The sequence below is a fragment of the Mixophyes fleayi genome, chromosome 5 (assembly GCF_038048845.1).
Source record: "Mixophyes fleayi isolate aMixFle1 chromosome 5, aMixFle1.hap1, whole genome shotgun sequence".
Classification (NCBI taxonomy): domain Eukaryota; kingdom Metazoa; phylum Chordata; class Amphibia; order Anura; family Limnodynastidae; genus Mixophyes; species Mixophyes fleayi.
The window spans coordinates 191,673,118-191,961,475 of NC_134406.1; the positions used below are offsets into that span (position 1 = coordinate 191,673,118).

A 288,358-nucleotide genomic window follows, 5' to 3' on the forward strand; every position below is an offset into this window, starting at 1 on the left:
TTATTGCGAATAAATCTTTGTGCTTTGGAAACACAAATCGAGGTTCGACAATCGTTATTGGTTAGCGACAATACGCACATAACAATGCAGAAAGATGTTGCCTAGAAGTACAGCGTGATAACCAAATCCAAACTGAGCATAGAACTACAGGTCACAGGAGATCCGGTTAACAGGTAACAAGGGTTCATCACAATTAGACGACAGCTGGTAATGCGCACAACTTGTATTGAAGTAAAGGCTCCCGGCTTAGTAGTATATTCATAATAACAGTCCAGCAATAATAATCAGCAGAATAATAATAGCCGTGCCAGACATAGAACCACAGTTGACAAGAAAACTTGATTGTAGTTCAACATAGCATACCGCAACATAGACAACCGAGTAGAATAGTCCTGGAGCCAATCAACATGAGCGCAGGTGTAGCAGACAACTCACGAATAGTTCTGTGTGCAGATGATAACACCACGTAACTTCAGCTTGTCGATGTCCCACGAACTGGCATACAACGGAGCCGATGGAGAGCAATGATGACAGGTAACTTCGGCAACCGATAGTATCCAGCAGAAAGGCAAAAGATCAGGGGGTAAATGTATGAACCTCCGGATTCTTCAACTCCGGCGAGTTCAGCGTCTTCAGCGCTTAAATTTAAAGCGGCGCTGCCTTGTAAAGGGAGGTCTCCCTTTACAAGGCAGCGCCGCTTTAAATTTAAGCGCTGAAGATGCTGAACTCGCCGGAGTTGAAGAATCTGGAGGTTCATACATTTACCCCCAGATGTGCAGCCAAAACCCACGGCAGTGTGAGTAACATGAAGATCAGGCAATGAGTCCATGATTATAGGAACTTGAAATAGTCCTCTAGGACCAATAGGCTTCAGAAGGAGGTCCCAATCAATATAATGAAAAACACCTATGGACAGGTAGAGACTCTGAAGCGAAAGCAAGCACCAACATAGTTCTTAAAGGGCAAGTCACAACGCCAGTACCTAGCTATGGGACCGGCATGTGACAGGTGTCCACAGGAGCAAAAAACGTTTGGGAAAAGGAAGGTGCTTCCTGTCAGAATGGCATCTGGAAAACAAGTGACAGATAGTGTCTACCCAGATGCCTGTACCCCATGATGACCCAATTGGCACATGGACAGGTGCACAACTCAAAGGAGGCCATGACAAAGAGTGTTCTAAAACACTGAATGGCTCTGAGGTTTATTTCAGCGGCCACAGCTGCATGTCTTCTGTGTGGGAGATATAATCCAGGACAGACAGTCAAGACTCCTCAAATACATACACCAAAGCCATTATGACCTTTTCAGAGTCTGCAAATTGAGTACATACAGTAACTTAGAGTTGGCATTTATGAAAATGTCCTTGTGTGCACTGACCTCTTCTTAAAGTGGGCTGAGGTGTAGCCAGTATCAAAAGCCAAAGCTAAAAATACAGCTAAGAAAATAATAAGTGAAGTTGTTTGCAGATAGGGAGTACCTGAAGTAATAGAATCAGACAGAGGCCCCCATTTTACAGGATAAATTATGCAAAACATAATGAAGGTTATAGGGATACAACAAGCATTTCATACACCTTACAGGCAACAAGCAAGTGGTAAAATAGAGAGACTGAATGGGACATTAAAGCTGATAATCCAGAAAATGTGTGCACAGACAGGAAAATCTTGGGTAGATTGTTTACCGTTAGCACTGTACTCAGTTAGAACTACACCAGGATAAAAAACACAAGTTGTTTCCCTATGAGATATTGTTTGGCAGTCCACCCAGGACAGGATGTTATTTTCCACATCAATTACAACATAACCATGTTGACCTAACTGATTATATGATGCAACTCTCCAGGGTTTTAGCTAATGTGCACTCTCAAGTTTTGTCCTCCATTCCAGACCCAGATAATATCTCTGCAGCACACTCTCTACAACCAGGTGATTGGGTATTTCTGAAACGGCATGTAAGAAAGACATTGGAATCCAGATTTGATGGTCCTTTTCAAGTTCTATTGATAACGTCTATGTCAGTCAAACTGGGAGGCAGGAATACCTGGGTCCACGCTTCACGCTGCAAAAAACTGACTGTCAAGATTGATCTACCATCACCATGAATCATTTTTCAGTGATCACAGGCATAGTATTGTTAAAATTAATAATTCACACTGACATGTATACACCAGGAATTAAGATTAGGAAAGAAACAAGAAATTTCTGTATACACATGTGGATTAGTGTTAATGACACTCAGACTAAGTTCCTGAGAGGTACAAGCAAGATTCTCTCAAAAGTTGATTATTGGAAACCATGCTGTGTGTTTAAATTCCATATGACAGGAGGATATTGGTTCACTTAGAAGGCAGTGGCAGAGAGTCATTGGTTATGGATACCGGGGAAGAATGGTAAACTTCTACTTTTGAATTCAAACACCTACAAGATGGTGTGTTGTAAAGAAGATTTCCTGCAACTAAAGGGGTATGTAGAGACTTGGCAGACAGGGATGAGGTGTTTTAATCATACTAAGAAATAAATGACTATAAACCAGGACCACCCATGGACAGCACAGGGAGATGTGATATCCCTTAGATTGTAAGCTCCTCTGAGCAGGGCCATCTCTCCTCCTGTTTCCACCACTTCTAACTCTGCTCTCCAGCTACTTAGCCCTCCTCCTCGAGGGTCCTCCACCCCACGTCCACTTTCGCTCCCTCCTCCCCCCTGGGGGTCTCCCTGTCTTCCGCGCCTTCCTTCTTGGGCCCCGTCGTTTGCGGATCCTCCCTCCCCCTTCCCCGCCCTCTCTAGCTGTGCATTGAGCGTACTGAGTTGCTGTGTTTACTGTACTGTGCTGTCTCCCATTGTATTGTGATTTTGTTTGTCTCTGTACGGCGCTGCGGATGCCTTGTGGCGCCTTATAAATAAATATTAATAATAATAATAATAATAATAATAATGTGATGATAATATGTACCAACTCCACAGAAATAGTAGGAGGGTCAGGTCTAGAGTATGAGGGGAATAATATAACGTTACCTAAATCAGAGATTCTGATGCAGAGACTGTATGTTTTAAATGCCCAGCCTAAGCCACATAATAATACCATAAATAAGCTACCATCCTCCTGCATCAACTTAGGAACACGTAGATATTCCACCAGACAACATAGCATTTCCTCCAGACCCCGACTGTAGCAACAGAAGGAAAAGAGAATAGTATGATACCGTTTTTGGGGCAGCAGGAAGAGGGATGGGAATCCTCAATAGCATTCATGTTGAAACAATATACAACAAAATGAGTACAGCAGAAAACATGAATAAAGTGATTACTATGTAGGCAGAATGGATGCCTATAATATATACCCCAATATAGAAACTAATTAGCTGAGATAGTGAATATCTAATGTTGCTTAAAGTCTCGCAGATAGCAAACTTACAGATACTAAAGAACATTTTGCTCCTGTTTAATTGGACCGAGTGTTCGATAAGAACCTTACGTCAAATGATACAAAATGATAAGGCTTAAGCTTAAAGATTGACAAGGAATGAACAAGAATATCGAAAGATATTTAATATAACAGAACAGGTGTGGATACAGGTAGAAAGCATCCAAATGAGGTGTAATGACCATGGATGCAATTTTGATTATATGAATTATAAAATGTTGCCATAACAGATATATTTCTGCTATCGTACTGGAATCTAAAGCCAACGCCTAGATCAGTCATCGAGCTGTCAAGATAAGGAAACTGACTTTCATTACCTTACAATCTGAAGACTGCAAGAAGCCAATAGCTAGATCAGTCATCTGCAAAGCTAGATGAGGAAAACTAAGCTTTATTACCGTATATGGACTTTAGCATCTACTAAGCTATGTTTTACATTTATTGGACAACAGCCTAATTCTGTTTATAGATAAACGAGCAGGGCTAGAAACTTAACCACGTGTCTGAGTTTCATTTTATACTCTCCAGTTGACTGAGAGATTGCTGTTATTGGGAAATCAGGTTATCAGAGGATTATTAGAGGGGCACCATGCCTCGGTCCCCGACACCACTATCTGCAACCGTGCAGGAAACAACATAGCATATGGGAGTAGCAGGTCTCAAAGTCTTTGTTTCACTTGTGTAAATTGTGCTCTATTTTTTTGTACTTCAATTGAAAAATCCGGGAAGACTGATACAGACCGATTTTCATATTATAAAGGACCCTTGGTCCGAGTCAGATGGAGCACCGCATCTCTGTCACAATAATTTATTAGCTTGGCTATAAAAGTTCTGTCCAGAGCTCCTAGTTGTGGAGGTTGGGGAGCAAGACGATGTGCCCATTCAACTGCGAACTGTACAGTGAAGGCTTCCTTTCCAAATGTTGTTAACAACCAGGATTCCAAAAAACCTTTCAGATTGGGACCCTCTGCCTTCTCAGGAAGGTCGATAAAGTGTAAATTATTTCAGCATAGGTGCCCCTCTAAGTTGGACATTTTTTGTTTGCAAGTGTTAACCTGGGCAGTTAATTCAGCTATGTCTTGTTTAATAGGTGTTGTTTTGTCTGCTAACATTGATATTCATTGTTTAGCTTCGCCCCCCCTTTTCTCTCATCTTTTCTGAAGATGTAATAGCTTGCAACAGGACCTGTTGAACAAAGGAGAGGTTGTCTGCAGGGGCTGAGGAGAGTCTGTGAGTGTCTCAGGGAGTTTCTATGCTTTAGAAGTCTCTGCGGTGGTAGAGGTGGAAGAGCTGAGTGCATAATTTTCAATTTTTGCAGTTGCAGTGGCAATATTATTTTTACCCATATTTTTTTAATTCCAAAGGATCAGAATATCAGAATAGCAGTAATTGTTGTGAACGTCTACCTAACAACTTTTAGAAATTAGATTGCTAGAAGATATCTTTAATTTATTATTTTAATTTATTTATCTAGAGAAGAAGTAAGACTAGCATAGATTTGACTGTATAGGCAGATTAAATAGCAGTAAAAAGGACAGAGATTTTAATTTTGTTGGACTGGTCTATAATTAGACGTTACTTTGAGTATTGTGTCTAGGTTTAAAGACTGTTTGGATAATTTGCTTCGGACACTTATGCATATTCAAGGTTCAGATAAGTGGAATAAAAATTTAATTACTTTAATGGATAAATGAATAGATTTTAGTCAGAAGTTTGTTCAAGCAGTAAAGACATACATTATTTTGCAACAGTATTTGTAATGAATCTTCTTAATTAACCTGCATTTATTATAAATAGAAACTCTACATCACATAACTTGTGCTCCAAAATCTCTATAAACTATGTGGTGAATGGAGAGCTACAATACTACTATGCGTATAATAGAGTTTAACATTGATTGATTCTGTTGCTTCTGTCAAAGATCTTTGATGCTCTTTCACCAACCATCTATACTGAAGTTAAGAGTCTATATTTCTGTTATAATATGAGAATTTGTAGTGGCAGTAGCTGATTCTACTTAAGATTATAGCCTGACATTGTTTATTTTGCAACAAATAGTATGATAGTATGTGGTCATTATATGTTTTCTCTTAGGACATCTATTTAGCTATATATATCCATATGGGAGTTGCCTGCTTAATCTCACAGTAGGTGGGCCCCTTCTGTATTTCTAATATATCCTTAGTTCTGAATTCTGTAGATAGTTTAAATGTATGACAATTATCCATTCATATCAGATGTACATCAGCTACAGTTACAATGTATAATTTGGATTGAGTTTATGTCATGCTGATCTATTTGTATTGTTTTCTTGTTTAAACATTTTATTGCAAGCCTATGCAGTTTGAGGTTACAGTGGGCCGAGCCAAGTCATTGATCACATGTCTTTGTAACACTTTTAAGTTTGGTATATGTAGGGCATTGTCCTACTATAGTGTACATATCTAGCTTTAGTTTTTGGTTCCTCTTCGTGTTTGTTTTAAGTGTCAGTTAAGTATAATATAGAGTTATGCAGGAGTTAAACGGAATGTGAAGATGAGGTAAACATTCTACCTGGAAACACTACTACAGAAAGACAAAAAACAACACTCTACTGTAAGTCCCTGCTCCACCTGACCAGACTCTCCTCCAACCTTCAATCTTTCAATATTCTCTCAATACATACCTCATTAGTATAGGATATCATACCCCTCTAAAATTGCAGAGTCTCCTCCCAACATTAAAGTTGCCTAAGGTCTTGCCCTACTATAAACTTCAAAGAAAGTAAACTCACTCATATACATCCCAAGATCTACAGGGTGGGGATACTCAGTCATGAGTGATATTCTTCCCCTGCTAGCAAGAGCCAAGTCATTCAAATATTCATCACTGTGTGACCAGAATTTTGATAAGCCTCAGTGGGGTAAAACTGCACATAATTACCCTTAATACGGTAATTTCAACGGTGGATTTTTACTCGCGGCTCCCTGAGCTGTGAGATGAAATCCAGACTAAAATTACCGTATTAACGTAATACTGTTAACGCCACGCTATTCGCGGCAGAAATGAATCGGCCCCCAATGAATGAAACATTGGTGCAAATAGACAGGTCTATAATAAACACAGTCATATTTTCAAAGAAATAATATGTGATAGAATCAGTTCATTAGACCATTCCATCCAATAAATGTTGCTTTTGATGCATATTTGTTCCATAATAAAGAGCTTTATTAGAGCTGTCATTAGACATTTTTTAAAAAAGGCTACAAATACTTTTCCAGCCAATTTCCAAAACAATTTCAAAGAACCAGGAGAAAGAAATTTTAAAAAATGTGCATGTGTTGTAACCTAATATAATGGGCTTGATTCATTAAGGCATATAAATGAAGATACGTGTCGCATTTAGCATAAAATTGCACTGCACATGCCCAGAAAAAAACATATGCCAGAGAACACAGCAATGTTCAATTAATCTTCGAGCGCAATGGACTGTAACTACAGGCTATGATTTCAGGGTCGGAATGTGGAGGGAATAGGCGTATGCACATAGTCAATGTACTGTTAGAGTATTCCAAGTTCGAGCGCACGCAGTAGCGTTCATTCACGCTTTGAGCATCTCAAAGGTGTGTGTTTTTCTGTTGTTTTCTGATGCAGCAACAGGTTGGGTATAAGTGCCGATTACTAGTGATGACAGTTGTATATGCTAGAACATTTGTTAGCAATCAGGAACAACTGTAAAAATGTATTTTATGTACAGTAGATATTAATAACATCCTAATAAATTAATTTTATGGGGGAAAAAATAAAAACACTTTATTTTTTAATGTTATGTCAGTAATGACTATATTATTAACAGGTGACATAAATTGAATCGGTTTTTATTTCCTCTGTGTTCTTTGCGAATTTATTTTACAAATATGTATAGAACGTATCCTGCAGTGTCTTGTCTGTTAGAGCAGCACAGATCTAGCCCTATATTCATCAACATACGTATCCTTAGATCCACTCCTGAATATGGACGTGCGTATGCCGGATATATGTGCATTATTTTAAAAAAAACGCACAATACCTTCATTTTGCATTCCTTGATGAATCAGGCCAAATATGTGGTAGTTGATTTTAATATTCATTCCGCTGCTATAGGAATATTAACAACAGTGTCTATTGTCTGGTCAGGTGTCATGTGTAAAAACTGGTCTGCTCCCAATGTTGCTAATCTTTCCTACCTGCTGCTCTTATTTCTCTAACACTACATTCAGCTTCTGATATTGTCACAAATCATATCCTTCTAGCACTACTACCTGTATTGTCCCTCAGTTAATTGTTGCTACTTTTCATTTACATCAGTTAATTGTCACTACAGCATCCCTCCTCCCCACAGAATTGACCCCCCCCTTCCCGCTTCAGAGGTGGCAGGTGGCATAATCTGCCCTTAGACTTGGAGTATGGCGCTTGGATGTGACAACCTAACCAAGCGTCACACTCCCAGTGTATCACTAAAACTGAGGAGTAGCAACCAACAGTTTCACATATAAGAAGCTGCAGGCTGCTTCTCCTTCATTTCAGTGGTCGGGGGAGCTAAGGGGGCACTAAACACATGGGCTATGTGACATTATGTCATTTATTTAGTGTTTTAGTAATCATCTAACAATTGGTGCCCTAGGCAACCACATAGGTTCCATAATATAGGGGTATGGGCTGTGATGCTGCTTAAAGGACAGGAAGCTGGCACAGACTCTAGCTATCCAGGGGGAGAGTATTTGCTACAAACCTCTTATAGAACAATACTTTTAGAAGATATTGTATGTGCATCTATTGCGATTTAGAAATAAAATGTTCATATGTACTTCACTATGTCTGCTACTTTCCACCCTCTGCTAAATTACTTTCATCTCCAAATGTGGTAAGAAGAACAGAGGCATATGTCTAACAAAGGAGGAATACTTTCGTCCTGGACCAAAGAACCTACACGCCTCTCAACTGTTTATCAACGTAAGTGCATTACTTATTGTGAGTAGAACTAAGAAGGACGTACTTCACTCTGTGTATGTTTTTTTCATTATATTACATGTAAATTTCTGTGAACATCTCAAGAGCTGGATTAGGACTAGGCCTGTTCAAGGACCAAAGTAAGGATACTTATGAACAAACTTCAAGGACATTACACCATCAGAACTGTAAGACACACTTTTTCAGTATTTGTGTCTAATTATACCATTGAATTGTGCACATACACTTATATCGTATGGTTATTTTGTTACTGGCATACATTAATACTTCTATAAGTATTATGTCATTGCTTGTTTGAGCAAGCAACGACATTTTGTATTTAAGCAGCACCACAATCTTATATTATAGATATTCCCATAAACATAATGGAGGACAACCCCTTATGACTATTCTGGGTTCAGGCAGCAGCTTACACCAGGTATTCTAACCCATGAGAGCCTATCCCCATTTATCTATTCAACCACATAGGTTTGCCTAATGGCAGTGCCTACCCTGTTTACATCTTGCTTCATGTACAGCATTTGTTATCTCTGATTTTAAAGTTACTCTTAAATGGAGGCCACAGTAGTAGACATTGGCACACTGAATGGAAAAAAAAATTCAAAACGTTATAGCTTCATAGCTTTATTTATCAAAGTCTTGCAGTTACCCACATTTAGTGACTGAGTAAATGATCGTCATCTGAAAAGGCGAAAAGCACAAATAATTGAGACATTTGTTTTGCTCTCCAATCTCACAGCAGAGAATACATGCATCAGGAATTTCTCACAGTATACCACAAATCCAAATAAATTGGCTGTTTATATATGAAATCTGTTACTCATCCATTTCATCAATATAGACATATTTACACATGCTCACTTTTTCAGGTCAATGTAATTTTGAGACTTTTAAGGCAAATATATATGTATATATACTGTATATAAATGTCTAATTGTTGCAAATGTAGAATTTGTATTTGAATTATTTTATTGTAAATGTTACATTCAAAAGAGTAGGTCTTTCTCATTTCATTCCAGATACAATCCAATACTATCATTTTAAAATAATTCAGTTTATTTGATTTGCCATATAACAAACCTATTTCATTAAACACTTGCAGTTTACCTCAACACTGTTTCAATACAACTATGAATAATGCAATGTCCCTTGAAATATCTTAAACATGTTTTCTTTTTAATTGCTGAATATTCTAAAGCAATTAAGCAAGGTGTTGTGATGCAGCAAGACATAATATGTCAGGAATGAAACAAGAAGAAATTAACACAGACAAGCATTAGATACAACAATGCAAAATCATCTAAACAAGCGGAACAAAGTTTTTTCACAGGCTGTGTATCAGAATGCACTGATCTAAATAGCTCAGGCATTAAAGATTTAATGTATACAACAATTACATACATGATTTGCATTTATTTACAATAGTAATCCACAATCTACAATCATTACAATGGATTCTTTTGTGTTTGAAACCAATCCCAAATTTTGTCCAAAGGTACAAGTTTAATAAAGAGCCATATTTTCATAATACATTTATTGAACAAGAGGCAATGACATTGTGGTAATATTGTTATAACATTTAATTTCGGCCCAATTACTAAGATGCTATTCATGATGATGATGTATTGCATTAATATACTGCTAAATGCTATGTTTAATTATATTTACCTTACCAGAGCTGCTTAATACCACTTGTTGCACTCCATTGGAGGGTTTGAGATGTAAATATTGCTACTTAATATACTACACAGATCAGTGTGAGGTTTTCTCGACCAAGTAGTAGTAGGACAGTTTTACATCACATCTTCAACTCACTTTTGGAAATGGTAATAATGGTTAAGGTATCATGTTGGGTATAAATAGCACTGAATAATAAAATATTTTGTACACAGATTAATCACTGCTTAGACCTTACTGCTCGGTAATGGGATAGGAGGGCCATCTAATATGGATTGATCTAGAGCTAGAAAGTATTGTGCCATAGATGAATGCAATAACAAAAATGATATTCATGAATAGTGCCAAATTTCATGAACTGCAGTTTAATATAGGAAATTAGCAATTTGCTCTACTTTGAACTCATGATTTGCCTCTTTCAGTTTTGAACATTCAAGTTTTTTTGTGGAGTGGAAAAAGCTCTGCTCCATTATATATTTTTTATATACTAATTGTTCATAACTCTAGAGGGTTCTGCTGAAAAATGAAACAATTATTCTATTAGTTATTTTATGGACTCTAGTTTTTACTTTACACATCAATGTAATGTTATACCTATAACTGGAAAAGTACATTTTTTACTTGGTGCACTTGTCAATCTAGTGCATGGGAGATAAATTTAGGGGGTTTTCATTGTTGATTCATTTCAAATTTCTTTGGGAGATAACTGACTGTACGTTTTAATGTCAATTTCACCTGAGCACACATACACATTCAATACATTAGAACATAGGCTGTAAGTCAATTCAATGGCAAATTTGATAATTCTAGAATGTGTTTTTTGTTCTTTCCCAGTTCTCCTGCAGATCACAATTAGGTGTAAAGCTGGCTGCACACTCCAGAAAATTACTGCTGATGCGATTTCTGTAATGCTTTTACCAACAACTGAAAATCCCATGCAGATTCATGTGTACACACCTACACGATTTACATCCAGATCTATGCTCTTCATCTGTCCTAACCATCTGCTGAAAAGATTGTGACTCTGCACACTGTATAGAGATCCACCAATGCTGCTCATCATGAGTGCATACATTCTTCCATGTTTGCCCGACATCAATTTATCGTTGATAGTGATTTTTAGTCAATTTATAAAATAAAATGATGCAATGTACTTTGGTATGATAAATCATGATTGTGGGAGTGTACACACTAATGTGATACCAGACCTAACAGTTGTTTATCGTGTGATTGACACGATATTTGGCTGAAAAACCTGTAGTGTGTACCCAGCTTAAGAACTATAAGAAAATTCAAGTATTCGTCTGGTACTTTATAAGTTGCATATGATGGAGCTACATCCTTCTTTTCAAAAACTGAATGCATCATTACCATCAAAATATATATTTTTATCTCTAAGAGATTTTCTCTTTCCCTGGGAATGAGCTTTGGTGATGGTTTGAATTATTTTATTATTTATTATCGCATTAAGTTCCGCTGACAAGTTTTGATTGTCTTGCTGTATTCCAGACTGAAAGTTTAGTGTGAGCATTTCTTAGCAATTCACAAGCAATTACTACCAGTGTTAAAACCAAGTATACAAGAAGTTATTTACAAGAGTATTGGTGATAATATAGAGGCAGTGTGGTTGGGAAAATCCAGTGAAAGAAAAAGTTCAGAGAAGTTGCTAATGGGACATGCTATAAACCGCCAGATATTAGTATGGTTGAGGAAGGCAACTTCTACAGCAAATTGAAAAGGCTACACAACAGGTGAAGCTATAATTATGAGAGATTTAATTATATACACATTGATTGGAGTACTGAGACTTGTGGTACAGCTAGGAACAAAAAGCTTTTGAGCATGCTAAAAGATCATTATATGTCCCAAATAGTGGAGGAGCCAACTAGAAAACAGAGTATACTGGACCTATTAATGACAAATAATGTAGACATTATTTAAAATCTTCAAGTAAAGGAGCACTTGCATAACAGTGATCATAATATGGTCTCATTTGAAATTAGTTTCCAGAAGCACCAGTATAAGGGATCAACTAGGACTTTCTCTGGACTTTAGAAAAGGACATTTTTATTATGCTAAATGAGTCTATAAAGTGCATATACTGGGACACAGCTTTTATAGGAAAAAATACAGAACAACAGTGCACTGTCTTTAAAATGTTGTTCGGAAAATACACCTATAAGTTCATTCCCATGGGAAATAATTTAAAATAATTAAGTCTAAACCAATGTGGCTAAATAAAAAGGTAATGAAAGAAATGGAAAGGAACATCTGCATTAATAGCCAAGCTGAGGGCAAACAAGACTCTGCAGTTAACCTCACTACCAATGGCACTAACAGTATTAGCATGTTAGTGGAGCTAAACAGCATTGTGTACACCGGTGTGCATTTAAATTGTTTAAGTCTGAAGGGACTGAAGAGTCCTTCCGTATCTACAAGGAATATAGTAAATCATGCAAAAATGAAATTAGATTGACTAAATTAGAAAATGAAAAATAAGTTGGCAAAAAAGTAAGAAAATCCCTAAAAAGTGTTTTAAGTATATAAATGGCAAGAGGATTAAAAAAGATAATATAGGGCCCATAAGAAGTGGGATGAGTGGATTGATTAATGATAATAAGGAAAAGGCAAAGGTATTAAACCATTTCTTTTCTTCAGTATTTACTAGAGAGGAGCAAATAGAAGGAATAATATATAAAAAAGGAAATGCAACCATGCCATTAATTAATACTTGTCTGCCAAAGGAAGAAGTCCAAAGGTGTCTGAATAAATTTAAGATAAATAAATCTCCAGGTACAGGTGCCATACACCCAAGGATTCTGATGGAGCTAAACTCAGAATTATCTATATCGCTATTCTTGATTTTCATAGATTCAATGTCATCTGGCTCAGTACCAAGGAATTGCCAAAAAACATATGTGGTGCCATTGTTTAAAAACGGAATGAAATCACAAACAGCTTTATTACATCATATACTGTATAAACTGTTACAATAATGGCAATTTAAAGCATTACATTTCATGCCTATTATATTAAACTTTTAATGTAATAACCACCATGATGTGTTAAAATTATAAAACAAAGGGAGTCTAAGTTGGGTTTGGTTCCTACATACAATGGAACCACTAAAAATGATTAAAACATCTAACGTATCTACATTCCTATAATTTAGTAATTTGCTATTTGATTACTTTGCAGAAGTTCAGAAGTTTGATATTCAACTTTTACATTATTCTTTAAATCATAACCTTTTGGACCTATAACAAATATTGATTTACCAAATTATAATAGTATTTCTGTCTTTAAAGTCAAGGTAGTCAGTCAGCATAAAATCTAAAGAAATATATTTGAGGGGTTATTAAGGGACCATATTCACATATTGAAGCATAAGATAATGTGAAACAGCCAGCTAGATTTATGGAATATTAATCTTTACAAAGACAACTACTTGCAGTTTATGATGATGTGAGGATGAAATAAAATAACAGTAGAAGTAGTATATTTAGGTTTTTCAAAATGTTTTAACACTGCACCGCATAGGATTTATTGTATAAGTTTATTCTAAAAAATAAAAACATATACCTAGATAGAAAACAGTGCTCAAGGAATAATAATCAATGGTTCATGCTCTAACTGAACCAAGGTTAAAAGCTGTATAGCTCAGTGTTTTGTTTTGTAGGACCGAGGTGATTTAAATTGTTTATAAACAAAACTGATTATTTATAAACAAAACTGAACTTAATATTAAATGTGTTCTCTTTTTGGGCCTGAATCATATTTGGACATACAGCCATTTTTGTAGTGTATCTTTTGTGACTCCACACTGTGCATGTGTGTTATATGTGTCTAGGTACAGAAAGTTCTGTTTAGACAGAGCATATGTTCACCCATATTCAAATTGTAATGTATCTTGAGATACGCTTGGATTTGAATACGTGCAGAAGTACCCACATGCTGCTTGCTCTTTTTTAAATGTCCAAGTTGCATTCGGACATGAATCAGGCCCTTTGTGTGCAGATGGCATGAAAATATATAGTTCATCATAGTTCTTGCAATAGGTGTTACTCTTACAGGGTACCTGGATAAATTGGAATATTGAACAGCAAAACGACAGATGTACTTAAATATATGATTAAGCATGTTGGGATTAAAATATGCTTGCACCCTAGATGATACACTATTGGGTCCAGGGCCATATTTTCCATTGGGCACGATGGGCAGATGCCCAGGGGCCCAACGGGCAAGGGGGCCCCATAGGCAGGGCTCTTAATGAGAATAAATAATCCTGCCAAAAAAAAAAAAAAATGCAAAAAAAACCTACAAGGGTCACTGACCAAGTACATCTATCTATCTCTATCTCTATATATCTATATATATATCTATCTATCTGTATCTGTATATATCTATATATCTATATCTATATTTATATCTATATGTCTAGGGGCCCCGGTGCACTGCTTTGCCAGGGGGCCCATAATGTTGTTAAGATTGGGTCTATTTATAATGAAAGATATAAGCATGCAATGCCAATCTGCCACAATTACAGCCATCATGCATCAAGAGGGGAATAGACTCCAGCGATTAAAACATAATGTCTCCCTTTTAAAAGCAATGCTGAAGCTTCACCTTGAATATGCAGTGCATTTAACAAAATGGAAATCTTGAAGATTTAAAGATTAGAGAAAGGCAACTAAATGGGTAAGTATGGATCTGTGAAAGACTAAGTTACATTTTTTACACTGTAGAAAAGTTCTCTCTGTCTGGCTTATAGACAGACAGAGAGAGACTAGGGTCAATTTTGATAGCAGCCAATTAACCTACCAGTATGTTTTTGGATTGTGGGAGAAAACCGGAGCACCCGGAGGAAAACCACGCAAACATGGGGAGAACATACAAACTCCACACAGATAAGGCAATGGTCGGGAATTGAACTCATGACCCCAGCACTGTGAGGCAGAAGGGCTAACCACTTAGCCACCGTGACAATCTGTTCAGCTTAAGGTCTGTATGAATACACTGAAAATAAGCTATATTGTTTACAATACCTATCACGATGGACTAATATTTGCATATGTTAATCTTTGCTTTATTCAAGAATGCATGAACTGTGATGAGTTTAGCTATGCACCCACTTTGCATTAAAGAGATCGTATATTAGAGATTAGTGTCTGTCAACATATGATCACTTGAAAGATATACTGTACATCCAAATTGTTATATATTGCATTAAAATTTAACATAAAATTTAAATATCACAAAAAAAGTATGCTTTATATTAAATTTTCTTGCATTTATGCAAATTATTGCAGGTCAAGTGCCCATTATATATTGTAAACAGAATCCAGTGTACAACACAACATCATCATAACATAAACATCATGCTTACATTTACTGCTGAGTAAGAAAGAGCAAAACGTATTTACATGTCAAATTATTTAAAAAAATGTTTCAATTGATATTTCTTATGATTTTAAAATATCTGCTATTTAATCATCATGCATTTGGGCATTTTATTATTTAGATTAATTACCTTGATATAAACAATACATTTGGTAAACAGGGATTTTATGGGGAATATTCAATTGTCGGCGGGATCGCCGAAAATCCCGCCGCGGAAAAACTAATACATGGAATACGGTAATTTGTAGCTGCGAGTAAATTACCGTATTACATGTTTTTCCGTGCACGATTATCGTAATATTGGTAATTGTGCACGGACCGTGGGATTTTCGGCAATCCCGCCGACAATTGAATACCCCCTATAAATCTTAGGCTTTGAGATTTATAAATCTGTCATCTTTATTTCATTACCTATTTCTTCACTTAAAATATGGATTACCTGTGATTCAAATGTGCTTTGATGCTGAAAATAGATGAATAAATAAGGTATAAAAATGTGTGAAAATGTACATTCCATTTAAACGTTGCTTTAATAAATAGTCTTTAGCTGATTAGTGGTTGACCATCCCACATATTTTGGATAGTTATTCAAATACACAAGCAATAGATTATGCATAACAACTTATGTCTTGTGTCCTCATACTAATATTTCTACAATTTTATGAAACTGTGTATATTTGTAGCTACACTTTACAGCATTTTTATTTAAAGGCAGACTTAACATTTAAAGTGACGTATAACAGCACATTGGCATAATATTAATTTAATTACAAGGTGGCATACAATATAAACTGGCTCACACAGCACTTTGCATGATTTATCATTAAACATAAAAAAATATTTTAATTTACAGTTTTAAAAGTTTTCAAGATACTCTTCTTACATCTCTTTTGATCAAGAGTGCTTCACTTGTTTTTGAACTTATCATGACAAATCAGTAGCTTAGAAGATGTAAGCTAACTGAAGCAGCTGCTAGCTACATTAAAACTAGACAAAATAGTTGCAATTTTAGCCAAGGAACCTTGTGCTTTGAATTATTGCAACTGTACTAACAGATCTAAAAGCATGATTGTTTTATCTTTAGTCAAACATGAGTGCAGTTCGTAGAAGGTGGTGTTTCAATTTTGCTTTTTATTTCTTTAGCATCACTCTGCATGGAGTCACAACCAATCTGGCATCTAAATACTTGTTTATAAGCCTTTCGGAAATTTTCAGACAGAAAAGCATAGATTATAGGATTCACAGAAGAGTTACTATATGAAAGACAATGAGCAATAATTCTGAATACGAATGATGCTTGAGTGAGAGGGAAGTTTCCAAATTCTGCCCACAGGTGGATCACATGATGAGGAAGCCACGATATTCCAAACACCACTACAACAACGAGAACCGTTTGTGCAGTCTGTATAAAACACAAATAATATATAGCATTAATATGTATCATGTTTTTGCAAACACCCAAATTGCCATACACCTTTAGGGCCTGATTCAGAGTGAAACATACGCCAATTTGTGTAACATATCTTTGTGGTTTTTTCGCACTGCACATGTTTAGAAAATGAATGTACTCAACTGCTGCTACTTAGACCTGCAACTTTTTTGGCTCTTACTACTCCTTAACCCTGAAGAGGCATGACGGGGGAGGGAAGGGATGTACAGTAAGTGTATGTTCAAACAATTGCATACAGATTCAGACTAGGAAGTAGTTACAGATACGAATGAAAAAGCGTTTTTATTTTTGGGTGGTCAGGGGAAAGTGTAAGCAGCGGATGATAATGTTGAACACCTAAACTAGAGAGCTTCTTGTAGTTAGAGGTTTGTAAATGAGTTGCAGACACTTATTGAGACTTTAGTAGTCACTCGGCCATAGATTAGAATTTCCTGAACACATTATTGGAAAGATAAAAAAAAAAACAATTTGTACGCCTGTTGGGAAGTTGTTCCTGCTGTATTTGCAAGGTTATTCAAGTTTAAATGATGGTTCACAGCAATTGCATTTGTAAAATATAAAATAAAAGGTTTTCGTATATGCTTGCATTGGACATAAGTGTCTGACATATCTTCAACTAAATGCAATGTACATACGCATACACTTATGTGCGACTTTGTCAATTGCAAATTACAATAAAGTTACACTCGGAATCAGGTCCATTGTGTTTATGAACATGTATGATTGTCGATTTAAATAAAAATAATGAAATAAATATGTTTACTAAAAAGCATATTTATTTGGGCCACAGTTTTTTAATATCCCATTTGTTAAATAAACAATACTGGTTTAAAACCGATTACATTTGAAAATATAAACAATACAATAATAACATTAACAAATCACTTAAAAATCATTTTATGTTACATTTTAAATGAATAATTAAGAGCTTTTTAAAAATAACACAGGGTTCAAAAGTCCAGGCATGAAATAAGATACTTTCTAAACCCAAACAGTTTTTTTCTTTAGCATGGTCTCTAATAGGATAATATTACTAATAGAATTTATCAGACTTTATGTAGTGTATCTATATGTAGCGGATACTGCAACTTATTTGTTTATCACACACAAGATTTGTCATATAAAATGTACTTTGTACTTTAGTGCAACTGCCATGAATCACATACATATATATTCTGCTCTCCCTATGTGAAATAAAAGCACATTCACTGCAAGGTAGTTGTATTTATTTTACTATGAAAAAATCACTGGTCTGTGCAAAACTAGTAATAATATTATATAAATGTGTTGCCTTATATCATTTTATTAAATAACCTTTACATTTTACAAAATGTTATTTTTAAAGCAAAATTAGGGAAACCTTCATAGAAACAAATACATACAAATTATAATCATTTGCAAAATCAATGTAAAATACAGTGCAATTAAAAATTGTTGCTAAAATTATGTAACCACATTGCAAAAAATTTCGATAAACGTATTTGGCAATATTTGCTCTTTGCAGTAATTCAATCAATAATGTTCTGTAATTGAACATTATTATATGAAAAAATATGTATGGCAAATAGCAAACTACATTTCTCTCCATTTATGAATATTGGGATCCAGCTTACAGCATTGACTTGATTTGAGATGGGGACATTATTCTCCCTAAACGCTGGTAAACTATTTCCATGGAGTGTTATATTGTGTTGATGCAACACATGTTCTTCATGTGGCTTTTGCATAAATCAATATTAGTGATGAAATGCATTGTAGAAGCCATGACATACTGGACCTGATTCATTAAGGAAAGGAAAGCAAAAAAAAAATAGAGTAACTCTGAACCTTGGAAAAACCATGTGTTTTGGAGGGGGAGGTAAATTTAAAATGTAAGGCCATATTTATAGATAGGGTAGGGTATGTCATAGATCAACTTTAAATTTCAGTTTACAAATAAGCTATCAAGTACTTGTGTGCTACATGAAAAATCAGAGAGTATATAAGTTATGTGCAAAATAAATTAATTTGTACCCCTTGCATTGTTACATGTTTTTTATTAAATGCATTGTATGTCCTACATATGATGGTGCTGATATTCTTTATATTCTTTATATAGTTATATGGGTTTTTTTTTGCTTCGCTTTATCTTTTTCTGTTTATCTTTTAATAGAATTGTTTTTATTTGCAAGTTGGAGACCAATCCCTCTGTCATTTCTGTATTATAATGTGTTTTTCTTTTTTATATTTTTGTGAGTGTTTTTTCGTGCAGGGTTTCTAATGGACGTTGAAAGAGCTGCAGTGTAATTAATACCTTTTCTCTATATATGTCTTATCTCCAGTATAAGAGGTTTTTTTATATTTGTAATACCTCATTCCATCAATTAGCGCCGACGTTTGTCCTCTTAGGAAGTTAGTTGTTTTTATTTGTCCTGCACACAATCTCTCATACACATATGACAGAAATTCAGGACATATATACCTGTCATTTAGCACTTTTCCAAATGCTTCTGTCACAATAACACCTGTGTGTGTATGTGCTGAAAGAGGAGCCCAGGCAAATTTTAACCCTGTCTGCAGCCTGCTCCTGCAGACTAGCTGGGTTTTTACCTATCTCCCTATAGGAAAAGTGTAACAAATAAGCCTCTTTGCCACATACCCCTCCCCTTAGCATCGTCAACCTCGGTGATACAGACACTACTGAGAGAGCGCATCTCTGCGAGAAAGGGCATCTTTGTTTTTGTGCTGACTTCCTGGCCTATGCTCCACTGTGAAATGGTAGGGCTGTAGTGCTAGGAACCAACTAGTTACCCAGGCATTCACCTAATTGTTCCTATTCATCCACTTCAGTGGTGCATGGTTAGTGACCAAGGTGAATTCTCTACCCAAGTGGTAGTACCTGAGAGCCATGGTGGCGCATTTTGATTGCTAGTCACTCCTGTTCCACCGTGGAGTATTTCTTCTCCCTAGGCAGAAGTTTATGGCTCAATTAGAAGAAGGGTTTCTCTGTCCCATCAAACTTCTTCAAGAGCACAGCACATAAACCTTCTCCAAAGCAATCTGTTTGGAAGTACAACCTCCTGCTGAAATCCGGTGATTGGAGTATTGGTGCTGAAGATCCAGCCAGACGGCCTCCTCTGCTTCCGACCAGACTAACTTGTCTGGACAAGCCTTTTTTAGGAGCTTGGTAAGAGGAGCAGCTCTAGTGGCAAAGTTAGCCATAAACCGGCAATGATGCCCAACTATACTTAGGAAAGTTCTTTTCTGTGTCTTTTGCACTGGTTTGGTCTCTGACAACTTTTACTTTTCTCAACTTGGGGTTTGACCTGATCTTGTCCCACAACATACCCCAAGTACTTGGCCTCACGCGTGGCCAATGTTCATTTCTTAGGACTGGTGGCTAGAGACGCCTCCCTGAGTGAGGTTAATTCTGCATCCACTTTGGATAGATGTGTCTCCCAGTCCTGGAAGTGGCTGATTATGTCATCTAAGTATGCAGCTGCATACTCTTGGTATGGTTTTAAGAGTCAAATCATGGTCCTTTGTAAGGTGGCGGTAGGCCCATGAAGCCCAAAAGTCAGTACTTTATACTGGAATAACCAAGCTGGGGTTGAAAAAACTGTCTTAACTTGGCAGATGGCGTTAGGGGAATCTGCCAAAAGCTTTTGGTCAGATCTAATGTAGTAAGGTACCGACTATTAGCCCAGGTTTCCACTAGCTCATCAATTCTGGGCATTGGATATGTGTCAAAATGGAAAACTTTGTTAATTTTCTAAAATTATTACAAAAATGAATGCTCCCTTTGGGCTTGGCCACTAACACAATGGGGCTATTCCAGTTGCTATTGGATTCCTTAAAGACATCGAGGTCCAACATTTTTTAATCTCCTGTTTCACAGCTACACGTCTAGCTTCAGGAATGCAGTATGATCATACACTCACCACCACCCCTGGAGGTGTAACTATGTCGTGTTCTATGAGTGTGGTATGTCCAGGTACCTCAGAAATCACATCAAAGTTCCCCTGAAATATTTCCTCAGTATGTCGTTTGCGCATTGGGGAAAGATTGTCCCTTGTGGGAACTTTGGTTTCCTGCATAACTGTCTTTACCAACGCAGCTTGTGACTCCTTGCTATCATGTCATGGCTTTAGCAAGTTGAGATGATATGTCTGAATTGGTTTTCTCCTGCCTTCCTAATTGACTTTATAGTTAACAGGCCCCACTGTCTCAATCAACTCATATGGCTGTAAGAACTTACCTGCTTCACTTTCCTGATCACAGCACTTACTTGTTTACTTTCTGCTTGGTGTTGCGATCATGTGAATATGGGCGGGGCACTATTAAAGATCCACTCAGACACACTGTCTGTTTCAAAGCAACAGGTTGCTTCTTCTGGCTCCTGCTGTGCTTTCTGGTTCTCGTCTCTAAGTGAATCTCTCCTGGCTTGTCTGACTAAGTTTCCTGGAGTAACCATTGTGCTGCTTTCTTCAGTGTGTATCCGATTTATCCATGTTTACCTGCTTTGCTTTCTGGATAGTCCTTGCCAACTCATACCTTAGTATCTGACCAAGCTTGTTCACTGACCTTGCTCTCTAGATTGTCCTCGACACTGCGTACCTCAGACTGTATCCGACCCTGCTTGTCATATTGACCAAGACCCCTGTAAATGCCTGTGTTTATTCAGCCGGTGCATAGCAAAGGACTCCTCTCCTGATTTCTCTCCGGAATACTACCCATAGCAGTACCTTGTAGTCCCCTTTATCCTAGCAGCTCTTTTAGGACACATAGTCCTTCTGCTGTTCTGGATTACCTCTTCTGTGTATCCAACTGCATCCATCCATCTACCTTCTATCACATCAGGCCATCATAAGGGTCACTACCTGCGTATTGCCAGCAGCAAAATCCATCCTGGCTTGCTTTAGTTCTTGGTGAAGACCGGGGGGGGGGGGGGGCATTAGAATCTGCGCCTCAGGAAGAACTTCACCAGTCCTGATTGATAGTTGCCCTCAGTGACTGTAACAATGGCCCTTGCCAATGTGTGAAGAGCTTTCTCTCTTGTGTGGGTAGCAGGGTAAGAACTTTGTCACCTGGTTAGAAAACCCTAATTACAGCTGACTTAACATAGTTTTTTTGCCTCGCCTATGCCTCTGTCATACAACTGGGACACAAATATGATCACATTAGGTTCTTTAGGACTCCTTGAGAACATCCAGAATGCCCCTTGGCTGTCTGCCATGCAACAATTTGAAGGGGCTGAACCCTGTAGATGCTTGAAGTACCTCTCTGACTGCAAAACATTAAATAAGGTAATAAGACATCCCAGTCCTGTTTTTCTTGCGCTACTGCCTTTTTCACCATGTGTTTGAGTGTCCTATTAAAACATTTCACTAACCCATCAGTATGCGGGTGATATACTGATGTATGTAATCTTTCTACTGTTAACAACTGGCACAGCTCTTTCATTTGACTGGACATAAAGAAAGTACCCTGATCAGTTAAAATTTCTTTGGGGATACCCAACCTGGTACAGTACTGAAATAATTTTTTTGCTATTGTAATGGATTTTATATTGCGCAAAGGTATAGTCTCAGGATGCCTGGTGGCATAGTCCACTATGACCAGTATGTACTGATGGCCATGGGCTGATTTCTCTGAGCCCACCAAATCCATACCAATATGTTCAAATGGGGTCTGCACCACAGGAATGGGAACTAGCGGGGACAAATAGTCTGGCTTCGGACATGTTCCCTGACATACTGGACCTGTCCAGCAAAAACTTATTATTGCCTTGTACATTCCCGGTAAATATAACCTGAGCATTGTACGCTTCCATGCTTTAACTTCCCCCATATGTTTCCCACACAGATGTGTATGCACATCTTTGAGCACAATTGGCAATAACAATTGCTCTACAGTTCTACCTTGTACATTAGGAACTTTATACAAGAAATCATTATTTACCTTATAATAAACAATACCTTCTGCAGGCTTGTCAGCCTTCTCTAACCCATTTATCTCAACTACATTTTTATATTAGCTAAGGCAACATCTCTAAGTTGTTTTCGACCAAAGTCTCTTAATTGAAATAAGTTAGACAATCCTGACCAATCTGAGTCCTCATTGGGAGGCGTGGCCGAATCACCAGAGGTCTCGGCAACAAATGATGGCAGGAACTGGCTCTGTGTTGGTACTTGTGCAGCTCGCCTTTGTCTTTGGTCCAACCTCTTAAAAGGTGTATTTTCCCAAATTTTCTGGTTTAGGTTTCATGGCAGATTATGGCACTTTCCCTTTCCTGTTCCGTCAAGCTCCTCCTTTAAGGATGGACTTTCGGACAGTGGTTCAATTGCTGACATGTCCAGCTGGATTTACTCCTGGGGGATCTACTTGAACAGCGGAAAGTCTCTGCCCAGGATTTCAGGGTATAGCAGTTTTGGGGAAATTGTTGCTACTACTGTGATTGTCTGTCCATTTACAGTAACAGGCAAAAGGTTCCTGTCATATTCCTTGTTCGTCCCGTAGACACAGAGTGCCTTCAATTTGGGCCATTTATGAGTCAGTTTCTCTGGTAAAATGGAGCTGGAATCCAAGGACAGTTCACTACCAGAGACAGCACCAGATAGTGATTCACAAACACAGTCATGCGGAACAAGCAGGACTCTCTGGGAACCGGACTCATTGTACAGCATCTTGGATAGTTTAGTTGTGTGTGCGCTAGTGAGCAATACATAGATTCTAATAATGTTTGCAGTGTGCCCTCAAATGTCCAGGCTCTTTGCACTCAAAGCAAATTGGATGTAATGCAGATTTGGCTGCCTTTTTATTAGGCAATTTCTCCTCACCAACATCGGGCCCACTGTTTCATATGCCAGATTTTGGTCGAGGCACAAACATTGGAGCAGACAATGGCAGTTTTGGCCACATGCTGCAAGGTACTGTATTTCTCCACTACAGCAACCAATTCCTCATACGACTGGGAGTTCGTCTGCAGTGCCCAACTTTGGAACTCTCTGTCCATACCCCGAATACAATGGTCAATGGCGAGAATTTCAGTCATTCTGCCTCCAGTGTTCTTTTCTGGCTACAACCACTTTATTTAGTGTTCTACTAAGTTCAGCAAGCTGTGCCCAAACCAGTAAATCTTTGGAGAGTCTCCAGTCATGATATTGTTGGGCCTCCCCCGTTCTGGTGACTCCAACCCTTGCCAGCCTGGTCCTCGTCCAGGTCTATATAGGTATGCTGTGCTTTTCCTGAAAGATAGGGAGCCAGGTGTTCAGACCAAGTCCCAGGTGGTCACTTGGCTTGGGTGGCAGCACGCTCAGATATGCCTCCAGGTCAAAGAAATTTAAAAAAGAAAAAAAGGCAGCGCTGGAAATTGAAAACACCATTCACCAAATAAGAATCTGTGAAATAAATAAAATCTAAATCATTCAATAAAAAACAAAAGACACATAGGCTTAAAATCGACAATTTTATAAAAGGGAACAAATTTACTGATCAGTGCACTGATCTCTATTAACAATTACTAGATATTCATAAACAAATAAAATAGCAAAAAATTCCCATCCCATCTGTTGGTAACACATTTGCCAGTGTGTTTTTTTGTTGCAATTTATTCCTTTGCATAGCAGTATATTATTGAACCAATTAGTTCTGCGGAGTGAATCAGTTCACCTATCTATAAGAAATCAAACAAGATTGTGATACTTCTAATAAGACTCCTTTATAAATTATGATTACCGTGTTTCTTACAAAATATACAATGTATGTACTGACATATACTCGCTTGCAAATATTGACAGTTCAGTTTGGAAATACAGCTTTCCTTTGCTGGAGACATAATGTTGGTTCTAACAAATCCTGTTATATGTATAGCAACAGTTCACAGCGTGCATATAGATCTCCAATAGGTTGGCTTTAGCAATCAGCATGTGTTTACGGCATTGGTCATTTTAGTTTCCTCCCCAGATGATAAGAAAAGAATAAACCTCCATATCCTGAAGCGGTATCGTCCTGGTGAGTGAGGTCAAACCAGCCAAATTGTGTCCACACAGAGCCCATTTCCTCCATGGTATCACATGTTCCGTTTGCACTTGAGATTGCTGATTGAAAGACGGATAGTCTTTGTCCACTGTGCTGCGCAATTAAATAACCAATTTTATATTGGACTTGTTACGCAACCCTACATCTGGCTATATATTAGTTCCCTCGCTACCAGCCAGCCACTAACTGGCGTTGGTTGCAACGGCCATAAGTACAAGCAGTGGGCCTCATTCATTAAGTAAGGTAAAGCAATAAAATGAGTAACTTTGCATCTTGGCAAAACCATGTTGCATTGGAGGGGAGGTAGATTTAAAATGTGTGGACAGGTTTATAATTGAGGTCGGGCATGTCCTAGATCAAATTTTAATTACAGTATAAAAATAAAACTATAAAGTATTTGTGTGCTACATGAAAAAGCAGTCACTATTTTCCTTATGTGCAAAATAATACCCCTTGCATTGCAACATGGTTTTGTCCAGGAGAACACTTACTAATTCTTTTGCCTTACTTTCCTTAATGAATTAGGCCCTGTGTTTTTATCCTCCACCCAAGCACTACAAACCAATCATAGCAAACAATAAATCAATTACAACCTTGTGGAACACCTGTGTATGTATGTGCTGAAAGAGGAGCCCAGGGTATAATTTAACTCTGTCTCAAGTCGGCTCTGACAGACTAGCTGGGTTTCACCTATTTCCCTACAGCCACAAACAGTGCTGTAAATGTAAGTATATATATATATATATATATATATATATATATATATATATATATATGTATATATATATATATATATATATATATTTATATATATACATATGTCGTGAACATAGAGAGCTTGCAGTTATTTATAAGGGAAAATTCATAACTGCAGTGTAAATAGGTTATGTCAAATGAATCCATTGATAAGTTTAAAGTGTAAAATTGGGCCTGAGTCATTAAGGAAAGTAAGGCAAAAAAAGGAGTAAATGCTCTATGGGACAAACCATGTTACAATGCAAGGGGTGAAATTAGTTTATTATTCTGCAAATAAGTAAAATACTGGCTTTTTTTTATCTAGCACACAAATACTTGATAGCTTTATTTTTACACTGAAATTTAAAGTTGATCTAGGGCATGCTCTACCCCAACTATAAATCTGTCCCCACATTTTAAATTTACCTCCCCCTCCAATGCAACATGATTTTGCCCAGGTACAAAGTTATTCCTTTTTTATGCTTTGCTCTCCTTAATGACTTAGGCCCAGGGAGTCTGATGTAAATGTGTTTGATGGCTTTGCACATCCCAGTTTGAGAAGATAGAAGAGTCACCTGGGGGCAGCTTCAAATAGCTCCCGGGGTGACATATAGCATAGTTTTGGACACTTGAATTGACTGTGTGGGGCCAATCACAGCTGGAGAGCATTGTACGGGAGATTATGACCGGTTTATTGAAGGGGGAGTTATTTCTCTGGCATATATCTGTGAAGAATTACCAACAGGTCAAGACTTTGGGAATATTTGTGAGCAAAGTATAGTGACACCCAGGGGACATCCCTGCCCCCAATTTGCATTAAATTCTGCCCCTGTGAAGACCATCCCATTTCATTTTGCTTAAAAACAAGTGTTTTGAAAGAACAAACTGTCAGACTTTTTGGGGAAATCAAGTTACATTGATAAGCTGTCCATCTTCCTAGACAATTCCCCATGGTGCAGATTATGCAACCCAAGTAAGTGCTATTCTGAATGTAACCCTTTTTATTTTAAACTGCTTTGTTTGTTATGTCAATCTATTAATTGTTATTCATTATTTTTTTTATCTGTATGCCCTATATTTTTGTATATTAAATCTATAATTTAATAAGTTGCGTCCTTGATACTCTAACGTATCCATTAGATTGCTAGAAGAGAGCTCGACCAATTTAACCCTTGGAATGCCAGTGTGTGATTAGTTGATACATTTGATTAACAAGTTGTGTGTGCTTGTATTTACATTTGTGTAACAGTCTGGAGGTGTGAAGAGGTAACCCTTTGTGTGCTGGTGTGGGTCTTGCTAGTTTGTGGATAACTAGAAGCCTGTGTGCCAGTGTGAGAAATTGTATTGGGGTCCTATTGCCCGAGTTCAATAGGTGGTGGCAAACCTGAAGTGTCTGGGGGTGTGAAAGCGCTGTGTTTGGGGGGCGATTCCTTAGGTCTAAAACCTGTGTGATAGGTAGAGAGAGACTGCAGGCGGAAATCATGTGTGACCTCATACAGCGAACACCCCAAAGTCACGGCAGTTGGGAGCGTGTTCGTGACAATATATATATATATATATATATATATGTTAAGTTGACCAACTCACGCCAAACTAGAGATGGGCAGGCTCGGTTCCCCGAGATCCGAACCCACCCGAACATTGCCTATCCGAGTACAGAGCTGAGCAGGCTCGGTACTCTCCCGTCCGTTTGGAATCGAAATCGAGGCAAATCATTGGATCTCGAGGCTCGGTTCTCGCGATACTTGAAATGCATAAATACCCGCTTCCACAGCAATCCATCGCCATTTGACAGAGGGAGAGAGCAGGGTTAGATCACAGGCTGTATTATATCAGTGACAAAGCAATAGTTGTATACCTTATTCTTTCAATTATTATTATTATGGAAGTGTTCCCAGTACGTCATCTGGTAAGGCCTATGTAAAAGTACATAGTATTTTTAAATCAGGGGAAAAAACACACACAATTTTTTTTTTTACCGTGTTCAAGCGAAAAAGAAGTGTAACTGAGAAAAGTTAACTGCCGATAAAAAAAAATTGCTAATATGCCATTCTACACACGCAGTAGCAAAGAAAGAATGAGGCCTGCAACCTTTCTCTATTAGTGGCAGATCAAGAAATGTTACTGAGCCTTCTACTTGTACGGTCACTCGTGACCAAGTAAGACCAAGTAATTTGGAGTCTAAAAGTGTTGCACAAGTACTGTTACACGTGAAAGCCGAGCTGCAAGAAAACAGTAAGGCATTAGAGGAAAATGTAAGCTCAGAATCAGAAATGACACCAATCCCTGTGGAGAGTCCATCCACCAGTGGTATGTGTAATCGTGAGCATTCTGTTAGTGTTCCCATAAAGAAGGGCCCTTTTAGCAGTTCTGCTGATGTGTGCCTGAACAGCCCAAGTGTAGCCAATGATACACCAATTGAGGATGCCACTTTGGAATTAGAAGAGGATGGAGAGATTTGTGTAGGCGACGAGGGCGCTAATGAGGATGTTGATGAGGATGATGCAGACAGATACCAAACTGCCTTTCTCAATTTCTATTTATATTCTACAGTCTATAACGGCTGAATAGTTTTCTATTTTACTCCTAGTGGAGAGGGGGTCTAATGCAGACAGCCACCAAACTACCTTTGTCCATTTCGTTTTATATTGTTCAGTCTATGCAGGCTGCTTTTTTTCTATTTAGCTACAAGTGGAGGGTAGGCGGGGGTCATAGACCACCACCAAACTACCTTTGTCCATTTCGTTTTATATTGTACAGTCTATGCAGGCCGTCTAGTTTTCTATTTAAGTACAAGTGGAGGGGGGGAGGGCTGATGCTGACTGACACCAAACTGCCTTAGTCCATTTCTATTTATATTCTACAGTCTATAACAGCTGAATAGTTTTCTATTTTACTACTAGTGGAGAGGGGGTCTGATGCAGACAGATACCAAACTGCCTTTGTCCATTTCTATTTAACGTACAGTCAATGCAGGCTGATTTTTTTCTATTTAACTACAAGTGGAGGCTGTAATATACACCCAAAGATGATGGCTACATTGCCAATAGTCAAAGATGGAGGGGGAAGACAAACAGGTTTGTCTGTATAATTTGCAGGCAAGTGTTAGAATTAAGGACGGCCTACCAGGGAATAAACTGTTTTTTTCATAATTTATTATCTTTAGAATTACCTCACTTATCCAAGAAACTGGTGGAGCACTAAATTAGGTTATTTTAGATCAAAAAATACCAAAACAAAGCCAAACAAAACCAAAACCAATACACGCAAGGGCGGTTTTGCCAAAACCAAAACACGAAGGTAATCCAGATCCAAAACCAAAACCAAAACACAGGGGTCAGTGACCATCTCTATGCCAAACTCTTCCCAATCTGGTCAGTCCTAACATGATCAAATGCAATGCTATTTTATCTGGGCTTAAGGCTTACCTGCACACAGCTTTTAAAGGAAAGTCTTTCCCAAGCACTAGCAACCATGGGAGACCTGGGACTCACCTGACACAAGTTGGAATTAATGCTTGATAAAGAGAAAAGAGCATAGCATTTGATCATGATAGCACTGACCAGATTGGGAAGACTTTGGCGTGAGTTGGTCAGCTTAACATATATTGCAATATGTGGAACTAACATTCCCTGTATATATATATATATATATATATATATATATATATATATATATATATAGAACAGCATTTAGTTGTCACGAGCCGCGGCGGTACTTACAGCCGCCATGACTCACTTCCTGTTCTCTCCTGCGTCCCGGACGTCCCCTTGATGACCGGGACGTCATCTCCGGGCAGGACCCAACCGCTTCAGCTCAGCGCTGCGTCCCGGCAATGAGAAGAGGCCGGGCACGTGCGCAAAACTCCCCTGGCTAGCCTGCGGGCTAATAGCGATTATAATGAGTGGCTGCTGGGCGGTGTTTGTGTCAGAGCTGGGCTCTGATTGGCCACATAAAGTATTTAGGGCAGCATTTAAGGCAGGGAGGGATTAGCCTCCCTGCCGGTTATGGCGTCTGTGTATTGCACTTGTGCTGACCTGCTCTCTGTTTCTGCTGGATTGCTGTTGTGACCATTTGCCTGCTTACTAGATTTTGCCTTCTTGAATGTGTCCCTGATCTTTTGGCCTGGACCTCGGATTCTGCTGACCTGCTCGGTAGCCTGACCCTTTGGCGTGTTTTTGACTATTCTTCTCTGCAAGTGACCCCTGACCTTGGCTAGTTCACCGGATTCGCTGTCTGCCATTACTCCTCATTCCTGGATTCTCCGCAGCCAGTACCCATCTCACGACCCCCCGTTTGTCTGCAGCCAAGTCTGTCCCCACCACTAGGGGCAACAGTGAACACCAGACCTTTGGAGCAGACTCCGGGTTTTGTGGTATTGGCTGCTGGAGTTCCTTAAGTTATTAACTTCTACAAAGTATTTTAAAATGTTAGCTTCTTATTTGAAATACACACAGTCATATATTACTGTCCAATATTGTATTTAATTATCCTTTTAAAATAGCCTGTCATACTCACAGACTCAAATAAAACTACTTTAGTTTTTACAAAACAATAAACAAAGAGTTGTCTAATTGTTGCAAAAAAAACAACAGACAGAAACATTTGTAAGTACCTTTGATCTCATGTGCCCAAAGCACAGTAGCTTTGAAGAATGTTTCTAACAGAACATCCATTATGATTAGGATGGGTGAAAGGAAGCCAAACCAAAAAATGAATAGAATTTTAGCCTTTGTAAAATAGACACATATCTCTGCAATGAAATGGGATTGTCATTGCTATAAAAAAGATACAGTGACAAGGGTTTTAAACCTAACATAACCCCTTAATGACCATCGCATTTATACCTAAATGTCTAGACTAATTTCCTCATTTAGATGATATGTCAATTTCTCTATTTAGTTATCTACCCTGATATATCTTATGCTATATTTTAGGGCAGATGTGACTTTCTTTAGGTAGCGTAGAGTGGTAAATATCATTTTTATTTTATGACCATTACACAGGCAAAATCATAAAGAATTTGGAACAAGAAAAAAAATATTTCCATTAGTTTCCCTTCTTCTGGTAACTAGAGCAACCACAAAAGTTTCCCTAAAATTGTACTTGATTTCTCTGGAAAATACGGGTGCCAAATATGTGTACTTTGCACAAACTCTAACATAGTTATAGGGCCAGAATCAAATGTATATACAGGTAGGGTAGTTTTAAAAATATTTTTTTTTGTAAATGTAGAATATTATGTGAATTCATACAGGTGCAAAGCACCAGTGTGCAAAGGCTGTTAGCGTGGGAATAAGGAAAGATTGTCCCAATATTGGTGGATAAAATCTGGGGAATTGGGGATAGCGCTATTTTCATGGGTTCATTCTATGTAACATTCCCATCTTTATGTATGTGCCTGACCCTAATACAAAATGGATCAGTGTCACACAGAATAGGCACTGGGGAATGGAATGGAGAAATGGTATTCTTTCTGGCATGTCAGCTTGCATTACAAGCAATACATTTTGTTTGGCTATAGGGGCACTGTGGTGAAAGGATTGGTTAAACTTGAGATTTGCAGAATATTGTTTCGTACATTAAATGTAGTGTGGTTTGTACATTAAATGCACTGTGGTTAGGGTACTTTTACCCATTCACGTTTCCAAGCTACTCATATGGTTAAGGAAAGATGGGTACTGGATCTGTTTAAATAAAGGTTAAGCCACCCCGGAACTCTTTCTTCTGCACATAGACAATTTGAGCCTGATTTATCAAGGAATGTATTTTGAGTGTAACCCACGTTCAGTATTATACGCACGTATATTGGCTTTGTGTACTCATTCATTCATCAAGGCACGGATTTCAAGATACATGCACTGTTGAATTTGGGTTTAGGTCTGCTGTGCTCTAGTACAGAGAATGCTTCAGGTACATACGTACCACAAAGTAAAATTTAAATAAATTATACACTTCATTGAAACTACAAACATGTATTTAAAATAATAAATCCACATATACTTACCATCTGATGTCTTAATCTGTAATCGATCCAATTTTGTAAACTTAAGATTGCTTAAAACCATAAAAAACCATAATATTCCTGTAGTTGTCCAAAAAAAAAAATCACATCCAAGGTCCTGGAGTAGTCCCAAAAAAAATAAACTCCAAAAATTCCAAATGTAGTTGAAAATAATCTTCTTTTTTTCTCTTTTGAAGCCAAAATAATCCTTAGGATACTGCTTAAAATAAGCATTAAACAGATCGACGATCTTCTATGGAAGATCAACCACAGCAGAATGAAATCTAAACAGACACGAGGTCTATTTAAAGGCTATGTGATTTTTCTTGTCAGCGTAGGAGGGTGCCATCACTAAAATATCTGCAGTGGTTATGCTTCTTTGTTGAGATCCATTGTGGGAACTACCTATTAGCACACATCACTGTGCCACTGACCCCAGGGGTTACCAGAATGTGATTGTAGTAACTGGTTCCCAGTCCAGCCCCTGGGATATAAAAGCCACCAATCATGGAGCTAGAAGAGGGAGTACCCACCCTGTAACCATAAACATGGAAATTGAGCTGTAGTGAGGGTAAAAGGCAGTGCCCAAACACCGTAGGCAAGATTTAGTGGTGAAGACCATGATGGCTTAAAGACAAGACTTGGTAGGAGTTATGGATCCTGGACTGTGAAGGATGGGAAGCCACAGTGAATGACTGTGAAGATCAGAGCTCTTCTTCTTTCATCCTTTTCCCCATTAGTCTTGTGGATGTGTGTGTCCACATGTGTGTGACCACTGCCTTTCCAGCAACAAAAGGGAAAGAATATTGTTTACGTTGCACTGTGCTTTAGATAGCTTCCCCAGAGTTTGGTTGAAGAGACCAATACATGAAATCTATTGTTTCTCTGTGCGTCATTTTGTAAAGTTATAGTGTGACTATTAGCTCATTCTTTATAATTATTATGCTGGCAAAGGTTTGTGTTAAAGAAACTTTAAGCATTCTTTATTGAGATATTTTGCCTGGGTGTGAAATTGCTTTCCCATGTCCATGGTACTGGTGGTAGCTGAAAAGTACACCAGTGAGCACTGACTTGGTTTCAGCTGCAGTTAAACTGTGGATGCACTGTCTGCTGGTTGGTGCAGATGCTGCAGGAGAATATACGAATGTGCATTGTCTAAGAGAGCCAAAGGAGGATCTGACAGTGATACAGCTGTTGTCATGGTGTATTGACCTTAGAAGTAGTACTGAGCCGATAAATCAGATGCAGAGGCTTTGCAGAATATTACTGCAGAGAGGATGCCACTGACCAGTCACCCCTTTCCTGATGACTGATAACACTGCTGTTGCTACAATGCTGACTGCTAATGCCAAGCTGCTGGGGAAGTCTGATGGTGAGATAGATTCCAGGAAGGAGACTTCCTTGAGGGGCATACAGCAACCAGTCACCAAACAAACTGCTAAAGGGAATGTATTCACTATTCTTGATGCTCTTCTTCTGAGCCTCACATGGAGATGACGGGAACACTTTGGGGTCAAACACTACTCCCACCGCAAGTTAGCCTACAGAGAGCTAACCGGCACTATGCATCCAGAGTAATAAACCAAGGAAGGAAGGAGGTGCAGCTAAAGCCCTGACTGCCTTGTCCGATGGCCTGAAGCATTTGCTTGTGCATTTGGGGGTAGCAATGGCCAACAGAGGAAATGGGATTGTGCCCATGCTTAGACATCAGGTCTCACCAGTGCTCATCAGCTACCTATCTACCTCCCAGAAGAGAGCCCATCACTGCCAGGAGGCAGGCCCTAATGGGCATTGGGAAGTCCTCAGAAGCACCCAGCAATTTTTCAGATTATTAGACATTTGGTGGCTTAAGAAACCTTCCCAGCTACTGGACTTGCTATGCCTAGTCCCCTGGGTCACTGATAGGCAGCTAGGTCAGTGGAAAATAGTGAAAGAGCAAAAGGTGCGCGCTTTATTAAATGAATGAAATGTGTACAAGTGAATAAAATCATCTGAGACGACAGCCAAGGGTAAATAAGACCAATGTGCAAGTGCAAATAAAAGAAAAATGTTGTCTGACGCTCTGAAACAAACAATATATAAAAATCACTGTGTCAGCATATACATAAAGGAGAATTTTGTGCACAATATAGCTATATTGGGGATAAGCTCACCTGCCAGCATCAATGCATCTTCTGTAGGTAAACCTCCCAGAAGAGAGCCTTTGGAACTGCGCCCATCAATGCCAGGAGGCAGGCCCTAATGGGCATTGGGACGTACTCAAAACATCCAGCGATTTGTCAGATTATTAGACATTTGGTGGCTTAAGAAACCTTTACAGCTACAGTACTTGCTATGCCCAGTCCCCTGGGTTACTGATAGGCAGCTAAGAGAGTGAACTACCCTCTGTGGTCTTGCACAGCAGTATCCTCTGCAGACTTTGGTCTTGGTTGGGACAAATTACCTTGATAAATCCCAAGCCACTGAGGAAAAAGGGCAAAACAATTGGAGAAGATATTTGGTAAAAAGAAGGGGTTAAACTACCATTACTGTACCCAATTTCCCACATTAAATTAGAAGAGTTGGGTATCGGGCATGTTTAAATAAAGATTAAATATTAATGCAACATAGTTTGTAATTATATCCTCTTTATCTCTTATTAAAGAAGATGATGCTCTTAACCATATAGTTTCCTCTTCCCCTTCTCTCAAAATCACTCTTTTTCTCTGTTAAGGCACCACACGACAAAACAGCAAATAAATTATTATATGTTTATGTGGGTGTAGTACCTATCAACAGTACTCACTACCTGCCGACACCAAAGAAAGTGACATGAGGAGTCAGCTTGTATACTATAGCGACCTGCAAAAAAACTACTTACCACGATGCAGATGACTTGATGGGACGACTTTCTCTGTTGCCGACTCGACTAAATGACGTCATTAGAAACCGTGACTTGTCTTACAGCAGCAATGGACGGACCCCGTTGTCATTTATGTCATGTAAGTATTATTTATGGGGTTAGGGGTATTAGGGTTAGGATTTAAGGTTAGGGTTAGGTCCTAACCCTAAACCTAACTCCTAAAATTGTAGGGACTCAAGGTACACAATATGTCATTGTTTAATTCTAGCACCTGAAGATGAGAAGGAGTCCCCCAAAAACATTGTGCAATTTGTAAATTTTTGAAAGATGTTTTTCAGTACAAAAACAAAAATCAGTTTCCTTATTGTGGCAAAAGCCTAACTAATAATAACACATTAAAATAAATAAGGAATGCCATAATGTATTCTTCTATTACACAACAGCGCTTAAGAGTGCTTCATGCACGCTATCCCTGGGCGATACTCTCTCACCCACTGTTGGTAAGGCCTGGATTAGGAATTAAATATAAATTTATGGAAGGTGGTCAATGCAAGTCACACATCCTGTTCAATCAGCTGTACCAGAATACCTCTCCTGATCTGAGTTTATATTTAAACCACTTCAAACATTGGTAGGTTTAATTCACATGAAAAAAATGCTATAATTTTCCCCAACATTTAATTTCATCAGATATTTCATTATACAGTTCTAACGTTTTATATCATTCTCTTTATAAAGTCACCTTCGATATAAAACCAGTTTTTGGAATGTGTTCTAAGCAGGCGGATTACTATTTTGCTCTAATGCATCGTCTATAGTCTTGTGCCCTGAAATTGTCATGGATCAATGTCATCATGATATGTCCCAAATTTGGGGTCAGTGGTATTTTATACATGCTGAAGTAAAGTGCATATTATCTTGCTTGCATTTTAAATGACACGATTAATAAAACAGAGTGGTTAAGCATCTTAAGAATTACTTTTGATCTCATATGACAATATGTACATATTGGTGTAATAGGCAGTAGCCCTATTCCTGAAGTACCAACATTCATTTGGAATATAAATGTGTCTCTGTTACATCTTTGAACATACAGGAGAACCAAATTCTGTACAGTCCCTAAATGGTTTTAAATTCTCCTGTTGTATTTATAATTTTATGTTGTGTTCTTAGTAATTGTCATGTGTTTGTTTCTTAGAAATACAAATATAACTTTAAAAAAAAAAAATATATATCTATAGCTTATGCTTGACAAAGTAAAAATTTGATTTACAGAAATGATGCACTGTACAAAAGAAAACCTTTGTGGTTAGCATTTAAGAATGATTCTATTAGATGGAAAACACTTTTCCAATTTCACAGGTAAACTCTTTTGAACGTAATTTAACCTGATGAACTGTCTCCTCTATAATCATAGGGTGTAAATCTTGTTGAAGTAAAATGATGTTAACAACAAGGGGAATGTGACTCTCAGAGATGTTTGGTATCATAAATTAATATTGGAGTCATGCCAGTTAACTAATTATCAGTACATTTACAACATTTGCAAGTGCAGCACAGCCCTTAGTGCTGTGAATAAATTAGTGACATGACGGAAAAGTATAAAATGGAATATTGTAAAATACAAGCTTATGCACAACTTTCACAGTAATTACTGTAAGTCCCCCAAGCGGGCAATACTAGTACTCTGTTAGGCTAACAATTTGCAACAATATCAATCCTATAGAGATTCTCTCTTTTCTTTTCTTTTCATCTCACTGTTATAAATAATATCTGTCAGACTCAGAGATACACTGTAGACTCTTAGATATCCTGGAACCACTAACTGTTATTAGTGTCACTGAACAAAGAGATGAGGAGTCTAACGTACCTCTCGTATTCATCAGGGACCCTCGCAAGGAGGTTTGGGCTTAGCTGCAAAAGGTACACAGTTCGCGGTCCTCCGAGACAGTTACCAGTGTAGAGATTGAGAATGGTCAGAACGGTCCGGGTCAAGCCAATCAGGAGTAAACGGTACTGAAGGAGATCCACAGAGAGGTCAGACAGGCCGAGGTCACAATGATCAGACGAGCAGAGTGAAATACAGGATAATGGTCAAGAAATAATGGGCACAACCCAGAAGAATAGTCAAAGGAAGCTGGGTAAATCCAAAAAGCGCAAGAATATACAAAGTAATGCTGGTATCGGGAGACCTGATACTCTGACACCCTAATGGTGCCAGAGAAGAGTTTAAATAGAGGCAGGAGTAGTGTGATAGGAGGAAGGAGTGGGCAGTTAGGACCGGTGACCGCCAAACTCGAAAGTATGTCGTTGCCTAGCAATGGGGTGCACTTCTGCGGATGCACCCAACAGCGTGATGACGGACGGGGGCGCTGCGCACCTGCTGCCTATTAACAGGACGTCCCCGGTTGGAAATACCAGGCAAACATCCCTGCTCCACAGAAGAACAGCGGGGATGGCATCTGACAGTACCCCCTCCCCTTCTCTCCCCAGAGAAGGATTGGAGCTACCCAGAAATTCAGCAAGTAGACGATGAGCATGGAGGTCATCTTTATCTATCCAGGATGTCTCCTCGAGGCCGTAGTCCTTCCAATGCACAAGGAACTGGGTCTTGACTCAAAAAGAACGAACCTTCAATATTCTCTCAGCCTCATATTCGTCACCGAGAGAAGTCTTGATAGGAGGAGGAATGGCAAGTCTTCTGAAGAATTTGTGGATGACCAGAGGTTTCAGCAATGAGATGTGGAAAGAGTTATGGATCTTGAGGGAAGATGGTAAAGAAAGCTTATAAGAGATGGCATTAATGACCTGGGAGATGGAAAAGGGACCAATAAAGTGCGGGGCTAATTTCATTGAAGGAACACGGAGTCCGAGGTTGTGAGTAGATAGCCATAATCTATCTCCAACCTTCAATATAGGGACATTACTGTGGTGGTGGTCAGCAGCTCCCTTTTAGCATAGGGAGGCTTTTGAATGTCTTGCCTGAGTTTGTGACCAGATTTGAGAAAGATCACTTACTAGGGAGTCCACTGCAGGGTCAGACGAAATGGGAGCCTCAAACAAAGAGAGTGGTACAGGATGCCTGATGATGACTGAAAAGAAGGGAGAAGAACCTGTAGAGAAATGGGTCTGATTATTATGTGAGAACTCCGCCCAACAAAGAAGATCACTCCAAGAGGATTGATGTTCAGATTAAAAGCAGTGCAGAAAGCACTCCAGGTCCTGATTAAGGCTTTTGGTCTGCCCATTAGTGTGGGTGTGATAACCGGAGGAGAATTTGAGGTTATCTCCAAGGTTTTTACAGAAAGCCCTCCAAAACTTTGAAACAAATTGAACTCCGTGATCAGAGATTATTTTGTGTGGAGAGCCGTGGAGATGAAAGATGTTCTTTAAAAATAAATGCGCAAGTTCTGAGGCTGAAGGCAACCCTTTACAAGGAGTAAAATAAGCCATTTTGTAGAATCTATCTACCACAACCCAGATACTGCTGTAGCCATGACTTTGAGGTAAGTGATAAAGTCCACAGTCACACTAGTCCAGGACTTACAAAAAGCTCCCTTACGAGTCAACGCCGTGAGAGGGTTGATAAAAGAAGAAAACCCTCTAATGAACTGGCGGTAATAGTTTGCAAATCCGATGAACCACTGAGTGGCTTTAAGACCACAGGGTTGTGGCCAGGTAAGAATGGATTCCACCTTCATAAGCTAGGATTGCGGAATAATCCGGAACTTGATCCGCTCATGATGAAGGACTCCTACCTGCAACCGAATAGGACTAGTAATAGAGGTAATGGAACCATTGGTGATGCGATTGCCATCCATTGCAGTCAGTACCAGAGGTTGCGGCAAAGCATGGAAGGAAATATGGAGTTTAGAAACAAGAATAATGGATATGAAGTTCTGCGCAGATCCAGAATCCACAAAGTTGGAACATACAAGGGAACTATCCAAAGTGTTGAGTGTGATTGGCATGGAAAAAGTTAGCTTTCTTGAGAGAACAGTGTATCTCTGAGTGTGAACATCACCTAGGAGGTAGTGTTTCTCAGCCTCTTGGTACAATCAGACAACAGGTGACCGGCTTCTCCGCAGTATAAACAGAGATGATTCTTTATACGGCATTCACGTTGATCCCGGGAAAGACAGGAGCATCCAATCTGCATGGGTTCCTTGACCGAAGAAACTGGAGACTGGAAACAAAGAGCCAAGCAGGAGAAAAAAAGTTGGGTTTGGTCTTTTTCCTGGGAGCACTCCCGATGGCGAATGTCCACCTTGATGCTAAGAGAAATTAGGTAATCCCAACTTTAAATTCCAGTGTAAAAATTAAGCTATCAAGTATTTTTGTGCTACATGAAAAAAAAGTCAGTTATTATGGAAATAAGGTTTCCTGGATCTGTCTTGGGATCCTTGGGACTAGATGTGGGAGGTAAATCTTGCTCATGGAGGATGTGCTCTACACCTGTACAGCAGATCTTAGGAGGAGGAATGCTTGACTGGACTCCGCACTGAAGTAAACCACTGAAATCTGGACCTGGTGGACTGGAACCTGGACGCAGGAACAGAGGGACTAAACTCATGGCCAGAGACTCAGTACCTCCAAGAATCCAGAAACTCAGACAAATATAGTACTAAAATAGGGACTGGGAAGGTTCAGAACTCAGGCAGCTGATTATCAGGGGTGACTACCTCCTGAGCTGTATAAGCCAGGTACTAGCCTGGGCAACTCAGAACCTAAAACAAGCCTGGAACTGGACGCCGCTACTCAGAGACACAGAGATTTCTCCAGAAGTTGGAAGGCTCAGAGCAGTAACCTAATACCCAAATAGACAGTAGGTGAGGCAGGAATATGCTGAAGAGAGCTGGATCCATACAAGGGATGAGCTGGATCAATATGATGAGTGACAGCTGGAATCTGTACAGAAGCATAAAGAAAGAAGCTGAAACCACATGAAGGGTTAATAGCCAAAGTCTGTATTGCAGCAGGCAGAATGAAGCTGAATTCACACAAACAGTTAATGGCTGAAATCTGTACAGCAACTGGCATATTGAAGCTGAAACCACAAAAAGAGTTAATGGCTGAAATCTGTACAGCAGCAAACAGCAACAGTGGTAAGCTGGAACGAGGGAAGTGTTGCATTGGCATTTACCTATGTAGGAGATGACTTTGATAGTCTGCAGAGGAAGCTAATTGGTCGATGAAGTCACGTGCTCGGAATAAACAGAATGTAGCAAAATGTTTCACCGGAGATGGCAGCCTCCAGTACAGCAGACAGAAGTCACGCTCTGCCCCGGATTTAGAATGCTGCATTATTAGAGGAGGGAGATGCACGGTGATATGATACCGCCGAGTGGCGTAAACAAGGCTAAGACCCCAATTCATGACACCCGTATTTTCCTTACCTGCAAAATAATAAACTAATTTGCACCCCTTGCAATTTAGATGATTTATCCAGGAAGAAATGTACTCCCTTACTTTCCTTAATGTATCAGGCCCATTGCATCTATCTCTAGATATGATCACCCCAAGTATATATATATATATATATATATATATATATATATATATATATATATATATTTATTTATTTTATTTATTTTTTTATTTTTTTCATTTCGGTTATAACCTTTATCATTTATGGTGAGAGTGTTATACTCATTGCACTATTTGTTTTATAAGGTTGTGATTCATACACACATGCCACATTTTCAATTAATTAAAAAGGCACTATTTATTGAGGTAAGAGTAGACATTCGGGAACCTTGAAAAAGACCTGCATAGGGTTGAAAGATTTTGGTTAATAGAGGTGTTTAATAGAGGTGTTTCACTTCAATACAATTTTTCATTGACATATAGCTATAGTTATTACAACTTCAACAGAATCCGATTAGCGGTTTTGACATTTCTTGTCAAGTATTCCAAGCTGATATACTACTGATATGTGACAATGAAAATTGCAACACCTAAGAGGGAATGTGTTTTATTAAGATAAGAATACATATGCTACCAAAGTGAATGCTTTTGGTTTTGTACTTAAATTAATTTTAAAATAAACAGTAATACACTAGGACAGCTGCCCTTTTTCTTCCATGTCTAAGATGCACTATATAGTTCAAGGAAGAAATTGAGATCCTTTTTCAGTTTTTTCGATAAATATTTCATGGTAATCCTAATCAATTACCTTAAAATCAGGATTGGTTCTTTTTCTGTATTTTACTCCTGACATTTTTCTGTCAATTTTTATTTTATACTATGAAAATCTTAATATGGTTCACTATAAATTGTATTTCACTTAATAAATGCTGGAGCAAATGCCTACCACCTTCAGCTTACAATACTTGTGCATGCTAGTGACAAGATGGACCTCCTATGCCAACCTCTCATTTTGATGAGCACCAGCTGTGCCTGCCTTGCCACCATCCCCTTTCTTTATCCAAAACACACCCCCTCTAAATGTTATAATGCAGTGCTTTGCTGCCACCACCAGGCTCGTTCACCAACACCTGGAACTGCTCCATCTGGGTACACACTTGCTGCTAGAGCACCCCCTTTCTGTGCCCTTGGGCTGGTACTCCTGACCTATTCCTTCAGATCAGGTTTGCTGTGGATGGTTCCCTCTGGCCTCTCACAATGAATTGAGCTGCATGATAGTGAGCAGTCACTCGATCCCAAACCTCAGAACAGCTGGATAACAGATTAAAGTGGTCTAATCGTTTGGTCACAGGAATTACAGCAGATAGCTAGCCGTCAAAGTAGCACTTTGAAGCAGTGATGTTTATTGCTCAGAAAGGGTACTTATAAGGACTGCTACACACTAGTTAGTGGTACTAATGATCATCCAGATGTAGAGATGGTATATATTTTACATGGTTGACACTGCTCTTTTATGCAGTTTAAAGCACATAACCTGGCAGGAGGTAATTCAGCCTCCTGCCCCTTTAACCAATCCAGACAGGTTCATGTGGCCAATATTTGAATCAACCTGGAGGGTTTTCAAACTTTTAACATTGTTTCCAGTGACAGGGGGAGTGCAACTCCCCCTGTTCATGAGCAGCCAGGGAGAGCAAAACGTCGATGTGACGTAGTCGGATCTCAGAGCTCGGTTCTCGCAATATTTGAAAAGCATAAATACCCGCCCACACAGCAATCCATTGCCATTTGAGAGAGCAGGGTTTGGTCACAGGCTGTATTAGAGCAGGGACAGAGCAATAATTGTACACCTTATTCTTTGTATTATTATTTCAATTCTAATCTATTCAATTCTATTATTATTACCAATTCTATTAGCAATTGTTAGAGCAGGAAGAGAAGAGGATAGAGGAGGCATTGTTTTCAATATTTTGCACTACAAGTGCTTTGGGATGTCCCATATTCCCCAGTGTGAAACATTAATTTTTCTGGCTGCCAAAAGTCATATTTAGCAACATTATCTATACAATATTTTGCACTTCTGGCTGTAAGAAGTCATATCTAGAAGCAGTATCTATTGAATATTTTGCACTACAAGTGGTTTGGGCTCATTAAAATGGATTCAAAGCAGTCCACATATGAGCAGAATCAGCAAGCAGGTGCTGGCACCAGTCCTGATGGTAGTCTTCAATGTACGTCATCTGGTAAAGCCTATGTAAAAGTACATAGTCTCTTTAAATTAGGGAAAAAAACACACCCAAAAAAAAAACAAGTATGCTTATAAGTATAAGTATAAATTTAGGGTGCAATCTACCCCCAAATAGAAAAGGGACTTGGGGCATTTCTATATCATATACAGTCTTGAAAGGTTGCTGTTTTGGCAATTTCTCAATAAGGGTAGGTTGTCATACACAGACTGACCCCAAACTGGCTTTGTCCATTTCAATTAATATTGTACAGTCTATAACGGCTGAATTTTTTTAGTATTTTCAACAAGTGGAGGGGGGCCTATAGAGACAGAAACCAAACTGCCTTTGTCCATTTCAATTTATATTGTACAGTCTATAACAGCTTAATCTTTTACTATTTTCTACAAGTGGAGGGGGGCCTAGAGAGACAGAAACCAAACTGCCTTTGTCCATTTGTATTTATATTGTACAATCTATAACAGCTGAATTTTTTAGTATTTTCTACAAGTGGAGGGGGGCCTATAGAGACAGAAACCAAACTGCATTTGTCCATTTCTTTAGATATTTAACTAAGTGTAAGGTGTAATACACCCAAAGACGATGGCTGCATTGCCAATATGCATAGATGGAGAGGAAGACAATCTGGTTTGTGTGTAGAATTAATGACGGCCTACCAGGAATTAAACTGTTTTTTTCATAATTTATTAGCTTTACAATTATATTATTTATCCAAGAAACAGGTAGAGCACTAAATTTGGTTATTTTATGCCCAAAAACTTTGATTTTTAAACAAAATTGCAAAACAAAATCAAACAAAACCAAAACCAAAACCAAAACCAAAACACGCAAGGGCGGTTTGGCAAAACCAAAACCAAAACATGACGGTAATCCAGATCAAAAACCAAAACCAAAAAATGGGGGTCAGTGAGCATCTCTAATTTTTAGTAATATTAACAGATCATGTTTTGTTAGTCAGAGGCGCATATGTTTAAAATCTTACATATGGTGTGAAAAGGAATAGGTAGCATATCCCTGGATAAGACCAGGATTCTGGTGCAACTAGCCTGATGATTTCTTTATTGGGCAACAAATAAGCAAATAGCAAAAACAACTAAATATTTTTATCCAGCCCACACACACAATAATTGCACAGGGAAGTTTGTCCAATTTGCGAAAAGTTGTTGTCTCTCTCAACATATGCATTCCTACTTCTTTCCCCAGTTAATAAAACCCAGGCAACAGGCTGTCACACTCTTTTATTTTGGTCTCACATCTGCTGCCTGCTAATCAGCCTGTTTTCTGTCTGGCAGTCAAAATTATCTGGACTGGCCCTGAGGAATGGAGGCCAATCTCTTCATTCCAGGAACGCTTAAACCAGCTCTTGACTGTAATAAACCTAGTGGAAAGCTGTCGTTCCAACAAAGAATACAATACTATACAATTTCCATGGAGTTTAAAAGGCATAAGATAGAAACTTGGTATATGCATATAGCATACTTGCCAACTCTCCCGAAATGTCGGGGAGACTCACAAATTCTGGGTAGGTCTCCCGGACTCCCGGAAGGGTAGAGCACCTTGCTGTAGAAGGAAATATTAGTTAAAACTATTAACAATACCATAGGCCACTACCAATTTTATTAATACAGAAAGTGAATTTGTTTAAGACACACACAAGAAAGACTAGGCAGAGCAGAGTGTTTCATTTTGATAACATAAAAAATTGAGTCAGTTCATTTTCTGAGAAAATCTACTCTTGATATGTACCTAACATTAATTACACATAATGATCTGTACTGCCTGAACATTCTTTTTATTCCATTATTTGTATGTGTCTAATTCCAGAGTTTACCTCTTAGTTCATTATTGGTATCATTTGTAACCTAGGAAACATAAGAGTATTTGTTTGCTAATGGCATCGCTGAAAAGGTTGCTCTTATACTGTGTATATAAATAAACAGGTTAAATAAATTTATATTTCAAAATGTCTAGTAGTTACTTGGAACATCTACATTTTTGTAGTATAAGCTTAAAAGGATAACATATTTATTATAGAAGATATTTAAAAAAACAACTATAGTCAAACTAAGAGTTAACATTGTACAATATATCCTGTAATTCACAACATATAAGCAAGTAATTATAGCAGTTTATTTAAGTTTTGCCTGGAATTAAATGGGCAATTGGCCCAATATCAAAAAGTTTGTGGCCAAAAATTACTATGTTTGCTAATTATAATCTGATCTGGTGGATCATTATCTGCGTGTTGATAACTTCAGCAAGAAGATGACTGCAGATCACTTTATTTTGCCTGTGTGCACATTTAGTTTACAGCCACACCAACAGGTCCAGCAATGTCACAAGTGATCCAGCTGCCTTATGACTAGATCTTAATTATTTTTGACACTACTGATGCAGATAAATTGGACATTGGTTCTGTTACATGGCACTAGCTGCCAGGATCGCCTGTATGTGGCCAACTTAAAGTGAACCACATTCAATCAAAATTGTGAACATGTACTTTGATACCCCATGTTAATGTGCATTATTAGGATGTAACATTATACATTCTTGCTGGTGATTTTGTGAATTCACATGACCAACTTCACCACCCAGTCCCAGCTCAGATCATCAGCTACTGTACTTCACACAAAGAGATTTAAAGAGTCATGGGCATTGACATGAGTGGGTTTATACAGCACTCAAACAAATAACTGTCCAGTCAGGATATTTAATAACTAAACTCTTCTATTTAATATTAAAAACAGTTTAGCTCAGCTAAAGGGTTGATACATTTTCAAGACCCCCATGTGTTCAAATTTTTCTAGAACAGTTCTGTTTTTTGACTCATCATGCTTACAAAATAATTATTGGGCATATGATGTCATAATTATTTAAAATACGTGACACGTACGAGGAAGTATTGGGTGGAAAAAATCATAATATGTGAGTGTCCCTGGTCTTTGTTTCAAACTTACTATCAGGAACCTGGAACTCTCTGTTGATTTTGGCACAACCCTGTCTGGAGGCATGCAGTCTAAAGCACCTTTAATCTTCACCAGGGAAACCCGCAATGGGATTTTTGGGTTTAGCTTCGAGAGATACGCAGGTCGCGGTTCCCCTGGAGGGCACTTAGCGAGAAAGAAGTAATCAAATAGTCTGGGAAGCCCAGGTCAAGCCCTGCAGACAGCGCAGTACACAGGGAGGATCCAAAGGAGTTGTCTGTTAAGTCGAAGTCAAATCCCAGAGGAGTCTTACAGAGCCCAAGGGAGAATCCAAACAAAGTGTTAAGGAGAGCCAAGTCAGGAATCGTGGAGTCAGATGGAAAAGTGTGGAATCACATAAACTCCTGGAGCTAGGGAACCTAATACTCTGGCACCTTACTGGTGCCAGAGCCTTCTTTAATTAGTTTTTGAGGAAGGGGATTGATTACTGGTGGAGCTGATGTCAGCAGTCGCCGCCGGGTGCCTAGCAGCATCCCGTTACCTAGCAACGGGACGCGAATGAGCAGGAGGAGCTGCCAGCCAGACGGGTCGGATTCGACTGATTGCTTGGCAACCAGACGCGACTTCCGGGAACCGAGAAGGTGTACATCCCTGTGCGGACGGAAGAGCACAGGGACAGCGCCTGACACTTACCTTTAACCAAAGGACAACATTGAACAGTTGATAGAAAACGAATGCTATTCATGAGAAAACATGTCAACATTTTAACTTTGTGTTTGCTAACCCTACTTGTTTAACTGGGGTTATAAACGAAGTATAATTAATACCTTTGTGACCAGTATGCATGTCACCGTTTTGCAATGTGTCAGATAAACAGTGTAATTTGGAACAACTTTGCGGTGCCCTAATGATTTACACAATTCTTTTTTAGTGTCAGAGATTTTTTTAAGTAGAATATAGAAGTAAATATATTTTATTTACTACATCTATTTAACTTACTACACCTCTTATTCCAGTGACTACAATGCTCTCTGGTGGTTTGAAGACTAAGAGATTCCATACTAGTGGAAATCCTACAAACTTGAGTGAATTGTGTTAGCTAGTATACAAAACAAATATTCCAGTTGATTTTAGTATATAAAGCAGGCATCCAATCTGACAGCGAGTATATAAATAGAACTTCATATCTTTTGGCTAGTGTAATAAGTACTATTATCCTTAATTTATAAAGCACCAATATATTATACTGTACATTGATGAGATAATACTAATAAATGACATACATTTGCATGAAACAGAAGGTAAAGATGGCCCTGAACAAATTAACGTACCATCTAAGAGGTGTGAGGAACAATTTATACATAAGGCAATGCTGTTGTTAGTGGGGAAAGTGTATGTGGCTACTATAAGGTACCAGCATTATCAGCAACCAATATTAAGGCAGCCATTGGCTACTGGTATTTTCATACAACTATTGGTGGTGTGGTATGGATGGGATGAGGAAAGACAGTGGAAGGTGGAGCTATGAAAGATGAGCTAGACATTTGATACATTTTAAGAGAATCAGTTCCTGGCAACCATAAGGCATAATTGTGAGTGTATGGACTTAAATGTTTTTATCAATATATGAACAAATTCCTCATACTTTCATTTTGCTAGATACATACAGATTTGAAATAGTAAGGTTAAGCTTGGACAGTAACTGTATTTTTTCTTTGCGTTATATACAGAATGTATATTGATTTAGGTGACAGGTTAATGGCATAAAATCATGGGGCCTATCAGGCGCAGGCTGGGAGAGGCGTGGCCGGGGGGCACACAGGCGGCCGCATCACATGAAAAGGGATTGACGCGGCCGCATCCCCTGTCATGTGATGCGGCCGCCTGTGCGCTGACACGGCCGCATCTGATGTCATCAGATGCGGCCGCGGGGGAAAGCATAGTATTTTGCAGCCGGGGGGCGGCCAGCCGGTCTACCCCCCGGCCCTAATAGCGGCCTGACCGAGCGGCCCGGGGGGGCGATGCCCCCCTGCCCCCCCGGCCAGCCCGCCCCTGGGGCCTATTCTGCCCATGGATCCTTCATAAACTTAAGGTGAAATGGTGAGGGACGTGCCCCCTCACCTTCTTGGTAATTTTTATACATTTTTGCACCCTTGTCTGTTATCCACCAACTCAGAGAAGTTGTCTGATGAGTGTCTTTTCTTTAGGATCATGCACAGTACTAGACACAGAGCCGGGACACTGGTTCCCCATGTATCAAAACATTCCTGTCTTTAGCCCTCATTGGCTCTACCTTATAGGTTCGCACTGCCTTTACAGATGTCTAATATTTGTCAGAATACGTTTATGTGGTATTGAGAGCAGATAGTTGATTTAAAGAGCAGCCATCCCTAACTGCCTTTTGCTTTACACAGTTGAAAGTTGCTACAAATGGCGCAGAAGCTATGACTACTAATCGCAGAATATTTATTGCTTGTCTATGCTTTGTGCCACTCTGTACTGCTCCGAGGGCCCAGCTGAATTTTGCATGGAGGTACATCTGTAATTACATTACTAGGGCTTTTCTTAAACCATATTTGAGAGGACGTAGAGCAGACAAAGAGGAAAAACTAAGGAAGTTCTGAGTTCTTTGTTTTTGTGTTTTTTTTTAGCAAAACTGTAATCCATTATCATTGAATTAAGATCAAGTGCGTTTACCATCATCTTAACAGCCTAGTATAGAGCATACAAAGCTATTTGGAAAGATGGCCTGCCTGATATACACCATTACTTTCACCACAAAATGTAATTCACTCTGTCATTTAATTGCTAACGGTTAAAGCAACTAGAGGCTATCAGAAATGTCTATAAGACAGCTCCTCATATGATAACTGTTTGCATAGCTTTCTGTCTGACACTATCAATAAATTAGTACTGTACATCTTAATAACAGCTCCTCATGGTTCTTTCCTATAGAAATGAGCAAGTAGCTCTTTTACTGCTGATCTCATGGACTCCTACACTCCTATCACATGTGACCTGTGATAGAGGCCCAACTAACACTAGCTTACATTTCAGTCTTTGCTAAATCCAAATTACTCTGAATCTATCAGTTCTGGTAGGCAGGGGAAATATGATACAGGTCTCACATACAACAGCCACATTAATTTCTTTAATCAGTGAACAGTTGCAGGCTGTGTACATCATACATTAGGCCAGAAACCATAAGTTCCTGTTCCTAATAACTTCACTAGAAGCCGAGTATCTATCAGCTGGGCAGTGGCAGATTATAATAAGGATGAATGGGATGACTTCTTGTGGGCCCTTGACAATGCTGGTTGTAAGAGACTGTCCCTTCTGCTCAGTAAGCCCACAACATATCTAATTTATTTTTCTTCAACCTGGTCCAGGCCATTCCAAGACTGAGGTGCTGTGCACAGTGTGCTGTGGGTTTCCCTTCCTCACCCAGAAACTCCAGCGATTCCAACCTTGCTGTGATGTCCAGTGGAAGAAGGGTCAGAGTGTTGCACATAAGTACACAGTCAGAGCTCATGGTACTGCTCAATGATATAGGTGGTCTGTGCAGAGTACAAATGAGATAATTAGTGGGAGCCACAGACTCTCTGCACACAATTTCCCGCATGGAGAAACAGCAGTGCAAGCTGTTTTGAAGAAGACCCTCCTTCTTCAGACATCATATTATGTAGTAACTTGCAGAGCGGTAGTGGCTTACAGAATACATGACAAGGCTAAATGGAGACACCATTTGTCACATATATCCTTGCCACACTCCCCTTGCCTTTTATGATCCCTCATCAATGTTCCCCTTATCATCCTTCCTTCCATTGTCACAAACATGTGTCAATTGGTGAACTGATATGTGACAAGGAGTTTGAGACTGGCAGGCATGTGTGACAATTGGTGACTGGGTGAGAGGTGTGATAAGTGGACAGTGGGGGCATGTGTGTCAAGAAGAGCTGGATGAGAGTATAATATAAAGTGTGGAAAGCAAAACCACCCTTGACTACAGCTTAAAGTACAATATGCACCTGCCATGTGTGGTGTTCCACATAATGTACATTTGACATTAAGTTGAAACTTGTGTGTGGGATGAGATGCAATGTCATACATACAGTCATGACCCCCTCCAAATCTTCTTAATCCACCACTGCAGCCAGATTCCAAGTATGAGGCTCTGCAATGCAGTGTATGGGTAGCATAAACTGCTAATGTTAATTAAAAGCAGCTGGGAGTAAAACCTAGACCTTGATGTAAACACACAGATGACAGTTCAGAAACAGTTAAAGAGACAAAAAAGTTTTTCACATTTTACTTGCTAAGAGAACTTCTCTATCACACAACTGTCTGACTGTGTTGTGTTTGATAACATGCTGCTCGGTGATATAGTTTTTCAGACTGGCATAGCATTACTTTAGCTTACAATTCCTGAAGTTATCTGTTCCTAAAAAGCTTTTAGCATTTATTTCAGACACTGCTCAATTTGCATAAACACAATTACTATTAAAATAAAATGTATTGCTCTTTCAATGCCTCTTGTGACATTGACATCTTTGACATTATCTTGTATTCCATGCAATTTTTGCAAGTCGCCGGAAATCGGCGACTTTGCAGAGTTCTTCAATGCTCTACCAGGTTTAGACAGAATGTAGTGATTAAATAAGATGTTGGAGAAGAAAAGCAGAGAGCATTCTAGTCCACTAACAAATTTAAAAAAATATTTTATTTTTAAATTGTATAATTGCCCCACCAGGCAGGAAAATGGTGAAATAATAGAGTATATAAAGTGAGAGTTCACACAAAAAATAAACTAATACGGTGTAATTAAAAGGAATAACTCATTGGTAAAAACCAATGTATTTCAGGGGAAAGTATATATGTGATGTTTCTCAAATTGTAATTTCATGTATCGATTTATAATCACTCACATTGCATTCTTTATAATACCCCTTTACCCATTGGCCACTATAGCTCACACCTACCCTCCTTTAATATCAAGTTGAATCACCTTCAAATGTATCTTGTTGGAGATAAGTATATATTTAAATCCCCACAATAAGTTCAGATCTCATATCCCTATTCACTGAAATCAATTAATGATTCAGCATAGGTTGTTCATCTGAGGTCCACTAAATATTTATACACGCGTGTGTCCATTCCCCAGCATAGTGAGATAAGTGTATCTTCACAGTCTATAAATAGGAGAGGATTGGAGTTCAAGGATATAGCATATCCTAAATTCAGTACTTCTGCATTTCCTTATATCCCTATTTAGGTTTTAAATCACATATTTTCACTGTGTATGTACAGCACATAGAGCTCCATTTAATGTACTTATACTAAGGAGCTGATAGAGGGCTCATAAATTAACTTCCTCATTAGTCTCCTATTATAGATGGTTGCATACTAAAAGTTTAAAACTCTATTCGTCAGCTTGCTGGATATCACGGGCACTTGCATACATAGTAGGGCAGATGAGCTATTGCCAGCGTTTGCAGGTATGTCGCCGCTGCCAGTTCTTAACTTCCATTTTAAGACTAGAGATGCTCAGGCTCGGTTCCCCGAGTACCAAACACACCCGAACTTAGCAGATCCGAGTACCGAACCGAGCCAGCTCGGTACTTTCACGCGCCCTCGGAATTGAAAAAGAGGCAAAACATCATTGTTACGTCGTCGGATCTTGCGAGTTTTGGATTCTATAAGTACCGCCCTCCGCGGCGTTCCAGCTCCATTTCACAGAGGGACACAGAAGGGGTAGCACAGTTCTTGCCAGTCTGCAGAGCAGTTGGGCAGCGTCATTGGTAGAATAGAAAAAGGAGGAGTAACAGTGTTCTTCAAAGTCTCCAGCGACATTCAGGAGAGCTCTATTGCTCCATTGCTAATTGTCATTGCTGAAATAGAATTAATAAGTCTGGCAGGCTTGGTCTTCTAAATCTGCAGTCACATAATGTACAGTGATATAGGTAACACACAAGGAGGAGAGCTGTATTGCTCTATTGCTAATTGTCATTGCTGAAATGCAAATAATAGGACTGGCAGTCTTGGTGTAAATCTGCAGTCACATTTTACTGTGCTATATAGGTTACACACAAAGAGGAGAGATCCATTGCTCCAATGTTAATTGCCATTTCCGAAATAGAAATATTAGGGCTGGTAGGCTTGGTCTTCTGAATTTGCAATCAAAGTGTTTGGTATACATAGGTTACACACAAAGAGGAGAGCTCCATTGCTCCATTGCTAATTGTCATTGCTGAAATAGAAATACTAGGGCTGGCAGGCTTGGTCTTCTAAATTTGCAGTCAAATTGTACAGTGTTATCAAAATGAATTCACAGCAGTACACAGAAGAGCAGGGGCACCCGCAGCTGTTGGCACCAGTCATGTTTATAGTACTCCCTCTACGTCATCTGGTAAAGCCTATGTTAAACTTCATAGTGTTTGTAAGTCAGGGAAACCAAAATGTAAAAAAACACCTTTTACCTTGGTCAAGAAAAAAAAACCTGTAATCTAAGCAAAGTTATCTGCAGAAAAAAAAAATCCTTCGCTTTTCTCTATGCGTGCTAGTTCTGCAACTGTCACTGAGGCATCTTCTTGTAAGGTCAGTCATTTCCAAGCAAGACCTTGTCATTCGGACTCCAAAAGTGGTGTCCAAATACTTTTACGTGTATAAGTCGAGCTGGAAGAAAACAGTAAGGCATTAGAGGAAAATATATGTTCAGATTCAGAAATGACACAAATCCCTGAGGAGAGTCTATCCACGAGTGCTATGTGTAATGATAACCTGTCTGATAGTGTACCCATAAAGAAGGCCCCTACCAGCATTTCTGCTGATGTGTGCATGAACAGCCCAAGTGTAGCCGGTGATACACAAATTGAGGATGCCACTTTGGAATTGCAACAGGATGAGGTGGATATTTGTGTAGCCGATGAGGGCGCTAATGAGGATGTTGATGAGGATGATGTTGTTTGTGTAAGTTCTGCACCGATGGAAGCTGTTCTTGCACGTAATAAGAAGAAGGCCATTTTCTTGCCTGGACATAAGGCCAGAAAATCCACCTCTTATTTGTGGAATTATTTTTACCCAAATCCTAACAACAGTTGTCTAACCATTTGTAGCGTTTGTAAAGCCACAGTCAGTAGAGGCTGGTACCTTAACCATATAGGAACCTCATCCATGTTACGCCATTTGAAGCGAGTTCATGGCAAGCTGTTGGGAAAATCAGAAACTTAGGCTAAGAAAATAACAACAATAGCAGTCCATCATCAGCTAAGTCCCTTCTATCAGCTAGATCGTGACACCTGTAATCTACACCAACAACACCATCCTCATCAACTTCCTCAGTGGAGTTAGTCCTGCATCCAAGTTGGTAAGGCTAGTAGACTCCACCAATATCCTGGATTCTGCAGAAGAATTCTTGAGTGTTAGTCCCACTGCTGCTGCTGCTGCTGCTGGGGGTGAATCTTCATCCCAGAAGCAGACCAAGAAGAAGACTACTAGTAGTTTACAACAATTTACTGTTAAACAATCCTTTGCAAGAGGAAGCAAGTATGAAAGCTGTCACCCAGTCACAAAGCGGATCACAGACGCCATGGTGACTATGCTAGTATTAGATCTGCGTCCAATATCCACTATTAATGCAGCTGGTTTTAGACAGTTCCTTGAGATCTTGTGTCCCCATTACCAAATTCCATCACAACACCATTTCCCTAGAAAAGTTATTCCTCACCTCTACCAGAAGGTTCGTAAAAATGTAATTATTAGGCTACAAAATGCCATTCTACCCACTGTACACTTAACCACAGATATGTGGACAAGCGGAAGTGGGCAAACTAAAGATTAAAGGAATCGCAGGTGCAGCAAAAGCACCGAAGAGGAATAAGGGAGGATGGTCGCTAGGCGGCCCGATGCAAGTGACATGAAGAAAGGGGGTGCAGACAACGAAGTCCGTCCTATTTTGTTACACCTGAGCAGTGCAGGTAGCCATTCAGGGAAAGGAGGGGGCAGGGGGCAAGACAGGAGGCAGGACAAGGTGAGAGTAGTTAAGGGAGAGGGGGAAGGAAGCTTATTATACATAGTTTTTCAGTCTCCCACCCAACCCCTACAGTACATGCAGGTATTTCTTTAAAAATAAATAAAAACAAGATGTAAAATATAAAAATATATATTATATATCAAGCACTTTATATATGTAATCTTGGTAAATAGTTTACATTTAGGTTTGTTGTCATTGTATGCTTTGTGAATATAATTTATTGCTCAAATTGCTTTGTCACAGTTGTAAGGGCGGGAAAGTGGCGAGCAAGGCATAGGAAGTGGGGAGCCAGCAGGGCCAGGCAGTATCACCCAGGGAAGATGGACGGACGCCTGGTTCCAGCTTCAACAGTTGGGCCAATACTGGCGGCGTGCCAGGTTTATTGGAGGGTGATTTATGCCAAGGGGGCTGGTCTCCGGAGGGTGTTGTTGCGGTGCCTATATGGAAGTAGGCAGAACAAGCCCTATTTTTCCAGACGGAACTGGAAAAGGTGGTAATATTTTTCTAGAGAGAACGCCAGGCTGTATCGCCCTGGGTAGACGGCCATATGCCTGGTTCCAGCTTCAACGGTTGGACCAATACCAGCGGTGTGCCAGGTTTCAGCAATTGGAGGGTGATTAATGCCAAGGGGCTGGTCTCAAGAGGACGTTGTTGCGGTGCCTACATGGTAGTAGGCAGAACACGCCCTATTTTTCCAGATGGAAGTGGAAAAGGTGATATATTTTATTAGCCTTGCACACCGCTTGTCTGCTAAGTTTGTAAGTGTTTAATAAAGCTGTGACAAAAATAGTTTTGCCAAATACTTGTCTCAGAGTCTTTCTTTATTAGCTCACTGCGTGGGACGTTAGTCGACCTATATCCCTTATATGATTGTGACAGCCCACTGGGTTGGTGATTCGACTGCACCAGCAGGAACAGCAGCAGCATGTACCCAAGTACGTCACATTTGTCAGAGGCAGGCTACTCTGTCTATCATCAGTTTCACTAAGAGGCATACAGCTGACAATCTGAAACAAAAACTAAGGGATGTCATTGCAACATGGCTTATCCCGCTTGGACTCTCCTCAGAATATGTAATTTCTGATAAAGTCACCAGTATTGTGAGAAAATTACAGCTGGGTGAATTCCATCACATTCCCTGTTTTGCTCACACAATAAACTTGGTGCAAAGCCTTTTAAAAAATGACAGGGACATGCTGTGGCCCGTAAAATATCTGTAAATTTCCAGCATTTGGCAACAGCATGTAGGAGATTGCAGCAGCTACAAGAGCAATTTAATTTGCCCTACCACCAACTGAAGCAAGAGGTGGTGACCAGATGGAATTCCACCCTGTATATGCTTCTGCGGATGGAGGAACAGCGAAAAGCCATCCACGCTTACTCCACAAGCCATAACATTGGGCATTCAAAGTAGTCACCTGGGAAGTGAGTTCAGATGCTGCTTGCTTAAGTCCAGTGATTCCTTTAATTAGAGTTTTGGAAAAGCAGCTTGAGAAACTGAAGGAGGAGATGAAACACAGCAATTACGCTAAGTATATTGAACTTGTAGATCAAGTACTTTATTCGCTTTGCCTGGATCCAAGAGTTATCAAAATCTTGAAATCACTACATTTTGGTGACTGTGCTTGATCCTCGGTTTAAGAGCTTTGTCTTCTCTTTGTTTCCAACTGACCCAGATCTGAAGAGTTGCAAGTAGCTTCTGGAGAGCCAGATGACAGCTCAAGTGTTACGTGACAGGGAGGTGTCTCCTCCTTCAGTTTCTCACTCAACTGCTGCTAGGAAAAACTTAGCTTTCCCAAGAGACCCAGGGATGATGCAGATGACTCAGTACAACATTTTTAAATCTGGCCTGGTCTAAAAGAATTGACCAAATAATGTGACACCTCTGCCGTAACTCCACCTGATCCTACTATCAACATACAAAGAATGGTGGAGGATTATTTTCACAACAGCATAGAAATAGACATATCAGACAGCCCCTTACATACTGGGAGGAAAAAAGCCTAAGCTGCCCACCCTCCAATGTGTACTCAGAAAGAGTTTTCAGCACAGCCAGGAACCTTGTCAGCGATCGGCGAAGGAGGCTACTTCCTCAAAATGTGGAAAAGATGATGTTCACAAAATGAACTTCAAGATCAACGAAGAAGGCCTTTGCTGCCAATTACATCAAAATACTGAGACTTCTGTAATAGTGGATTCCAGCGTTGATGAATTAATAATGTGTGAGGATGATGTACAAACTGATGAGGGTGAGGATGATGATAACAACATCTTGCCACAGTAGAGTTTATTAACAGCACTGTTACCTTGTGCTGTTAAGCCCTTTGTTACCTTGTTTTGTGGGGGCCTAAACAAATCAAGCACTTCAGCCACAAGGAGTGGCACTTTTGTGGCTGAAGTGCTTAGTTTGCTAAAGTGTGCATGTCCTTTTTAAGATCCAACATAAGGGTGGATGGGTGGGCCCAAGGACAATTCCATCTTGCACCACTTTAAATTTCAGCTACTGCTGTGTGCCAATGTTACCTACATGTGCTATATACTGTTGTGTGCTTAGCAAAAATCTTAGACACCCACTGATGATGCAGATGACTCAGCACAACATTTTGACATCTGGTCTTGTTTACTGTAAAATAATTGACCAGAATTATGGATACCTCTACTGTAACTCCACCTGATCCTACTATCAACTATCAACATCCAAAGAATGGTGGAGGATTATTTAAAAAAAAAATTGAACGCTATAAAGACAACAGTTTTATTAACAAAGAACAACGTTGCTTGCAGAAGTAATGTAAGCATGGATGTCTAAATAGACATGTATATGTATCACCTTCCACTTTGCTGCTATTTCATCAAGTGTTTGCAATCTACACTTTACGTCAAAGGTACCTAACTATATTATAATTTTGTGGGAATTAGGGCTGATTCGAAACTCAGTGATGAACTTGCTTTTTGCTGGGAATTACAATAGCTCTTTTTATTGCATTGTCTGGCACCCTGGATTGGTCTGGGTCTGATAAAAGCACGCCCGGGGTGGAGGTCAGCTCTCGTTGCCATGTATTAGCTGTAGAATTACCACAGTTATCCAAGAAACGGGTGGAGCGATCAAAGAACCATAACTGGTTTCATGATGCAGGGACAATTCCATCTTGCACCACTTTTCTTTTCTGCCACTGCTGTGTGCCAATGTTTCCTAGATGTGCTAGGAACTGCGGTGTGTTTCAGACATTGCTCTGTCGCTTAGCATCCAGCAGGGTCGCTGCAGTCTTTGTTTGAAAGTGTATGAAAATAATATTGTGACCTGTGAGATGATCACAATTGACTGCAAATGACTTGAAACTAGTGTTATTTAGGTTAATAATAATGTAGGGGGGGGAAACAAACAAATGTGATTTTAGGGAAAAAAATAGGGATTTTAGAAAAAAATCAGGATCCTAAAGAAAAAGAAAAACGAAACAAGCAAGGGCGGTTTTGCCTAAACCAAAACCAAAACACAAAGTTAATCCAGATCCAAAACCAAAACCAGAACACAAGGGTCAGTGAGTATCTGTAATTATGACGTCACAGATGATGTTCTGCCTGACGTACGTTTCACCACTAACTTTCTTAAGGGAATCTCCAGACAGGAGGCAATGACAGATTCTTATAATTCATGTAGCCAATCAGGTCCTTCTCTATTCTGATTGACAGGCTCAACAGCCTATTATATTTGACTCCTTCATAAATATTAATATTCATTTATTCAAGTCAAAAAGGACAGCACATTTAAACATATCATCATGTTTGATCCATAGGGAATGTTAATCTCATTGCATATTTATACATAGTTATCATATCTTATCCAAATCACAGATAATTGATTTTACATACAGGATCATATTCCATTCTCTATATTATTGCAGTATTCAGATTATCAAGAGTAATATATCCTCCATTTTATTTCAAAGGGTAGACTAAAATAATAAGTAAGGTGGTAGGTATTGATCTTATTGTATATTTATGTATTATCATCATACTTTATTCAAATTATTGATAATCACTTTTAAATGTAGGATCCTATTATGTTCTCTGTGTCACTACAATACTCAGGTTATTAATACTAATCTTCCTTTAGTTCTCTCTTTGATCCAAGAGAGTGACTGACATCATAAGTACTAGATACTAGGGGCTAGATTTACTAAGCTGCGGGTTTGAAAAAGTGGGGATGTTGCCTATAGCAACCAATCAGATTCTAGCTGTCATTTTGTAGAAGGTACTAAATAAATGAAAGCTAGAATCTGATTGGTTGCTATAGGCAACATCCCCATTTTTTCAAACCCGCAGCTTAGTAAATCTAGCCCTAGATGTTATCAAACATCCCTACAACTTTTTATATCCAGTTATGCCACCACAAAGGTTTTTTGTGAAGATCTGACACTCTTATTGAGGAAGTCTTTGGTTCTCCCTTAAAACTATTTTTCACAATTGATTTTAATTAGAGGTACCATAAGCCACAATGTTCTCCCCGTTTAAATTATGTCATTTTTTGACCAAACTGTTGCGTGAATTTGTAAGTAGAGATGAGCAGGCTCGGATTCCGCTAATCCGAGCCTACCCGAACAGTGCGGATCCGAATGGGATCCGAGCACTGTTCGGATATTTCCGGCGGGCAAAAAAATGAAAACGAGGCTCTGTCTTCCAAGTCTCGCGTCGAATCTCGCGAGGGGTGGGAGGGAGGGCCCAGAACAATTCCATCTTGTACCTCTTTTTTTGGCATTATGTGCTCAAGCTACCTCGGTGCAACCTTTTGGCCTAAAAACAATATTGTGAGGTGTTCAGAATAGACTGAAATTAGTGGAAATGATTGTTATTGAATGTTATTGAGGTTAATAATAGCGTAGGAGTGAAAAAAAAACACAAAACTTGTTTTTAGCACTTTTTATGTTTTTTTCAAAATAAATCCGAATCCAAAACCTTAAATCCAAACCAAAACCTTTCGTCAGGTGTTTTGCGAAACAAATCCGAACCCAAAACCTCAAGCAAATCCGAATCCAAAACACAAAACACGAGACACCAAAAGTGACTGGTGCACATCCCTATTTGTAAGTACACAGAACCTTCAACCTATTAAGTGTAATTTAATATGGAAAATTCATTCACAGTGTTTAAGATAAAACAATTATTCAAATGTCATATAAAGGTATAATGCAATGATTTCCTGTAAAATAAAAAGGATAAAACACAGAATTGATACAACTCATGTATAATCAAGTTTCTGTTGCTGGAAGAAGCAGAAAATGGGACACTCTTCAATATCAGATTGACTCCCAAACAATGAACAATTTCTTAGTCTTACACTACAGTTTTAATACTGCTGCAGGGGCCCACAGCCCCCCTTCTTGTCAAAACTAAAAAGTCTTGGTAAATGCAAATTAGGGTTTTATGACTCTGTTGAAAAACACCTTTTCAGTCAGGTTTTATTTATCTTGTCCTAACTTCTCTCCAGTATGGCTTACAAATATGATTTTACCTCCACACAACAGATCATAGGTTTCCCTTCATCTGCATACCACACATGCCTCCTGTAAGTATGATATTTGAGAAAGTATGATAGAACATTTTCAATCCAGCTTGAATTTGTTAGTAACCATTAACCCAGATGCCTGTCTCAGTAGTAGATTAAATGTCTGAGACTTCCTAGATGTGTGGTACATATCACTGTAATGAAAGAGATATTTCCAAAAGCTTCAATTTTTAAGACCCACCATAAATTGACACAGTGCATTAATTTGTAACCATGGGTCTGGGCTCTCTTATCTACAAGAACCATCTGGGGAGAACAGAGGAGTTTAACATAATCAAAAGGACACATTAATTTAGATTCAGTTTAAGGTTTTAACCAATGTCTGTACACAGCTCCTCTGATCCATATAAAGCTATTACTAGGAATTAATTCACAAACACATATTTGCAGTTTTATATGCCTAGATATTAGCTTGCACGTGACATGCTAGTTTACTGTATACTGCATAATCTGGCTTTACAAAAACATAGCCATTGCAGTAGACAGTGAACAAGTAGGTATCCGGGTACCATCTGGTGATGTGCAGACTACAGAGGGGGGCTGGCAGATTAGAGACCAATTAACTGCAAACTACTTTGCATGAACCAAAAAGCAGGATAGGAGATCTTTAGAGTGCTCCACTTGGGTTTCTGCTAGAATTGATCTTAATATAACCTTACACAAATAGGTTGGTATATTGAGAACAAAAATAGATGACAGCAAATATTCAAGTGCTACCCTTTTCACATAAACTATTAACAAATGTACAATAAGACAATACTTATACTCTAGAGATACATAGGATGCTGCTTCCAGATTCCATCAGGAAGATGTAGAAAATATAAAAAATACACAAATAATAGTGCAATATTGTATAGAGAATATAATTCTATCTACAATCCTATACAACACAAGGTAAAGTAATCCAATTTCGATGTTTATAGTGTAAATCCTACAAAAGGGGATCTACACTGGCTAATAGTGACCGAAAACTTTACAGCAGCAGGATGTACCTCCATAAAGTAGCCCAATGAAGATTAGATGTGAACATCATGGGCCTGATTTATCTTCGAACACAATGAAAAACGCACAAAACATGCACACAAGTATGCCCATATTCAAATACAAGTGGATCTCCAGCTATGTTTCCTTTTAAATGTGGGTATAAATACACTCTGATTATGCTTAATTTGCAGTATGGTAATAGAGACAGAATAGACTGCAGAATACGCACATACATATGTGCAACATAAAGTCCCATCACAAGCAATGCAAAAAAAAATTATGAAAGAAATTACAAATTACCAACGCATAGAACTAGAATCATTCAAATAAAATCTCATTTTAAAAATACAATGGATTTTTATATTCTATCTTCCTTACATACACATGATCTGTGCTAGCTACTGGCATGCATATGTGTAGTCATCACTATCAGTCGACAATTACACCTGCCCCGTAGCTGGTGCAGCTAAAAAACACAAACGTACAAGGTGCCGAGAGCTTGAATCGGCCACATCATCAACATTTATTTATATAGCGCCAGCAAATTCCGTAACGCTTAAATTCATCAGCATTGGCATGCCCTCAGCACGCTCTTATTATACACTTCCTACGTTCATCCGTCCTTCGCCTCCTCCTCTCCGCATTTAAAATCATAGGCAGTAGTAGGTGTAAATTGCGTTCTCACAATCCGAAGATGAATCAGGCCCCATGTAATCAAATCAGACTTTACCGTGAAAATCTCTTTGGCCAGGTCTAATCCTTTTTGTGGTACATTTCTGTGGGTTTTGATAATATACTGTTTGTCATAAATGACTATATGATTTAATGCACACACAATCACCCACTTTGATAAGAGTGATTACATTAGTATTACTGCACTACAGCAACAACACAGCAGAGCTTAAAAGTACTTTCCCTTTTCCATCAATACCTTCACCCAAATCTGGTCATCCTACTCTCCCTCCATTGACAATGTACAACATAACAGACTTTGGTCTACACAAAATGCAGGAGTAAGTGCATGGTGTTTGTTCTGTGAGCTTCCTCATTTGTACAGTGTGTAAGGAACACAACAAAACTGAGAAATGTGCCAGCAATAGTAATTCATCTAACATTCTCTTTCATCAATCCACATCTAAATTTTGTTTTGAAAATGTGGTCAGGCTGGCACACTCAAGCATATTTGATGGCACTATACAAAGCTACGCACCTGTTCTATCTTATTCATCTCAGACATCCAGTAACCTGACTCTTCTATATTCTTTTTGCTTCCCCTCTTGGTCCATGGCATTTCAAAACATGCTAACAGGCTTATCAAAGATATCTGCTTGGCCACTACATATCTGCCTCTAAGTAGAAAAGCCTGACCCTTTGGAGTACGCTATGCTAATCAGTAGAGCTTGGTCAACTGTAGTAGTTATGGTATTTTCTATGTGTCTCTTTATGAACAGATACTAAGGGATATATTTACTAAACTGCGGGTTTGAAAAAGTGGAGATGTTGCCTACAGCAACCAATCAGATTCTAGCTGTCATTTATTTAGTACATTCTACAAAAACACAGCTAGAATCTGATTGGTTGCTATAGGCAATATCTCTACTTTTTCAAGCCCACACTTTGGTAAATCTAGCCCTAAGTCTTCACATTATTTACTTGTCTTTTATGACCATATTTTCCCTAAAACTAGTGCAGTGGACTATGTACTGCAAACTCAGCTCTTTAAGTAATTGGAACTCAAAGAGACAATGGTTATTTACCAACTCAAGGTAATGTTAATTTTACAACAGACAGATATATAAGTATTTGTGTATTCTTAAGTATTCTTTGTAATGTTTGTTTATAAGCAATATATGCATGTATTGCATCAGTATTTATTTTAGTCATCTAGCTGTTAATGATTCAGTTGGTTTTGCAACATGTACATGCCTAGGTGTACATGCCTTATGATATGTACACCTAGGGCGGTGGCTGGGATAATTTTCTGCTTACTATATAAACTTAGACAGGGAGGGAACTCAGTAGCCTTTTCCCTGGAATAACGCAGACTGCAGAAGTGCCACGGAGCCTAAAACTCCTAGAATTGTTGAAGTGATTGCTGTACTGGACATATACCTATGAATTTATCAACACTTGTAGCTTAGTATATTTTAAATAAATCTCTTTGTTGTACTAACTGAACTTGTGTATCTTACTTGGGATTATACATCCATGGTCTCATCGAAATTAAATATCCAACCGTTTACAGTCAACTAATTCAATGGAATATATGATGAGTATCATCCAACACACTAGGTCGCCTTTGATCCCAGCATCCTACCCCCCATCCTTATGTCATCCTGCCACCCCCTTCACAATTTAACACTATTATAATGAAACATTATGCAGATTCAATAGTAATTGTGCTTCTTTTTTTATATGGATATATATATGTTTTAATAAAATATTATAATGTTATTGTCAGGTGCCGTCCCTCTTTTATATCAGGACGGCCGCCTGTCAGATCTTCTGCTGCGTCTGGTTGCCGGCTCCCCCGCGCATGTGTGTCCCGTTGTTGAGCTATCGGGAACTCTGGCGGTGACCACTGACGTCACGCCGCCGCCATTATTGATTGGTCCTGGATGCTATTTAAAGCTGTCTCCGGCGCCATGCTATTGCCTAACTATTGGGTCTCCCAGCTCCAGCGCTTCAAAGAATGTTCCTGTGATTGATTCCAGTGTATGATCTTGGCTTGTTCCTGAATATTCTCCTGACTATTCCTCTATTTGGCTTGCCTGGTTTGTTCTTCGCTTGTTCCTGACCTCCCTCTCGGATTATCCTCGTGTACTGCTGTTTCCAGAAAGTTACCGACTCGGCCTGTCCTTGACCACTCCTCCTGTATATTCCTGTGTACCTTCACTGCCAGAACATTGCTGACCCGGCTAGACTGACTTCCCTCCACTTTCTGTATTTTGATGGTGGCTCAGTAGGAGGACCGTGACCTGCGTGCCACCCTCAGCAAAACCCATACCACCTTGCGGGGGTTCCTGGAGAAGACCGGTGGTGCGTTAGACACTTCACCTCCTTCTTGAGCTGTGTCAACACTAGTAGGTACATTCCAGTTTCTTACGAGTTGTAACAGTTATCTTATTTTTCTTGATTAATGCTGTCACCTATTGGGTTTCTGGGTAGGTAAAAATTGTCTCAATAAAAAAAAACTGAGTAAGCAGTTGTGGTGAGTGGTGAGTATATGCTTACTACAAATTAAAGTATAGTTTTACCATTTTTTGTTAAAAAGAGTGTCATGAACGCTCAGCCTGTCCCAGATACAGCAATCTGAACAGCTGGCCGTGACTGGCGTCACCTTAGTCACTTAGCAATGAATACACCTTTTCTGCCACAACAAAGGATTTATTATGGTGTCCTTATGTTCACCAGAACCCCTTATTAATGTTTCACACTTAAATCACATACACATGTAGCATGAGCCTCCCTGGCCATTGTATGTTCACAAAGAATCTTGGAGAATACACTAGATTCAATTTATTTAATCTGAAAAATGCTTCCAAGGTTTTTTTACAAAAAATAATAACAAGACATACATTATGTTGCACAAATGAGTTTCAGAAAATAAAACAGGAAATAAAGTCACTACTTTCTAGTTAAGACCTAATGTGTGACGGAACACATTTGAGAAGGTTGTGACATTTCAGTTTTGATAGACCCCCTCATGAAATGCACAATGCAATGTCTAAAGCAGAAGATTTTAAACCCTTCTTACAGGTTCTTCAGCTCCACCTTAGAAATGACACTTTCAATTAAGTCAGATTGGTTCCCAAAATGACACAGAGCTTTCCAAAGTACATTATCTATCACTAAGATATATGTTTGGGCGCCTCAGAGAATCTCTCATCTCTGAACTGCTTTGAGTGGCTAGATGGTTTACAACTCTTGGGCTTCAAACTCCCCCGAGATCCTTATCTATCTGGCTAGTTTCAAAAGACTATTTGCTAATTGCACAGGTCACCTAGGTCAGTCAGCAAAGCATACTTTAAGAGGTTACATAAAATATACACATTGTCATACATGAATTCAACAGAAAATAACAATCAGTCATTAGATATACTACTTAATAGTCACGAAGGGCATTTAGCATTTTGTAATTTATATGCTTTTGGTATTAATTTGATTGCCTTGAATCAATATCTACATTATTGTAATTCATGAGCCATCTATTTTATTAGTATGAAAATAAGGAGTCACACAGTTTGTTAAGTATGTTGTTTTTCTGTTGCTGGGTGAATGTATGTATAAAATTCATTATGTGCACGGGTGGCTACAGGAGTTTTGTTGTTGTTTTTCAATAACTTTATTTATAGAATACCAGCACACAATGTATACAAACAATATAGAAAGTCCAAGTAAACCAAAATAAGTAACATTATAAATGTCTAGAGGGGGTCTGTGAAGCACTCCCAGCAACAGCACAGATGAATATACATAACAACAAAGGCAAGTAAGGTGCACATTCAGTTAGGAGGTCAGAACTGTATCATCATATTATTTACCAAGCTATTAAATTATAAATCAGAGTGAAAGGTCTATTTTTGTATTGTGTGGAGAAAGAGAAGGAGAGAGAGGTACTCAAGGGGGTGGGGGGAGACTGAGACAAGACATGGGGCTCCCAGTGGCCAGCGCTCCTCTAATTGAGGAAAGCTGAATTCACATATGGCTTTGAGTTAGACAGGTTATAGGAAAAGGGACAAAGTGTCCTGAGGGTGAAAGCTGTTATCGTGTGTATTGGGGGGATTATTATAAATAAACCAGTCGCACCATATTTGGGAGAATTTGTGAGATTTATTGTTTAGGTATGCCCAAAAAATTTCCATTGATGCCAGGAACCATTTTATTAACGAGATGCTGTTTAGAAGGGGGGGTCTTCCTTTTTCCAGTTTTTAGCCACTAGACATATGGCTGCATTTAGTATTTGTGTGGACAGCTTTTCTGCATATTTATCAAGAGCCTCTAGTGGAGATCCCAAAAGGAAGGCCCAGGGACATTTAGTAATTTGAACTTGTGTAACATCACTACTTAAAGCATCCACTTCATCCCAGAACAACGCAATTTTTGGGCAGGACCACCAGATGTGTTGAAATTATCCCCGTTCGCCACATCCCCACCAACATAGGTCAGATGTGGTCCCGTACATTGTTTTCAACCTGGTCGGGACAAGTTACCACCTAAATTAGATTTTGTAAGCGTTTTCTTACACAAGAGAGAAGATAGAGGTCTTCGAGACCTGCTCTCTAATTGATGACCAGGTGTCCTCAATTGGCGGTCAGCCCAAATCAGCCTCCCATTTAAGTTCGTGGGTTGGAATATGTTTAGAGGCAACAAGAAGATTATAAAAGTTGGAAATAATTCCTCTCTGAAGGGGGTCTCTTACACAGATAGATTTCAAAGGGGTCAACACTCTCATAACGTCAGAGATTCGACGTAATGTTTTACCTGAAGATACGCAAAAGGGCTGATTGACGGAAATCAAACTTTTCTATAAGGGACACCATTGGAATACAGTGAGAGGACTGAAGTACATCTCTAATCATCTTTATGCCTCTCATGTGCCAAGATTAAAAATGAGAGTGGCGCTGGCCTGGTAAGAAAGCAGGGTTATCCCAGAGAGGCGCTATGGGAGAGGGTATTGTGGTGGTCTTACAATGCAATCTGCAGTAATCCCAAATGAAGGAAGGAAATAACTGGGTGAACTTTCATAGTTCTGGGTCTGTCACCCGTTGGCATTCCCAGCGCCGAGCCTAAGAAAGACACCTTGCAAGCGGAGAATTCCAGATCTATCCACCGTGGGCCATGTTCCAATGAGAACCATGTCATGGCCTAGCCCAAGTGGGTAGCGTTAGAGTAAAGGTTATTGTCTGGAAATCCACTACCTCCATTGTGTGTAGGTCTACGTAAAGTCGCAAAGCTGGTACGTGGAGGTTTGTGATGCCAGACAAATTGTGAAAACCAGCGGTGCAGCTGTAGCAGGGTAGATTTGGGTACCTTCACTGGAAGTGTTTCAAACAGGTAGAGTAAGCGGGGTAATATATTCATTTTAAGGGAAACAATCCTACCCAGCCAGGAAATAATCATTTTTTGCCATCTGAGCAGATCCAGCTTAACTGCATTAATGACATGTGGGAAGTTTGCTGAATTCAGAGTATCATATTTGTAAGTAAATATAGACTCGCTGCCAAGAAAAATTTAAATTGCTTTTAAGGAGATCCAAGGTAGGGGATGATATGTGAAGTGCGAGGGCCTCAGTCTTAGAAAAATTAACTTTATATCCCGAGAAAGGAAGCGAGGACATCAAATATGATAGCGATAGAAGTGTGAGGTTATGTCAGTGTAAGCAGAATATCATCTGCAAATAAACTGAGTTTATACTTGTCAGACCCAGCCCCAGCCTAATATCCGGAGAGAGTCGTATCCTCGCCGCCAGGGACTCTATCACAAGAGCAAAAAATCTGTGGTAATAGTGGCCATCCCTGACAGTTGCCATTTAAGTTTGGAAGTTCACCGAGACCATCGCCGAGGGACCAGAATAAAGGGCTTGTAACCCATGCAGGAAATTACCACCAAATCCCAACTTTTAACAATTTCCAGCATGAATGGCCAGCTGATACGGTCAAAGGTCTTTTCTGCTTAGAATGAGAGGACAATGGCCGTGGTCTTGGAGGTGTTAATACAGTGTATAAGATCAATAGTACGCCTAGTATTATCACGTGCTTGTCTTACTGATATAAAACCAATCTGGTCTTTATGGATTAGTTGAGGTAACACTGCATTAAGATGCTCCGCAGACCCTTGGCATATATTTTAACGTCTGTGTCCAAGAGTGAGATGGGTCTGTAATTAGCACAATCTGAATGGTCTTTGCCCTCCTTAGGAATGACAATTATTCTAGCTTCAAGAGCACCCTTGGAGAAGAACCCACCCCTCAACACACTATTGAACACATCGGTAAGATAAGGCGCCAGCAAGGCATTAAATGTTTTATAAAATATGGCGGTGAAGCCATCCAGGCCAGGGGCTTTGTTTGGTTTTTGGCCTTTTATGATGTTGGAATTTTCTTGTGAGGTAAAATCTGCACCCAGCACCTCTATTGCACAAGGTAAGAGTTCAGGCATGTGGCATTGCAACAGAAAATCCCGAATAGATTCCACAGGCACCAGGGGAGAACCACCCTTAGATGCCATGTTATAGAGCTTACCATAGAATTTCTGAAATTCCGCTGTAATTTTGTCCGGGTCCTGGCTAACGACCCCTAAGTGTGATTTAATTCAAGTAACATTGCTACGTGACACCTTGACCCTCAACCTGGATGCCAACAACCTGTCCTCTTTATTACACTTTTCATAAAAGGTCTCATTCAGGCATTTGAGTGTGTTTTCAGTTTTGGTAGAGAGTAAAAGGTGGAGCTCACCTCTAGCTGCCACTAGCTTTTTATAGTCCTCTGACTGACCTGTAGATTTGTGAGTAGCATCCAAAGTGGCAACTCGCTCTGAGACCTCAAGAATTTTTTTGAGTTCTCATTTTTTAGTGAAGGAGGCCGTTCTTATTAGGCTACCACGAATCACAGCTTTATGGGCATCCCAGAGAAGCATAGGAGAAACTGTTTGATCATTGTTTGTGGAGTAATAATTTAGGATTTCATTGGCAATTTGTGATTTTAAGTTGGGGTTAAACAGAGTCCTGTCATTTAGGTGCCAGGTGAATTGCCGTTGTCCAGATCAAGGGCCTGTAATGTCCACCACAGCCAGGCCATGGTCTGACCGAGTGCTCGGTAATATATCAACATTAAGAATATGCTGAGATAGCTCAATACAGAGAAAGACCAGGTCCAGGCAGGTATACACCCCATGAACTGGGGAAACAAAGGCATAATTTCTATCAGTAGGTTCTTTAACCCTCCATGCGTCAAACAAGAGGTGCTGGGAGAGAAGAGTTCTCAAAACCTTGGAATTAGTGGAAGCAGCCTGGATGTTAGATATTGGGGGAGGCTGGGATCTGTCCAGATGTTTATAAGGTGTGGCATTAAAGTCTCCTGCCACAACCACTCTACCCTGACGATGCAGGGATAAGAGATTACCTATAGTTTTGAAAAAATTGGATTGGGTTCCCTTGGGGGCATAAACATTCAGGTTTGTTTTTTTGTTTTTTAAAGCTTTCAAGTAAGAAAAAAAAAGAAATGTGTATGGTAAAAAGAAAATTACACTGGAGCAACTTTAATAAACTGTTGAATTCAACAATATACTGTTTTACTATAGATTATAATATCAGATCTATCAGATCTATTCCAATCGATTTGTATTGTATTTCTTTACACTTTGCTAAAATGTAACAGTGAATAAAGAATAAAGTCTGATTCACTACATCATATCTGACTCATTGTTCATAATTATGTACCATACTGTTATGTAATTATGCCAATGCTTGTGTGGGAGTGATTTTTGTTAGTTATCCACATGAGATGCCTCTGTTTCTCCTTTACATTTGTGCTTCACAATCATTATTTCACTATGTGAAGAAGACCTTTAAGCAATTCATTCCTACCTGAAACTATTTGTTTAATTTGTTTAATAAATGGTAAGTTACATCATTAAGTTTTTTTTTTATATTTGAATCTACTAAATATTTCTGATTTCTACAGTACATTGCGATTCTACTGTAATACACTGTTGCTACATAGATCAACTCACTTGACGGAGTTTAGCAAAGCATGTTAGTTTGGACAATTTTGTGTTTCAACTGTAGTGGAAAAAAAAGCAAATTATGCTTACCATAAATTCATTTAACCCAAAATACTCCATGGCAGCCAAAATAATGGGTAGGTTCCCATTCCAGATAAAGACAGGATAAAAACAACCCCAGATGATATATAAGGCAGATTACCCTCTTCCCCTATGTCTTTGTGTGACTTCCAAGCTTTTTAATGAAAAACATAAAAAAAACAAAAAAACAAGCATCGATGGGAACCTGGACTGTCATGGAGTATTTAGACAAAAAGAATTAGGCGTAAGAATAATTCACCTTTTTTCTCTTCAGTCCTCCTTTACAGCCATTTCAATGGGATGTCCATCCAGCTGCCTTGAAAAGCTCTGTCTCAGAATCCTGAGACTTACTTGCCCACAATGTTGCAACTGCTTGTGTTGAGTGAGTTCTCAATATATCTGGCACCATATGTCCATTCCTCTTGGATGCCTGTATAATCACCTCACTGATCCATCTGAAAATGGCTTGTTTAGAAGGGGCATACTATTTCCAAGACCCAGCCAGAATCATGAAGAGCTGTTCTAAGTTCCTGAACTCTTCTGTTCTGGAAATTGCTCTTACTAAGCCCATGGAGTTCAGTTTTCTTCCTTTTTCATCTTTGGGTTGTGGACAAAAGGATGGCAGTACATTCTCCTGAGTAATGTGAAATGTGCATACTACTTTAGGAAGAAACTCTAGATTGTCTCTAAGATTGGCTCTACCACTTTGTTTGCATAGAAATTCAGAAAAGATCCAATTCTGCCAGCAGATGTAATGCCACTAGGAACATTTTTTTAGTGTCATCCATTTCAAGGATTTTGTTGCAGTAGTTCTAAAGGGTCAGACATCAGAGTGTTGAGAAATAAATTAAGGTCTCAGTTAACTATGAAGGATCTGATAGAATAATGGGCTCTCTTCACTGCTTGGAAGAAGTGAATAATTAAATCTTCTCAGGCTAACTTGGTATATAAGAACACACTCAAAATAGACACTTGTACCTTGTGTGCAGATAAAGTAAGACCATTGCAGAAACCATCTTGAATGGAGTTAAGGACCTTTGGAGTAGACATTTTCTCTAGGCTATGCTTAATTTCGGAATTCCCTAACACTCCTTTCTTCCTCTCAAATTGTCACCTTATCTGTCACAAGCTCTGCCCCAGTACTTTAGCTTCTCTGCTGTCAAACTCTACCTATCAGGTGCTAACCCTGCTTTCACTTTGCCACTCAGGGACAGATGCCTTTCTCCTGCCAGGTGCACCCATTGCCTAACTACAGGATGCGATCACTGGCTTCTCCTTTGCCAGCTCGTGGTGGTCCCCTGCGCATGCGTGACAATTTAAAGGACCCTGTATGTGCTTTCCTCTGGTTTGCCAGCTGTCAGTGATTTCACTGAACGCCAATTAGTTCCCTTGTATATAGCTGACTCTGGCACTCCATGGCTGCCAGAGCATTGGCTCTATTGTCCTGCTCCAGCATTGTTCCTGTATTGCATATTTCATCCTTGGTTTAAGCTCTGATGCTGTTCCTGATTACTCTTTTGGATTCTGATTCTGGCTCTTTCGATTACCTGATTACCCTCGCTATTCCTGACTATCCTACTGGTATATGATTTGACTCATGACCTGCACATCCCATGCAGTTAAGCCAATACTTTCTTGCGGGGGTCCCTAGGGAATAACGGGGGCGTGTTAAACCATATGTATCTTTGCTCAGTTGCACCAGCTACTAGCAATCAACTGCCATCAGCATCATTGTGATCCTGACAGTATAATTGAACAAAGATGTGTCCCGTTGTTCATCAAGGACCCCCGCAATGAGGCATGGGCTTAACTGCATGGGAATTCGCATATCTCTCCATCTGACAAATAACATGGGAATATGAAGAAATGTCAAGGATTCTTGAATCAATGTTCCATCCAATTTGAATTGTCTCCCAGGAATTTCTTTTCCGAAAGAACTAAGGAGGCATACATGATTACTCTAACAGGATGGGCACTTGATGGGCATCTCCTCTCTCGGAGTGTTACAATGCCACTCTGCAAATCTCAGCTTCCTTGATTGAGACCTTCAGGAAATTCTTTGACAAGCTCGGCTGAGTCTCTTATGCAGCTTCCAGCTACGCCAAGGGTCACTAACCGTGAGATAATACACTGTGTAGTTTCAGATTCTTCCCTCCAATGTAGTCTTGGTAGCTGTATTATATCAAAGACAAGAGTTAAAGTGGATATCCGTTTCAAGGAGCGCACTCCCGCCACCCAACTTCACGCTTGGTGCCCAGATTTCAAAATCTGACCTTGGCTCCTGAGAAACCCATGCAAATTGGTCACTCTTATCTTACCCAGGAGGAGCATGAGTGAAACTTCAAGAACAACCTGTCCCTCTATCGTACCTAACCAGTTTGTCTCTTGTCCAACTGTCCAAAGAGGCTGGGCAATGCAAGATCCTAGATGTTCCAGGGAGGCTAATTAGGCTTCAAAACACTTGCTCTATATATGCGAGATTCTCCAGATTTTCTCATGCCAGATTTCTTGCATTTCTCTAAAGATCCTGTACCTCTATCTGGCTCTAGCACAACCAGAGCAATCTAAGCCCTTTTTCTTAGAAGTGGGCGCTTATTCTATATGAATCGGGGCTATCACCTGCCAAAAGGATGCCTCAAGGAAGTTCTGTGCTAGTGGTTACTTTTCCAAAAGATTTACTTTAGGTGAAAAAATTATGGTATGGTGCCAAAGAATTATTATAACGTAAATTTGTCTTTTAGGAATGGCGCCATATACTGTAGGGGATGAAACACCGGGTCACAAGTGTTCACTGATCGTAATCATACTTATCTTTAGTCTGTTCAATGTCTCAGTCCACATAAAACTCACTGCCCATTATTCTTTGTCGACTTTAACCTCATTTTGCCCTTCGGTCTGATATCAAGAACTTGAGGGCAGATGCTTTCTCCCATTCGATCGAGAATTCTGACCTCTAATCGACTCTTGATCAAAGTCCCATTCTAGATCCCACCAGCATCATCACCTTAACTGGAACCTCTCCTAAAACACGTCCTGTACGACGTTACTTCCTGAGTCCTCATCTGTGTATCAAGGCTCTTAAATGGGCTCATAGCTCCTAATTTGCCAGACATGCTTGAATGAAAAAGACTCTCTCACTTCTCTCCAGATGTCACTGGTGGTCCTCTCTTCACTTGGATGTACAGCACTTTATTCAAGACAAATTGCAGTGGAGTATTAGATCCTCTATAAAAAACTGGAAATGCGATGTTATTGATATAAAACAATTTATTAAAACATTATTATCAGTAATGAGATTTAAAATATGGATAATTCTCAGATTGCATATAAAACCAACAGAACCCTATTTTATTGAGTATCGATAATAGGTGCACCTATATTAAAGTATGAATATTATCTCCACATTAAGCGGTATCTGTTTCCATTTGGAACATGTTACTGGAAGCTTACTGTATGTAACATACTATGTAGCAAATTTGGATCAATATCCAGAATACGGAGAGTCTCTACACAATAGATGTGTATTTAATTACAATAAAGATAATCCAGATGAATAAATGCCGTCGGTTGAATAGTCACAGTTGGATAATGACCCACTTAGACCGACTAAGTGGAATAAGGTCCGTCTATGATGGTGAATTAAATTAGCATTCACAGTGGCCTCCTTCGTATGAGAACATATATGTTCGTATGGGTGGTGTATAGCCCGTATGAGGGCAATTGCTTACCCAAACATGAAGGTCTCAGCCGGCACACTCGCTCCGGATTCCTCTATCTCCCGCGTGTATAGTCAGAGTGCCAGTATTAGTTTTCCTCCAAAACGGGTCATGGAAACTTAGTTCCCTTCAAGCTTAGAGGGTTGGTAATTTCCGTATAATCAAACGGGCAGTATTGCGAATGAAATTAATTCAGGATCTTCTTATTGGGAGGGTAAACCTCCAGTCTCCAGAGATTAGCGCTGTGGATGAGACACGTCCGTATGGTTCCGGTTTGTAGATAAAGCAGCTTCCAGTGAACAATCAATTATGCCTGAGAATAACTCCAAGTAGCGAGAACACACGCCTTACGCGTTTCGTTGTATAGTACAACTTCCTCAGAGGTAGTGTCTCGTTCATTAAACACATCTTATATATATCTACCTAATGAGTTCAATTATATACACCTGACTATAATCAATGTACTCAATGCTACACAGTATTTTATATATAGCATTGAGTACATAACATTGTAACATGTAGCATTTAGCTGTCTAGGAGCTTTCACTGCGTGACAGTGTTATTTCTCCATACAGCAGACTGGTCTTTTGCAATGTGATTCATGTGATCCTGATTATAGTCAGGTTATTCTCAGGCATAATTGATTGTTCACTGGAAGCTGCTTTATCTACAAACCGGAACCATACGGAGGTGTCTCATCCACAGCGCTATGATATGTGTTTTCTTCTGGTCTGTCGGTGGTCAGTGATGTCACTGGCTGCCAAATAGTTCCCCTATATATAACGGACTCTGGCAATCCATGGCTGCCAGAGTATTGGGTCTATTGTCTTGCTCCAGCATTGCTCGTGTATTACTTGTTTGATGCTTGGTTTGACCTCTGCTACTGTTCTAGATTACTCTTTTGAATTCTGTTTGTGGCCCTTCCAATTACCTGATATGACCCTTGCTCCTCCTGACTATCCTGTTGGTATACAATTTGGCTCCATTTGATTCCCTGGCTCTGACCACGCTGTTCCTGACTAGACCTGACCCTTCTAGAATCTGATTCTGCATCTGTTTGCCCTCCAGTTACAGACCCAGTCTGACCAGTCTATTCACCTGGTGTCTTACCAGTGACTGACAATGAGGACCGCAACCTACACGTCCAACGCAGCAAAGCCCATACTTTCCTCCAGGGGGACGGGGACATGTTGGACATCTCTTTGCTCAGTTGAGCCAACAACTAGTAAGCCTTCTACATCATTGTGAACCTGACACTACCAAACCTCCTCATGCCAACAGAAATGTTAAGTTTACTAATTTTCAATTGTGTCCCACCTATTTCCAATACTTTCTCTTCCCAAATTCTACATTCTCCACCCCTGATATGGCAGTACCTCATATTCACCAAATCCTAGCAACAGCCCTTGATCAAGTGGCTTCAGCGACCCTTCATAGCCTGTGTCGCCTTTCATGTTAGCTGTTACCAACTAAAGTAACACAAAATCTTTAAAAACTTTCTTGCAAAGCAGAACATCTCTGGCGTAAATCTTCTAATGCTAATAATTTCCTCACATATACTGCTATCTACCACACATATCGATATGCTCTGGATAGCTAAACAAACATATTTGAAATCTCTCATCTCTGTTCAGGCTTCTAACCTCAAATGCCATTTGTAACACATTTAAATATTCTGACCCCCAAACATTCCAACTACTCAGTGCCCAAGATCTTGCTTGATAACATCCAAATTGTAATGGTATCTTCCTCAACAAACACCCAGCTCATGTTAACGGCACCTTCTGGCACCATCTCTTCATTTGATCCCACTAATAAAGTTGAAGTATCTACTCTCTTCTTGTCTTACTACTCTACCGCCTGTCCTCTTTATCCTATACCGTCACAAATCTTTAGATCCTTGTCTCCTGTGCTCATCCCAACCTCAAACTAAAATACAATAAATGGACAAAAGTATTTGGCCACAGCTGTTAATTATTGAATTGAGGTGTTAATTATTGAATTGTTATCAGACCCATTGCCAAATGTGTATAAAATTAAGCACCTAGCCATGCAGTCTCCATTTGCAAACATTTATGATACAAAATGGGTTACCTTCTCCACTATATATTTGTATATATATATATATATATATATATATATATATATATACAAACACACACATGTATCTTACACTATTTTGAGACCAAACTCTGCCATTTAAAGAAAGTTTTAGGATAAATTACACTGCAATACGCCTTTTAAAAGATGTATTGTTCCGGGAGGCTTCCGTAATACTGGGAGTTCAATCTAACTCCCGGAAGAGTAGACTGACCTCCCGGACTTGCGGTTTGCCAGCTCGATTTAAAAATGCTCATGAGCGCCCGGTGATTGCACCGGCGTGTTGACACGACCTGATTTCTCCTCCCAGAAGGCGGCAGCCATCATGGCGCACGGAGTTTCGCCCAGGACTCTCCCATATCTGAGATCAGGCAGTGAGCAGAGAGTTGGTGAACGGAGAGACAGTGAGCAGACCAGATCATATCTAAGATGTGGAAACGTGCAGACATGTAGAGTGGGTGTGTGTATTTATAATAATATGCTTATGTTTTACTTATGCTATAATGATTTAAAAGTGACCAATTGTAATACACACACCCCATATGTCTGCACATTTGGTGACTTTTATATCATTATAGTATAAGTAAAACAAGTCCAAAATATTATAAATACACACACTCACTCCGTATGTCTGATCTATGAAAAACAGCAGTGATGCATGACTGATCAATTATACTGAATACTTCACATTCCCTGTTTTTAATATAGAACAGTACTTGATATAGCATTTATTATGTGTTTGGAGAGTGCAGAGTATCTCTGTTTTCTTGTCTATACAATGTGGGCAACCCCCTCTTGCACCCCAGTCTGTACATGGTGAGTGCAGAGGACCTATGTCTGTTTTAGTTTATACAATGTAATTCCCATGACTCTTGCACCCCATTCTTTACATTAATTAATTCCAACTTGTGTCAGGTGAGTCCCAGGTCTCCCATGGCTGCTAGTGCTAGGGAAAGACTTGCCTTTAAAAGCTGTGTGCAGGTAAGCCTTAAGCCCAGATAAAATAGCATAGCATTTGATCATGTTAGGACTGACCAGAATGGGAAGACTTCGGCGTGAGTTGGTCAGCTTAAACATATATTGCAATATGTGGAACTAACATTCCCTGTTTTTAATATAGAACAGTACTTGATATAGCATTAATTATGCGTTTGGAGAGTGCAGAGTATCCCTGTTTTCTTGTCTATACAATGTGGGTAACCCCCTCTTGCACCCCAGTCTGTACATGGTGAGTGCAGAGGACCTATGTCTGTTTTTGTTTATACAATGCAAGTCCCATGACTCTTGCACCCTATTCTTTACATTAATTAATTCCAACTTGTGTCAGATGAGTCCCAGGTCTCCCATGCAGGCCCGGCGCTCCCATTAGGCAACGTTAGGCAGTTGCCTAGGGCGCCGGGCTCTGGAGGGCGGCACTGAAGCGGGGGACCCAGTAATAATTTATAAATAAATGCTCCCGCTCGCTCGTCCGCCCCGCCCCGCTCGCTCGCCCGCCCACTCGCTCACCCACTCGCTATAATGCGGTGCTGCACTGTAGCAGCACCGCATTTTCAAATTTACCCGGCGCCTGGCAGCGTCGTGACGTCACGACGCACAACGCTGCCAGTGTAGAGGAGACAGAGAAAGAAGACAGAAGCGAGGAAGAAGAGAAAAGAAGGAAAATGAAGAAGTTAAGGTGAGTACAGGAAAGAGGAGGCTACAGATAACAGGAGGGGACGGGGGACGGATGCTATACATAGGGGGGAGAGCGGAGGCTACAGAAAGAGGGGGGAATGGAAGTTACAGTAAGGAGGGAGAATGGAGGCTATACAAAGGGGGGAGAATGGAGGCTTCAGAAAGAGGGGGGAATGGAAGCTACAGTAAGGAGGGAGAATGGAGGCTATACAAAGGGGGGAGAATGGAGGCTATACAAAGGGGAAGAATGGAGGCTACAGAAAGAGGGGGGAATGGAAGCTACAGTAAGGGGGGAGAATGGAGGCTATACAAAGGGGGGAGAATGGAGGCTATACAAAGGGGGGAGAATGGAGGCTACAGAAAGAGGGGGGAATGGAAGCTACAGTAAGGAGGGAGAATGGAGGCTATACAAAGGGAGGAGAATGGAGGCTATACAAAGGGGGGAGAATGGAGGCTACAGAAAGAGGGGGGAATGGAAGCTACAGTAAGGAGGGAGAATGGAGGCTATACAAAGGGGGAAGAATGGAGGCTATACAAAGGGGGAAGAATGGAGGCTATACAAAGGGGGAGAGAGAGTGGAGGCTATACAAAGGGGGTGAAAATGGAGGCTATACAAAGGGGGGGGGAAATGGAGGCTACAGAAAGGGGGGGAGAATGGATGCTACAGAAAATTGGGGGGGAGGAGGAGGCTGGAGAAAATAGGGAGACGGGGGATTACACTTAGAAATGTCCTTAAGTTAGAGACTATGGTGTCTTTGTACTAAAATAGTGCCGTGACAAAATGCAGCTATGCATAATGAAGCACAGCTTTAATTCACCTTGCTGGGGCTACTCTAGGATAGTTAAGGAACCATTTATGTGTTTTAGTATTTGCCCTCTATTTCGCTCTCCTTTGTTGCCCTCTATTAGTATAATTAATTTTACATCTGCAGAATACATTAACAAATGCAAATAAAATAGAACGGTCTAGATTATCTGTCATTTAGATTACCTTTCTCTATTTATTTGCATGTGTTAGTATATTTAATATATCATCTACAGAATACATTAATAGACAGCAACAGAGGAGAGCCAAGTAGTGGGCAGGGGGGCATGTGAGTAAAGCTGGTGTCGCCTATGCGGCTGGCATATGTGACACAAGCTGATGGGCAAGGGGTGACATATGTGAGAACAGCTAGTGGGCAGATGGGCATGTGTGAGTGAAGTTGGTGGGCAGGGTGGTACATGTCAGTGTGTAACAGGTGAGTGATGTCATGTTTTCTTTTCTTATGTTTGTTTTGTTCTGAAGTCTAGCATTTGGAGCCTCCCCTCTAGATATCCTGTGTTTGCTCCTGGGCAGCAGTGAAGCCTGGACTGCATTCTGCATCAGACATCAGTGCTGCGTCAGACATCTGGACTGCATTGTAGCCAGTCAAGAGGAGGTAAGAGTTATTATTTTTAAGTGTGTTAGTGGCTGGGAAATTAATTTTTTTTTATTGGGGGCCGGGGGGGCGGCAAGCTCCCTGCTTTGCCTAGGGTGCCGGGCAACCTTGCACCGGCCCTGCTCCCATGGCTGCTAGTGCTAGAGAAAGACTTGCCTTTAAAAGCTGTGTGCAGGTAAGCCTTAAGCCCAGATAAAATATCATAGCATTTGATCATGTTAGGACTGACCAGAATGGGAAGACTTTGGCGTGAGTTGGTCAGCTTAAACATCTATTGCAATATGTGGAACTAACATTCCCTGTTTTTAATATAGAACAGTACTTGATATAGCATTAATTATGTGTTTGGAGAGTGCAGAGTATCCCTGCTTTCTTGTCTATACAATGTGGGTAACCCCCTCTTACACCCCAGTCTGTACATGGTGAGTGCAGGGGACCTATGTCTGTTTTAGAGAATAATATAGGCAAGATACAAGCTTAACAGTTCATCATTCACAATTACAAGAGTGCTTATTAAACACATTTTGCAGATAGATTCCGAAGGTTCCCTATCCGCTACACACAGGGAGCACAGTTATTTTGTCGGATAAACCACTATACTTCCAATTTGCTATAAACAAGTGAATAGATTGACATTCGAAATATAAACAGCTACAGTCTTTCTGTGTAGGCACACATCAGGATGTATCTGCACAAAGTGCCTTATATTACCTATGTGTTAATGGACAGCTTCTGATCACCGCCTGCAACACTGGACGCCTGCACGTCAGCAACTGGAATAAAACTCTATAATATTTAGATTTATTGAAAGATAAAATGGGAAAAACTTGCTAATTGGTGATCATTTGAAGAACCTTTAAAAACTAAGGAGCCGACTTGCACTAATAAAATGAGAGCAGGACACGCCTATTGGGATTGGGAGGATACGCCCATTGGGTGGAGCATACAGATCCATTGGGTAGAGCAGGACATGCCCACAATGGCTTTTACTTTCTTCCTGAAAAGATTTTTGGGAAGTATGATTAAATGCTATTATGGAACGGAATACATAAGTATAACTCTTGATGATGCAGTAGCTCTTTCTTTCTACTATATAGTTATGTTCTAATATTTATTAATATGAACATAATACAACATCTCATATGACATAAAACAGTGCTTCATTTTGCAAGCTAGGTATAATTGTGGGAACATCATGTTTTTCTGACTGAATAAAGGAAGCATTCTAAAATGCCTGTGTGACAGCAGCCTTAGAGGGGAACCTACTAAAAGCGAACTGCAGTAATAGCAATTCAATTATCTATTTTTAATGGCCTACAAATTAGCTTAATTTCCGAATATATTTAATGCAAATCAACCTAGAAGTCACCAGTTTTTATACCTCTGGGGAAAAAAATCTATACCAAGAATTGTACAATAACTGAGATAACTGGTATGTCAGTGTTAAGTATAGATTTGGGGGAATCTGTGAGAGATTGATTTTGTTTCCACAGGTGTTCTTGTCACATTGAAATGGATGTGAAAAGATCTATCTATGGAGATTTCCAATATCAGGGAGAACAGGCTAGTTATAAAAGAGTCTGACATTTGGAAACCCTTCTGGAGTTGGCAATGGAATTACAAATGACCCTGCATTGTTTTTGTACAGCATGTCAGCAGTGTTAATTGCTTTTCTCCACATCAATATAGATTTGAGATTCTTTAATTTTGCATTTAATTAATTTAACACTTTGATTGTGCTCAATATTGAAAGCTTACTGCTATTGCATTAATATAATTGCAGCATATGCTTTCAGTATGCATACTTACACAGTGTTACCAAATCAATTAACCACTGGGCACAAAATAAATGGAAACTTCTCCAAGATTCTTTAAACAGCCCCGGTAAATGTATTTTTTTTTAAAAAAAAAAAGAAACAAAAACAGAAAAATTACCTTCAAAGATTAAAGAGTTGGGTTTTTTTGTGCTTCCTAGCATTTTTGTCTGATTTACAAAAAGGTTTGAAAATGAACTTTTAGTAGACTCCTCCCACCCTCCATGTCTATTAAGGAGCAAGAGATTGAAAATGTCTAATACTTTTAGACAATTAAATACATTAGCAAGCTAGACAAAGCTGATTTACCATACTGAACAAGATACAAATTAAACTGCTTTATCAATACCATCATGAAACATGCCTTCTGTAATACATGGCAAACAATAGCAACCAGCCAATAGTCACTTTTGGATCTGTACCACAACAAATATAAAAGAAAATGTATCTCAAATTATGAAATGCAAAAAAGGCAAATACATACTTTACCAACACTGCAATAAATAATCATTAACACATACCCACAATAATAGTAAAACCTGTCAAATTGGTATATACACTGATGAGCCACAGCAATAAAACCACTGACAAGTGAAGTGAATAACATGGATTATGTCGTTACAATGGCACCTGTCAAGGGGTAGGATATATCAGGCAGCAAATGAACAGTCAGTTCTTGAAGTTGATGTGTTAGAAGCAGGTAAAATGAGCAAACATAAGGATCTGAGCAACTCTGACAATGACCAAATTGTGATGGCAAGACAGAGCATCTCCAAAACGGCAGGTCTTGTGGGGTGTTCCTGCTATGCAGGGGTTAATGCCTACCAAAAGTGGTCCAAGGAAGGACAACTGATGAACTAATGACAGGGTCATGAGTGCCCAAGGCTGGTAAATGAAGGTTAGTCTGTCTGGTCCAATCCCACAGAAAAACTACCGTATATACTCGAGTATAAGTCGACCCGAATATAAGCCGAGGTACCTAATTTTACCACAAAAAACTGGGAAAACTTATTGACTCGAGTATAAGCCTAGGGTGGGAAATGCAGCAGCTACTAGTAAATTTCAAAAATAAAAATGATATATACATCTATAAAAACAAATGTATTGTTCACAGACTAGATAAATAAATAGGATGATTGACTGGTGTAGCAATACCAACATGTAATATATCACAAAGGATATATAGGAGATGCAGACCTTAATAAACAGTACTGAAGGGAATGGTGGTATATCCGGAGGCTCCAAACTGTATAGGACATAACAATAAGTAACAATGCAGAGCAGTGTTGGTGTGTATAACTCACGATTTCTTGATAGCAGTTCCCAGTCCGTCCGCGGTATTCCTTAAAGACTGCAAGCAAACAGATGGGGTGCGCTGACTATAATAGCCGTCCAGACACAAAGTCTTTTGAAGGAAAGTTCCTAGCTCCGTTTGGTCCTACCACTCCAATAGCGCTGGTTGAAGTAGTGATTCCATTCTTCAGACGCGCCTGTGCAGGAGGTTCCTGACGTCCCGGCTGTTACTGATTTCCTCATGTCTCACTAAACAGGCTGTCAGTGCAGTCCAGCGCTGCAGCGGCAGAGGATGAATGGGATGTGAAGCGATGAAGCGATGAATGGTAAATGAATCATCGCTTCACATCCCATTCATCCTCTGCCGCTGCAGCGCTGGACTGCACTGACAGCCTGTTTAGTGAGACATGAGGAAATCAGTAACAGCCGAGACGTCAGGAACCTCCTGCACAGGCGCGTCTGAAGAATGGAAACATCACTACTTCAACCAGCGCTATTGGAGTGGTAGGACCAAACGGAGCTAGGAACTTTCCTTCAAAAGACTTTGTGTCTGGACGGCTATTATAGTCTGCGCACCCCATCTGTTTGCTTGCAGTCTTTAAGGAATACCGCGGACGGACTGAGAACTGCTATCAAGAAATCGTGAGTTATACACACCAACACTGCTCTGCATTGTTCCTTATTGTTATGTCCTATACAGTTTGGAACCTCCGGATATACCACCATTCCCTTCAGTACTATTTATTGAGGTCTGCATCTCCATCACCCGAGTATAAGCTGAGGAGGGCTTTTTCAGCGCAAAAAAAGTGCTGAAAAACTCGGCTTATACTCGAGTATATACGGTACTCACTAATTGCTAAAAAAGCTAATTCTGGCTGTTTTAAAAAAGTGTCACAACACACAGTGCATCACAGCTTGCTGCGTATGGGGCTGTGTAGCAGCAGATCAGTCAGATTTCCCATGCTGACCCCTATTCTTCGTCGAAAGTGCCTACAAAAGGCACGTGAGTGCCAGAACAGGACCATGGAGCAATGGAAGAAGTTGACCTTGACTGATGGATCAAGTTTTCTTTTACATCATGGGGGCAGTCAGGAGAGTGTGTGTTGTTTACCTGGGAAGAGATGGCTCCAGGATGCACCATGGAAGAAAGCAAGCCAGCTAGGTAGTGGGATGCTCTGGGCAATGTTCTGCTGGGAATGCTTGGGTCCTGGCATTCATGTTGATATTACTTTGACACATACCACCTACCTAAATATTGTTACAGACCAACTACACCCCTTCATGACAATGGTATTGTTTGATAGCAGTGGTCTTTTTCAGCAGGATAATGCGCCCTACCACACTGCAAAAATTGTTCAGGAATGGTTTGAGGAACATGAGAAAGAGTTCAAGGTGTTGACTTGGAATCTAAACTGCCCAGATCTCAATACAATCAAGCATACGTGGAAAAAAATAGTCTGAGCCATGGAGGCCCCACCTTGCAAGGATCTGCTGCTAATGTCTTGGTGCCCCATTCCACGGGACACCTTCATAGGTCTTGTGGAGCCCATGCCTCGATGGGTCAGAGCTGTTTTGGGGGCACAAGGGGGACCTACACAATATTAGACAGGTTTAAGTGTTGTGACTGATCTGGGGTTTATACATAGTATACAGAATTAATTGCACCATATTATCACACTTTATCAAAACATATGTAATGCCTCAGCAAGTGTTTATAGTATCAAAGTCAGTTTTTATTATTATACATTACTTTTGTCTTTCTGTTTCATTTATGGTGTCTGCACTCCCAGACCCAGTTATAAAAAACACTCTATACACATTTAGATATCCTACACTGGGATCATCTTAAACTCCTTTTAGGGGACCAGTAATGCCTTACATGGTTTCAAACCTTAAATTCATTTAGCTACAGTTATTAAAAAATGAGTATTGGCATTTTTTTTAGTTTCTGCGATTCAATTTATAACAGTCGTCTAAGAACCAATATTTCTCCAAAGAAAATATAAAATTTCAACTTCAGAATAAACCAATATGCAGATGTATCAAGAAACATTTAACATGTACAACTATGCTCATGCAATTACTGATAGCTCTAACAAAATACCAAATTTCGCCAAATTGTATTATGCTTTGTGAATCAAATTACTAAATTCACATCCTGCCTTAAACTAATGAATCTCTTGCATCTGTGCACCTCTCTCTGTGGTCGGAATGGAGATATCTGTCAGTCATTAGCAGAAGGAAAAAAAAATGTGTGGCTGAAAAGTGCTTGACAGTTACCTTCACTGAAATTACAAATGCTGCACTGTGTAATAAAAAAATACTTCAGGAAAATGAGATCACTGCATTAATTTAAAGTACATGGCAAAACAACAAAACAAGTGAACAACTACAGATTCACAACAAATTTCCACCTGCAAGCAGTCACTTTCATACAAAATGGTCCAACAACAATGACATAGAGCAGATATCATATTTGGGTCGCAGTACATAGAACATACATCACACTTGGCAATGCATGTCTGCAAGTTCAGTGAAGCAAAGAGCACACAAAATGGATTACCAAGTAGTAGAGTTTGGGGATATGGTCAAATGATTTTATCCTTTACAGTTTTCTTGAGAAAGAGATGAGTGCACATGCGACACCTACCTAAAGAACTCTACCAAAAGTAAAAAGAAAGAGGGGTCTGCGTGTCTCTTGGTTGTTGTAAATGAAGCGCCTATTGCTGCCTTGGATGTACGAGTTTCCAATCTCACAGGATTAAAGTTTTACAGAAAAATCCTGGTTGCTGAAAATGAGTATGTATTGGTAAAAATAGAAATAGAAATAAACAAAAAAATAGATAAAATAGTTCAATAATAGTTCAATAAAGTTAATAAAAATGAATACTTTCTAAAGGTTATGGCAATAAAAAACACAAATATGCTTAAAATATGAAAATAAAATAAAATATATATATATATATATATATATATATATATATATATATATATAGGTATATAAGCAAGACGAGGGGGCACAGGACAGTGCAGCATCTTTTTAGTCAAATTCATGTATCAGGCTAGAAGAATGTAGCTTAAATACACTTTATAACTCACTCATCAATCGCCACCAAATGGAGTTCAGTAGCCTGGACACAGTTCAGTACCGATCACCTTTAGTCCTTGACTAGACAATGTTATCTTGATCGCTGCGTTTCCAAGCCCCTCTGTGATAATTGATTAGTGAGATATAAAGTTTTTTGAATGTATATTTTTTTAATTCTGATATATAAGTTTGAATAAAAAGATACTGCACTATCCTGCACAACCCTCTCCCCATGTATTTCATGTATTGTTAAAGTCTGGCCAATATGGAAGAACTAAAATGAAGGGGGACAGCATTATGGTCTAAGTTCAAAGGACTATAACTATAAACGTCACAATATCTATCTATCTATCTATCTATCTGATAGATAGATAGATAGATAGATAGATATAGGTAGATATATATATATATATATATATATAAAACAAATTAATTATATAAAAAAAACTATATATATATATATATATATATATATATATATATAATGGATTGGTGCAAGATTCATATAAAGGAATATTATTATTCAAGTCTCCTTTCTGGTGCTATGCAGTATAAAATGTACGGGATTTTCTTTTTCACAGGAATAAGTCTGTATAAAAAGATATCTCTGTCATTATACTAATATGCTGTTACTGAAATGAATCATATCTAGAGAGGCAGTCTCCTACAATGGATCCCCCTGGTATAGAATGTTACTCTTAATAAGATTCCTTTAATGTTCAACAGTCTGTCTTTGCTCAGGAAATAAGTATGATAAAATATATTTATTTAAAATGTATTTAAATGTACTTTTCAGCTGTTTTAAATGTTAGTAATAAAAATTATGTTTGTTGTGCTGTATTTCATTATTTTATAGAGATGTGCACTGACCCTCGGGTTACGGTTTCAAAACCGTTGTCACTTCTAAATAGAGATGCTCATGGACCCCCGTGTTTTGGTTTTGGTTTTGGATCTGGATTACCATCGTGTTTTGGTTTTGGTTTTGCCAAACCACCCTTGCGTGTTTTGGTTTTGGTTTTGTTTTTGGTTTTTTTGTTTTGTTTTGCAATTTTGTTTAAAAATCAATGTTTTTGGGCATAAAATAACCACATTTAGTGCTCCACCTGTTTCTTGGATAAGTCATGTAATTGTAAAGCTAATAAATTATGAAAAAAACTGTTTAATTCCTGGTAGGCCGTCATTAATTCTACACACAAACCAAATTGTCTTCCTCTCCATCTATGCATATTGGCAATGCAGCCATCGTCTTTGGGTGTATATTACACCCTACACTTATAGTTAAATATCTAAAGAAATGGACAAAGACAGTTTGGTTTCTGTCTCTATAGGCCCCCCTCCACTTGTAGAAAATAGTAAAAAATTCAGCCGCTATAGACTGTACAATATATATTAAAATGGACAAAGGCAGTTTGGTATCTGTCTGCATCAGACCCCCTCTCCACTAGGAGTAAAATAGAAAACTATTAAGCCGTTATAGACTCAAGAATATAAATAGAAATTGAGAAAGGCAATTTGGTATTTGTCTGCATCATAATCATCAACATCATCATTAGCGCCCTCGTCGCCTACATAAATCTCCCCCTCATCCTCTTCTAATTCCAAAGAGGCATCCTCAATTTGTGTATCACCGGCTACATTCGGGCTGTTCAGGCACACATCAGCAGAACTGCTGAAAGGGTCCTTCTTTATGGGTACACAATCAGAATGCTCACGATTAGACATACCACAGGATTGGTGTCATTTCTGATTCAGAGCATGCATTATCCTCTAATGCTTTACTGTTTTCTTGCAGCTCGGCTTTCACGCGTAACAGTAGTTGTGCACCACTTTTAGACTCCAAATTACTTGGTCTTACTTGGTCATGAAGAAGAAGAAGGCTCAGTTACAATTTTTGGTCTGCCACTAATAGAGAAAGGCGAAGGCCTCATTCTTTCTTTGCCACTGCGTGTGTAGAATGGCATGTTGGCAATTTTTATTTTATCGGCAGTTAACTTTTCCTCAGTTACACTTCTTTTTCGCTTCAACACGGTAAAAAATTTTTGGTGTGTGTTTTTTTCCCTGATTTAAAAAGACTATGTACTTTTACATAGGCTTTACCAGATGACATACTGGGAACACTACCATCAGGACTGGTGCCAGCACCTGCTTGCTGATCCTGCTCATATGTGGACTGCTTTGAATCCATTTTAATGAGGCCAAAGCACTTGTAGTGAAAAATATTCAATAGATAGTGCTGCAAAATATGACTTTTTGCAGCCAGAAAAATTATTGTTTTACATTGGGGAATATGGGACACCCCAAGGCACTTGTAGTGCAAAATATTGTATAGATATTGCTGCTAAATGTGACTTTTTGCAGCCAGAAAAATTATTGTTTCACACTGGGGAATATGGGACACCCCAAAGCACTTGTAGTGCAAAATATTGTATAGATAGACACTGCTGCTAAATATGACTTTTGGCAGCCAGAAAAATAATTGTTTCACACTGGGGAATATGGGACACCCCAAAGCACTTGTAGTGCAAAAAATTGTATAGATACTGCTGATAAATATCACTTTTGACAGCCAGAATAATTAGTGTTTCACACTGGGGAATATGGGACACCCCAAAGCACTTGTAGTGCAAAATAGTGAAAAAAAAAAAACCTCCTCTATCCTCCTCTCTTCCTGCTCTAACAATTACTAATAGAATTGGTAATAATAATAGAATTGAATAGATTAGAATTGAAATAATAATACAAAGAATAAGGTTTACAATTATTGCTCTGTCCCTGCTCTAATACAGCCTGTGACCAACCCTGCTCTCTCCCTCTGTCAAATGGCGATGGATTGCTGTATAGGCAGGTATTTATGCTTTTCAAATATCGCGATAACCGAGCTCTGAGATCCGACTACGTCATGATGATGTTTTGCCTCGATTTCAATTCCGAACGGGCGGGAGAGTACCGAGTCTGCTCGGCTCGGTACTCGGATAGGCGAAGTTCGGGTGGGTTCGATTCTTGGGGAACCGAGCCCGCCCATCTCTACTTCTAAACCAATTTCCTGTTTCAGCTAAAGGTTTTGTTGAATAAACATGAAAGGTTTTGGTTTTGGATCTGTATTTAATAAAAATTGTGAGAAATAGGTAATATAATGTCATTTTAAGCTGATTTTCCTCCTATATTACTATTTATAGCATTAGCATTCATGTTCAGTCATTTCCAGTCTATTTTCTAATGATCCCTTCACAAGGGTTCCAATTTTCACCAATGTTGGCCAAAGTCTGCAGCGAGCTGTCTTAATGAAGGATTTTGTAACTTTGCCATCATTGCATTTGTTTTGTCTGATTCAATTCAAAGAATAATAAACTGAATAGTGTTGATATCTCCCTTTCATTGCACCCAAACCTCCTTTGTATGTTCAGACTTACTGTTACTGCAATTAAATAAATAAATAGCCACACGGACACCAATGTAAATTTGGCAGAAGATCACAGTTTTTATTTAAACAAAAATGGTGGTGGAGAGAGCAATGCGAGTCAGCTAACAACTAATTGCCAAACCAAATAGTGGAAGGTCAAATTGCCATTACACCACTACTCCCAGATATAATCCTTTACGATGTTACAGCTTCCTAGTGACTGTCATACGCTTTTAGAACTAGCAGAAGATGTCGTTACCTATAGCAGCTGCCTTTCCCATAGAGTTGGACGTACTCACAGGTACTCGGATGCCCCCAAAACTTAAGAGGACAAACTAGTAGCACGTAGATAGGAGAAATGGGCCTAAGAGCATGCCCCCCACATCCATTCAGAGGGAAGCAATAATTTAATTTAAAAAGATACGCACCCGTCTGCCTGTTAACTTCCAGGACGCAGCCCTGGCATCAGAGTGAGAATACCACTTCATACAACACCAACAATTTCTTGAACACTTCTCTGCGTGGCTCCCTCACTTCTTATCCTCTGACATCCCCACCATCATCATGGGTGATTTCAACATCCTTATTTCTAATTCACGTTCCAATGCTGCTTCCAAACTACTCTCTCTAACATTCTCATTTGATCTCTCCCAGTGGATTGAATTTGCTACTCATCAGGATGGCCACTGTCTTGATCTTGTTTTCTCTAGACAATGCTCAGTTTCTGATTTCCTTAACACTCCTTTCCCCCTCTCGGATCATCCCCTTATTAGCTACTCACCCCCAGTTCTTTACCCTCCCAAGTGTCAAACTATTCCAAGCCTCCTCTAAACCGCAGAAATATCAACTCTATTGATCTTCAACAGTTTTCCACCTCTCTCCAAAACCTTCTTTCCCCAATTTCTACATTCTCCTCCCTTGATTGTGCAGTACCCCATTTTCAACAAACCCTAAAAACTGCTCTTGACCAAGTGGCTCCAGAAACACTACATACTCCACGTAGACTTTGTTGCCAACTGTGGCACACTAAAGTAACATGAACTCTACAAAAACTTTCTCGTAAAGCAGAACGTCACTGGCGTAAATCTTGTACCTCTAATGATTTCATCACATATACTGTTATCTACCACTCCTATAGAAATTCTCTGGACACTGCTAAACAAACATACTTCCAATATCTCATCTATGCTCAGGCTTCTAGTCCCAAACACCTTTTAAACACATTAAACTTTTCCAGAATACGCACATATCTCACACAAGACACTGCAAAAACCTTAAGTCATGCACTCATCATCTCCCGCATCGACTATTGCAATCCCCTCCTTACTGGTCTTCCCAAAGTCAGACTTGAACCCCTACAATCTATTTTGCATGCAGCGGCTAGATTGATTTTCGTTGCAAACCATTCTTCCTCTGCTGAGCCACTCTGTCAGTCTCTACATTGGCTGCCTGTATTTCAACGAATCCAATATAAAATTATTCTACTAACATACAAGGCGTCAACAAAATTGCACCGACATACATCTCCTCACTTGTCTTAAAATATCTCATAACTCGACACCTCTGTTCTGCACAAGATCTGTGTCTCTCTTCCACACTCATCACATCCTCCCATTCCCGGTTACAGGATATAAGATGTAGCACGTTCCCTTGTGTTTCAAACTCCCATTGTTCTATAGATTGTAAGCTTGCAAGCAGGGTTCTCTTTTCTCTCTCTCTGTCTGTATGTATTACCCAGTATTGTTTGTTCCCAATTGTAAAGCGCTACGGAATTTTGTGGCGCTATATAAATATATGTTGATGATGATGACGATGATGATTGTGCCCTCTCATCATCTCTTAAATGTCTACTAATGCTGCTGTCCATAGTTATCCACTGTTGTCTTAATGAAGAATTTTGTAAATATGTCACCGGTGCATTTGCTTTCTCCAATTCAATAAAAAAAATAATTAACCATCCTTTACAGAGATCCAAAATCTGTCCTGTTTGTTTCTCAGATTGTGGACTTTCAATTCTACTGTCAAGACATGTTTTAGGCAAGCAAATCTGCATCAATGTAATTATTATACATACTTATAATGTGTGGGAAGGGCAACTTTTGGCAACTTCTGACCTGTCTCTTTTACATATTTCTTACACGTCACTAATAGAAAAAATAAATATAATTTATATACATTCCATATTTATACAAATGGGTTTTGGGGACAACCGCCGCTGCAAATCTCAGGCAGTGCCACGATCTGCACGTCTCTTTGCAGCAAAACCCAAACCTCCTTGCAGGGGTTCCTGGTGAAGACCGGAGGCATGTTAGACTCTGTGCCTCTTAGTTTAGCCGTGACAATATCAGCAGATAAACCTTCAGTCCTAATAGCTGTGGTACATGCAACCAATGAATAATCTGGCAGTGTATTGTGTGCCTAATATTTGAATTTATGCAGTATGGGTGCAGGCCACCTTTATATCTCAGCATCCTTATTTATTTATATAGCAACAGCAAATTAGGTAGTTCATTACAGTTGGTTATCTACTTGTTTAAATATCTACTAATGCCTCTGTCCATCTAATGACATTGAATTGTTACTGCCTCTTCACTTTACATAATGCCTGCTGTATAAAGTTTCAAACTTAGTGTGTACGTAGAGTTTAAACATTTTTGTCTCTTGCACCTTGCACTAAATTTTGTTTTTTGTTTAATTTATGCAATGGGATTGCATCAATTGGTGGTATGGCAGATGACATTTCTTTTTCAGCCGCTGTTCTACATGAGGTCACTGAATATCGAAAATATTCAGAAAAAACCCCTCACACACAAACTCCTTTTTTTAAATATAGAGTTCACTGAATGCCCTTTCCAAAACAGACAAGTACTGAAAAATAGAAAAGATTACAATATATTGTGTTTTTTGGGGATGTGCTGCTGTGTGCTGACCTTCACAAACAACCTTTTTTAAATATAGAATTCATTGAATGACACTTCCAAAATAAACAAGTATTGAAAATTAAAAAAACTAGAATATAATAATATATATCTTTTTTTTGGTGTGCAACTGCTGTTAAATCTGATTCAGAAAGGCCGTTTTTTTTTTTTATTATTTCAGTTGTCACTGCCCCAGATAAGATTACTTTCACTAGAAAAACTTTCAAGTTTAAAATCTAGAAATCTGTTGTTTTTTTATTCTGCTGCTAATAGTCTGACAACAAAAGCACACTGTTTTATTCAAAGAATATACTAGTTAGCTCAGAATGATATCTATCGAACTCAGTCTGAAAATACTGTCTATTACTATTATATATCTGCAGTGCAATGCATTAAAAACCACCTGTAGCCACTAGTCTGTGTAAAGTGCAGGGCTGGACTGGCCATCTGGCACTTCTGGCAAATGCCAGAAGGGCCGATGGCTGGATGGGCCGGCCCGACTCCTCCTGTCTTCCTGGTGACTGGTTCCTCCCCGGGAACCAGCCACCTCTGTTGCGCGCTCCTAAGCTCCCCCTCCCATTATACTGTGACACTGGTGAGTTTCCTGGGTTTTTTTTTACTGAAGGGGGGGTCGCAGGGGTGGCGCGATTTTCGGATGGGGGGCGCGGGTGTGCCATGATTTTCGGGTGGGGGGGCACACTGGGCCACAATTTTTGGTGGGTGGGGGCGCAGGGGTGGCGCGATTTTCGGGGGGGCTGGGGGTGCCGCGATTTTCATTGGGGGGGGGTCGCGGGGGTGCCGTCATTCTCATGGGGGGGGTCAAGAGTGTGAGAGAGCCAGGGCTTAGGGGGTGCTGGGAGAGGGGTGAGAGAGCCAAAGGGGAAGGGGTGCTGGGAGAGAGCCAGGGGGTGCTAGGAGAGGGGGTGAGAGAGCCAGGGGGTGCTGGGAGAGGGGATGAGAGAGCCAGGGGGTGCTGGGAGAGGGGGTGAGAGAGCCAAAGGGGAGGGGGGTGCTGGGAGAGGGCGTGAGAGAGCCAAAGGGGAAGGGGGTGCTGGGAGAGGGGGTGAGAGAGCCAAAGGGGAAGGGGGTGCTGGGAGAGGGGGTGAGAGAGCCAAAGGGGAAGGGGGTGCTGGGAGTTGGGGTGAGAGAGCCAAAGGGGAAGGGGGTGCTGGGAGAAGGGGTCAGAGAGCAAAAGGGGAAGGGGGTGCTGGGAGAGGGGTGAGAGATCCAAAGGGGAAGGGGGATGCTGAGAGAGCGGGTGAGAGAGCCAAAGGGGAAGGGGGTGCTGGGAGAGGGGGTGAGAGAGCCAAAGGGGAAGGGGGTGCTGGGAGAGGGGGTGAGAGAGCCAAAGGGGAAGGGGGTGCTGGGAGTTGGGGTGAGAGAGCCAAAGGGGAAGGGGGTGCTGGGAGAAGGGGTCAGAGAGCAAAAGGGGAAGGGGGTGCTGGGAGAGGGGTGAGAGATCCAAAGGGGAAGGGGGATGCTGAGAGAGCGGGTGAGAGAGCCAAAGGGAAGGGGGTGCTGGGAGTGGGGGTGAGAGAGCCAAAGGGGAAGGGGGTGCTGGGAGAAGGGGTCAGAGAGCAAAAGGGGAAGGGGGTGCTGGGAGAGGGGTTTGAGAGAGCCAAAGGGGAACGGGGTGCTGGGAGAGAGGGTGAGAGAGCCAAAGGGGAAGGGGGTGCTGGGAGAGGGGGTGAGAGAGCCAAAGGGGAAGGGGGTGCTGGGAGAGGGGGTGAGAGAGCCAAAGGGGAAGGGGGTGCTGGGAGTTGGGGTGAGAGAGCCAAAGGGGAAGGGGGTGCTGGGAGAAGGGGTCAGAGAGCAAAAGGGGAAGGGGTTGCTGGGAGAGGGGTGAGAGATCCAAAGGGGAAGGGGGATGCTGAGAGAGCGGGTGAGAGAGCCAAAGGGAAGGGGGTGCTGGGAGAGGGGGTGAGAGAGCCAAAGGGGAAGGGGGTGCTGGGAGAAGGGGTCAGAGAGCAAAAGGGGAAGGGGGTGCTGGGAGAGGGGTTTGAGAGAGCCAAAGGGGAAGGGGGTGCTGGGAGAGAGGGTGAGAGAGCCAAAGGGGAAGGGGGTGCTGGGAGAGGGGGTGAGTGAGCCAAAGGGGAAGGGGGTGCTGGGAGAGGGGGTGAGAGAGCCAGGGTGGTAGGGGGTGCAGGAAGAGGGGTGAGACAGCCGGGGGTAGAGGGTGCAGGAAGACGTGTGAGTGCCAGGGGGGTAGACGGTGCAGGAACACGTTTGAGAGAGCCAAGGGAGCAGGTGTTGCAAGAAGATGTTTGAGAGCCAGCGGAGAAGGTGGTGCAGGGGGTTAAGTGAGAGGGACAAAGGAGAAGATGGTGCAGGGGCATAGGTAAAAGAAAGTGTAAAGGGAGAGACATCTTAAGAATGGGAATGTCAGGGATGCAGCCATCATAAAAGACAAGTAGTAATGAAGAATGGAAGTGCACAGAGGGGACAAGTGTTAAAAAAAATAAAAAATCAAGCCTTCATACTCCATTCACTTATATTTTCTATACCCCCACTTCTAAATTTCTGCTTCGACCACTGCCCTCTGTTCCTGCCCCGGCTGCATGTGTGAGCTGACAGCGCAGATCCCTCCTCGCCCAGCGCCCAGTAGGAGAACAGAAAACAGAATGCCATAATCAGGTAGGTTCATATATTTTCTCATGTGCAATGTGTTTTTAACCATCCTTTCTTGAACTGGGGACACTACAGCGTATCCAATAATGTTTAACACTATGTATTGCTCATTATTGCACTGTAATGTTTGTTGCATATTTATCTGTACAGAGATTTTTAATTAAGAGGAAAAAACATTGCTTGTCATAAATTTTATCTGTGATTGTGTCAATATATATATTTTTGTTTGCATTGTAAATGATGTATTAAGCTGCTCTTGGGACTCACACTCAGTATCTTATATGCTGTACCAATTTTTATTTGTGAATGAGTTTTTGTCTGGGCACTACTAATGATTTGGGGACACTACTATTGCAAAATGTTATTTGGGTGCACTATTGTGGCATAATATGATTTGAAGGCACTGTTGTGACATAATATGATTTGGGGGCACTACTGTATGGTATATGTTTTGGGGGCACTACTATGCCATAATATGATTTGTGGGCACTTCTGCATGACCAAATATGAATTGAGGGTAATAATATGTGGCATAATATGACCATGGGGCACTACGATGTGGCATAATATGAACTGGGCACACTACGGTGTGGCATCATATGAACTTCTGCCAAAGGCAAGTCTTTCATTGTTGAATATGATGGGAGCCAAGAGAATTTGCTGTATCGGGGCCCAAAATTCCTCTTGTGAGTCAAGGGGGTAGACTTCTCCATGTAAATAATCTAAATGTTTCCTATCTAATCAAACTGATGGATCACATCCAATTATCTCTCACCCACCTCCTCTATCCCCCTTAAGTTATATACTGTGTTATTTAAAATGAATAGAAAAGACGCATATCCAGTTACTGTAGTAAAAAAAAATATTTTTCTCTGACATTTTGCTGTAGATGGAAATACTTTTAATGCGGCCGTGTGGGTTCAAATGATCATTCAATAGCTATGGGTTTTTTTAGATATATGTTAGTTTTATTTCATGTGGAATAATTCATGAAAATTCTGCCATTACTATTTAATTGAGGGAAAAGGGTACCTGTTACCTATATGTGTGTAAGTATTCTGTTCGTTGTTGCTATTTTGTGGGAGATTTGAAAAAAGCAAAACATTGGTTTTCTACAGTGGTGCCTGTATAATTAGTGGTATTGCTGTAGTACGGGGTGGCGTGGGGGTGGCAATGTTGTAGTGTGTTTGGGGCTTAGTATTGCTAATAAGTAGGAGAGGGTATTGCTATAATGTGGGGGGTGAGGCTGGACGCTGTAATGTGGGGGGTGATGCCGGTTGCTGTAATGTGGGGGGTGATGCTGGACGCTGTAATGTGGGGGTGATGCTGGACGCTGTAATGTGGGGGGTGATTCTGGACGCTGTAATGTGGAGGGTGATGCCGATTGCTGTAATGTGGGGGTGATGCTGGTTGCTGTAATGTGGGGGGTGATGCTGAATGCTGTAATGTGGGGGTGATGCTGGATGCTGTAATGTGGGGGGTGATTCCGATTGCTGTAATGTGGGGGTGATGCTGGTTGCTGTAATGTGGGTGGGTATCGATGTAGTTTGAGTGTGTGTGGGGGGTTATTTATTGCTGTAATTTGGGTACTAATAATGTATTGTAATGGTATTTATTGATGTAATTGGGGTGCTAACAATGTAATGTTGAGGGTCATTAGGAGAAATAAATACCCCCCCACACACACACCCTCATACTACATCATGTTGTACTGCACCAGCAACGTACACTGCGCCAGCATCAGTGTGCAACAATATAATGCATGGAGCCCACAACACGTGGGCCTGTGTGCTTTAAATGCCAGGGCTGATTTTTAGTCCCAGTCCAGCCCTGGTAAAGTGTATCTAAGATTGCAATTAAAAGCAATTGATCAGCAAACTATTGTAGCTGACTATTCTCTACAGAACTGCTTTACAATAATGACAGGATTCTGTAGCTTTCCTATATCCGTGGTTCACCCTGAAAGCTATTTTATGAGCACAACACTGCAGCTAACCTACTCCCTACACACTGTCTGTTCTAAAATGGCACCTGAGAGAACGAGGATGGACTAAAATTACAAAAGATGGCAATTCAAACTCGCAAGAGTTTTGCAAAAAAAAAGAAATCACGGAAATTCCTTCACGCCCTTGTTTTGGTGGGAGAACTCAAGCCACAACTTCTTTTCACTTGGATCCCCAACATCGGATTTTGTCGGATTTCAAGTAATCTGAACTGCTCATCTCTAATATTTGATATACTTTGCCATGCCATAACTAAACACTTAGTTCTGTTTTATTAGGTATTGTTTGTGAAAGTCAATTAATTGGATGAAGTTAATTAATAAACATCGATTTAATTGGCTTTATGTCAAAATATGCGAATAGCACGCTTCGGCTTGGAGGGGCCGATTACGCAAATAATACTAGCGAATACTTCTAAGTACATTTACACTCACATATTCATTTGTAAATAGTTCACCTTAATAAAGTTCCAGCACATAGTCTTTTATAATCAGATAGATGATTAAATAGATTTCATAGTTTAATATAATAATGTTAAAACCACTTTATTGATATCTAAGTTTCAGGATATAAGAAATGTATCATGCTTTAGTGTCATACTAATCCACTTTTCACTATCAGACATTCGCTACAATCAGCTAAGCGATCGCACCATGCGTATACTAGTTATGGATGATAAAGGATTAATGCTCAAAATTATATTGTGCTTGGAATGCTAATAGGCTGGTTTGAACCAGTATTTCAGAGGGCTCCTGAGGGAAGACACCTAGGTAACAGTTGGAGAGTTGACCCCACCCTTGGAGAGCATCGTTTGAACCAACCTATGACCTGCATTATACTGGACTGTCCTAAATCATGAACCAATGGAAAAATGCCATGACCACCACTGTTTTTTTATGTACTACAAACTGTATATAAACCAAGCACTGAGACATCATTCAGTCCACTTTGACCACAGGCTTCAGGACTGAAAGACTATTTGCTGGATCCAGTGCGCTGTGCATGTATCGGCTGTACTTGCTATTAAATCTCTATTGTTTGTTGGAATCACATTGATCGCAGCGGACAATATTTATTGATAGCGACCAAACAAACATAACATGTTATAGTGGGTAAGCTTTTCTCAGTGCTGTCATTTTGTTTTAGGTCTTTGATGGTATTACAGCCTGGCGTTATCCTTTACTAACAGCAGCAGAGAATATCATACCCTTGTGTGATTTTGGAATGAATATTTTCCATTAAGCTCAGCTCCTGACTTTTTTGCTTTTTTGCTTTAATCCTCCCAGTTAATAGTCGCCCTAGCAGCCATATGAAGGGGGAGGGGTGTTAGAAGACATCCTCTGTGTGAGTGCACTGAGGCAAAATATATTCTACATCATGTATAACTGTGTTACCTAGAGGTGACAGGTCTATGCTGCTAGGCTTTGAGAGGGAAAAATAGATCTGTTAAGTAAAAACCTGTACTTACAATTTCAAATTATTAATGCAGGCCAAACACATATTCGATATCAAACATTTGGACTGATATGGTGAAATGCAGACCTGCTAATAAAAATATATAATACATAGTGCATGTTCAGACACTGAATTATGAAAGAGATTATTGCAATGAAATGAAGGGGTGGAAAGGGCAAAAGGGTGTTCTCTGTCATGTGAAGATGCGCATGACCATTTAGACTCACCATTTAGTACTCAGAGCTAGCAAACATCTGGTCCTTTTCTTTTAATGAGACACAAAAATTCCCATACACAGTACACTATGTAATAAAAATACATCTATGATTTAAATATGGACAGCATCATCATCATCACCATTTATATAGAGCCACTGATCCCGCAGCGCTGTACAGAAAACTCATTCACATCAGGCCCTGCCGCACTGGAGCTTACATTCTAAATTTCCTAACATACACAGACAGAGAGAGACTAGGGTCAATTTCGATAGCAGCCAATTAACCTACTAGTATGTTTTTTGAGTGTGGGAAGAAATCGGAGCACCCGGAGGAAACCCATGCAAACACGGGGAGAACATACAAACTCCACACAGATAAGGCCATGGTCGGGGATTGAACCCATGACTCCAGCGCTGTGAGGCAGATGTGCTAACCACTTAGCCACCGTGCTGCCCATGCCCATCTCCATCCAAATTATTAATTGGCTCCAATGCTAGACAGCTTAGGTTTTTTTCCAATATAAGTGGTAGACCACAAGTGTGAGGTTCCCCTGTTGTAGTGAAAATTAGCCCCAATGCTAGAAAGTACATGGACATATACTCATTTAACTAATTTAGCAAACTGTTACAGCATAAATGGCCCAGTTGAGTTTCCACTGCAATAAACCCCAATCAATTAATGCCACAGATGAGATAAAGTTACTACTGACTCCCGAAATCAAATATATCTGTAGTAACCTTGCAGCTATATTTAGAACAAACATCATGACCAAGACATCATATGAATCGGTTAATTGAATCGGCTCCTTAGTGTCAGGTTTGCAGATTAAAAAAGTGACAAGCGTGTCCACCATCTGTCTGGCACCTTTAAGATGTTTTTGATAATTGTAACTACATGCTTGATGGAGATTTACATAGAATCTGTATATTACTAGTTCGACAAATGGTCAAGATTTGTGCCTCCTTCTGTTCATCAGTAAGTACAGTACCAAAAGGTATATCATAAAATAGATTAAATAGAAGGCTAATCACCTTAAGTTGGTATTTGTTGTACTCATAAGAAGATTAGTAAGCTGTAAAATATCTATGTTCAGAAACAGTGCCCATTTACTTAATTGAGAATAACATTTTTAACAATTGCCAGATCTGTTTGTTATTTAATTATTCTTTGTACACATATACAGTAAGCCTGCAGTAAGCTCTTGATTTCTTCATCTGCTACTTTTTCAGTGGTTAAGCATCAAAACAAGCAATATAATTACAAAAAACATTAGCTACAGATGTCTATGTCACTTTCAATCAAAAGTAAATATTGAACAGAAAAACATCTTATGTGGGTTTTGAAACATAGAAAACATTTATTGAACCATGACTTGTAGAGTAAATACAATGTTGTGCACATACTGATTATGGTTGTATCGAAATTCCACCAAAATTTTTCAAATAATTTGTACCACCTGTAATGGCCCAATCAGAGTGCATGAAACATAAAGTAGTTAATCACCAAGGAAAAAACAAATGTGAAATGCCTATGCCCTTATAAAAGGAGCTTAAAACCCCACTTAGCAATCATTCCTTCTGGATTTCGTCAGGGGAAAATATCTATGAATGCTTCTATATGTGATTGTTAATTGTGAGGTAGGTTGTGAATTATAAATAGCCTGGCCTCTTACTCAAATCTTCAAGTTTGTGCTGTGTGAGCTTAGTACATAGAAGCATTGCCTGATTTGCCTCCTTTTTATTTTGCATCCTACTTAGTGAGGCCATGAGGAATCCTCACACTCATGGCAAGGACACTGCCATGGGTATGAGTCTAAGTCCTGATCAATAGTGATGACAGTCTCTTGTGTATGCTTATGTTGCTATAACATGTGTTTGCAATCACGAGCAACTGTAAAAATGTATTTTATGTTCAGTAGACATCCTAATAAATGTATTTCATTGAAAAGACTAATTATCCAGTTATCACATTGCTAGACATATTTATAATTATGAGGACATATGATAAGTGGCTATAATAAATAACAAAGAGATATTATTTAAGACACTCAAAGTACAATTTTTTAATTCACTAACAAATCACACATTTAAATTAATTATTTTGCTGATTTCTTTAATTGGAACTGATTATTATAATATCATATTTTAACTAAAACCATAATATAGTTGTGATTTTAATACATAGAAATTCATAATGGATCTTTATGGACCTAGTCAGACAATTATGTTCAATCTGTTTGTGCACTACATATTAACACTTGGCCTCTCATTCTGTTTATGAATCAATTTCAGTTAGGATGTAGCACTTCCCTGATGATAATTATTATTCCTTATAAATTTAGTGTTGTTGAAAATGATACTTGGGAGTAAACAGTATCATTTACTTTTGCATGATAAATAAAAGGGTCCTTGTACAATAGTATTGTGAGGACACCGGGACTGGAACCAAAGCTCACTAGATACCCAGTACTCCAGGTTCACAGGTCACACAGGTAAGGAGACAGGAAAGAGATAATAATCCCTTTTATTAAACAAAGTGCACACACTTAGTGAAATACAGTAGTGCTCCCCAAGGAGAAACTTGTTCCCCCATCAAATATAACAAGTGTCAGAAAATCACCAGTGCAAGTAAAAAAAACTCCCCAACAAAGTCCCCAGCAGGTTTCCTCCAAGTACAGAGTCCTAGAAGGCCCAAACCTGTGGTAATAAAATCCACAGCTTACAATCCAAGTGGGCAAGGGGTTCTGATCTGCAAGGTGGGTCGGTGTATCTTGCTGATCCCAGCCACTCGGCCAACTCTCTACAAGCTTGCTGGGACCCTGTGTATTAGTCTCCCAATCGATGTAGGCTCACCAATTCCCCAGAATCTGCGAGTGTCTCCCAATGGAGTGGTAACAGAACCAATCCTAGAGGTACACTGTCCGATCTGTGTCAAGAAGCTCCTGCTTCAAGTATTCCTTTCTGGCTCTGAGAGAATACAGTTAGTCTCAATCAGTACAAGTCCTTGCTCTCTCAAGATTCTCCAACAACCACCTCCCTTCCCCAGACATCTCCTTTTTGCCCCTTCTCACAAGACACCCGATCCTGGCCACCTCCCTGCGTCAACCCCCGCTCATTGTCCTCTTGTGATTGGTGGTGTGAAGAGTTTGGGTAGTAACAAGGGTGGCAATAAAGCATGACATCAGTGGTCTTCCACCTGCGGTGATGGTGCCATTCAGACTGTGTTGAAGAGTTGCTGGAACAATAGTTAACAAACAGGGAGAGTCCACCTGCTGATTTTAGATAAGGTCCTGATCCTCCTCTTTTTAACCTCTTCCACTCTTTTTTGATGTCACAGGGTCCACAGCTGTTTCACGCTTCCTGTGAGCTGCCAACCCCCTCCCTCTCTGGACACCACAGCAATAAAAGATCTGGCCACCGTGTGGCATTTAATTACAGAGTGGGCCACGGTTGTTCAATTGTCCCACTGAGGACAGACCGGGTTGGCACGATATTCCCAAAATAAGGCCCAGGTCTTTCACAAGTATCATTCTGCTTTTGTCTATTGTGAATCAGTGTCAGAAATATTCCTGCATCACCAGTGTGTCAAAGACACTTCTGCTTGACCAATGACTGCCAACTGCCACAGATTTTCTGCTACAGCGTGTATCTTCATATTTGTCTCCATATTCCTGTTTCCTGATCAGCACTGTGTTACTGTTGTGCTTCGGCTATTATCATGCATGTCATTATTGGCAGTTCAGAACTGTGATTTATCCATGATAAATCATGGCTATAACTATGATAAATCCGTCATCTACAAACTTAAACAAAGAGTTCCCAATTCAAGAACTGAAAGCCATACATTATTCAAAAGGCCAGTCTCAATTACAAGTCAAAAATCTTTGGTTTGGACAATTTTTTCAGAGCAACATGGACAATATGACAATGATCAAGTGTGTAGTATGTGATCGAGGTCACCAGAGAACAAAGCTCAGAACATCGACCCTGATCCAACATATGGAAATGCGTTATAGTTTCCTTTAAATGAAGCATGCAACACATGATAACCAGATAACTGTTTCAAATATACAAATGAGCATGTTTTTCTAGTGTTGCAGGCCTTGTTGATAGGTATGTAGATAATGAAGATTAATATATTGATTGCTGTGGGACTAAAACTGCACATAATGTCAATCCTGAAATGCCAGCTGTAAGTTCATTGTTATTGTCACTTAATGTTTGCAATAATTCCATGGGGAAATTCCATGCTATGGCTGCATACAATCATTCTTGAAGTATTACACAAAGGAAAAAAATACAGAAAGACACACCCTAGGGCAGTGGCGGTCCTCCAAGCCTTCACCCGTGGCCTCCAACTCCTTTCTGGTTTATTGACAGAATTGTTTGTTATAGCTTGCAACACTTGTTTTAAATGCCTGCTGATATGTTATTATAGATAGGTGTCTCTTTATTTGATTACATGTACAGTCATGGCCAAAGGTTTTGAGAATGACACAAGTATTGGTTTTGACAAAGTTTGCTGCATCAGTGTTTTAGATCTTTTTGTCAGATGTTGCTATGATATACTGAAGTAAAATTACAAGCATTTCATAAGTGTCAAAAGGCTTATATTGACATTTATATTAAGCTTATGCAAAGTGTCAATATTTGCAGTGTTGACCCTTCTTTTTGAAGACCTCTGCAATTCACCCTGGTATGCTGTCAATCAATTTCTGGGCCACATGCTGACTGATGGCCAGCCATTATTGCCTAATCAATGCTTGGAGTTTGTCAGAAATTGTGGGTTTGTGTTTGTCCACCCGCTTCTTGAAAATTGACCACAAGTTCTCAATGTGATTAAGGTCTGGGCAGTTTCCTGGCCATGGACCCAAAATTTTGATGTTTTGATCCCCAAGCCACTTAGTTATCACTTTGCCTTATGGCAAGGTGCTCAATCATGTTGGAAAATTCATTGTTCGTCACCAAACTGTTCTTGGATGGTTGGGAGAATTTGCTCTTTGAGCATGTTTTGGTACCATTTTTTATTCATGGCTGCGGTCTTGCACAAAATTGTGAGTGAGCCCACTCCCTTGGCTGAGAAACAACCCCACACATGAATGGTCTCAGGATGCTTTACTGTTGGCATGACACAGGACTAATGGTAGCGGTCACCTTTCCTTCTTTGGACAAGCATTTTTCCAGATGCCTCAAACAATCTAAAAGGGGATTCATCAGAGAAAATGACTCAGCAGTCCAATTCCTGTACCTTTTGCAGAATATCAATCTGTCCCTGATGTTGTTCCTGGAGAGAAGTGGCTTCTTTGCTAGCCTTCTTGACACCAGTCCATCCTTCAAATATTTTTGCCTCACTGTGCGTGCAGATGCACTCACACCTGCCCGCTACCATTCCTGCGCAAGTTCTGCACTGGTGGTGCCTCGATCCTGCAACTGAATCAACTTTAGGATAAGGTCCTGGTGCTTTCTGGATGTTCTTGGGCGCCCTGAAGCCTTGTTCACAACTGTTGAACCTCTCCCTTTGAAGTTCTTCAAGGTCCGATAAATGGTTGATTTAGGTGCAATCTTACTAGCAGCAATATCCTTGTCTGTAATGCCCTTTTAGTGCAAAGCAATGATGTCTGCACATTAAATGAATTGCAATTCAACTTATCACTCTTCATGACATTCTTCAGTATATGTAAATTGCCATCATAAAAACTGAGGCAGCAGGATTTGTGAAAAATAATATTTGTGTCATTCTCAAAACTTTTGCCCATGACTGTATTATTTTAACTTATTATTGAGATTAAGAGTAATATATGGCCATTTTAAAGGTTAGAGGGCTGCACTATGCAGTCCCCAAAGATTTTCAGGTTGCCCATCACTGCCCTAGGGCAATATTGATACCTTTGGAAGTTTGTGCAATTTCAGGAATTCATAACTTGTCCCAAACCAAGATGGCAATTACCTAGTCACTTTTATTTTTCAAACAAAGCTGTGCCTACTTGCCAACACTAAAAAAAGCTCCAAAATGTTGACTGTTAAGCACACTCTCTAACTATTACTTACTGTGTTCTGCTGACTGCTGGTCACACAGAACTTGTAGTTGGCTAATAGGAAGCCTGATAGGAGATCTCACAAAGTGGACTGAACCCAATGAAAATGGCATTTTGAATTTAGAAACAAAAAACAAATGAAAAAACTAATTGTGCCACGATTAGTACATTTTAAGCAGAAATTTGAATTGTGGTGAACAGAATTTCTTGGTTTTCAGACAAACTTAATGCAAATTTCTTTCTCAGCGGTATCAAAATATGTTTGTTATCCTGTATTATTGTAGACTTTAAAAACAATCCTGAACAGAGTATAGATCTAGTTTATATTAAATAACTGCACTCTAATCATTGATTGCTTTATGTCCATCAGTGACGTTGTTCAAGCATTGCTGAGGTTTGTTCATTGATCTATATTTCCTGTGTAAAATAAAGTAGCAGCAAGCAAGCCAAATGAATGCAAGAAATGTTGACCTAAAGCATTGGAGAATTCTGGGAAATCTGTTTTGTACAAATATATTCCCATTTCTTTTTTAAATAGAAGTGAAAATGGTAAATAGGAATAAGGAGGAAGCTGAATAGTTGCCAAATCATTTTTGTTCTCAACAGGCCATTGATTTGCAAAATGGCACAGATTCAACAAAATTCATTTTTTACTAAGTGCATGTTTAGGCTATAGGGTATGTCCTGTTGTATCTTTTCTCTATGTTAAGTAATTCCAGGAGTGATGTTCAAAACTAGGGCTGCGTGATGCTGCGGAGGGGGGCTATAGGTGAAATCATGACAATTGCGACTTCTGATTGGTCTTCCCACTCACATATTCCCTATAGTCATTTTAAAGTGGCAAACTTAAATGTATTAACGGGTAGATGGTAAAACACCTGGACAGTGACAGCGTTTATATTTCATATGTACATTTAGCACCATGTAAAGTATTTGTTATAATCTGTAAGTAATCCTTTACAAAGTATCCCTTTTCCCCCCCCCGTTCACCATCTTAGCCACCCTCTTACAATAAATAAACCGTAGTGTTTCCAAAGTATACTCATTGCCTGTGTATAGTGTTATCAAGTGCAGCCAGGTGCTGGGCACAAGAGTTCTCATGTGTTAATGGTAGAAGGATACCTGTCCACATCCTAAAAGCTACTGTGAAGGCTCGGGTGGAGGCACTGTGCAGAGGAGAGAAACTGAGAAGAATTTGTTGTATACACTATTTGTCAACACCACAGTGTCAGGGCCTATTTTATATTATGTAAATGTATAATGTTTTGCACTTATGAAAATGTGTATACATCGAACACATATTTTACTAATATAACATGGTAGGCAAGTATTGCAATTTTATGACAGCAAAGTGTGCATTTTAGAAATTCCCTTACTCTTCATCAGACATATTGTACAGGAGTTTTCAAGTAATGTTATATACAGTTTTGTACATATTGCAGAAAACTGTGTGTGCTGTGTGTGTTCTTTTTTTTTTGCTGCAATAATATATACTGTTATAATATGTGTGATATATTAGCAATTCTTTGGGTGGTTGCAGTGCCTCTGAAGGGGAAGTTGTAGGGTGCATTGATGCAGGTACAGCTCAAAAAACACCAGAAAGCAAAACAAAATAACGTGTCAGCCTCAACAACTGCATCACTGACGCTGGCAACCAAAAAAATAAACACTGAGGGAAAATGTGCAAGTTCAGACATCAACTGAAAATGACACTGCAATAAATGAAAAAGCCAAGTCTGCCAGTTTTTCTGCATATACAATCTTTCAAAGAAACACCTTGAACACTTCCATAACAAGTAATATAAGTTTGACTTTATTCAAAAGGCCAGATTCCAGTTTAATGAGAAAATTTTAAGCTTGGATTTTTAAATCTGCTGCAGCAATAGGTGAGTGTGCAGTGTGTACACTTTGCACAATCAGTGGAAAAAGTCAGTAATTGCACTGAGATGTTGAAATATTTGCATTTATAAAAGTGACATAATATTTGTTTATAGCCCCGAAATAAATATCCAAAATAATAGTAACTATTGAGTGGTCATATTGCGAATAGAAAAAAACATCATATTCATTAATAAAACATTTACTGTAATAGCCAGAATCAGAATTTCACAGCCCCATCCTCAGCCACTTTGTATATATCACATTATAAGACATTATCAGTTAGACCCAGAGTATTGTTTTTACCATTAATGTATTCTTTTAAGCTATACTTCTTACAATACAGTTGCATCATTATGTTGTCAGCTTTATATACATAAATATTGCAGAAATATTGAAACTCTTTTAATATAATCAATTTACTCAGTATAATGACACTTGACTTATTTAATATTTGTATATTAAGTATAATCTATGAAGTGTGCATGTATATATGTATATATATATATATATATATATATATATATATATATATATATATAGTAACAAAAGGAGGCATTTAGATGGCAATATGCAGAGAAAGCAGGGAAGTAAAGTAAAACATTTGTGCAGCAATGCACCTAGATGGAATGTAAAGACCTATGTGTAACAAACAATAGTTTAAGTTTGGTTAACTTACATGCAGAGAAATCCTTCCTCTCAGCAGACAGACAGCGTGTGTCTCTTTAGTGCAAAACAGAGCCAGTGATGGGGCGTTTCCTTTTAAAGAGAAGGTGGGTGTGTCACCTGTCCATCAAGCTAAGGCTGGGGGAGGAGTATCAGGTATAAAAGCTTGTTTGTATCATTTGTGCACTGAGATCAACGCTGTGGAAGCTGGCTGGTCATGAGAGAGCTGAGCTATATCTAGCTAGCGTTTAGGGTCTCCAAGTATTGCTGTGAAATCTGTACGGTGTCAAAACATTTACCATCCTGACAATAAAACTACATAAAAAGGAAGAAGTTGTTTGCGTGTGCTTCAGTAGTAGCGGGCTCTTGCCACAATATATATATATATATATATATATATATTGATATATATACATATATTGATATATATACACAAGTTAACACGTGCATAATACTCATGCATTCTAGTCAAATCAAGCTACTTAAGGTGTTAAAAAGGTTCTTGTCATGCATTTGGGCCTAGCCCAGGCCTCCTCAGGGGAAGAGCATTACTTCCCGACGCAAGCGCCCTTTTTTAACATTGTTTTGTCCACATGTCACCACCTCATCATTTTTCTCCATCACCTCATCCTTTATCTTCATCGCCACATCCTTCATCAAGCTACTTAAGGTGCTAAAAACTCCCCACTGCCACCCCCGGAAACCACCAACCACTCCCAACTGTCACTTCTCCTTCAAGAAATATATAGGTCAGTGTATAACTCTGCCCAGCAGGTGGCGCTGCAGCTTGTTTTTTTTTTTCCACACACGCCATTAGGCATTTATATAGTACAAGTTAACCCGTGCATGATACTCATGCATTCTAGTCAAATCAAGCTACTTAAGGTCTTAAAAAGGTTCTTGTCATGCATTCGGACCTAGCCCAGGCCTCCTCGGGGGAAGAGCGTTAGTTCCCGACGCAAGCGGCCTTTTTAATGTGTGTTCATGAGGTAAAATTACCTCACGAAAATGAGTTTGACCCCTCAACTCGTAAATTTAGCCTTTACTACCCCTCCCACGGGGGGAAGGGGGGATGATGGAAGTTAACTGACTTGACTATTCTAATTTTTTTGTCAAATAATGTCAGTATACCAAATTTCAGGTCAATTGGATGAGCCCTTTCTGAGAAAATAGTTTTTTCCACACACACACACACACACACACACTAACGCACGCCTCTACACATGTGTGTTCATGAGGTAAAATTACCTCACGAAAATGAGTTTGAGCCCTACCAAATTTCAGCCCTTTTTGAATTTTTTTTCCCACACACACTAAGAATTTAGTAGGTCAGTGTATAACTCTGCCCAGCAGGTGGCGCTGCAACTTGGTTGTTTTTTTTCACACACACACAGACAGACAGACGCCACTGAGCATTTATAAATTAGATATATATATATATATATATATATATATATATATATATATATATATATATATATATCCTGCCTGTAGAAACACTGTTCCACCAAAGGGACCACTGTGGTACTTCGACTGCTCTATTACCTGCCAGAGTTGGCTTGTTACTCCAGGATGCTTAACACCTGTCCCTGGCCTATTAAAGCCTGCTTGTCCCAGCAGCCTTTGCCAGATCATTTGTTGCCTTTATCTGTGTTCTATACTGACTGATCTCCTGGTACTGACCTCTGTCTGTCCCTCTGTTTTTGCATCTCTTACTGTTACCCCTGACTCTGCTTTTCTGTGACTCTGTATCTGCTTTCTGCTTTCCAGTCTTTCAGCATTATCATGCTGCAGAGTATTACCACCAATACCTGCTTTCTGCTCTCTAGTGTTTCTGCATTATCCTGCTGCAGAGTATTACCACCAATACCTGCTTTCAGCTCTCCAGTGTTACAGAGCACTAACCTGTTGTAGATTGTTACTAGCAATCTCCACTACCTGGTAAAGTCCTGCAGACCATCACATTCTGTGTCCGTTACCTTTAGTGCCTTGCTCTGCAGACCATCACACTTTGTCTTTTATGTTCACTACTTTGTGGTAAAGTCCTGCAGAGTATCACATTATGTGTCTGTTACCTTCAGTGCCTTGTTCCACAGACCGTCGCACCTTGTGTGTCACCTCCACTACTTTGTGGTAAAGTCCTGCAGACCATCTCATTCTGCATCTGTTGTTTACTGAGTTTTCTTGCTATTTCTGCCATACCCTACCGTACTGCATCCTGAAATCTGTGTAACTGATGTTTAATAAAAACCACTTTGTTCACTACGCTTTCTCGGTGGTCTTATATTGGGAATTCTGACTCTATAAGTGAAGAAAACAAGCCTGTAGGAAATGCTGTTTTTAACTGTTTTTATTTGTTTCAGATTTTCAAAACAAATTAAGTGAATTGATCACTAATCATCTTTTAAAGATGCACTTTTCTAGTTTTGATCAGCACTGATCTATATTTGTATACTGTACAAAAGTAAAACATTCCTGGTACCTACTATAATGCACCGAGCCATGCATGGTGCCAGATAAAGTTTGGCCATAATTGTTGCCAGGTCTAATATGCAAAGCTATATATGGTGCTAAGTAAAATATGCTAAACCATATATAAGTAGTCAACTATAATATAAATAAAAATTATCTCTCAGGTGCTCACACTATATAATATAAGGACCTATTGTCGCTACATATTTTAGGGGTGCCAATCCCTAAATGGAAACAAAACCTGAAACAATAAGAAAGAAGCGCCAAAAGCTGGAAATAATCTTCAGAAATATGACGGAAATCGTGTGCTTCTATATATTAAAAAGATTTTTTATTTCACCAGGGAGTAGTACTTTCTCAAAGGTGAGAAAGTGAGCTACTGACTGATGAAATGCGACAGGTTACTCTGTTTCCAGCATTTGCTACTGATATTTATATAACTGAACTGAACCAGGACTAATTAGGATTCCTATGCTGCCCACCTCTTTTACCTTTTTTGGATATTGTAACTGCATTCACAGTAATTGTCTGAGGATTCTTGCTCCCTGCTATGAAGCCATTACAATCACAGCTGTACTGCTAATCGGAAGAAGGGATTTACCTTCCCTAATAGCTACCATGTTAGACATTGCAACAGGATCTATTAGACTCATATGAGGACCATTACACCTTCCTTTTTGGAATCACTGTAACTGAGGCTGTATTAAAAAACAGAAGAGGGAATTCCTTTTCCCTCACAGCCAACCTACCACAGGTAATAGATAATAGATTGAGCTTTGGCTCAACACTCTGATACACTATTCTTTGGGGTGGTTACTCTGAGTTCAAAGCCTGCACTGTCTACTATGTGAGACAGTGTAAAAGGATGTATTGGACTTGTATGAGGATCATCACACCCTTCTTTTTGGAATCATTACAAGTGTAACTGTATAGGGCAGCACGGTGGCATAGTGGTTAGCACTTCTGCCTTACAGTGCTGGGGTCATGGGTTCAATTCCCGACCATGGCCTTATCTAAGTGGAGTTTGTATGTTTTCCCCGTGTTTGCGTAGGTTTCCTCTAGGTACTCCGGTTTCCTCCCATACTCCAAAAACATACTGGTAGGTTAATTGGCTGCTAATAAATTGACCCTAGTCTGTCTGTCTCGGTCTGTGTGTGTGTTAGGGAAATTAGACTGTAAGCTTCAATGGGGCATGGACTGATGTGAGTGAGTTCTCTGTACAGCGCTGGCTGCTAGCAAAATTGACCCTCGTCTCTCTCTGTCTGTGTGTGTGTGTGTGTGTGTTAGGGAATTTAGACTGTAGCTCCAATGGGGCAGGGACTGATATGAGCGAGTTCTCTGTACAGCGCTGCGGAATCAGCGGCGCTATATAAATAAATGGTGATGATGATGCTTCAGAATTAGTGGCGCTATATAAATAAATGGTGATGATGATGTGTTATAAAAGAGAAGAGGGGATTCCCTTTCCCTAACAGCCTACCAGCTACATGTGGTGAGATCATTTTATTTTATTTTTTATTATTTTTTTCTAGCAATTCTGTGAATATAGCTGTTTGCATAGATCCAAGTAGGTTGCAGCACCAATCGATACGGAATAAAGTCATTGTGTTTATAAAGGACATGCATACAGTGGACATTAATTGTATTTAAGAAAGCAGTGGAGTGGTCACCACCCTTTATGATTATAATCTCTTGAAAAGCACATTGGTAAAGATACAGATTTTTGCTAAAGGTGCATACATGAGTATGTTGTAGTTTCTGAATCTGGTTGTTGACTCTTGTATATCCATTTATTAGTATTTAAATCTAGTTTTTTATTATAAGTTATTTTATAGATATCGATATCTGTTTATATCAAGTTTTTTAATAATTATTTTAATGGTGAAATAATAAAATATTTTTAATATATAGAAGCACACGATTTCGGTCATATTTCTGAAGATTCTTTCCAGCTTTTGGCGCTTCTTTCTTATTGTTTTAACTATAATATAAATACCCATATCTGGAGCCAGATCTAATATGCAGACCCATAGCTGCCTCATCTAGGGCATCAAGGAAGGACAGGGTATTTATAGGAGAGAGGAGTGGTACAAATAAGGCTGAAAGGAGGATCCAGTCAAGAGCATTTATGTGTTGCTGTGTACATACAGATTTGGGTGCATGGAGGGGATGCAGGGGGCAAGTTGAGGCAGAAGGAGAGCGGCTGTGTCTATAGAGTGAGAAGGACAAGTTAGAGAGGCTGGAGACAGAACAGATATGGGAGAACACAAGGTCCATCCAGTGTCCATCACAATATACTGTACTATATACTGTGTATACAGTATGTATCACATACACATTATATAAGCTGTACTGTAATATTACTCAGAGATGTAGGTAGTTTGAGGGAGTACATTGTTTTTCTAATGCTAACCTTGCCCTCCATAATGCTTACTAGGCCAGTATTATGCTGCTCACAAAATTCAGTCCATAATGTTCAGCTCCAGGCCATTTGGACCTTGATCTCCACTACATGTGTGTGGGTGATAGCTGTCATCTAACTATTCTTATAATTACACCTAGTATGCTGATCATAAATGAAATAAACAATAAAATGCTGGAACTTGGACATGTTTGTGTTAGAATTCGGGATTGGATCTTATGATTCTTTGATTATGCAATAACCTCATAATAGCCAATACGGTGCATGACAACTGGCCACCTAATATCATCATGGTCACAAATCACCTTAGATTGTAAGCTTGTGAGCAGGGCCTTCTCACCTCTTTGGCTGTTTTACCCCATTTGTTTATTACTGTGTTTGTCCCCAGTTGTAAAGCGCTATGGAATTTGCTGGCGCTATATAAATAAATGTTGATGATGATCACCTTGAAGGTGTAAAGGTCATTCGGTTTTGGAAGACCCTTGTGCAGTTACACTGTTCACAACACTTTCTAAACTGAGGATAAATTATTAAAAGTAATCTGCACGAACCTCAAAAGATCTTTACAAGTCACGTAAAAATAAATATAAAAGTGACACTATAAAAGTTGTGAAGTTTAACAAAATATGAAGAGGACATACTAGAAATAGTTGAAAAACTACCAGTAGTTATGAAATTTGTGTTGCAAAGTGCTTGAAGAAAATAGTCAACATTTCTATAGTATAATTTTTTACAACCCTTCCTTAATACAATAAAGATCAATGTAGTGAAAAGAAGCAGCTTAATACAAATACACTTGTACAATGACTGCAAGGATCCAGAAATAATGCTGTTCACTGCTTATTACCATATACTTGTATCCCTGAAAGAGCCATTAGCAATCTTTATACGCATATGCCTCTTTTCAGCGGAGATGAATAATGCTGGCACATAATACTGATGTTCCAGTCTGTAAGAAATGTTTGAGTTACTGTTTAAACTTCTGCCACTGGTTTCTGGACACATTGTACATTTATTTATAACCTTGTTTACAACATAGTACTGTTTCTTTTTGCTTACCGCATGATCTTTCCATCACTAGATTTATGAGAAACTATGTAGTAAGAAAAAACATTTCCATTGTCCATCTTATTCCACCTTATTCTGCTTTAGTTTGAAATAAAATATAAATAAATTAACATACCTATCCAATATTAACAGATGAGAACTATTTCTAAATCTTGGATAGCTATGTTTGCACAAATTTTCTAAATTAGAATTGGCATGATCTGATGGAATTACTGGATACAATATTTTTAAATTGAATGCCAATTGTCCATTTTTTTTATATATAATGGAAAAAAGAATATGTTTTTTTAAGTTAGTAACTATATTAGTAATTATATTGTCTATTAGTAATTTGAATTTTATCAATATTTATTGGTCATTAACCTCATATAACAAATTTTGAAAGGCAATCTGTTGGTTTAAAGTCAAACTTGAATTTTCCACCATTTTCTGGCTTGTTTATTTGTTTTGGAATGTTTTATCAGCACAGAAGACTTCCTGTCACTAATGGTACTAAAGGACACTGCAAGCAGCCTAAATAGCTTGCAACAGAGAACATTAGCCTGCACTAAACAGCACAGCATGTCAAGCATTGAGGATGTTAAGCATATGTAAGATCTTTTATGTCAATGTGTTAAAACATTTGCATATACTGATTAATACACATATAAATATACAGACGGAGCAGATTTCTGGAGACCCCCAAAGAGCAATATGTTTGCCAGATTGTTGTCCATTTTACATCATTGGAAGAGGAACAAGGCTAAGTGTGAATTACACAACAGACTTACAGTACAATTGGTGGCCATCTGTGCCATTTGTTACTGTGAAATGTGCACCATCTCTGTATGAATATATAGAGTTTGTGCTAGAATGCCAAAAAGTGTTCTTTATGTTTTCAAGTGTGCCTAGCTGTGTAAGTAGTTCATTTCAGGGAGGACTTCCACTTCACAATCCTTGGAACTAAAAAAATCAATTAATGCCAATTTTTGCTAATTTGTGTATCAACCAGAAAATGTGCATGGTGGAAAGAGTGGAACATACTATACTAACATTATTTACTCATTAACAAACCTTTTTTTTTAGTGTTTTCTAAATACAGTTTAACATTGTTTATCTCTTAAACTAATTATGAAAGTGGGGGTTCATAGGAACTGTCTTTAGTACATGTGTCATTTTCATATGTTTAAAGGTTTCTCTTACTTTTGGTAAAAGTGTACTTAGAAAGGTGTAAAATTATTTTACTATGTTTTATTTATAAATCGCTGACAAATCATGTAGCAATATACATTGAGGGGATCATGACACAATTAAATTAAATGTAATGACAGTAAACAGAAAGTAAAGAATGCTCTATCCAAATGAGTGTGCAATGCAAGCCTTCAAACTTAAGTGAAACTGCAAATTGCAAAAAAGTATAGGAGAAACCTTAATTTCCAGCCCATCCTAGGCATTAGAAAAATTACGTCCTTATGGGGGGGAGATAGTGGATGACCTTACAAAGCAGGGAACGTCTATGTAGATGAGCCATCCTCACCCCTTTATCTTATTTTATAATCTTGTCCTGCACAAAACATAACATTGCTTTTCTCTATTGGTGCAACTGTAGGTACGCTCATGTGCTTAACGGATACTCAAATAAGCAATTCTACAACCATCTCCTTGCATTGGCCTGTGCAAACATTTTCAAAACTGCAGAAGTTGTTATATTGCCAACGCACTTGCACTTCCCAAAACAACTGGGTGCATTTGTTCAAAAGTAGGCATATGACATCACTAAACTGCATTGCAGGACTTTATGTTCATAAATGTTATGTGTTGCTATGTCTTATTTTTATTTGTGGATGTCACATGTTAACATATGCTATGTGAACACATGCTTTACCAGCGGGTGCTCTGTGACAGATGTAATCTCTCTCTCTGACATTACCATTGTTTCCTGCTATTACTGAAGTTTCCAATATGCTATATACATAGTATACATAATTTACTACTAAACTGTAGGAGAAGCCATGACGTAGAATGTGGCATTGCAAAGGTTAATAAGAATCTTGATATGTAGACAGGCTGGTGTACATGCATTTATCGATCAAAGCCGTTTTGGAATCATTTTCTACTTTATGTAATTGTTCCATAAATATTTTTAGTTCCACTTCATTGATTTAAGACCACAGCGCATAAGTCTTCATGTGAAGTAAGAGGAAATTTCTTAGAAACCTATATTAATTTTGTGTGCATGAAAACCTTTTTTTTTTACAAATGTTTCACTTTTCTCAATCTGTTTCAAGCATATTTCAAGTACATGTTCTGCTTTCATCTTGTTCTTCCAGCTAATACCATTGTTTTATCGTAAGAAAAATGTGTTCAATCCTTGGATTTCAAAGAGTATTATCTTGACATATAATTTTGTAACACAATATACTTTTATATTACACATGGCACACAATACTACTTGGTCCAAACTCAAAAGTTATTCTTGTAATCCAACAATGTTAATATTATACTTCACAATTCATAACTTTTGTTTACATTTATAGAAATATCTTTGGAATGAATTAGTACAAAATGAATTCTTCCATATATGGGGATATTGTGTTTCTATTGGGTCTACAATTTCACAATTGTACTAATGTCATAAAGAGATTAGAACAGGTAGATATTGCCAGGTCCATTCAAGTCTGCTGCTAGAATGTCAACCCTGAACTTATCCTTATGAATAGAACATTGTTTTGAAATGAACAAAACACACACATGTGAATAAGATTATATTATACATTCTTATATTTTCCTTTCACTATTAAATGGAAGGGTATTAATAGGACGAGTTCAGCTGAACTTCATATTTTTATATTCACACCTTGTCCGAAGATGTCATACAATGAATATTACAGCCTGATCTTGCTGTAATTAAGTTTCTATCTATAAGGCAATGAGTTTCAGTATTTCTTTTGGTAGTATTTTGTTAATGGTCCTGGTAATGATTGTAATTACTATCCTTTAATTATGTAACACCCTTTTGGGCCCTTGAATGTAAAAGTCTGAGTGACTGTAAATAGGAACTGAGTAAGTGTTTCTCACCTTTAAGTCTTGATAGTGCACCTGAGTCTGAATTTCTTCTCCGGGTTTTGTTTCTGTAATTTGAACAATGAGGGTCGATTCAGGAGACCCCCTGTCCCATACCAGACCTGGTCCCCTTCCAGTGGACACTCAAACAATATATTAATGTAATAAATGCCTCTTTGACGTGAGATTTATTTAATATAGGCTGGTTAAGCTAATAAAATATTAGCAAGACAATAATACATGCACAAAGTTTTGCATTATAGATTAAGGACTAGATTTACTAAGCTGCGGGTTTGAAAAAGTGGGGATGTTGCCTATAGCAACCAATCAGATTCTAGCTTTCATTTATTTAGTGTCAACAAAATGACAGCTAGAATCTGATTGGTTGCTATAGGGAACATCCCCACTTTTTCAAACCCGCAGCTTAGTAAATCTAGTCCTAAGTATACAATACAGTAACCCGTTTAATGACCATGTTATATTCCTTCCAGGAATCAATTATCCAGGACAAATAAATAACCTATATAACACAAATATTTCCCTAGTTGATACTGTTAACACTTTGCTTGTGAGAAGGATTAGGGTACTAATATCACTTAATTTTTTGGTGATATTAAAAGGTACTTCAACAATCCTTATTATCCATTAATAATAACTTATTATTACTGTCAGCTGAAATTATCCCTAATCACTCTCCTCTATGTATGCCATTGACCTCCTATTATATTAGGAGGTTAATATAAACTTTTAGGTATCACTCACTGAATGATATACAAGTAAGAAAGATAGAGATGGCTGCCCAGTATTGTTCCACCATAAATTAATTGTACAAAATAGCTTACTGTCTTTTCTCCATCACACTACATATTCCTCAGTAGAGCACATAAGTATGTCTTTATAACTCAGAAGGAATTATTAAAAAATTATACATTTCTAACAACTAATAAAGATATTTAAAACAAAGTTGTAACACAATATTATAGCATACTTATTAATTATCATAGTTATTAATTAGACTGCATCACATACTCTATAACTATGAAAAGTCCTCCTTTTTGCTAATAGTAAACCTATGTATAAATGGCCAAGGATGTGGTGCACATCAGAAGATAATGACATATATAAAACATTGTAAATTAAACATTGCTAGAAATCACTGTTCCTAAATGGGATTCAGTAGCAATAGTGACAGTCAAATATGACTATGAGCGCTGAGTTTGTCATATATTCAGGCAAGTGATGACACTGTCATTAATTAAAGAGTGCACGAATGCTGGATAATCTTGTTAGCCTGCTAGAAGATTTACTCTGTCACTCAGTCCTTTCAATAATAAGGTGAACTTGATCCTGAGTTAAATATACAGGGAGTTTAATATGTACATGTTGTAGTGTTTAATTGAAAACTGGTAAATTAACTGACTGTAAATAGATACATTGCTCCCCATCCTTTTGATGTGACATCACCCCCTTCATATCACTGTGATGTTAGCTCCTGGGTAAACCGATTTTATCAGTGTTCTTTAAATATTTCCATCAGTACAGTTAGTAAGTGCTGTTCACAACTATATTTATCCTTATATATAGTACAAATTGTCTCTGCCCTCACTGATACTGCTCATCTTCTATTCCCCTCACATCAAATGTCAACTGACTACAACTGCATACTCAATAACTGTTGTGGTTCATGCCATCTCCTTGCTCATCTTCTCACCCAAAGCATGTTGGGAGTTGTAGTTCTTCAGTGCCCGGCGGCGCCTGCACAGTAACAGTGCTTCTGCCAGTTACAATTATATAATGCTATTACATTCCTCAGCATTGTAGATTATTTTTCTAACAAATCATTTTCAGCTCTAGTGAATCTTAAGGGGAGATTCAATTAGTCGCGACGTTCTGAGGAATATCGCAGCTGCACATTTTTACCATTACTACGGTAAATTCTCAGGGGAAAAATCAGCTTACTTGTAAAAATTCCACACCCGCGATTTTCTGAGAAACATTGCGGCTAATTGAAACTCCCCATTACACTTTAGTTTTCCAAACACTGGTAACTAAATATGTACATCCACCAGGGTTAATTTAATTATAAGCCAGTTAACCTTACAGTATATCTTTGGCCAAAAAGAGGAAACCAAAACACTTGGAACAACCTCAAATGAACACCTGAAGATACTATAAGATTCTCTGCTCAGCTAGCATCTTGTGTTAGAATTAGAGGTGTTCACTGACCTCTGTGTTTTGGTTTTGGTTTTGGATCTGGATTAACTTCTTGTTTTGGTTTTGGCAAAACTGTCCTCGTGTGTTTTGGTTTTGGATCCCTATTTTGTTTCTAAAATCACATAATTTGGCTCTTTTTTTGTTCCTACATTATTATTAGCCTCAATAACATTCATTTCCAGTCAATTTTTGTCAAGTGACAAGAACACTGCTACCCCTCCTGTTTCTGTGTGAGCAATGGCACTGAGCAATGGCACTGGAGAATGGAGAGTTACAAGAACACTGCTACCCCTGTTTCTGTGTGAGCAATGACGCTGGATCTCCTGGGGAGGGAGGTAGTTATGGAATCCAAAACCCGCGAGATCTGACAATGCAACAATGACGTTTTGCCTTGATTCAGATCCGAGGACGCGCGAAAGTACAGAGCCGGCTTGTGAGCCTACTCGGATCCCCTAAGTTTGGATGGACTCAGTTTTCAGAAAACCGAGCCGGGCATCTTTAGTTAGAATCAAACTCACGGTCAGTTGCTGTAAAGCAGCAATGCTAACCACTGCGCCACCAAGATTCAGGTTGGCAATAGTGGTAGGTTTCAATTCCACCTCAGACCAGACGCTCGTTCTCAGTCATTGTCAGGCACTTCCGGAAAATTTCTATGGTTTTTACAGCAAAAAAGTTGTCTGAGTTGCTTACCAGGTATGAAGTCTTCTGTTCTGCCAAATGCAGATGTGCTTGACTGGAGGCATATCTACCGGTCCTGGAGAGCTGGTGCAACGATATGCAATGATTATAGCTAACAGCATTATTATCTAGCCAGCTCTGATTATCTGATTGTGTATTGGCCCCTTCAGCTGTATTTAATTTAAAGGAGACAACAACAGATTTATTTAATTTTATTTGTATTTGTATTCTGTATTTGTGCTTGTATGTAACTACACTTTATGTGGAACATGCAACTATCGCATGTATTAACATTTTTGTGACCCTTCATTACATTATATTGTTTACATAAAGAATAGTTTACTACCAACACTGTCCAGCCACATATATAAGTTTTCTCTGCGCTATCATGGTGTGATACTTGTGGTGACATGAGTCCCTTATTTGTTAAAGCACAGTCACCGTCATCTTTATTCTTTATAGATGTCAGTAATTTGGTAAGTTGTGCAGATGTTGAACTTTCCAACATTTTTTATTGTCATATGTTTATTAAATATTTCATTAGTATGGAAAATGAGTGGACTATTTATATTATGAAATTACTTTCAACAGATGAATCTGGAAACTGAAAGTGTGTACATTGTTCATATTTTCAACATACAGTATAATAACATATTCATCTTGCTAGTAGGCATTCATAGAACTGCAAAGTACTTCAGTCAGTAATTATTGTTCTAGTAAGTATGTCATTTTAAGTGGTATGAATTCGTTTCTAAATGAGAGACCTGCATAATAACGTGCACGTCCTTCTTCTATGTTCAGTGATAAGATGAGAGAATACCAAATATGACATACAGACAGATTAATTGGTTACATTGAATGACAAGTGAGGCTGTTAGGATGAACGCACTTAAAGGGCGACAGTGTTTGTAACAGGCTAAACACTTACCTGAAGGGGTTAACATCGGGTGGGGCCCGACCAAGGATATTTCCTGTGGGAGGGTCCTGGATTGAACATAGCAGACTGTACTTCCTGGTTTGTCTCACTCTGCAGCATGAGATCCCACCCACCAACTCCTTAGTTTAAGTATTTTGTGTGTTAAGGTTTGCGGTAGGAAGGCACTGCATTCAGCGGCTGATTAGTGGGCGCACAGGTAGTTGGCCGCAGGTCACTGTCCCCTTAGAGGCACCAGTAACTCCTTTTTTGGTCCCTGTCCGGCTCGGTGAGGGAGGGCAGCGTGAGTTTAAAAGTTGCAGTCACTCTAGCGCCAATTCAGCGCATGATAGTTTGGGATGTGTTCCCCATGGTTAGTGGATGTACGGCGGTTTGCGCCAGTTCCCACGTTATCTCGTTGTATCAGCTTGGGAGCTGTTTCGCAGTGCCCTTTCTCCGCCACCATAGGTTTAGTTTAATACTAAAATAATAATAAAAGTCCTTCCATTTTTAGCAAATTAAACGTGACTCCGTGGGGTAAATGTATTAAGCTCCGGGTTCTTCAACACCCGCGAGTTCGGCGTCTTCAGCGTTTAAATTTAAAGTGGCGCTGCCTTGTAAAGGGAAGTTTCTCTTTACAAGGCATCGCCGCTTTAAATTTATACGCCGAAGACGCCAAACTCGCAGGTGTTGAAGAAGCCGGAGCTTAATACATTTACCCCCGTGTGTTTATTTGAATAAAAATGTTCAAGAATTTGAAGGTTGTTGAGAAGTTTATGGGAACATACACAGTAAGCCCTTTAATGAAAGTTAAGCTTCAGATATAGCCTTGTCCATATGAAATCAGCTGCCTGATTTATATCTAAAAAGATTTACAAGACTTTCAAACTGCTTACATATTAAACAGAATAGCAGTGATGAATTATATAGTGCCACATGTGTGGACCTGAATAAAATCATGCAAAAGGTGTCCTTGGAATGTCACTTTAAAATGTCACGTAAGAAACATGCTAAGCTATTTTGGTGTACAGTGGAAATTATTTTCAAAGCAATAACAACCAGGCAAATGGGCCTTTTTTTTTTCTAGCAAACCATATAGGTCTGCAGGAAAAGATGACAATGTTTGAGAAGAAGCAGAATTTTGCACAAACTCAGGGGAGGAGTTAGGCAGAATAAGGGTGTGTTTTGCAAAGTATGGAGTACAAGCACCACTGTGCTTAGTTTGCAGAGCAGTAAAAAATGAGTTTTCATTTTGCAGAGCTAAATTATTGAAATGAAATAAAGGGATGAAGAGGGTGCACTTACTGTGAGGTTGAGTATATAGGACTTGAGTTTTTCACCAGGACAGATCTTTTTGTGTCTTGTCCAATACATTAAATGGGACACATGGTAGTGGAATATTAGGACGAGTGCTGTTGGGGTGCCAAGGTGATTTTGGGGCTATTTTTTCATTACTGAAATTAAAGGTAATGTCCATCCCTTTTAAAAGTTAGAGGGCCCTGCTGGCCATTGAAGAATATAAGGATGTCCATTAGTCCTTGTTATAATCGGTGTGTAGAGATGTGATTATGTAGCTTGGTTCTTTGTAACCTATAGTTGCTACAAGTCTTCTATACGAACCACACCTATTGCTAATCTATATTAGGCACAATGCTGGTGACTATGTAGCAAGCTACTGCACACGCATTCTCACTAACTGATTATCTTGTCTTCCTCTCTAGTTTCTGTTGTTCCTCTATAGCTATAGTTGTTGCTCTGTTCTACTGTCTGACAAGATGCATTGGATTGAGGAGTTGAGGAGCAAAGAAGTTAGTGTAGCCAGTTTGATAGGTGACCAGCAGTTATAGAAGAAAATACAAATGGAGCCAAAAGGAGACACACACTTATGTGCAGTCACTTGCTACACAATCACATACATTGCATGTTTAACCTAATAATAAATATGGTTTTAAAGGTTAAATCCAACTTTGATATAAAACACGCCTTTGTATATAAGCCCTACACATATTAAAGAATTAAATAATTAAATTACTTCAAAGTAGGCATCTATGTCACTGGACAGAAAGCCATTCTAATGTTACTTTTCTGGTAACTTAATAGTGTCAACTTTTAGCGAAACAACAGTCAACGATTTTTTAACACTTTAAATAAAACTGATGTAATCAGAGCAATACATCTACAGATTCTTTTACTTGCATTTTCTTTTAAAATGTTCAGAGTTTTATTTCAATTTACCTCCCACATTAACTTTATACCTGTTTCCCATAGAGTTAAAATATACTGCTCATTATTCAAGAAACAAATGATTGTAATTAGTGTTGAATTATTTCTCAAATGTTCAGAGTCTATATTTTGAAACAATAAGCAAGACCTTCAATTTTGTACAACATGCAATTATAAAAAACACAGTCTGTTTCACTTTCATAATAAAGACAGACAATGAATACAACACATACTAATACACAGTTTATTACAGTAGCTTAGAACAGTGTCTTTATAACCTAATTGTGTAGGAACAATTATAGTGTAACATACCTCCGATATGTTGGATATGCTATTTTCATGAAATATATAAAGTATGACATTTTGGTTGAAATTAGGCACCAGAAGGTAGCTAATTCCTTGGTTTTGTGAATACATCAGACTGAACTCATGTATTGTATTGTTGTATTATATTTAAAGAAAAAAGTTGCCTAAAACGTAAAATCTGGAATTGGTTGACATTAATTAAATTACCTTCAAATCCTGTTTTTAACTCATGTCTATGTTGCTCTTCAGCTCCAATAGGTCGCCAAAAGCCTACAATGGCACACACCACATTTCAGTATATAGCTACTACTGGATCATTGGAGACTTCAGGCGACACGGTGGATCTGGTGAATGATGATTTGTGTATATGACATTCATTACATATTATATTGTGTACAAATAGAGTAACACAACTTTAACATTTATACTAACACTGACAAGCCACATCTCTATTGTGGGGGGTACCGATACGCACTTGTTACGCCTAATGCACATCGAGAGCAAGTGTTACTGTTTTGGCTTCCCATTTAACATATGTAAGCAAATAATTTTTTTTTTACATGTGTCATTTACTACGTACAGACAGTGTGCAAATGTGTCACCCCTAAATAAGCCCATATATCTTTTTTATACTATACATTTCCCTACAATTAGAGCGGTGTCATTTCAGTTACCATCTCAGGCACCAGTATGATTGGGCACAGCCATAGAAAACATCACTTTTTCTGTATTTTGGATAATTATTACACTAACAAGGTAAGCCCAAAATATGTCAATAGAACTGATACATTTCAGTTCTGCTGTCCCTGTATATATATTCAAAACAAGAGAAAAATAGTTTTTTTGATAGTGCGCAGAACTGTCCTATCAATTCTAAACACAATACTGGATTATGTTGTAACTTACAAACACTCAAAGACCATCATCATCATCATCATTTATTTATATAGCGCCACTAATTCCACAGCGCTGTACAGAGAACTCATTCACATGCCCCATTGGAGCTTACAGTCTAAATTCCCTAACACACATACACACACACACAGAGACTAGGGTCAATTTTGACCGAGCCAATTAACCTACTAGTATGTTTTTGGAGTGTGGGAGGAAAACGGAGCACCTGGAGGAAACCCACGCAAACACAGGGAGAACATACAAACTCCACACAGATAAGGCCATGGTCAGGAATCGAACTCACGACCTGAGTGCTGTGAGGCAGAAGTGCTAACCACTAGGCCACTGTGCTGAGTTGTAAAACAAGAAAGAGAGCGTTCCAGTCCACTGATAACTTATTAAAAAATAACTTTTAATTACTCGTTCTAAAATTATGATACCAGGCAGGTTCACAGTGAAATATTAAAGACAATTCATAGAAAAAATAATAAAGTATATAATAATAATAGTAAAGTGTCATAAAATAAATATCCCGTTGTAAGAACCAATGTAGCTTAGGAGAGAGGAAACAGGTATAGTGCCTATCAAATTATTAATTCATATATATTTATAACCAATGATCATATCACTTATTATCCTGTTTCATTACCCTATCTCCTATTGAACTTTTGCTTACTACTGATTTCCTATACTGATATCAAGCCAATTCACTATCATATGCAGTGCCATAAAGGTAAAAGTAATCTTAAACTATCTCTAGCTTTAGAATCCCATATAACTGACACTAATCATTTTTCAATAATTCAGCATCCATGATTTATCTGATCTTCACTAAGTAATTGTATATGAATGCATTCATTTATTAACACAGCAAGGGAGGTTTTCTATCATCACGGTTTGTGCATATAGGAATTCCAAATTAATTCAAATAGTTTGTATTTTCTAACTATTGGTTGGATTCTCTGTGTTCTCTTATTTTATTGTCATAGATAGTGAGTATATTGTAACTTAAAATTAAAATCAATGTTATTTCATGATATTTAAAATATTTAAAATAAATTATTGTTAAACAGCAAAATTATAATGACTAATAAACGTGAATTAAAGCACTGAATGTACCGTATTTTACTCAATTCTTAATGTCCTTAATAAATCAGGTTTAATGTCCTAAATAAATCAGGAATTGCTTTCCCTCAGATAAGGTTGGAGCATGAGTTTTAAACAGGATTAAGGCTTCTCTTGATTGATATCTCTACACCTGTGTATCCTGCATACATCACATATGCAGCTTCCTAAATCTCTTTAGCGTAAGGAGTGGTTAGAATACATCCACTCAGTTATCAATATTGACAGCTAGATAACATTGTCTAATAATTCAGTAAGATTGTAGCCATATTTATTATGGATAGCAAAATTATGTTATATTCATTGTCTCTTCATCACTTCTAGCTTGTCGAGAGTTGTAAAGTGTTTAACGCTACCTACTTCTGATTGTTCTCACCCAGCAATAAACTCAAAGGTTAATTACTAGCTGTCTTGCAATGTTCTTAAGGTTGTATAAAGCTAATAGCTGTCACAATGAATTGTTACATGGTTGCCCATATATGTAGATTCCTAATTGAGTACATTTGTATATTTATTATCAGTTCGTGATCCCTTCGTGATTAGTTCAAAGTGAATTGTGTGATGTTATATTCACTGGCTCTCTATCAATGCTTGTTGAGAACCACAAGGTATTTAACTCTGCCTATTTCAGATTGTCTCACACCGCAATTAACTCAAGGGTGAATTACTAGCTAACTTACAATCTGCTCAGCTCTCCCTTGGGCTATATGAAGCTGATAACAGTCACAATGAATTGTTACACGATTGCCCATATACATGGATTCCTAATTGAATACATCTGTATATTTCTTATCAGATCGTGACCCCTCGTTAATTCAGACTGAATTGCTTACTATCTAACAGTGTGTTCCCAACTCACTCAAGGCTCTATGCTGTCAGATTCAAAGAGGTAAATTTATAAAGCTGTGGGTTTGAAAAAGTGGAGATGTTGCCTATAGCAACCAATCAGATTCTAGTTAGCATTTATTTAGTACATTCTACAAAATGACAGCTAGAATATGATTGTTTGCTATAGGCAACATCCCCACTGTTTTTAAACTTGCAGCTTGATAAATTTACCCCAAAATGTTACATGGCTGTACATATTCATAAATTGCTGATCAGTTGCCTCTTTATTGTTTTTTGTAAAAAACAAAACAAAAAACTAGACTGGGTGTATTGTACCACACCAACGTTCCTTTAACTGAGACCTGCTTCTTCAAAGCAAATATATATATATATATATATATATATATATATATATATATATATATATATATGTATATATATATATACTTTCTAGTTTATATAAACACTTGTTCCCTGCTTAACTAGTGTGTTTTCTTCAAAGTGTCTTGTTACAAGTGTATTAAGAGTGGTATAGCGTAATTCAGTTATTCCAGAGTTCATATTAGAATCACAAAAATTATCTAAAATCGAGCTGACAAGAGACTGCTTTAATGTCAATTAGAAAATGTAAATTAACATAACTTATAAGCAATTTGATAACAGAAAATAAGGTCCAGCATAAATAATGCAAAACAAGTAGGACAGCTCTCCATAAAAAACATGCGCTTTATTAATACAAAATTACATACATGTAAGTATTAATACTAATGACTTAAAAACACAGAAACTGATCAAAAATATAATGACATATAACATTGAGTCATATAAAAAAAACATTCAGGTGAAAAGTATACGTGTAAACACCTGCTCACAATGTGTCTGAGAAGAATTAAAACACATGTGCACTTTTTATGAATAATAGCTTATATATATGTCTGCAGGCTGGTAAAGTTCTTATAAATGACACAATCTAATATCCACACTCAAAATCCAGTATATCATGTCCAATAGTATATCCGATATCGCCAATAAGCTACTTGAATAGTAAAAAATAGTCTCATAGAATATTCCCAAATTACGATATAAAGCTGATATTAGGTTTTTACTAAAATGAGAACTGTATAGAGGAACAGAGGCATAAAGAAGTGCTACTGAGGGAAAAGATGTGAAGATAGAGGGGGCTGTCATGTCTACGCCATCCTTGTCTCATCTACACGTTTATACTCAAGCGCTCACCTGAGGATGACTCTTTGACTTCAGCCTTTTCCATGGGATTGCATCAAGATTACAATCTGACTACATTTTTCTTTTGTTTTCTTTTTAATTTGGAGAACAACTATTCTCTTATATTTTAAAATACATTCCAGTCTATACCTCTCACAATGTTGAACCCCCAAAAACCTTGTCAGCCTTTTGGATGATGAGGCACTGCAAAGGGACCAGTGCTACTTAGCATTGGGCGGGACAACTCTAGGTGTGGGGCAGGGCCTGACAGTTTTTTTTTACTTTAATTTACATCTTTTTATTTACACTAGGTAATGTCTGTTAAAAGTGAATGTTTAACATCCAGTTTTACCAGGCGGTTTGTCCTAAACTGCATGCGGGTTGGGCTACACTGCATTCAATTAGGGGTTATCAAACCACCACACAACATTTTCTTCCTTACAAACCACAGGATGGTGAATCCTTCTATTTAGGGATGAAAACCACTGGCGATGTGTGGCGATTTGAAACGCTCCAAGAAAGAACCCTTATTAGTGAATTTCCCTATATGCAAATACAATCATCTAGTTGGACATCTTCTGTGTATGCCTTTATTATATGCATATTTGCCCTCGTATATGTAACCCAGTGGTTCCCAAACTTTCTCAGTTCGAGGCACCCTTAGGGTCACCATAATTTTTCCAAGGCACCCCTAAGCCAAAATAATTACAGGGTAGTCCCGTTTTTTAAGTAGTTGGGTCAAAATGACGTAAGATGTATTTGGACCCCTTCACCATCACATTGTGCCCTTTCATCATATTACTGCGCCCCTTCACCATATCACTCTGTATCCCCCTCTTTGCCATCTCACACATTGAGTCCCCCTCTTTGCCAGCTCACACACTGTGTCCCTCTCTTTGCCAGCTCACACAGTGTCCCCCTCTTTGCCAGCTCACACAGTGTTCCCCTCTTTGCCAGCTCAGTGTCCCCCTCTTTGCCAGCTAACACTGTGCCCCCCTCTTTGCCAGCTCACACTGTGTCCCCCTATTTGCCAGCTCACCCTGTGTCCCCCTCTTTGCCAGCTCCTCTGTGTCCCCCTCCCCTCTTTCAGCGTCTCTCTGTGTCCCCCTCCCCTCCTTCAGCATCTCTCTCTCTATGTCCCCCTCCCCTCCTTCAGCGTCTCTCTCTCTGTGTCCCCCTCCCCTCCTTCAGCGTCTCTCTCTGTGTCCCCCTCCCCTCCTTCAGCGTCTCTCTCCGTGTCCCCCTCCCCTCTTTCAGCATCTCTCTCCATGTCCCCCTCCCCTCCTTCAGCGTCTCTCTCCGTGTCCCCCTCCCCTCCTTCAGCATCTCTCTCTGTGCCCCCCTCCTTCAGCATCTCTCTCTCTCTGTGCCCCCACTTCACTCTCCGTTTACTTACCTTTTTCCTCATTTTCTGCTGTCTTCTCTCTGCTGCTGCTCCTCACTGACACTGTCAGGCATAATGACGTAATGCCCGGCAGTCAGCGAGTAGAGTGAGGAGGATCCGGCGCTGGAAATGTAAGTTCTTCTCTTTTTTTCTTTTTCTTCTGAGGGTGATCGCGGCACCCCTACGACAGCAGCGTGGCACCCCAGGGAGCCGTGGCGCACACTTTGGGAACCGCTGATGTAACCTGTTGACTCATTTTGGCCCATATAGAGTGGTTATTGATTTCCCTTGATTCTTAGCAAATATGATCAATTTTTTTGTGCAAGAAAGCATTTAAGGCTGCAATTTAATATATATTTTCTAAGTGAAAGTCCATTTCAAGTCCTTGATTAATATTGTGTGATGATGATTCTGATATCAGTAATTAGGATGATGATGAGGGTGATGACATGGTCATCAACATAGAGGAAGATGGCCACTGTTAGTCCAATGACCATTTATAATTTGTAAACAAAAAAACTGCTATCTATTCTATCCAGTTCATTGAACAACAACCAAAATGTTCTCTTGTGTGGGCCCAAACAAATCAAACACTTTAGCCACAAAAGTAGCAGCCCCTGTCACTGATGTGCTTGATTTATTAAACTATGTGCATGTCCATTTTAACATATGGGTGGGTGGGTATTTGGCCCCAAGGATAATGCCATATTCAATGATTTTGACTCCTCCACTTTTCCCCAAGCATCTTCTGAAGCCTTTGTTGTAGTACATTCTTGCACAAAAATTCCATGTTTTGGAGGTATTTTTGTAACTCAATGCAATGCCTTACTGTTTTCAGCATGTTACTAGTGTAGCAGCTGTTAATTGACTGCTGGTTGAGTGACCAATATGCCAAATTTGGTCTCTAAATTTCTCAGAATGTGGACTTTCAAATTCAATTGCATTATCTTGTCAAGAGAAATGTTTGACAACCAAATCTGCATCAATGTGAGTTATACATACTTACGTGTGTGGGAAGGCCAAATATTGGCCAATCTGAACTGTCTGATTTAATATTTTTCACAGTTCACTAATATAACATTTATGTATTATTTATACATTCCATATTTATATACATTCCATATTGACATACATAACAGATTTTAAACGTGACATATTTATATACTTGCAAATATATACAAGCGAATACTCTAGCCAACGATAAGTGCATATAAAAGTCTGGGGAGGATATTTATTTTGGCAGCATTGATATGGACTTTCCAGGAGATCTACTATATAAATGCCTAGTGGCGTGTGTGAAAAAAAAAAACCAAGCTGCAGCGCCACTTGCTGGGCAGAGTAATACACTGACCTATATATTTCTTGAAGGAGAAGTGACAGTTGGGAGTGGTTGGTGGTTGCCGGGGGTGACAGTGGGGAGTTTTTTAACACCTTAAATAGCTTGATGAAGGATGTGGCGATGAAGATGAAGGATGAGGTGATGGAGAAAAATGATGAGGTGGAGACATGTGGACAAAACCACGTTAAAAAGGGCGCTTGCGTCGGGAAGTAACGCTCTTCCCTTGAGGAGGCCTGGGCTAGGCCCAAATGCATGACAAAAACCTTTTTAACACCTTAAGTAGCTTGATTTGACTAGAATGCATGAGTATCATGCACGGGTTAACTTGTATAGTTATATGACCACAAGTCCAATCTAATTTGGGAGAGAATGCGGGAAAAGTTACCTTGGAAGAGCTACTTTACTCATACCATAAAAGCCCTTTAGTAAAAGTAGTAAAACAAGGTGTTTGGAAACTCTACTCTTGGCTCCCAGTGAATACACAACGATAAGTTCATAGTACATAACTAGATAAAGGTGCAGTCTACCTTTGTCTATTTAGTTTTATCAATGTCCGTGTTAACTGTATTAATTAACTGTATTGATTCTACCACTGTGCATCCAATGAACGCTGCCTGTTTCTGTAGCATAAGTGTCTCTGAGGGATGCTTTGTTAGTTTCTTCCTTCATTATGAAGTAGATCAGAGAATAGAGAGCTATCATAACAGTAATCCCCTTTTAATGAAGGTACTTATGATCTCTAAAGTGTATTTCTTGCAAGGCTGCCATAGCATCTATTGTGTCTTCTAGTCTAGGGCTTCTAACTTTGATTAAATTACTATGTATTTGTGCGATATTTATTTGTACCACTGCTCTGTCACTAATTTTAGCCAGCCAGGTCGTTACAGACTTTGGTGAAAATTGGCGAAAATTGGGACTGTTGTGAAGGGATCATTAGAAAATAGACTGGAAATGACTGGGAATGAATGTTAATGCTATAAAAAGTAATATATAAGCAAAAACAGTTCAAAATGACATTACAATTTACAATTTTTAATTAAATCCAGATCCAAAACAAAAACCTTTCGTGTTTATTAGACAAAACCAGGAGCAAGATGGGTTAGAACTGACACCAGTTTTGATACCAAAATACAAGGGTCAGCGCACATCTCTAGTAAATTTATCAAGCTGCGGGTTTGAAAAAGTGGAGATGTTGCCTATAGCAACCAGTCAGGTTCAAGTTATCATTTATTTAATACATTCTACAAAATGGCAGCTAGATTCTGATTGAATGCTATAGGCAACATCTCCACTTTTTCAAACCCGCAGCATGATAAATTTACCGCTTGGTCTTGGTTCTAACACCATCTTCATGTTTTGGTTTTGTTTTTGGCACAACCAACATTATATGTTTTGGTTTTGGATCTGGATTTCATTAAAATAGTCAAAAACAGCCACACAAACACATGTCAGTATTAAAAAATATACAATATCTTTGAGGCATAGTGACATAGCAATGGCAGATTGGATAGCAGTTTAATAAAGTAAAGGGCACCATTAAAATATACAAGCAGAGCACGGGCTGGTAGCATGGAAATTTTAGAAAAGAAGATATCTCAAGGTGGGCCAACCCCACAAGTGAAATGGTGTGAGAAAATCATCCTATTTTATTGTCAATATTATATAGCCTGTGTGACATGGAGAGGGATAGCAGCAACAAAATAAAAAGGTCATCTTAGAAAAGAAGATACACCAAGGTGGGCTCACTGCACAAGTGAAATGGTTTAAGAAGGAAAATCGCCCTTTTTTTTGTTATACAGCATGTGTGGCATAAAGAGAGAGAGCAGTGGCAGTAATAAAAGGACATTGATAAAAAAAATGATACACCAAGATGGGTAAAGCACATAATGTAAAATAGTGCAAAATGGAGTTGTCTCCCACCTTCCCTTATATTGTATATTACATAGCACATGCATAGTTTACCAAACCAAGCCATTCAGGATCAGGGAATGCCAATTTTGAGGTTGTGGTGTTTGATTTGTTTAGGTCCCCACAAAAGAAAACAGTTTGATTGTTACTTGATGAACAGATAGGGATTTTTACAATTTACTAATGGGCTATATTACAACAGTGGTCTTCGCCCTCAATGTTGACAATGCCATCACCCTCATCATCATCCTCATCACTGATGTCACAATCATCATCACACAATATTAGCTCATCCCCACTGAAATCCATTGTAGGATATTTTATTTGTAAATGGCAGCAACAACAGTTTTTCTCATACAATTTGTAGTTCATTTTGACGATCACCAGTTTTTCAAAAATTCTACTAATACAAGAAGTGTTAAATTGAGTAGTAGAGATGTCAATATATCTGAGCATTTCTTTAAGCCTGACCAGATGTCATAATAATATTTTACATTGGTGCTGTCACGCACCGGACCCACAGATCACTCGGTTAGGACCTTTTATTAATTTTGACTTCCAACCAATAGCAAATGAATTACGTTTTCTAGACTATTTAAGGCATTTGAGCCCCTCGAATGGTGCCAGATCTTGAAGTCCTTCTGTCTGATCAATAGTGGCATCCTACATCCTGTGCATGTAGACTATCGCTCCATCTGATATCCAGTTTCAAAATCCCTACATTTCCTGGACCTCTGTGCTACCTGTGCCTACAGACTATAGCTCAATGTGGTATCCAGCATAAAGCTTCCCAGCTTACATGGAATTCCTATGTTATCTGTGCCTTCAGACTATCTCTACCACCTGGTGTCTATCTCCAAGATTCCCAGCTTTACTTGGAAAACTGGCCTGCAGATAATCACCACCAGCATACCTTTGCCACCTGTACCTGCTTGCTTATAGATTCCTTCCTTATCTCCAACTAGTCTTGTTTGGTACCCACTCAGAGAACCGCGACCGCTGGGGCAGAAGCAGCTAAGGCCAAACCCTGCGGGGGTCCAAGATGAACTTCTTCACCTTGTTAGACTCTGCACCTCCCAGTAGAGTAGCATCAAACTAAGCAGATCACAAGGATCTGAGAGAAAACCTGAATTGTGACAGGTGTGCTGTGTTGACTCATCATCAGTGTAACTCTAAGAAAAGATAAGTGTTTTCTGGCAGAAGCACTTTTAAGAGAAGCTGAAGCATGGTATAATTTATGCATGTCTAGAGCGAACAGCTTACTCACAAGGATCTGTATGTGATAAAGATTTGTGTTTGTTGGATAGAAAGACATTACATGTAATTTAAACCTAGGATCCAGCATGGTTGCCAAAATGTAGCGAACCGATTTCAAGTTGATGCAAACCCTTGGGTCCTGGCAAAGAAAATAAATAACTTAATCTACAAAGCCAATCTACATAGCAGAATCACTTAATTTCATATCCTACACCAGTCTCTGTATCTGTTTTACAGTAGTTTGATTAGGGAGATTACTTCACTGAGGCAGCCAGTGTCTGAACTTATTACAATCTCAAATGGTTTGAGTAGCTTGCATGAAACCAAAAAAATTCACCAGAGTGCTGGTGTAAGATTACAAAACAGTAAAATCACATCTAATCCAGTACATATTGATTGCATTTTTCGCCCTCTCCAACCCTCTATGAACCACTTTATCAGCACACAATTCCAGCAATGGTCCTCCACACATGCTATCAATTCTAATATGGCAGCTGTGAACAGGATAGAGGGTATATAAAGAAGATCTCAATCCAATATATGTGTGATCGAACATATGCACAGAAATTACATTTTTACCTTATTTTCAGATCTGCATTTAGCGGGAGAAATCGAGTCATGGCTCAGTTCGACTTAGAACCCCAAAATTCATATCTGTCAGTTTTTCTAATCTGAACCACTTATCTCTAGTGTGTATTCCGATAAATAAACTGTTGAGGTGGATACATTGATGAAGGGTTTTGTCCTCATGACATTGGTACAATACAAATACAATAAAAAAATACTGTTTTAAAATACTTCATACATAGGCAGTTGTCTTCTTGATATATACTTCCTTCACAGATAATAAAGTGATTATTAGTGAGAGATGAGAATCCTGACTGTAGTACATCTATCACGAATTTGACAGATAAGGTTTATCTTTATTTGATAAATGTACAATAGTTTCATTGATTGTACATTAATTAAAACACCATGAAACCCCTTCTCTTTATCTTAGATTATTTCATTTCAGGTGTGGATGTTTAGAAGAATGGAGCTGCTATTTGCCTTTAGACAACACTTGTTATTTATGGTTTATATGTAGGGAATTGTTTATGAAATTAATATATGTAATTTGTAGCGCGGCAAGTAAACCAAAAGATTGTTTACATTGATGTGGTAGTTAAACTTATATGAGTCTATTGTCATGGAAGTCAGGTAAGTGATATAAAAGACCTGCTTGTAAAATATACAATATAAGCATGTTCATTCAAGACTACCTGTTCTGAATATATACAGCTGTATCCAACAAGTGCTTTGTTCAATATTTATTGCTTAATAATTTCAGATTCTCAAGCACTGCTCATAATAAACTGGCCATTGGGTTACTGTGACGATTATATATTATTGTTACTTTCCCTTAATAATCAGGTATGACAATGTATATTTATGTAACCTTGTAATGTAATCTCAACATGTACTTTGCTAAATGACATGAGTCTGAACATATGCAAGTGTCAATAATCTTTTGAAATTAGCCAGAAAGAGATAGATAAGCATCACTGAGTAGTTTTTTTGGTATGCAGAGGATGTGAACCTGACCCTCCAAGCCGAATGAGCAGAGGTGAGAACTCAGACCCTGTGAACATTCCAGATCTCAGGATATCTCTAGCTCACTTTGAAAGCCCCGTGACATTTGGGAGATCAATCTGTCCACATTTAGACATTATATTCTGCATTTTCTTGAGGGGGTCTATCAAGACTGAAACGTCTCTTATTTCTCAAATGTGTTCCCTCACACACACCAAATCTTAACTAGTAAGTAGTAATTCTGATTTTATATCCTATTTTATATTGTGAAACTTATTTGTGCAGTTATTGTATGTCTCGTTATTAATGTTATGTAACTAAGCTTTGGAAACATTGTTCGGATTAAAATACATTTAATGTAGCATATTCTCCTTGATTTTTTGTGAATTTACGAAGCCCATGGAGGCTCATGCTGCATATGTATGTGATTTAAGAGTGACACATTAATAAGTGGTTTTGGTGAACTTAAGGACAGCATAGTAAATCCTTTGTGGTGGCAGAAAAGGTATATTCATCGCTAAGTGACTAAGGTGACGCCAGTCACGGCCAGCTGTTCAGATTGCTGTATCTGGGACAGGCTGGGCGCTCGTGACAGTTACAATGCACTAATATAATATACTTATAATCTGACCAATAGGTTACAAATATAATATGGCCACTGATTTAGAGTGTTCTAATGAGATTGCAATTTGACCATTAGGTTACAGTGATTCTAATATGAGTTATTCATATCTGAGATTACCTAATTTAAGCAAACAATTGTGGCAACTCCCAACAAAATTTAAAATGAATATATGTGGAGAAATGCTGTTCTGCATGCAAAATTTCTGTGTAGTATATTTTACTTCTAGGAATTACAAACTAAAAACATTTTTTACTAAATAGTATTGTTAATTTAAAATAATATTAAATTACCTTTTTCTTCGAAGCTTCTGATTTCTTTGACATGTTTCTTAACTTTTTATGCAAGTGATTAAGGACCTAGAATGGAAAGAAAAACATATTTATTTTATGCTAATACAAGAACCTAGTCATTGCTATAACAAAATAGACTCATATTTTTTTATATATATATTTATGACTTCCCAAATTTTTTAGCTTACCTGTAATTACTTCAGTCATACATGCTGTTTACTGCTATGTGAGACTACTGGCTGGCTAGCTGTCTTAATCTCATAAGCAAATCACATTTTTGTGTTTGACAAAGAGTGAGCACATAGTGTTATTTCTGGGTTGTCTATTTTTAAGCATGTTAAAACAAATTGACAGAAATACAAAATATATATAAATGTATGTTTGGAATTAAAATAAAACATGACTGGGCATGTCCCCAGAGGCACCTTTACAAATCAATCAGCCCTGTAGCTATCAATAAAATATTAGACTAAATATAATCTTTATGCATGTAGATCATTTTTCAGTGTAATGTAAATAAAATCATACATAAAGGCCCTAGTACAGAGGTGGGGGCTATGTTTGGAGCATACTTGCCAACTCTCCCGGAATGTCCGGGAGACTCCCGCATTTTGTGAGAGTCTCCCGGACTCCCGGGCGAGTGTGGCAATCTCCCGAATTCTGCCCACTTCACTAGGAAGTGCCCCACTTCCTAGTGAAGTGGGCAGAATTAGATCCCAAACGCCGCGATTCCCGGTGAATCGCGGCGTTTGGCCCCGCCCCCGCTGTCAAATGACGCAATTTGCGTCATGACGTCACAGGGGGCGGGGCCGAAATGACGCGATTTCGGCCACCCCGCCCCTTCACGCCCCCCTCCACTGGCTGGCTCCCGGAAGGGAGCTGAAGAAAGTAGGTAAGTATGGTTTGGAGCCAAAGTAATATTTTTCCCAAAATGCTTCAAAGGTCACTTTTATATACACTACACTATTAATATAATTTCAAGCGTCCTACTAATATAATTTTTCTAGCTCTTTGGAAACAATCCTCTATTATAATACATACTTGCCAACTCTCCCGGAATGTCCGGGAGACTCCCGCATTTTGCGTGAGTCTCCCGGACTCCGGGGAGAGTGTGGCAATCTCCCTGATCACAGAATTCGGTTGAAACGCAGCGATTCACCCGGAATCGCGGTGTTTGGCCCAACCCCGCTGTAAAATGGCGCGTTTTGCGTCATTACGTCACGGGGCCATAATGACGCGATTTCGGCTCCCCACCTCCTGCACGCCCACGTCCCCACCGGCATCTCCCGGAAACTCAAATAAAAATGTTGCCAAGTATGTTACAATAGTTAATAAAAGTACAGTTAACACCACAAAGGTTATTGAAGTTTTGTTTATTTGCAATACTAGATATGCATCACAATATTCTTTTCCATATATTACAGTGATAATTATATTTAGAGACAATTATTGAATTTTTACATGTACCCAATTTAATATTCAATAAATTTGGAGGCATTAATAACACTATCCACTACTCCCATACCCTTCCCACACTTACCCAGTATACCTTAATTTTCCACACACTATAGCCTAAAAAATGTTTCTCCTAATTTAATTTCTTGAGTACTGTGGATTTTTTAAGTTAACTAACTTCGGTTAAATAACTGATTTTTTGTCTTTGTTTTGTGCAATAAAAAAGCTGATTGAGAAAAGATGTGTATATATCATTTGTAATCCAGTATCATTTGCAGTACATTTATCCAAGCTGAAATATTACATTGAATGCATTGTTTTATTGCTTAAATTGGCAAGTCTTTAAATTATGTTGTCGTATTTATTTAAATGGTAGTGCTGACATCCATGATGTAAAGAACACATGACCATTTCAGAATATCCTGGTTTCTTGAAACTAGACAGGGTCTTTGTTGTTCATGTGACTAGTTTTTATTGGATTGCTCAATGAGGAATTGTTTATTTCAATGTTTGAAGTTTGTTCATATGTATATGTCATCTTCATTAAAGACTAAGTCGATCGAGTAAGTCCATCAAGTTAAACTTTTGTACAAGTTCAGCAAGTGCACAGGTTTGGTCTTGGATCTGTATTAACTTCATGTTTTGGTTTTGGTTGTGGTAAAACTGCCCTAGCATGTTCTGGTTTTGGTTTTGGATCTGTATTTTAAAAAAATGCTAAAATCACATAATTTGGCTCTTTTTTGTTCCTACGCTATTATTAACCTCAATAACATTAATTTCCAGTCATTTCCAGTCAAAATAACACAGCTACCCCTTCTGTCTCTGTATGAGCAATGACACTGAGCAATGGCACTGGAGACTGGAGAGTGACAAGAACACTTCTACCACTATTTCTGTGTGAGCAATGGGGAGGAAGATATTATGGAATCCAAAACACGCAAGATTGAATCAATGACGTTTTGCCTTGAGTCAGATCTGAGGTAGCGGGAATGTACCAAGCTGGCTTGGCTCGGTACTCGCATTGACGATGTTCGGGTGGGGTTCGGTTTTCGGAAAACTGAGTCTGAACATCACTAATCTAAATGATTAGGAGCAAGGAGACTCTTCCTGCAAGCTTGAACATAAAATGTTAAGGTTACATTGGCATAGTTTACCCCACATAATGTGGATTACATCCCCTATGACTATAGCCTCACACTGCTTATGGCTAATGATTAAAAATCAATACTGTAGCCATATTGTCAAATAAATCTAATATGCATTAATGTCACACCCGGATGGTTGGTCCGGAAACAAATCTAAAATAAAATGAGAGAGCAGAGCGCCTAATAGTGTAGTAAGTCAGAAAGATTTTTCTGAACACACGGTAGTATTATATATGCGTACCAAATAATTTCTTGTTATCAGTGTATCACAATATTGGTGCACACCTTCAATGGGCCTCTTCAGGGGCTCCAGACCAAATCATGAGCATATATAGAAAATATGGAAACCAACAACAGTGTGATATCCTTTATATTCAGTGAATTTCCATTTACCAAAAACACCCAGTGAACATGCTTAAGCATACCAGATGAAAAGTAAAATGAGCTTATCTGTATTATTCTTGTTTCCACTGAGCCTCTTGGAATTCCTTGATACCTCAAGCCAAAACATGAAAATCATATAGTGTAGTATTTTACTCTCTCTCTCTCTCTCTCTCTCTCCTTCTGTAAGGTGGTGACCTCGCAGTAGGGTGAAAAAAGGAAGCAAAGAAGACTCAACTGTCAACGGATCCGGTGATAAAAAAACCTTTTTTCTTCCACCGAGGCGAATCAAACAGGCTTACCAGTCTACACCCACACAACTGCTATTAAATAGCTGTGCCATGCTTCACAGCCTCAGTACGGCACCGGAAACCTACCAAGACAGTGCTCCGGAGATATGGTACAATCAAGACAGAAGACATTGGTGAGAAGAAAGAAAGAAGCCATCGTGATCAACAAAGAAGCCGTTGCAGATAAGAAATAAGTCAGCAGAGAAGAAATAAGATGGTGATTGACGGTGCAGAGCTTGAGAGCTGAGGGATCAATCCAGAACACTTCTGAAGATACACTCTATCTTTCTTACACTTGGGGATAAGGCCCTGGGCATTTTTTTAAGGGCCGTTAATGAGTTAATCTCCCTGCCAACCACTCGGGTCAACACACACTCCTTGCAATTTAGTACCCACATCTGCATTACCTCTCAATAATGGTCACAGAGTGAGATTAGATTATTCAGATTTGGTAGACCCTGCCAGAAGGTAGCCACAAGGGCCTCGTTATTCCAATGGAGTTCTAACACTATTGTTCTGAATTGTACAGCATACTGTCCCACAGACTGGGTTTTTTGGCATAGATGTAGGATACCGGTAGCTGCATTGAAAACCCTTCCAGGTTCATCGAATATCTTTTGAACATAGACAGGAAGGTAGCATAGTTGTGTAAAATGAGGTCATTCCTATCCCACAAGGGGGAAAGCCCAGGCCAAGGCTTGACGAAGCAGAAGTGAGATCGCATAGGCTCCTTTAACTTTGTCAGAAGGAAAATTCCCCGGCAGGAGTTCGAACTGTATGGAACATTGATTCAAGAACCCTCTATAGGAGGATTAGGTATGAGCAACTGGGAGGTAGGTGCAACAGCTGTAGAAGGAGGGTCGGGGGCAGAGACCACAGGTGCAGATGATCCGGAAGCTGCTAAGGTATTCTGGATGGCTCCATCTGAACAGATAAATCTGGAGAAATTTTAGAAGCAGCTCTTAATTTGCATCCTGCTTCTTCACTCTTTCTACTACTACTACTTTCTAATGCTCTAAAAGATCCCTAGCAGAGGTTGGGGGACAGTCGAGTGAGACGGTGTAGGGAGTTCCAAAGATTAGGAGCAGCACGGCAGAAGTCTTGGAGTCGGGCATGGGAGAAGGTAATGAGATGTGAATTGAGACGGAGGTCAGAGGTGTAGCGGAGTGGCCGGGTATGTATGTACCTCGATACAAGGTCAGTGATGTAAGGAGGAGAAGTGTTGGTAAAGGCTTTGCAAGTGAGGGTAAGGAACTTGAACTGAATTCTGAAACAGACAGGGAGCCAATGAAGGGATTTATACAGAGGACAAGCGGAAGAGGTACGGTGGGAGAGGAAAATGAGCCTAGCTGTAGCATTCTGTATGGATTGAAGGTCAGAAGTGCAAAAATGAGGGAGACCTGTGAGAAAGAGGTTGCATTAGTCGAGATGAGAAATGAGTGAATGGACCAGGATTTTGGTTACTTCCTGAGAGAGGAGGGACAAATTTTCGCAATGTTACAGAGGCAGAAGTGGCAGGATTTGGTGAGGGACTGGATATGAAGGGTAAAGCTGAGGGCTAAGATGACTCCAAGAAAGTGAGCTTGGGTGACAGGAGAAAGAGTGATGTTGTAAACCAAGAGGGAGATATTGGGAGGGATGGCAACATTTGCAGGAGGAAAGATAATGACCTCGGATTTGGAGATGCTGAGTTTCAGGAAATGCTGTGACAGCCAGGTAGTTACAGCAGAGAGACAGCTAGATACCTGGGTTAGGACAGCGGGAGAGAGATCAGGGGAGGAAAGATAGATTTGCGTGTCATCAGCATAGAGGTGGTATTGGAGGCCAAATGATTGAATGAGTTCATCAAAAGAGGTGGTGTAGAGAGAGAAGAGCAGAGGGCCAACTATACTCCAATAGAAAGGGGATGAGGGGGGAGGAGAGCAAAAAGCAGACAAACTAAAAGAACGGCCAGAGAGGTAGGAGGCAAACCAGGAAAGAGTTGTTTCGCGAAGACCTAGGGAATAAAGGGTGATGAGAAGAAGAGAATGAACGACGGTATGAAAAGCAGCAGAGTGGTCGAGCAGTACGAGAAGGGAAAAGTGACCATTGGACTTTGCTGAGAGTAAGTAATTTGTTACTTTAGCGAGGGCAGATTCAGTTGTGTGAAGGTGACGGAAGCCAGACTGGAGAGGGTCAAGAAGAGAGTGGGAAGAGAGAAAATGGGTCAGAAGATTGAAGACAAGTTGTTTGAGAATTTTAGAAACAAAAGGAAGCAGAGATATGAGGCAATATTTGGAGAGAGAGGATGGGTCAATGGAAGATTTCTTGAGAATAGGAGAGATGAGAGCATGCTTGAAGGCCAAGGGGAAGATACCAGTGGAGAGAGAGAGAGAGGTTAAAGAGGTGAGCAAGGTGGCAACATGCATTGGCAGAGAGGGAGCGGAGGAACTTGGAGGGGATAGGATCGAGAGGACAGGTTGTAGAAGAAGAGGAGGAGAAAAGAGAGAGGATCTCAGGCACAGTAACAGGAGGGTAGGAGCCAAGTTTGACAGAGAGAGAGATAGACAGGACAGATGAGGGAACGCAAGTCTAACGAGAACAGATTTCAATGTGTCTAGTGTCGATTTTGTCTTTGAAGTAGGAGGCAAAGTCAAGAGTGGTAATGGACGAGGGGGGAGGAGGTAGGGGAGGATACAGTTGAGAATTAATGGTATCAAAGAGGTGTTGGGGTTAATTGTACAGGGAGGAGATGAGGGATGTGAAATAGGTTTGTTTGGTAAGAGAGAGGTCAGTATAGTAGGAGGAAAGGAGAGGAGTGCCAGGGTTGGGGTTTAGATTGGCGGGGACGAAGGGGGATGGCAGAGGCTGCAGCATCAAGGGCAGCAGAGAGTGTGGTGTTGTATAGAGAGACAGCAGCGTTGGGACATGATAGGGAAGAAATGGGAGCAAGTAAGGAGTCGAGAGAGGACACAAAGATGATAGGGTCAATGCTGTTGGTGGGACGCAGCATGTGAGCGTCTTTGGGTGGGAGAGGTGGGGCAAGGGGTAAAGAGAGGGTAAAGGAAAGCAGATTGTGGTCAGAGAGGAGGAAGACAGAAATGGAGAAGTTGGAGATTTCACAGAGATAAGAGAACACTAGGTCCAGGGAGTGACCATCACGATGGGTGGCGGAAGTTGTCTATTGGTAGACCCCCATTAATAAACTATTGTTTTAGATCTACCACTATTGCATTCATATGAATTGTTGTGAACAGACACATGTTACATTAATTCATTGGTCATTTGGGTATAATAATGAGCGCTGGAATCTTTAATTTGATTTGCACTATGGGAAAATGTGGACTGTCCTTTGATCCTGCTGCCATTTACCTGAAAACAACATAATCTAAGGCTTGCTATGGTATACTAGAAAATAATTTGCAATAGCAGAGTTCTGGAGTGACATTTTACATAAGCAGAGGTAGCATCTCCATGACAAATTAGTAGTGTTTGCTATCCATTGCGTGTTTAATTAGCAAAATACATGCTAGATCATATATTGTGATGAGACAAGGTAATTAATTAATATCACTTCAACCAGTCTGCACCTCGTTTTTCACAAAGTGTGGGCTATAAAAACAATTAAAATTACAATTATGAAATCTACTATTTCTAGCTTTCTGGTTCCCCATATTTGTCAATTATATTTAAACTTGTATATATTGTATATATTGTAATTGTAAGTGGTTATATGTGAGGCAGCATGGCTTTCTTATTTTGTGTATACATGCAGACTTGTACATTGTTTCAAAAGGATTATTGTTCACCATTCCTGTATGAATGCACTTCACACCTGGGGGTTTCATGTGTTAAGATCGGGAAAAGGTACACAGGTAGAGCACTTTGTTTGATCACAGTTTAATTACATTGTGTATTTAAATGTAATGACTCTGCATTGTGATTGCTCCCGTTTAAACAAACACTGCTGTATAGCCATAGAACAACACCCTAATTGTATCAAGAGCAAATCATCTGCTATCTGTGAAAAGATAAACACAGAAATGGACCAACCAGGCAGGTCCAGAACCTTCTAAGGAGGTAATTTCTGCCTTTAAAAAACAGTTCCCCAAAATGGCAAATTGGAATTCGCTGCCCAGTGATAGCTAAAGTCAGGCTGGCGTTAAGATTTTGGTCTCTGCCACGAGACAGGGAAGGGAAAAACGGTCACTGAAGTACAGCCTTTGTCCTGATCTACCTTTCCAGGTCTTGGGGAGCTGTGTGTGTGCCAAAAGCAGAGTGACAGTTACCCAAGACTACTGCCTTGCTGATAGCCTAAAAGGAGAGAGGGTCTGCATCCCAGGAGAAGCTTGGATAGACAGCCCTTCCTGAGAGTGGCTAGGATACTGGTGAGGTATTTTCCTGTATGTTCTCTGTGCCAGACTCTAGTGCTTTTTGTTATGGGTTAGGTAATGGTATGCCAGCTGTGCAGTACAAAACGATTTAAGATCACATATATCTTTGGCATTTTCTTAATACACAATGTATAGAGATGTATAACAATTTTTTATGATACAAAACATTGATATACAATAGCTTTAAAATGCAAAACCTACAACTTGACAAGTCCATATTTATAGCTCCCATATTGAGTCCCAATAGATCAAGAAAAAAAGAGTAGAATCGTATAACTGATTTGCTGTATTTGCAGTCTAAAGTAAAGCATGGGCTTCTGAAAATATATTAACTAGACAAAAAAACATTAACTCCAGCTAGGAGGTAGTTCCTCAATACTGGGATGGCAGCAATAAAACAGACTGCTATATATCAAGTTATATTGGAGTTTCTTGAGCTTTAATAGAGTGCCTCAAACAAATATCTTTTTGTTAACATATGGCTTGTAAATATGGGTTCTATAACGTTTACTGAAACAATGAAAGTCATTATCCGATGACTCAGCTTTAATTACTGTAGAATGTTTGTGGAAACATTGTGTAAAGTCATGGTTTAGGTTTTAACACAGCAGTTTTCTTTATCCTCTCTGTTGAGATGGCTTTTTGGAAAATAAATCTAAACATGATTCAGTAGCATTGTGACTTTTAACTAAAAAGTTATTTAGTCAGCTGTTATTTAAGTGAGATATATCATCAGTACCTGAACCTGGGATTTTCTATCTGCTATTTGGTTCCACGTGGATCCTGCAACTATATGAAAATTTGCACTGACCAATTATTTTCTATGAATATACCAACAATGGAGATCTCAGTCACTAGATATTCTATTTATTTATCATACTGGATTTAGTCCTAATTGACAACAAACACAAACTTCAGAAAAGAAAACTGCAACTTCTTCAACTCCATCATATAGGAACTTAACCCTAATTAATGTGCAGACTAACAACAAAGCCTTTGTACCTCTTACAAGGTCTTCCTACATTCATCTGTGATAGTTACTGATAATCAAAGGAAGAATATCAAGACAAACAACATACAGTACATGCTGTTGCAATATATCTGTGAGGGTAAAGGTTAAGGTCTTTGGCTACAGGTTGAAATTTTTTTTTATTATTATTATTACTACAATTCATAATATGCTTACCAACAGAAAGAGACCAACATACAGAGCTACTATCTAGGAATTGAACTTCAGTGTAGCCCACAGCTGAATTATATTATCTCCAGCTTTATTATTATTAATTACTACCTGATGAACATATGCATATTTTTGAAAGAATGTGTGAGTGTATGTTACCGACAGTACAGAACAATTCTATTATCTCATACACACACACACACCCACACACGTAAAAAAAAAAAACATTTGTCTCTTAGTACCTTTTGTTGAAAAATACAACAATATAATAAAGCAAAACAGTAATAATACTATGTACAAAACACTTAACAATAGCCAGCTGAGTCACAAACCCCTTAGGTAGTACCAGTACGCACACAGCCACATAGCACACAGTAGGTAGAATCCGAATCTTCAGCTCGCTATAAAACATCAAAAGGGTCTGTGTGTCACGGTTTGGGATACCGTCTCACACGGCCAGCTAAACAGATGATGGATAGATCAGACTGGTACTTGGATCCTGCTCAGGCTTACAACTAAGTAGTACCCTCTCTGGATGTTTGCTTCCCATATTTATACCTCTGCTGTAGCTATATTTCCTATAGTGAGCTATATGGTACCATAATGTCTGGACTGGCCTGGTCCTATGTTTCTAAAGAAAAGGGCTCACTGACAACATAATCAAATTGTGTACCTGAAAGGGCGCTAATTCCTCCCAGAGTATAAATTCAAATTCACAATGGAACGGCAGCCACCTTAATCTTATGGAGCTCAGAACAAACACAAAAAAACAAGGACATAGGGTAATAAGGTCAACTAAGTAGCAATATAGAAAAGCAAGAAAGTCCCAAAGCTAGGAATAGAGCCTCAATCCTTATGTGCATGAAATAAATAGCAGTCCTCTTCAGTGAATTATGAAACACCAAACGGGTCCCTTAGGACTACTGCTTATGGAATAGATCCGAAATATTTGCCTGTGGATTGGAAATAATGAGTACTAAGATCGCTGTAGACTTTACCTCCTCCAAATCTCCCAAAAGGTAAACCAACGATAAAAACACATATAGTGTAAAACCCTTTAATAAACACAATTCAAATATCTAAACCATAACAGTGTATGTAATTGCTTGTACCAAAAAGTAGAAGATACAGATGTCTAAAACATAACAATATATGTGATTGCTCGTACAAAAAAGTAGAAATCTAGAAACTAGAATCTGATTGGTTGCCATAGACAACATCTCCACTTTTTCAAACCCACAGTTTAGTAAATATACCCCTTAGACTTTATTCAAACATAAACAGTGAATTACACATAGTCAACTAGATAGTTAACTTTAAAAATACACTACACACAATGTTGCCTACAATGATTCCTTATCACAGACTGGTCCACACAGAAAAACTGTCATGGTCATTCACAAGTATAATATTAATACATAGTAGACTGTACATGTAACAGGGAACCCCAACATTGGAACATATAAAATCCACACCAATGAACAATATAACACCTTTAAAGAACTTGGGGTAGGCTCAATACTAAATTAATGTAACATTGTCCCATTCCCAACAACCTGAGGACCTGAAGAACATCCAACAGGGCTATAAAAGCACCAATTCCTTAGTCCTTATTTTGCAAGACACAAGGTACAGACAGACTAAAGTGGAAGCAAGCCCATCATTTTGTCACACTTAACAATCTTATTTTGTTAGAATTCAGACTTTTGCATACTTCCCAACTCTGGTATTTAAATGATCAGGACAGGCATATGGTAAAAGTATCAGGCCTTCCCTAACAATCATCCCCTCTTCTAAAACACACACATGTATTGCCAGTGCGGTGCAGAGCAGCAGTAAACAGGTCATACCTCCAAAAATGCCTTAAAATGGGATTATTTTGCCTATATCGGGGAAAATTTCACAGCTGGATTAAATATATGGATTTACATAATTATGGGTACGCATTGAGTACTCAAAAAGAGACCCAAGTTATTTTAATTCTCTGTCAGCTATGTTTTTTGATTTTCTGTTTAAAAAAAATGGAGAAGTCAGGTTCAGCATAGCAAGAAAAAGGATGTTATTTATTTCTGTGTGTAATTGTTTTAGGCTAACTACTGCATTTTTACTGCCCATTTAACAAACAGTCTGAAAAGAATCCCCTAATCTGACTGAACATTCTCTCATGTTATTGTTACCACGGTAACTGGAAAAGTAGGAAAAATTCAAGGTAATGAAAAAATTATAGGGACATGCAGGTTAATACAATTCCCGGCAGTCTCATACCAGTATATTGATATATGTGATTGTAAGACTTGGTGCCTGTGAGATTTGAATATTTATCAGTTATTGATATTAGACTTACATTACATTGTAAAAAATAAAGACTGCTGGTAATTAAATCAATTTAAAGCACAAATGTATTTTATTATATAGATGAACTGTTCATAGTAAATATAGGCACTAGTAGTATAAGATTTCTATAAAGGTTCCAGCATGCCCAGAGGCAAAATGTATCAATGAAGACTACTTTCCTATGCAATACACGCAATAGTAACATTTATATGTATTTCAACTGCATTTTTATTCTAACCTTATATATTTATGAGACAGGAATATAGTAAGCTTCTAAAAATGTGGCAATGCAAAGTCGCTCATCTTTCCATATAGTACAACAGTGACATACAATGGTGTGACTGGCACATGACTCTCCTGCCAAACTAATACCACATACCTATTGGAACTTTACATGCATTTTTTTAACACTAGTACAAATGCTAATAAAAACACATACCACATGCAATCCCATTTGATTAGCATTTGAAAAGCATGTTTCTTGCATTTTACAAGCATGTAAAGACTTTCCGATTTGTTTAAAAGCGAAAACAAACTGAAATGAATTATTTTGCAATGCAACAGAACACATCCCATTAAAAAGCCAATGGTGATGCAAACACTAGAACAGGGTTGGGGAACATTTTCATGTTGGATTGCAGAATTAATTTAGCTGTAATCAAATAAGGCCGTATTCAAGAAACAATTAATTAGATATTCTTAAATATGTACTTTATTTTGTAAAAATCTAACTACTATGTACTTAAAAAATTAAAACAATTTGTTAATTCTAAAGTTAACTAATCTTTTCATCACTTTGTTGTGTCTGCTTTTTGTTTGGAAAGCATCTTAATATTTGAGGGCAGCATGGAGGTCCGCAGTTTCAGCTTATCCTCTAGATGTTCTTAAGTGTGTCTTGATTTGGGTTATGTAAGAGAATGTAGATTCGCAACAATAAGTGGTTGAAAAGAAAGAAAGTATTTTTCGGGCATATTGCCGAAGGCATGAGTATTCTACTGCATTTTTCTGTATTTCATTTGGATCTTTCTTAGCATCAAATAATGACTTTGGAATGTCAACTACTCAGAGCTTAATCAATTCCATCAGTAGTTCTTTAGGTGCCTTGGTGACATCAACTAGGTGAGGCTGAAATGCTAATTTGAGTGTGATGTCATGATTCCCAAAGTCAGTGAAACTTTTATTGTACTCTCCAATTAATAAGTCTATAACAGCTGCTCATCATTGAACTTTGCTAACTGGGGAAAATGTTCATCCGAAATGTCCTTTTGAAGAAGAATTGTTTTGAAAAAAAGATTTTTTTTGACATGCTAAGATTTATTGCCACATATATATTCAAGTCGTTTTGATTTGACAATATATCACACAAAAATTCAGCATTCCTGTAGAAATCTTCTTTCAATAATTCACATTGTTGATCCTGTTTTTCATAAAACTGATCTGTTCTCGCAGAGATAAAATTTTTGGCTAACACCTGTCCCTGTGATAGCCAACGCACTTTAGTATGATACAGCAAATCCACACTGAATACATCATCGTCCAACTTTAGCATGTTACGAAGCTGATGATGCCGTGTTGCATTTGCATGAATATTGTTAACAATATTTATAATTTGTTGCAAAGTGTCACCTAAAATAGTAGCTTTAGAACAGAGATTTTGCTGATGCATGGTACAAATAAAAGAAATGAGAGCATCTGGATCTATTAATATTTTTTTTTAATCTGCGTAATAAACCCTTCATGTTTTCCTGTCATGCAAGGTGCACCATCTGTACAGACAATCACTAAATTTACCAAATTCAGTCATCATCATCATCATGATCATTACCATTTATTTATATAGCGCCACTGATTCCGCAGCGCTGTACAGAGGACTCATTCACATCAGTCCCTGCCTCATTGGAGCATACAGTCTAAATTCCCTAACATACATACACACAGACAGACACACAGACTAGGGTCAATTTTGATAGCAGCCAATTAACCTACCAGTATGTTTTTGGAGTGTGGGAGGAAACCGGAGCACCCAGAGAAAACCCACGCAAACATGGGGAGAACATACAAACTCCACACAGATAAGGCCATGGTCGGGAATTGAACTCATGACCCCAGAGCTGTGAGGCAGAAGTGCTAACCACTTAGCCACCGTGCTGCCCACAAATTCAGTCCTACTTCATGTCATTTATCTTGAAAGTTGTTGAAGATATCTATTCCCCGTCTTCTGCTCACAAGAGTGTCTAAAGCGACTAACACTTCGTAGCAAAGAAAACCTTCTGTTATGGCCCGAATGAAGTATAAAAGCTGTGCCGAATCAGTAGTATCAGTTAATTCATCCAAAGCGATTGAATAATATATAGTTTCCTTTTTGAGTATTGCATGAAGTTGCTCTGTTGCGCTGAAGGCTAATTCATGCTGCCGATCACTTACGTTTCTCCTTGAAAGAGGCAGTTGTTTGTACTTTAAAATGTTATCGGGGCCTAAGCATCCCACAACTTCGACAATGCATACATCACAATTAATACATCATTGAATGGCTTCCTGAGTATATAAGCTACTTTAAAAGTTGCTTCAATGGCATTATTTCCAGGTTCTATCGCTGCTTAAAAGAATTGTCTTTACTTTTGCTTTTCATCTTTTAATTTCTGCAATACAGCCTTTCGCACCTCTCTTTCTAATTTGAAATATTTGAGGTCCTAATGAGTGTTATAATGCTGATGAGCATTGCACTTCTCTTTATTGTTGAAGAAAGCAAATCATCTTATCTTTAGCAGAAAGAAGATAATATTCTAATTCCCAATCCTCATTAAAAAATCTGTTTTCTTCCTTCAGCTTTCTCTTGGTCTTCTTTGACATGATGGGTTCTTAAGCAAGCAGAATAAAAAATACTATCAGGCGGTGCAAATATTCACAAAATCAACTTCAAACAGAAACACAGTGCACCGTTGTCTAAAGCTGATAAAGAACTGCCCAAAGATTATTAATATATATGAAAGTATTGAAAAAAAAAATTCTGGTTTAAACTTTGCATCCGGCGCACGTTCGTGCACCTATTTCTAGCGACCATTGACGCAACCGTATATAGAATCTGAGCAGTGAGCTCAAAGCATACATCAGTGCAGGGGGGAGGGAAGGGAAAATACTTTCCCTAATACAAATTGTGTATATATACATATGCAGATAGGAGGTAAATAACAAGTTATCGATATTGACTTTTGTGCAATTACACCATTTCAAAAACAGGGTATTGACACTTCAATATTGATCCAGCATCATGAACCCCCTCATCCACAGCATCATATTCAACCGAAAGCTTGTAATTTGACAGTTTGATATGAAAAACAATTATACTGTCTTTTACAGTTGTTGAAACTGATGTTATTTTAAAAGGATCACACCAATAACAACCAAAAATCATTCACATGAGTATGAAATATGAGCAGTTTTTCCTTTGTGCCTTATTTTACTATCCATTTACTATTTCAATGTCAGCCTCCAACCGATAATGTACACAAAGTACAAAATTAAGAGTATTTTTTGCCTGCAACTGCCGTACTCGACCTCCATAGCCTCTCACCACCCAGCCTCATGCGGTAGTGGTGCTAGTCAAGGGGGGAAGTTATCAGACATTTTAGAGTTGCGTTAGAACTAAATTATGAGTGTAGCAGTTGTTAATTTAGCCCTTATGGCTTACTAATGTTCTAATTGTGGAGGTCAATCTGGTTGGATTATTTTGTTGAAAGTTATTTTACTCTTTAGTCATTTTAACAACAGTAGAGTGCCAGTCGATAACTTTTTATGGGAATTTCTCTAGGTTTTCCTTTTTACATTTGGGTTATGATGAATCAAGAAAAAAAGAAGAAAAGCATTTATTTTCCATTTGCACTACCTAATTATATACTTTATTTATTTTTTCTATAGGAACCAATTCCTAATTTGTTTGTCATTGATTGTACTGTAAAAGTGCCGGTATCAGCGCTGAGATCTATTGGGGAGAGGCTGGTTCTGATGTTACTGTAGGGCATAAGATAGGAAATTAACGGTAGAGCAAAAGTGCTCCAGCCATAGACACAAATAACCAGATGCCAAGATGCCTTTTCTGTGTTTCCTTGTGACCTTCAGCAAACCACGTTTCTTATTGCAAGCTCAAGGCATTCATTGTAGATTATTTGCAATAATATTATTTATTAATATAATAATAATGTTCATAAATATTAGTATGATAAACAATACTAAGCCTACACCTGCCAACAATAGCTTGGGTAAAAAAAAACATGATTGTGCACTTTGTTGTCATAATTTTGACTTCATTTGTCGTCCTTCTGCTTTCTGTTTTTATAACTGTTTCATCTATATTGATGTTGGAAGAAAGATAGTTTGCTTAATATTAACTAGTACACAGGAATGCTTATGTTGACTTTTATTCCAAAATAATGCCTTAATTCCTTTTTGTTTTCTTTTTCCTCCCAAAACACCAGACATGTCATCTTCATTTCTGTTTTGCATAACTCAAAAAAGAGGACGTCAGGTGTCATACCTGTGTTGTTTTGGGAATATTTGTAGACTGCAACTAGTCGGTCTGCACTGAACAAATGTTATTCTATCTTGAATACATCAGAGCTTCATTGTAAGACATAACAAATACAGTAACTCCTACCAAAACAACATGGCTCCATATATGTACCAACAAAACGAAGTGACCCATAGAGGCTCAAAAAAACCAAACTAGGGTTTACAGGCTACAGAAGCTGAAAAATGACAAAGACATTAGCAACAAAGTAAAATGATAGTGAACTGCATTCAAATATATTGCATCTCCCTATTTTAAAATAATGCTTATGTAATATGTATTATTTTGTTTTGTGTGTTATTTTTAGTAGTCTATGAGCTCTTATATATTTTCTGTTTGAGATGTTTTTTCTGCATGAGAATACTTTGTAGATCCCTTACCAGTGGCAGTGTTGTTGTCAGATTGTTCTGCTTCATGGAAAATGCTTTAAACAAAATTTCTTAAAAAAATATCTTTGACATTGTCCTGGTTGGTTTCACTTAATTAAGAAGTGTTCCCTTGTGGTCATTCCTGTTTGTCTCCACTTGTTTAACAGCTTTCAGCAGATTTGTGGACATATATGTCTCCAAGGGTAGGGGTATTTTTGCTTTTCTTTCCATAGTTTCCAATTTTTCCCATCTATTCTGAATCTGCATGTACTGGGTCAATTGCTGACAGTGGCCTGCCAGATGTATTGTAGTCCTTTCACTGTATCTCCTGGTACTTTTCCCTGTCATTAAATATACTGTATTCAAATGGACTCTCCTTGGCAGTAATGTCTCTGGTGTCAGTGTGATCAAAGATTGTAGCCTCCTGCTCATTAGTAATTGAGCATGTGAAAACCTCTTTTCAATTGTAATGTTTCTGTTTTGTAAATAGATTTAAAGCTCCATGAAAATTGAAACACATTATAATGGGTTCAAAGAACTCTGGAGATGTGAATATATATATATATATATATATATATATATATATATATATATATATATATATATATATATTGTTGAAGTCAGCAAATTGGATAAAGTCATTTCAATTACTATCGAGCAAACTTGGTTGTCTTTGTCTGAAAATATGCGTAGAGCTCGATACGGGGTGGAAGGGCGTGTCCAGCCGCAACACGTGGCAATAACAATTTTTACACTTTTATATACATTCGCAGAAACACACACATTTGTAAATAGTACACATTAATTGTAGTTGCAACACATAGTTATTTATGTCGAAATATACTAGTGTTTATGTGTAATATTATAAGTTATATGCATATTAGTAAAACAAATGGTACAGGTTAAAGGAAATGTGTCATGTCTGGTATCATTTTAATCCCCTATTCATCAGCAGCTGTCTGGTTCATTCGGCGAAGAGATTGCACATTGCATACTCTAGTTATTGATGTTAGGGAATAAACCTTTAAAGTGATACTGACTATAAAATGCTAATAGACTAGTTGAAATAGGAGTCTTGGCGGGAAGATCGGTGCACATTCCCTGGAGAGATGACCCCCACCTTTGGATTCTTTAGTTTGAACTAGCCTATGATCTGCAACCTCCTGGACCTTCCTGAAACCTGGACCAATAGAAGCAAGCCATACCATCTGCACTGTTTTACTGTATTTCTGTCTGCATATAAGCAGGAGCTTTTCATCTAGTGGACAGTCATGTTGACCACAGACTTCAGACCTGAATGACTGTTCACTGGATCCAGAGCGCCTGCGATAAGTAACGGCTGTACTTATTATTATTTCACCTGAATTATTCTGCTACTTTTTGAGAATAAATATTTGTGCGTTGGAAACACAAATCGAGATTCGACAATCGTTATTGGACAGAGACAGAACGTGCATAACAATATATATATATATATATATAATGGTTTTTCCCCTGCATGACACATTACATTGCTGAATTTACTTTAAAGATCAAAGTAATATACTTGCGCCTCAAGAAATAAAAAGACATAAGATATCATACTTGAAGAATTTAGCACATTGGCTTATTAATCACATTGAGAGGAGTGGAGATAAAATGAAGCACTGCTTGTAAAAAAAGTCTTGAATTTAGTTATGCTAGATTTAAATGACTCCAGGAAGCAGTGAAAGTATTTTATATATTGCAGAATCAACATTTCACCCAAACCATATTACAATCCTGGTTTGTATAAACATAAGCTACCAGTTTAACAACTTTGTTCAAAAGTCTCTAGAGAGCCAGAAGTCTAAACAGATTACAGAAAGAGAAATGACGATCTGGAATTCTTTTGCGTACCAACATAAATAAAGTTGCTTCCATCTCATATCCTGAAAGAATTTCTAGTGCTTTGCATGATGAACAGTATTCTGTCTTTCATCATTAAAATTATATTAGTCATGTATCAAGTGCTGTTTATGGACAAGGCAACACACAGTTGGGCATAGAATATTTAAACACTTGAATTACTAAAGCTATTTTATCTTGTATAATAATCTAATCTCCAATATTTCATAAGATGTTAGACAGAAACACTTAATACACGGGTGACTGCAGCTTTTCTTCATTAAGGAGTATATACAGCTATAATATTAAATTACGATGGCACTTAAATAGTGCAGTGACTTAAATAGTACAGTAAACCGACAAGCTGACTACAGACATTTTAAAATTTGAATGACTACAGTATAGCTCAACCATAGATGTTACCTAGCCACTTTTGTGTAATGCAAGTGAGGGGATTACTCAGAGGATAAGAGTATTAACAATCAGACTGAGAGATTCTCGGTTTGAATTCCAGTCTTGCTTTTCTGTGAACCTGGGAGGCCAATTAGTCTCCCCATGCGTAGCAGGATGCAAAATATAGTTTGTAATAAGGGAGGTTATAAATAAACATGCATTAACTATAATAAAGATACCTTGTATATCAAAAGCAAGCTAGGAAATGACATTTAACCGTTATATTTTATAATTGCTAAAACGTTATACTTAGCATTTTGTGGTGACTAATCATTCTGTTAATGTAGTAAAACCAGAATGCTAAGTATTATCTGATCTTCCTTGGCTTATCATCACACACTGACTTGGTAATAAATCAGCAGACAGCATCCTGACTTTGTGGGGAGCCTGGTTAAGCCCAGACTCCCAACCATTTTCTGAGTATATATGAGGCTTAGAAATCTTCATGTGCCAAACTTATTAGTTTGCTTCTATCTGGTTGTAAAATAAGCATCTGGCTTTGTTTCTTTATTATAATATTTGCCATTTAGATTTAAAACAGGCCCAGAATTATTCATTTTTTCTTCAGGCAGGTTGTTGCATCCAAATAACACCAGTAGTGCTTGTGTGCCTTTTCTAGTGAGAGCACCCAGTTTAAATCAATCAAGCAGGATGTCTAGCATAGAAGGTACATTCCTGATTGCTAGTATAAATATCAGACCCCAATTCTGGTGGCAAGTGTAGGAAATGGATCCTAGTCTAGTAGTAAACTGATGTTTATAGGGAACTGTTGTCTGGTTTATATTTTTACGGTTTATCCTTTTGCTGATTTAGAGGACTTGTATTAGACAACTCTCTAATAAAGATTTTGTTGTATCTTTCCCTGTCTCCTGTCTGCCTGAATCCCAGGATACTCCTTGTGAGTTTATGCTCTAATACCCCGGGTCTTCACACCTGTAATGCTCCCATAGTTTACCTACTCTGCTAGATTCACCTTTCTTGCCCACTAACTAGCCTTCAAGAGTAGGAACTCTATCACTATTACTTTTGGTGGTAATCAAGTTCGTGTTTCTGCACCTGCAGTGAACTCTTATTGGCTGCCAGGAGGTTGCAGGTGGTAAATGAAAACCCACTCATTAGGGTGCCATCCATCCTCTCCTGCTATCCTAGTCTCAAGCCATTGTAGTGTGCCCACAAATCTGTGCCTAATGTAAAATATACGTTATCCAGGACATATAAATTGCAAATTGTTTAAACCATAAGCCCGGAAAAGAAAAAATATCTAATTTCTGCAGACATTGTGTGAACTGCCTTTGCCAGAGTGAGTTTACATATGATATGGGTGATTTACTGCTATTTATTTTTCCCAGAAGTATCTCTGTTTTAGTGTTTTGCATAATATCAGTAGCAATAACAATCTGAACTTTGATTTTATTAGTCTGATCAAATAAGTATCTACCGACTCTTCTTGAAAAATATCAAGCTGTAGAGCATAAAATGTGAAATATTATTTATATAAAGAACTATAAAGGAGGTAAATATAGTGGCAGACATGGGCCCACAATGAAAAGGGACAGACAGTAGCTTCAAGTTAAAAATACTTTTGGAACTGGAGTTAGAACATTTAGAATTTGAATGGCACAGTTATCAACATTTGAATACTATTTCCAGGCACATATTGCTGCTGAGTTGATGATCATCTTAATAATCTTATTTTATTTATAGGGTGCCACAAAATCCAGAGCGCCACACAATCAACAAATAATTGGCTCTTACTTATCTGAGCAAAATTCAGATAAGTAAGTGCGAGGAGAAACAATAGAATTAGTAAAAATAAATAGAAGAGATAATAGAGAAATAAACTAAATAAGACGACACAACTAGAATAAACCAGAACAAAGGAAACATTACAAAGAAGATGAGGAGACAGGAAGTGGAGAGGGTCAAACTTGTGAGAGTTACCATTCAAGAGGATAAGGGAAGTAAATGATAGGGGTGGATGGAAGAGAGAGGAAAAGAGAGGTGGAGCCAGAGGAGGGATGTTTAGAATGGGCAGCAAATGAAGAGAACTGGGCAGGAGGGAAAGTAGTGGAAGGGGTAGGTGGAGTGTGATGAGTTGTCAGGATAGGGCAAGGTACCAAGTGTGAAAAGGTGAGTTTTGGTGGTATATTTGAAGATCCTAGTCCCGCTTCCAGGACTTCGCCCAGGCTGCTCTTTAGCTGAGAAACAATCTCCCACGTCCTAGCAGGTTAGGTTCTATTCTCCAAGGCTTCAAGCCTGCCCTTAATACTCATTTTCTTATTCAAGCCTATCAGCCTTCCTCCTAACTCCCTTGTCTCTGCTTACACGCCATTCCCCCAATGGATACCACCCTATTTGTGTCTTTCCCTTTCCTTTAGGATGTAAGCTCTCACAAGCAGGACCATCTTTTCTTGTGTTCTACATCTACTATTCCATCACCCTCTGTGCCTCTTTGCCTGCTGCCCCAGCCCTACTTCACACTTGTCCAATCTTACTCACTGTCCTGTGAATAATTTGATTTGCATTATCATGTTATCTGTATATTATTTGTTTATTCAATATGCTTGGTCTTTGAAATTTGTTTTTTTATGTATCATGTTTATGGATCATTACGATTTTTATTTGTCATGTACAGCGATATGGACCTTTTGCGATGTCTTATAAATTAAGGATAATAATAATAATAATAATAATAATAATAATAATAAAGATTCAACAGTGGGGATGAGTCTGGTCGAGCAGGGCAGGGTTTTCCAAATGTGGGGAACAGAGTGGACAAAGTCCTGAAGGACGAGAGGAGGTCATTGGCATAATGTAGTTGATGAATAGGGGAGTATTTCTTGACAAGGTCAGAGATGTAGAAGGGAAAAATATGGCTTTAAAAGTGAGAATAAGCAGCTTGAATTGTTTTCTGCAGGGAATGTGGAGCCAATGAAGGTTTTTGCAGAAAAGCATAGCAAAAAAGAAAACTTGGGAGAGGAAGATTAGTCACAACGCCACTTTCAGGCCAGATTTCTGACATATGTCAGGCAAACCAGAAAGGAGAATATTGCAATAATCAAGGCAGCAGATGACAACAGCATGGTCTTGTGGCATCGAAGGAGAGGAAATAGCAAATAGTGTCAATGTTAACAAGGTAGAGGTGACAGGGCTGGGCGAGTGAAATTGAGGGCAGGGTCAATGATGAACCACAGGCAGGATACCTGGGGACCAGGGAAGAGGGCAACACCATCAACCTTAAGGGAGATTGGAAGAGGGGATGTGACATTAGGCGCTGGAAATATGACAAGGTTGGTTTTTGATGTTGAGCTTGAGGTGACATCCATAAATCTAGGTGAAGATGGCAGAGAGACATTTGGACATACAGCAGAGGAGAGAGAGAGAGAAGTCAAGGGAGGAATGATAGATTAGAGTGCCATTTGCATAGAGGTGATATTAAAGGTCAAAGGAACAGATGAGTTGACCAAGACAGGAGGTGTAAAGAGAGAAATACATTGTGCCAAGAACAGAGTCTTGGTGACCCCAACTGATAGAGTGAGAGGAGGGAACAGACACCAAAGGAAGAGACACTGCAGGGATGATCAAAGAGGTAGGAGGTAAACCAGGAAGAGACAAAATGCGGAAAAGGTCAGGGGACTGAAGGGTGTCAAGTAGGAGAGGATGTTCAACTGTGTCAAAAGTGGCAGAGAGGTCAAGGAGCAAGAACATGGAGAAGTGGACCTTTGGTCTCTTATTAGTCACCTTGGTGAGGGCAGTCTCAATGGAGTGGAATGGATAGAAGCCTGATTGTAAGTGATCAAGAAGAGCGTAAAAGGTGAAAAACTGTGTTAAATAGTTGTAGACTAGTTGTTCAAGAAGTTTGGAAAGGAATGGGAGTAAGGATTTGAGGCGGTAGCTGAAAAGAGAGGCAGAAGATTTGATGCATCTAAGACCAACACAAGCGGACAATTGAGAGCTACAGTTCCAATCATGGCATGTTTACAGAACTTCCTTATGCACATTTTATATTTTGATACAAATTCTCCTACAATATGCATTAGCTTATAAAGCCTATAGAATAAGAAGATATGGTAAGAATGGCTTCTAACATTCAGGAACATATTAATTTATTGTACAAATTGTCAGTACTGAGACAAAGAAACGTTTTCGGGACACGTATTTCCAGGCATAAACACTGGCGTGCAAATCTTTAAAACATGGGTCTTACTCTAGAAATTAGGGACATTTAGCAACAATGCAATGTCTGCCTCTTAAAGCTTATTACTGCTTATCTTTGTTTTGCTTGGGATGCATTATCATGTGTTCACCACGGTGTGAAAGAAAGAAATATGTTTTGGGAATTCAATAAACCATATGAATTACAGATGCACCAAATGCACACCATGCTTGATTGCAGGTGCAATGTGCATTTTCTCACTTTCAGTGATTCTTCATGTGTTCATGATTTTCCTGAAATCCTACTGCTGTGACACAGAGAAGGTAAAATTAAGCCAAAGCCTTTCTGACACATTTTGAACACAGCACAAAGCTGCTTATTTCCTGTATGGTGACATCATGCACCTATTTTGTCTCTCATTGCTTCTGTTTTTCCATTTAGAGGCAAACGCTTTAGTATGATGTTGATTTTGGAATGAGCAAATATTTGCCCAGGATTATTGGCTGATTTAGACAGATCAGGACATTTCATGTCAAATTTGAATATTTACAATAAAGAACCAGATTATGAACAGATGTACAGAAATGAGATTTCATTTTGCAGGACGAGATATTAAAAATAACTGCAAACTGTTTGCAGCTTTTGCAGCCATACAGACTAGATAGATATTTACATCTATTCTGAATACAGTATAATCAATGCTAAGCTAATGAATCTAGTGGGATACATTTTGCTCAGTCTGTGTATTTTCTAAACAAAGCACATTTAAGTTTTCAGATATGCAAAGTATTTCAAAGAAATATTAAATAATCACAATTAATAATAAAATAGTCCATAACGATTGTATATGCAGATGGACCATGAAATTGTTCTTCAGAGAGTGAATTTATTCTGCACTAAGCATTAAAATGGATGCAATGCATACAAAAACTCTACATCACTGCAGTTTTTATAATTGTAAATGACCCCTAAAGATATGAGCAACATACAAGGATAAGTACTATTGTCAGCCATTTAGAGGTAACATATGTAAGATATCCGTAAGGATCCATTTGTCAGGTACATAGGAAGCATTTGTTATTGCTATAATAATGTATGTTTATTTTGATACAAGTTTTAATGTAGACAACCATACCATAGCCACAACCTAAATTATTTTCACTATTGCTTCTTATGGTTTATTATTTCCACGTTTCAATTTAAAAATAAACTAATAAAAAAAAATGATGGTCTTTTATTTAAAGAATTTTAACACATAGTAACTGAAAATTTTGTTTTTTTTGTCAAATACAGACTCTTAGATATTTTTTCAAAAACAAAATGCTAAAGCACATAAACAATGGACAGTGTATAATAAACGCCTTAACATTACCCCACGTCCTACATCTAAACCTAAATCATTTTAACCCTGGACATAGCCAGGGCCATCATATAAGATTAACCATATACCTATCTTATGCCCTAAAACTATCCTGAGTCCTATAATAACTCTGATCCTGCTCTTAAACTTAAAAAAATTTAACGACACATCATGCAGACAATTTTTAACGAGTGATGATCTCAAGAAAACGCTCTACATTCTATTGGTAGGCTATAACCTCAAGCTTCCACTCATGGTAACAAAGGATATTGGAGCTCACTTTTTTCCTGTGTTTTAAAGTGTGCACGGTTCACAGACAAAAAGTGACTTGGAATGCAGCATGATATCGGGTATGAGACATGCTGGAATAAATATAACAGGAACAGGAGCGGCATTGTAATGTCACATGACCATCCTGTGGTTGGAAACAGAAATTGGATGAATGGACACATGGGGATGACAACATTTTTTAACAGTACCAGACAATCTCTTAGTGGTGTATCACAACTGCAAAGATAATGTCTGTAACGTGGCCAAGGCTGCTTGTGGGTCTCAAACAATTTACACTCAAGGCTCAGCAAAAAGTAAATATTGGCAACCATATGTCAGGGTTGCCACCAGAAATTGCGAGGCCCAGTACAAAAGTACAAAGGAAGGGCCTCCCTCTTTCCTTGTCTCATCTGACCCACATAATTACATTATCCTTTACCCAACATTTGCCCCCCTATTCCCTTTAGTCCCATCCCATCCCATCCCTATTCCAGTCCCCAGTTCTATCTAACTCCTGCAGTAGCTTACTTACATCTCTACTTATCTGCTTCTTCTTGTTGGCTCTTCTCAGCTTCTTTCATTGACAGCATTGTGACTGTATTAGTTACATGAGGTCAGCAATGCCAGGGAGCAGTGCATATCTCACTTGGGAAGATGTGCAACTGGGAGACTGGGACTAGAACAAATGGTGGCAGTCATGGCGTCCTGCACATCTTGTGAGTGGAGGCAGATGCACTGCCTACAAGGGGGCAAGCTCCTATTTAAATCAGCATGGAGGTTTCTTCCCACCCCTCACATCTCAGGATCAGCTGGTGCTTAGAAATGGAGTCCGCTACATCCCTTAATTTACTGCGGAGGTCACCCTCCCCTGATAAATTTGCTTGAGTAACAGGGCTGGTGGGGCCCCATACTGCTGTTGGGCCCTATACTGCTGTACTCTATGTACTTCCCTGATCGCAGCTATGCTCTCTACTTCAGAGCTGTGTTATCCAAAGCTGGTCTGTTTTTCAGTAAAGAGGTCTCCTGGTCTGTTACTCTCAACCTGGGGAATAAAATTAATATACCAGGTGGAAAGAGAATCATGATGTTAGTCACTGACTTTAGCTAAAGGGTGATACTCTGCCAACGGACCTTGTGGATCACATCTTTTTTTTCCTGTGTGGATTTACTTTCATCACTATTCCTGTGTGGAATTGCTCTTCAGTCTCCTGTGTGGACTTGTGCATCACTGTTCCTGTGTGGGACCATCTGTTATTATTCCCTCTGTGGGATTATTGTGTGGACTCTAGTCCACTAAAGGACTCACTCTATCTGGACTGTTAATGGTATAAAGTCACTTCGCAAAACTCATATCCTGAAGCTTTGTATTATCGATCTGTGTGTACAGGGCAAAATAAACCATCCACTTTATTTCATCTGCTCAGTGTCTGTGTTAAAAAGAGTACCCTGTATCTTACCACAATATATAACAATAATAATGTTGTGATTAATACAAAACTTATATTGTGTATTAAATAATATTGAGTTTCCAATACTAGTAGCTATAACATGACTCTGATGTATATATAATTGCACAATTTCTTGTGAACAGCATGCATTTCAGCATGTTCTTTGTACTTTTTTTATGATGTGCACTAAGGTACACAATGGTCACTGGTGGATTGAAAAATATTAACTAGTGTGAAATATAGAATAAGGAGGAGTCCATGGATTGGTCTTGTGGTTTGGGAACAGGGTGAAACAATCATGGCCACAACTGTAACAATCTGCTCTAAAAGCATAAATCCCACACTGTTACTAGGACTATAATAATGCACCGAGCTGTGGAGGGAGAGAAGATTGGAGCTTATAAGTCTTCTTGTTGGAAGACTGAGTTGATATCTGCATGTGCTATTACAAGTTGATGTAGACCCATTTCCTGCTCTGTACTGATTTGCATTTTTCAAACTGAATTATTATTATTATTATTATTATCCTTTATTTGTTTGGCGCCACAAGGGTTCCTCAGCGCTGTACACTGTACAAAACAGAAGACTATACAGGGTAAGACATTACTGAACAATAAACAATAAATACCAAACTTCAGAGGCTCCAGGCAGGCTAATGCAGTAAGGATGGAGCAGAAGAACAGGTATGGATACAGGAGGGAAGAGGGCCCTGCTCAAGTGAGCTTACATCCTAAGGGAGGGTAAACAAGACTCAGGCACAAAGGGAGTCAGTTGATGCATATGGGAGGGAGAAGGGGCCGGGAGGAGAGAGGGGAATATGGTAGGCTTTAAGGAAGAGGTGAGTTTTAAGTGCTCGTTTGAAGGAGCTTAGATTGTGAGAGAGACGGATGGAGCGAGGGACGTTGTTCCAGTGAAGGGGGGCTGCACGGGAGAAGTCCTGGATTCTGGAGTGGGAAGAGGTGACCAGGGTGGAGGAGAGGCGACGGTCATTGGCCGAGCGCAGGGAGCGGGCAGGAGTGTGAATGGAGAGGAGGTTAGAGATATGGGGGGAGTGGACTGGGAAAGAGCCTTGAACGTGGTGGTCAGGAGTTTGAAAAGGATTCTGTAGGGGATGGGGAGCCAGTGAAGGGCAAGGCAGAGGGGGGATGCGGAGGAGGAGCGGCGAGAGAGGAAGATGAGTCTTGCAGCCGCATTGAGAATAGAGCGGAGGGGGGCAAGGTGGCAGAGGGGGAGGCCAGAGAGGAGGAGGTTGCAATAATCGAGGCGGGAGATAATGAGTGCGTGGATGATGATTTTGGTGGCATCCTGAGAGAGGAAGGGCCGGATGTGGGCAACATTGCGAAGCTGGAAGCGACAGGTTTGGGCGAGGGATTGAATGTGGGGTGCAAAAGAGAGAGAGGAGTCGAAGGTAACGCCCAGGCAGCGAAGTTGGGTGACAGAAGAGATGGTGGTGCTGTTGACGGTGATAGAGAGGTCGTGGTGGGAGGGGAGCCTGGGGGGAGGAAAGACAATGAGTTCAGTTTTAGAGATGTTAATTTTGAGAAAGCGGGAGGACATCCAGGAGGAGATGGCAGAGAGGCAGTCGGATACACGAGAGAGGAGGGTGGGGGAGAGATCAGGCGAGGAGGTGTAGAGTTGGATGTCATCGGCATAAAGGTGATACTGAAGACCAAAGGAGGAGATGAGAGCACCAAGGGAGGAGGTATAGAGTAAAAAGAGTAGAGGGCCGAGAACAGAGCCCTGAGGGACTCCGACAGGAAGAGGGGAGGGGGTGGAGGAGGAGCCAGACGTGGATACAGAGAAGGAGCGGTTAGCGAGGTATGAGGTGAACCAGGCGAGGACAGACCCAGATAAGCCAAGAGAGAGGAGGGTTTGTAGCAGGAGGGGGTGGTCTACGGTGTCAAAGGCCGCAGAAAGGTCGAGGAGGTTGAGTAGGGAGAAGTGACCCTTGGATTTGGCTAAAAGTAGATCATTGGTAACTTTGGCCAGGACAGTTTCGGTGGAGTGCAGGGGGCGGAAACCAGATTGGAGAGGGTCGAGGAGGGAATAGTCCGAGAGGTGTCTGGTAAGGCGGCTTCAGACAATCCTCTCAAGTAGTTTAGAGGCAAAGGGGAGAAGTGAGATAGGGCGATAGTTAGCAGGAGAGTTGGGGTCAAGATTGGGTTTTTTGAAGATGGGAGAGATAAGAGCGTGTTTAAATGAGGAGGGGACTACGCCAGAGGAGAGTGATAGGTTGAAGAGGTGGGCTAGGTAAGAGCAGGCAGTGGGATAGAGCGAGCGGAGGAGGCGAGAGGGGATAGGATCGAGAGGACAGGTAGAGGGTGGAGAGGATAGAATAAGTGGGCGAACTTCTTCACCTGAAGTGGGACAGAAGGAGCACCAGAGTTGGTTGTTGGGGGGAGGTGAGGGGAAAAGGGAGGATGGAGGGGGATGGGAGGAGGAGATGTTCAGTCTGATGGCCTCGATTTTGGAAGAGAAAAATGTGGCGAAGTCAGATGCTGAGAGGGAAGTCGGGATAGGAGGGGGGGTGGAGAGAGGAGTTGAAGGTGGCAAAGAGGCGGCAGGGGTTGGAGGACTGAGAAGAGATGAGGGACCTAAAGAAAGATTGTTTAGCAAGGGAGAGAGCGGAGCAGAATGAGGTGAGGATAAATTAAAAAGTGAGGGAAGTCAGCCAGGGAGCGAGATTTCCTCCAGAGGCGTTCAGCAGTGCGAGAGCACTTCTGGAGGAAGCGGGTGAGTTTGGAGTGCCAGGGTTGGGGAATGAGGCGTCGCCGGCGGACAGAGGAGGACGGGGCGACAGCATCCAGGGCAGTAATGAGGGAGAGGTTGTAGAGAGAGGACGCCTGGTCAGGGCAGGCCAGGGAGGGAAGAGGTGAAAGGAGAGTATCGAGAGAGGAGGAGAATAAGGCGGGGTCAATGGCGTCAAGGTTGCGCCTAGTGAAGGTAGAGGTGGGAGCCTGGGAGGAGGACACAGTAAAAGAGAGGAGATGGTGGTCGGAGAGTGGGAAGGGAGAGTTGGAGAAGTCAGAAAGATTGCAGAGATGAGAGAAGATGAGGTCCAGGGAGTGACCAAGACAGTGGGTGGGGGAAGAGGTCCACTGAGTGAGGCCTAGAGAGGTGGAAAGGGAGAGAAGTTTGATGGTGGCGGGGTCAGAGCAGTTGTCAATGGGGATGTTAAAGTCACCAAGAATGATGGAGGGAAGGTCAGAGGAAAGGTGGTGAGGGAGCCAGGCAGCGAAGTTGTCAAGGAAATGGGAGGTGGGGCCAGGGGGACGGTAGATGACAGAGACGCGGAGGTGGATGGGGGAGAAGAGACGGATGGAGTGTACTTCAAATGAGGAGAAAGAGAGTGAAGGTATTGTGGTAATGACCCGAAAGGTGCAGGTAGGGGATAGGAGGAGGCCCACTCCGCCTCCTGGACGTTCGTCAGGTCTGGTGGAGTGGGTGAAGGAGAGACCCCCGTAGGAGAGAGCAGCAGGTGAGATGGTGTCAGAAGAGGAGAGCCAGGTTTCAGTGATGGCGAGGAGGTTAAGAGAGTTGGAGATGAAGAGGTCATGGATGGAGGGGAGTTTGTTTCGGATGGACCTGGCGTTCCAGAGGGCACATGAGAAGGGGAGGGAGGGAAGAGGGGAGATGTGGATAAGATTATCAGGGTTGATGGAGCGAGGGGGGGGTTGAGAGATGGGACAATGAGAGGTGGGACCATGAAAGTGGCGAGGAGAGTGGATGGGTATAGGAGCTGAGCGGGGCGGCATGGTGGGAGACAGGGGGGCAGGAAGCAACACAGGGGAGTAGGGAGCGACACAGGAGAGAGGAGGGGACAGAGTGAGGGGGGAGAGGTGAGGTGCACTCAGAAGAGGAGGCTAATGTACAGGTACTATGAAGCGTAGTAGATGGGGAACAATGACAATAGAACAGTGGATGGGGAACAATAACAATAATAATAAATGCCCGATTAAAGCAATAAGGTACAGCAATAGTGGGGAATGAGAAGGCAGAGCAAAAAATGAGGCTCCATCATTTATTAATAGCACTTGCTGATATACATTCCATCTCTTGGCTGACACAATTCTTTCAAAGTAGAGTTAGTGAGTACAAGATCCAAACTGACTTTTCTGCTTACTATACCCTAAATTGGTACTTCCACTACATAGGTTGGATCAGCTTTGTTCACTTGGAATATCTACTGTACAGTAATTTATTCACCAAATGGGATGAACTTTGCAACAAATTGGAGTCTTCACTGTATATTGGTAACCAGACAGTGGTCAGTTTAACTTATGTTCATCAGATTCAGATTAGTCTTGTACAGTGTGTAAATTGGATTGTGTTTCTTGCACACATTACAAGGTAGGGCTTAGATTTCTCTTCTAGCCACCAGATTGGAGTCTGATTTATATAAAAGTCATTAAAACAGTATAGTGAAGCACAAATAATAGCAACTGAAGTGGAAGGGAGCTCTGGTTTAATATTTGCCTCTTGTTATGCCGCAAGTATTAGCAGACCTGATAAAAACTCCATGTGAACATAGGAAAGATAATGGTTTAGACCCCTTTCCACTCTACTTTGTCAAAAAAGACACACACATACAAAAGTTTTAGCATAATCTGGGCCCTTCAGTGCCCACTGGGCCCTAGACAGGAGCACAGGTTGCCTAATGGATGATCTGAATCTGGGCATGGGATGCTTTTTTTCTGTAAAAGACACTGGGTCCCTTAATATGGGAAAAGTAATATTTACATAAAATAGCACACATTGTATGCGTTAGTTAATGGCAGAATTGTGTCCATCTGTAAATTGGCTTTTCTGTGAAATGTCCCATGTCACAAAACAAGGAAAGGTCTAAAATAATTTCAGGACAATGAATTTAGCTTAATGTCATGGCATCTACAAAAACACTTTCTTAATGAAATCAGGCATCTGAGAGATGACATGTAATAAGTTATTAGATGTAGAGATCAAACAACAGCTACAGATAAGTTAGGCGGTAACTCCAAGGCTTACTTTGTGTAAAACTATAATGACTTTCACAGTACTAACAACAGTCACTCGAATGAAAGGACCACATAATGTAAGGACCCAAAACATTATGTATTTTGGTGCTTGCAATAAAATGATTATAACCACAGAAGCCATGATGACTACAGATGTTTTAGTTTAGTCAACATATATGCCAGATTCTGTATGTCTGCACATTGAACACCTTGTTAAGTTCATTCCTCCTCAAGGTGTTCTTATTAAATGTTGCACAAGTATAAATTTGAATTTCTATTGTTAAAATAAATATCCCTGAATTGCAAACAGGCAGTTCACAGTATAATTATCTAAGTATAATTATTTAGCTTTTATCTCTTAGCATTAATAACTAGACTGTACTATTTATAGTATGTAGTGTTATCTATAGTCAATGTAACAAAAGTCAGACTAATAGAGCATATCACTAATTAAGACCTAACAACTTCAGAAGACTCATATATATACATATTGGACATGCACACACATATACAGATGGAGTTCAGTTAAACTAGGCAGATGGTGTGTTTCAACACTCCTAAACAGGGTAATTTCTCATTTAGACCACTCTCTCCATTTTATTGCTCTCAGCACCTAATATCTAAAACAATCCTCAGTCTAGATTTCAAGTCAATAAAGTACAAAGGATAACATTAATATGCTAATTTGCACCAATGTTTGCACTATATGTAAAAAACATAAACTGTGTGTGTAGTTTTCAATAAACATGCTGACCACTTGTATATATTAGGAACAGCAGCCACTGAACCATTTACTCCTGCGCTTCGTACTAAAGATGATAGTTTGACACAATATATATAAACACATTTCTTAAAACCCACTCCTGGGGGTAAATGTATTAGGCTGAGAGTTTTCCGTCGGCTTTGAAAAGCCAATCAGATTCTAGCTATGATATGTTTAGTACATTCTACAAAATGAATCTGATTGGTTGCTATAGGCAACATCTCCACTTTTCAAACCCGCTGGAAAACTCTCAGCTTGATACATTTACCCCCTGAAGTCTACCTCTGCTGAACTATAAAGTAAAGATGTGCACAGACCCCCTGTATTTTGGTTTTGGTTTTGCCTTTAAAACTTCTTTGTGCTTTGGTTCTGGTTTTGCTAAAAAAATCATCACGTTTTGGTTTTTGGATTTGAATTTGGATTTAATTATAAAGTGTGAAAATAGCTAAAATTATATGATTGAGCTGGTTTTGATCCTACATTACTATTTATAGCATTAAAATTCATTTACAGTCTATTTTCTAATGATCTCTTCACAGCTGTCCAAATTTTCATCAATTTTGGCCAAAGGCAGCAGTGAGATGGCTGGCTTAAGTTAGTGACAGAGCAGCTGCACAAATACAGGACAGTTTAACAAAAGATACAAACCCTATGAAACATAGTGGCGCAAGAGTGTGTGCATAAATATATCTACCTGCAGTCACGGAATGCTGAAAATGACATTCCTAAGTTTTTCCAACAGATTAATACTGGTAGTAAGAATAAGAGGTCATTAGATGAACAGCAGCAACAGTAGACATTTAGACAAGTAGATAGATGAAGGTGGGCTGCACCCATAATCAAAATATGAAAATACCACAACCACTATATTTTGAACGTTAGAGGACATCCATCATTGACAGTGAACCTACAGTAAGCAGAAGAGATAATTAGACGGACAGCGGCATCAATAGACATTTAGACAAGTAGATAGATGAAGGTGGACTGCATCCAGAATAAAAATGGTAAAAGATGGAATTGTCCTTGGGATAACCCAACCACCCATATGTTGAAAAGGACATGCATATAGCTTAACAAACCAAGCACTTCAGCCACAGACACTGCCACTTTTGTGGCTGAAAAGCTTCATTTGTTTGGGCGCCCACAAAAGCAAACATAATGGTTGTTAAACAGGAGAATAGATAGCAATTTTAACAAATTTCTAATGTTTGGGCATTTGGCTAACAGTGGTCATCTTTCTCTATGGTGACAAATGACATTGTCGTCATCATCATCAGCTATTTATATTGCACCACTAATTCCGCAGTGCTATACAGAGAACTCAATCACATGAGTCCCTGCCCCATTGGAGCTTACATTCTAAAGTTCCTAACATACACACACAGACCGAGAGAGACTAAGGACAATTTAATAGCAGCCAATTAACATACTAGTGTGTTTTTGGAGTGTGGGAGTAAACCTGAACACCCAGAGGAAACCCACATAAACATGGGGAGGGACATACAATCTTCGCACATTGCTGGAAATCGAACTCATGATCCCAGTACAGTGAGGCAGAAGTGCTAACCACTAAGCCACCATGCTGCCCCATTACATTATTTTATTCTCTTCCTGACCTGTATAATCTTTAAGTATGACCCATTTAATGCATACATTATCTTTTAACCAACAGTGGTTGGTATCATGTCAGGGCTGCCCACATAAAAACAATACAATCTCTGTTTAAAATGTATTTTGCATGCCATACATTCAAGCCTTTGTTGTAAAACTGAGGTATCCTTTGCTGCTGTCTCCATTGAAATTACAATAGGCACTGCACAGTCTAATTTTAACTCTGGTTTGGATAACAATCTCATTTGAATACATTCACTGTGTATACCAGACACCAAATGTGTTTATATATTAAAGCAGAAGCACATCTATCACATCCAGCTCTCTAATTCAATCAATTATAGATACCAACAAGAAGTTCCAATAAAAAAAGCAAAATTTTAATTCAATAGTAAAAAACATTTATATAATGCTAACTGTAAATACTCGTAGACCAGTACAATTATCAAGATTTGATCAGATCCTGTATCTTGCGTGAAACGTGAATCAGGATCTTTGTGTCTTTTTGATATACTAATTGAGGAGTGTCAATCAGGATATCAAATTAGAAGCCTGAGGGTCTATAGAGGATTTGTTGACATTCTCGTACCCCTTGCCTATTACAACTATCACCCTTAAGGTTGCCAGAAAAAGTATCTCTGGGGCGCACCTGGCTCTACCTTTCATTCTGTGCTAAACAGTGGACTGTTCTGAACTACTCAGATTAGTGCTGGCTGGCCAGGGCATGGGTTTCAATGTGCTGAAGTGGCCCAGTACAGCAGTGAGTGTAAGCTAAAGTATGATAGGTAAGGAAAAGGCAGAGTTCCCGCGACTGTATGGGATTCCTGCACTGTGCTATAGTGGTCCAGATTTGGGGACTGAACGGCAGCTGATGTGTAAGTAGAAGGGAACTGGTGTGAGTAGAAGGTAACCAGCAGAGCTCTTACAACAGACAGCAAGGGTTTCATGTCTGAAAATGTATTTGGGTATTGGGATGTGCACCGGCCACTTTTCGTGTTTTGGGTTTTGGATTCTGATTACCTTAAGGTTTTGGGTTCTAATGGGTTTTGCCAAAACACCCCCCTCAAGGTTTTGGGTTTTGGGTTCTGATTTTTTTTTAAAAAGCATAAAAACTACTAAAATCCTGTTTTTTTGTTTGTTTTCACTCCTACACTATTATTAACCTCAATAACATTCATTTTCACTCATTTCCAGTCTATTCTGAACACCTCACACCTCACAATATTGTTTTTAGACCAAAAGGTTGCACCGAGGTAGCTGGATGACTAAGCTAAGCGACACAAGTGGGCGGCACAAACACGTGGCCCATCTAGGAGTGGCACTGCAGTGGCAGACAGGATGGCAGTTTGAAAAACTAGGCCCCAAAGAGCACATAATGCCAAAAAAAGAGGTGCAAGATGGAATTGTCCTTGGGCCCTCCCACCCACCCTTATGTTGGTGAAATAGGACATGCGCACTTTAACAAACCAATCATTTCAGCGACAGGGCCTACAAAACTGTGGCTAAAATGATTGGTTCGTTTGGACCCCCACAAAACAAGCTGGCAAAGAAAAAAAAGAGGTGCAAGGTGGAATTGTCCTTGGGCCCTCCCATCCACCCTTATGTTGCGGAAAAAGGATATGCACACTTTAACAAACCAATCATTTCAGCGACAGGGCCTACCAAACTACTGTGGCTGAAATGATTGGTTTGTTTGGGCCCCCACACAGTTAGTTATATAGCAGTACCACTGGACTTATACTGCAGGATCAGTGAACTTAGTTATATAGCAGTACCACTGGACTTATACTGCAGGATCAGTGAACTTATATAGCAGTACCACTGGACTGGACACAGGACAGCACCACTGGAATTATGGCAGCACCACCACTGGACTGAGCAGGACAGAGCACAGGACAGCACCACTGGACTGAGCAGGACAGAGCACAGGACACCACCACTGGACTGAGCAGGACAGAGTACAGGACAGCACCACTGGACTGAGCAGGAGAGCACCACTGGACTGAGCAGGGCAGAGCACAGGACACCATCACTGGACTGAACAGGACAGAGCACAAGACAGCACCACTGGAATGAGCAGGACAGAGGACACCACTAACACACCCTCCCTCTTCCCTGATCAATGCCGAGTGAAGATGGCGGCGGCAAGCGGGGACTAATATGAATCCGGATCTCGCGAGATCCGACAGCGGGATTATGACGTTTTGCCTCGTTTTGAGTTTTGCGATCGGCGGGAATACCCGAACAGTGCTCGGATTAGGCTCGGATCGACACTGTTCGGGGGTGTTCTGATTTCTAAAATCCGAGCCCGCTCATCCCTATTGGGTACTGCCTGTGAACAGGTCTCACTTATGACTGGATAAAGAGGGACCCCCTGAGAAGGTGACCTGCTTACTGTGACTCAGAAACTCAAGAGCATTGAGTACTCTTAGCATGTCTAGTGTCAGCTAGTAAATCCTAGTGAATTAATGTAATATTACAGAGTAAAGTCACATCTACATATTGCTTAAACTATCTCTGGATTTGCATAAACCACGCTCATTCCTTTGACCTGTTTTTCTTTTGTTTTTGGCACTGACTCCTACATTGTCCAAATCCCAGTTGAGGTCTGCCGCCCCATGATCAAAAACTTTGGTCATCCCTTTTCTAAATATTAATTGTTTAGGTTTGCTACTGTGTCGACCAAACTCTGTAACTTAAATGTACACTGTAAATTCATAGGCATTTGCTTGCTATGTATACCATGCAGGGTTTAGAACCCTGTTTATGTTTTGTATTTTTATATTTTAATATTTGAATTGAATAAATAAAACAGATGCAAAAAAAGTCAAATGCAACTGATGTGATTACAGAGAAGTGGGAATATGCCATAGTTCTGTTGTAGCGTGCATAGACTGAACCAAAAAGCTGCAGAGCTGGATGAATAATGTGATAATTAGTGAAATAAAGTAAATTGCTACTTTTTAGAAGAACAAACCTTTTAATTATCACATTCTAGTTACAATTTATTTGAATCCTCTAAAAACTGCAATAACCTGTTATACAGTGCTTAATGGAATCACAGCTAACGTTTCATTTGTAAAGTGCTGCAAATTGTGTGAAATGAAATAAAAATTATTTACCAGTGGACCCTGAAACAATATATTACTGTATGTAGGTCATCTCATTACAAATTGAGTAAGTGCATAATCCAAAGGCTTTTAATTAGTTATGATTCATAAGCAGATCAGCACTATACAGGGATAATGTTGCTTTGCACTTCTTCAGTTTGATCCCATAATTAGCATATTTGTGCAAAAAAGTTTACAGACATATAAACTGGTTATTCTCACAGTTTTTAGGGAACTAATGAGTATTTAACAGCACCCACACACATTTCCCAACTACCATACAGTATCGAAACTACAGCTAAAATTGTGTTGACAATGAAGATTTCTCATCCATGGCTATTAAGAAAGTCAGTATCCCCAAGTAATCAAACACAAAGAAGCGGGACTGGAAGATGCACTCGCACTTAGGATTTCCATTCAATCATGCTAGGTTCTACATGCTTCAACATCTACAATTACGGGATCTTTTATCTGAAATTCTCAAATTATTTTGCAGACAATATTTTTTTTATAATTTTAACGATATCTTAAAATATTCAAAACTACATTAAATAACAACCCATGTCTGTCCTTATACTACCTATGACATTATATTGAGCTTATCATTGGAAATGCACATGACCTATCATGATAATCCTTCTCTTTTATAAGACATAAATGTTCAATGGTCACCTGAATAATTAAGCAGATTTTTCCACATTTGATGGGAGTGTACAAATGTGAAGATTTGAAATGAACTGCAATCCTCAGTAGATTTGCAGAATCAAATTATTATTAGATCTCAATGTGCTCTGTTAGATGCCCAAATGTTTAGATTTAACAATCAGAAAAGAAACTACTTAGAGCAATCATGACTGGTGTCTGAAATCATATTAAGCAATATTGGAAAAAAGGCCACAAGTGAAGCATTAAATTCTTTAAATGTCTTCTGACATAATACCAGCAATGTCAAAATTGAAATCACTGGTACCAAAGCATTAGGATTAGGATTAGGCTATTTCATTTTTCCTGTTGGCTGTCATCTTCAGGGAAGAATTTTTATGGTCCTCTGCGCAATCATGGGGAACCTTAATCTACCTTGTCCTAAACTAGCCCGGGGAGGATGTGAAGAGCTCCCAACACTAAGTTTGAGGACCATTTTGTTCCCAACTACCTCATGGGCTCCAGGGAGGGCAAGTTGCATTTATTTGCTCCACATAAAATAAAATGAATGTGGTTCTCACTAAGTTCAATACATTCCTTGGTATTATTTGAGTTTTTGCATGTCGGATTCAAGGGCAGATGCGGCTGTGATAAATTAGGCCCTAGTAGGGTATTTAAGAATATTACTGTAGACGCTGTAAGGGTGCCCTGTAGTCAAATAAATACAAAACATGTTGTTCCCTGGAGCTTCAAGACATTATTCATTTTTACGTACATGAAAGTATATAAGATGATGTACTTATGGAGCTCTAAGGAGAAGACATTATCAGTATAGAGAGTCAAACTAAAATGAAGCACATACTGCAGACTAATTTAATGCATTATATCAACTGGAGGTAAAAGCAACAATTTAAATTATAAATGATTCATGCAAACCACATTTATATGGAAGTCTTTGCTTCAAATATACTTAGTTTCCATACCTTACCTACATTTTTAACCTTTTTGCTGCTTGAGGTGCAGGCTGAGTTTGCCCCTCTGCTGGTACCTTCACTTTTCACTTTTAAATTGCAATATATTTTCTGGGAATAACATTATTTTTACTTTACCCAAATGAAAACTGGGCATATCACAGACTAGCATTAATGGGTTAGCCTACATTCCCCTTACTGGCAGATGAGCTGTAATTGCTGATGTTCTCAATTTTGTTCTATATTCACTATTTTACAAAAAAATGGAAATTAAATGTTATCTTACAGTCTAAAACTAAAAAAACAAAAAAGTAAATAAATCCAAACAAAATGTTATTAGAGATTGTTTTGTGCCAGGTAGTGTATTTAACAAATACACTGGTTGAGATCTTAGTGAATGCTTGTGTATTTCTATGCCTAATGAAGCAAATGACATATGCAGAAAAGTGGCGAACAAGGTTTTTGGGGAGTATGTTATTCAAATCAAATTTTATTAACTCTCTTGGAAGGATAGGCAAGTGGTTTTAGGGATCCCTGTCCACTTTCCTGTGACCATTTTAGTGGCATAATTGCTGGTTCAGGAGTCCCAATCTTGGTAATTGCCCTGGCACCCATGGCCCTGGGAGACTAGTTAGAGCCCCAGTGAATTTCAGCATCAGGCAACTAACTTTTGGTAGGGGGATTCTCCCCCTATGCAGGCACCAACCCTGGCTTACCACCCTGGAGCAGATTTTTACTATTCCAGGGGGACTCTATGCTGTGGTCTCCTTGTCATAGTGGAAACCAACCCATGCCATCTAGAACTGCCACTGGTTGAGGATTTGGGGAGGGGGCACGCTGCCCAGTTTAAAAATAATTTATTACAAGTTGCCAATTTTCAGCGACTTGCAGAAACCGATGATTCATGCATTTACCCCCTGATCTCTAGTGGGTGCATTTGTGCATGTGTACTTCTAGCAATGTAATTAAAAGTAACACACACAAAAAAGTGACATGTGATGTCCCCTTGATTTTTATGTGATACTTACACTTTTGCATAGTGTACTTCTTAATTTGTCTACCTCCTATCAAAAAAGTATGCTTTAAGTTTGAGGAGGCTGTTTCTGAGTGTGGAGAGGAGACGTGCACCTCGATGAGTACTCCTGAACTATTGAGGGGCACCAGTGCAAAAGCTCTTCTTGAGAGTTCTTTTGGTGCGCCTTGCCTATGCTTCATAAATGACCACGTTATTGTTATTATTATTACCATTTATTTATATAGCGGCACTAATTCCGCAGCGCTGTACAGAGAACTCACTCACATCAGTCTCTGCCACATTGGGGCTTACAGTCTACATTCCCTCAAATTATGTTCTTCAATATATTTCAGTTTAGCATCCCTCAGACTCCCATCAAATAATTTACTCACAATTAAAATGTACTAGTTCCGATATTATTGCATTTTATTTTGTAACGGTTGGTACGGCTACTTTCCAACAATCTAATGTCAGTGATTCAGTCATGATTGAGTGCATTTATTTATGAAAAATTGGTCTATCAATTGCTAAATGTAGCTTCTTTAGCATACATGGGTGGGTGCCTTCTGGCCATTACAAGGATTAAATAGTAACAAGATAATGACAAAGAACAGTATGTTGGTGTTGTTATACAGTTACAAAAATGAAATCACGTGTTTAGGAAAATTAAGAAATTTCATTTATTTCATGGTAATTTCATGGCAAGCTATTTTAAAAAAAAGTATATAAATTAACAGAATTAGCACAACGGATTAACCCAATGTCAGAACAATATAGTACAAAGCATTATACACCCTTCTTATCTGTCATCTAGATTTTCTGTTATCACTTGTTTTACAGGATTATGTTTACAGATATGTACTAACAGGTAGAACAAGTCATTGAGAAATCAGCCCAGATTTAAAAAAAAAAAAAAAAAAATCCTCTAAGCATCCTTCTTACACCAACTTTAGATTTTTTTCTAATGTAAATGAGTGCCAGAAAAATATTCATACTGTATTGTGCAATTTACTTTTTGCACATGGATAATGTATGTTTTGACTACTCATAAAATCCGCATTTTGCACTAATTTATTTTTAAAAATTAATATAATATTTATAAAATGTATAAGATTAATTTCCAGTTATTTAAAGATTGATGAAGAATTCTTGTAGCCTATGAAAGTAACAAAGCAAAATTACTGTTTTAAAAATTATTCATGGTGCAGATCAGGCTTGATCTGTGGAATGTACAATCTAGTTCTAGCTAATGGGAAGTCACCTGGTAGGAAGACACACAACAGCCCTTCATTACATAATTTTACCTACAAAATTAAATTACCTAAATTAAATTTATACAGTATTCTGTGACATTTTATTACAGCCATGTAAATATTTATTCTGCTTGCCTGCCTGCTATGTGTGGGAACAACAAACTCATTAGCAACTTCCTCATCATTATCATTCAATGTTTGTTTAGTTATATTGTGTTTATGTATTTTACTTCCTGTTTAACCAGTTACAATTTGTGTTTTCTCCGTATCTGTTTCTTTACTATTTGTTTTATTATGGATTACCACTGTTATTTTTACATGTAATATTAACACTTAATGGTCTATGTATCAAGGTAAATATGGAGGAAAGAACAATGTATTTCCCTTCAGCGTAAAGTGAAGGCACAAATGCATGGCAATGATTAATCATTATTATCCACCATGTTGTGCCATTCCCTCCCCTCTTCCTGCACAAAAACAATTGTACACAGAGCTCTATTGCTCTGTTTTTGAGCAGAGTTGCATTATATTTAATATCTTATATATAATAACTTGATATTGCACATGGCGCTGCTCTGCTCATAAACAGACCACTGTGGCTCCATGTACAATAATACATATAGCTCTTAAGATTAGAGTGTGGAATATGTCATCATCAGAAAATGCAAAAGTCATTATTATGTCAAATTTGTATGATTTCCCATATTGCAATTAAGCTATTCCCAACTTTAAACCTAAACTATATATTTCTATTCATCTTTTGAACCTTACAAAAAATGTATTACATTATAATATACTAAGATTGTTCATGTTACAATGTAAATCAATACACTGGCTCAAAATATACATAGACAACATAAAGCAAACTTGAACAGCTGTCATTTCCAATGAATAACTTTTTTAAAAGGTGCCCTTTAGCTTTCTATCTTGTTGTAAATTGAATCATTACCACTTAAAGTGATTAAACCACTAAACTTGCCTGTCATACTGTATAAAACGTTGTTAAAAAAAGATTGATTTCAGTTTGGGCAATTCTGAAATCACATTAACCTCCAGTTGTGACAATTGTGGCACCAGTGTTGGTTCTTTATTTAAACTAAGGTTAAGTGACATCCTAACAATTAACGAGTAGCAGAAAGTAATCTTCCTGATTCTCAGCAGTTCTGTACCTTCTGAAAATGTTATCTAACACTAGTGTGTCCTGTTTTTCATTTTGACTGCAATTTATTTATATTACATAACTCTTGCAGCAGTAACTAAATATATGTATTATTATACAAGATTTGCACAGTGGTTTAAGGCAAGAAAACAGATGTATGAATTTAAGGACAAATGTTTTGCAAATCAGTTTAAAAATAGAAAAATTACTTGGCCTCAAACCTAAAAAAAAAGCATTAGTCACACCAAAAACCTAATTTTGTTAAGTAAACTAGAGTGTATGTTTGGGTGAAGAAGACAAAATTAGAAGGGTTAATCTGTCTGCTCCCAGGTACATCCTATAGATAGTTAGAGTTAACCAGCTGTTATCACATTGTGCTGTGCTGTCATCATCGACATCATCACCACCACTATCATCTTCATCATCATCATCATCATCATCAGTCCACGCCATCTCTTATTTTTATCAAAATAACTCTGCCCAACAACTGGCAACAAATTCTGTGCTTTCATGCACATTTCAGTTTTAAAATATTAACAGAACTCTATATTACAATCCAAGCTATAGCTACACATCTTTTGAAATAATATTAAAATATAAATATAAAATAAATATATTACTTCTTTTTTCAATTAAAATGTCACTAGGTTAGCAATTTATCCAGTAAAATGTACATTATAAGTAGATTTTACTGCAAGGAATGATGCACTGTGGCTGACAGTTAAGCAGAGCAAATCTGTTACCTGGTGACAGAATTCTGATTAATTCTGATTACCTAGTAGTTCTGTATATTTCATTTTTTAAAACAATTCTCCCTAATCTGTATTGTGTTTTGTTAACATATTGACAATTTTATGTATTTCAGTGTTCATTTTTTATGCTCTCGAGGTAAATGTATCAAGCTTAAAGATTTCCGGCGGGTTTGAAAAGTGGAGATGTTGCCTATAGCAACCAATTAGATTCTAGCTAACATTTTGTAGAATGTGCTAAATAAATGATAACTAGAATCTGATTTTTTTTTAAATCCGCCAGAAAACTCTCAGCTTGATGCATTTACCCCCTTGTCTCTAGTAAATTCTTTATGCCCATGATAACTTATGTTTTGTCTTCAAGTTCAGACCATATTACACAATTTGGCTATGAATTACAAATTTGACATTTTCTGGGTAGACACATGGACTTTCTCGGGTATCATAGTGAAATATATATATTTTTATTTTTAATGTATTATACTGATTGAAACAGAAACTTTGCAAAAACAAAAAACAAAAAATTTTTTTCCATTATCGTTTCTATAGTTATGTTAATCCAATCATGTTGTGTAAACCCTAAATGTTACCCCAAAATGATTCAGCTAGTTCTCCTAAGTATAGTAATACCAATAATAATAATAATAATAATAATAATAATAATAATAATACCAAGTACTGGCATGTTGATCTCAGCCAGGTTTTAGCAACAAAGATGTAGACACTTGTATATCTGTCTCTTCCTCCCAGGCTTTTAGCTGCTTCCGAGAGGCTTGGCCTGATGAACTGTATCAGATGTACAGTAACTTTAATCTCCTTCTGACTAGAACTGGTGAACAGAGATAGGAGGGGAAACTATAGTAAATTGCATCTGATACAAAGCCACATGATTTTCAAGTGAAAGGGCTGGAGAAAGCCAGCAAATATCTGGAAGCTCCAGCGTATACTTTGAGGGAAAACTGGCAAGCAAATGAGCTTACTGGAAAGGGCTAATCAAGTCTTTAAATATGGAACAGGCCCCTGCTCCATTAATAAAAAACAAGTATGTTACTGCCAATAGCCTTCCTTCTCCCACTGGTCACAATCTGACAAGCAGGAGGTTGCCTGTTTGCATAACAAGATACTTGCTGGCGATGATTGCTCGTTTGCTGGAAATGCTCCGAAATATACAGAACAGATTATGAAATAGTGCAAAGATGTAAGTATCACATTAGAGGAGTCAAGTTATGTCACTTCCAGCAACGACAGGTGGTATTGATGATTGATCTTTTCAAGAGTGTCAGGAGATTACTATATTGACTCCCCAAACAATGGGGATACGATTATCCAAGATGGCTGTCCATATTTAGCAGGTGAATTTTCTATATATCACTCCTGAGAGGCCTGTACAAGCATGTTTATGGACTTTGAAAGCTGTCCTTTCAACCAGGGAAAAATGTAGAGTCTTATTGTGTTATTTAAGCCCTATGAAGTAGAGCGATGCGTTCTCCACTGGCATGTTGTTCCTTATGTTATACTCCTTATCTGTCTTGTAGGTTTTTGATATTTTTGTGTGTGTTATGTTTAAGCCTCTACTCTCCAAGCTTTAAGTGGGCCCTTACAACTCAGTTCTTTATTCAAGCCTATCATCCCTTGTCCTCTCTCATTTGTCTCTGCTATCACCTTCACTCTCCCATTCAGTGCGACCATATTTTCTGTCTTCCTCATCCCATTAGGATGTAAGCTCTCACAAGCAGGACCCCCTTTCTTTGTGCTCTCCTTCTACCTTTGTGTCTCCTTCAAGGCATGCTTCTTTAGCCTTGTTTTCTTGAGTCCAGGTCTACTTCACATTGCACATTACCTGCACTCTTACTCACTGACCCATAAATAACTTGATCTGCATAACCAAGTTATCTGTGTGTAATCTGTTAATTGGTAGATGTCTGAAAGTTTAATAATGAATTTGTAATGTATTATAGTTGCTATATGTGTATTGTATGTTACTGTAAATTTAATGTAGTGCATTGCAGACATTTTTAGTGCCTTATAAATATAGTAATAATAATAAATAATAATAATAATAATAATGACTTCGCTCATCCCTCAATGAAAATCAAATTGTAAAAGAGATATAAATATTTCTGAATGATTGGCTCATCACTTACTGACTGCTTGTTCTTTCTTAGTCATGAAGTTTATTTACTTCTGAAAACATATTTAGTTCTCTGTATTTCCTTTGTTGCTTCTGTTAAAAGTAATTACAGGTAGCATGAATCCTTTACTTTGTATACATACATCAAGCACTCCCTCAGGACACAGAGGAATTTCATTTTCTCTATACATCAAAATTCAATCTTGCTGAAACTGCTCATCTTAGAGACTGAATCACTGGATTATATCTACAAAACATATATATCATAACATAGTGCAGTATTTATGACACATATCGGACATCATATCCTTTCTACCATAGATAGTGACGATGAACCCTTAATATGTCACCCGTGATTTTCACACATTCTCAACCCTAACTGGCATATGCTTACAAGATTCCGCAGAGTTCTTTGATGGAGGACTTCCACGAGACCCAAAAAAAAAGAGATAAATCGAATCTAGTGCATTATCTCTTTAATTTTAGAAACATAAAAACACTGATGAGACATCTGATAAAACAATAAAAAGTATAAAGATGGACTCATACTAAATGGTCATTTTTAACTGGTATATAGAGGTATAAACAGGTTGATCTCATACACCCGTCCACGTATACTCCTCCAGATCCACAATGCAACGCCAGATGTAAATAAGCCAATGCGTTTCAACTTATGACAAGTCTTTCCGAAGGCTGAATACATTCAAACATTTTTTCCAGGTATATATAGTCACTCAAATAACCTCATTTCCACATACGTCCACATGAAAACGAGGCGTGGATATCCCATCTCCTCGAAAGTCACGTGGTGATGAAGTCATGTGATAGTGCTGTCGCGTCTTCCTAGTCTAAATTCCGGAAGCGAGGCTTGATGTTTGTGGATCGCATACCTCAAATTTACTATAGTATAACATATACACACATATCTACTATCTACACATAGGAGGCTATATGGCCATTTGACTCGATTGATAGTCCATTTTCCAGCCTAATTATAGGCGGACTTGATGATAGATCCTCATATACGATACACTGATGACAATGAAACAATACCTCGGAAGGAATAAATATGTATGAGTTTCATGTAATTCAATACAAATGTAAAAATCGTATATAATAGAGGTTTCAGAGACAGTATATCCTTACATATCAAATCTTGCCAGAATATTAAAATTGTGAAAAGTTTTTATACTACTTCGTCCTGTATGTAGTTTGTAAACATAAACCCGTAGGTCATACATCAGGTTCCATTCCAGCAAAATAAACCTTTGTAACAGAAACCGATCTATTATAGAAACCATTTAATTTCAAAATCTGCATTAATTCCTACAGGGGCCAATGTATTTAATGTGAATATCCATTTCATCTCCGCTTTTGATAAGTACCTAACTACATCTCTATTTCTCCAACTCTCCTGGGGGATATCTTCTGTATCCCCCAGATATTCCTAGTCTGTTTTACTTTACAGGAATGTTGAGTCTTAAAATGCTGTGAAAGCGATTGAGTTTCCAGGCCTCTTCTGATGTTATAGACATGCTCAGGAAGTTTAACTTTAAGTGGACGGGTTGTTCTCCGTATATAGACTTTGTTGCAGCTGCACTCTATAGCATAGACTACATTGCTCGTATGACTCGTAATAAACTGGTCAATTCTCAACTGATGTCCATTAATGGATTACTCTGTAGTTTTGCTCTGATCGGATTTGCATGTTTTACACGCCATGCATATACTACATTTGTGGAATCCAATTGTTCTAATAGATTTTCTTGTATCTTCTAATAAATTACTCCTTACTAATTTATCCCTCAAATGTGGTGCCTATCTGTAAATGAAAATCGGTTTGTCCGGAATAGAGTTCCCTATAATGCTGTCTTTTTTCAAAATGTCCCAATATTTTTTTTAAAAAAATTCCACTTGTTTGTAGTTGATATGATACTGAGAGATAAATGCCCAGTCATATTTATTAGATCTTTTAGAAGAAATAGTTCTTTTAGGGACCAACAGCTCCTTTCTATCCACAGCCAAAACCTCCTTTTCTGCCTTGTCCAGCAACTCTTTTTTATATCCCCTAGAAGGAAAGGCCAATTTCATGTCTTTAATCTGTTCCATGAATACATGATGCTCTGTGCAATTTCTCCTTAACCTCTTCATTTCGGCCACTGGTATACTATTGAGCCAGGCATGATGGTGGTTGCTTTCATAGTTTATGTAGCTAATGGTGTCTGTGGGCTTCTTATAGGTCTTAATTTGTAAGCCCATATCAATCGCATAAACCGATATATCAAAGAAATGGATGCTGGACTTACTCCATTCAAAAGTTAGTTCAATATGCAAAATATTCGCATTATGATGGTCACAAAATGTTTCAAGATCTTCTTCTGGTCCTCTCCATATGAAGAAAATGTCATCTATGAAGCGGTACCAGGCAGCCAGGTTCACCCCAAAACAATGTTTTGTAGAGATAATCCAGTGATTCAGTCTCTAAGACGAGACGTTTTAGCAAGATTGAATTTTGATGTATAGAGAAAATTAAATTCCTCTGTGTCCTGAGGGAGCACTTGATGTATGTATACCCAGTATTGTTTTTTCCCATTGTGGTATAGAGGAGTAGTGGCCCCTCGGTATATATACTCAGCAGCATACCGAGTGAAGCGCCAAAAATACAATTCCTATTGCCATATACAGCATGACTCCTTTGTTTATTTAGTCTGTGACATCTGCTTTGCCTAATTACATGATTGTGCTTTGTCATGTAATGGAGATCATTAGAATTCCCCACCAGTTCTTGAAGTAGTGGTAAAGGTTCACTTTAGTGTAACAATTTGAAGGATACAACAAAAGCAGATATATGGGGAGTTCCACAGGAATGAAACAGTAGAGCTACACCTCTAGTACATTGACTTATAAACTTCATATATGGGGCTACATAACTGACAAAGTATGTAGTATTAGATTTATAATAGAAACAACTGCTTGTGTAAATCCATGGATAACGGTTTTTGTTAGTAAAATAAGAGAAATGCGTAGCCTAAAAAGAACAAATACTCAACACTACTAAACATATGGGCTGTCAAGTTGCACAACTGTTTTAGGCACGAACCAGTAATGTGGTCAGCAGTGTGCCTTTTTCTGTGGAGTTCTATAGTGTGTTACAGTAGCCTAATGAGATCTTTTTTGCTGGAATGTCACTATCTTTGCTTTACTTTAATTACTTTATGACAGTCATGTTAGTGGGAAATTTACAGCCTAACAACAAAACAATAGTGTCTCTAAACAGATGCATAGCCATTAACATCTGAGTGTAGTCCTGCGCCTCCAGTACTCTTCCTTGCTTTTCATAATGACAGCAGTGAATGCCAATAATGTGGCAATGTAGTTGAAAGATTAAAGGTGTGCTTTATGTATGACTGCATTTTTCAAATTCACCTACATTTTATAAATGGAATTTTGTTTCTTATTCGTTAGGACAAAATTGTAAGCATAATTACAGTTTGCAAACAGTGTCAATTCTGTCCACTCATATTTATCTACAACAATGCTCTAGAATGCTTAAGGGAATACTTAACACAGCATCAAGTCAATGCTATAAAGAGTTGGCAAGTTGCAAATATGTATATATTTATACGTTGGATACAAAAAGGACAATTTGTTATTTTCTGTGTCTTGAATGACATAGTTTAAATTAATGAGCTTTGTGTACCTGCATTTTAAAAGTGGTGTTTCATCGCTCCAATACAAGCAAATAGTATGAATAGATATTGTACTTTTAAAGCTAGTTTGAGAGGCAGAGCATTGATATTTTCAGTAAAGAGTAATATATTCTTTACAGGATATATAAGTGGCACTGGTCAGTGATGATTGGCAGAATATTTGATGTGACAAGATGCAGTGCACAATAAGTATCCTTCCAGATGGCTTGAAGATAAGGGATATAGGAGTCAACAGCAAGAACCTATGAAGATGTGGAAATAGGATGTGTGAGTTTTGGGTAAGCTCCAAAGACTATGAAATAAGGGAGCTTTATTTGTAGACTCATGAAAATTATTATTATGTGCAAACTCTATAAAAGCAGGCAGATCTGCCCAATCTTAAGTCTGTAGGGAATGTTCAAGGACCTTATTTGACCGAGAATAGTTAAATGAACACAAATCCAGTATAATATTTGCTTATAGAAAGACCTCCAAAACATATAAAAAATGTAATTCCTCTAGAAGACACCATGTGAACGAGTAAACCACAGAGACAAAAAAATTTTTAGAACAAAAACTTCTCAAAAAGAGATGCAGATGGTAAACCTTTTAGAGGAACAAAGTGAGACATCTGTCCAGGTAACTGTGAAATTTTTGGTGGTTGAAGGTCAGTAAAGAAGTCTATAGAAATATAAGTCCGATATTTTATTGGGAAGAGGAAGAAGAATATGTGCTGGCACTTGTTGAGTACAAAAAGAACTAAATGAGATTAAATTAGAGACATCTTTCTTTTAATTGGTACAATAAAAGTAGTTAATCAATTGTTGCATTTTCTTAATAACAGGATGACCAGAGGTCTTTGTGTTATGGGTCCAAATGACGCCTATTACAATTGTTATCCAGGAGGATGAATGTAACTATCACTACACAGGAGGGATCAATGAGATGTAAATTAACTTGATCTGAGGGTCCAGAGAGTGGACAGAGGCATCAGCTCTAACAACCCTGGAACCAGTGTAGTAGTTAAAGATAAAATTGAAAATGTGAAATGAGTGCCCATTGAGCATGTAAGGATTCAGCCTTAGGGTTAAATTTATCAAGCTAAGGGTTTGAAAAAGTGGAGATGTTGCCTATAGCAGGCAATCAGATACTAGTTATCATTTATTTAGTACATTCTACAAAATTACAGCTATAACGTGATTGGTTGCTATAGGCAACAGATCAATTTTTTCAAACCTGTAGCTCGATAAATTTACCCCTTAGAGTGGATTGTAAATACTGGAGAATTTAAAAAAAATGGAATGGTTATCATCACTGCTAATAGTTTTTGGGTTCCAACAGAGCACTTTATTTCAGCAGGAGATAATTTCATGGAAAAGAAGCTGCACAAAGGATGCTTCCCAGACTTATTATGCTAGGATAGGATCTTCCCTACTCTAATAGAAGAGGTATGAATTTCTAAATAGAAAGGAAGAGAAATGTCTGGATGTTAAAAAAAGCTTCCTTATGTTACTGAAATGCATTTACCACATGAGCATGCACTCCTTTTCTAGAGCATTAATTGGAGAAGTGACTGAAATGTAATATTTAGTTGTAAATAATATTTTTTTAAATACCTGGAAATGTTGCGAGACATTTAGATCCGGAAATAAAGTATAGCTGAAATCATCTTAGTGTCCATTTAAAGCCTGGATTCAGAGATCATGTATCCAAGATATAGAGTTTGGGATTGTTTAAAAATTCTATTTTCCAATTTGGCAATTAAGCCATTCTCACACTGATGCTGGAAGACAACTTTCACACGAGATTGAGGAAATACATGGTCTGGTAGATTAATCATAATAGACTATGAAAAAGTGATAGAGGCAGTCCTGCAAGATTATGTTAATGAAATTATAAACACTATAATATGTATTGCAGAGGCCGAAAGGCATGATCATGTATTTGCAGTGATCACCCTAGCTGTTATGAGTTCTATCATTTACCTTTCTGACAAGGTTGCATTCAACCCTTTAATCTAATGTTAGATAAAATAATAGCTCATTGAATGAGGTCAAATAGTTCTGAGATTACTGGTTGAGTACCAATTTTTGTATGTTTCTCTTGCGATGGTCTTTCTTCATCCCAAAAAAAGGAACCCATTAGAATCATTTAAACAATCTGATGTAGCTTGGTCTGTGGGTACTAAAGCATATTTACATAATCTCAGGAACTAACAGTATATGGAACTAAATTGCTGGCCCAATCAATAGGATGGTGTAGTGGCAGAGTTTTGGCCTCACCTTTACAAAATGTATTAGTAAATATTCCTGAAATATGAAATGTGTAAAAGTACATTTATCAACCTCATCAGAACAGTCATTTTATTATCTTCTTGTATTTTGACTTACAGCTTCAGATCAGAATATAATACATACATGATTCCATGAGGTATATTTACTAAACTGCAGGTTTGAAAAAGTAGAGATGTTGCCTATAGCAACCAATCAGATACAAGTTAGTATCTATTTACTACATTCTACAAAATAACAGATACAATCTGATTGGTTGCTATGGGCAACATCTCCACTTTTTAAACCCGCAGTTTAGAAAATATACCCCCATGGTTTTATGCACTTGCTGACTTTACTTCCTGATCATTCTGATCTTATTAATTTTATATTATTGTTACTATTATTATTATTATTATTATTATTACTACAGTTAATGTAGCAATGATTACTTATAGTATTGAATAAGTCACAAAACTGTACCATACATCACAGACCCCCAAAAAATCCTAATAAATTATCAGAATTGTAAGAGAGGGCACAACAGGCTTCTGAAACTATCACAGCTGGAAAACTAAATTGATGGTAATAGTAAAACAAAAGTATTTTTATATAGAGTTTACAGTTTTGCATAGCACTATAAACTGATTTCATTTTTCCAGACACAACATCTCAACCCAATTAAGCTCACAATCTAATTTTGCTTTCTGGCTAAAGAGGAGCCAAGGTTGCACACTTTTACTTCACTATGCCTGTTTATTTTTTATTAACTAGAATGAATTTTCAAAGTTTCCAATAGAGGTTTAAGGTCTACTAATATTACTGCAAAATCTGGTTTACATCTTTATCTTTTTAATGTGTTAGATGCCAGCATTCCTGAACCAAAATGAAACAGTTTCTTTCTCAGATTGTTTGACTTGTAGTTTTTAAGCTACAAGCATTTAAATGTTTTCTTTCATGTAGCTTCTGCTCCACCGGGTAACTTAATGCATCTGGGGGTGTGGTAAATCTCATGTTTAAAATAATCTCACCCTTTCCTCTATTTTTCCAGTGTAATGTCTCAAGTGAGCCGTGTTCTCTCTTTGGGAATGCAAATCTTGGTAAAGTCTACCAAGGGATGACTTGAGAAAATCCTGCCCAACTCTCTACAAATAATATGTAATAACCTACACACACAGAGGAATAAGAAATTTGGCAATTTTATTAAATACACAGCAAATAAAAAGATCTAATTGGCGCACCGTAAGTCTAATTGAATGATAAAATGAATATTTAAAAGTATAGTGATAAAATATCAATTTTTAAAATTAATCAGTAGCGCAGCTATAATAAGGGGTATGTAAAGCAGCACTAAATAAGGCAAACTATAAACAAAGAAAAAAATTATTACAGCACAGCAACTGGTCAAAATATAATCATGCCAAACACGATGATGAAAGGTATATTAGATAACATTTATTTATATATTGATAGTATCACATCTAAATAGATGAAAGAGCATCTTAAAAATCACTAACGAGAGGATATATTAGGATATAGTAATCCAGCTCCAATCAGATATTGCACATTAATGGAGAACTTAAATAACCTGACATTCGGTTAATCCGTCCGGGCGCTTGGCAAGTCATAGATACTGTTCCAGACAGTAACTGAGATGTTTTGTTTCCTTCAATTATGTGCACAATACAAAGGATATTTGGGCCACTTCATGCAATTGATTTTGAAAATTCCATAATTGGAACTCCTTGCAGGCTTTCTGCAAAGTGATTTTTTTTAAGAGTCACAGTCAGTCATTAAAATGGATAAAAATTATTTTAATGTCAAATTTAGTGGAACAGCGTGTAGATCTCTTTCTGACGCGTTTCATTACCTACACTGTAATTTCTTCAGAGAAAAAATGCAGCAACACTTTGTGCAAAGTTCAGCTCACAAAATCCTATTTAAGTACTTTGGATCACTCATCACAAAAGGTGCACCTTTGGATAATATTGAAAGACTTTATTTTATCTATTTACATGAGCTTGCCACGACTTTCCCTAAGAGTCTCTACATGTCATTTTCTAATATTTAGCTCATTAGCGATCTTGGAGATTACAAAATCAAATGAGTTCTTGAGTTTTATAATTTTTCAAAGTAATTGGAACAATGGTGTCATCTTGAACTCACATTCAGTCAGTCATTTTTTATACGTGTTTTATATGTGTATTTTTAAGATACTCTTTCATTTATTTAGATTTGATACTGTTTATATATAAATACATTTTATCTTATATACCTTTCAGCATCATGTTTGCCATGATTATATTTTGAACAGTTGCAGCGCTGTAATAATTGTTTTCTTTGTTTGGAATTTTATTAAATAGAATGTAAAGTAAGTACCCATAACCCAACAATTTGTGACTAAAGGAAAAGGGAAATTGAGATTCAAAAAATAAAATAATATATAACTAAAGGGTTCCCATGATGTTATAGACACTGCTGGGTCTAGCAGGATGAGGCTTATGGCCAATCAACCCCTAGTGTAATATTTCTCCATACTCATCCTCCTGGACCTCTCAGCTGTTTTTTATATATTGATAACCATCATCTGCTACACATCCTGTGCTCCACTAGCCTTTATAATACAATTCTTTCCTGATTCCCATCCTACCTATCAATGCAGTACTTTAAAGTCTTCACATCTGACACATCATCCCTTCTACACCCACTATCTGTTGGGTTCCCACAAGCCTCTACTTTATAACTGTATGTCTTTTCTCTTGGGGTGTGCTCATTCAGCCCCCAGTAGCACCTCTATGCTGAGGACAACCAAATCTATATCTCCTCCCCTGACCTCTCCCCTTTTGTGCCATCTTGTGCAACCAACTGTCTCTCTGTTAGCTCCACATTTATGTCCCAATGATAGCTAAAGCTCAACATGCCCCTCAAAATTTCTCCTCTTCCCAGAGCCACCACCTCACCTCAAATCTCCCTCTCTGTCAATGAAACGATATTTTTCTTAGCCACAAGCCTACTGGCTTGGTGCAATTCTTGACTATGATCTCGGTTTTATTCTTCACAACTAGCCTCTCTTCCAGTTCTGACACCTCCACCATAGAAATTTTGGAAGAATATGTCCTTTTCTTAATCAACATGCAATCTCCTGCCATCTGCCATTCCCCTCATCAATCTATTCCAAATCCAAACCATCTTAAATGCTTCTGCAAGACTGAACTTCCTCTCTCACCATTCCACATCTGCTGTATCTCCCTCTCACCCACAGATCTGCCTCTGACCTGCGCCTCATCTCATCTCTGGTAACTACCTCACTCCTACTTACAAGATGTCTCCCATGCTGCTATACAGTTTTCTACCACATCCAATCATACGCAGCCTTTAAAGTTTTAGCCACTCTCTGAAAGCCCATTTGATTACTAAAGCTTACCCTACTCCTGCCAATGTTACTCAGCTTAATGGAACACACTTCTCTTGTTTCAATTGTTCCCTCCTCCAATTAGAATGTAAGCTCTCTCATGAGAAGGGTCCTACTCTTTGTTTTCATGTCTGCATTTATTTTGTCTACCTGGCATGTCCTGTTTCTGCCACTGTACAGCACTGTGGAGCACTGTTGTGCCTTACATATCTACAATAATAATAATAATAATACTAGGCATCACTATATATTTATTCTGTTCACTCTCAGCCTGATTGGTATTAGAAGCTGGGCTGGATTCAAAAGTTTTATCCCTCTTCCTGCTTTTGCTGTGCCACTTGCTGCCCCCATTGCTAAAGATTTCAAACTTCATACCCTATCTGTACAAACTAAATAAATGTATTCTAACACAATGATTTTTTATTCTGTCAGACATGTGTGCCCCAGTACACCCCATCAGTATAACATGTAAAAATAATTGTAGATAAAAATAAGTAACAATGAAAATGAAGACTTTGACAACAACCAGCAGCCAAGGCCAAAATGAATTTTCCAAAAAGTGTAAGAAGCCATTATTTCATGTGTATCCATTTTGTAAATCATGCATTATTATCTTTTCAGTAAAAGAGAGAGAACACCAACATCCATCAAATATTTGCCTTTCATATCTAATATTTATCTAAACATCAAAAATACTGCCATAGTTTCACAACCCATAATATGTAAAGGGACAATAGAGCAAGAGTTAATGGCAGTGAGCAAACTGCTATGAGAACTGCATTTATTTAATTTTCCTAAAAAATTAAACCAATTATATTGTAACCTGCTGTAAAGTTGTTAACACCCCCTGACAACACTGTTCTTGGCAAGAATATTGCCAACTGGAAATTAACCACATTTCCTATTCAGTAGAGGAGATGGTTTAATGAAGAACTATCAAATGCCTCTGAAATGACTGTTGCACACATACACACACACACACGCACACACAAACACACACACACACACACACACACACACACACACACACACACACACAAACACATACACGGTTTTAGAAGCAAAACCAAAATCAAGACAGGGGGGTCTGCACACATCTCTAATTTCCATCCACACAAAAGTCATATATAATTGAAGTCATATGTAATAAATTATTTACTTGTATGTAATATTGATGCAGTAAAGGAAATAAATTGAGATGCATGTTATAGAAGTTTAAAAACTGGAATCACAAGTCGCAATGCTATGCACTAGCAAGAACAGCGGACAAATGCAAATGGAGAATGAATGTTCGCCCACTATGTTGCCTAGAGCTGCAGTGATTGGTCTATATCAATTGCATAGGCCAAGGTTTGCCCAAGAATGTTCTAGATAAAAACAGAGGAGCCAGACGTACTCCACAAGATAGATGGAGATAAAAAAAAATTGATGAATTATGAGAATATATCATATCTGAGTTTCATTACAGTTGGTATGGACCATCACAACAGTATACCAGAACAAAACCAAGAGGGACATCAACACAAAGTGATTTCAAGCAGTGTCCAAGGTGAGCAAATGCTAGTAGTCCATTGAATGTTAAAAATAAATGTTGTATCCTTTAATTGTGAAATTTAACTACATTTCGGTTCCATTCTTCACATAGATATCATTGTCACTTCAGACAAAAATTCAAGGAGAAAAGGTGGGGTCAGACATCAAGCATTCACAGGATTCCCGGGATACATCCGGTGTAGCCGAAAATATGACAAATCTGCAAGATTATCTAAGCGCATTGAGGGTACACATTACTGATATGACAAAAAAAAAGTTCAACTAGAAAAAAATAATAGATTTTTATTACTTGCATAAGGAAATGCTGCTGGAAGGCTCTAACCAGCTCAATTATTAAAGTCTCAATATAGTTAAATTGATCCTAATTTTGTTTTGTAAGTGCAAGCCTAGAAAAGCCAACTGTTTTATGACCAAAACATTTGCAATGACAGCAGATAAAATACACAGAAAGGAAATGTGTGTTGACTCTTCTCTGTTTGTAGAATGTATAGGAATCAATCAAATATGGCTATACAAGATACATTTAAAGTTCTATGTATATATAATGTAAAAAAATAGTTCAAATATAAATATTTAGAAGGTATACTTATAGGAGCACAGTACATTTTACATGTTGTACACTGTACACCGCATGTGTACTTAAAATGGCCATATATTTATGCTTTTTGTTAAATGATTATATTGATATGACAAATAACTATATCTAGATGCTGTATAGCTCTGATTATTGTGAACAGTTCATATATGTATATTATTGCATTCTATGTTGTGAAGGAGATTCAAAGACAATTAAAAATGTATCTTTTTTGTTGGAAACTAAAAGTATTTTGAAAGAAAATTATGGTTTATTTGATGTCATTCCGTGACAAGCCTCAATAAAGGCTTAGACAGTTGAAATCTGGTGTGCAATAGCTAAACATAGACAGTGTGCATATAACATGTTTACAATTCATGCTGTATACATATGGATACAGTAACAAATAGATGACATATAGAACATTTAAAAAACATTTATTATTGATTTGCTATGAAAACAGCACTGTATGTGCTTACGTTGTACGTTTAGAAAACACAGCATGTAGAATACAATATGTAGATTTAAATATGGATGTCCACAAAGACGGCGTTGTTGGAGGAACTATCAGCAGAAGTGTTGGACAGACAGTGGTAAGTCCCTACACACTTACAAATTTGAAATTGACATTGCTCCATCGTTGATTGTGATTTTTAGGAAGAATAGAGAACCACATCAAACCATGCGGTGTGTTCTGGTACAATAAAACATGATCATGGGAACGTACAAACTTTTGTAATATCTGACCAAACGTTCATTATTCGTGTGACCTGTGCGATAATTGCATAGGTGTGTACCCAGTTTAAGTTATACTGATATAAATGTACTCTCTTTACATCTCTCTACTGTATAGGCCAGATTTCTAGTTCTGCACTGCTTAACTGTGTGAACTGTGAGTAGTTACATAGAAGAAATAGCAGCTCTTCTCTGTTTACTTTCAGCCAATAAACTACTAATTAACTTTAATAACAGAAGGTCATGGGTGGTGTTAGTGGTAATGAAGCAGATTAATAGTTCCAAATGTGATATATGATAGTAATTAATAAAATAAAAAGATTTTAATTGAAAATGTATATTTAAAAATCTTATAACAGAAAAAATATTTTAAAGACAAATATAAATGTACAACGTGTATAGCTTTTTCCAACCATGTCAAGACTGAGATATTGTTATTAAGTCAGATTGTGGTCAGAGGGCAAGCATTCAAATCCTTTATATCTTTACATATCTGGAGATGGGAATTATGATTCAAGATAGCGTATATTGTGAAGTACAGAAGATATTGTACACATATCTTTCTTGTGATGCAGCTATTTTGGTTTTCTTTGTAGCTATTTCACAAACCCAACTCTATTTTCCACTTGCCCTCTTAGCTCTTGCCGTGTTATCGTTAAAAGCTTCAGCTATTTTTGGAGCATTTACACAGAGCTATATTCTGTAATGAAAGAAACACATGTTTGTGTATATTTGATTATCTTGGTTATTTCATTTGATATATTGTCCCTGTGCAAGTCTAGAAAAGCCAACTGTTTTATGACCAAAACATTTGCAATGACAGCAGATAAAATACACAGAAAGGAAATGTGTGTTGACAGATACTAGATTTACAAAATTCAATCATGACTGGAACATTCTCCCCCATCATTTTTCAGGACAATACATTCTATTCTTCCCGTTTATTATTAAAAAGACCTGTTCTGAAGTACATGCACTTTATCATGCATAAGTGGCATTGCACAATTTTTTATTGCAAAAATTCTGGTTTGAACATTTGTAAATGTGTAGTAGGTGTTAGGCTGCTGGTAGTCAGATAACGAACCTGCTGAACAGACTGGCAGAGGTCTTCACCTATAGCAGCCGCTTTTCCCATAGAGATAGAAGTGCTCACACGTACTCCGATGTCCCCAGGACTTAACTCCAAGTAGTGTAGATTCGTTATACTAAACCGCTGCTGTGGACCAGGAGACAGTAGAGAAGATAATGGATGGTCAGACGAAAGCCAAGGTCTGGGGTCACTTGCAGGAAGAGTAGTCAGGAAACACGTCAAAGTTCAAGGCCACAGGTAGAACAGCAAAATCCAAGGTACAGGCCAACGGATCAGGGTCACAGGCAAGCAGGCAGTGTCCAAGAAACAGGCAGAGGGTCACAATGAATAATCAGCAATACAAGGGTCCAAAGCAGGTCAGCACAGTACACAATTGGAATGCTATAACCGACAGGGAGGCTAAGCCCTCCCTGCCTTAAATAGTGACACTGACCAATCAGTGCCTTGCCCTGAAACAGAGCACAGACTGTGCACTCTCAGCACATGTGCCCGGCTGTTCTGAATTGCCGGGGCGCCCTGATTAGAATACTTGGCGTCAGGCCGTTGCCTTGGTGACGGTCAGACTGAGAAACAGGAAGTGACGCCCCAGTCATTATGGAGACAGCCGGGACGTCAGAACCAACAGGAGGAGAGTCGCGGCAGTGCCTGTGGCCGCGGCGGCTCCTGACAGTAGGACATAATCTGCCCCTCCTAATCAGACTCAACCCCAACCTCGAATGTTTCAAACACTCCCTTAAAACTCATCTTTTCACACTTTCCCCATCCTTAGACAATTCCTTCCTCAAGCTCCACCTGCCTATTTCACTCCACCACTGTCTTTGTCATTTACTACCCTAATGCTCTAAATGTTAACTGTCACAAGTTTGGCCCTCTCTAGCTCCTATTTCCTCATCATCTTTGTAATTTTTCCTTTGTTCTCGTTGTGTCTATTTATGTACTTAGTTTCACTAAAGTATATTGTACTGGTTTTTGCTGATTCTATTGTTTTCATTTGTTCCTTATTTAGCTATATTTTTCAGTTTGCTTTTATGTGGCTCTGCGGATTCTTTTGCGCCATATAAATAAATATGATGATTGATTATGATGAATGTGAAGTAAACATTTGAGCCATATCATAGAGAAGCATAAAGAGGTAAAAGCCTTAAATGCACAACGTTAAGCCCAGCAACCACATTATAGCTTTTTACTCCCATCATTGTAGACCTTTCTCCCTATACTGAATTATTCCCATATAGATACAATAAGGGCCGCCAATGAAAATGATGGGCACCCTGACAATGTTTGATCCTGCACCCGCCTCCCCTTCGGAGCTGAGTTTGAAAAGTGTTTTTCAATACCTAATTAAGAAAATTAATTTAGAACAACAACTTTATTATGTATTGGGCTGGGTAAAGAATAAAAAGCAATGGGTTATAGCGATGACCCTTAATTGAAAGTATGAATGTTTATTCATAATGTAAACTCTTGCAACAATAGCAACAGTATCCTTGAGATCACTAGCTCCCCTAACATATGTCTTCCCCCCCATTAAATATATTTATTGGCTGATGTAAAAAGTATAAAAGCCTATATTACAGTATATTGTATATTTGTTGAATATTGGACGGGATTATTGAACAGTATCTACTATATGAATGCCTAGTGGCGTGTGTGGAAAAAAACAAACCAAGCTGCAGCGCCACCTGCTGGGCAGAGTTATACACTGACCTATATATTTCTTGAAGGAGAAGTGACAGTTGGGAGTGGTTGGTGGTTGCCGGGGGTGACAGTGGGGAGTTTTTAACACCTTAAGTAGCTTGATGAAGGATGTGGCGATGAAGATGAAGGATGTGGTGATGGAGAAAAATGATGAGGTGATGACATGTGGACAAAACCACATTAAAAAAGGGCGCTTGCGTCGGGAAGTAACGCTCTTCCCCTGAGGAGGCCTGGGCTAGGCCCAAATGCATGACAAGAACCTTTTTAACACCTTAAGTAGCTTGATTTGACTAGAATGCATGAGTATCATGCACGGGTTAACTTGTATTATATATTTTTGGAATATTGGACAGGATTTTTGAAGCACTTATACAGAACACAGTGAAAGAATGACATTGATCACAAAGCACATAACAAGGCAATTAATTGATAGACAATAAAATAGTATTTTTCATGAGGATTAATGATTATAATAATATCTGTGTAGTCTGCTTGTCTGTCTCTGGACTATCTTGTATGCTGATGTGATATTATGTACAGTTATTGTTAGATATTTTGGTGTTATTAGCATGTTTTATGGGGTTGTGAATGTGCCATTTATATTTTATGATTTAACTAGCGCTGTCTGCTTTATTTACATATTTCCACTTAAATTCAGAACCATGTACGTACCAGGAGAAAACAGGGTTATTTCTGGTTTTATTCTGTTTAGAAACTGAGAGTTTAACAGGGAGAGACAATACTTTCTTTGAGGTGTGAATTTTCCTTTTAAAAGTGTTTGGATTTGCATGTTTTCAGTAAATTCTCTCACACACTTGAAAAACAAATCTTTGCAAGTGCTCAGATTGTTGTATTAAAACTATTATTATTATTATTATTATTTATTCATTTAGCTCCAGCACACACACAGTACTATACAACTGGAAACAGACAGAGCAATAAAACAGAGCAATAAAACAAGAGGTGCCTCTGGACTGGACGCAAGACACCTCGCACGGATGATTTTTACAGAAGTAATGCTCATTTTTGCTTGCACCCCATAGAGGTGTGAGCAAACATGAGTGTTATCTTTTACCGTAATACCTGTAAAAATGCGCGTCCACGATGTTCTTAGGAAAAATTAAATCTGCCCCTATGACTCAAATGAGTCACACACAGGATTGTTGAGTTGAGGCTTAGTAACTTGTTTGAGCATACAAATGTAAATTTTGCATGAACTGTGTAGATGGATGGTGATCAGGTAAAATATTTTAGAGGTGAGAGGCAGGGCCGGATTAACCCGAGGTCTAACTGGGCTATAGCCCAGGGGCCTCGGGCATCCAGGGGGCCCTTCAAACTCCTCAGCAGCATTATTAATCGGTCGGGGGCGGGGGCGCCCACGGCCCGATCAATGCTGCTGAGTACTGTCAGTGCAGTCCTCCGTCCCGGCGCGCTGTAGTCTGCTTACTGAGGATATCTCGCGAGAGTTCATGAACTCTCGCGAGATCTCCTCAGTAAGGAGCTTACAGCGCGCCGGGACGGTGGACTGCACTGACAGGTAAGTGCTTGGGGGGGTCCTCGCGGGGGGCGGCGGACGGCTCACATTGGGGGCCTCGCGGGGAATGGAGGGCCCCTTAGCCCAGGGGCCTCCATTCCCTTAATCCGGTCCTGGTGAGAGGTTAAGAGGTGAGTTAGGGAATTTGATAAGCTTGCCTGAAGAGGTGAGTTTGTAGGGAGTGCTTGAAGATTTGAAGGCTAGGGAAGAATTGATGTACAGGGAAAGGAATTCCACAGAATGGTTACAGCCCATAAAAAGTCTTGTAACCAGGACTGGAAACAAGTAATGAATGAGGATGAGAGAAGCATGGATCTTGGGTGTTGGTGCAATTTTGCTAAAGACTTTGGATGTTGGTATATGTATTTTATATTGTATTTTTGTAATATTCAATTATGAGTGCATTGCATTAAAGTTTTTTTTGTCTTCTGTGAGCTGTGTGTGTATTCTGGAGAGGTTTTCTAGATTCATATAACAGGATGTCAAGGATGACACCTTGGCAGCAAGTTTGAGTGGTAGGTTTATTATCATGTTGTCAAAACATATAGAGATGTCAGGTAAGTAGCTTCTGTTGGCTGACAGAAAGACTAATAGCTAAACTTTTGAAATAATGTTTTGGAGGAGGCCAAAATATCAAATATGAAATGGAAAAAATACATTCAGCAAGGCAAACAATTTTAAGACATATGGTGAAGGTTCAGAGAGGATAGACACATTTAGGTGTCGTACACATATAGGTAAAACTGAAACCCAAATAAGCTTTTCAGTCTTCCAAGAAAAGATGCGTACAGTAGAATGAGAAGAACACAGGGTCTAGGACTGAGCCTTGTGGCTCTTCAATTGTTAGAGGAAAATAAATGAAAAGTTCATGGGAAGGGGCACAAAAATACTGCTTGGTGTTTGAAAAGGATTCATAAACAGGAGTGCAAAGTGATGCTAGACACTTGAAGCATTGAGGAGGAGGGTGGTTTGCTGGTGAAATGATCACCACACCACAGATATGCCACACTTTGTCTTTTAATCACATTTACTTAAGTTTGCCCCAAACTACATTTGGGATTTTGGGTGGAGTTCTTCATTAAGAAAAATCATGCAAATTAGAGAGGTGTTCCACGTATTTTTTCAAGTATTTTTTGATCATATAATGATTTCCAAGACAACGTAGTGTACTTTCAGCAAATAATAGTTCATACAGCTGGTGTTAATAACCAATGTATTGTCTAGTGTGTAGAGAATGGTGGCAGGAATTGCTTGTTTCTGCACACATTTATAATACTCATATACTTTCATGATGAAAACCATGGTTCTGGGTTTTTTACCACGTCTCTGAAGGTGACTACTCATACACAAACAATGACATAAAAATTAGCAAATTGTGCCGACCACAAGTATCAAGACATTTTAAGCATGTCTAATACTATGGACAGCAGATTACATCCGTTGCTTTAGTCGTCAGTCTCCTCCCAACTGTGTTAAATACCATATGTGTGACCAAGCCAGTAGCAGGATCAACCCAAGTGTAACCAGCAAAATTGTATCTAATGTAAGGACAGTAATAAAGTAAATGTAATATATTCAAGTCTTAAGGGTTTATTCATTAATATTAAACTTACTGCTGCAAGTTAATATTATTTTTTCAACGAGACAGTTGAGTGACACTTAGCTCCCAAGGTGAAAATTATCCATAGAGATAAGAAGTACTTTATTTTTGGGAATCCGGCACGTATATATATATATATACAAACAGAGAGAGAAAGAGAGAGAGAATTAAGAAAAAAAAAAGAAATTATTCTTTTATATATTAAAATATACATTATCACTGGTGAAATCTCCCATAACATTGGCAATAGGACTTATTCAGCCTTTGATAAATATGCCTCTTCAATACATATAAATTAAATAATTATTTATTTGCTGGAAATGTTTTTAACATTTAACGTGAAACTAGTGGGTATCCAAGTTCCTAAGAGATGTTAAGATAGTAGATTGGGAATGCAATGAGCAGACATTTACAAGCATACTATTGAGATACAGAATGAGAATAAATTGGTTCACATAAGGGGTTGTCAAATATCCAAATATCCATAGCAAACTGCCTCAGGCTAAGATAGTGGCAGGCGGGGATGCAAGATCGGGCCTCCCAGAGGTCCAAAGCCATGGTGGGACAAAGCGATTAATCAATCAAAGCAATAGGATAGTGACGTTTCGGAATCCCAGTGTCTATTCTATATTTAGAAGTATACTAGTGGCACCAAATCTGGTGATATTTATGACTGGAACGTCTATTGGTATACATGTATTGCTCATGACTAGGGGCAGGCTGGGCTGGGGTTTAGGGGGACATTTGCCCCCCCCCCCCCCGGGGCGGTCCCATAGTGGCTTTCTTGGGCTGGGTCACCTGGCCACCGGCACTTTTTTTCTTTAAAATGTTCCTAATAGGCTGCTGAGTCGAATCTTGCCACCCAAACTAAAATTTGTCAGCCATCCCCAACTCATGACCCAAGGTGTCGTTGACCAGATCCCACCACTTTTGGAAATCAGATTGGTCCGCAGAAAGCAAGGTGCGAACAATGATGACCTTCAACAGTGTAAGGAATGTAAAAATGTATTTGTACGTTGCTTTGTTAAGGGTGTCCTCTAAGGAAGTGCCAAAAGCGCTACCACAGGTGAAAGACTGGGAGCTCCAGCAACAGTATTATACACACAAGTCCAAACCACCACCCAAAATCGCAGTCCCACAACATATGCCAGAAGGCACTGTCACCTATATGTCATTTCAGGCATTTAGTGTCAGCCCCAAACTGAGAACCAATAGCATGTCTCAACTTGTTTGCCATAACTTGGCAAAACTGTACCAAGGACAAGGGTGAAAATGTGGTTTTGTTGACAATGTGTTCTGTTGCTGGTCCTACATCTGCTACAGTAGCTTTTAACAATTCATTCTAACTTAAAATCCTACAAACAAACTGCATTGCAATAAGTAAATGCTTTCCAAACATCGCCCTGGATTTGGAAATAATGTGCATCACTAAAATTGTGTTACTATGTCAAAGTGTGGAGTCCTAATATATACCCTCACAAAATGGAAACGTTTAATGAGGCGGTGTAAAGAGAAATCCATTTGCCAGATGTCTCTCCGTGTTGGCAAATAGCGAATGATGCTAAATGTTTTAAGATGTTAAAAACTGACTTATCGCTTTATATATATATATATATATATATATATATATATATATATATATATATATATATATATATAAAGCTTTCAAACCTGTTTTCAGGAAATACTCCTGAAAACACAACACTGAGTTGTGCTAGATGTTAAAAGCAAAGATGGACATGTCTGTAATTAGCTTTTCATTTTGCCTTCTAAAATAAGCCTGATAGAGTTTTAAGTAATTATTTTGTCATGTCATTCTTAGGGATGTGCACCGGCGACTTTTGAGGTCTCGTGTTTTGTGTTTTGGATCCGGATTTTCGTTATTTTTGAGGTTCGGATTTGTCTCGCAAAACACTTGACGAAAGGTCTCGGTTCGGATTTAAGGTTTTGGATTCGGATTTTTTTTGAAAAAAACATAAAAAGTTTAAAAATCAAGTTTTTGGGCTTATTTTCACTCCTAGGCTATTATTAACCTCAATAACATTCAATAACAAGCATTTCCACTAATTTACAGTGTATTCTGAACACCTCACAATATAGTTATTAGTCCAAAACGTTGCAACAAGGTATCTTTCTGGACTGCGTAGAGGAGTGGGTCACCACAATATATTAAAAACCCTGAACTTTTATGATTCGCACCAATAAATGTACCTGGACTGCGTAGAGGAGTGGGTCACCACAATATCTTAAAAACCCTGAACTTTTATGATTCGCACCAATAAATGTACCTGGACTGCGTAGAGGAGTGGGTCACCACATTATATATTAAAAACCCTGAACTTTTATGATTCGCACCAATAATTGTACCTGGACTGCGTAGAGGAGTGGGTCACCACAATATATTAAAAACCCTGAACTTTTATGATTCGCACCAATAAATGTACCTGGACTGCGTAGAGGAGTGGGTCACCACAATATCTTAAAAACCCCGAACTTTTATGAATCGCACCAATAAATGTACCTGGACTGCGTAGAGGAGTGGGTCACCACAATATATATTAAAAACCTTGAACTTTTATGATTAGCACCAATAAATGTACCTGGACTGCGTAGAGGAGTGGGTCACCACAATATATTAAAAACCCTGAACTTTTATGATTCGCACCAATAATTGTACCTGGACTGCGTAGAGGAGTGGGTCACCACAATATATTAAAAACCCTGAACTTTTATGATTCGCACCAATAATTGTACCTGGACTGCGTAGAGGAGTGGGTCACCACAATATATTAAAAACCCTGAACTTTTATGATTCGCACCAATAAATGTACCTGGACTGCGTAGAGGAGTGGGTCACCACAATATCTTAAAAACCCTGAACTTTTATGATTCGCACCAATAAATGTACCTGGACTGCGTAGAGGAGTGGGTCACCACAATATATATTAAAAACCCTGAACTTTTATGATTCGCACCAATAAATGTACCTGGACTGCGTAGAGGAGTGGGTCACCACAATATATTAAAAACCCTGAACTTTTATGATTCGCACCAATAATTGTACCTGGACTGCGTAGAGGAGTGGGTCACCACAATATCTTAAAAACACTGAACTTTTATGATTCGCACCAATAAATGTACCTGGACTGCGTAGAGGAGTGGGTCACCACAATATATATTAAAAACCCTGAACTTTTATGATTCGCACCAATAAATGTACCTGGACTGCGTAGAGGAGTGGGTCACCACAATATATTAAAAACCCTGAACTTTTATGATTCGCACCAATAAATGTACCTGGACTGCGTAGAGGAGTGGGTCACCACAATATCTTAAAAACCCTGAACTTTTATGATTCGCACCAATAAATGTACCTGGACTGCGTAGAGGAGTGGGTCACCACAATATATATTAAAAACCCTGAACTTTTATGATTCGCACCAATAAATGTACCTGGACTGCGTAGAGGAGTGGGCACTGGGCACCACAATAAAATATATAAAAAACCTTCAACAGGTCTGCATTACACTACACATACGGCTGCTCCTCCATCCTCTCCATCATATACATGTTGGAGTTTTAGCGCGTGACAACCTCTTGTTTTTGATAATGTCAGTGCATTTTGAATATTTTTCAATTTGCCCCACACCACTGAATGTACTTTATCTATGATACGCAATACGCATCTATCTATCTTGACTGCGTAGTGTGGTGGCCCCGGTACACAATTTGGTACCGAGGCCACAATATAATTAAAAAACCCTCCACGTGTCAGAATTCCACCAAACAAGTATCTGGACTGCATAGTGGGGTGGCCCCGGTACCCAATTTTATACCGGGGCCACAATACCTCCTCCAAACATGGTACAGACAATTCGTCATTGAGATCCCAGACAGACAGGGTCAAAGTGTTATTGTTTGACTTTGTAAACCCAAAAAACTGTCCCTGTTGCACATAGTCGTGCAATGAAGACTGACTTTTTCATTTAAAGGCACGATCTTTCAAGTGTAGTGTTTGTAAGTCTAAGTCATATTATACTTTTGGTAAAATTGGTTTATTTTGTTCCTCTTTATGGTAATTAGTAATAGAATTAAAGTATGAAATAGAATTAAAGTATGAAATAGAATTAAAGTATGAAATAGAATTAAAGTATGAAATAGAGTGGTATATAGAGTTGTAGTGTGGTATAGATAGAGTGGTACACACAATATAATAATAATAAAACCCTCCACGTGTCAGAATTCCACCAAACAAGTATCTGGACTGCATAGTGGGGTGGCCCCGGTACACAATTTGGTACCGAGGCCACAATATAATTAAAAAATTGGGCATCAACTGTCACCGTTGTTTAATATCTGATACACCTAAATATGGACTGCACAGTGGAGTGGCCCCGGTAGTAAATTTGGTGCCGGGGCCACAATACCTCCTCCAACTTCCAAGTGTAGTGTTTATAAAGACAGACAGCGTCGAAGTGTTATTAGTTGACTTTCTTAACCCTAAAATTGTCCCTGTTGCAAATATTCGTGCAATGGACAGTTACTTTTTTATTGAAAGACTCAAGCTGTCAAGTGTAGTGTTTATAAAATATAAACAACAATACAGTAGTTTTAGAGCACGTCAATACCTCTTGTTTTAAATTATGACACGGCATTTTACTTTTGGTTTAATTTCTTGTATTTTTTTAAATTTGGTTTTACTTTTTGAACATGGCAAACGACTGTTGATTGGTCATATAATGCAAAAAAAAAAGGTCCAAGATGGAATTGTCCTTGGGCCCTCACACCCACCCTTATGTTGTTTAAATAGGACATGCACACTTTAACAAACCAATCATTTCAGCGACAGGGCCTACCAAACAACTTTGGCTGAAATGATTGGTTTGTTTGGGCCCCCACACCAAAAAAGCTATTCATCTCTCCCTGTACAGACTAAACAGGCTCTACTGAGGCAAGATGTCGCCCTCATCCTCAACCTCTGATTCCTCTCCCCCTACAGTGTGTACTTCCTCCTCATCACACATTATCAATTCGTCCCCGCTGGACTCCACAACCACAGGTCCCTCTGTAGTATCTGGAGGGCAGTGCTGTACTTCATTGAGGAATTGATTATTCATTTTTATAAACATCATTTTTTCAACGTTATGAGGAAGCAACCTCCTTCGCCGCTCACTGACCAGGTTCCCCGCTGCACTAAAAACTCTTTCCGAGTACACACTGGAGGGGGGACAACTCAGGTAAAATAGAGCCAGTTTGTACAGGGGCTTCCAAACTGCTTTTTTTTCCTGCCAGTAACAATATGGACTGTCTGACATGTCTACTTGGATGGTGTCAGCAAAGTAATCATCCACAATTTTTTCTATTGTGACAGCATCCAATGCAGCGAGAGTAGACATGTCTGCAATGGTTGGCAGGTCCTTCAGTCCGGACCAGATGTTATCAGCATCCCCGCCAGTGCCTCTTTTGGGAAAACTGAGCTTTTTCCTCGCAGCCATAGATGTGGAAGAAAATGAGGGTGGAGCTGTTGGCATGTCACGGTCCTCTTCAGAGGACAATCTCCTGACCAGCAGGTCTTTGCATCGCTGTAGACTTGTGTCCGCCGGAAACAGAGACACAATATACGCTTTAAACCGAGGATCGAGCACGGTGGCCAGAATGTATTCCTCTGACTTTAAAAGAGTGACCACCCTCGGATCCTGGCAAAGCGTACGAAGGGCTACATCCACAAGAGCTACATGCTTGGTGTAATCGCAATGGCTTACCAGCTCCTCCCTCACTTTCTCCAGCTGCTTCTGCAACAGCCTGATCAGGGGAATGACCTGACTCAAGCTGGCAGTGTCGGAACTGACTTCTCGTGTGGCAAGTTCAAATGGCTGCAGAACCTTGCACAACACGGAAATCAGTCTCCACTGCGCTTGACTGAGGCGCATCCCCACTCCTTTGCCTATGTCGTAGGTGGCTGTGTAGGCCTGAATGGCCTTTTGCTGCTCCTCCATCCTCTGCAGCATATAGAGGGTGGAGTTCCAGCGCGTCACAACCTCTTGTTTGAGGTGATGGCAGGGCAGGTTCATGCTTTTTTGATGTGCCTCTAGTCTGCGGTAGGCACTGGCTGAATGCTGAAAGTGTCCAGCAATTTTGCGCGCCACCGCAAGCATCTCCTGCACACCCCTGTCACTCTTGAGGTAATGCTGCACCACCAAATTAATGGTGTGGGCAAAACATGGGACGTGCTGGAAATTGCCCATATTTAATGCCCGCACAATGTTACTGGCATTGTCTGACACCACAAATCCCCATGAGAGTCTAAGTGGGGTAAGCCACTGGGAGATAATTTCCCTCATTTTCTCTAATATGTTGTCAGCGTTGTGCCTCTTATTAAAGCCTGTAATGCACAATGTTGCCTGCCTTTGCATGAGCAGCCATTTTGTAGATGCTGCTACTGATGCAGCTGTTGCTGTTGCTGCGGAAGGGGATGCATCTACCCAGTGGGCTGTCACAGTCATATAGTCCTTCGTTTGCCCAGAACCACTTGTCCACATGTCCGTGGTTAAGTGGACAGTGGGTACAACCGCATTTTTAAGAGCACTGAGGACACTTGATCGTACTTCTCTGTACATTTTTGGTATCGCCTGCCTAGTGAAGTGGAATCTCGAGGGGATTTGGTACCGGGGACACAATACCTCCATCAACCCTCTAAATCCCACTCCACTGATGGCGGACACCGGGCGCACGTCTAACACCAACATTGCAGTTACAGCCGCAGTTATACGCTTTGCAATAGGGTGACTACTATCGTATTTTGTGGTCATGGCAAACGACTGTTGGACGGTCAATTGTTTTGTGAAAGACTTAGCGGTCTTACGACTTCCCCTCTGGGAAGATGACCGACTAACAGCAGCAACAGCAGCAGTGGCAGTAGTAGGCGTACCGCTGCAGGATTCCTCGGATGAATCCCGTATTGAGGAGGACTCAGTCTGGCTGCTGACTTGGGCTGCAGGACTGAATCTGATGGAGATTGTGGAGGAAGTTGACGAGGAGGGTGTTGCTGGTGTGTATCCAACTGGACCACGGGATTTAGGTGTCCCTGTACCGATGAGGGTCCTAGCCCCAGTTCCTGAACTAACCACTGAACTATGAAGGTTATTCAGGTGACGTATAAGGGAGGATGTTCCTAGGTGGGCAAGATCCTTACCCCTGCTTATTTGAGCTTTACATAAGCTACATATGGCCATACATTGGTTGTCTGGATTTGGATAAAAATAACTCCAGACCGAAGAGGTGCATTTTTTTGGTCTTCTGACCAGGCATGACGATGGGCTTTTTCATCCCATGGACATCAGCTGTTTCCCCCCCTGGTGCCTCATTTACAATAACCACATCACCATCCTCATCATCAAGTTCCTCCACAGCGCCAGCTACATCATCAATAGCCTCCTCCCGAGCCACCTCTTCCCGTACAGTGATGGGAAGGTCAGGCTTGACAACCACCAACACCCTTGGACTCGCCTTGGGGATTTGTGATAATTTCTCTTTAGAAGGCAGAGTTGTTTGCTGTTTTGTTGCTGACAGCATAACTCTCTTCAATTTTTTGTAGGGGGGGGAGGAGGAGGAGGGCTAAGATCCGTGGGTGAAGCTGAACCACTAGTCATGAACACGGGCCAAGGCCTAAGCCGTTCCTTGCCACTCCGTGTCGTAAATGGCATATTGGCAACTTTACGTTTCTCCTCAGATGATTTAAAGTTTCTCTTTTTGCTACTTTTTCTTAACTTGGGCTTTTTGGATTTTACATGCCCGGTACTACGAGATTGGGCATCGGGCTTGGAAGACGACGTTGATGGCATTTCATCGTCTATGTAATGACTAGTGGCAGCAGCTTCAGCATTAGGAGGAAGTGGGTCTTGATCTTTCCCTACTTTATCCTCCAAATTTTTGGTCTCCATTATATGTAGCACAAGATACTGCAGAATGTGTGAACTTGGTAATATTGCAGTACCAATGGACTTATACTGCTGGATTGGTTTTGCAAATTTGGTTATAATTATTATATATTTTTTTTTTTATTATTTATTTATTTTTTTTACTTTTTTTTTATTTTTAAAAAACTTGGGAATAGTGGGGAAAAAACTATGCCCTTAGAAGCACAGAGCACAGGACACAGCACCACTGGACTGAACAGGACACGGCACAGGATCCAGCAGCACTACGGAACTCAGCAGGACAGAGCACAGGACACAGCACCACTGGACTGATACTGCAGAATGTGTGAACTTGGTAATATTGCAGTACCAATGGACTTATACTGCTGGATTGGTTTTGCAAATTTGGTTATAATTATTATATATTTTTTTTTTTTTTAAATTTTTTATTTTTTTTTACTTTTTTTTTATTTTTTAAAAACTTGGGAATAATGGGGAAATAACTATGCCCTTAGAAGCACAGAGCACAGGACACAGCACCACTGGACTGAACAGGACACGGCACAGGACCCAGCAGCACTACGGAACTCAGCAGGACAGAGCACAGGACACAGCACCACTGGACTGATACTGCAGAATGTGTGAACTTGGTAATATTGCAGTACCAATGGACTTATACTGCTGGATTGGTTTTGCAAATTTGGTTATAATTATTATATATTTTTTTTTTTTTTTAAATTTTTTATTTTTTTTTACTTTTTTTTTATTTTTTAAAAACTTGGGAATAATGGGGAAATAACTATGCCCTTAGAAGCACAGAGCACAGGACACAGCACCACTGGACTGAACAGGACACAGCACAGGACCCAGCAGCACCACTGACCTCAGAAGGACAGAGCACAGCACACAGCACCACTGGACTGATACTGCAGAACACAGCACAGCACAGCACAGCACAGCACAGCACTGCACAGCACAGCACAGCACAGCACTGCACAGCACTGCACAGCACAGAACTAAACAGCACAGAACTAAACAGCACAGAACTAAACAGCACAGAGGACCACCTAACACACCCTCCCTCTACCCTGATCAATGCCCGAGTGAAGATGGCGGCGACTAGCGGGGAATTTATAGGATCCGAGTATCGCGAGATCCGACAACGGGATTATGAGTCAGAGCCTCAGTTTCACTTTTGAATTTGGCGCCAATACCCGGATCTGTCTCGGATCCGACTCGGATCCGCAACGTTCGGGTGGGCTCGGATTTCATAAATCCGAGTGCGCTCATCCCTAGTCATTCTTATATTCATTTATATTCTATTCTTTTACTATTATATATTCTTCAATGAGAACCTTTGTGCTGCTCTAGTTCATACAGAATATGAAAATGGACAATTTGAAACTTATATTGGCATTTGCCATATCGTTTCACATTGTGTAGAATGCATGGTTTCAGAGCAGCACAGTACTTTGTATGAAGTACACATTGCTAGAAAATATTCAGGTAGCAGAGAGAGAGAAGTCAAAACATAATAAAAGAGGTCAACATCACAGACAAATTTGCAGCTGTAAATCAATTTGCCTTCATAAAAAATCATATCAGGAGCCAGGGCAGAATGCATGTGATTGTAAAAATGAGGAAGGAATGTTTAATAAGACTACAGTATACAATGACAAAAAAAGTTACTGAATCATTAATCAAAAGGATTAAATAATTGAATGCAATAAAAATGATCATCACAAAGAAAGCCGAATGCAAACTAAAAGAGACATTGTCTATAATTTCACAAATGCACTGCAATCTCATCTTGCCTTTACTCAACAAATGCATTCATGCATGCATTAATCCACTATTTCTTTAACATGTAAGGTTAATAGGAGCAATACATTTTTTAAAGTGGTCCTAAATTGTTTTAATGTTAGTTATAACGTTATAGGGCGCCAGTTCCTACCATTTGTCATTATTAGGAAGATGCAATTACTGTAAGGATACATTTTCTGCAGATACCAATTTGAAAAGCAATGTGGTGGCAGAACCCCAGGCTAATCCCATAGAAAGGAAGTTATAGAAACTGATTGGACCATAGAAGTGAAATGTAATTCCTTTTGGGAAACATTACAGGAATAAACCATTTTTCTTTAGGATGAAGGGAATAAAAAATAAGGAAATATTAAATCAACATCGGTACAAAGAAAATAAAGCAATTTAGTTCTAAATTATTATTTTTATACATATATATAAATATATATATATATATATATATATATATATATATATATATATATATATATATATATATATATAGATACTCCCATCTATAATAATATATCCATTGGTATTTTAAACAAGTGTTGCAAGATATGACAAACAAATCTCACAATACAGCAGGAAGGAGCTGGGGCACTAGAGCTGCTTGTTGCACATCTCTGATATAGATAGTTACTGAACTGAAATATTATGCCAGGCACAGATGACTTTCTATTCAATGTAATGGGTTTTCAACCAACAAAAATCAGTTGGTGATTTAGATCTATTCTTAGTTGTAGCTGTTTATACATCCCTCAATGGTCAGCCACCACCTATGGTCATTTGAGCTTCTTCTCAGCTGTTGAGGGGTCTACAGTATGTCTGAGGGACTGCTTGTTAGCTGAATATTGCGTTTTTGCTTGGATACCTCTCAGTTCTTTGGGGTGAAGTAAAACATGGTTTCAGACCATTCCTAAGGGGAGCTCTGCAGGGGGAGGTGAAGATACATATTTGAAAGCAACGCACACATTAAATAGAATAGATTGTATCACTCAAATATATGCTCTTGCCATTTCAATTAAAATATAGTTCATATTTCATATTTCAAATGATCAGTTTCTTGTTTCAACCCTCAACAAGATTTAGAACACTACATTGCCGAGCCCCATAGCAAAATTAAATCCACCCTCTAAGCATGTGCAGGGTCTGTTTTGGCTTCACTGCTCTTGCTCTCAGATAATAGTAGGTGCAGGCAGTGACAGAGCTACCGATACTACAGGGAGTGCAACGACTATGCTCCCCCTCATCTCTAAGTCTCGTAGCCTCTGAAACTCATGCAACAGTAGTATCTCCATCACTGCGCTCCACCCTTCTATGGGAAAATTATCAAAATATTAATTCTTAGCATCCCAACAATTGAAAAATTAAGTTAGCTAAAAGTAACTTGCTGATATAACAATACAGGAAGATATTTTAATAAGACTTTCATTAAATTCAAATACTAAGGATCCGCCAATAGACTCTGGTACCAATGCATTACATAGACATTCATATTGTGTGTTTGCAACAGTGAAAACAATGTAATTTCATTTGCATATTTAAATACAAGCAGTATTTTTTTAGCACTATAAAGATATGGTTGGATAGTGTAAGCATCATCTAATCACACATTCTTCCCATCAGTATGGTGATTATTATATTTTTAAAACAGCATGACAGATTGGGTTGTCTAGCAGCAATTTAATTCTCCTTGAGGCACTTGTCTCATTATTTTATCTAATACATCATACAAAAATTCAATTGTTGACAAATTAGTGGATTGAGAAGAATACATGACTTATATACCACTATCTTTTTTTCCATGTAGCAATACAAGGTTTACGCAGGTAGAATAAATAATTTCTCGTATGTCGTTTTATAACACTATAATGCCACATACATTTGTTTTAAATAAAAAAACAGAGAACACCTGCTAATAGGTACAAGTTTCATGTCTATTCAAGCCTGGCTATTACTTAGGCTACATCCATTGTGGGTGTGCAGGGTAGGAGTATGAAACATTATGTTTATTATTTTCCGGGTATGCAATAATTTACCTGTAAAAGAATAATAATAATTGTAGTGAAAAGGAAGGAATTACAGTTAAAATGATTAAACCACAACATAACTATGGTGTATAAAGCATAATCATAAGGGACTGTATTGTTAGTACTGTATATCAAATGAATCCATTTAATAAGCTAGAGGGTAATACAAATGACTTCAAAGCAAAGCAAATGACCTAACTCAATGTGTAAAATGTGAGGGCAGAACTACTGGTTTGTGCTTATTCTGTGGCTCTGCAGACCCAAGGACAAGTTAACATTGTCACCTTTAGGGGGAAAAGAACAGCTTCTGAGACCTCATGTGTAGAGCTATGTCCTGGTAACTGGAGTTTTTCTTGGCACCTGAAGAGACGTTAAGGAACCTTCTCATGAGGGTGTTACACCAGGAGACATGGGCTGTGATTGATTGTTAAATTTTATATAGACATATATAATTCTATTTCCAAAATACCACTTACAATCAATATAGTTAGTGATCATCACATATTAATAAATAGCATAATGAAGGCAGGGAGGGCAAGCAGACTTTAGCCCGGGTGGCAAGCAAACAGCACTGGCCAATAAGTAGCGGCCCATCCTTAAAGGGTGGTTTTTGGTATATTTGATATATATTTATCTATATAAAAAGAGGCTATTTTAGTGTTGCTTAATCCATATATATATTTTTATGCCCAGGCCCAGAGCTAGATTAAGGCTCTGAGGGACTCGGGCACTTTAAACAGGGTAACCCCCTATGATGTAGCATGGCTATCATTTTAGACAAAAACACAGGCAATACTGTGTGCACTACTGTTAGGTGCACACAGTTCTGCCATCACAAGTAGTACACGGTGAAGTGGGACATACCTCCCAACTATCCTAAGCGAAACAGTCACCCAAATTCGGGACTGTCCCACCAGATTCAGGTCAGTTGGCAGACTGTCCTGCTCTCGCCTTCCTGTTCTTGTCACTTTCACCACTTGTGGCTGCTAGTTACTTTAGCTCATTTGCTGGTTGTCTGGATCCTGGAATATTGTAGGCCATATTTGGAAAAAAGTGGGTACATAAAATTTAGAAAACTCCAACCAGTCCCAGTGTTAAACCAATAGCACCCACATTTTATAATTAGGCCTCTCTCCAGGCACAACATTAAAATAATAATATTCACATTTGCTTAATAGATCTCTTTCCCTCCAACCAACCCTGACATTAGATAGCAAACACATTTAATATCTAAATATATTTCCCTCCCTCCAAAAAGCCCCAGCAATAATTTAAATAGCATTTACATTTAACAAATATTACCATTTCCCACAACAATCACAGGCATTAAATAATAATTACATTCTCCACAAACAGCCCACAATCAATAAATAACTCCCAAACTACCCCAACATTAAATTAAAGGTCCAATTACCCCATTGTAAATTCATAGGCCCCACTATTAAATTAAATTGCCCCCCATCACCCCACAAATAATATAGCACTCAATAATAAGCCACCATGTGCACGCCACAATTAAATTAATAGCCTACCTCCAACGTTATATTAAGACTCCCCCCTCACTCCCACACTACATTCATTTACTGGCCCCTCACACACACACACACTACATTCTTTTCTGGCCCCACACACACACTACATTCATTTACTGCCCCCCCACCACACACACTGCATTCATTTACTGGCCCCCACACACACATACTGCATTCATTTCTGGCCCTCACACACACACACATACTGCATTCCTTTACAGCCCCCCCCCACCCCACACACACACAGTGCACTTATTTACTGGCCCCCCCCACACACACACACACTGCATTAATTTACTGGCCCCAACACACTACATTCATTTACTGCCCCCCCCCACACACACACACTGCATTCAAATGCTGACACAAATACTACATTCATATGCTGACACAAACACACACTACATTTTTATGCTGACCCCTCACACACACTCACACACTACATTCATATGCTGACCACTCACACACACAAACACACACACATTACATTCATATGCTGACACAAACACTACATTCATATGCTGACACACACACATTGCATTCATATGCTGACACAAACACACACTACCGCACCCCCCTTACTTACCTGGTTCCATCCACGCGTGCGCTGTTTCTTCCTCTCTTCTTCAAACATGGGATGGCACCAGTCATGTAGTGCACGTCCCATGTGACTACAGTAGAGAAGGACACAGAGTAGAAGGGAGGGCGAATGGATCAAGGATCCGCGGCGAATGGAAGAAGGTGGCTGGTCCCGGAGAGGGGCCAGTCACCTAGTCTGACTGTAGGGACCAGCCCAAAGTAATCTTTTTTTGTCTGGCCCAGCCTGTCCCTCAATGAAGGGCAGCCAATATGTTAAATAAAGCTGTCTGTCATGCAGGGTATGAGAGTAAATAAGTATCAGCTCAACTAATACACATAACCTATCTCTGATTGGTATCTGTAAATTGGTACATTTTTATCTAATTTATTAATTATAAAATTGTGTCTGTGTGGCGCTACCAGAAAACATTTGTTACATTTTAGCATTGTAGCATTGGGAATTAAGCAGGGAAGATGTAAATTGTGGTTGTAAAATTGTGTCATAGACCTCCCCTGAAGACTAACCCCTGTCGGAGGGGAAAGGTGGAAAAAGTGTCTTTAAAAGAGGAAACTACTTAGAAGATATTGTCAGATGGTTTGGAAATCAATCATTGGTAAGCTGTCCTTATTGCTCTAAACACATTCACTGCCTGTTTAGAAAAGTTTGGTTGCTTGTCAGATTAGGGATCTGGCAGAATCGGGCTTCCCTGACAATAATAATAATAATAATAATAATAATAATAATAATAATAATAATAATAACCACAAATATATTAATTCCAGTGGTTATCTGCAGATAGAAGCATGATTATGTCAGAATTAAAGGAGTGTGGTATCAAACTGTAGCTTGCTGTAATTACTTCTCCACGCCAAGCTACAGTGAAAAGATAAATTCTTGTTGCTGATTTTTCACAGGATGAAGGGGGATGGTTAGATCTATTATTGCAGTGTCTTTATAAAGTTAATGTTTGGTTCTATACAAAAGGGGTAATGTCTGAATGCACATAAATGTGCCCCCATATATGCTATTGTTTAATATCAAGGTCATGGTCTTGTTTGTCACACACCAGGCTCTGAGGTCCTGTCACTTATCTCTTTGCTGCCTTTCCAAGTTGTCCCTGTGGTCCTCACGCTCTGCTGGTTTCAGATCTCTCTGTAAGTCTGTCTCCACTGCAGAGATCCTTCCAGAAGGGAAGGATCTAGGTGCTAGGGAGGTGCTGATAATATGAAGTTGTCCTATTCTTTCAATGGGATAGCAATGTACCATCCATGTACATTTGATGTGGGTAAGCACATTTGTACATGCACAAATCTCATATTTTTAGCAACCCTGCCTCTCCACTAACTCCAATTGCCCATTTCCCATGCTCCTTGTTCATATTCTTCTAGGAGCCCCTTTTCTTAGGTGTCAGCCCTGATATTACCTTAATTTATAGATGTGTGCATGCTGTGAAGGGAGGAGTACATGTTTAAGCGCATGCCTGTAATGTCTCTTTCTTGACTATTTAATCCCACAATGCCTGTCCTCCTATGCTCGAGCAACAGGTCCTCTACTGTTAATTGCATAGTTCTGTATAATCTTTCTGACTAACTTTATACTGACCCATGTTATTTCCAAGTGGAAGCACAATCTCGCAAAGCTAAGGCATGTATTTATGTAGGCAATTTGCACATAACAAAAAGCATTGTGAGCTTGATTCATCTTCGGATGTAAGTACTTTTGTGTGGCATATCTTGCATAAAATTGCTCTGCGCATACTCAGAAACAATGAATACAATAGAATGCAATTCATGTCGGAATGCAAATGGCACTTACCGTCAGGGCCGCCGCTACAGGGAATACAGTAGTATAGGGCCCCACAGCAGCATGGGGCCCCACCAGCCCTAAGGAATAAGGTGCATGCTCTAGCTAGCAGTTTCAGTGATGGCTGTATTTTATATGGACATCTAATAGAATCATATATATTTCTACTAAACCAACAAGGAAGTTGTAAATGTAGGTGTGTTTCTTGATCTACCTTTTTTTATATAAAGCATTGTCACATGTAAAATCTTTTAGCATAGTGTGGCTGGATCACTTACAAATAACTTATTGCAATAATATATTTAAATTATTAGCACAGTGTGCCAATTTATATTGTTGCAAATGTACTGAATCTTGATACTGTGTATTAGAAATGTACTTATTTTATTATATTGTGTTATATTTCTGTAAAGGAAATGCATTAATTTCTGAGGTATTGATTTGTAACTTCTGAGAAAGGCTGTCATGATTGGATTTGTTTAACTTATCTAAAGAAAGTCCCTCATGTTAATTGAAACTTTCATCTCAGTGGCCAACACATCTCTTTAGCCTGTATACACAGCAAGGGTCCACTGCCTCTCTGTCTGTGTCGCTTGTTATCTTGCATCTCAAATCCTGTCTGAATAATGCACATAGCAGGTTTTGGGATATAGCAGATTAGTGCAAATTTTGTTAACTTCACATTGCATTTAAATCCATGTTTTGCAAAATATATTGCATCCTGAGACTAAAAATAACTGTGCTGGAGGCAGGGAGGATCAGGGGGCGGCGTTACCCCCTGCTGACATGTGTGGACCTAGCATTCCAGTACCAACACTTTGCCCGCTACCTGCAGCTCTGGCCAGATTGATAGGCCCGGGGGGGAAAACCAATCACATCATCCCTGAGCTGGTATACCAGCCGGGGGGTACCCTAGCAGCAACAGTTACCCAGAAGGAAGTGGTTCTAGGTGCTGGTGTAGAAGCCTAGTGGTGGCAGCAGGCAACTCCTACTGTGACAGGAGGACCGTCTTTGTGATAAAGAAAGGGGGCAGTGGCAAGGCAAGGCAAGCCCAACCGATCACCAGCTAAACGACAGACAGGGTGGCATATGCTGTTCATCCTGTCACACATGGTTTTTAATACAATGCAATTATATGATATGTGCCATGATTATTATGCTCATACGATTTTTTGTAATAATAAAAGGTTATTGAGTATCCGCAGCTACTTTTTGTGTGTGATTTTAGTATGCTATTGCACCTTTCACTCTATTGTTAGATATTTCTTCTTTTTTGATGAATTGCAGATCCCTGGCAATTAGCTACTCCAAACCACAGCCCTATTAAACGCTAAAAGGGATTTGTTAATTTTTTTTCATTTTAATTTACAGTAAGGGCATGCCAATGCGAAAATGGCAGATTCAAGGTCTGGGTATCTCTAAAGTTTATGTTTTGTAGACGTATCATTTGCACCAGCTACAGGACATAAAAAAAACTACACGTATGCGTGCCACCAGATAGCACAGAACACGTGTATTCAAGTAAGAGAGACTATAAAACAGATTGTATATACGGTACACATTAAGAACAGCCTGATTCAAGTAGTTAATGGAGAAAAATTACTTTTTTAAACACATATTAATAGAAATTAAAGATTATAATATTGAGATATAAAATATATAGAAAGTATGATGACCATAACAGCAGATAACTCTAAATTATGTATAGTTATAAATACAGAAGTGGATAATATCTCACTATGATATTATATACTGTTAAGAATAATTGTAATAATTATGCTACTTTCACACTAAATGGAATACAGCTGAGGAAATCAGAGCTAAAAAACATTATTGAGGAATAATAGTGGACAGTAGCAGAAATAGCATCACCCAGTGTTGGGATTCAGAACCGAGGCTAATAAAATCCTTGTTTGCATTTAAATGGAGATGCACTGGTTGCATACAAAGTAAAGTTTAATTGTTGTATAAATTACTTGGCAGAATACTTCAAGGATATGGAGAACAGTTAGGAGAATCTGTCTACAAAGAGGCAAAAACAACCTTCAGAGGCCTCACAGATGGGCAACTTTATTTAATGAGGGATTGGGGAAGTTACATTAAAAAGAATTGGAAAATTGGGGTTGTTTAAATTGATGGGAATTATGCTTTAGAGGTGACCCAGTTACTATGAAGACATTTATCCAAAAGCTGTCTAATGAGTTTTTCATACATAGGATTTTGTAAAAGGCATCCACTTTGATTAAAAGAAAGATAGTTTTTCAATTAACTTAGAAGGTATTCTTTACCTGAAACGTGGTGATGGACCTTTAATTAAGTGGATTTAAAAGTGGATTAGAATACATTTCTTAAAAGAAATGTAGCCATTTATTGAGCCAGAATTTTTTTTTCATATTATGAGGATAAATTGGCAGTAGTTTGGGGTTTTGTTTTGTTTTTTTAGCTAGGTTATATCAGTCCACATCATTAACATGGCATCCCAGCTCACAGACTTGCCAACAAGTCAAAATATAAGACCTCCTGTTTTTATTAGAAAACTAATAATGCAGCCTGAGCAACTGCAAATGCTGCAAACTGCTCTTCCAGGTCTCCTTCTGTATTTTGTGGAACCTCAGTCATGAGTCAGAGCTCACTACAGAAGAATTTATTGTGGTGTTACACAGTGGACCCCAGGAGGAAATGATGTTCTCTTTAAATGGTTAGTCAGGCCAACACTCTTAAACTGCAGGTCTTTTCTTTTGAAGGGAGGCCATTCATTCTTCCAAAACAATGGTATACTTAAGGAGGTTCTCTCAGTATTGTAGAAACCTTGTAAACACTACAGCAAAAGAGGTGGTCACATAAATGTCCTCTGGGATTTTGATAATGCTATTGAAATTGAGCACTTCATCCTGTGGTTTAATAACACTCTTTCAGTCATTGCCTCCTAGTACAATCAAAGCCAGCTCTACTTGTATCCTTGAGGACACATGATACAGTTTTGAGTTCTGTATGCCTCTCTACCTAGTCAAATAACATAAGATTTGTTCTGGTGAACTTTGGTAAGTGAACAAGAATGGCCCATTGTTAGAAACTTACCTGCTCAACGTTCTTGCTCCCAATCACAGCCGCCCACACTGTCAATATATTGGAGGGTGGTGTGGCTGTGGTCATGTGACCATGGGAGGGGAGTTGGAATTCCCCTCTCCTATATCAGAAGCACTCTGACACATTGCCTGTATCACAGCAACAGGTTTCCTGCCTCAGCATCTGTCTCTCTTAATGTCCTGCTCTAGCAATGTCTCTATCTTCCTGTGTATGACTTTTGGCTTGCCTGAGCCTGCTTTTGGATATTGCTTGTGCTGTGTAATTTCCCTGTACTTGATCCAGCTCATCCATTTTGACTTAGATTCTTGGATTTCCCTTTTGTACTGCACTCGTGCTTCAGTGTATCAGACCCGGCTATCCATACTGACTAGGGCAACGGATTCTGATCTGATCACCCACCAGTGGCCGTACTTCCTTGAACAGCGTCCGGACTTTGCCACTACCATCCATCTCTCATCTATCACATAAGAGTGCTAACCTAAGGGCCACAACCTGCAAGACACTAGCAGCAAAATCCATCCAGCCATATGGCGGTTCTTGGTGAAGACCACAAGGTCCATTGGTTAGCGCTGCCTTTCTAAAATGCAGAATCTCTGACTGATAGAAATCCCCTGTGAACATAACACCCATATCAGCACCACAGCAGTCTGGGATGGGTTGGTTAAAGCCAACACAATGGTCATCTCCAACTTTTTGGTTAAATATTTGCACCATTTGCACCATAATTGGAGGATCTTTAACACTTATCAAAATGACATTCCATTATTGAGAAGTATTTGTAGTTTAATTTATTATTTTTCACTTTTAGTCTTCTTTGATTTATTGAAAGTTCAGGAAATACTTAAGTACTTTCAAGTTCTTTTTTTATTATGTTAGTTTAAGTTTAGAAATTGTTTACGTCACACATCAGCCAGACTTGCAAAAATTGGAGATCAAATTGTCCTTCTGCTCTTGACTAACTTTTATTCACCACTGTCACTTATTCATGGTGGCTTGTAGCTTGACTGTACTAATGACACTGTGGCCTTATACTATCATCAGGGACAATATAACACTTTTTCAGAGTCATGGAGACTATAAATAACTGCACTCTGTTATTCTGTTTACTTGGTTTCAAATGCAAATGGGAGGATAGAGTATTGAAATTCAGATAAAGTCTTAAAGTTAAGCCAAGAAGACACAGGCGGAGATTTAATTTTTAAATACCCAAACCGAAGATTTTAATACAAAAGTATTCTACAAACCATGCATTTGTGGGGTGCAAAAGAGGAAACGTATTGAGAAATGATTGCTGGGTCAAGGGAGTTTTCGTCAGATCTATTGATAGCATTGTCACATGTTTCATTTACAAATTTCTGGTGCTTATGTTCCTTTCTGGGCCTACAAGGAAAATGAACAGTGTCATCCATCTGACCTCCCATCCTGGTCCAACAAATGGAGAGACTACCTTGTATTGCCTTCACTGCTGCTCAAATATAGAATACAAATCACAACTATTCAATGTGCACTCCAAATGACTACCGTCTAGCTAAACTTTCTCTAATTTTGGTTTACTACAAACAAACCATCAGTGGGTACTTGAGGAAATGCATCTTATAGGCCCATGATGTTATACATAATGCACAGGTTTTCTCTTCAGTTATCCTAGAAGTTCATATATGATCAACATAATTTACCAGAAGCCGTTGCAATATTTACTAGAAGCATAGAGAAGTCCTTTTAACTTTAGGCTTTTTTATTATGCATATCAACAGTATTACCTTCCCTAATAGTAGAAACACCCTCTCCATTTTCAGTTAGTTATTTACACACATGGAAATCTTTCTCCTAGAACTGTTTTTTGGGTCTTCTTGTGAAAATACTTAAACAAAAAAAACTTAAATTATGTGTGTCATTGCCAAACTTTAAATAGCAGTTATTTGGGAGTAAAAGTCCTCTTCTTGTCTACTTTTGTAAATAAGAGGATGCGGAGTCTCTCCACTCCAATCAGAGTTTATATTTTTAAGCAATATTTGCTTTATTAACATTATTATTATTACACTAATAAACATGTACTGTATTTCACATTAAAAATAAAAAGATATGACAAAAACACTTATTATAGAAGTCCAGAATATTTTTTAGGAAATAATCCCATCATCTGGTAATATTACAGCCCCATCTGCTCCCATCTGCCACCACACTACTTTCTCTATTGTACAGTCTATGCCACTCAAATTATTTTACTTTTAGTTTGATGATTTGTGTTTCAATGAAGTTGATTGGATGAGCGTGTTCAAGTTATCCCCAAATGCTGTCCTGCCTGTATCCAGACGTGTGAGAGGGATTCTGGTGGGGTTGAGTATCTCATGACTGGTTAAATTCTGAGAGTAAGATATCCATTTTACCAATCAAAGGAGGTAGTATATAAGAAACTAATACCATAAAGTCATTATCCTATGGGTGTGTATATATTTTACAAATAGCATCAGCAAGTCACCTAAATAGATGCATTTCTCGGAAGTCCTTAGCCTACTATTAAAGGTAAGTTGATGCTTCTTGCACAATAGTGGTGGCTGTTGTTTTTGGTTCCGATGGTTCAGACAGACCAACTTGCACTTTCTTAATTTTATACCTCAATGACAATGTATAAATCTTGCTAATGGATTAATCAGGTTTGTTTTTTAAATAAGTCAGATGGCATGGTCTTGTGTATAAAGATTACAAAATGCTATAAATCATGTATACATCACACTTACCAAAATAGTATTTAGCCTCATATTACACATGTGATCATAGTCTATTTTAGAATTTACCCATGGCTTTTTTCCCAGTATAAATAAATATATTTCTAAAAAGGAAGTAGGATTAAATATTTTGATATAAATCTCGTTACCATATTTTGCATAATTTATATTTTCTCCTGTTTTATATGAAATTTTTGTCAAAACCTTATTGGTAAATTACCTAAATATATTTGCAACATAAAACACAAATTAATGGTGAGATGTTTTAAGACCGTTTTGTATTTCTGACTTACAGATGTCTGAGTTAAAGAGTTAGCTAAAATAAGAATATATTTATCTCCTGGGAAAATATTACATTTGGCTTATTTCACTGTTGAATTAATGTGCTTTTGTGCGTAAGATGAAAATTAATGGTTTTGTAACTCTTAGAAATAGAATCCTTTTATATCTATTGAGCAACTTACAGGAAATGGAAGGCATAAGATGATAAAGAAGAAGATGAAACATGTTCATCATGTATGTAATAGTGGCATTTATTGCAGAGCTCAAAGAAACAGAGTGAAAGAGTGATGAGATCAAATAGGAACAAAAGCAACACATAACCATGAGCTGTACACTTGCTAAAGTCTCCCAAATACTACCATTAATGGTGTATTACTGTTAAAATAATAATGGGTGCTCTTAAATAGCATGGGAGTGCTGGGAGAGGTTCTGAGTGAGATTTAGGGCCCAAATTAACATTAGAATCCTGATTGTGGTGATAAACAATTCGTGATCACCACAATTTAACCAAAATATATTGCTGGTGCAACTGAGCTAACTTATCACATCGCTGGGCCAGTCTGTGCTCATGCTTGAGCCGGCTTGCCCAGATTTGGGCTTTCAGTTTCACTTAATTAAAAAAATTATCAAGTTTGAAAATAGCTTGCATTTATTTTAAGAAATATTATATCCTTTACACATTAAAATGCTTTATTCAAAGAATATAAATTGTCTTTTTTTTATATTTAAGTCTGCTATCGATGTTGATGGCTAAACTGTTATTTTGGTGCTAAAAGTATCGCCATGATACTTCATAAGTTGATTTCACCATAGCAGTGGTATCTCCAGTCTTAACCCTGTAAACTACATGACAAAATGAAGAGAAGCCCTCAAAGACTTGTGGCTGCATTCCATTTATTGTTAATCAAAGTGGATGCATTACAGAAGCACTAGCTAGAATCCACTAATGTTGGTCCCCTGCAGTCCTGTAGATTAGTGGTTTGAATTAGGGGGAAAGATTTTCAAAGCAATTTATGATGGTCAGCAGAGATGAACCAAAGTAAAAGACACCAGGGAAGAGTGAGGTTAGATTAATCTGGCTCAGGAGAGTCAGGGATGGCTCTATAAATAGGAAGACAAAAGCCAATACTTCAGGGGAGCCTTAAACACTATTCCATTTAGCACCGGCCACTCTGACAATTTAAATTGAATACACTTCATAGGCTGACAAAGGGGAATAAGTGTGTTTAATTATTTCAATTAACTTGAGCGCCCTGTTCACTTCCTGTTTTGTACTGTGTTGCTGCTAGCTGTTGCTACTCCATGTCAGTGACTGTCAGTGTTTGAGAGTCTGGTGATGAGCTGTGTCAAGGAGGAGCAGCAGATAGCAGAATCAAAGGCAGCAGTGACTCTGGCATCCACCTCCTCTGACTGCCCCACTTTGCTCCACACGAGGGAGGAAGTGTGGTGGGGGCTCAGTGTCTAAAGAGGAGCATTGTAAGAGTGGACATATAAGGGGAAGGGGTGCTTAGAATTCCTTTTAATTTTCTACTGGTACAGAGTATAATCAACAAAGGTGCAGGGATAATACATTGTGAAGTCCCCAGGACTTACAGTCCATGTGTTTTCAAGAAGAGAACCTTACTGCTGTGTGTACAGTCATGGCCAAAAGTTTTGATAATGAAACAAAATGCCTCAGTTTTTATGATGGCAATTTGCATATACTCCATGAAGAGTGAATAGATGAAGTGCAATTAATTTCAAAGTCCCTCTTTGCCATGGCAATGAACTTTATCCCAAAAACAACATTTCCACTGCGTTTCAGCCCTGCCACAAAAGTACCAGTTGACATCAGGTCATTGATTCTCTTTTTAACGCAGGTGAGAGTGTTGACAAGGTCAAGGCTGGAGACCACTCTGTCATGCTGATTGAGTTAGAACAACAGACTGTAAGCTTTAAAAGGAGGGTGGTGCTTAAAATCATTGTTCTTCCTATGTTAACCATGGTTATCTGCAAGGAAACACGTGCAGTCATCATTGCTTTGCACAAAAATGGTTTATGGGGCAAGGATATTGCTGCTAGTAAGATAGCACCTAAATCAACCATTTATCGAACCATTTATCGAATCATCAAGAACTTCAAGGAGAGAGGTTCAATACTTGTGAAGAAGGCTTCAGGGCATCCAGAAAGGACCAGGACAGCAAAGAAGCCACTTCTCTCCAGGAAAAACATCAAGGACAGACTGATATTCTGAAAAAGGTACAGGGATTGGAATGTTGAAACTGGGGCATCTGGAAAAACGCTTCTCCGGGAAAGGAAAGGTGAGTGCTACTATCAGTCCAGTGTCAGACCAAAATTAAAGCATCCTGAGACCATTCATGTGGGGGTTGCTTCTCAGCCAAAGGAGCGGGCTCACTCACAATTTTAATTAAGAACATAGCCATGAATAAAGAATGGTATCAAAATTTCCTCCAAGAGCATTTTCTCCCAACCATCCAAAAACAGTTTGGTGACGAATAATGCCTTTTCCAGCATGATGGAGCACCTTGCCATAAGGCAAAAGTGATAACTAAGTGGCTCGGGGATCAAAACATCGAAATTTTGGATCCATGGCCATAACTCCCCAGACCTTAATCCCATTGAGAAGAAAGTGTGACAGCCAGCGCCTGAATGAATAGAGCGCAAATGCTCCACCTCTTCACGGGTCCACGATCGATATCACCTACCCGTCATTAGGGGAGGAAAAGGAACACCCAGATTGCAGGAGGAGGACATCCCAGCCCGGCCTGACCACCATATTACTCGAATGTGAGTCTTTAATGCACTTTGTTACTTATAATCTCCATCTCACTTGGATACACTTGGAAGTTAGACGGATTTACCATTGACTTTTCACTATCCAAATCGTGTGCTCATTGACAGCCATTTGTTTTTATATTATTGAACTATCCAGATATATGTCTGCAACTTGTCACATCTGCAAGTATAAATGTACATAATGTATTGCAGCTCATTAATCACAAAAATTGCAGGATATACTTCTACACTCTACACGCCCAATGCTGTCACTACCAGCTACGCAAAATTGCCCGCATCCGGCCCTTCCTCTCCCAGGATGCCACTAAAACTATCATCCACGCACTCATCATCTCCCGCCTTGATTATTGCAACCTCCTTCTTACCGGCCTCCCCCATTCCCATCTCGCCCCCCTCCACTCTATACTCAATGCGGCTGCAAGACTCATCTTCCTTTCTCGCCGCTCCTCGTCTGCCTCCCCTCTCTGCCTTGCCCTACACTGGCTCCCCATTCCTTACAGAATCCTTTTCAAACTCCTGACCGTCACTTACAAGGCTCTCTCCCAGTCTACTGCTCCCTATATCTCTAACCTCCTCTCCATTCACACCTCTGCCCGCTCCCTGCGCTCGGCCAATGACCGTCGCCTCTCCTCTACTCTGATCACCTCTTCCCACTACAGAATCCAAGACTTCTCCCGTGCTGCCCCCCTTCACTGGAATGACCTCCCTCGCTCCATCCATCTTTCTCCCAATCTGTCCTCCTTCAAGAGGGCACTCAAAACTTACCTGTTCCTAAAGGCTTACCAACCTTCCACCTAACCTCTCCTCCACCTGTTCTTCCCCTCTCTCCTCCCAGCCCCCCTGCTCTCTCCCCACTTACTTCAACTTCTCCCTGTGTGCCTGAGTTCTGTCTACCCTCCCTTAGGATGTAAGCTCCTTTGAGCAGGGCCCTCTTCCCTTTGTTCTCCATACCTGCTCTTATGCTCCGTCTTTACTGCATTAGCCTGCCTGGAGTCTCTGAAGTTTTGGTATTTTTTGTTAACCGTTTGTAATGTGTCACCTTGTTTAGTCTACTGTTTGTACTGTGTACGGCACTGCGGAACTCTTGTGGCACCTAATAAATAAAGGATAATAATAATAATAATAATACACTGTGATTTTAAGTCATTCTGGCCAGAACGTGTCTATGCCTTGCTACTGAATTAAAATATCTACTTGTATATCTATTTTCCCATTTTTATATGTATATATTTTATGCACCCAGGAACCAAATTCATCCTTTCCATATCCATAACTCTAGAGGGTGGGGACCTCCCTTGCATCATATATGTTCCACTCTGTGGCAGCAAAATACACCTTTTAACATTAGGAAGCGCGTTCTCACCTACCTATATATTTTTTCAATATTTATTTATTAAATGTGTAAGCTATTAATTTAATGTCGGGGCTAGCTGGAGGGAAATTGATCTATTTATCAACTGTGAATACAATTGTTTTAATGTTGTGGCTGGAGGGAGGCCTTATTATAAATCATGGGTGGTATTTTGATTTAACATCAAGGCAGGTTGGAGTTTTCTAAATTTCATGTACCCATTTTATTCCAAATAGGGCCCCCAACATTCCAAGATCCAGACAAGCAGCAACTGATCTAAAGACACAAGCAGCCATAGGTGGTGAAAGTGACAAGAACAAGTAGGAGAGAGCAAGACAGTCTACCAACTGTTCTGAATCTGTTGGAGCAGTCACAAATTTGGGTGACTGTCTCACTTAGTCAGGATTTGGTCTCACTGGAAGGACAGTTGGGAGGTATGTCTTGCTTCACACTGTACTACTCATGAAGGCAGAACTAGGTACACCTAACTGCAGTGCACACAGTATTACCTGTGTATTTGTCTAAAATGATAACCATGTTACATCATAGGGCCTCAACTATCTAAAGTACTCTCTGGGCCCCCAGCTCTGGGACAGGGTGTCAGATTGACACTTAGGCTAGATTTACTAAGCTGCGGGTTTGAAAAAGTGGGGATGTTGCCTATAGCAACCAATCAGATTCTAGCTTTCATTTATTTAGTACCTTCTACAAAATGACAGCTAGAATCTGATTGCTTGCTATAGGCAACATCCCCACTTTTTTAAACCCGCAGCTTAGTAAATCTAGCCTTTAGTGCTCTGCTCCTCGTCCCAGTAGCACCCCTCATATTATTTGTTTTTCGGTTAACCCTAAAACAAATAATAGCCTTATTAGTATATAGTGTGACACAAAATACAAGCCCTTTTGCTGGCAAAAACATCAGTGGGTGCATTTACTAAACTGCGGGTTTGAAAAAGTGAAGATATTGCCTATAGGAACTAGAGATGGGCGGGCTCGGTTTCCCGAAAACCGAGCTTAGGATAACCGAGCAAGCTCGGAAATGGTGCGTGCGTTCACGCATGGAAACGAGGCAAAACGTCATCATTGTCTCGTCGGATCTCGCAAGATTTTGATTCTTTAAATAACATCCGAAACGGAGCTCCTTCGCCATTTCACAGAGAGACAGAGAAGGGATAGAAACGTCTTTGATAGGGTCTAGTGTAGTTAGGCAGGGTTAGTATAGTGATAGTTTCAAGTCACATTGCCAGTGCCAGAGCTCACCCACAACTAGGAGAGGTGTCAGTGGGCTTTGTTTAATAGACTGTCATTGTGCTTTCCAGTCTCCATTCACAGTGTACTGTTGCAGAGCTCAGCCAGAATTAGGAGAGGTGGCACAGGGCTTCTCTTTAAAGTTCAATAGGCTGTTATTGTTCTTTCCAGTCTCCACTCACAGTGTACTATGCCAGAGCTCGCCCATAATTAGGAGAGTTGGCATTTTGTATTTTCTTTATAAAAATTTAATAGCCTACTATTGTTCTTTACAGTCAAATTGTATTGTGCCACAATTCACCCACAATTAGGAGAGGTGGCATTTTGCATTTTCTTTATAAAAATTTAATAGGCTGGTATTGTTCTTTACACTCACAGTGCACTGTGCCAGAGCTCGCTCACAAGTAGGAGAGTGGGCATTTTGCATTTTCTTTATAAAAATGTAATTGGCTGGTAATGTTCTTTACACTCAAATTGTACTGTGCCAGAGTTATGGATTCCCATCAGTTCCCAGAAGTCCAGGAGCACCACACAGCTGCGGCACCAGTCATGATGATGATAATAATAATCCCTCTACATTTACATCATCTGCTAAAGCCTTTCTTAAAGTGCATAGTGTTTGTAAGTCAGGGAAACAAAAATGTAAGAAAACACCTTTTACCTCAGTAAAGAAAAAATCACCTTTACTCAAGGCCAAGTTAAGTGCCGAAAAAAAAAGAAATTGACAACATGCCATTCTACACATGCAGTGGTAAGGAAAGATTCAGGCCTTCACCTCACTTTTGGAGTGATAGTTCTGCAAATGTACTTCAGACATCTTCTTGTAAGGTCAGTGATGACAATGGAAGACCTTGTCATTCTGACTACAAAAGTGGTGCCCAAATACTTCTAAGTGTAAAAGCAGAGCTGGAAGAAAGTAGCAAGGCCTTATAAGAAAATGTTTGTTCTGATCCAGATATGACAGAAATACCTGAGGAGAGTCTTGACCTTTTTATACAGTACTCACAAAGAAGCCCTTTGTCAGCATATGTTCTGATGAGTGCATGAGCAGGCCAAGTGTAGCCGGTGATACCCAAATTGAGGATGCTATTTTGTAATTGCAAGAGGATGAGGGGGATATTTCTTTAGCTGATAACGGCGCCAATGAGGATGTGGATGATGATGATGTTGTTTGTGTAAGTGCTGTACCGGTGGAAGCAGTTGTTGATAGTGATAGCAAGAAGCCCATTGTCATGCTTGGGTAGCAGTCAAAAAATTCCACCTCTTAGGTCTGGAATTATTTTTACCCAAATCCTGACAACAGCTGTGTAGCCATATGTAGCGTTTGTAAATCCAAGGTCAGTCGAAGTAGGGATATAAACAATTTAGGAACCTCATCCATGTTACGCCATTTAAAGAGAGTTCATGGGAAGCTTTTGGGAAAATCCGAAACTTATTCCCACAAAATAACAACAAACAGTCCAGCATCAGCTAGCTCCCTGCTCTCATCTAGATCACAGCCCCTGCAATCGACACCGACAACAACATCCCCATATATATCCTCATTAGCGTTCGGAGTTAGTCCTACAATCAAGTCGCTTAGGCTACATGACTCCTCCCCTAACCAGGATTCCTGTGAAGATTTTGTGACCGTTAGGCCTACAGCTGCTGGTGCTGGTCCTGCTGCTGGGGGTGAATCTTCCTCCCATAAGCAGCCCAAGAAGAAGACCACTAGTACTTTACAACAATTAACTGTGAAACAATCTTTTGCTAGAGGAAGCAAGTATGACAGCAGTCACCCAGTCGCAAAGCGGATCACAGACGCCATAGCGACTATGCTAGTGTTTGATCTGCGTCCAATATCCACTTAACGCAGCTGGTTTTTCACAGCTAACTGAGGTCTTGTGTCCCCGTTACCAAATTCCATTGCGACACCATTTTTCAATAAAAGCTATTCCTCAACTGTACCAGAACGTTCGCAGAAATGTATTAATTGAGCTACAAAATGCCATCTTCCCACTGTACACAGATATGTGGACAAGTGGAAATGGACAAACAAAAGATTATATAACCGTGAGAGCCCACTGGGTTGGTGATTTGCCTTCACAAGCAGGAACAGCAGCAGCATGTACACCACTACGTAACATTTCTCACAGACAGGCTACTCTTTGTATCACCGGCTTTACTAACAGGCATACTCTCCCCAGGATATGTCAATTCTGATAACATCCCCAATATTGTGCGGGCATTACAGCTGGGTGAATTTCATTACATTCCCTGTTTTGCTCACACAATAAACTTGGTGGTGCAGAGCTTCTTGAAAAATAACCGTGAGGTGCAGGAGATGCTTTTGATGGCCCATAAAATTTCGGGACATTTCCGGCATTCTGCCACAGCATGTAGGAGATTTCAGCAGCTCCAAGAACAATTTAATTTGCCCTGCCACCAACTTAAGCAAGAAGTGTTAACAAGGTGGAATTTCACTCTGTACATGCTTCAGAGGATGGAGGAACAGCGCAAAGCCATCCAAGCATATTGCACAAGCTGTGACATTGGGAAAGGAGGGGGAATGTATTTCAGTCTTGCACAGTGGAGAATCATTTCTGTGTTGTGCAAGGTGCTGAAACCATTTGAAGTTGTGACTTGTGAAGTGAGTTCAGACACTGCTAGCTTGAGCCAAGTCATTGCCTTAATTCCACTTTTGGAAAATCAGCTTGAGAAACTGAAGGAGGAGATGAAAGAAAGCAATTCCACAAAGTATGTTGGCATTGTAGATCAAGTACTTAATTCGTTTCGCCATGATCCAAGAGTTAATAAAATCTTAAATTCGGATCACTATTTTTTGGCGACTGTGCTTGATCCTAGGTTTAAGACCTACGTAGATTCTTTGCTTCCAACTGACCGAGATCTGAAGAGATGCAAGGAGCTCCTGGTCAGCAAGTTGACCGCTCAAGTGGTCCGTGGCTTGACGGCGCCTCCTCCTTCAGTTTCTCAGGCAGCTGCTGCTCGTAAGAAATTGCACTTTCCAAAGAGAAGCAGGGATGACGCAGGTGGCAGACCACAACAGTTTGACATCTGGTCTGATTTGAAAGAATTTAGCAAAAAAAGTGTGACCTCGGCCATAACTCCATCCGATCCTACTATTAACATGCAAAGGATTGTGGAGAATTATTTTCAAGAGTTCATTGAAATTGACATGTCAGACAGTCCCTTTCCATACTGGGAGGAAAAACAAGCAATTTGGAAACTCGCATGTACAAACTCGCTTTGGAATACCTAAGCTGCCACCCTCCAGTCTGTACTCAGAAAGAGTTTTCAGCACAGCCGAAACCTTGTCAGTGATCGACGTAGGAGGTTACTTCCTAAAAATATGGAAAAGATGATGTTCATCAAAATGAACTACATCTTCCACGAGGCAAGCCTTTACCTGCAAATACATCCAAGTACTGACACTTCTGTAATGGCGGATTCCAGCGGAGATGAATTTATAGTCTGTGATGATGATGCACACACTGATGAGGGTGAGGATGATTTTGAAGATGATGACAACAACATCTTGACAGTGTACAATTCATTTGACAACACTGTTGGTCTAACCTGCCTTAACGTCATTGATAGCTGGTTAAGTGGGGGCCCAAACAAACTAGGCACTTCAGCCACAAAGGTGGCAGCCCTTGTCGCTGAAGTGCTTGGTTTGTGAAAGTGTGCATGTCCTTTGTAAGATCCAACATATGGGTGGGTGGAAGGCCACAAGGACAATTCCATCTTGTATTACTATTCTATTGTGAGTTTGTGACACTGGTGTGTGGCAATGTTTTCTAGATGTGATATAAACTGCAGTGTGTTTGTGTCGTTGCTCTGTCGCTAAACATCCAGCCAGCTCACTGCAGTATTTGGCTGAAAGTGTATGAAAAGCATATTGTGACCTGTGAGATGGTAAAAATTTAATGGAAATGACTGGAAATTAGTGTTAGTGAGGTTAATAATAATGTAGGTATAAAATAATACTTAAATTATGTGATTTTACCCCCAAAAAATTGAATTTTCTAAAAAATAGCAAAACAAAACCAAAACCAAAGTACGCAAGGGCGGTTTTGGCAAAACCAAAACCCCAAGGTAATCCAGATCCAAAACCAAAACCAAAACACGGGGGTCAGTGAGCATCTCTAATAGCAACCAATCAGATTCTAGGGCCTGATTCATTAAGGAGTTTAACTTAAGAAACTTCTTATTTCAGTCTCCTGGACAAAACCATGTTACAATGCAATGGGTGCAAATTAGTATTCTGTTTTGCACTTAAGTTAAATACTGACTGTTTTTTCATGTAGCACACAAATATCAACTTTAAATTTCAGTGTGCTATCACGTATTTGTGTGCTACATGAAAAAACAGTCAGTATTTAACTTATGTGCAAAACAGAATACTAATTTGCACCCATTGCATTGTAACATGGTTTTGTCCAGGAGACTGAAATAAGAAGTTTCTTAAGTTAAGATCCTTAATGAATCAGAACCCTAGTTATCATTCATTGAGTACATTCTACCAGAATCTGATTGGTTGCTAAAGGCAACATCTCCACTTTTTCAAACCCGCAGTTTAGTAAATATACCCCCAGGTTTTTAAAGTAAAAGGGCTTTTTGCATTTTGATTAATCAGCCCCAATGTTTAGTACTGTAACAGAACATTATTATATAATCTATAATAATCAGCCAGGTATGTGTTAAAATGAATTAAAAAAATAAAGTCCTGTGGGGAGAAGGAAGATATAAAATAAAATGCAATATAAAGTGAGGTTTGTTTTTTGCTGCATTAATTGTTTTCATTATTTAAGATTTATCAGTTATAATAATAAAGTATCGCTGGCTTAAGCAACACTACAATTGCCTTACTTATACTAATAAATATATATTGTACCAAAAACCCACTTTAAGGGTGAGCCGCTACTTATGGGCCAGTGCAATGTGCTTGCCCCCCGGGCTAAAATCTGCCAGCAGCCAGCCCCTGGTTGTATTTCTGTTGATCCTTCAATTGTTGAAGAGATCATCATCATCATCATCATCATTTATTTATATAGCGCCACTAATTCTGCAGCGCTGTACAGAGAACTCACTCACATTGGGGCTTACAGTCTAAATTCCCTAACACACACACACACACACACAGACAGAGACAGAGACAGACAGACATAGACAGACACACAGACTAGGGTCAATTTGTTAGCAGCCAATTAACCTACCAGTATGTTTTTGGAGTGTGGGTGGAAACCGGAGCACCCGGAGGAAACCCACGCAAACATGGGGAGAACATACAAACTCCTCACAGATAAGGCCATGGTCGGGAATTGAACTCATGACCCCAGTGCTGTAAGGCAGATGTGCTAGCCACTATGCCACCGTGCTGCCCCGAGATGCAGTTTTATCCGTTTTGTGTTCTGGCTGTTGACAATAAGGATATAAACTTACATTAATTTCATCAAGCCTAAAGACACTTTTAAAGTGCAGGATTAAAATCCATGAAGGGATTACTCCTCAAACCTCTTTACATGCACCTAAAACCATATTGCAAGCAAAGGTAACGTAAACAATGGTTATGAGCCGAAAACAGGTGGGTGTACCATACAAAAAGAATGCAATAAAGTTGAAATAAAAAAAGAGACATCTAAGCATTCACATAAAAGTGTGCTCATTTACTGCTCCAATTACACCAATTTCCATGCCGTAAACAAACAAGCCAATATACAGCCAAAACAATTTCATAATGTATATTCACATGGCCTCATTTAGAGTTAGGGGCAAAGCAAAAAAAAGGTGCACTGCATGCCCAATTTAAAATGTGCGGACGGAAATAGAGCTGAAAGGGGCATATCTCAACTCCAAATTATGGAGTAAAAATAAAGCCGTCCAGTATTTGTGTGCTTCATGCAAAAACCATATTTTCCTTTCATACAGATGTACCGCAGTCATATCCAGGGCAGTGCAAACTAGGCCGCAACCCAGGGCACAAGGTCAAGAAGGGTGACACCACTCTGCTGTTTTCCCCCAACATACAAGGGATGACAGAGGGCCCCATGCTACAGAAGTGATCTGCTTTTAATTGCTCTTGTGGCTCGTGTACCCAGATGTCAGGTCTAGGTCATTAACGGAAGTAAAGGAAAAAAAGGAGTAACTTTGCTCATGGAATTAGAATGCAAGGGGTAGAGCCGTAACGAGGGTGGTGCGGCCAGTGCGACCGCCCAGGGCGCAAAGCCAAGGGGGCGCAATGGCAGCCCGCAATTTGCACTGTGCTAGAAATGTCCCCATAGCAAAATTGCCCCCTCTCCTCCATATCTCTATACAATTGGCCGCATGCTGCCTGTTCCTGTATAGAGAGGCAGCATGCGACCACTCTGATTATACAGGGGGCGTGGCCTCTTCATGTGCACATTGCACAGGCTCGCCCCCCCTGACCTCTCTGCTCCTCATCACATGATGTACAGTTCCTGCTGCCTGCACTGCACAGATTCCCCTGACTTTCTGCTGTCAGTAAGTAAACTTATACCCCTCCCCCTTCACTCCCCACCGTGTTTCTGTCTGCCTGTCTCTTCTACCCTCTTGTGTTTTCCTCTATGTCTGCTATTTTGTATGTGTGGCTCTGCTTCCCCCCCCTCCTTTCTGTGTGGTTCTGCTCCCCCCCTGTCTGTGTCTGTACATCTCTGTGTCAGTCTGTCTCAATTTTACCCCCGCTTTGTGTCTGTGTTTAATTTTGTTGAACTCTGTGTCCCCGTTGTGTTTTCCTCTCTGTCTGTAGTTTTGTAAGTGTGTCTGTGCATCTCTTACCCCCACTTTGTGTTTGTTTTTAATTTTGTGTAACTCTGTCTCCCCCTGTGTTACTTTGCCCACCCTTTCATTTTATCTATCTCCCCACCTTCTTCTACCATTTGCCCCAACACTCACTTTTCCCCTGTGCCCCTCACAGCTACCCCTTCTTTTCCCCTCTTATCTTCTTCCTCCTCATCTGATGTCCATGGAGTCCTGGTGGCTGCCGATTGGAAGAGCTGCGGAAAAACTTGAGTATGGCAGGTAAACACAATCTTCTTATTTAAATCATTTTGTTTTTGTATAATAAATAATACAAATTGGGTTTTTAACTAGGGCAGTGTGAGCTCCCAGTTCGCAATGCCGAGCTTCCATTATGGCAGGGAGAGACCACCGACACCTACTAAGATAAGGGGGGGAAGGGGCGCCAGTGATCTTTCTCGCCCAGTGCACTAAAATTTTTAGTTACGACTCTGGCAAGGGGTGCAAATTAGTTTATTATTTGGTACGTAAGAAAAATATACCGGCTGTTTTTTCATGTTGCACACAAATTCTTGATAGCAATATTTTTGCACTGAAATGTAATGTTGGTCTAGGACATGCACTACTCCAACCATAAATCTGTCCCCACACTTTAAATTTACCACCCCCTCTAATGCAACATGGTTTTGATAAGGTGAAAAGTTACTCTTTTTTTTGCTTTACTTACCTTAATGACTCAGGTCCGCGATCTCTATTGCATGAAGAGATTCAGAGGCTCCCTGCTCCCACAGGCATTGTGAATTTGATGTATTTATGCAGCAATACTGTCAGTAGAGAGGAGCTGAGAGAAGCCCTAAAGTAATTAAAATACTGCAGGCATGAGGGAAAAAGCAGTGATTGGAAAGATGAGAGAGAGGGGTTAGTAAAGAAACTTAAACAAAAATGGTTACCACTATTGGGAGGGCAGGAAGTGGAAACAAGGAGAAGTTAGAGAAGGGGATTGAGGGGGCAATGAGCTAAGGAGGTGAGGTATGCATGAGTGAGATGGAGGCTATGGAATGTGTTTCAGGGGGTATAGAGAAGAAAGTTTAATAATGGGAATGAGGAGGGTGAGTGGGAATAAGGAGATAGGATATTAACAATAATTAGCAATAATGGGAAGTACCCCACCACTTGACACTACAAGTCGCCAATCACACATCTCCTTCTTACGTGAGGTGGAGCTGGAGGAGGGGGGGCGGTGACGTGACAAAATGTGTGTATCTATCTATCTGTGAAAATTGCATCTCCAAGATGGCACTCACACAGTATTTTCAGATATATCAGCCCTCTGTTTTATTGTCAGGATGGCAAACAAGATTGACACAAACATCCAATTACCCTTTAGCAATCCCTAGCACTAATCTAACACAGATTATCTATCTATGAGTGTGGGCAGTTGTCCAGCATGGATCGCCCTACCCAGAGAAAATTCCAGTCTTTTAAACCCTTAGCTCCTCTCCAGCTCTATCCTAGTTAACAGATGTCAAACCCATGTCTTTCCAATGCGAAGGGAGCTGCTCTGCTATACACATATGGTAAGCTATTCACTTTGAAACTGTCTCTGACCCTGGATTAGTGCCATAATCAGCCATAGATTATTAATTAGTTAATTTCCGGCTGTCAGTGACATCTCACACACCACCGATAGGCTTTATGACGGTTGCATCCCATTGCCTATACACAGACTGTCCGGGAACAAGAAGTTGCGTCCCATTACTATGTTGCTATGTACCGTTACACAGCACACCATTGGCACCTGACAGCCTCTCTCTCTCTCTCTTTATATATATATATATATATATCCTGTGCACTAAGACAGGACCCATGTAAAAGAAAGGCCAGTACATATTTGCATTAAAGCAAAATAATATTTTAGGTTTATCATTATCTGTTTAGTTTTATGCTACCTTGTAATTGGTGTGTGTATAATTTATAATATTGTGACAGGGTTTTTATATTGTTTTATATATGTGGGAGGATACTTAATATATTGTGTAGTTTGTATGGGTTTCCAACATGATTCTCTCTCTCTCTATCTCTCACTCACTTGCTCTCTCTTTATATATGTCATAAATGCATGTATGTATGCATTTACAGTTAGGATCAAATCCAACAATTCCGATGTATACATTTGGTGCCAGCTATCACCCCACCCCCAACCCCATCACTCTTACCCAAGGCACTGAAATATCAGAAGCCTAAAGTGGTAGAGACAGAGCAAGAGCTGGGTGCTTGACCCAAGAGTATTACAGAGGTAAGTGTAAAGGAGAAATACATTACCTCCATTACCCACCAGGAAGATGCAGAGACGTTGATACCGAGCTTTGCTATCAAGATATGAGATTTTACAAATACATTTTACAAAAATATGGAAAATCCATTGTGTTTATTAAATCCAGTTGCCACCAAACAAATAACCTATTGAGCTTCCTCTAGAACTCAAGGTCAGTTATCTCATCTATGGGGAGGGGGCATGATTTAAGTCAAGCAAATCAAAGATTCTACACATCCATCAGTAGATTACCTTTGGATATCCTTTGCAATAATTAATATAAGTGAACTGACGTGTTATGCCAATAGATAGTGCTTTCTGCTGGAAGAGTGCTATGTTGAATCTAATAGTTTATTATACAACTTCAGATATTCAGTGAATGTATATCTCCAAATGCTGTTGGGACATAGGAAGTATTCCTAAGGATGGGAGTAATTACTCCTTGTGAACTAAAGTATACTATTTAATAACAAATATTATGAAATAAAATCTTTATATGTACTGATTGTCATAGTGGGAAATAAATGTATATTTCTGTTAATGGTTTAAAATTTTAATTACATTTTTAGTTTGTATTTGTATTTTTGTTTAATAAATAGATTTTTAGCAGTTAGTCAAACGTTTTAGTTATATTTCTAAAAATATTTTGTGGTTTTACATCTGTAAGAAATGTGTATGTTTTATACATTTTTATATACAGATTTGTTATTTTTATGTATTGTATGTTATATTCAGCTAGTGCTAATTTGCTTTTTTCCTCTTCTTTTTATCTGAGAAAACCTCAAAGAAATGATTATCAATCTAGTGTTACCCTTATTATATACACTATATACTTAACATCACAATTCGTGAAAAACTGTATTGAGTAAAGGGAGCTGTGATATTAAAAAAGGATTATTGTAATAAATACATGTGCATATAACATTTCCCATACTTCATATTCCCTTTTGTATTACGTGTTAACAAATTGCCTGTGCGTGCTTGCAATTTAATCCCAGGTTTTTATGTTACAAGTTATACTGCATCTTAAATATGATCTACAGTTTTTAGAAGAACTTGAGAGGAATTTCACATGGAGTACTTTATTTACAGAGGAAATTAATGTAAATCAAGAAAGGAAATTGGTGTTTAATTGGGAAAAATGTAAATAAGCAACTAAATTTAAAGGTACATACTATTCATACTGAACAAGGATGACAATGTGACCGGAGGAAATATGTTTTTGCAATCAACATAGCAAGGGGTTCTCACTGCAAAAAGATAGCTAGGCTATGGAACCAAAGGAAGTAGTCATGACAAATTACTAAATTAATTTTTAATTTTTTACAAAGAATGGTAGTATCACAGGTAACAACTAGTAAATTATCTAGATGGCGAGATTGATTGAGAATATTAAATCTATTGTCAAGAATCAGGTCAAGAAGTAATTTCCTCCACCTATCGTCAACTCCTGTGAGGTTAAACAAAAAGCTGCCCCTTTGTGATTTAGTTTTGTCTTCATCTAGAAATTTAGAATTAGGGAAAGGTCGACCTTTACGGCCTACTGTTTATTTTTCAACCACACTATATAATTATGTATGTTTGCAGGAACTATGTTCATTTTTAATGATTTGTCCATTGAAATTTTAGCTCATATATTTAATACAAAAAGATTGTTCAGAGGTACTTGTCATGTTCCACATGCAATAATTAGTATTTGCTTAGTATTTTGCATACTATTTAAGTAAAGAGTCATATTAAAGTGTTCTATCACAAGGGTGTCAACATCTGTAGGTGGAAAGAGGACCCCTCTGTACTGTATATCCACATTGAGATTTTACATATAATCACCCTTTTTTTATTTTTAAATCTTGACTCTCACAAACCAGGAAAACTCTATGGGGCATATTCAATTGTCGCTGTTTTCCGTGGCGATAAAACTACTACCGTTATTACGGTAATAGTAAGCTGGATTTCAGGTAGCTGCGAGCTGAAATCAGGCGAGAAAACTACCGTAATGACGTTTTTTCCGCGCACTATTACCGTAATAAAGGTAATAGTGCGCGCGCTGCAAGATTTTCGGCATTTCCGCCGACAACTGAATATGCCCCTATATATCAAGTGGCACCTCCTTGCTACAGCCGGCGGTAACCTCAAAAATGTTTGCCGTTTTTTCTGGTGAAGGCTTACACAAGCCTATTTAAAAAGAATTGCAGAGGTACATGTACCATTGCAATGTACCTTATGTTAGCACCACTTTAGGATGGCAATAGCAAAGGGTATTGATAGAAAGAAAATTATCAGAAAAACGTAATATAGGCAAAAAAAAAATTGGAGATATTTTGTAAAAAAAGGTATTGGAGAATTGGAACTGCACATGCGTGATCCAGCAAGCCAGGTCATGCATGCCCAGGTGCATCCAGGATTAGCTGATAAAGAGGTAAGACAGTATTGCTGGGAAGCTGAGTATCACTCAGGTGCTCCAACAATATTTTATTAGTAAAATGTGGAGATAAATTTTTATCTCTGTGATATGCAGCAATAGAAAATCTGTGTTATCATTGCAGAATGATAAATAGACCTAAAAGACATCATTATCATTCTCTAATCCAGCCTGATCAAAAGTCACTAGTCCCGTATGCACAGAACTTCTAGTTGGAGGAGTTAAAGTGACTAGTGGAGATTATCCTAATTTTCCAAAGATGTCAGCATGTGACACAGGAACTCTCAGTCACCAACATGGGGTCTGACAGGGGAGGGGATATTTGAACTATAGATATTGTGATTATATAATTGGTTCTGGTAAAGAGAGAGTAACTTGGGAAGTCTTGCCCAGGATATGCTTCACGTCAAGTGCATAGACATATTTCTGGGAAATGCCTTTCTGTGCAGACAGTTTTTGATTACTCGCTAGGACTCATTTATTATTACATTAGATAAATTAAAGCTAATTGCTGATTGGCTGATGGGGTTCGGTTCAAATTTTCATACCTACATTTTTATAAAAAAGAGCCCTATTAAGAATAAAGTAACACATTTTTTATAATTTGTAAATTTACAGAGCTGCATTTCAGCAGAGGCCAATGACTGCTAAATCACCAAAAATGCTAAATACACAGACAAGACAGGAGCAGTAAAGACTGTGTAAGTTCATCCCTCCCCCATCCACAGCAGCAATAAGAAAGCCAGAAAACAGAACAGAATGCAGAGAGCAGATGGGTCATCTGTTCCTGTATATTAACCTAATCTTTTAAATTAACTCTACTTCTTTTATCCATTTAAATTACACCTCTTAATCCCACGGGTCAGTCTTCTTTACCCGTATTATTCTATATCCTGATAATTTTAATTCTTTCCTAACAATTTGTTGATATAACCATGTACTCACACCCCCTCCCCTATTTTTAAAAGTAACACTTAGTAGCATTTGCACTCCTCTAGCTGAACCTATGTCTTCTAAAGATTATACATTTATGAATGTTTCTCATTAGACTTCCATATCAATGAAAGGAGACATGTATTAAGCATGTTATGGGGTGTACTTAAAGCACAGAAGGAAAATTCACCTTTACTTACTGTCTGCAAAGCATTCAACCTTTTACTTCCTAACTCGTACACTTCCATCATCCATCACCTCCCTGAATATCTTATAGCTCAACTCTGATATCACTTAACATTTCCACTGACTACTGACACTTTTCTTCCCTAATTGCATCTACTCGTTTATCTACTGTATTATTTGCTAGCCAGCCAACAATAAGATGAATTAGGCTACTTATTTGATAAAATGAAAACCTCTTTTACTTTGCAGTGATAATAGTTTATCCATACTCTTGATTTGTCAAGGGGACATTTAGAATATGCAATAAATAGATTTAATGCATTAGGGGCACAATCCTAACTATGCTCACTGATGAGACTGGTGTATAAAGTGAATGTGATAGGTGTCACATGAGAGAAGCAAGATACTTGTTTTAACACTTTGATAGACAACACAAATTATTCACAAATTATGCTAATTATCTTTAGGCAAATTAAAATGTAAAGCAATATTAAAGAGTAAACTGTAGAAAATCATTGCTGCATATATACTATTATATGTACTGCCCTTATTCCCAAATCTTATGACTTTGACTTCTACCAATACCATCTTATATTCAATTTGCTACGGGAACAAAGGTAACTTTATCTAAAAAAGTAAAATATACAGATATGCATATTACAAGGAGCAAAATATACAAATATGCATATTAGAAATTACCTTGGCATAGCAGAAAGAAATGAGAAGCAGAGGGAGAAGGTACCCAAACACAAAGGTGCACACAAGGTAGATCCTCTTGTGCTTCAGATTTGGCCAATACTCCCAGCAGAATGTCTCGTTGTTGCTTCTGTGAATCAAGCGTTGGTTATAGGCAACAGGACAAGCCATGGCAATGGACAGGATCCAGATAAGGATTACTCCAAACAGGGCATTCCTTGATACACGAATGGAAGATGACCTTCTTGAGTGCACTATTGCCACATAACGATCAACTGACATAGCAGAGAGTGTGAAGATACTAACTAACATGGACAAAGTAAAGAAATAATGGATGAACTTGCAGATAAAAGCTCCAAGCACCCATGTTGGCAGGACATAGACTGTGGACTGGAAAGGTATGCAGAATAGCAGGTAAGCAAGGTCAGCTATGCTTAGATTCAATATAAAGATGTTGGTGGTGCTCCGGGGTTTCCCAGGTTTGTTTCTTGCTAGCACTGTGATGACCAGTGAGTTGCCCAAGACCCCCAGTGCAAATATGATGCCAAACACCACCAGGATAATAACATTGTCAATGCCAATACCTAAGAGTGGTCTTAAAGATGTTTGTTCAGCAGAGCCATTGAATTCCAGTGTGAGCCCCTCACTCTTGTTCCTGAGTTCTGTAATCTGATCCATGTGTAATGCTTTGGATCTTCAGAGAATGGGATAAGCAGAGAATTGCACTGATCAATTACTTCTTCTCCACTCAGTGCACCTGTATGCTTTACTAAACTATGGCTTTCACCAGAATATTTAAAATATTGATTTTACTGGAGGAAGTCCCAAAATAGAGCAGGTTTTCAAGTAGTGCAGGGCTAACAGGTGGAGATAAAAAGAGATCACAGCATAAGTGAGAGAAGTTTGTTTTCCCTGTCAGTGTAAGTGATCAGGATACAGAGGAGGGTGCTGCGAGCTGCTCAGTGCTTCCTCTTCTGTGACTGCTTTACTCTGCCTAGACTCCCTCTCCTCTTTCCTCGTGTTCTATCAGCTGCTGATATTTCATGCGCATGGCAGAAAATCTAAGCCCCCTACTTGTTGCAAAACAAACATACACATTATTATATTCTGCTGGCTTTAAGAGGACGTACAGAAAAATTCCTCTAACTTATCTACTATTTAATACTAGTCTTATTCCCATGTCTTTTTCTTACATTCAGAGCTGGAAACTTAATAAAGTGCACTTGCCCTACCTAACAAGAGAGGCAGTGTAGTCTGTTAAGAAAAATGAAATGCGGTAAATGTGAGATTATCATTAATAAACAAGTGTTAAAGAAGAAAAAGGAGAGCTGGAGATGTGAGTAACGGTAGATAGGGATGATAAGTAGGATCAGGCAGTGATGGAGTTAATTCATGTTTGTAGGGCAGAGACTGAGGTCATACATATGAGATATTGTGTGAGAAGTAGAGGGGTAACTGGTATGTAGAGCTGCTTGTCAGACAGGCAGTGATTTGGAAGAAAATGAATTAATGGCAATAAATGGGTTAAGTGTGGAAGTGTGTTGGGAGGAAGGCATGACGGAGAAGTTTATGGAAGTAAAGTGATTAAATTAGGAGAAGCGTATGCAAGTGAATGAAGTTCTATTACTGTGAACATGACTGCATAATTTGTACAAACACTGGTCTCATTTAGCAGGTACTGGTCTCATTTAGCAGTCATATAATATACAGTAGCTGGTGGAAAAACAGTTTTGTGTTGTTTTTTTTTGTTGTTGTTTTTTAAACAGACAATTGTGAGCCGTGTGTTTCTATAAATGCAGACAGAAGCTGTGAGCAGCAGCATAGAAGGACAATTCACTGGCAGAATTTATTACTATTCCTTTCTCAGCTCCTTTCCCCCTCCACCTGATTTCAGTGCGTGCGTGTGTTCTGAAACTGCCTCTTTGCTGTATGACAGGTTTCTGTGAGCGCTGTGCTTTATAACAGACAGCAGGGATCTGTTATTCTTACTATGTTTACAGTGAGCAGAAACACACATTTTGAAACATGATCCCCATACTGATATTAGGTAGTAACTAGAACTGAAATGTATGGGAAACGGGCACATGCAGGATTGTCAGGGGGGGGTTCCCCCCCCCCCCCCCCCCCACCGACCAAAAAAACAAAAAACACGAAAAAAGCAGCTCCGTTTCGGCAGCACTGTCCTATACAGCAGCCGCGGCACTGCCAAAGAAGCCTCTGCGGCGGTGCTGTATACAATACAGCACCGCCGCGGACGCTTCTTTGACAGCGCCGCGGCTGCTGTATAGGACAGTGCCGATATGGTGGGCACTGAGTTAGCGTAGGGGGGTTTCTGGAGACTCAGAAACCCCCCCTGCGTGTGCCACTGGGAAAACTAGACAGCTATACCTTCTTGTCATCCCTCCCATTTCCACAGACCTCTATAATACCGCTTTCATACTGCCGCCCCTGCAATTTCTTGGGTTTTTCAAGCTGAGTTTTTGCCGAGGCACAGAGCGTCCCAGCTCAGAGACCCCGTTCACACTGCACCTTGGACCCGGGAATTTCCTGGGTCGACCCCATTCATACTGAACACGGGTCTGCCCTGGTAATAAGTGTGAGTCATCACAAGAGAAGCTTCCATTGGCTGAAAAATACAGAGGTCATTTAAAGGGGAATATTTTTTTTGCACACAAAGATGAGGTCGAAGTGGGTGGTGACTGTTCACAGCATTGCTTTAATCATGATCGACGAGTCACTATTGGGTAACCCAAAGTTCCTGTTTTATCACGTTTATTTGCTGTTTTATACAGCAAATGAGAGCTTGATGCAGCTGCACACAGGACCAGACTGGGACTAAAAATCAGCCCTGGCATTTAAAGTACACAGGCCCACCTTAGTTTGAGCAGGAAATAAACTGTGTGTCGCGGCGCAGCGGCGCCGCTGAAAAGGGTGTGACCACATTGTGTTGTGGGTGTGGCCAACATGGAGCATTGACACATACATTATAACAAAACATTACATTTATGACGCCCTCCCAGCCACATCACGCCATCCCCTCAGCCACATTATGACACCCTAGCCCACTGTATTTATCTATGCTTCTGGTGCTGCTGACATCCATCAGGGTGGAAACTTCCTGTAGAGTGAGCAGGGAAGCTCTTAGTCTCACGAGATTACCAAATCTCATGATACTTAGAGCTCCCCGGCTTGCTCTGCAGTCTGTGTCCTATCCAGGGACTGGGTGCAGCTATCCGCTCCTTCCTGCTAACTAGAGCTAGATTAACGTTTGGGGGGTCCAGGGTATTTAAGACAGGGAACCCCTATTATGTGACATGGTTATCATTTTAGACAAATGTTAGACAAATACACAGGCAATACTGGCACTTGTGTGCAATACTGTTAGGTGCAAGCAGCTCTGCCTTCACAAGCAGTACAATGTGAAGTGGGACATACCTCCCAACTGTCCTTGTAGTTGGGCCAAATCTTACTAAACGAGACAGTCACCAAAATTCGGGACAGTTGGCAGACAGTCCTGCTCTCTTCTATCTGTTCTTGTCACTATCACCACCTGTGGCTGCTGCCGTCTTTAGTTGCTGGTTGTCTGGATCCTGGAATGTTGCAGGCCCTATTTGGAAAAAAATGGGTACATGTAATTTAAAAAACTCCAACCAGCCCTGGTGTTTAATCAATACAACCCATGTTTTATAATTAGGCCTCCTTCCAGCCTCAATTTTAAAATACAGGTATTCACATTTAATAAAGAAACCTATTTACCTGCCTCCAATCAACCCCAGCAATAAATTAAATAACATTTACGTTTAAGAAATATACCATCACATTTAATAAATAGACAATATTTTTCTCCCAAACAGCCCCACTTTCAATTAATAGCCCCCAAACCACCTCAGCATTAAACTAAAAGATCCAATCACCCCTTCTTAAATTGCTAGGACCCAATATTAAAATAAGGTGACCCACATCACACCACAAATAAAATAGCACTAGTTAAATAATTAGCCCCCACCTAAACTCCAGCATTAAATTAATAGCCTACCTCCCACATTATATTAACACTCTCCCCCTTCCCTCATGTCTGAGTATGTGCCTCCAATTGATATTAAGCCACCATAGAGCCCACAAATCATAATATGCCATACAGTAGTGCCCCCAAATCATATTATACCATACAGTAGTGCCCCCAAATCAAAGTATGCCATACAGTATTGCCCCAAATCATATTATGCCATAGAGTAGTGCCCTAAAATCATATAATGCCACACAGTAGTGCCCCCAAATCATATTATGCCATACAGTTGTGCCCCCAAATCATATTACGTCATACAGTAGTGTCCCCAAATCATTATGCCATATGGTAGTGCCCCAGTTCATATTATGCCACAAAAGTGCCCCCAAATCATATTATGCCATACAGTAGTGTCCACAAATCATATTATGCCATACAGTTATGCCCCCAAATCCTATTATGCCATGCAGTAGTGTCACCAAATCATTATGCCATACGGTAATGCCCCAGTTCATATTATGCCACAATAGTGCCCCCAAATCATATTATGCCACAGAGTGAACATATTAAGACCACTAAATTATATTTCTATAAACTGTGAGTTTATATAAATATTCATTAGGGATAATACTATACAGCATCCCCCCCACCTTGATTTTTCTGTGTGGCATCCTTTCTCTTTCTCCCCCCCCCCCATTTTTCTGTGTGGCATCCTTTCTCTTTATCCCACCCCCCTTTTTTCTGTGTGGCATCCTTTCTCTTTATCCCACCCCCCTTTTTTTCTGTGTGGCATCCTTTCTCTCCCCTCCCCCTGTTTTTCTGTGTGGCATCCTTTCTCTTTCTCCCCCCTTTCTCTTTTTTCTGTGTGGCATCATTTCTTCCCCCCCCCATTTATCTGTGTGGCATCCTTTCTCCTCCCCCCCCCCGTTTTTCTGTGTGGCATCCTTTTCTCCCCCCCTTTTTTTCTGTGTGGCATCCTTTCTCTTTCTCACACCCCCTTTTTTCTGTGTGGCATGCTTTCTCTTTCTCTCACCCCCCCCCCCCCCCCCATTTTTCTGTGTGGCATCCTTTCTCTTTATCCCACCCCTCCCTTTTTTCTGTGTGGCATCCTTTCTCTCCCCCCCTGTTTTTCTGTGTGGAATCCTTTCTCTTTCTCGCTCCCTCTTTCTTTTTTTTGTGTGGCATCCTTTCTCTCCCCCCCCCCCCCAATTTATCTGTTTGGCATCCTTTCTCTCCCCCCCCCACTTTTTTCTGTGTGGCATCCTTTCTCTTTATCCCACCCCTCCGTTTTTCTGTGTGGCATCCTTTTCTCCCCCCCCCCTTTTTTTTAATGTGTGGCATCCTTTCTCTTTCTCCCACCCCCTTTTTTCTGTGTGGCATACTTTCTCTTTTTCCTCACCTCCCCACTTTTCTGTGTGACATTCTTTCTCTCCCCCCCCCCACCCTTTTTTCTCTGCGGCATCCTTTTTCTTTCTCCCACCCTCCCTTTCTTCTGTATGGCATCCCTTCTCTTCCCCCCCTCTTTTTTTTGTATGGCATCCATTCTCTTCCCCCCCTTTTTTCTGTATGGCATCCTTTCTCTCCCCCCCCCCCCACTTTTTGCTGTGGCATCCTTTCTCCTTCTTCACCCCCATTTTTTCTGTGTGGCATCCTTTCTCTTTCTCCCATCCCCCCCTGTTTTTCTGTGTGGCGTCCATTCTCTTTCTTCCATACCCCCTTTTTTATGTGTGGCATCCTTTCTCCTTCTCCACCCCATTTTTTCTGTGTGGCATCCTTTCTCTTTCTCCCACCCCTCAATTTTCCTTTTTTTCTGTGTGGCATCCTTTCTCCTTCTCCACCCCCATTTTTTCTGTGTGGCATCCTTTCTCTTTCTCCCACCCCCTCCCCCCCCCCCCCCCATTTTTCTGTGTGGCATCCTTTCTCTTTCTCCCCCCCCCCATTTATCTGTTTGGCATCCTTTCTCTTTCTCCCCCCCCCTTTTTCTCTGTGTGGCATCCTTTCTTCCCCCCGCCCCACCCCCCCCCCCCCACCCCTGTTTTTCTGTGTGGCATCCTTACTCTTTCTCCCCCCCCCTTTTTTGTCTCTGGCATCCTTTCTCTTTCTCCCCCCCCTTTATTGCTCTGTGTGGCATCCTTTCTCTTTCTCCCCCCCTCTTTTTCTCTGTGACATCCTTTCTCTTTCTCCCACCTCCCCTTTTTTCTGTGTGGCATCCTTTCTCTTTCTCCCACCCCCCCCCTTTTTCTGTGTGACATCCTTTCTCCCCCCCCCCCCGTTTGTCTGTGTGGCATCCTTTCTCTTTCATCCACCCACCCTTTTTTCTGTGTGGCATCCTTTCGCTTTATTCCATCCCCCCTTTTTACTGTGTGGCATCCTTTCTCTTTATCCCATCCCCCCTTTTTTCTGTGTGACATCCTTTCTTCCCCCCCCCCCCCCGTTTTTCTGTGTGGCATCCTTTCTCTTTCATCCACCCACCCTTTTTTCTGTGTGGCATCCTTTCTCTTTATCCCATCCCCCCTTCTTTCTGTGTGGCATCCTTTCTCTTTCTCCCACACTCCTTTTTTTCTGTGTGACATCCTTTCTTTTTCTCCCACACCTCTTTTGTTCTGTGTGGCATCCTTTCTCTTTCTCCCCCCCCCCCCTTTTTCTATGCGGAATCCTTTCTCTTCCCCCCCCCCCCCATTTTTCAGTGTGGCATCCTTTCTCCCCCATCCCCATTTTTCTGTGTAGCCTCCTTTCTTTTCCCCCGTTTTAGTGTACTTACCTTCTAAGCTTCTTTTTCTCTTTTTGTTTCTGTCTTGTGCCTTCTGTTCCTCTGACATTGTGCAGGACCTGTCCACATGTGATCTGGTGGCTGGTTCCTGGGGAGGAGCCAGCCACCAGGAAGCCTGACACTGACAGGTTGCCAGTGTCAGTGCATTCAGAGTGTACTGACTGCCCGGGACCCGGCCCATCTGGCATTTGCCGGAAGTGCCAGATGGCCTGTCCGGCCCTGGCTGCACAGCGTCATTTTAGGAGGAGTAAGGAGCAATTACTGGTACAGAGTGAGAATAGTCAGTGTCTGTATATGAACAGAAGGAGGGTTTTCTCAGGACCAGCTTCCCTGACATCCAATCAGCTGCTTTATGTTAGACCTGGTTTGAAAAATCCGGGTCTTACCATTCATACTGCAGGCTAACCAGGGCCAACACGGGAATTACCCCAATAAAAGTCCCGGGTCTAAATCCTGGGTTTTCAGACAGGGGATTTTTCACTAGCACCATTCATACTGCACCTAAACCCGGGATGTCTGGGCTTGCCCCGGCAAAAGCCCAGGTTTTTCAGGCAGTATGAATGGGGTATTAGAGTGATTGGAGAAGATAATATTGAAGGTATTTGAAGCCCAGCCTCTTAAATATTATTATAGGGTAATATAAGAGGAAAAGGCATGGTAGTAGTTAGAATATCCAGCAGTTAATTTCTCCATTCCAAGCTTGGGTAACATCCTTTTCAATGGGTCAGAATAATTATTCTCAGTAACTTTTTTGTCATACTATTTACTTGTACTTCCCACCTAGGAATCATTAAATTTACAATACTTTTACATCACTTTAATTCAAAACCACATAATATATATTTTATGAAGGCATCACACTTAATTTCTGATCAACTTAACTCCCTGCCAACAGGGCCACTGACAGGGGGGGGGGGTACTATTTACTTAGGACCGGACATGTCAGGGGGCCCGGGCCAGGGCCCTCACTTCAGAATTTATTTATTTTTTATTTCAATTACTTATCTGTTATCCTTATTTGTTTTATTTTCCTGGGGGACAGGGGGGGGCAGGGTTTGAGCGCCGACTCATTCATTGGTGGGGGGAGCTGGACAGTTTAAAAAAAGAAAGAAAAGAAAACATACTCGAGTGATTGCGGCGCCGCGTCCCTCTTCTCTGCTCAGTTCACACTGAATGTTGTGCGTGACGTCATCAAGTCACGCCCGACATTCAGTGTGAACTGAGCAGTTAGGACCAAGCAGGAAGAAAGAAGACAGAAGAGATGAGATGAAAGAGGCTAATTTAAGGTAAGTAAAGGAGCAGAGTGGAGAGGGACAGAGTGACAAGGGGTGAGAGAGGCACAGAGTGAGAAAAGAAAGGGGGGAGATAGGCACTGAGTGATAAAAGAAAGGGATGAGAGAGTGGCACAGAGTGATAAAAGAAAGGTGAGAGAGGCACAGAGTGATAAAAGAAAGGAATGAGAGAGACACAGAGTGATAAAAGAAAGGGGTGAGAGAGAGACACAGAGTGATAAAAGACAGGGGTGAGAGAGACACAGAGTGATAAAAGAAAGGGGGGAGGCAGCATGGAGGGTGCATTGTGAACATAAGGAGGCACAGCGTGGTTGTGATGAAGGGGCACAGTAATGTGTATGTGATGGCACAGGGGGCTTGTGGCAAGGTAGTGTGTGTGAGGTAGGTGGTGGCTAATTAATGGGTGCTATTTTGTTATTTTGTGGGATGATGGTGGGGTAATTTAATAGTGAGGACTATTAATTTAAGATGGGGTGGTTTGGGGGCTATTTAATGTGGGGGTGAGTTTGGGGAGAATGAGGTCTATTTATTAAATGTGATTATGAATTATTTAATGGCAGCAATGGTTGTGGGAAATAGGTATATTTCTGAAATGTAAATACTATTAATTTATTGCTGGGGCTGTTTGCAGGGAGGGAAAAAGGTTTATTTATTAAATGGGAATACTATTATTTTAATAGGGCTGGAGGAAGGCCTAATAATTACTCATGGGTGCTACAGATTTAACTATGGGGCTGGTTGTAATTTTCTAAGTATACCCATATTTTTTCCCAAATAGGGCCCCCAACATTCCAGGATCCAGACAAGCGGCAACTAAAGAAAGCAACAGCCACAGGTGGTGAAAGTCAGAAGAACAGGTAGGAGAGTCTGTGATATGTTGTGATTCTAGTGGGACAATCCCGATTTTTGGTGAATGTTCTGCCCAATCTATGGGGCAGGCCAAGACTGTGAACTGTTTATGTACACACTGCATTCTTTCTATACTAAATTATGGTGCTAGATGTCCTAAAAGTCAGGAGCGCTGGAACATATGTCACGCTCCGGCAAATGGGCACTGCACCCTTGTGTCAATGGGGTACACAACAATGCAGGGTTTATTTGTGTAGGAGGGTGGCCTAGCACTTTTCACCTGCTAGGCACACCGCAATGATGCACAGCCATGTCCCCAAATAGAATGGCCACACCCACATTAAATTTGGTGCCGTCGCCGCAAATGTTTTTGGGGGGCCCCATGAAGTTGTTGTATCAGGGCCCTGAATTGCTCTTGCCATCCCTGCCTGCTAATAATGAGCCCCAATAAATTGGAGTTTTTTTCAGTATTTTGTTACATAACATGTATGCATTGCTTAAAAAAAAACACACAGTAAAAGATTCAGAAGGCACAAATACACAGCACAAATAAATCATTCACACAAGAGGGGAGAGAGTGGTGCATTCTTTTTTTTTGCAACTGCTAGGCACTCTACCCTCTAAGATGTAAACTCTGAAAATAAAAGAGTTAATATTTTAATCTAGTGAAAGCTTCATCTTGGAGTTGTATTGAGAATCTTCTGTTCAGTGCATCCCTGGCTTCTGTATATTATCTAATCAATTACATGTTTGCATTATTATTTAGAAAATGCTTGGCTTTTGGAGAATAATGTTGGTAGCATTAAAGATCCCACATTTTTTAAATAGAAAACAGCGACAGCTATGTAGCATGAAGTATGCTCAATACATAAATCTTACTTTGTTGAACAGGGTTGAGTCATGACTCCCGAAACAAATGTACAGCTCAGCAGCACCTTTACTATATACAAATGTAGGAACACTCCACACAGCAACAAAAGATGAGGAGTCTTTACTACACAAACTAATGAAATGATCAAATGGTTCAGATACGATGAAGAGATGTTGAAACACAGAAAGTAAGATTAATGCAAACAAAAACACCCAATGTACACAAGCTTTTTATCATTTGTGATCCAATAGCAGTGGCGCATGCAGGGGGGGTTTCTGAGTCTCTAGAAACCCCCCGCCCTGCGCTAACTAAGTGGCCACTGTCCTATACAGCAGCCGCGGCGCTGTCAAAGAAGCGTCCGCGGCGGTGCTGTATTGTATACAGCACCGCCGCAGACGCTTCTTAGACAGCGCCGTGGCTGCTGTTTAGGACAGTGCTTGTGAAACGGAGCTGCAGCAGCTCTCTCTGGGGTTTTTTTTTTTTTTTGGGCCGGCGGGGAGAACCCCCCCCCCCCCCCCCGTCAATCCTCCGTGCGCCCCTGGGTAGGAAAACATTCATTGCTGATACATTGGTACTTTCAGAATTTGCTAAACTACATATGGTACAAACAGGTACTTATTAGGATGAAAAATGTGCCCATACAAAAACATGAAAGGAACTCCCTGAGTGGTATGATTTTACCTCCACGCCTCAATTGTGATGTTGTTACGTTAGACTAGGAGTGCTACGCTCTATCTCCTATCCTGTCAGTTTCCCCAGTGGTCTAGTGTACGAGGAAGTGGGGCGGGATGGCAATGTCCATGATGCGCTACTGCTCATGCGTGGATGTCTAGTTCGGCTTTATTGCTGAGTCTTCCATTATACTATGCATGAGACGGATGCAGCTCTGATAGCTGCATGTCAGTTAAACTGCAAAAGCCCCAGAAACCTAACAGAAAGTGACAATAGGCTCTCCTAACCCTATAACAAGAGTCTGTGCCCACAACAGAGATATTATCCTGCACAGGCGTGAAAAGACTTATTACATATCAATCATCTCAGTTCAGTACTACCTGCAGAGTCTGGCAGAAGTTTATTTATTGATCGTATCCACAGACTACCTAATCCCAGGGATGTACTAAACGGATGATCACAGAAATGGATGATCGGAATGATTGCCTGCAGTTACATTTTCTGCCATTAGTTGGCACTAACTTTTTCCTTTCACCCAATGCTTTCAATAGAGTAAAACCAACTCTATAACACTTTAATAAATTGTAAATTGAAAATAATTATAACTAATTTTAATAAAGTATGAATTCCACTTTAATATACATTCCTGTTGATAAAACAATAACGTAATAGAATATAATAATCACAAATAAATTTACATGCATTGATTTATTCTAGCAAAACAGCTCTATCATTTTTGTTTATGTGAAATGAAGGCCTTTTAAGCATAGATATGTATACTGTGGAGTGTTTTCTATAAGTCTCCAGTGGGAAGATGGCTATATCTTTTTTATTTATGCTGGATGATCACGTTTTAAGCATAGATATGTACACTGTGGAATGTTTTCTATGTGTTTCCAATGAGAAGATTGCTATATCCTTTTATTTACATGGGAAGATCATGTTTTAAGCATAAATATGCAGACCTAGGACTCTTTTCTTTGCGTTTCCAATGGAAAGATGGCTATACCTTTTTTATTTATGTGGGATGATCACGTTTTAAACACAGATATGTTCCCTGTGAACTGTTTTCTATGTGTTTCCAGTGGGAAGATGGCTATATCTTTTTTATTTATGTGGGATGATCACAGTTTAAGCACAGATATGTACACTGTGGAGTGTTTTCTATGTGTTTCCAATGGGAAGATGGCTATATATTTTTTATTTATGTGGGATGATCACGTTTTAAGCATAGATATGTACACTTTGGAGTGTTTTCAATGGGAAGATGGCTATACCTTTTTTATGTATGTGGAATGATCACGTTTTAAGCATAAATATGAACACTGCAGAGTGTTTACTATGTGTTTCCAATGGGAAGAAGGCTATATATTTTTTATTTATGTGGGATGATCACATTTTAAGCATAGATATGTACACTTTGGAGTGTTTTCTATGTGTTTCCAGTGGGAAGATGGCTATATCTTTTTTATTTATGTGGGATAATCACAGTTTAAGCACAGATATGTATACTGTGGAGTGTTTTCTATGTTTTTCCAATGGGAAGATGTCTATACCTTTTTTATGTATGTGGAATGATCCCGTTTTAAGCATAGATATGAACACTGCGGAGTATTTACTATGTGTTTCCAATAGAAAGATGGCTATATCTTTTTTAATTATGTGGGATGATCACGTTTTAAGCATAGATATGTACACTGTAGAGTGTTTTCTATGGGCCTGATTCATTAGGGCACACATTCTGAGCGCAGTACGTGCTCAGAATTTGACGCCTGTATCTAGGCTTTGCGTGTGCCCGAATTCATCAAGCCACAGATCTCAAGATCCACAGGCTGTTTACTCTACAAAAAATAGACTTAAAAAAAAAAGTTTGGGGCCCCCCTCCTCCTAATGTTATTAAACCTAGTGCTGCCAGCCTAGTGCTAGTTTCCTCGAAATCAAGGGAACAAAATGCGTGGGGTTCCCCCATTTTCACCGAAACCAGCACTAGACCAACCAGCCGAGGTTTTTGCACTATAGCAAGGAGACACGCGGCAAGGGTCCTCCTGCCATAATGTCAAACCAACCCCAAGCTGTTCAGCACTGGCTGTATTTCCTAGGGAGTGGGGTCGGCACAAAATTGTGCGGGTTTTCCCCGTAGTGAAACTAGAGATGAGCGCACTCGGATTTATGAAATCCGAGCCCACCCGAACGTTGCCGATCCGAGTCGGATCCGAGACAGATCCGGGTATTGGCGCCAAATTCAAATCTGAAACTGAGGCTCTGACTCATAATCCCGTTGTCGGATCTCGCGATACTCGGATCCTATAAATTCCCCGCTAGTCGCCGCCATCTTCACTCGGGCATTGATCAGGGTAGAGGGAGGGTGTGTTAGGTGGTCCTCTGTCCTGCTATATCTCGTGCTGTTCAGTTAAGTTCTGTGCTGTTCAGTTAAGTTCTGTGCTGTGCTGTGCTGTGCTGTGCTGTGCTCAGTCCAGTGGTGCTGTGTCCTGTGCTCTGTCCTTCTGAGGTCAGTGGTGCTGCTGGGTCCTGTGCTGTGTCCTGTTCAGTCCAGTGGTGCTGTGTCCTGTGTTCTGTGCTTCTAAGGGCATAGTTATTTCCCCAATATTCCCAAGTATTTAAAAAAATAAAAAAAAGTTATTTAAAAAAAATACAAAAAACTAATTTTTTTTTTTTTAAGTACAACAAAATTTGCGCAACCAATCCTGCAGTATAAGCCCATTGGTACTGCAATATTACCAAGTTCACACATTCAGTAGTAAAAGTCCAGTGGTTCTGCAATATTACAAAGTTCACACATTCTGCAGTATCAGTCCAGTGGTGCTGTGTCCTGTGCTCTGTCCTGCTAAATTCAGTAGTGCTGCTGGGTCCTGTGCTGTGTCCTGTTCAGTCCAGTGGTGCTGTGTCCTGTGCTCTGTGCTTCTAAGGGAATAGTTATTTCCCCATTATTTCCAAGTTTTTAAAAAATAAAAAAAAAGTTATAAAAAAAATAAAAATAAAAAATTAAAAAAAAAAATAATTATAACCAAATTTGCAAAACCAATCCAGCAGTATATAAGCCCATTGGTACTGCAATATTACCAAGTTCACACATTCAGCAGTAAAAGTCCAGTGGTACTGCTATTACAAAGTTCACTGATTCAGCAGTGTATAAGTCCAGTGGTACTGCTATTACAAAGTTCACTGATTCAGCAGTGTATAAGTCCAGTGGTACTGCTATTACAAAGTTCACTGATTCAGCAGTGTATAAGTCCAGTGGTACTGCTATTACAAAGTTCACTGATTCAGCAGTGTATAAGTCCAGTGGTACTGCTATTACAAAGTTCACTGATTCAGCAGTATAAGTCCAGTGGTACTGCTATTACAAAGTTCACTGATTCAGCAGTGTATAAGTCCAGTGGTACTGCTATTACAAAGTTCACTGATTCAGCAGTATAAGTCCAGTGGTACTGCTATTACAAAGTTCACTGATTCAGCAGTATAAGTCCAGTGCTACTCTCCTGTGCCGCATATAATTTTTAAAGGCTTTGCCGAGTGTGTGTGGCTTAGGGGTACGCTCTCTTGTGCTACATATAATGGAAAACCAAAATTTGGAGGATAAAGTAGGGAAAGATCAAGACCCACTTCCTCCTAATGCTGAAGCTGCTGCCACTAGTCATGACATAGACGATGAAATGCCATCAACGTCGTCTGGCAAGCCCGATGCCCAATCTCCTAGTACAGGGCATGTAAAATCCAAAAAGCCCAAGTTCTCAAAAAATAGCAAAAAGAGAAACTTAAAATCATCTGAGGAGAAACGTAAAGTTGGCAATATGCCATTTACGACACGTAGTGGCAAGGAACGGCTTAGGCCTTGGCCCGTGTTCATGACTAGTGGTCCAGCTTCACCCAAGGATCTAAGCCCTCCTCCTCCCCACCCTACAAAAAATTTAAGAGAGTTATGCTGTCAGCAACAACAACAAAACAGCAAAGAACTCTGCCTTCTAAACAGATGACATCACAAATCCCCAAGGCGAGTCCAAGGGTGTTGTTGGTTGTGAACCCTGACCTTCCCATCACTGTACGGGAAGAGGTGACTTCATCCAGCATTTGCAGCATGCCCTCTGCATATGCTGGAAGGATCACCCACAGTCCAGTTACAGATTTGGCTAATGAAGGTGTGAATGTTGTACACCGGGAGGAGGATATTGATGTAGCTGGCGCTGAGGAGGATGTTGATGATTATGATGCAGACAGATACCAAATTGCCTTTCTCAATTTCTATTTATATTCTAGATTATATAACGGCTGAAAAGTTTTCTGTTTTACTCCTAGTGGAGAGGGGATCTGATGCAGACAGATACCAAACTGCCTTTGTCCATTTCTTTGTATATTTGAATTTCTAGTTCTACAGTCTATGCAGGCTGCTTTATTTATATTCAACTACAAGTGTAGGGCGGGGGGGGCATAGATAGCCACCAAAGTAATGTGGTCCATTTAATTTCACTTTCTAGCTCCACAGTCTGTGCAGCCTGCTTTTTTTATCTTCAAAGTATTTATATTTACAAGCCTTGCAATCTAAATTAACTAGAGGTAGTGACGTGGTAGAACTCCAAAAGGCAGTTTGGAAGCCCCTGTACAAACTGGCTCTATTTTTTAACTGAGTTGTCCCCCCTCCAGTGTGTACTCGGAAAGAGTTTTTAGTGCAGCGGGGAACCTGGTCAGTGAGCGGCGAAGGAGGTTGCTTATAAAATGATGTTTATAAAAATGAATAATCAATTCCTCAATGAAGTACAGCACTGCCCTCCAGACAGTACAGAGGGACCTGTGGTTGTGGAGTCCAGCGGGGACGAATTGATAATGTGTGAGGAGGAGGAAGTACACACTGTAGGGGGAGAGGAATCAGTGGTTGAAGATGAGGACTACATCTTTCCTCAGTAGAGCCTGTTTAGTTTGTACAGGGAGAGATGAATTGTTTTATTGGTGTGGGGGCCCAAACAAACCAATCATTTCAGCCACAGTTGTTTGGTAGGCCCTGTCGCTGAAGTGATTGGTTTGTTAAAGTGTGCATGTCCTATTTCAAACACATAAGGGTGGGTGGGAGGGCCCAAGGACAATTCCATCTTGCAACTATTTTTTTGGCATTATGTGACCATTCAAAAGTCGTTTGCCATGTTCAAAAAGTAAAAGAAAATGCCAATAAATTCAATAAATTAAATCAAAAATTAAATGCCCTGTCATTATTTAAAACAAGAGGTTTTGACGTGCTAGAATTAGTGTAGTGTTAAGATGTTATAAACACTACACTTGGAACTTGGAGGAGGTATTGTGGCCCCAGTATCAAATTGGGTACCGGGGCCACCCCACTACGCAGTCCAGATACTTGTTTGGTGGAATTCAGACCAGTTGAGGGTGTATTTATTTTATTGTGGCCCCGGTATCAAATTGGGTACCGGGGCCACCCCACTACGCAGTCCAGATACTTGTTTGGTGGAATTCAGACCAGTTGAGGGTGTATTTATTTTATTGTGGCCCCGGTATCAAATTGGATACCGGGCCACCCCACTACGCAGTCCAGATACTTGTTTGGTGGAATTCAGACCAGTTGAGGGTGTATTTATTTTATTGTGGCCCCGGTATCAAATTGGGTACCGGGGCCACCCCACTACGCAGTCCAGATACTTGTTTGGTGGAATTCAGACCAGTTGAGGGTGTATTTATTTTATTGTGGCCCCGGTATCAAATTGGGTACCAGGGCCACCCCACTACGCAGTCCAGATACTTGTTTGGTGGAATTCAGACCAGTTGAGGGTTTTATTATTATATTGTGGGGACCACTCTATACCACACTACCACTCTATACCACTCTATTTAATACTTTAATTCTATTTAATACTTTAATTCTATTACTAATTCCCATAAAGAGGAACTGCCGCTTCTATTTAATACTTTAATTCTATTAGTAGTTACCATAAAGAGGAACAAAATAAACAAATTTTACCAAAAGTATAATATGACTTACAAACACTACACTTGAAAGATGGTGCCTTTAAATGAAAAAGTCAGTCTTCATTGCACGACTATGTGCAACAGGGACAGTTTTTTGGTTTACAAAGTCAACCAATAACACTTCGACCCTGTCTGTCTTTAACATACTTGATGGGATCTCAATGACGAATGGTCTGTACCATGGTTGGAGGAGGTATTGTGGCCCCGGTACCAAATTGGGTACCGGGGCCACTACACTATGCAGTCTAGATAGAGGTGTATCAGATATTAAACAACGTTGACTGTTGCTGCAAAATTTTTAAATAATATTGTGGGGAACACTACACTACGCAGTCCATAAACTTTTTGGGTGGAATTCAGACCCGTGTAGGGTTTTTTAATAATATTGTGGTGACCCACTCCTCTACGCAGTCCAGGTACATTATTGGTGCGAATCATACAAGTTCAGGGTTTTTAATTTATATTGTGGTGACCCACTCCTCTACGCAGTCCAGGTATATTATTCGGTGCGATTCATACCAGTTGATGGTTTTCTTATTATATATATTGTGGTGACCCACTCCTCTACGCAGTCCAGGTATATTATTGGTGCGAATCATACAAGTTCAGGGTTTTTAATTTATATTGTGGTGACCCACTCCTCTACGCAGTCCAGGTACATTATTCGGTGCGATTCATACCAGTTGATGGTTTTCTTATTATATATATTGTGGTGACCCACTCCTCTACGCAGTTCAGGTACATTATTGGCGCGAATCATACAAGTTCAGGGTTTTTAATTTATATTGTGGTGACCCACTCCTCTATGCAGTCCAGGTACATTATTCGGTGCGATTCATACCAGTTGATGGTTTTCTTATTATATATATTGTGGTGACCCACTCCTCTACGCAGTCAAGGTACATTATTGGTGCGAATTATACAAGTTGATGGTTTTCTTATTATATATATTGTGGTGACCCACTCCTCTACGCAGTCAAGGTACATTATTGGTGCGAATCATACAAGTTGATGGTTTTCTTATTATATATATTGTGGTGACCCACTCCTCTACGCAGTCCAGGTACATTATTGGTGCGAATCATACAAGTTCAGGGTTTTTAATTTATATTGTGGTGACCCACTCCTCTACGCAGTCCAGGTACATGTTTTGGTGAGATTAAGACCAGTTGATGGTTTTCTTATTATATTGTGGGGACCACTCCACTACGCAGTCCAGAAAAATACCTCGTTGCAACGTTTTGGACTAATAACTATATTGTGAGGTGTTCAGAATACACGGTAAATTAGTGGAAATGCTTGTTATTGAATGTTATTGAGGTCAATAATAGCGTAGAAATGAAAATAAGCCCAAAAACTTGATTTTTAACTTTTTATGCTTTTTTCAAAAAACAAACAAATCCAAAACCTTAAATCCGAACCAAAACCTTTCGGCAGGTGTTTTGCGAAACAAATCTGAACCCAAAACATCGAGAAAATTCGGATCCAAAACACAAAACACGAGACCTCAAAAGTCGCCGGTGCACATCCCTAAGTGAAACCCAGCCCCGTGCTGGAAGCACTAGGGCTCTTTCTACGCCCTGGGGTGGTGGGTGTAGGGTAATAAAGTGGTATAAAGGAAAGAGAGTGTAAAACACCATTTTAGTTTGTAGAACTACAAGTCCCAGCCAGCCAGAGCTGCCCTTAACAGATTGGGCATGCTGGTGCTTGTAGAACTAAAAGCACCAGCATACCTATGGCAGTCAGGGCATGCTGGCACTTGGAGGACCACAAGTGCCGGAATGCCCTGTCACCCAGGGCTCGCTAAGCCATGTGGTGCCACAAAAAAAATTAAATAAAACACACAACCCTCTTTCAAACCACATTACTTTAATAAAAATAATAAAACCGCTAAAATAAATCACCCCACCCTCCTTATAACCACATATATTGATTCAAAATAATAAAACACTATATACTTACCATCTGATGCCTTCATCTGTAAGGGATCCAAGCTTGTAAGCCTTTACCTCTATAGGCTTGAAAAAAACATACCAGAAACCATAACATTATAAAGGGCCCTTTGCTGTCCAAACAAATAACGTTCCAGATCCTTAGCTAGTCCAATAAACTAAAAAATAGATAGTATATATATATATATATATATATATATATAAAACTATATATATATTCTATTACATACATATATACATATATATATACATATACATTCCAAATGTGCTTGTAAACAAAATTCTTTCTTCAGTCACAATGATCCCAGACTATATCAGCAGGGTCCGGCTTAATAAAACTCTTTACATAGGCCACACTATGGTCTCCTATGGAAGAAGACCATCTGCCGCAGAATTAAATATAAACAGACGCAAGGTCTATTTATACTGTATGGCCATTTCCCATGCTGTCAGAGAGAGACATCTTTCCCACGCTTCCCAGATGGGGACATCAAAAACTTGGCAAGTATGCACTAGGTTTAATAGCAATAGGCGGGGGGGGGGGCACCAAGCTCTTTTTTTAAAAAAAATCTATTTCTTACAAAGTAAAGGGCTGCCCGAACCACCGACTCAGCAGGTACTGACAGATATTTATCTGCTGCGCCTGTGTAATACAGCATCCCTGTGCCCACGGGCCTTGAGATCTGTGGCTTGCGAATTCGGGAGCATGCAAGGCCTAAATACGGGTGTCAAATTCTGAGGGTGGGATGCACTCAGAATGCGTGCCCTAATGAATCAGGCCCATAGAAAACACTCCACAGTATACAGGGCCTGATTAACCACTAGGCTGACCAGGCTGCAGCCTGGGGCGCTGGGTCCCGGGGGGGGGGGCGGCGCTGTGGGTATTTATTTATTTTTTTCATTCTTTTTTTTATTTTTTTTTCTTCATTCATTTTTTTTTTGGGGTGGGGGAGGGGGGGGTCGCCGCGGGGGGGGTGGAGGGCTCGACGATCAAAAGTATTGGTGGTCAGTGGTTAGCAACACACAGCCAATCACCAGGCTGCCTGTTGCTGTGCAGCAGACAGGAAGCAGGACGTCTTCACTTCCTATCTGCTGATCTGAGGAGAGGAGCGACGCTGGCACAACTACAGGTAAGTGAAGGGGTGAACTGCCCTGCATATCTATAGGGAGGAGGGGGGGACTGCCCTGCATATCTATAGGGAGGGGGGGAACTGCCCTGCATATCTATAGGGAGGGGGGGAACTGCCCTGCATATCTATAGGGAGGGGGGGGAACTGCCCTGCATATCTATAGGGAGGGGGGGAACTGCCCTGCATATCTATAGGGAGGGGGGGAACTGCCCTGCATATCTATAGGGAGGGGGGAACTGCCCTGCATATCTATAGGGAGGGGGGGGGGGGAACTGCCCTGCATATCTATAGGGAGGGGGGGGAACTGCCCTGCATATCTATAGGGATGGGGGGGACTGCCCTGCTTATCTATAGGGAGGGGGGGAACTGCCCTGCATATCTATAGGGAGGGGGGGGGGAACTGCCCTGCATATCTATAGGGAGGGGGGGGAACTGCCCTGCATATCTATAGGGAGGGGGGGAACTGCCCTGCATATCTATAGGGAGGGAGGGGAACTGCCCTGCATATCTATAGGGAGGGGGGGAACTGCCCTGCATATCTATAGGGAGGGGGGGAACTGCCCTGCATATCTATTGGGAGGGGGGGAACTGCCCTGCATATCTATAGGGAGGGGGGGGAACTGCCCTGCATATCTATAGGGAGGGGGGGAACTGCCCTGCATATCTATAGGGAGGGGGGGAACTGCCCTGCATATCTATAGGGAGGGGGGGAACTGCCCTGCATATCTATAGGGAGGGGGGGAACTTCCCTCCATATCTATAGGGAGGGGGGGAACTGCCCTGCATATCTATAGGGAGGGGGGGAACTGCCCTGCATATCTATAGGGAGGGGGGGAACTGCCCTGCATATCTATAGGGAGGGGGGAACTGCCCTGCATATCTATAGGGAGGGGGAGAACTGCCCTGCATATCTATAGGAAGGGGGGGGGAACTACCCTGCATATCTATAGGGAGGAGGGGCTACCCTGCATATCTATTGGGAGGGAGAGGGGGGACTGTCATGCATATCTATTGGGAGGGAGAGGGGGGACTGTCATGCATATGTATAGGGAGGGAGAGGGGGACTGTCATACAAATCTATAGGGTGGGAGGGGGGGGGCTGCCATGAAAATCTATAGGGAGGGAGAGAGGTTTATATGTATGAAGGAGGGCAGAGGAGGGGGGCTGATATATGTGACTGGGGGAGTTTTGACGTGACGGGGGGGGATAACTACAGAGTGGAGGTAAGGAAAATAGCTGCAAGGGGGATGGATGCAGGGTGGGAGGTAAAGAAAATGGCTGCAGCAGGGGTTAAGGAAAATGGCTGTGGGGGGGTGTGGTTAAGGAAAATGGCTGCAGGGGGTATTTAAAAAATAGAGCAGTTTTGGGGGGCAGAATCTCATGATTGTGTGGTGGTCACATGGGTGGTCTCAGCAATCACTAGAATACTAAATATTAGTGAGATGGGGCTGGTAGAGGTTTGTATTTGATTGACAACAAATATTCAGATATTGCTTATATATGCCTGTCCAATGGGGTACTTTTAGCTGGCCATAATGGAGTGTTTTGTTTTAACTAAAGAGCCTAATCATTCAGGGTTTGCATTATAATACATTTTTGCATTTTCAAAACAGGACGCCAACTTTCCAGAAGCCAGCGAGAGGATAACAAAGTTGCAAGAGAGAAGAGCAAGAACAGGTAAGAGACAATGGCACAATCTGTCTAAATTTGAATGCTGGAGAATACACCTGAACATTCATATTCAGGAGTGTTCCTATACACCTATATATTCGGAGGAGGGGGGGGGGGGGGGGCTGCGGCCGTATTAGCCTAGGGCGGCCAGAACCCTTAATCAGGCCCTGACAGTATACATATCCATGCTTAAAATGTGATCACCATCTTCCCACTGAAAACACTCCCAGGTGTTCATATCTGTGCTTAAAATGTGATCATCCCACGCAAATAAAAAAGATATAGCCATCTTCCCACTGAAAACACATAGAAAACAGTCTCAGGTGTTCATATCCATGCTTAAAACTTGATCATCCCACGCAAATAGAAAAGATATAGCCATTTTCCCATTGGAAACACATAGAAATCAGTCTCTAGTGTTCATATCCATGCTTAAAACGTGATCATTCCACGTTAATAAAAAAGATATAGCCATCTTCCCACTGGAAACACATAGAAAATACTCCACAATGTACAAATTTAACACCTCAAAAGTCTACTACTACCGGGGAGGCACACAGGCGGCCGAATCTCATGAAAAGGGATGCGGCCGCGTCATTGATGATGCGGCCGCATCCCCTGTCATGTGATGCGGCCGCATGTGCGCTGACATCAGATGCGGCCGCGGGGGAAAGTATTGTATTTTGCATCCGGGGGGCGGCCAGCAGGCCTACCCCCCGGCCATAATAGTGGCCTGACCGAGCGGCCCGGGGGGCCTCTGCCCCCCTGCCCCCCGGGCCAGCCCGCCCCTGCCTCCATGCATGAGGAAATTTCTCTCAATTAATGCAAATGGTTTAAATTCCCCTTACAAGTGACGGCTAGCCCTTCATTTCTTTTCTAAGCACAAAGCAGATGTAATTGTTGTTCAGGAAACACATTTCTCCTTACTTGGCAATACACAGATCTCAAATCTTAAATATCCTTCTTGCTTCTCGGCCAGCAGTCCCTTTAACAAAAATGGGCTGGCAACTTTTTTAGCATTGGTCGTAAATTGGAAGAGAAAAATGGTGGATGTTTAGTTCTCGTAGGGAAATTAAATGGAAAATATATCACTATTGCTTCAATTTATGCTTTCAATACTAGACAATCGTTTTAAGAAACTTTTCTCCAGTCCAAAGATCCATAAGGGAGCTCTGGTTTTGATGGACATTTTTAATTAAACACCTGACCTTACCCTGGATAAATATAATGCCCCCACCACAAGCGAAGTAGAAGAAAACGCTTGCTTTTGATCTTATTTAGACAAACTTTGGCCGAATATGACTTATATGATAAATGGAAATTTAGCTCAAATCAATAAATCCCTTCTTAGTATTAATAATAGGTTTTACACACCCACCAATATGGTTAGTAACCTTTTGGCTCATAAGCTTAGAGGGAAACAAGCCAAAAACAAAATTAGACACGTGCGAAATCCCCAAGGTACCAACATTTCTAACCCCTTGGACATTGCAAATACATTTACTTCATATCATGAGCAACTTTAAAAATTTTTGCAGACAGGCCAGCATTTTCACAAATCCAAAGTAAATTTCATTTCACCTCCTGGGACTTTTCAAGTAACTATAAATACATCACTGGTTACAATAGTTCTCTGCAAAGAGTTCTACTGTTGTACAATCCCCTTCTTTGATTATTACCAAACTTACCTGGCAGATAGAGGGGGCATCTTATTTTAGTAGTCCCTAAGCAACCAAATAAATTTCAGATCCATTGTAATTGAGACAGTGACTTACATATAACTCTCTCAGGTGAAGAATGTGGATATGTCTTCGTTAATAGCATTTGCATATTCAAATGAATGAACCATAGAGAAACATTGACCAAATCTTTAAAAGGCATTCCGGTATATTTAATGTAAAATCAACCACTGGCAAATTATATTAAATACTAATGTTGTGCTATTATTTTTGTTTTTTATTCAAAATGCATTTGATATGGCAAACTCCCTCTCTATCGAGGTATGCAAGGTTTATGAGGTGGATGATTTTGTTAAATCTACACAACTTACTAGAAAGATGTCTTGAAAAATATTCTGTGTGAAAATAAAGGGCCTGATTCATCAAGATACGCAAATCCCAATATATGCCATATTTTGCGTAAAATTGCTCTACATATGCCCAGAACCAATCTATAATCGTAAGTACATACAATGAACGTAAGTACATACAATTTATTTTCCAGCACAAATGATACTACCGCCTATGACTTGGAAGAATTAAAAAGGGGAGGGAAGGGGTGGTTGAACATAGCCAAAGTACAGTAAAGGTGTTCCAAAGCAGATACAGACGATTCAAGTTCGGGCATAGGCAGGAGTACGCTCCTTTTCAAACTCAAGGTTTGCACCTGCTCCAGGGCAGGTGTAGGGGACGGATGAGAGTGATGACTGAACTCAACAACATTATAAGATCATGGCAGATGGATGCCATTGTGCCATTTTGATTGAAAATAAAAAAGGAAAATAAAGGAAACTGCTGACTGCTGCTAACTGATAAAAGGTGGGTGAAACGGGTTTTTTTTTTAAAAAAAAAAGTTTCATTTTTGCAAGGTCATGATAACAACAGAGAACGATTGACAAAGTGTATACTGTTAGCAAAAATAATCAAAAAGTAACCAAGTCAACGACTAGCGTAGAAAATACGAAACGCTAAGTCAATCATACTTAAAATTCTAGTAGTAACAAATGACCCAAAGTTTTTATAGAAAGAGGGAAGGAGGAAAGAGAGTATATAGAGGAGGAAAGGAGTGTAAAGAGAGAGAGAAGAGGGAGGAAAGTGAGCAGTGACTAGATCCATTGTTGGGTTGGAGAGAAGTCCAAGAGTAATATGAGGTTTTAGAGTTGACTTAAGTAAAAGGAGGTGAAACTTTCCTATATGTCGTTTCAGTAGCAACAAAAGTATTTTCTTCCAAAGCATGTTATATGTTAGCATGTCAGAATATTTTAAATTGTTTTACTGATCTTTTCAATGTGAGAAGAATTCACATTCTGCATTTCTTCAAATGTTTACATATAGTTTACATATATTTCTATCTCTGTTGATAACATGACCATAAATCCCACCCCACAAGCTCGCTGCCTAGGTGTAATCCTTGACTCACACCTATCCTTTGTTCCCCACATTGACTTTATATCTAAATTATGTTACATTTCCAGAATAGCACATATCTCACACAAGACACTGCAAAAACCTTAATTCATGCACTTATCATTTCCCGCATTGACTATTGCAATTCCCTCCTTACTGGCCTTCCCAAAAACAGACTCAAACCCCTACAATCTATTTTGCACACTGCGGCAAGATTGATTTTCCTTGCAAATCGCTATTCCTCTGTTGAATCACTCTGTATGTCTCTACACTGGTTGCCTGTTTTCTACCAAATCCAATATAAAATACTCTTACTAACCTACAAGGCCATCAACAAAGCTGCACCAACATACATGTCTTCTCTTGTCACAAAATATCTCCCAACTCGGCAACTCCGTTCTGCACAAGATCTGCATCTCTCATCCACACTCATTACATCCTCCCATTCCCGATTACTGGACTTTTTCCGGGCTGCACCCACTCTATGGAATTCTCTCCCTTGCACAATAAGACTCTCCTCTAGTCTACAAACCACACCAGCTTCTCCACTTTCCCTGAATCTTTAACTCTGCCCCAGATCCCCCCTGCCCTGTGATCATACACAGCCACCTCAGTGCACCTTCCACTATGAATAATGTTATATACTCACCCATCCTTCATTTCTACTCAGGGCCATCTTAACAACATTATGGGCCCCCGGGCAAAGCAGTGCACCGGGGCCCCTAGTTATAGACATATAGAGGTATACAGATACAGATATAGATATAGATATATAGAGATAGAGATAGATAGATGTACTTGCTCAGTGACCCTTCAAGGTTTTTTTCTTTTGCAGGATTATTTATTCTCATTAAGATCCCTGCCTATGGGGCCCCCTTGCCCGTGGGGCCCCCGGGCAGATGCCCATCGTGCCCAATGGAAAAGATGGCCCTGTTTCTACTGTCCTAACTACTTCTCATTCTCAGGGGGGTATTCAATTGACCGCAAGTTTTTTTTATCTTCCCCACAGCGTTAAAAAAAAAAATCACAGGCGGGTTTTAATTGCTATAGCGATTTTATTAACGCAGCGTTAAAACTTGTGCAATTCAATTGAAAAAGTGGGAACGCTGCCCTCGGGCGTTAATCATTGGCGTTTGCGAGTTTTTAGGGGAGTGAGAGGGAATGTTGAATGCGGTCATGTATAACACAAAAAAAGGATTGGCATACATTTTCATACATTAGATTGCATTACTCAACAATTCTATTTGATAATATCTACATTGCAGACAGTACTTTCTTTAGCATATTTTTTATTTCACAATTTTTTACTATAGAATCATCTATACCATGTCAAAATACATTAGTACATGTTTATTTGTACCTAAAACATACATAAATATATTTAATTAGTGATTTTTATTTATTTATTTTTTATGGGGTTTTTTTCATTATATTTTCACAAGAAAATCAACTTTATCATGTTATGCATTACTGATAAACATAGTTTATCTTTTTTACATGATTTCAAACAGTTTTCTTAGGTTTTTTTATTTTTAGCACACCCCAAAGAAGTGCGAGATAAAAGAGAATATTGGCCTGTTTAACGCACCGCGTTAAAAAACAATTGAATACCCTTTAACGCGACGGACTCTCAACCACCCTATACTTTCAATAGACCTTCTACTGGAGCGCGGGAGGACCGTTTCCTCATATCCTCAGGAATATTAACTATATTGATTTTCAACAGTTTTTCACCTTTCTTCCCAAATTCTACATTCTCCTTTCCTGATAAGGCAGTTCCTCATTTTCACCAAACCCTAGCAACTGCCCTTGATCAAGTGGCTCCAGAGACTGTAAGCTGTATTTACTGTATTACAGCTTACGCAAGTAGCGTTGCGCATGCGCAATGAGCTACGTTATTTACAAGGGTGTTGTTATTTATTTAACTTTTTTTTTGTGGTACTACAGGTCCCAGCAAGCCAGGGATGTCAGGACATGTTGGCACTTGTGGTTCTCCAAGTGCCAACATGCCCTGGCTGCCGGGGGTATGCTGGTGCTTGTAGTTATACAAGCACCAGCATGGCCACACTGTTTTTGGCAACCTGGCTGGCTGGGACTTGTAGTTCCACAAAACAAAATGGCATCCGTTTTTTTTCATACTTTTTCACCGTATTACCTTACTACCCACAGCCCAGGGGTAGTAGAAAGAGCACTAGTGCTATCAGCACTGGGATGGTTCTTTCTAGGGGGGGGGCCCACTCGTTTTTTTCAGCGGAACCCACTCCCTAGGGAATCCAGCCCAGCGCTGAACAGTCTAGGGTTGGTTAGTCATTGTGGCAGGGGGACCCCTGCCGTGCGTCCCCCTGCTATAGTGCCGCCATCCCTGGCTGGTTTGCCTAGTGCTGGTAAAGTGAAAATCGGGGGGACCCCACGCAAAATTTTTCCCCGATTTTCACGGGATCAGCACTAGTCAGGCAGCACTAGGGTTAAGCATGAATAGTGGGGGGACCTCACACTTTTTTTTTTTTAAACTTTTATCTATTCTTTAACATTTTAACACTGCCAGGGCAGTGTAACAGTGATGTGTTTCTACAACATACTGCTATCAAGCAGTGTGTTGTATCTGGCGTGTTTTGAAGCAAACTCTCCTGAGTTTGCTAACTCGAAGCTTCATACATTTGAGAGCTGTATAGCTGCAGTGGCAAACAGTCGGGAGTTTGATCTCTGGCGATTTTGCAAGTAGCGATTTTGACAGAAGCAGAACTCTGGCGATTTTGCATGAAATCTCAGCTTCATACATCGGCGAGTTTCAACTCTCCCGAGAAAATCGCACTTTGATACATTTACCCCCAGGTCTAAACTAGTAAGTAGTGACTCTTTTTATTTTATTTCCTATTTTATCTTCTGAAACTTATCTGTGCAACATATTGTATGTCTTGTTATTAATTTTTGTAACTAAGACTGTCACGAGCCGCGGCGGTAAGCCGCATCCTGCTGTGATCTAGCAGCCAGGCGCGTGCTCTATTTCTATGCTCTGTTTTTATTCTTTGGGATTATCCTTGTTGCATAGATGCAGGAGGGTTTAGTGACATCCTCCAACTCCAGGGGGAGCTCTCATATTATTTAAACTGGTTCATTTATATTTTTATACATGCTTCCTGGTTAGGTTATTACATATGCCAGTTCTAGCTAGTGATTAATTAGCAGCCTCCTGAGGCTGATTGTCAGCCCTGTTCTCCTCTGTCCTGATTGGCTCTCAGTACTATTTAAGGCAGTGAGGTCTGAGCTTCACTGCTGGTTATAGTTCAGTGCTCCTGTGCCTAGCCTGTTCCTGTGCCTCAGTGGTGTTTTACCTTTGGAATTCTGAATACCTGTGTATGACCCCTTGCCTGTTTACTGGATTTTGCTGTCTCGCTTGTGTCCCTGATCTTTTGGCCTGTACCCCGGATTCTGCTGACCCGCTCGTGACCCTGACCTTTTGGCGTGTTTTTGACTATCCCTTTCTGCAAGTGACCCCTGACCTCGGCTCGTTCTCTGGAAATACGGTCTGCCATAACCCTCCGTTCCTGGGTTCTCAGCAAGCCAAGGCCCATCGCACGACCCTCCGTTGTCTGCGGCCAAGTCTGTCCCCACCACTAGGGGCGACAGTGAACACCAGACTTTCGGAGTAGACTCCGGGTTTTGTGGTACTGGCTGCTGGGGTTCCTAACATTATAACCGGCCAGGGAAACTGGGTCACGCTTTCCACGGACGAAAGCGGAGCAAACCTTTCTCCAGCTCAGGTTTTGGCGGGCCAAATTCAAACATTGTCTCAGATGGTCCAGGGTCTGTCACATAGGTTGTCTACGCAAGAGGAATCTGCCAGAACCTCACAAGTCCAGCAAGCTCCCGTGTCCTGTACGGTTGAACCCAAATTGAATCTACCGGATCGGTTCTCCGGAGATAGAACCTTATTCCGCAACTTTAAGGAAAGTTGTAAGTTGTATTTTCGCTTCAGGCCTCAGTCTTCAGGATCGGAAATCCAAAGGGTCGGCATTATTATATATCTCCGGCAGGGTGACCCGCAATCCTGGGCATTTAGCCTGGCACCCACAAGTCCTCCTCTCCAAATTGTGGATGCGTTCTTTGATGCCCTAGGACTCCTGTATGATGATCCTGATAGAGTAGCCTCGGCTGAGACACACCTTAGGGCCCTGAAACAGGGTCACCGCACGGCTGAGGAATACTGCACAGAGTTCAGGCGCTGGTCTACAGACAGCGACTGGAATGACCCGGCACTCCGTAGTCAGTTCCGTTTGGGCCTTTCTGAACAAATAAAAGATTCTCTGTTACAATATCCAGTACCAACTACACTGGAGAATCTCATGCAGCTGGTCATCAAAATTGACCGCAGATTCAAAGAAAGGAAGGCCGAGAAGGACACCTCTTTTTTGCCTCAAGTTCTTTGTTCCTCCTGCTGCACATTATGAAGCAGCTGAGCCCATGTAGCTGGGTGCCTACCGTCTCTCTTCCGAAGAAAAAACCCGGAGACGTACCTCCGGCCTTTGTCTGTATTGTGGCAACAAGGGCCACCTCCTTTGTGCTTGTCCAAACAAAGCAGACAAATCGGGAAAAGAGCAAGCCTAGAGAACGTGGAAGAGGTTCGTCTAGGCTTACAAATCATATCTTCCAAAAATGCACTCCTGGTTCCGGCAGTTATCTCCTTTGGAGCACAATCTGCTCCTGTCTCTGCCTTCCTAGATAGTGGCGCCACTGGAAACTTCCTGGCTCTAGACCTGGCTCATTCCTTGGGGATACCCATCATCAAGCTTGAATCACCCATCACTGTCAGTGGTTTGGATGGAGGTCCTCTACCAGGTGGGAAAGTGTGTTCTCGCACTATTACAACTAACCTTGGGGGCGCTACATTCCGAAGCCTTGTCTTTTTTCCTTATTAGGTGCTCTTCCGTTCCGGTGATCCTGGGACATCGTTGGCTACAGCTCCACAATCCGGTCATTGATTGGAACAAAAGAGACATTATCCACTGGAGTCCATCTTGTTCTTTGTCCTGTTTGTCTATGCCTGTTCGTTTGCTCCAGGTCTCCTTGGATCAGCTGCCGGCACCCTACCATGAGTTTCAAGATGTATTCTCTCAACAGGCAGCTGACGCGTTACCTCCCCATCGTGATTACGATTGTGCTATTGACCTTGTCCCTGACTCTAAACTTCCTAAGCGGAGACTGTACTCTCTCTCGATTCCGGAAACTCAGGCCATTGAGGAGTACATTAAAGAAAATCTGAATAAAGGCTTCATTAGACCTTCCAGATCCCCGGTAGGAGCCGGTTTCTTCTTTGTGTCTAAGAAGGACGGCTCACTTAGACCCTGTATTGATTTTTGTGGGTTAAATAAGATAACTATCAGGAATACCTACCCACTTCCACTCATATCGATCCTGTTTGATCAACTTAGAAGTGCCTCCATATTCACCAAGATTGATCTACGAGGAGCGTATAACCTTATACGCATCAAGAACGGAGATGAATGGAAGACCGCATTCAATACCCATACAGGCCACTATGAGTACCTGGTCATGCCTTTTGGTCTATGCAATGCACCTGCTGTCTTCCAGGATTTAATTAATGATGTGCTACGAGAATTCCTGGGGCACTTTGTCGTAGTATACCTGGATGATATCCTCACATATTCTTCATCCTTGGAACAGCACCGTCTCCATGTGAAACAGGTCCTTACTAAACTTCGACAACATCAACTCTTCGCCAAGTTAGAGAAGTGCGAGTTCGGAGTCCAAAAAGTCTCGTTTTTAGGATATATTATTTCTCCGGAGGGTTTCTTTATGGGTCCCAGCAAGGTCCAAGCAGTCTTAGATTGGGTACGCCCAACCAATCTGAAGGCCCTACAAAGATTCTTGGGCTTTGCGAATTATTACCGCAGGTTTATTAATTCCTTCTCCGATATTGTGGCTCCTCTTACGGCCCTAACTCAGAAAGGGGCTGATGCTACTAATTGGACCTCGGATGCTATTGCCTCTTTTGAAGCCCTGAAGTCTGCATTTGCCTCCGCTCCAGTCTTAAGACATCCCAATCCTGAATTGCCATTTGTCGTCGAAGTGGATGCCTCTGATAGAGGTGCTGGTGCCGTCTTATCCCAGAAGGATTCCAGGCATCATAAACTGCACCCATGTGTTTATTTCTCACGAAAATTCTCGGCTGCTGAAAGAAATTATGATGTAGGTAACAGGGAACTTTTGGCTATTAAATGGGCATTTGAGGAATGGCGACATTGGCTGGAGGGTGCTGTTCATGTCATCTCTGTGCTCACAGACCACAAAAACTTGCTGTTTATTGAATCGGCGAAACGTCTTAACTCCAGACAGGCACGTTGGGCCTTGTTCTTTACCCGCTTCAACTTTACTATTTCGTACAGGCCAGGTTCAAAAAATGTTAAAGCGGATGCACTTTCCTGCAGCTTTGTGTCTTTTCATGCTCCTTCCATTATGCCGCTTCCTATTGTGCCCTTATCCTCCAATCATTCACGATTGACCCAGGATCTGGGTGCTGTTCTCCAAAGGTTCCAAAGAATCGCTCCTTCTGAGACTCCGTCAGGTAAATTGTTTGTACCAGTCCACCTCAAGAAGGCTGTACTGTCTGAGGCTCATAACAACAAGGTTGCTGGACATCCTGGGAAATTCAAGACCACCGAAAGCCTCCTACGCACAGTTTGGTGGCCCTCCGTGACCGCTGATGTTAAAAAATGTGTTCTCTCATGTAAAGAGTGTGCTAAAACCAAGACTACCAGAAATTCTCCATCGGGTCTACTCATGCCAATACCCGTTCCTAGTAAACCTTGGTCGCATTTATCGATGCATTTTATTGCAGATTTACCTTGGTCATCTGGTCACAATACGATCTGGGTGGTGGTTGATCGTTTTAGTAAAATGGCCCACTTTATCGCTTTGGCAGGTCTACCCAATGCTCAAACTCTCGCATCATTATTTATCCACCATATCTTCCGTCTCCACGGTTTGCCCGAAGATATTGTCTAGTAGGAAGTGTCATCGCAGGAACTGTTCTCTTAAGGTGGGAGACAAAGTGTGGCTGTCCACCCGGAATATTAGGCTCAAACAACCCTGCAGAAAATTGGGACCTAGGTTCATTGGACCCTTTTCTATTATTAAAAAAGTCAATCCTGTTGCCTTCAGGTTGAAGATTCCACCTTCCTTGAGAATGCCTAATACGTTTCACTGTTCCCTCCTGAAACCTGTTGTCTTGTCCTCTAAGTTTGAGACTCCTGAACAACCCAAACCTCGACCAGTTAACTTGCTTGGTTCCAAGGAATTTATTGTAGAGAAAATTCTCGACTCCAAGAGGGTTCAGGGTCAAACCCATTTTCTTGTACATTGGCGGGGCTATGCCTACATGCCAACAAACTTCTCAAGGAATTCTTTAAACGGTTCCCTGGGAAACCGGGATGTCGGGGTTCCTTGACCCCTCCTCAAGGGGGAGGTACTGTCACGAGCCGCGGCGGTAAGCCGCATCCTGCTGTGATCTAGCAGCCAGGCGCGTGCTCTATTTCTATGCTCTGTTTTTATTCTTTGGGATTATCCTTGTTGTATAGATGCAGGAGGGTGTAGTGACATCCTCCAACTCCAGGGGGAGCTCTCATATTATTTAAACTGGTTCATTTATATTTTTATACATGCTTCCTGGTTAGGTTATTACATATGCCAGTTCTAGCTAGTGATTAATTAGCAGCCTCCTGAGGCTGATTGTCAGCCCTGTTCTCCTCTGTCCTGATTGGCTCTCAGTACTATTTAAGGTAGTGAGGTCTGAGCTTCACTGCTGGCTATAGTTCAGTGCTCCTGTGCCTAGCCTGTTCCTGTACCTCAGTGGTATATTACCTTTGCAATTCTGAATACCCGTGTATGACCCATTGCCTGTTTACAGGATTTTGCTGTCTCGCTTGTGTCCCTGACCTTTTGGCGTGTTTTTGACTATCCCTTTCTGCAAGTGACCCCTGACCTCGGCTCGTTCTCTGGAAATACGGTCTGCCATAACGCTCTGTTCCTGGGTTCTCCGCAAGCCAGTGCCCATCTCACGACCCTCCATTGTCTGCGGCCAAGTCTGTCCCCACCACTAGGGGCAACAGTGAACACCAGACTTTCGGAGTAGACTCCGGGTTTTGTGGTACTGGCTGCTGGGGTTCCTAACAAAGGCTTGGAACCATTTTTCAAATTAAACAAATTTAATCTAGTAAGCTTTCCGTCATTGTTTGTGAACTTACGATGCACAGGGAGGCTCATGCTACATATGTATATGATTTAAGTGTAAAACATTAATAAGTGGTTCTGGTGAACGTAAGGACACCATAAGAAATCCTTTGTGGTGGCAGAAAAGGTGTATTCATTGCTAAGTGATTAAGGTGACACCAGTCACGGCCAGCTGTTCAGAATGCTGTATCTGTAATAGAAGCTTCCCGCTTGACATTTCTATTTCTGTTGACAACATGACCATAAATCCCACACCGCAAGCTTGCTGCCTAAGTGTAATACGCGACACACAACTGTCGTTTGTTACCCACATCAACTCTATATTTACATCATGCTGTATACATCTAAATAATTTTTCCAGAATATGTACATATTTCACACAAGACACTGCAAAAACTTTAATTCATACTTTCATCATCTCCTTCATCGACTATTACAATTCTCTCCTTACAGGTCTTCCCAAAATCAAACTCGAGCTAATACAATCTATTTTGCATACAGCAGCTTTATTGATTTTGCAAAACAATTTGCAAACCATGCAAATCGTTCTTCCTATCTTAAGCCACTCTGTCAATCTCTATATTGGTTGCCTGTTTTTCACAACGAATCCAATATAAAATTCTTCTACTAACATACAAGGCCATCAACAAAATTGCACCAAGATACATCTCCTTACTTGTCTCAAAATTCCTCTCAACTTAACACCTCCATTCTGCACAAGATCTGTGTCTCTTTTCCACGCTCATCACATCCTCCCATTCTCGGTTACAGGACTTTTTTCTGGCTGCACCCACTTTGTGGAATTCACTCCCTCGCACAATAAGACTTTTCTCTAGTCTTCATACCTTCAAAAATCCACCTTTTCAGACATGCTTATAATATTCCTCAACCACCCTCTTAATCTCCCTAGGTTACCCTATTACCACCCTCTACACAGCTAACACAAGACAACAACTCTCTGATCAACATAGTTGTGTGACTGAACATACAACCCACTAAATACTATTTAACCTTTGAATTCTAGCTGGAGAAATATACAATATGAAGCAGCACGTACCCTTGTGTATCAAACCATTGGCCCATAGATTGTAAGCTTGCGAGCAGGGCGAGCTGCATGTATTACTGCATGTATTACTGCATGTATTACTCATTATTGTTTTATTACTGTTTATTCCCAATTGTAAAGCACTAAGGAATCTGCTGGCGCTATATAAATAAATGTTGATGATGATGATTGTGAGGATACTTTATAAAGGACAAGACATATTTCCATTGTTGATGGGGTGTTCAGATTTCTTTAATCACAAAATTTCAGCCATTTTTTATAGTTTATACGTGTAATCTGATATGGTATTTACCTTGGGGGTATTGTTGGGGGGGAGGGTCTCTCTCTCTGGTATCAGTGTGCCCCATACCCTTTACCAGTAGGTTGTCTATGCAAGACTTTGCCATGCACTCCAGAGTATTGAGGTCTAAGGACGCCTTGAGACCACCACCTGTCCAACTAGCATGTCCTTTAGGTGCCACCTAGAGTATTTCCACCTGTGTAAAATGTTCAATGTGAAGAAAGTTGCAATGTAGACTAGCAAAAATAAGTTTAAAATACTGTTACGAACATACAGATATAAATGTATTGGGCCTAAAGGTCACCCAATAATCATAGCCATAATATTTTTTTTTTACTTAAAACAGTTTGCAATGTAAGCTCGGAAATATTTAAATTGCTATATTTATAAAGTGTTTTGGTTTTGGTGTTCCCATGACTCTACACGACATTTATGTGTTTGACAATATTGAAAGAAGGTGTATAATTTAGAAATGTTTGCAGAGCACAAAATAATTGTAAAAATTAAAAACGAATGTGCATTCATTCTTTTTTATCTCAGTCACAGATCTCTGAATAGGAGCCACATCATTGACCTGCTCCCTGATGTCCTCCCAAATGAAGTGCTTTGCTGGGGCGTATAGCTGCCGGTTGGGATGGGGCAGCCTATCCACCAACAGCTGAACATTTTGGCTGTCAGTGCTTGGTGGAGGAAGATTGCATTTCCACAATTGTCTCTTCATCAGAAGACATCTTAAATATGCAGTCAATATCAGAATACCAGAAATATATACAGATATCCAAAATTACAGGATGGCAAAATGCTTTGATTGCCTCTCAAGCTTTAAAAAGTGGCTGCAGAGACATTTTCTCCTGCTATTGGTTGTGTGTGAATAATAAGGTATTGTTAAGCCCCTAATTGCCTGATTATATCCCACTATTGTGATTGAATGACAGATGCTCCATTAAGGACAAGTAAGAGAAAATCAGCAATTTTAGGTATGGTATATCTCATGTCATATTTCTTCAAACAGAATACTGACATCAACAGAAGGCCAGGGATTAGGCCAGGGAAGAGGCCCTGGGAGAGGCACAGGAGGAGGTCCTGAAGGAGGTCCACCCCCCCCCACCCCCGGAACTACCCCTTTCCCCAACCTCGGAGGAACCCCTATCTGCATCCCAGGAATGACCCCTTACCCCACCCCCAGAGGAACCCCTTTCCCCACCCAAAAAGACCTGGAAGATTGCTGGGAGGGACCCAGGAGCCTCAGGTGGAGGAGAAAGGGAACCCATCCCAGGCACCTGAAGAAGAATTCAAGGATATTGATTTAATAATCTAGTATTGTAACAGGACAGATTGTTGGCACCCCAAAAATTGTGTAAGGAAGGATTCTACAGGCCCGGTGGTATGGTATAGAGGTGAAGGTACTCCCAGTAGTGTTGGAATAAAACAAGGAACACATGGCTAGAACTACATAAACTTATAGGCTTATTCTATTTGCTTGTGGCATAAGGCTTTACTACAGTAGCAGATAAGTAGTGGTAGTGTAGGGAAGTAACACCATGATACCAACAACATGTAATGTTATTCAACATGTCACAAAATAAATAACATTTTAGGAATCTTAGTTCAACAATATGCAAACATAAATCGACACAACACATAGGTAACTGAATAAATATATCCCACTTTAAATTTAGATACTGTGATTCAATAGAATGGATTTCACTGGATAGATAAAACCGGTTGCTACAAGTTAATTAAACCAGTATAGTAAATGCTGCGGCAGCAGATAATATAGAGCAATAAGTCAATATTTTTAGTGCAATTATACAGATCATACTTATCACACAAAAAAACATAGAGATGCAACAAGGAGTAATCCAGCTGGCTCAGGTTAGATGCTTTAGAAGAAATTACTGTAGACTAGGATCACTGTACGATATACAAAACCCAAGGGGGTAAATTATAATCCACAGGTTAAAGTGAAGTTTCAGCTGACACATGTACAAGGTGAAATCAGTAATCAACTTGACACATGTGTGACTCCTGAGCTCCGTAAACAAACCCAATTCTGCACAATAAACGATTTTCTGCGTAAAGGACAGTGTCCACTTAGCAATCCATCTAATGGAATAAGCAGCTCTCTCCCAGCAGGTGAAGAGTTAAACAACTTGCAATTCTCTCATTAGCAAACATTTTAAGCACAAACAAATCAAACCTCTGATGCAATAAAGAAACTCTTGTCGTAAATGATTCAATTTAGTTTGCAGATAACTTTAAATACAGCAGATTTGGCTGGAACAAACTCTTCCTTGAGACAGTGTTATAACACCTCTCAATAGAAATCTCACAGTCCCGGTCAGAGGTTTTAATAAGGTTTTAATAACACGGTTGAAATAACTTCAACATAGCAAAGTAAAAGAAACTTAACTGTCTTCATATTAGTCCTGCTGACATCTCATGGGCAGTGGCAAGTTAAGTCTTTTCTTATAGTGCAAAGGTGCTTCTTTCTGGGCTGACTGGAAACAACCCTCAGAACAACAATTCAACCATAGAATTCAGTGGCTCATTGTAGGAATATCCCTCATTAATTCAGCCAGCAGTCACACACATCATACTAGCAAGACTGTTTTTTGGGTCCTTCCCTTTTTCCCAAGAATCTTCTGGAACCTTCTAGTTCAGGGATGGCCAACCAGTCGGCGCCTAAGAGCCAAAATATACCCATAGATACGGCAAAGAGCGAACTTTACCTTTTTTATATATATGTGGATTACATGTACACAGTATAAACATGTGCATACATAACACACACACAAATATAATATAATTTACAATATCTTGCTAAGTGAAAAATAAGATATCCAACATTGCCAAAATGTTCATAATAATAATAATCAACTCAGCTCTTACCTTGCTTTGGTGTCCAGCGGAGAAGGGTTCAAAGGGTACTTACAGTCTCTCCACAGTAGCTCACGCTGGTTTTGTATTCACAATCGCTGTGAAAGGACTCTGTTGAAGTGGGGATAATAAAATACATAAATAGCCAACAGGCCTCTCATTCCTCTTCACATTTCCACCAGACCTCACCATGTGCTCCTTACATACTCATCAGCCTCTCCAAATGTCAGGAGATTTACAAACATTACCCATACATGAAAACCAGCCTCCCCACATGCCCCATACAGGCCAATTAGCCCCCTCACATGCCCCATACATGTCAATCAGCCTCCTCACCAGGGCCGGATTAAGGGAATGGACTAAGAGGGCCTCCATTTCCCCGTGAGGGCCCCCCCCCGTGATCTGAGCTGCCCGCGTCCCCCCCCCTGCACTTACCTTCTTCTCCGGCGCGTTGTATGCTCTTTACTGAGGAGATCTCATGAGAGTGAGACTCACGAGATCTCCTCAGTAAGGAGACTACAGCGTGCCGGAGAAGGACCGCAGTGAAAGTGCTCAGCAGCACTGATCGCGTCGGGGGCGCCCCCACCCCCGACCGATCAATACTGCTGCTGAGCACATTCAAGGGCCCCCTGGATGCCATAGGCCCCTGGGCTGTAGCCCAGTTAGCCCTATGGTTAATCCGGCCCTGCTCCTCACATACCCTATATATGCCACTCAGCCTTCTCACATGTCACTCAGCCTCCCCACATGCCCTATACATGCCAATCAGCCTCCCCACATGCCCCATACATGCTCCATACATGCCTCTCAGCCTCCCCACATGCCCCATACATGCCACTCAGTCTCCTCACATGCCTCTCGGGAACTGTAGTTTTCTAAATGATTGCATACAGTAATATACCTGTTATTTGCAGGGAATAAATTGTTTAATTTTTTTGCAGCATAAAATGGAGACCTCAGAAATCCTTTCCTTACTAAATGTGTCTTTGCCTAGGCCTATGAAAAGTGACTACTCTTCAAGTATCTGACTTAATGAGCCTAATAAGTGTGTCCCCTTAAGTATAGCACCGCCTCCCTCACCAAATATATCTACATGTTCTTCCAAAATGTCCTCAGGCTAGTACTATGTTTGCACTAAACACTTGCAGATAATTTCTCTTAATGGAGCACCTCTGAATTCTGCGATTGAGAAAAATGAGGGACCAATTTACACCCATAGACCAAAGATATTTTAATAAGTATTAATGTTGTGGTGTTAAAATTTAGTCTTTTATTTATTTTTAGGTGCAGGAGAAACACTCCCCCTGCTCATTATAATAAGAAAAATAGGGAAAAAACTAAAATCTATTGCAAAATATCTTGAAATGATAAAACATTTTTTATAAAGAGTTTAAATTTGTTACATTTGTTATAAAAAATGTGTTATTTAAAAACCTTTATATGTGCGTGTGTGTTTTATTTTTTCTAAGCAAACGTGTAATAATGTGAAGGCCTGTTCTAAAGGGTTTTTGCATATCATGGGCTAGTGTCAAATAAAGAGAATAAGATGAAACAAAAGAAAGCGACTAGGCAGTTGCACAAAAACTAAAGCCACAAATCTGCAATTTCTAACTGGACAAATGAGTATAAGTGGCAGCTCTCTTACGTTCTGATGACAGTCTGCCATTAAGACTCTGTAATAGAGATGCTCACTGACCCCTGTGAACTGGTTTTGGTATTGGATTTAGATTAGCTTTGTGTTTTGGTTTTGGCAAAACCGCCCTTGTGTTTTTTGGTTTTGCTTTTGCTTTTGGATCTGTATTTTTTATAAAAATTCCTAAAATATGCTAAAATCACATAATGTTGCTCTTTTTTTGCTCCTACATTATTATTACCCTCAATAACACTAATTTCAAGTCATTTGCAGTCAATTTTTTCCACCTCACAGGTCACAATATTATTTTCATATTTTCATACTGCAGCGATCTGGCTGGATGGTAAGCGACAGAGCAATAACTCAAACACACGGCAGTTCCTAGAGCATCTAGGACACATTGGCACACAGCAGTGGCAGAAAAGAAAAGTGGTGCAAGATAGAATTGTCCTTGGATCATGAAACCAGTTATGGTTCATTTCATCGCTCCACCTGTTTTTTGGATAACTGAGGTATTTCTACAGCTAATACATGGCAACGAGCGCTGACCCCCCCCCGTGATGCATGCTTTTATCAGACCCAGACCAATCCAGGGTGCTAGACAATGCAGTAAAAAGAGCCATTGTAATTCCCAGCAAAAAGCCAGTTCATCAGTGAGCTCCGAATCAGCCCCAATTCCCACAAAATTATAATTTAGTTAGGTACCTTTTATGTAAAGTGCAGATTACAAACACTTGATGAAACAGCAGAAAAGTGGAACGTAATACATATATACGTCTATTTAGACATCCATGCTTACATTACTGTGGCTTTACAAACGCTACCAATGGCTAGAGAACTGTGGTCAGGATTTGGGTAAAAATAATTCCACACATAAGAAGTGGATTATTTGGTCTAATGTCCAGGCATGATAATGGCCTTCTTCTTATCAAGTGCCAGAACTGCTTCCACCGGTGCAGAACTACACAAACAACATCATCCTCATCAACATCCTCATTAGCGTCCACGTCGGCTACATAAATATCCTCCTCATACTGTTGCAATTCCAAAGTGGCATCCTCAATTGGTGTATCACCGGCTACACTTGGGCTGTTCAGGCACACATCTGCAGAAATGTTGAAAGGGGCCTTCTTTATGGGTACACTATCAGAATGGTCAGGATTACTCCTCAGTGATTTGTGACATTTCTGAATCTGAACATACATTTTCCTCTAATGCCTTACTGTTTTCTTCCAGGTCGGCTTTTATACATAAAAGTATTTGGACACCACTTTTGGAGTCCGAATGACAAGGTCTTGCTTGATCACGACTGATCTTACAACAAGATGGATCAGTGACAGTTGCAGAACTTGCACTCACAGAGAAAGACGAAGGCCTCATTCTTTCTTTGCCACTGCGTGTGTAGAATGGCATGTTGGCAATTTTTTTTTTTTCTGCAGATAACTTTACAGGTCTTTTTTTCTTGACCAAGGTAAAAGGTGTATTTTTACATTTTTGTTTCCCTGACTTAAAAACACTATGCACTTTTACATAGGCTTTACCAGATAACGTAGATGGATTACTATCATCATGACTTGTGGCAGCAGCTGCTTGGTGCTCCTGCTCTTCTGTGTACTGCTGTGAATCCATTTTGATAACACTGTACTCTTTGACTGAAAATTCAGAAGAAAAGCCTGCAAACCCTAGTATTTGTATTTCAGCAATGACAATTAGCAATAGAGCTTTACTCTTTGTGTGTAACCTATATAACACCGTACAATTTGACTGCAAAGTCAGAAGCAAAGACTGCCAGCCCTAGTATTTGTATTTCAGCAATGACAATTAGCAATGGAGCTCTCCTCCTTGTGTGTTACCTATATCACTTTACATTATGTGACTGCAGATTTAGAAGACAAAGCCTGCCCTATTAATTCTATTTCAGCAATGACAATTAGCAATGAAACAATGGAGCTCTTCTCTTTGTGTGTTATCTATATAACACTGTACATTATGGAACTACAGATTTAGAAGACCAAGCATGCCCTATTAATTCTATTTCAGCAATGACAATTAGCTATGGAGCTATGTCATTGTAGACTTTGAAGAACACTGCAACCCTGTCCTCTTTCTATTCTACCTATGTTGCTGCCCAACTGCTCTACAGACTGTGCTACCCCTTCTGTGTCTCTCTGTGAAATGGCGCTGGATCGCCATGGAGGGCAGTACTAATAGAATCCAAAACTCCCGAGATCCGACTGCGTAACAAAGACGCTTGGCACTGTTTTCAATTCCAAAAAAGCACGAAAATACAGGGTCGGCTAATCTCGGTACTCGGATCTGCTAAGTTTGTGTATGTTCGGTTCTTGGGGAACCGAGTCTGAGCATCTCTACTCTGTAATGATGATAATTTATTGTCAATCTTACATTATCTTCATTACTCTGTTCTGAAGATAATGATAAGAGAGGCCTCAAGCCAATCTAAGCCAATCTAATTTAAAATTATGTGTTTGTGTCTTTCAAATACTTACCCTCACGGAGATAAGTCTTCAGAAGCTGATAGCCAATAGCAGCCCAGCGGAGTGTTCATGCTTCACCTATATATGATCACAACACCTGGGAATAGTCTTCTTTCCTTTGATTCTCATACCGCAACGTCATGCTCAGAGACAGGCTTAGTATCTGTTAAGATTGTCACTGTTGTTAATCTTGTTATCAAGCATATTTCCTTCGAGCCTCCTGCCCCCCCCCAGCTCTGAAATATCTTCCCTCTTCTCTTAAATCCTTCATCTCTAATTTTTCTCAGCCCTTACTATTAGTTTTGCCAAAAGCCCTCCATTCCAACCCTCATGTGATCCGGATGCGGCAGCATATGTCATACCGTCCACGCTCGAACAGGGAGCAAGATCACATGCTTCCTAGCAGGCGGCTATGCTGCTTGTCTCCGGAGCTACTGAGCGAACATGCACCGCATCTTCAGTGTGGGGGAGGGTATCTCCTTCCCAATCCCCTACGCGTCCAGGGGGCTTGCAGTGGGGGCTTTGCACGGCACCACAATTAGACACCACAGGGGCCACTGGAACAAATACAAGTTTGGACACGTTGGACACAACATCATCCAGGGCACCAGCATCTCCGTACAGAGGTTTGGGGCCACTTATTACTTCCCCTCCTCACCCACATAACATTTTAGGAAGATTCCCAGCTGCAAGAAGTTTGCCTCCCTCTCCCACCAGATTGTCAAATCCCACATATGGCGCAGTAGTTAATAATGGTTCCAGCAATCCCCAAAGGAACAAGCATGCTTCAACAAGCATGACTCCCTTTCTGTTCTCAATGGAATCACAGCACCAGGTTTCCACAACTTCAGCACCCAGTGTTGCTTCCCACAGCGTTTCAACGAGGACAGAGGCCATACCTGGCACATCTGCTGCCCCTCATATAACCTGTAATATAGGGCCATCCCCCCTTCTCCACCACACTCACGACACCTAGATCAGGCTTTCGTTTGGCCCTTCCCCTCGCGGATTTGCAGCAAAGTGGCACATCTATAAATGAAAATTGGTCTCTTCCTTACCCTTGCCAAGACGTAGGCATTACAGCCAATTTTAACACTTCATGGATAGCTCCATACCCGTCACATACTGGCCGATACAGCCACTACAGCCCTTACTCATCCTTCCCCAGCCCAGGCCTATATTCATTCCCATCTACTCAGGGGGTCAACCCTCGTAGCCAGCTTCAGCCTGTCAGAGCTGTACCACCTGCTCCTGGGTTTCTGCCATTGTGGTTTCAGATTGCAGCTGTGCAGAACTTGAATGTAGCTCAATGAATGAATGAATGAAGTTTGTCTGACGCTGGTACATGGCAGTTTCCAGATAAATGAAATGCGAGTAACAAGACAGGTACTTTTTGCAGGGCCTGAACCTTTACAGCTGGACTTACCCTTGGGCAACCCCTCAAACTCACCCCCTCCACGCTAGCTTTCCTTGCCTTTCACTGGTACTAACATTCCTTCTCACCCACCAATACAGGTTCAGTTTCCTGCCACCGAGTCACAGCAGTCTACTCCAGAAGAAGCATTACAGATGGCTAATCCGAACCACCCTGATCCTCCGCAAACTAGTTACAAACGATCAGGAGACAGGAACGGGCACTAGGGCAACTTCGGACACACCCGGCGAGTATGAGAATCCCCAAGCTTCTTGCCCTCATACACCCAGCCCACCAATCTCACCAACTAGTGACGACTCCTCTTCCTCACCTGATCAAGATATTTAACACACACTTCGGGGGTAGCAAAGTGAAGAAAGTTACTCAGACAACACACGGGCCCGCAGGAAAATCAGGCATCCCATGGTCAGATGTGAGAATACAGCTTTGCTGCCTAGTATTCGCCATAGCATAAGGGACAAAATAAAGAAAGGGTTTTGTGTAGATTTATATGACCTGACCACCTAGGCCAAAAAGGACCTCGCTGCAGCTGGGGCAAAAGGAGGAATAGGTATTGAGGCATATAAAAATTTTCAAAATTGGATAAATGGTTATTGCGTGTTTGCACTGTGTTACCACGAGAACAGACCTGAAGCGGGGATTGATGTGTGGAAATATTTGCATCTCATAAATGAGTTGTTTATGTGTGAACGCCCAGGAACATGTAGAAGCTTACTATGAACAATTTAGAGAGAAAGTTAGCGGATAGGCCAGTATCCCGTTAGGATATAGGGATGTAAAGACATGGATGAAGCTGACCTGGGTGAATATAGCCCCAGATCAACCGGGGCAGTTAATTTGGTTTCCCCCAGCGAGGAGATGCAGCACTCCCCACTTCAATAAAAAAAATGCTCCAATTGTAGAGGAGCACACTCCGTTAAAAATTACCCCAAGATTTTCATAGGTCCAGGCAAAGAGTGCAGTAAAGCTTTTTTCCCTATCGTCATACCAATTTTAGACAATTGGCTTTGTTTGTATCTCAATGTGGCTAAGGCTTCCTACCTGCGAGAAGACTTCCGGGATGACTTCTGCCTTACAATTTCAGAAACTGCTTCCTCAGGGTTGGTTAGAAATTTAGTTTTGGCTCACCTTCACATACTTGACGAGAAAGTCCGGAAGGAAATTAGCCTTGGTAGCATGCAAGGCCCTTTTGAATTTCCTGCTCGTAGGCCCTCCCTCCTACAATATTTGCAGGGATACCCTGTTCACTGCCCAACTAAATTTTCACAGTATGGGGGTTACTGTTGCCCAGGATAAAACAGAAGGGCCCATTACCTGACTGTCATTCCTTGGCATCGAAATAGACACAGGCGCAATTTGTTGTAGGCTGTCCCGTGACAAGATAGACAAACTTGAGAGCCTAATTACAGAGATATTATCCTCCCCTTCCAGTACCTTGCATCCAATCACTGTTAGGCTCCCTCAATTTCTTCTTCCGAGTGAAATCGATGGGCACGGTTTTTTGCCAGATGCTGAAGCTGGCCACAGCCGGCATTTTATGTCCCCATGCACATATTAGACTGGATGTGGAGATTAGAGGAGATTTGAGAATATGGCTTTGTTTTTTTAAATCTTTTAACGGTAGTAATATCTGGCCTCCCCCACAAATATTCACCATTGCCTAGGACCTTCATACTGATGCGACGGGGGCTAAAGGTTTCAACACTTTTTTTCAAGGTGAATGGTGTGCATCCCCTTGCCCACAGTCGTGGAGAACAAACGGTCTGGTGCATAATTTATTGACATTAGAACTTTTCCAAATTTTAGTGGCCATGGAACTTTGGGCCCCCGCCTCCGCTGCGGGAACGTGTTTTTTTGATGCAATAAACTTGGCATTATTCAGGCAACTCCAAGGTTACCCAGACCCCACTAGAGCATTTATTATAAACAAAGCCATCAATGGTTGGGCCACACTCTACCCCACTGAAGCTGACAGTCGTAGACCCATTGACCACACAATATTATTATGACTAATATAAGCCCTGACAGACATTACCAAGAATACATACAAAGCTTTGCTGTTTTCTATGGTTTTTTACAGAGATTTCAGAATCAGTGAACTGGTTGCATGATCCAGAGAATCATTAGGCACAGCACTGCTAACCAAGCATACCATATGTCTACCATCTATGGTGAAATGTAAGATATCTAGTTCCAAAACTGATCAGGTGGGCAACTGGTTAATATTAAAAACACAAACTACTCATAATTTCTGCCCAATAGCATTATGACTTAGTCTCGCCAATGTACGCCGCCAAAGTCCCATATGGCTGATTCACAAGGATGGCTCCCCGCTCACCAGGTTTCTAACGCCTTAGGCATTATACGGCACTCATTTGTTTAGAATTAAGGCAGCTACTGCTTCGGCCGCCTGCAGAACTTCAACTCCAGAGATTCAATCACAAGGGTGGTGGAAAATCCAACACATAGAAGAGGTATATTAGACCAGATGTATAAGTTACCAGTATGTTTCCTTTCTACTATTTACATCCTATGGCAGCAACCCAAGGCTGCTCCGCCTGTCACCTTTAACGGAGACATGAAGGGATTTTTCCCATTTTCTCTTGAGATGAAGGCCTGATTAGTGGAGTACATGCAGCAGCTATGGGCCTGGAGGCACTAATGGAACAGCAAGACACAGGCTCCTATAGCTAATAAGCAAAGGCACTATTGATTTTTTGGGCTATAGATGTGAGGCTAGAGGAGCAATGTGACAGCAAACATTTCTGTCAACTTGGCCCTGTTATCGTACATTTTTCTTTTTTTCAAATTTTCATCTGTGCAAATTTTCATCCTTAGATCCGTACCACTTAGAATACTATGCAAATTGCACAAACATGCCTCTTTATCTGCCTTATGGATCGGTGTGGAAGTGTATCATGCACAGCGCCCTGTAAAGCAGAAAATTACACCTAAAAAAAAATTAAAAAAATAATTGTTCCTTTTCCCCCGCAAACAGCACAAGGGTTGGACACCTTTTTTTAAATTTAATTATTTTTTACTTTGTTTTTAATACATTTAAAAAATCTTGACCCAGCTAAAAGCACCCCATTTGCAGGGGTGTCGAGTGGGGCGGGTCAGGTACAAATTAACAGGGCCCAGCCTGTCAAACGCGTCATTTTGCCCCCCCCCGTAACAAATATGATGTTTTGTTGCGGGGCCAAAATGACGCGATTTTACAGCTAATCGTGTCATTTTAGCCCCACAGTTGCGGGATGCGGGAGACTTGCCAGCTCTCCCGGGAGTCCTTGAGACTGACCCAAATTTCAGGAGTCTCCTGGACATTCCGGGAGAGTTGGCAAGTATGGTCATGGGGTCTTATGTCATGTCTGATCGGGACTTATGCTGTATCTGGGGGGTAGGCTGTGTCAGGGGGGGACTTAGGCTGTGTCTGGGGTGGGTTATGCAGTGTCTGTGGGGTCTTATGTTGTGTCTGGGGGACATAGGCTGTGTCTTGGGATGGACTTATGCTGTGTCTTGGGGGAGACTTATGCTGTGTCTTTGGGGGGAGGTCTTATGCTGTGTCTGGAGGGGCTACAAATTAAGAGGTGCTCTAAAACATATGTATATATATATTTTTTTATTGAAGGCACAATGTCCGTGTGCCACACCGTTGGCAATTGAATCTCCCCCATGTTACTTTATGAATAAATTAGTTTTGGAGTTTAAAATTTTATGTCATTTTCTCTCATCATTATTGAGTTTATGTTTAAGGTTTTTTGAGCGACTCTTAATTTTTATTGTGCATTTATCTTTGTATGGGGTTTCAGAGCCCCTAGAGGCAGCCATTTCTTTTATACAGTTACACTTGTGTTTTCATTATTCCAAGCATATAGATATCTATGATCATTTTTATCACACATATTTTGCTTGTTATATAATTATATACTGCATGATCTGTGTACTGTGTTCACTAATTATTTTCCACATTTCATGTACATTTTCCAAACAGGTCTCACGGACGTTCCAAAGATACATTGCAACATAATGTCATGAGTAAAGAGGCGCAGCAGCAGACCTTGTTGGCCACACCCCATCATTATGTGACTACGCTCCCTTTCGACAGAGCTGCCGCTGCGTGGCGTCGCGCATCCCTTCTCCTGCTGTGTGTGGAGGGGGGCACAGAAAGTTGCTGTTCTGGGGTCCCAAATTCCTCTTGACAGCCCTCCCTATTTGCGGTTGCTTTAAACTCAAAATAGCATGTAAACTGTGTGAACACACCTTTACATTGCTAGACTTGCCCACTACCTTCCCTGTTCCACCTCTCTAAGCAAACAGAGGTGCAAAGGGGAGATCCGTCTCAGTTGGAATGCAAACTGAGATTGACCTTTGGCCAAAAAGTGCTTTCTGCGCTGAACAAAAGGACTTGCGCCCAACTCTAAATGAGGCCCTTAATCTATGAATTAACGAGCAGAATCTTTGGAAGCAGGCAGGCAAGTCTGCAGTAGAAAATAAAATAAAATCCAGGTGAGACTTCAATTAAAATACACAACTTTGAACTAATCATATGCAGCCGTCTGCACCAGGGATCCGATCCACACCGTAATCCCAATGCAACAAATGAAACAAAAATATTGATGCAGAAATGGCGCTTTATGATGAATATAAAAATTATATTTGTATAGATGTGATACCCTCAATACCAATGAATTATAAAATAATATAATTATGTGCCCAAATAAATATATTCATTTTTGTTTCAAAAATTGAATCTCACAGTTCAGTTGATAGAAGCTATGTGATATAAACATGATTCATAAATTAAATGTTCTTGTAACTGTGTCTTCTTCCAGATCGCGCTCCCACAGATATATGTGAAAAAATCCAAAAATATCATAGTGTAGTGCAAAATACAGATTGCCAAAAATTTTAAATAAATTGAATATATATGTGAACCGACACAAAAGTGACAATTGGAAACAGAAAAAAAGAAAAAACAATTTCCTTTTCAATTCAGGTGTGACTGTCATGCAACACACAAGAGATAGGAAAAACTGCATTGCAATCCTTTGGTATGGACACTTACAAGACGGTCTTTTGAAAACTGCATAAAATCAGTGTCTTTCAGAATTCTTCCATTCTTTATTTCCATATCCGGATTCGATTAATTCTCTTGTACATTCTTATAACCGATGATACTTCTGTTCAACTCCGTTTTAAAATAAATGAACCAAAGAGAATGGCACTAATAGTGCATTATCTTTTATTACCAAATAAAACAATCAGGAACAAGACATCATTGGTTTAAAAAAATTTTTAAAAATATTTAAATATTCAGCTTATTAGCAAATGTTATTAGGGTAACATAGACCATCACAAAAGATTATTTATTTTGTTCAAAGTGGACTTAGCCTTAAAACAATATATTTAAATATAAATATAAAAAAACCCTGAACAATAATTGAAAAAACATTGAAACATTTACGAATATGCATAAAAGGTTCCATGGCATGATTTCTGCAAGCTAATGTATTGTTATCTGACATTTTAGGCAACAAACTGCTCCTGCAATGTTCTTCTGTATGGTTACTGATAGGAAGTCAGTTGTGAAAGGGGAAGGCACCATATAGCATGGTCTTGCCCTGGGAGCCTTGCTAAAGCACTGTCGCTTCTATTAGTCTCATTATTAATGCAATGTTTTTCCTGCACACAGAAGACAATGTACCCTCTGTGATTCTATGAATACTGCACGCAGCATAAGTGCTGAGATCACTAGGGTAATAGACAGACACAGGCAAATAATCTGCCTGTGTGCCATGATCCTATTTACCAGTGTACGTGCCTGAGCTGTGCATGAGGTACTACAGTGGTGAAGTGGGTGCCCTCCAGAGAGAGTTAGTGGTAACAGAGGAAGAAAATATAGAACTGATTACAAAAAAGTGCCAATATTACAAACCAGAACTAATAGTCATTGATGTTAAAAGTGAAGATGCTGCTAATAAGGAAATACACACAATAGGCCAGACCTACTCAACTCCCAGATCACTGGCTACAGAAAGATCAAAAAGCCTAAAGTGCCATCTCCCTAAGCTTTAGCATATATGATAATCAAATTATGCACCTATGTGAATGTGAAGCTGCAAATAAAATATGGGAGGAAATACAGAATTTGTTTTAAAAATCAATATTTTGCATTTAATTAGAAAACAATATCAAACTATCAGAGGCGGCACTAGCAAGCTGTAGGGCCTTGGTGCAGGGAAGCAGGGAGAAGGGAACTGGGGCCACAGCTTGCTAGTTGCCCATGCTACGGGCCACATTAGCTTCATGTGTCACCATTTACGACTAATCTGAATAACCTCAAAAACAAAATCAATGCAGCGGTGAATTCACTGGAAGAAGACATTCTGAGAGGCACATGGGACGAATTCACCTATCATCTCGATGTTGTCCGTATAGTAGGTGGAGGGCACATAGAGCATTTATAAAATAGTAAGTAAAATTTGATAACTCTTTAAACTGTTTGTAACTTTTTGTGTAATTGTAACATGTTGCCATTGTGTAATATATTGCTCCGTCCCTGCTGCACCAATGGTAGTTCCGCCACTGCAAACTATGTTGATTACGGGCCAGCATATGTAGAGCTACATAAGAGTACCTTACAAAAGGTAGCGCACTTAAGTGATATTGGAGGAGATATAAAAGACTTAAGGCAAGGACATCCAAGGTAGTATTTTCGGAAATACTACCTGTGCCACGCGCTAGTCCAGGGAGGCAGCGGGAGATTAGGGAGGTTAATGCGTGGCTAAAAGATTGGTGTAGGAAGGAGGGTTTTGGATTCTTAGAGCACTGGGCTGATTTCTCGGTCAGTTGCCATCTTTATTGTCGTGATGGATTGCACCTGAATGAGGAGGGGGCTGCAGTGCTAGGGGAGAGGATGGTTAGAAGGTTGGAGGAGATTTTAAACTAGGCTCCGGGGGAGAGGGGCAAGCAAGTATTTATGGGATAGACATTGAGAGTAGTAAGGAGGAATTTAACAAGAGTAAAGGGGGTGGAGAGGGGGGAAAGGGAAGCATAGCCGATAAGGAGCGGCCCTTTTTAAAGCTAAAAGAAATACCTAAGGGAGGCAATAGACTTAAGTGTATGCTTGCAAATGCAAGAAGCCTGACAGGTAAAATGGGGGAGTTAGAACTAGTAGCAATGAATGAGCAGTATGATATTATAGGTATTACTGAGACCTGGTGGGATGATACACATGACTGGGCAGTCAACTTGGAAGGCTATTCTCTCTTCAGGAGGGATAGGGTAAATAAAAGGGGAGGAGGAGTATGTCTTTATATTAAGCCAGAATTAAAACCAAGTATTCAGGAAGTTATATACGAGAATATTGGTGATAATATAGAGGCATTGTGGGTGGAAATATCCAGCGGAGGAAAAAGTTCAGAGAAGTTTCTGATAGGGATATGCTATAAACCGCCAGATATTAGTACGATTGAGGAAGCCCAACTTCTACAGCAAATTGAAAAGGCTACTCAACTAGGTCAAATTTTAATTATGGGGGATTTTAATTATCCGGACATTGATTGGAGTACTGAGACCTGCGGTACAGCTAGGGGAAATAGGTTTCTGAGCACGCTAAAAGACCATTACATGTCCCAATTAGTTGAGGAACCAACTAGGAACCGGACTATACTGGACCTAGTAATAACAAACAATGTAGACGTAATATCAAATATTCAAGTAAAGGAGCACTTGGGAAACAGTGATCATAATATGGTCTCATTTGAAATTAGTTTCCAGAAACAACAGTATAAGGGATCAACTAGGACTTTAAACTTTAAAAAGGCAAATTTTAATATGCTAAAGGAGTCTATAAAGAGCATAGACTGGGACAAAGCCTTTGAAGGAAAAAATACGGAAGAAATGTGGGCTGTCTTTAAAATGTTGTTGGAAACATACACGTATAAGTTCATTCCTATAGGAAATAAATGTAAAAGAATTAAGTCTAAACCAATGTGGCTAAATAAAAAGGTAAGGGAAGAAATGCAAAGGAAGAAGCGTGCATTTAAATTGTTTAAGTCTGAAGGGTCAGAGGAGTCCTTCCATAGGTACAAGGAATGTAATAAAACATGCAAAAAGGAAATTAGATTGGCTAAATTAGAAAATGAAAGGCACGTTGCAAAAGAAAGTAAGACAAACCCCAAAAAGTTTTTTAAGTATATAAATGGCAAAAGGATTAAAAAAGATAATATAGGACCACTAAGAAGTGAGATGGGTGAATTGATAAATGATACTAAGGAAAAAGCAGAGATATTAAACACGTTCTTTTCTTCAGTATTTACCAGAGAGGAACAAATGGCAGGAGTAATACATAAAAATGGAAATGAAACCATGCCTTTAATTAATACTTGGTTGTCAGAGGAAGAAGTCCAAAGGCGACTGAAGAATATTAAGATAAATAAAGCTCCAGGTCCAGATGGCATACACCCAAGGGTCCTTATGGAATTAAACTCGGAAATAGCTAGACCGCTATTCTTAATTTTCAGAGATTCAATCTCATCAGGCTCAGTACCAAGGGATTGGCGAATAGCAGATGTGGTGCCGTTGTTTAAAAAGGGGACGAGATCACAACCAGAGAATTATAGACCTGTAAGCCTGACATCAATAGTGGGGAAAATACTGGAAGGTATTTTAAGGGATAGTATTCAGGATTACTTGGTACGCAATAAAATTATTAGTGGGAATCAACATGGATTTGTGAGGGATAGGTCATGTCAAACTAATCTAATTAGTTTCTACGAGGAAGTTAGTGGGAACTTAGACCAGGGCAGGACAGTAGATGTGGTCTACTTAGATTTTGCAAAGGCCTTTGATACAGTGCCACACAAGAGGTTGGTTTACAAAATAAGGGAACTGGGTCTAGAAATCAAAATTTGTACTTGGATCGAAAACTGGTTAGAGAATAGGGAACAGAGAGTTGTGATAAATGGAACATTTTCTAATTGGTCAAAGGTCTTAAGTGGAGTTCCTCAAGGTTCCGTGCTGGGACCACTCCTTTTTAATATATTTATTAATGACCTTGGTGATGGTTTAGAGAGTAAAGTTTCTATTTTTGCAGATGACACTAAACTCTGTAAGGTAATAAAATCAGAGCAAGATGTAGCTTCTCTACAGAGAGACTTAAATAAACTGGAGGATCGGGCAGCTAAATGGAATATGAGGTTTAACACAGATAAATGTAAGGTTATGCATTCAGGGATCAAAAACAAGAACGCAATCTATAAATTAAATGGAATTAATTTGGGAGAATCTATAATGGAAAAGGATTTGGGAGTGCTCGTAGACAGTAGACTTAGCAATAGTGCTCAATGTCAAGCAGCAGCTGCAAGGGCAAACAAAGTATTGGCATGCATAAAAAGGGGCATAGATGCAAGGGAAGACAGTGTAATTTTGCCACTGTATAAATCATTGGTAAGACCTCATCTTGAATATGCAGTACAGTTCTGGGCACCACTCTATAAAAAAGATAATTTGGAACTAGAAAGGGTTCAGAGAAGAGCGACAAAATTGATAAAGGGTATGGAGTCATTAAGTTATGAGGAAAGGTTAGCCAGTTTAGGCATGTTTACTTTAGAAAAGAGGCGTCTAAGGGAAGATATGATTACTATGTACAAATACATTAGGGGTCAATACAGAGAGCTTTCATGGGAACTTTTTACCCCAAGGACCATACACAGGACACGTGGTCATCCCCTAAGGTTAGAGGAGAGGAAATCTCACAACCAGCAAAGGAAGGGGTTCTTTACAGTAAGGGCAGTCAAGATATGGAATTCATTGCCAGGGAAGGTTGTGATGGCAGATTCAATAGATATGTTTAAGAAAGGGTTAGACAAATTTTTAGCGGAAAGGTGTATCCAGGGATACGACCGTTAATTTAAAATAAAGGATAATAGTGGATATAGGGTAAAAATTGGATTGCAATATTGAGTCTGGGGGGATTTTCAAAATTGAAACAAATGGGCGGTTGCCTACTCTGGATTAATTACAAATATAAGTGCAGGATCGCAGGAGATCCAAAATAGGTTGAACTTGATGGACTGGTGTCTTTTTTCAACCTCATCAACTATGTTACTATGTTACTATGTTACTTCCAAATAGTGGCATTGTTACTCAGGGGTCTCCCAAAGCCTATAAAATGCTTGCGATTGTATTTGATGCTTGACCAGACAATAAGTAACATAGCAACATAGTAACATAGTTGATGAGGTTGAAAAAAGACACCAGTCCATTAAGTTCAACCTATTTTGGATCTCTTGTGATTTCTATTTCTATTTTCTATTTGAAATTTATCCAGATGAAGCAACTACCAGTCTGTTCCTCCTGACTCAATATTACTGTCCTATTGCGCCCTGGATTCACGACTATCCTTCATTTTAATTAATAGTCATAACCCTGGATACCCTTTTCCGCTAAAAAATTGTCTAACCCTTTATTAAACATATCAATTAAATCTGCTATCACAACTTTCTGGCAGTAAATTCCATATCTTGACTGCCCTTGCTGTAAAGAACCCCTTCTTTTGCTGGCTGTGAAACTTCCTCTCCTCTAACCTTAGGGGGTAAACGCATGTTCTGTGTATAGTCCTTCGGGTAAAAAGTTCCCATGAAAGTTCTCTGTATTAACCCTTAATGTATTTCTACATAGTAATCATATCCCCTCTTAGATGTCTCTTTTCTAAAGTAAACATGCCTAAACTGGATAACCTGTTCTCATAACTTAATGACATCATACCATTTATAAATTTTGTCACCCT

At 39.6% G+C, this 288,358-nt stretch overlaps 1 protein-coding gene across 1 annotated transcript; it reads right to left on the reverse strand.

Moving 5' to 3' along the window:
- Positions 1 to 14,953: 14,953 nt before the first annotated feature.
- On the reverse strand, positions 14,954 to 236,181 carry GALR1 (galanin receptor 1). Its single transcript, XM_075213206.1, has 3 exons — positions 235,208 to 236,181; positions 132,544 to 132,609; positions 14,954 to 16,891 (listed from the first exon to the last, which is right to left on the reverse strand). Exons 1-3 carry the CDS (start codon positions 235,880 to 235,882, stop codon positions 16,574 to 16,576), a joined length of 1,059 nt encoding a protein of 352 aa, XP_075069307.1. The 5' UTR covers positions 235,883 to 236,181; the 3' UTR covers positions 14,954 to 16,573.
- Positions 236,182 to 288,358: the final 52,177 nt, after the last annotated feature.

Bases quoted from the DNA above. Each gene is read 5' to 3' on its own strand.
- GALR1 (XM_075213206.1), bottom strand. From the start codon at position 235,882: ATGGATCAGATTACAGAACTCAGGAACAAGAGTGAGGGGCTCACACTG. The intron at 132,610-235,207 runs GTAATTTCTAAT...TTTCCATTCTAG, and splicing joins TTTCTTTCTGCTATGCCAAG to GTCCTTAATCACTTGCATAA. The intron at 16,892-132,543 runs GTAATTTAATAT...TGTTTTATACAG, and splicing joins CAGAAGCTTCGAAGAAAAAG to ACTGCACAAACGGTTCTCGT.